The following is a 288,358-nucleotide window of genomic DNA, read 5'->3' as shown; positions in this document are numbered from 1 at the left end:
CTGGATTAATGCTATGAGGGTAAAATTGAACATGCTTTTCAAGATCTTAGCTGAGTGAGGCAGAAAATTATAATACTGTCAACCAAAAGAGACAGAAAAACAATAGAAAACAAAAGAATCCAAAAGAGAATTATATATTAAAGGGAAAATCTAAGCTCTAATTTTAGACACTTTTACATTCATGTGCCAGGTATAGACATCAAACACATAGTTCCCACTTTAATTTTATCTTGAGTCTAAAGGAAAATGGAGGCTGCAGAGAGGACTGGCTCTGTAGGCAGGCATCCTGTGCAAAAAGGGGATCACACTCTGCTGTGACACTGCAGTCTTGGCATTCTTAATATCTGAACAGGGAGCTCTGCTTCTTTTCATTTTGTACGGGTTGTGCAAATCACGTAGCCATTCCTAATTGTAGATTTTAATTTGGAAGGGAACTTGACGACCTGCTTTAAAATGCCATGCTATTTAAAATTAAGAATAGCAATGAAGAAATGACAGAAATTCTTTATGGTCCACTGAGAAACCCGGTTTAAGCAATCTCTACCATGTTATAGGCCTTGGAGAGATTTGTTTCAACTTCCATTGAAATTTGCTTCCTGTGAATAGTGCAGTGATCTCCTCCACCCCCTTTTGTGTGTGTGTCTGTCTTTGGGTTATATTCATGTAGTGAATAAATGTTAAAGTTTAAAAAAAATATTTAAAATACATTTTCTCATTATGATTTAGCAAGTACATTTTAAAAAAATAATAAAGACCCAGGCAATTTAGGACAGAGATGAGTCCTCTAGTTGCTATGAGAAGGAGTGTTTTGGAGTAAGGGGACTCAGGACTGTGTACCTGCATATGGCATAGAAGGTGGGAAGAGGATGTGATTGTCTGTCAAAAATAAGAAATCTAAACAAATGGCCACTGAATTTCTCTCCCATATTGAACAGCTTTTTTGTCATTATTAGTCACTGGACTTTCTCTTCCCAAGAAAATCTAATTTACTGCAAATGAACAAAGCAATAGATTATTATTGTTCTATGGTAGCTAATCATATTTCTAATTTTTTCCCATTCTTTCGTAACTGACAGTCCCAGGATTACACAAGGATGGTCCAGAAAAGATGTTATAAATGCAGGGTGATGACCTTTTTTTAGTTTATCTCTTTCCCATTTTCCTCTACTAACAAAAAAAGTTAGGGGAGAAAAGATCCCAGTACAAATTTCAATGCCAGTGATCAACTTACTAATTATAAGTGGATAAGTGGATAGATTAAAATAGTCTTTGTGTGGTCTCTAATTTGTTTTAAATTGTAAGAATTGCATTGAATAATATTTTTTTCACCGGGAATTCTGCAATAACAATGCAAATATAAGAAAATAAAAATAATTACCGAGTGCTTACTAAGTGCCAGGCACTCTGCTCTGGATAAAGGATTCTGTACTCCTCACCACACTGCACAGAAACAGAGAGGTAAGCCTGTGAGGATCTGATGTGCATATCTGTATATGTATATTAGCATCTCAGTATATCTTTTTTTACTATTATATATACATTTTTATAAAAATACTAGTGGCCCAGTGCATGAAATTCGTGCACATTAAAAGGGGATTAATTAGAGGAAATAATTTAATATTGCTATTTGCCCTTTCTCTATAATAGAAGTGTCAAAGATGAAAAAAATTAGTAAAATGTATATGAAAACCTTCCTCCTGTCAGAGTCTGGGACGCACCACGGGATCCAGAGTCAGGTCCCCGCCCGCCCACATGCGCCTCAAAGTCACGTGAGACCCAGACCCGGTCGGCGCCCCCCCCATTGGGTTAGATCCAGACCCGCCCAATCCCACCCTTGTCAAGCCCCGCCGGGCAGGGGGTGTGGCCTGAGGTCCCCCAGCCTAAACCAGGGCAGAGGGCATGCCTTGAGGTCTCCCGTCAAGCCCCGCTGGGTGGGGGGCGCGGCCTGAGTTCCCCAGACCCAGCACTGGGGCTGCACCTTGAGGTCCCCTGTCAAGCCCTGCTGGGTGGGAGGAATGGCCTGAGGTCCCCTGTCAAGCCCAGCCAGGCATCGGGGGGCACAGCCTCAGGTCCCCCATCAAGCCCTACTGGCAGGGGGGAGCAGCTTCAGGTTCCCCGTCAAGCCCCGCTGGACGGGGGGCGCGGCCTGAGTTCCCCAGACCTAGCACTGGGGGTGCACCTTGAGGTCCCCTGTCAAGCCCTGCTGGGTGGGAGGAATGGCCTGAGGTCCCCTGTCAAGCCCAGCCAGGCAGGGGGGGCGCAGCCTCAGGTCCCCTGGCCTGGTGCTGGGGCGGGGAGCATGGCCTGAGGTCTCCCATCAAGCCCCACTGGGCGGGGGGTGCGATCTGAGGTCCCCCAGCCTGGTGCCGGAGTGGGAGGCGCAGCCTGAAGTTCCCTGTCAAGCCCCACCTGGCGCTGGGGCGGGGGGAGCAGCCTGAGGTCCCCTACCCCAGCACCAGGACGGGAAGCGCACCTTGAGGTCCCTGTCAAACACTGCCAGGTGGGGGGCGTGGCCTGAGGTCCCCTGTCAAGTCCCATGGGGGTGGGGGAGGGCGTAGCCTCAGGTCCCTGCTGATTGCTCATTAAGGCTTCTTATGGGAAGTTGGCCTCAGCTGTGGGTGCAGCCATCTTTGTCAATTAGCATATTCCCTCTTTATTAGATAGTATAAAGTTTACCCTAATCTTGGTTGATACAAGTCTACCTCTGACAACAATGGATCCACTTTTGTGGTGCAATTGCAAATGAATTTCTAATCTTACCCAGAACCTCTTAATGTGTGAAATGGAAAATCGTCTTCTGCAACCAATTACTGTTAACTCCAGACAACTCCTGATGACTCCTGCCCAGGCACAATTGTATCCCAGACGCTTCACTTGTCTTCAGTTTCCAAGTTGTGAAAACACTCCTCAGAACGGAGCTATAGCCGAAACTGGTTTGGCTCAGTGGATAGAGCATCGGTCTGCGGACTGAAAGGTCCCAGGTTCGATTCCGGTCAAGGGCATGTACATTGGTTGCGGGCACATCCCTGGTAGGGGGTGTGCAGGAGGCAGCTGGTTGATGTTTCTCTCTCATTGATGTTTCTAGCTCTCTATCCCTCTCCCTTCCTCTTTGTAAAAAATCAATAAAATATATTTAAAAAAAGAAAAAAAGAGAATGAAGCTATATAAAAGCCTCTACAGAACAAAATTATTACCGGATTGAAAACTAAAGTCCTCTTTACCAGAATTATCTTTTAATTGACCTTTACTCTCTCAAAATCCTTTTTCAGAGAAGAATATGACTGATAGCAGTGAACTTAATTTGCTGTAACTGTAATCTGCTCTACTCTCACCACCTACTTTCTTCTTTCTGGTTCTCCCTAGTATGGCCTTAGCTGAGTAATCCTAGGCTCATGGATTACTCAGCTAAGGCCATACTAGGGAGAACCAGAAAGAAGGCATGTGGCACATGGTAGGTAACCCTTCACTGTAATTTTAATAGAGAGGTACTACAGATCATTGGCAGAGTATGACACATTAAAGGATATACACAGTCATACATACAAAGTCAAATAACATACATTGTATTAGAGGGTTATTGAACTCTCAAATTATATGATAATTTAAAAAGACCTGACCTGTAAACCTGACTTTCTTGACAAATGCTAACAAATAAGTGAATTATTTATAATACTAAATCAATATTTAAGACACTGAATTCTTGCTTCCTAGCTTAGCATTTCTGCAACATCAAAAAGTTTACACCATAGTAATAGTATACCAAATCCATTGGATGTTATATTTGAAATTATACATATAAAATAAGAATCTTTATCTTCACATTTTCTTCCTCCAATTTATTTATTTCTATTGTGAATGTGTGTGCATTCAAATTATAAGAAGAAAGCAAAGATGGGGCATATGAAAGTGACATAAATGTGAAGATAATGATCCTAAAGAGAGGAGGGAGAGAGGGAAAGATATTTGTCTTCCGTTAATTATCAGATATATTTGAAGTGAAATCAGCATGGGATGCTTAAATAAATATGTAAATTTATGTTCTTTTGAAAACACAAATTTGGGGTTAGTTTTGCTGAGAGAGGGAAGAAATTCCACCTGTGAACAACTCTGGTCTGTATCTTTCAGGTTTCATCTGCGCATGATCTTCCCTTCCTGAATGCCAACCTCTCAAATTTCAAATTTTGTTAACCAGCCCCTATTTTGATAAATGTCTTTAATTTTTGTACCAGTCCTATCAGGAATACAACATTAAGCTCCCTTTTTATATCTGAGAAAATGAAGGTTCAAATATGTTGTGAATTGGTCATGGTCACATAACTAGTAAGCAGCAGACCTGGACTTGAAACCCAGGCCATATGCAAGCCCACCATCTTTATTGCTATACTACTGAGTAACAGAATGAAGAAGAAAGAGCCAAATTATGAAGTACCAAGATAAAGAAGCATCAGAATATATCTTCCAAATTTAGTTACTAAGCATTTACAAAAACAAAAGCAAAATTAAATTTCCAAATCTAAAATGTGCAGCTTTGCTCTTTTGCTACTTGCAGTATTTGTTGAGATTTAAATACTTCTGCAATTTCAGTTTAAGATAATAAAGAGCCACTAAGTATTGTATTAAACTTGGGAAATTCCCAATGTGCTCAATTTTCCCTATGGATCATATAGATTTAGAATGTAAAAGAATGAGAGAGTAGTGAGCAAGGGGATACAGCCATAACCCCAAACTGATTGCCTGAACATATTTCTACAATCCTCAACTGGCTGTGTTTCGCAGACTCTATTTCCTTTGCCTACCACTTTCCTTTCTTTCCCATATTAATGCTGCTCCTTAAGCTCATTTTGAAAATCCTGTGGAAAGTTCAATTACAATGTTTTTTATAGTTTGATTTGAAAAATATATCTATTTGTTTGTTGGTTTTAGTTGAATGAAATGGTCATGTTTCTCAATTTATATCCATTGGCTTTTAATGCTTCCCTTAGCAAATCTAATGTATTCACTTTATATTTGTTGTGCAATTTTGCAGTTCAAATGCATGACCTTCTGTTACTTTCTTGTGGGAAAAGGATCTTAAGATATGTAATACTTATGATTTACACAGTGCTGCATTATTATAATGTTTACAATAGGAGCCAATGAAAATATCAGAACACTTATAAAGTAATTTTATATACATACTATAACTGAAAGGAGATCATGTAGAAATAGCCTAAAATAGTCAACCAGTCTCCAGAATGGCAAGGCTAATCTTTTCTGCCCTACACCTATCTGGGTGGGTGAAGCAAGTCATTTGTCTTATGTGGCAGCTCTACAAATATTTCAGAACCATGAAAAATGGGAATAATGGTGATTTTATATATCTATAAAAAGAGAAAAACAACTACACACCTTAACAATAATAGTCTACTATAAATAATACATGAATCAACCTGGAAACTAGACCAAAAAATTAAAATATACATATTCCAATTTTATTCACGAAAGTGGATATGCTATTGGTGAATTTAGGCTGTTGAGAAAAAGAGCCCATTTTAATGTTTACTTTCAGTCCCTTAACGAGAAGCAGGATGGTATTTGTGCCTAGAAGGCTTCATTGAACCTCTTGCAACAGGGATCCCTTTCCTCTTTTTTCATATGATATACATTTCTTAAATGCTCAGGAATTCACTAGAACATTACTTTTTCTCTTTCCTAAAATTATACAAAGACAGGATCAATATTTTTTCTTCACTCGACAGAGCATTCACTTCTTATGAATTGAATGTTTGGCCCTTGGAGAAGCTATGCTAACCCAGATGTAAAGTATAAATTCCAATTCAATAAAAAATGTGTGCATAAATGTCTTTTCAAGGAGCTATTCTATGAACTTGCATGTGGTCTGTAATAACTCTGGCATATAGTCTCTATTAACTCTACAGAGCACATCAGTATCTACCAGAGAAGGTTTTTATATGTGCCTGATTAAATAGACATGATTACAGAACAATTAACATAAACATATACAACAAGTGCTTTCCCCACTTATTCTGTTATTCACTCACTCATTATCCCATTGAACAAGTGTTTATGAAGGGAATCCTATGTCCCTGGCACTAGGTTAGACACTAGGGATGTGATGAAAACAAAAATTGACACACTATCTGACTCTAAAAGTTTATAAACTACTCTCTGTTTGCTCAGGTAAAGGTAATTGCTGCATTTTATTATCATAATGCAGGTTTTAGGTGGGATATAAGGGAGTAAGAGAAAAACAGGAATAGATGATAAAATCCTTTCATCATCAAGAAATCATTGCTCTTAACTATCCATTTAAGATTTACTCTTGTGTTTTACACCCAGATAATTCAATTACATTTTTACACCCAAATAATATAACTTTTTATACTCATATAATAAAGCTATTTCTTTTAGCAAATTTTAGAACACTTCTTTAAAACTTTCAGAAAATTTTGGCAAATATTTCTTGAGCACCTACTATATGCCAGGGATAGGATAAAGATACATGTGCATTTTTCTCTTTTCCTAACTGGGTTTACATAATTTTATTTTACTATGAATGAGAAAAAGAGGAGAGCAGTGTGGAGGGGAATGGCATGAAATGAACAAAGACAAAGAGAGTAAATGGGATTAGATGACTTCTCTCATTCGCAGTTCCTGCTCACAGTATTTTCAGGGAAACTAGATAAATATATATATATAATTGGAAGTGTAGTAAAAGGTTTATTTTGGCCTGAATGGTAATAATATAAGGACTATCAATATTTGAAATTAAAATATTTTATAACAGTCCATAATTCCAGTTTATCTTGAGTGCTTTCAGAAAATTTTAGCAGATATTTCTTGGGCAACTACTATATGCCAGGGATAGGATAAAGATACATGTGTAATTCTTCTTTTTCCTTACTGGGCTTATAGAATTTTGTTTTCCTAAAAGGTAGATGACCCTAGAACCTATAGCCATAAGCATTCTCTCAGTTCATTACATGCCTCCCTCACTCACCCTATTTCACCCACTTAAATCACTTACTTAGTTGCTATCAAGTGTTTCCAAAAGCTTCCATGTAAGAAAAACAAACAACAACAAAAAAGAAACCTCTAGGCTGTTGAATTAACAAGAAGATCTCTAGCTCATCATCTAAAGATTTGGTTCATTGTGTCTAGAATGGTGGGTGGACTGTGTTTTAGCAAGTGCCCAAAGTGACTCTTTGCAACCAAATTACTTGTGGAAAATGCTATTGTAGACATTTCAGTTTTCAACCCCCAAATGATTAAGAACATGTTATTAACCTCTTTTTATGAGTCAGTGATCTCAACACAATATTAACCTGTGGGAGTTTTATAAGTGTATAAATGGAAGTCAAGCTCAGATGTTTTAGGTATGAAGATATATATATCCTATATAATAAAGAGTTAATATGCAAATTGATCCTCATGCCCTCGCATCACAAGATGGCTACCACAAGATGGCTGTCCCATGTCATCACAAGATGGCCACCCCCACGTCATCACAAGATGGCCAGCTGGGGAGGGTAGTTGGGGGTGACCAGTCCTGCAGGGGAGGGCAGTTAGGGGTGATTGGGCCAGCAGGGGAGCAGTTAAGTGTCAATCATGCTGGCAGGGGAGCAGTTAGGCATCAGTCAGGCTGGCAGGCAGGCGAGTTGTTAGGAGCCAGCAGTCCTGGATTATGAGAGAGATGTCCAACTGCCAATTTAGGCCCAATCCCCCTGGAAGGGACGCCTGGGTCCTGGGTGAATGCAGGTGACCAGAGGGAAGCCAGCCCAGGTTCCAGGTGCTTGTGGGTGGCCGGAGGGAAGCAAGCCCATGCCCCAGGTGCCAGAGGGAAGCCGGTGCCAGCAGCCAGGGGAAGGAAGGCCTACTCTTGCATGAACTGTGTGCAATGGGCCTATCGGGCCTCTAGTACGTATATATTTATATACGTACTAGAGGACCAGCGCACAAAATTTGTGCATGGGTAGGGGTCCCCTCAGCCCAGCCTGCCCCCTTGCCAATCCGGGCCCCTTTGGGGGATGTCCGACTGCTGGTTTAGGCCCATACATCCCTCTCACAATCCTGGACTGTTGGCTCCTAATTGCTCACCTGCCTGCCTGCCTGGTCACCCCTAACTGCCCCCCACTGCCGGCCTAGTCACCCCTCACTGCCCCCTGTGCCGGCCTGGTTGCCCCCAACTGCCCTCCCCCACTTGCCTAGTTGCCCCTCATTGCCCTCCCTGCCAGCCTAATCACTCCCAATTGCCCGCCCTGCCAGCCTAATCGCCCCAACTGCCCCCCCCCCCAGTGGCCAGGTCGCCTCTTACTGCCCCCCCGTGCTGGCCTAGTTGTCCCCAATTGCCCCCTTCTGCCAGCCTGATCGCCTCTAACTGCCCCCCCTGCCGGCCTGGTCACCCCCAACTGCCCCCTCTGCCGGCCTGGTCGCCCCTAACTGCCCCCCCCCACCACCAGCCTGGTTGCCTCTTCCTGCCACCCCCTGCTGGCCTGGTCACCCCCAACTTTCCCCCCTGCTGGCCTGGTCACCCCTCACGGCCCCTCCATCAGCCTGGTCACCCCACAGAGACTGCTGTTCAGTCGTTTGGTCATCCCTCTCTAATGCCCCTGCCGGCCTTGTTGTCCCACACAGCCTGCTTGTTCAGTGGTTTGGTCATCCCTCACTAACCCCTCAGCTGGCCTAGTCGTAGGCAGCCATCTTGTGAGGGCGTGATGGTGAATTTGCATATTACCTCTTTATTATATAGGAGATATATATATATATATATATACACACACACACACACACACACACATATATATACATATATATACTAGTGTATATACATGTGTGTGTGTATATATATATATATATATATATATGTATTTTTTATATATATTTATCAAAGTGCTTAATCTCATTGCCTTACATTGATATAACAGTGTTTTGTGCATCATGATAGCATCCCCTATAATATATAATTTGAGTTTTTCTGAACTAGGTCAGTACAAAGCATGGCTGAACATTGCTATTAAATAAGCTGGGGAGGGCCAACTTACATCATTCACAAAAATAAACTCAAAATGGATAAAGGACTTAAACATAAGATGGAAACCATAAAAATCTTAGAAGAATCCATAGGCAGCAAAATAGCAGACATATGTTACAGCAATATCTTTACTGATACAGCACCTAGGGCAATGGAAACTAAGAAGAAAATAAACAAATGGGACTACATCAAAATAAAAAGCTTCTGCACAGCAAAAGAAACCATCAACAAAACAATAAGAGAGCCCACTGCATGGGAAAACATATGTGCCAATGTTATCTCCAATAATCTCCAAAATTTATAGGGAACTCATACAACTTAACAAAAGGAAGATAAACAACCCAATAAAAAAATGGGTGTCAGATCTAAATAGACCCCTTTCAAAAGAGGACAAACAGAAAGCCAAGAGACATATGCAAACATGCTCAAACTCACTAATCATCCAAGAGCTGCAAATCAAAATGACAATGATGTACCATCTCACACCTGTCAGAATGGCAATCATCAACAAATCAACAAACAACAAGAGCTGGAGAAGATGTGGAGGAAAAGGAACCCTTGTGAACTGCTGGTGGGAATGCAGACTGGTACAGCCACTGTGGAAAACAGTATGGAGTTTCCTCAAAAAGTTAAAAATGGATCTCCCATTTGACCCCGTAATCCCACTCCTGGGAATATATCCCAAGAAACCAGAAACAACAATTAGAAGGGACATATGCACCTCTATGTTCATTGCAGCACAATTTACAATAGCAAAGATTTGCAAACAGCCTAAGTGTCCATCAGTAGATGAGTGGATTAGAAAATGGTGGTACATCTACACAATGGAATACTATGCTGCTTTAAAAACGAAGGAACTCTTGCCATTTACAACAGCATGGATGGAGCTGGAGAGCATTATGCTAAGCAAAACAAGCCAGTCGGAGAAAGATAAATATCACATGATCACACTCATTTGTAGAATATAATGAACAGCATATACTGATGAACAAAAACTAGAGCCAGAGTCATAGAAGCATCGAACAGACTGTCCAACCTTTGAGGGAAGGTGGAGGGTGAGGGGATAAGAGATCAACCAAAGGACTTGTATGCATGCATATGAGCATAACCAATGGACACAAACAGTAGGGGGGTGAGAGCATGTGCTGGGGTTGGGGGGCAACTAGGGGGAGGTCAATGGGGGAAAAAGGAGATATATGTAATACTTTAAACAATAAAGAATGAAAAGAATCAGCTGGGGTCGGGCCCAAATACTCTTAAAATCAAAGGAAAACAAAATTTCTAGATAATTTAAATATGCAAACTGGGCTAGAGTCACTATTATAGATATAGAGATTTAATTTCCCATCAATATTAATGAACAATTAATCAGGAATGTGTTAGTGAGTGGCTAACAACCTGTCTCTGACATAAGAGGAAATACTGAGTTATAAAATTTGACAATTATCATGTAAATAGTCTCTCCAAGGCTAACTTCCAGCTATAACTGATGTCATTGAATAAGTAGTGGGCAAAGTAAGTTATGTGCCCAATCAGCTCTAATGTTATTGCAAGCTAAATCCAGCACATGCATGATTGAATTATCATCTACTATGTTAGGTGCTGAGGAAATAACAATAGCCTTTCTTTCAAGTCTTTTATCATGTCACAACAGTTTTATATCATAGACATACAAAAATACAAACAAACATAGCCTTTTTCAGTATCAAATGAGGTAGTAAAGATAACAGTAATTATAACCACTATCATTTACTGAACATTTACTCTTTTTTTGAGGAATATGTTAATAGTTAATCACATGTACCCATATTACATTTCTCTACACATACACATATAAAACATAATTAACTAAATACTTACTATATGCTGGGCATTATTTCTAGCACTTTACCACATTATGTTAATGATGTGAGTACTATTTTCTCTCCTACAGAAAAGTGAGGTCTGCAAAAAATATATCCAACTTTTGTAGTATCCAACAACTGATAAATGTCGATATGAATCTGCACCCAGGTAATATGACTTCAGAACTAACATCTCTACTATTAACTCCATTGCCATATAGGTACAGAAAATAAGTGGTATCAGAGGTTGGGAAAGAGCATAGATACCTAGGCATAGAGGTCAAAGGTGGTTTCATGCTTAAGTAACCTATGAACTCTTGCTCTCATTAAAGTTTATGATTAGTAATTAATGATGTCAATATCGCTGCAAAATCAGAATGAGTCATCTTATTAAAGCATCTCTCAAAATCTATAGGAAATCTATTAATTATGATAAGACAGATATATTAACCTACTAGAGTAATAAATCTATATAGAAACTATGATTTGATATTTTGCATAAATTCACAAAATACAGTGACTATAGTCCCTTAAGAACTTTATTATAATAAAATTGTTTTCCCAAATTATAGTAGAAAATAGAAAATATTTCCATTGTTTTCAAACATGTAAAACAAATGGATTCATTGCAAAATCATTGACATCAAAACCAAACACATCTTTCTTTAATTGCAAGGATGGGCCCTAGTTGGTTTGGCTCTGTGGTGAGAGGGTCAACCCTCAGAATGAAGGGTCCTGAGTTAGATTCAGGTCAAGGGCACATACCTCAGTTACGGGCTCCATCCCTGGCCCAGATGAATAGCATACAGGAGGCAACGAATCAATTTGTCTCTCTCACATCAATGTTTCCTTCTCTGTGTCTCTCTTTCCACTCTCTCTAAAAATCAATGGGGAAAAATCCTTGCGTGATGATTAACAACAACAGAAGAAAACAAAACCAAGCAAGCAAATAAAAAAATATTCCAAGGATGGTTAAGGGAAGCCTTATTTTTCTCCTCCCAGTGTTAATCTCTCTCTCTTTCTCTCATTTCTCCCCATGCCTGAAGGCAGATACATTTCTTTATACGTTTAATTACAGATATGACTCTAGGGTCTAGACTCTAACAAGGTGTGGGTCACTTTTTATGGATTTTTCCATGAGTATATTGTGCACATTAAATCTGTATACTGAGTTGTTTCCCTGTATTGTTTTCTGGTAATTTAAGAATATATCTAGAAATAAAGGTACTAATAGAATGGGTGCTAATAAGCTGCAATGTGTTCCCCACCAAGTCAGGCAGCCACATAATAAGAGTGCCCACTGATTGCATTCTGCATTGATTCTGAGCCTATATTTCCTGAACAGGGAGAATGGATTTTTTTGGTGGGAAAATAAGTGAGTTTCTTCCACTTCTGTCTTCCTGTATTCTGGCTTATAAGCAGCACACTCTCTGCTCTTTGTAAAGCCATTCTTTCTCTGTCTTACAGAGGGAAAACATTTTGTTTAGATTTCAGAATTTCTATTAGTATTCCTATATTTTTCTCTGATTTTACTCCCTTTTACATGTCTTTACAGTAATTTAAATGAGAAATTGGAAAAAATCTATATCAGTTGTTTCAATAAAAGTATAATTTTAAAACCCATCCAAGGAGTTCTTAAACTGTTTGGTTCTGTGGTCTATTTCTAAGACACTAGTTCTATCCTGAGGTTCTGACTCAATTTAGATCCTCTAGAATCATGTTTTTAGTGTGAACCAGGTTTAGTAACTCATGTCAGGATTTGCTTAAGAATTTCTGATTTAGATCTTTGAAAAGCAATAGCATTAGGTCTCTGTCTTAGTCTACCACATGGAATAAAAAGAAATTTAGAAACAGTAACTATAGAGCAAATACCTAGTACTCTTCTAAAGAGTATCCATAACCCAGCAGGGTAACTTAGTGGTTGAGCATCTGTCTATGAACCAGGAGGTCAGGGTTTGATTCCCAGGCCAGACAGGGTTGTGGGGTCTATCCCCAGTGGGGAGTGTGCAGGAGGCAGCTAATCAATGTTTCTATCTCTCTATCCTTCTCTTTTCCTTTCTCTAAAATCAATATATATATATATATTGAGTGGCCAGATTATTATGATCTCTGAACGCATAATATATATATATATATATATACATATATATATATATATATATATATACACACATACACACTAAAGGCTCAGTGCACGAAATTTGTGCACGGGGGTGGGGGTGGGGGGTGTGTCCCTCAGCCTGCACCCTCTCCAATCTGGGACATCCCTCTCACAATCCAGGACTGCTGGCTCCCAACCACTTGCCTGCCTGCCTGATTGCCCCTAACCGCTTCTGCCTGCCAGCCTGATCACCCCCTAATTACTCCCCTGCCAGCCTGATCAATGCCTAACTGCTCCCCTGCCAGCCTGATCAATGCCTAACCGCTTCTGCCTGCCGGCCCGATTGCCCCTAACTGCCCTCCCCTGCCAGCCTGGTCACCCCTTACTGCCCTCCCCTGCAGGCCTGGTCCCTCCTAACTGCCCTCCCCTGCAGGCCTGGTCCTTCCCAACTGCCCTCCCTTGCAGGCCTCTCCCCCCCAACTGCCCTCCCCTGCTGGCCTGATCACCCACAACTGCCCTCCCCTGCCGGCCATCTTGTGTCCACATGGGGGGGCCATCTTTGGCCACATGGGGCGGCCATCTTGTGTGTTGGAGTGATGGTCAATTTGTATATTACCTCTTTATTATATAGGATATATATATATATATATATATATATATATATACACACATACACACACACATACATATTAGAGGCCTGGTGCATGAATTCATGCATGGGTGGGGTCCAGCCAGCCTGGCCAGGGGGAGGGGACATGGGCAGTTGGCCGGCCTGCCTGCTGGTCGAACTCCTGGTCAAGGGGACAATTTGCATATTAGACTTTTATTATATAGGATATACACTGAGTGGCCAGATTATTATGTGTTCAGAGATCATAATAATCTGGCCACTCAGTGTGTGTGTGTGTGTGTGTGTGTGTGTGTGTGTGTGTGTGTATCTATCTATCTATCTATATATATATTTAAAGACTACACCTAATGATTTTATTTAATTCTCATAACAACCCTGATAGTAAGGAACTATAATTATCTCTGTTTTAAAGATGAGGAAGCTGTGGCTTTGGGAGTTTATGTCACCTGCCTTGTAACAAATTGTAAGACAAAAAGTCAAATTTAAAACTCAATTTTGTCTAACTCCAAGGCCTCTAATTTAAATTTTCACATGATGAACTGTTTTTTTCTATATAGCAAAAATTATTCAATTTAAATGATTATTCCTTTTTTGAAGATTATATTCTTCTTACTTTTTGTATGTTAAAATGTCTTGTATAATGATGGTAATTTGATTTTCTGTTTTTATTTCACATCTTTAGCTGACAAAATTAAAAGCTAGAAACACTTAAATGCCCCAATTAATTTAATTTTATTTTATTTTTGCTAATTTACTGGTGCTTAAAACTCAGAGCCTCAAAACCACAGCCTTAGGAAAGACTTACCTTTCAGATGACATGTCTCACAATATTGAATTATTGCTTAGCAATTTCCCCAACAAGTTATGTAGCAGGATAAAGGTAAGACTTAAATTATATTAAGTCAGTGTAAAAATTACCTTAATTTCAAGCATCAAATAAATATATTTTCTTTTCTTTTTTTAAAAATATATTTTCAATCAACCCCATGGTTGTTATATCTTTCATTAAACTATTTATATCAGTATCAATAGGGTACCAATCTAAAATTATAACACCACTTCTCTGATATCATTACTGTCCTAGGAAAAGCCTCTTGTTACATATATAAGCAGTATTATTGCAGAGCAGAAATGAAGGCAGCTGGGGTCCAAGCAGGCCACTTTCCTGGGTTTTAGTGGCATCACAGGTGGCTGCCAGGCTCAATGTACATTTTGTACCATTTACCTTTATAAATGTAAAGTAGTTACATACATTTAAACTGAGAAGAAATACATGTTAGAGGAAAGCATATTTTATGGGCATTGTGTGTAAGAAAAACTCAAAATTTCATTGAATTATTTTTACATCATTAACTACTTTGAAAAAGAACTCCATATAAATATAAAAATTGGGACAGGCCTTTAAAAAGGCTTACAAAGAACCATGCAAACTGTAGTATGTCCTTCCATAGTGAACCGTTCATCTCCAGCCCCTCACACTGTTAAAACCAAGAATATATCTAGAAATAAAGGTGGCAGTAGGATGGGTACTAATGAGCAGCACTGTGCTCCCCACAGTGCCATTTTAAAGTATGTTTCAGAGAAAATGCAAGAATCATCATTGGCATTTTGGGACAGATAAAACTGTTGGGCCCTGTTCCTGATTCTATCCTTCTGTGATTTTTCAAACTCGTGCTCCTTCCTATTAGGTTGTTCTTAATATTAGGTCTGGGGAGCGGGCTTAAGCCGTCAGTTGGACATCCCCCAAGGGCTCCCAGACTGCGAGAGGGCGGAGGCCGGGCTGAGGGAACCCCCCGAGTGTAAGAATTTCATGCACCGGGCCTCTAGTATATTTCATAAAAGATTATCAGAGGAGAAACATTTTAGAATTCAAATCCTATTAAAATCTCAAAACACACGAAGGTCAACTTCAATTTGTATGCCACCCATTGCATGTTATGATCAGAGAAAATATTCATGGGAGATAGAAATATACCATGATAACAATGATCGTTTTTTTTTTCCTTTAGGAATCAGATTTATGACTGCTTTCATTCCTCATGATAGAAAATCTAATTTCTCAGTCAGTTTCAAAATCCTGCTTTTTCAGCACATTTTACAGAGATAACGTGAATGAGCAGGGCCAGCCCCTATGGCAGAATATCTGTGAAATCTGTAATTTCAGAATCCCTCATATGAAACTTATATGGCTAATTTTATATTTCTTAAAATTAAGGGGGTTTCTATGATACGGGGCCCCCTAAAACTAGTAAGGTGATATTATTTATATTACATATCTGCAGATATTACACATCTGGCTAATGCCTCTTTCCAGAAGCTCATCATGTATATACTCAATTAAACTTTTTAATTCTGTACAGAATCTTCATACAGAATGAAAATCAAGTAAAAGAGGCATTCATTAGCTGAATTATGCTGCGGACATTTCATTTAAGAAGCCTGGAAATTGAAATTATAACCTTTTATATTAAAAAGATTGAAGCTTTCTTTTAAATTTCTTTATTCTAAACACCAAAAAATTTTGCAGTAAATAGTATTGTTGCCTTAAATGTACAGGGGCAATTGTCCTCAGACTCCAACAAAATAAGGATTCAAAATCCAGATCCTTAACATTTTGCTCTTGAGTAACTTAAAAAAAAAAAAGTGGCCAAATAATGTATGAAACTCTCAGTAACTGACAAGTTTAAAAGGTCAGATTTAATTTTTGTCTACCAGCTTAAAAGTAATGTTAAATTACATTTGAAATGGATATGACTTAGATTTGTGATTCAGCACAAATAATAGTCATACTTTATAGATGCTCAAACTAATAAATATTTAAATCAAACAGGTATTAACTACACTTTAAAAATATTTCTGTTATTTTTAGTAAAGTTGACATATAAAGCTACTTACTAAAACTCAGAACTTAAAAATATTATATTGTTAAAGACATAAAGTTTGAATTTAAAGTGTTTTTTCCTCTAATACTAGGCATATTATTTATTAATGTATTAGTAAACATATAGATAGAAACTAAAACTAAAAATTATTGTAATTAGTCAGTTTACCTTTTCAGAGAGGGGTTCCTAATGTAACTTAACTAATATGATTTAAATTAAAACTAACAGTTTAACCAGTGTGGCTCAGAGGTTGAGCATGGAGGAGGTCATGGTTCAATTTCCAGTCAGGGCACATGTGCAGGTTGTGGGCTCAATCCTGGTGGGGGCGCACAGGAGGCAGCTGATTGATGTTTCTCTCTCATCAATGGTTCTATCTCTGTCTCCCTCTCCCTTCCTCTCTCTCTATAATTAATAAAAAAAAAAAACATTAAAAAATAATAACGGTGAAATAAATTAGTTCAGACAAACAAAAGCTGAGAATATTTTTTGTTTTTGTTTTTGTTTCCATTAGATTTTCACTACTAAAAATGCTAATGAAAATTATTCAGAAGAATATTGCATAGAAATTTGGATCAGCAAAAGGAAAAAAAGAGCTTTAAAAAGAAAAATTATGGCAATACAGAAATTTTGTTTCATTTATTTATTGTGTTTCTTTAAAAGTTAATTTAGTGCCTTGTTAAAAATATAACAAATTACTGTGCGATTTGTAACATAGGTACAAGTAAAATGTATCACTCCAATGGCACAGATGATAGGGAAGTAAAATAGAAGTACATTGTTGTAAGGATCTTATATTATATCTGATATAGTAAGTCTCAAATGTATAAAATCACCAGATGGTATAATGTATTAAGTTGATGCATCTTTTTAACACTAGAGCAACCAGTGAGAGAGTAAATCATAGAACCCATAGTAGAGATAAAATGGAATATGAAATATATTTAAGTCAAAAGAAAAGTTAAACAAAAATGGAAAGGATGCCCTCGCTGGTTTGGCTCAGTGGATAAGGCCTGTGGACTGAAGGATCCCGGGTTTGATTCTGGTCAAGGGCCTGGGTTGTGGGCTTGGTTCCCAGTGTGGGGCATGCAGGAGGCAGCCAATTAATGATTCTCTGTCATTGTTGATGTTTCTATCTCCCTCTCCCTCTCCCTTCCTCTCTGAAATCAATAAAAATATATTAAAAAAATATATATTTTTTTAAATGGAAAGGACAAATAGAAAACAAATAGCAAGATGGCTGATGTAAAGCAAACATGTTATATTCATTAAATATGTTTGGTCTAAGAACTTCAGTTAAAAGACAATGATTGTCAGACTAGATGAAAAAATCAATGATACAACTCAGCAATTAAAATGAATGACTACTGGTTTATGCAACAACATGGACAAATCTCTAAAGTGTTATGCTGAGAAACCAAGATGGCGGCATAGGTTAAACACCTAACCTACAGCCTGGCACAACAATTTCAAAAATACAACTAAAAGTCAAAACGGACATCACCCAGAACCACAGTAAAGCTGGCTGACTGAAATGCCCACAACTAGAAGGAAAGAGAAAACCACAAGGAAAATCAGAGGAGCCGTAAAAGCCTGAGGTATGGAGACATGGGCGGAGACACGAGCACACGCGCGTGCGGGGAGGACGGAGCCGGAGAGGATGGGGCGGCTGACTGCCTGGCCGGCGTTCTCTAGCGGGAAGGAGATAAAAACTCCAGATTGCGCTGAACCCCAGCTCCGACTGCACTGAACCTCAGTTCCGTGCGAGACCCTGGGAAGCCAGGCTCATGCTGGGGGAATCTGGGCTGCGGGGCGGAAACACAGAGGAGCGGCAAAAGGCAGAGCTCCGGAGGCGTGCACGTGAATGCACGCAGAGGACAGACTGTTGCCTATGCCACTGAATTGCCCTAGCGGGAAGGAGACAAAAGCTCCGGACCGTGCTGAACCCCAGTTCCAACTGCACTGAACCCCAGTTCCGGGCGAGACCCTGGGAAGCCAGGCTCATACTGGGGGAATCTGGGCTGTAAGGCGGAAACGCAGAGGAGCGGCGAAAGGCAGAGCACTGGAGGCGCGCACGGGAATGCACGCAGAGGATGGTCTGTTGACTGTGCCGCTGAATTGCCCTGCTGGGAAGGAGACAAAAGCGCCAGACTGCGCTGAGCCCCAGTTCCGACTACACTGAAACCCAGTTCCGGGCGAGAATCTGGGAATCCAGATTCATTGGGGGAGAGACTAGACTGTTTGGCAGCGGGCGAAACTCCAGGGCGCTTTTCTCTCAGAGGTGTTTGCAGGGAGTACAGAAGGACACTGAGACCCAGGAACCTCATAGGGCGGGGCTGACGGGAAGCCAAGGATGTAGGCTCCACCCTGAAACTCCGCCCCATCCAAGCTGAGCACAGAGGTTTTTACAATTTTGCAAGTCTAGTTGAATAAGGCTGTCTTCCGGCGAAGACAGAGCTGATCCTCACAGCCGATCCTCACAGCCAATTGGACTGGAGGTCAAATCCTCCCAGTGTACCAACAGCAATCAAGGCTTAACAACACCAAGACTTTGCACTCAGCCCACAAAGGGGGGTACCAAGAGTGACCACCTAGGGAGATTGGGGAAGCTGAGCTACCGGCCCCTGTAGGTCACTGACCACACAAAGCCACTCCATCAACATAGGGAGGCAGCCAAAAGGTGGAGACACTGAAGCAGGTCACGAATAGAAGGGATGAAGGAAAGTAAACTAATGCACGACACAGTGTTCAGAACCACATTTATAATGTTACTTAAGAATCTTCTGGAGGACCAAGATGGCTGCATAGGGCAGACGCCTGATTGTTGCCTACCACAACAATTTTGAAACTGTGGCTGGAGAACAGAGAAGACACCATCCAGAACCACCAGAGGGCTGGCTGGGCGGATGCTCTATGGCTAGAATAAAAGAGAGGGGGACGCGGGATGATGCTGATGCCGATGAGCCAAAGATCACACTTTAAGAACTATGGCTCTGGCGACACAATGGCGGCCTGGAACGTGCTCGGCGTGGTTCCCCCGGCGGTCTCTGGCTGAGGGGATGGCTCCGCTCGCTGCCGAGCATGGACAGACGAGCCCCTGGGGGTCATGGGGTGGGAGACTCTGTGCTTACTGACCTCCGAGTCATTCGAGAATCTCTGCGCCCCAGAAGCGGCCAGGTGCGCATGCCCGGCGACCAGCCGCCGCTGCAGACCCGAGCGCTGTCGCAGCGACCTTGGACCAGCCCGCAACCGTGCACGGGGCGCACCGGAACCTTGCCGAGCCCGCCGCCCAGCGAGTTCCGCGGCAGCTGCCCCGGAACTTTGAGAAAATGGCCGGAGGAATTGCTGAGAAGGAATTGACCGATAGGAGTTGGGATCGGGAAGACGAGGCCCCGCTGGGTCCCCGATCCAGGTGCGCTCGCCCGGTGACTGGTCGCTGCTGCAGACCCGAGTGCCGCCGCAGCGACCTCGGACCAGCCCGCCACCGCGCACCGGGCGCACCGGAGCTTCGCCGAGCCTGCCACCCAGCAAGTTCCGCGGCAGCCGCCCTGGAGCTTTGAGAAAATGGCCGAAGGAATTGCTGAGAGGGAATAGACCGACAGGAATTGGGATCAAGAAGACGAAGCCCCGCTGGATCCCGGGTCCGGGTGAGGCCACGCGCCCCTGGGTCCGAGTGAGGCCACACGCGCCTGGATCCAGGTGAGGCCACATGCCCCTGGGTCCGGGGGAGGCCACGTGCCCCTGGGTCTGGGTGAGGCTGGGTCCCGGGTCTGGGTGAGGCCGTGCGCCCCTGGATCTGGGTGAGGCTGGGTCCCGGGTCCGGGAGAGGTCGCGCCCCTTGGTCCGGGAGAGGCCACGCACCCCTGGGTCCGGATGATGCTGGATCCCGGGCCCGAGTGAGGCTGCACGCCCCTGGGTCCGGGTGAGGCTGTGTGCCCCTGGGTCCGGGGGAGGCCGCGCACCCCTGGGTCCAGGTGAGGCTGGATCCCAGGACCGGGTGAGGCCACGCGCCCCTGGGTCCGGGTGAGGCCACGCGCCCCGGGGCCCGGGTGATGCTGGGTCCCAGGTCTGGGTGAGGCCGCGCGCCCCTGAGTCTGGGTGAGGCCGCGCCCCTGGGTCCGGGCGAGACCAAACCAGAGGGAGTCGGACCTGCATTACCACCCTTTGTCCACCATCCAGAGCTGAAAAGTCAGTGCCGACATGTACACATAAGGGACTAGTGGACATTGAAATTGGGTCTCAAAAGAACTGTTGGTCCAGAAAGAAACTCACTACAGACTGATTCATTTGCCTGTCAGCATAACTATTATTGCTCGTATCACATTCAGTTCTTATAAGTATATTTCTAGTAATACATGATCTCACTCATCTAGGGGAAATGATGAACAACATAGACTGATGAACAAGAACAGAACCAGAAACAAGGAGGCATCAATCGGACTGTCAGGCCTCAGAGGGAGGGGAGGGGAGGGTGGGGGTAGAGAGGAGAGATCAACCAAAGGACTTGTGTGCATGCATACGAGCCTAACCAATGGTTAAGGACAATAGGGGGGTGGGGGCATCCATGGGGAGGGGTGTGGGATGGGAATGGGGGCATGAGGACAAATATGTGACACCTTAATCAATAAAGAAATAAAAAATAAAAATAAAAAATAAAAAAAATAAAGTGTTATGCTGAGTGAAAGAAGCCAAGCATAAGGCTACATACTCTAGGATTCTACTTGTATGAAGTTCTAGAAAATATAAAACTATAAGGACAGAAATCAGATCAGTGGTTTCTGAGACTGGCGGTGGGAGGAGATGATTAGCTACAAAAGAACATTAGAGATGTTTTAAGGAGATGGAAAATTTTGAAACCTTAATTATTTGGGGAATTAAATAATTGTATAATATAATAAAAATCCATGAACTGTGCACATATAAAGGGTGAGATTTATTAGATATAAATTATACCCAATAAGCCTAACTTTAACATAATGAATTATATCAACATCCAAGTATAGGATCTAAATAAGAAAGACAATTTAATTATAAAAATAATGATAGGTAAAAAGTAAAAACAATATACCATGTAAAACTAAACATAAGACAGATGCAATGGCTGTACTAATATCTGAAGTATCAAGGATAAAGTGGTAAATTGTTTACTAAAAATGCATTCGAATCATCAAAAAGATACAATCCTAAATGTATGTTGATCCAATAACAAAGCTTCAAAATAAAGCAAAAACTTACAAAATAGGATGTATATATAAACATCCATAATTATAGATTTCAAAACTCCTCTCTCAAAACTGGTAGAAAAATAGCCAAAAATTCAGTAAGACTGTCCAAGACTTAAACAACACTATCACAGTGGACCTGGTTGACATTTATAGAATCCCCTGCATGTCAGCAGAATAACATAATGCTTTCAAAAGTATATGAAATAGGCACCTGAATAAATGATCAAAATCATACAGAGATACAGAATGTGTGTATGATCTAAAACAGATTATATTAGAAAGCAATTACATAAAAGAATATAGAAATTTTCCAAATATTTGGAAATTAAACAATTCTCTTCTATAAAACCCCTGTGTCAAAGAAAAAAAATCTAAAAGTATATTAGAAAAATGTTTGAACTGAATGGAAAAGAAAACACAATTTATTACACAAGATGGCTTTGGCTGCATCCATCCATCAGGTGTTGAGAAGACAGTGTAGGTCACATTTCAGATTTTTACCAAGGGTTAAGGGGCTGGAATAATATTACCAAATCCACCAACCTTGGGCCAAGAGCTACCCAGATATGTTAATTCTCACATAATTTCAGTTGGTTGTGTTTGAACACAAAGGGGGTTGAAGTAGGCGAGACAGACAGCCCTTGTTTAAAAAATGCTGGTGCCCTGGCTGGGTAGCTCAGTTGGTTAGAGCATTGTCCCACTTTGCCAAGGTTGCGGGTTTTATTTCCAGTCAGGGCTCATACAAGAATCAACAATGAATGCATAAGTACTGGAATAACAAATTGATGTTTCTCTCTCACAGCTCTTCCTTTCCCTCTCTAAAAAATCAATAAAATAAAAACTACCAGGCTGCTGCTGGCACAGGGAAGTGGAAGCAGAACAGGAGCCTGATGGACAAGAACAGAGGACTGTGTGTAGGTGTATGGACAGAGCACTGGCACTGTCTGCTCCGAGGGAAAGCTGCTAAGAGCAGGCTCAGAGATGGAACTGAGCAAAACTCAGCCTGCCATTGGGAAAGAAAAAAGACTGATTACAATGTAGATAAATGGAAGGGGAATCAAGGAGAACGGATTAAGCCAGGACAAACTTGAGCACCTCTATTTACATCTTAAGGGCGAATGTGTAGAATATTTAGAAAGAAAGTTTGAAGATAGAGGAAGGATGTTTTAACTTCATTGGTGACTCAGGTAAAAATGAAAGTACTGAGATAGCTGGAAGGAAATGGTGACAATAAAGTAGAAAGAAAAAATTGAGGTAATTATTGAGTATTTACTCTATAGCACACATCATTCCAAGCACTTTATATGTACTCAATTTGTTAATCTTCAATCCTTTAAAATAGATATTATTATTCCCACTTTCTAGGTTGAAAATTTAAAAATGAATATAACAGAGCACAAAGAGTTAAAAAATTGCAGTCTTTGGTTTCAAAGTTCTTAACCATTCTCTATGCTGCCTTTTCAATGAATTCTATTCTACTTTAATGTTTCACTTGGGGACCAGTTCCTAATGAGGAAAAGTCCATGGTGAACCATCCGATTGAGCCATTTGAGTAGATCGCCCCAGTGAGGAGAGGGTAAAAGTCCCAGCAAGTAGGGGGGTCAGAGCAGTGCAAGGCCAAGCTAAATTTCCCTAAGTGGAGCAGTTACTTTGAAACAACTAGAGTTTGAGAGAGGAGAGAAGTCCTGAGAAACTGCCGGGACTGACCAGCAAACCCTGAGATATGGATGAATGGATTACTCTGACACATGTTTCTGTGAAAGAGAGGGCTAAGGGACTGTGGCCATAGGGACCAAAACAGCCCCATTCACCTGCCTCCTTAGGCTTTTATTATAACAACTGCTTGAACTAAAATTAACTGTTAGATACTATCAGTAGGGAAGCATCCTTGAAAAGACACATGCATCTGTAGTGTCCTTTAAGCAAGGTCATGTCTAAGTAAATACCCTGGGGCTCAGAGTTGTTTGGAAAAGTCAAGGTAGGGACTGCCGCCTTCGGCAAGGTCCCCCTAGAGGCCCCCGACCTTTCGGAGAATCCTCCGTACAGGCTTTCCAACCAAGTCCTATGCTTCCCCACAAGAAAATGAGGATTTTTACTAGAGCTTGGAGCTAACCTCATTTCTGATTTGAGTGACATAAGGTTTCTAGAGTGGACAGTTGTTACACGTTGAAGGGGCCTGAGAACACATTGGAAGATATAGTTCACATTGCTTGAATGGATGAACAAAATCTAAAGTACATGAACAGAATACTTCAGGCCAGCAAGAGGCCACAGGTTCTGGGGTGACAGGCTTCAAGTGTATAACTCAACAAAACATCATCTGCACACTGCATCATGTGCCCATCACCCCTAGCAAAGTCTCTTTCTGTCTCAATTGTTCCCCCCTTTGCCCACCTCCACCTTCCCCCACCCCCTTTTTCCTCTGGCTATCACCACAAAGACTATCCTTTCAGGAAGGATTTTAAGGTTAACAGAAGCAATTCTCCTGAACATGATCATAGGAATGGTCTTGTTTTTATAATGGTAAGGACTGCTCATTTGTATGGGACACTTTATGTTATTATTCCCATTCTTTATGTCCTACTCCAAACTCCCTTCAGTAGTTTGATTCCCTGCATTGAAAACATAATCTACTTCTTTATATAAGAGTTAAACTCCAATGTCCTAGGGCCAACTGCTGTTTATTCCTATCCAATTGGTTTTAATCTTTAAATGCCAAACTTAATTGCTTACTTGTACTTTACTTTTTGCCTTCCCCTTCCCCATTGCTGTGGAACATCCAAACTAGAAAAATGGCCTTTTGAAAAAATATTTGCCTGCTCACCATCAATGCCCCTCACCATGTAGGAACTGCTAGGGCCCTCTGAGTAGATAAATACTAGCCTTGTTCTTAGAATACCTCTTCAACAGTTACACATCATAACATAGCCTAGATATTCAAATTGTTAATACTATGCTTTAGTACATAAAAATGAGCATCTGAATACTAAGAAGCTATAAAGTTAGGGAAAGTAATTTATTGAAATCAAAGGCCATCCATAATGGGAAAGAGATATGATGAAAGCGTTCATTTATAATACTTGTGTCCCCACTTCTAGGAATAAAATTAAATAAGGGAGTCAGTGAAACACTTATAATTACAAGTAAGTAACATTCAGCTAAAGGGAGAGAGTACAGAGAAGTGAGATTAATGGTAGGAGAAGGATTCTAGACTGTGAAAATGGGTAACAAAATGCTTGCACATACATTTTCTACTTGAAAATTCATAAACAAATAGCAAAATACCAAGCACTGGTACTAAGTAACTAAACAATTTAAAGTTACTTTAAAGTGTGGGTCCTGGCCAAGTAGCTCAGTAGAGCATTGTCCTGATACACCAAGGTTGTGGGGTCCATCCCCAGTCAGGGCACCTACAAGAAGCAACCAATGAATGCATAAATAAGTGGAACAACAACAACAAATCGATGTCTCTTTCCTTCTCTCTCCCTTCCTCTCTCTCTCTAAAAAAAATAAAAATTACTTTAAATTTTAATTAAACATAACAAGGTAAAATTCTCAAGATATTTCCATAGGTAAATTGAAGCACCAATATGAATCAATTATATAATATTTAAAATTACATGTATTAGGGATAATTTTAAAATGTATAAGCATGAGTCAATCTAGCTATATAAAATTTTTTAATTAAAAAGTTGATAAAATGTTGAATTAGTGGAAATTATGAGAGGAAAATATACATGGGTGGTGTCCTGAAACACAGAATTCAGGATTCCAAAAAAAGGGAGAAGTGCAAATCTAAAGAAAAATACAGTGATTAAAAGTGAGTTTTAGCTATTTTTGAGAAATATTTGCAAAATAAGAATCAAATGCATTCTCAAAGTTCTTAGGGCCTATCACACAATCCCCTAGGAATACCTGAGTCTACAGGAAATCTAACTCTGATCTTACTGTCAAATAAGATATTGAATTTAATTAACCCACCTACTGGACAATACAGTACTAGTACATATAGGTGACTCAGTCCAATATTTTCATTTCTTCCACAAAATAAATTTATATTTTGGGATCCACATCTCCCTATCTTAGACATCTATTGTACCATTTAACTTGTACATACATATCAACTTGGCTCTACATAAAACCTGAGCCTATGACATGAATAGAAGGAGGTTTGGAAATGCATTCCTAACCTGAAAGTGACCTGGAAATCATCTTTGCTGTGTATCATTGATAACAGTTCAAGACAGGACTAGTATTTAGAGACTACCCCAAAATATATCTACTAACTGTATTTCTTTTTCATAGAAATACCAAAAACCCAAGATGACTGACTTAGTGTGGTGAGTAAATTATGTCCCCCCAAAAGATACATTGAACTCTTAATCCCTGGTGCCTGTAAATGTAATTTTATTTAGAAATATAGTCTTTCCAAATTTAATCATGTTAATACGAGCTCATTCTGGATTAGGGTGGACTCCAAATCCAATGGCTGGGGTCCTTATAAGGAGGGGAAGACAGAGACACAGACACAAAACCTTAGAGAACTATTTAAAGACAGGTAGAAATTGGAAGAATGCCAGCAACTACTGGAAGCTTGGAGGAAGCAAGGGAACACATTTTCAAGAAACTCTATAGGTCCATGGTCCTGCCAACACCTTGCTTTCAGATTTCTGGTCCCCAATACTGTGGAAAAATAAATTTCTGTATTTCTAAGTCACCTAACTTGTGGTAATTTGTTATGTAAACCCTAGGAAACTAACACTTGTGACAGACATCTCATATTTCTTCATATTTTCACCAAAAAACTCTGATGAGGTCAGAACTTTACTGTGTTTTTTTTTTTTTTTTTTTTTTTTTTTTTTTTTTTTTAATGTAAAGGAGACAATACATTATTTTCTTGGATATTTAGATAGTAGAAAGGAAATAGATCCCAGAGTTTGACACACCTAAATTTGGTACTTCTGAGTTTGAATGACAACTTGGGCACTTGGCCATTTTTTTGACCTTTGATACCATAAAGCCTCTGTTTCTCTATGTAAAAATGGGGTTAATAAAGTATTATTCACAGAATTATCATCATCATTTATTATAATATGTGGTGTATAACTGGTTCTTATCTCATATCATTCTTTGTCTTTAATGGGTTACCTTCTCCCTTAAATACGGTTATCCAGAGAAGTAAATAGGGGTATGACAATGGGTAGAATTGAACACTGATTCAGAGGGTAGTATAAATTGCCAAAATAATTTCACCTTCATTTATTGTTCTCTAGGCTCTGTCAGCTCAATTTGAGGTTCAATTGAAGACTATGATTACTACCTTTAATTATTGAAGGAAATAGAAATCTTTATTTTAACAACTCATTCTCATTTAGACTTCCTATATAGCCTTTGGATAAAGGTAGAAGAAGAAACAACAGTAATGCATTATTAGAAATGCTTCACAATTAGATCATTATAAAAGCAAGAATAAAAGGAATGAAAGGAAAAAATTTCAGAGCAATTAAAATAAATTTAATGGGTATGTATACCTACACTTTGAACACTGCTCTCTTATCGTGTTACTATTGCCATGTATTTTAAATCTAAGTCTATTTTACATAATGAAAATGTATTTATTTTGTACATTCATTTTTGATTTATATTTGCCTACACATTTACCTTGTTTATAGCTTTTGATTATTTCCTGCATATCTATGCTTTTGTCAGACATAGATTTCTTTAGTCTGAAGAACTGCAACCACATTTTATCATATATACATAGACTGGCAACAAATGTCTCTACATTTGCTTATTTTTAGACATAATTTTTACTTAAACAATAGAAGTGTATTTTAACTGAGTATGTAAATCTAGGACCATTTTTCTTTTTAGTCATGTTGAGATTTTATTTCATTATTTTGAAGCTTCCATGGTTTACATTAAAATGTCAATCTAATTGCAGCAGCTCTGAAGGTAGCTGGCTGATGTTAATGTGTACTCTTGTGCTTTGATGTTCTTGCTGACTTCTCCAAACAGTGTTTCCTTTTGTTGTTGTTAAGCAGGTAGAGTGGAGGCTGAACATTTTAATCCTACTCAAGAACCTGAGACTGCTCAAGGCTGAGCCACAGCTTTAGTCATGTTGACATCTGGTGCGCACCTAGAGCACAGCCCTAGTATTTCAGCTAAGGGCCTGTCATAACACAGGGCCTCTCACCAGTTAGGTTCTAACTTTTAACATTTTGTTTGTTTGTTTGTTTGTTTGTTTACCTGTTTATTCACTCTTTTCTTCTTACAGGATCACCTGCCTCCCTATGTCTCTCTATTCCTGTGAACCAGCAAAAGCTATGCAGGTCTCTGCTTCTTAGTAGTTGCCATCTGATGGGTGTTTTGCCAGGATCTTTAAATCACTTGCCCTTATTCTGGAACTGATATGTGTTTTGTTAGGGAAAATATAGCTGTAGAATGCAATTTTCTTCTCTTGACATCCCCCTTCTCTTACTTGTTTTCCTTGAAGTCTTAGTGCGTCAACTGTTTTTAATGCTTTCACATAATATATAGGCAAAATTCAATTTATTGAGTTTCTCTTTATTACACTTCACAGGTGTTGCATTTTTTACAAATGAAAGGCAAGATCTCCCACCAGTAAAGATAATGATGCTTTATCGTGTTACTACTTTATTATAGTGGCCTGGAAACAAAACTGCAATAACTTCAGGTGTGCCTTAGAGAACCATTTTATAGTTTTGTTATTTCACATTCTCTTTCAACAAGACTTTTGGTCAGCCCAAAGCTTCTTCATCATTCTCAGAAACAGGACTCACATGGAGAGTTGATTTAGAGCTACACAAATTGTTTGAGAGGAGATGAACAATTGGGACTTGTAAAGTAGAGCATGAATGTGTAGAAAACAGAGGTAATTACTAATGATACACAAAGAGCTATACTTTTTGTTTGTGCTGAAGTTAACTATTCTCAAAGCTTCTGTTGGATGTAAAACTGATAATCTTGATATGCCATGATATATTATAAGGCTTCCAAAAGGAAATAAATGGTGGTGTCCATAATTGACACTCATCCCAAAAAATATTTCAATTATGATTTTGTAACTCATTATATACATTTTTCAAATATGTTTTAATACCTTGCACTTTTTAATCATTTCATAATTGACTTTTTCTGAGAAGATTTTTTTTCTTCCCTAATATATGTTGGATGAATAGCTATATAAGAAAGGGTCACCAAAACTGTAATAACTATTATACCAACATAAAATGCACAAGTTTATTTTCTTGGCCATTTAACTGTCTGTGTCAGTAAGGAGTTCCTTATTGGCTCTCCTCTATGTGATGATTTATTTACAGAGGCTTCTTTCCTCAGAAGACTTCATCATCTCTTAGAGTTTATAATCATAAGGTTGATGGAGAAAGAGAATGTGAAGACAGAAAGCAAATGTTTAAAAGCCCTGGAAAGACCCACACCAATTTCTCTAATACCATTTAGCTAGAACTCAATTCACATTGTCATATTTACCTATGAGACTAGGAACTGTAGGCTATGTCTATGCTCAGGAAGGAGAAACAATATGGTTTCTTGGTGAAGAGCAGTCTCTGACACAATGGTGACAATAAATAGCTCAGAGAATGCTAAGTGAAGTTTGGAAACATGAAATTTTATTGAGCCTGCTTCTCTTTCTTAAATTTCTTTATATTTAAATTATTATAGTGAAAATTTCACATCTTGGTGATTTTTCCAGTCTCTCTTATCATTTCCGGTTCTAAAAAATTATACTTTTAAAGTCATTAAACTGACAATGAAATATGACACAAACATCTGTCAAAATGTGAAGTTCTGTGTTTTTATCATAAGCATTGATAATACATATTAATCTTATAAAGACAAAAAATGCATTAGACTACATATTGAATGATTTGGTAAATAAAGGAAGAATTGTTTATTTACTGACTATGCAAATTATTTTGAAATCTATTTTTAGAAATTTTAGAGGCCTAAAGAAGTCTAACTTTTCATTTAACAACTGAAAGTACTGTGCACTGTAGAGTTTCAGTGACCTGATTGAGTTCTGTTTCTTTGTTACTAGTTTTCCCTGCTCTTTCTTGGCTTTCCATTTCTGGAATTTTATTGACTTAGGTTTCTTCATGTCTTCAGCTTTTTGATAAGCAGAATAAAAATGATTATTTTGTGGTTTGTCCAGTTTGTTCTTATTAATTCAGGAATGACAGTTCTCTGTGTCTTTCTCTAAACTACCTAAAAATGGAAGCATACCAACTATGCTGTCATATAAATAAAAGTCCTTGTTTATTTTTTAACTAGAGGCCCAGTGCATGATTGAATCATGCACGTGTAGGGTCCCCTACACGCTTTCGCTTTTCTCGGTGGAGCTGGGTGCCTGTGCCTGGTGCTGGAGCAGAGAGGCACCCAGCTCCCACGCTTTTAATGGTCCACGGCCGCTGAGGGGGGCTACCCTGCTGTTGAGAGGCGCAGGGGGCGGGACTCCCGCCCCCTGCGCCTCTCAACGGCCAGATCCACGGCTGCTGAGGGGGACTGCTGCGGACACCTGGCTACCCTGCTGTTGAGAGGCACAGCTGGGTGTCCACGGCAGGCCCCCTCAGTGGCCACGGATCTGGCCGTTGAGAGGCGCAGGGGGCGGGAGTTCCGCCCCCTTTGCCTCTCAACAGCAGGGTAGCCCCCCTCAGTGGCAGCAGATCCGTGCCTCTCAATGGCCGGATAGGCCACCCCGAGTCCTGCCCCCAGCCTCCCGCCACCCAATCGTGGGCGTAGCGGAGTGATGGTAATTTACATGTTACTCTATTATTAGATAAGATAGCACATATAAAATCACACAATGAAAAATTATTAACAATAGGATAAGGCATAAATTGCAAATGTTAGTTCTTTACATTCTGAAATGTCATGTTGTTACTGAGATGTCTGAAGTTGGTTTACTTAACCTAATAAGAAGGACATTTTATTCTTATAGGGAAGCCCATTAGACGTTGAAGCGTGGGAACATGCCAGGTTTGCTATTGCTCCTTGAATTTAAATACCATTTGTACAGTATCAGTCATTCTTACTCATAAACTTAAAAGCAGAGCATGAAATTAATATCTGTAATTTTGAGTCCCTGAATTTTTGTTTACCATTGGAGGTGAGGGGCCTAGAAAAAGGGTAATTTCTTTGTCTCTTCCTTTTAAATTTCTACTTCCTTTTAAGATCCTTTCCTCTTTTCTCTCATTCTTTCATTGGTTCGTGTCGCTTAGCTTATCTTTATTGTTAGGGATAGTCTGAGTTTTTTGTCAGTTGTCCTTGCATTTATGATTGTTCCAAGGGGCCTTAGCATGATGATATCCTAAAGGAACTGATGGGGAAATCTACTCTTTGGGTTTTTATTATTTTTATGTTGAGCTGCCTTCTGATTCCTCAGTCTGGTTCTCTACCAGCACAAATTATGTTCCTATAATTTTGAGGATTTTGCCTCCTAAAGATGTATCCATTTGGAGAGGAGACATAGATTATGTGCTGACCCAAGTGCAGCTGTCTTGCACTGCTAGTTTTAGAAACTATTATATAAAACTAGAGGCCCATTGCAGGAAGATTCCTGTAAGAATAGGGCTTCCTACAGCCGTCTCCGCCTCCCCACCTGCTTCCCTCCCATCTCCACCACCCCACTTGCTTCTCCACAGCTTTGCTACCTTCTGCAGTGCTTGGCTTCCTTCTACACTGTCTTCAGTCTTCGCTCTGTGCCTGGATATGCAAATTAACCACCATCTTGGGGGGGTTAATTCGCATACTCACTCCTGATTGGCTGGTGGGCATGGCTGGTGGGCATAGCGGAGGTACGGTCAATTTGCATGTTTCTCTTTTATTACATAGGATTGGACCTCTTTGTTGTTTTCTGTTGTTTAAAATTTGCTGTTCATTTGTTTATATTTAGTTACTGTAAAACAAATATGCTATTTTTGGACTTCATTATCTTATCTTGATATTATGCATATTACTTTGGGGTTTTGCAATTAAAATGGCATTCAATCATATATTAAAGGCAACTTAGTTTTCTTAAAATGATTCATATGTTCATTTACCAACAGTTTTAATTATATCTTTAGTATTACATTTGGCTTATGAGTCCTTTAACTGCTGAGTTGAGACAATACAGTCATTAGTGTACATCTAAATTTTCATTAGCCTTTTACTCCACTTGCCATTTCTTCTTGTGTTTCTTTTTACTTATGCTAATGGATATTCCTATCTTTGTCAGGATGTTTGCTAAAGTCACTTTTTATAATGGCAAGTACTTTATTATTATTATTTTTTTATTTTTTTTTTTTTTACTTTATATTTCTTTATTGATTAAGGTGTCACATATTTGTCCTCATCCCCCCATTCCCATCCCACCCCTCTCCCCACGCATGCCCCAATCCCCTGTTGAACCTAACCGTTGGATAGGCTTATATGCATGCATACAGTCCTTTGGTTGAACTCTCCCCCTCCCCCCACCCTCCCCCTACCCTTCCCTATCCTCCCTCTGAGGCCCGATAGTCCGATCGATGCCTCCTTGCTTCTGGTTCTGTTCTTGTTCCTCAGTCTATGTTGTTCATCATTTCCCCTAGATGAGCGAGATCATATGTCACTAGATATATACTGATAAGAACTAAATGTGAGACGAGCAATAATAGTTATGCTGACAGGCAAATGAATCAATCTGTAGCGAGCTTCCCCCTGTACCAACAGTTCTTTGGAGACCCAAATTCAATGTCCAGTAGTTCCTTATGTGTACATGTCAGCCCTGACCCCTCAGCTCTGGATGGTGGACAAATGGTGGTAATGGAGGTCCGACTCCCTCTGGCTTGGTCTCGGCCGAACCCAGGGGCACGGCGTCACCCGGATTAAGGGGCACGTGGCCTCACCCATACCCAAGGGGCGCGTGGTCTCACCCGGGCCTGGGACCCAGCCTCACCCGGATGGATCCAGGGGCGCACGGCCTCACCCGGACCCAGGATCTGGCTTCACCCGTACCCAGGGACGCTTGGCCTCTCCCAGACCCAGGGGCACGTGGCCTCGCCCGGGCTTAGTTGCACAAGGCCTCACCTGGATCCAGGGACACATGGTCTCTCCCGGACCCAGGGACGCTTGGCCTCTCCCAGACCCAGGGCCACTTGGGCTCACCCGGGCCTAGGTGCACGAGGCCTCACCCGGATCCAGGGACACATGGTCACACCCGGACCCAGGGACGTTTGGCCTCTCCCAGACCCAGGGCCACTAGGGCTCACCCGGGCCTAGGTGTACGAGGCCTCACCTGGATCCAGGGACACATGGTCTCACCCAGACCCAGGGACGCTTGGCCTCTCCCAGACCCAGGGCCACTGGGCTCACCCGGGCCTAGGTGCACGAGGCCTCATCCGGATCCAGGGACGCATGGTCTCACCCGGACCCAGGGACGCTTGGCCTCTCCCAGACCCAGGGGCACGTGGCCTCACCCGGGCCTAAGTGCACGAGGCCTCACCCGGATCCAGGGACACATGGTCTCACCCGGACCCAGGGACGCTTGGCCTCTCCCAGACCCAGGGCCACTTGGGCTCACCCGGGCCTAGGTGCACAAGGCCTCACCCGGATCCAGGGACACATGGTCTCACCCGGACCCAGGGACGCTTGGCCTCTCCCAGACCCAGGGCCACTTGGGCTCACCCGGGCCTAGGTGCACGAGGCCTCACCCGGATCCTGGGACACATGGTCTCACCCGGACCCAGGGACGCTTGGCCTCTCCCAGACCCAGGGGCACGTGGCCTCACCCGGGCCTAGGTGCACGAGGCCTCACCCGGATCCAGGGACACATGGTCTCACCCGGACCCAGGGACGCTTGGCCTCTCCCAGACCCAGGGCCACTTGGGCTCACCCGGGCCTAGGTGCACAAGGCCTCACCCGGATCCAGGGACACATGGTCTCACCCGGACCCAGGGACGCTTGGCCTCTCCCAGACCCAGGGCCACTTGGGCTCACCCGGGCCTAGGTGCACAAGGCCTCACCCGGATCCTGGGACACATGGTCTCACCCGGACCCAGGGACGCTTGGCCTCTCCCAGACCCAGGGCCACTTGGGCTCACCCGGGCCTAGGTGCACGAGGCCTCACCCGGATCCAGGGACACATGGTCTCACCCGGACCCAGGGACGCTTGGCCTCTTCCAGACCCAGGGTCACGTGGCCTCACCCGGGCCTAGGTGCACGAGGCCTCACTCGGATCCAGGGACACATGGTCTCACCCGGACCCAGGGACGCTTGGCCTCTCCCAGACCCAGGGCCACTTGGGCTCACCCGGGCCTAGGTGCACGAGGCCTCACCCTGATCCAGGGACACATGGTCTCACCCGGACCCAGGGACGCTTGGCCTCTCCCAGACCCAGGGCCACTTGGGCTCACCCGGGCCTAGGTGCACGAGGCCTCACCCGGATCCTGGGACACATGGTCTCACCCGGACCCAGGGACGCTTGGCCTCTCAGACCCCGGGGCACGTGACCTCACCCAGGCCTAGGTGCACGAGGTCTCACCCGGATCCAGGGACACATGGTCTCGCCTGGACCCAGGGGTGTGTGGGCTCTCCCAGACCCAGGGGTGCTTGGCCTCGCCCGGGCACGGGATCCAGCGTCATCCGGGTCCAGGGGCACATGGCCTCACCCGAACCCGGAGTCCGGCCTCACCTGGACCCAGGGGCATGTGGCCTCACCTAGACCCAGGGACGTGAGGCCTCACTTATACCCAGAGGCGTGTGACCACACCCTAGCCCAGAGGCGCGCAACCCCGCCCGCACCCGGGTCTCAGCGGGGCCCCGTCTTCCCGATCCCAATTCCTGCCGGTCAATCCCCCCTCAGCAATTCCCCTGGCCATCCTTCCAGAGCTCCAGTATGGCTGCTGCAGAACTCGTCGGGCGGCGGCTCGGCGAAGCTCCGGTGCGCCCGGTGCATGGTGGTGGGCCGGTCTGGCGTCGCTGCGTCGGCCCTTGGGTCTGCATCGGTGGCCGGTCGCCGAGCATGCGCACCTGGCCGCTTCCGGGGCGTTGAGATTCTTGACGGACTCGGAGGTCAGCAAGCGCGGAGTCTCCCACCCCATGTCTCATAGGGGCTCGTCTGTCCGTGCTTGGCTGCCAGTGGAGCCGTCCCCTCAGCCGGAGACCGCCGGGGGAACTGCGCCGAGCACGTTCCAGGCCGCTGTTGTATCGCCTGAGCCATAGTTCTTTTGTGTCGCCTGAGCCGTAGTTCTTAAAGTGTGGTCTTTGGGTCACCGGCATCAGCATCATCCCACATACCCCTCTTTTGTTCTAGTTGTAGAGCATCTACTCAGCCAGCCCTATGGTGGTCTTGGATGGTGTCTGCTCTGCTCTCTTGTCGTAGTCTCAAAGTTGTTGTGGTAGGCAACAATCAGGCTTCCGCCCTATGCCTCCATCTTGGTCCTCCTTTGTATAGTTAAGTCTTGATTGTTGTTGGTGTCACTGGGGGGGCTCTCTTTGTCTATAAAGGAAGAGTTGCTATGCAGGAGACACGTTTATGGGCCGGGTCTTGGTGCAGCAAAGCTTTGGCGCTCACTGAATATTCCTGTTGAATGTGTCCCTTATGCACATGGTTGAAATCTGGTGTCATCTCCCACAGACCACTAGATGCCCTCGTTTCTGGGTCTCCAATGGGGTGTAGATCAGCTACTGCCTTAGGCACTCAGCAAGGATTACAGCAAAAACTGTAGTTTCTTCCTCCTGTCTGAGTGGCCCTGGAGCAGTCCGACTAGAACAGCAGTTCATCTGGTCTGCTGCCAGAGAGCAGGCCACCCACATGCATAAGCCGTTGCTTGGGGCGCAGGTGTGCCTGCAAGACTTGCGGGGCAGGTCTTCAAAACATGCGGGGCGGGTCCCAGGGCGGGGCGGGGTCTCAGGGCGCCAACAAGCCATGGTGCGGCGAGCCGCGATGGCTGTGAGTCTGGTCCTTCTGCCTTCCACGTATCTAAGTCCCCTCGTTCCGCACTCCAGCACAGCAAACACTGATTGCTGGGCGCACCTCCGCAAGAGTCCCGCCTCTCCCCGCAGGCATCTGGGTCTCCCACGGTTCGCCAGAAGATGGATTTCAGGGTAATGGAGAGCTAATCTCCCCTAGGTTTGGAACAGAAGCCCCTTTCCCCCGCCACCAGCCAGACCCACGCGCCTCCACACCTCATCCCCTCCGATTTCGATGGGTGCGAGGCAACAGAACAGCCTTTAACCTCCGCCGCCATCTTTTTCAAACTTCCCAATTTGTACTTCTTAATCTCTTCATTTCAGTCAACTCTACTGAAGTCTAGCGCCGCCGGGAGGTGCACGGAAAGGGCGCCCGGGCCTCCGTCAGGTGCGCGGTGCGCGTGTCCCGCGGAACCAGGCGCGCGAGGGCTGCGCGGTGGGGACGGGCGCTGGGCGGCCGCCGAGCTCCAGGCACCGCCATCGCCGCGTTCCGGGCGTCGCCGCCGCGGCGTCCCCCCAGATTGTACTTCTTAATCCCTTGAATTCAGTCAACTCTACTGAAGTCTAGCGCCGCCGGGAGGTGCACGGAGAGGGCGCCCGGGCCTCCATCCGGTGCGCGGTGCGCGCGTCCCGCGGAACCAGGCGCGCGAGGGCTGCGCGGCGGGGACGGGCGCTGGGCGGCCGCCGAGCTCCAGGCACCGCCATCGCCGCGTTCCGGGCGTCGCCGCCGCGGCGTCCCCCAAATTGTACTTCTTAATCCCTTGAATTCAGTCAACTCTACTGAAGTCTAGCGCCGCCGGGAGGTGCACGGAGAGGGCGCCCGGGCCTCCGTCCGGTGTGCGGGGCGCGCGGGGGCTGCGCGGCGGGGACGGGTGCTGGGAGGCCGCCGGGCTCCGGGCGCCGCAGCTGCGGCGGCGTCCCCAGCGTCCCGGGCCGGGCTGCCTGCGGGGGTGGCGGAGTTGCGAAAGTGAGTGAGTTTCCCAGAGTTTTGCCCGGAATGGGGTTCAGTGCAATCGGAGCCGATGCTCAGCGCACTCCGGAGCCTTTATCTCCTTCCTTCCAGTGAACGCCGGCCAGGTCCTCAGCCGCCCCTTCCTCTCCGGTTCCATCCTCCCTGCAGGCGCGTGTGCTCGTGTCTCCGCCCGTTTCTCCATACCTCAGGCTTTTACGGCTTCCCCGAATGTCCCCGTGGCCTTCTCCTTCCCCCCAGCTGTGGGCATTTCAGTCCACCAACTTTCCTGTGGTTCTGGATGATGTCCGTTCTGACCTCTAGTTGTATTTTTGAAATTGTTGTGCCCGGCTGCAGGTTAGGTGTTTAACCTATGCCGCCATCTTGGTTCCTCCTCGGCAAGTACTTTATATATGCTTCAATTTCTTTCTTGTGGTGGCAGGTCAGAATAGAACTACACATATTTGTGATTCATTCTCTATCACTGTTATGTTGTGTGTCCTTTAAAATTAAAACTACATTTTATTCTCTCTCTGGTTATTTCTTTAATATGTAATAGTATGAATTCTCTGCTGAGCTCTAGTTAACACAGGTGGTTAATTTTTCAGATTTAATGTCTCAAATCTCCAGCAGAGTGCACGGGAAAGCTTCAGAAGCATAGTTAGTTGAATAATTGAATCAACTCTACAAACTGTTATCCTCAGGTGAGGATTAACAACAACAAAAAATAACAGTGGGGGAAATTCCTATTGCATCTGGTGAAAATTCTTGCAACTGCACTTTAGATTGAAAATGCAGAACTTGCTTAGATACAAAAGAAATCCCCAGTCCTTAATATTCCTTTGATTCTCTATAGCAAGAACATAAGTGAATTTGAAAATAATCTTCATAAAGTAATTGATTTATTACTAAACACATACAATTTTCTCCCAAACAATGGATAAAGATAAATTATATATTGAGAATCACAATCATACCAAAATAAATTTTTAATAACACTTTAGACATTTCTTACCTACTACAATATTCAAACTGATTTTATATTGTATTTGAAGTCTGTATGCCAAAACATACACATTTGGAAAATAAAACTTCTAAAATAATTATAAAAAAATATTGCCAAGTGGGCATAAATGATATAATAAAATCAACCCTGACTACTAAATATCCTGCATTAGAGATTTAATTTAGATTAAGGGAGAAATAAGGAGTGTGATCCATTTTTAATATTTGTACTTAAAAATAAGTATAATATATTTGTTTTTATTAATCTAAACCTATACTCATTGATCAATAAAAGTGAAATATGATTTGAGTTATATAAAAACATGTTTGTAATGTTACAAAGTGTCATGGCTAGAGCAAAGCTAATTTTCTAGAAGATAATGTTAGCGAAGGTAGCTAGTTAGTTATTACTAAAGGAAGGGAGCAGATGGATTCAGAATTTAAGCCTAATTAACTAGGAAGCTGAATCAGATGTTAAGGCTGATTTCCCAGGAAGCTGCACATGCTTCCCAGGAGGCAGCTGCACTGCCACCAAGGGGATTAGCATCCCTTCCTTCCAAGTAGTGAGTCTGGACAGGCTTTCCAATGTCCCCAGGAACAGCAGGAATACAACAGTGGCAGGTACGCTCAGTGGTTAGAGTGCCAGCCCATGCACCAAAGGGTTGTGGGTTCAATTCCCAGTCAAGGGCATGTATCTGGATTGCAGGTTTGATCCCTGGCCCTGGTCTGGGCACCCGCAGGAAGCAACCAACCAAAGTGTCTCTTTCATATCCATGCTTCTCTTCTTCTCCCTCTCTTTCCCCCTCCCTACATCCCTTCCACTCTCTCTAAGAAGCAGTGGAAAAAATATCCTCAGGTGAGGATCAACAACAACAAAAAATAACAGTGGGGGAAATTGCTTTGCTGAGCACAGGCACAGTAGAAGCCATAATGGCAAAGGGGAGGTAGGCACATGCACAGTAGAAACCAGATTATAAGGAAAAACTTTGAGGCATATGCAGTAGGAGCCAAATGGTGCCGTAAAGTGGAGGAGCCTAGCCTGGGGAAATCTGGGGAAAGAATTGGATAGGATAAGGGCAAACACAGAAGATGCAGGAAAGGGATTGGATAGGGCAAGGCCCAGTTCAAGCCTGGAAAAATCCAGAAGTAGGTTGGATAGTTTGAAAGAAAGCCTGCTTGTTCTCAAAAACCAAGAAAATATACGGAGAATTATTAAGGACCTCAGAGCAGTTCCTACTAGAGCCTGCCCACCCTCTACATCTGGGTAAGTTTACCCAGTGACAAATAATTACTAGAATTAGTGAAGTGATCGCATTGTAAGGTACAAATATATCAACTCAATATATTGTACAACTGAAACTAATGTAATTAATGTAACATTGTATAACAACTATAGTTAAAAAAATAAAAAAGCACATGTACCTTAATACATAAAAACAAATATATATTTAAATTACCTGACTTCTACTTCAAAGATCAAATATTTCTTTATTCTCTTATTTATAAAACTAGAGGCCCGGTGCATGAAATTTGTGCATGGGGGGGTCCCCTCAGCCCAGCCTGCACCCTCTCCAATCCGGGACCCCTCAGGGGATGTCTGACTGCCGGTTTCGGCCTGTTCCCCAGGATTGGGCCTAAAATGGCAGCTGGACATCCCTCTCAAAATCCGGGACCACTGGCTCCTAACTGCTCACCTGCCTACCTGCCTGATTGCCCCCGCTGCTGGCCTGGTCACCCCCAATATCCCCCCCTGCCGGCCTAGTTCCCCCTTGGCCCAGTGGCCTGGTTGCCCCTAACTGGCCCCCCACTGGCCTGGTCACCCCTTACTGCCCCCCCCCAAAACTGGCCTGGTTGCCTCCAACTGCCCCCCTTACTGGCCTGGTTGCCCCAACTGCCCCCCTCCGGTCGGTCTGGTTGCCCCTTATGGACCCCCTTGCCAGCCTGGTTGCCCCCAACTGCTCCCCCTGTCAGCCTAGTTGCCCCCAACTGCCCCCCCTGGTGGCCTAGTCACCCCCAATTACTCCCTGGCCCAGCGGCCTGGCTGCCCCTAACTATCCCCACCACCAGCCTAGTCGCCCCTTACTTCCCCCCCGCCGCTGGCCTGGTCACCCCCAACTGCCCCTCCCCCCACCCCCCGCTGGCCTGGTCACCCCTCATTGCCCCCCCTGCCAGCCTGGTTACCCTCAACTGCCCCCCCTGTGGGCCTGGTCACCTCACGCAGCCTGTTTGGTTGTCCGTTCGGTTGCGATGGTCACTTAGGCTTTTATATATATATAGATATATGTAGATATTTATTTAATTGTTACTATTGTTAGATAGGGATACACACACACACAAAAAAAAAAAAAAGAAAAAAAGAGAGAAAAAGATGGCCCTGACATTATAAAGCTAATGGTATATTTTAGAGTTGACTGACAATTAGTAATTACACTATGGTATACTACATGCTAAGGTAGAGGAACTACAGCGTGCTAAGGTGGCACACAGAAGATATAGCCTATAGCCTATAAAATGAAGAGGCACAGGGATTCCAGAAGAAATAATACATAAGTAATGGAGCAGGCTTAAGAGAAATGAGTGTGATCCATTTTTAATATTTGTGATGCATTGAGAGATTTTAAGAACATTTAGTATGATTCCATTTTGTAGAAGAGATAATGGGTTAGAGAGAAACTGGGAAGATTAAAAAAAAAGTAGATAAAACCTTACAATCAATAGAATTTGTGAATTTTACCTTAAGCTCAGTGGGAGAATCATTTTAAAGATTTATGGAGCAGAGTGACCTGGTTATATTTGCATTACAAAGATCATTCTGATCTCAGTGCAAAGTGTGGATTAGAGGGAAGCAAAACTGGAGATAATGGGGATTACTCAGAAAGCTGTTTAGTTAATCCAGTGAATGAGTATCCTGTTTTCAGAAAAATTTATGAGTTGAATAAGTGGGACTTTGTAATTTATTAATAAGCTAGAGGCCCGGTGCACAAAAGTCATGCATGGGGGTGGGGGGGTCCCCTCAGCCCAATTTGCACCCTCTCCAATCTGGGGCCCATCGAGGGATGTATGACTGCCTGTTTAGGCCAGATCGGGCCTAAACAGGCAGTCGGACATCCCTCTCACAATCCAGGACTGCTGGCTCCTAACTGCTTACCTTGCTGCCTGCCTGTTTGCCCCTAACTTACCCCCCGTGCCGGTCTGCTCACCCCTTACTGCCCTCCCTGCCAGCCTGATCACCCCTAACTGAACCCCCCCTGCTGGCCTGGTTGCCCTTTACTGGCCTCCCATCAGCCTGGTCTCTCCCAACTGCCCCCCTCTGCTGACCTGGTTGCTCCTATTGCCCCTAACTGCCCCCCTCTGCCAGCCTGGTCACCCTCTACTGCCCCCCCCCCCCCACCACTGGCCTGGTCGCTGCATGCTGCCTGCTGTTCAGTCATTTAGTTCATCCCTCACTAACCCCCCAGCTGGCCTGGTTGCTCCCACACCGCCTGCTGTTCGGTAGTCCGTCAGGTTGTTTAGGTCGTGACGGCTCCTGGCTTTTTATATATTAGGATTATGATAGAAAAGGCTGGTGTAAATGATAATGATAGAAAGATGGTACTCAAGCCTGGCCTATGTGGCTCAGTGGCTGAATGTCAAACCCATGCACCAAGTGGTCACTGGTTAGATTCCAGGTCAGGGCACATGCCTGGGTGTCTGGTTTAATCTCCAGTAGAGGGCCTGCAGGAGGTAGCAGAAAAGGAAAATTGCAATCATTATTGAACTACCTAGGTTACAATTCTTTTTATTTCTCCATTTAGCTTTTATCTTTCTATACTTGAGAGGTAAGAAAAATGAAAAATCGTTAGGCCAACATACAGGTAAATGCAGCCTAGACTAGGGCTCTCTGAGAAACTGACTGCCATACTGTGAGCCAGGCTTCAAAGTTCCATGCCCTCTTTTCCTTATTGGTAAAAGGGCAACAGCTGGAGGGAATGTTCTATGTACAGTTTTATATAGCACAACATATTTTGGGGGCTAAGCCCACTTTTAAACTTAGAAGTCTAATTCATCATAATTGTGAACTAAAAGATACACAACTTTACCAACTATGGCATTTTTTCCTCTCTGTCTGATTTATTTTACTTAGCTACCTGTCTTCATTGCAATATTATTTACAATTCCCAAAGAAGCTGATTCTTATAGCTTCCATTCTTTTCCTTGGTTCTAGAAACTATATAGAAATAACTGGATGACAAGAAGAGTCCTCAATATATCATGTATATTATAAAAGGCCAGTGGCTGTAACACCATAATGACCAAATGGCCGGTCACCAGGAAGTGCATGGAGCTTCTCAGTCTCTCCCTCCCCGGCCCATGAGCCACTCGCAGCGGCGGGGCACGGCTCGTGGCTCACGTGGCATGGCGGGACGCAGCTCGCACCACATAGTTAGGTTCACTTGCGACTCTTGTGGTTTGCGGCTTGTGTAGCGAGGTGGGGCTCGCGGCTCACATGGTGTGGTGGCTCACAGCAGCGAGCTACTCACACGCACACATGGCGGGTCTTGGGTCCTGCCGGCTGATCTGGGTCGCGCACAATTGCCTGGGCTGGGCCTCTAGTGTTTTACATAAAAAAGCCCACATCAACAAAAATCAAATGTTACTAATTCCATATCAAAGGTGAGGAACAAAAATGCTCATATTCCTATTATATGGAATTACAGATTCTTGGTAGGACTTGCAATATATTAATATTCTACAAAGTATTTCATTTTACCAGAGAATTTAGAAATCATTTTATAGTTCAGTATATTTCTATTACCAAAAATAGAAGTCAAATTACACTCAACAGGTTTCTGTTAAGTCTGCAAGCAAATTTTTGCCTTTTCTGTCTCCATTCCTCTGCCTATGTGTGCATACCCATGTTCTCATTTAAATTTAAAACACTGTTTGAATTTATTTTTGCATTTTTCCTGTCAATAATTGTGAAGGAACTGCAAGTAGTGGACACTATATTATTTTTAATATATATTATTTTTTATAATATATATATATATAGTAATAATGTATATGTGTGTGTGCATAATCTTTCTAATGGGTAATATTTATTATTATCTATATTCTAATAGATAAACATTTCACAGCAAGCTATTACCTGTTTTAAATTATTTGACACTATTTTTAATATTTGACACTAAAATGGATGATCATATTAAACAAATTTTCAGCAATAAAAAAAAATGTTGGAAAATAAATACAAGAACTATGATGCTTACATTCCTAAATTAGTCACAGAAAACTGGGACTATTTCACAATATTATATATAGATAAAATCATATGCTTATTTAAAAAAAATAATGTTTTAGTCTTAATCCTGACATTTAAAAAAAGTGCTAACAGATATGTCTGCTCCCATTGCTAGTCTTGCTTTTGTGAATATGTTTAGAATGAGGAGGTCTCTCTCAGCAGTTGGCAATGTATTCCTTTTGAGGAATGCAGTAAATAGGTTGCCTTGGGAAGTACTTAGTCTTATTGAATAATATGTCAATGCCAGATATCTCTTATAAAAAACTTGATTTCTCTGGGAAATGTGTTCATTTGTGTTGCTTTTAGATAAATCAATTTGGAGAAAGGTCAGGAGGCATTTCAGCTCTTTTTCATTGCTTTTGTTGAAAGTGATATGGGCAACCAGGATTTCACTGGGAACTTTAGATGAATCAGACAGTTGAAAGGTTTCTGAAAATATACCTAAATCCCTTAGTGCAGATAGTGGAAACCTTTAAAATACTCAGAAAAAATTTAATATAATAAACTAATTTCTAAAATGAGTTTACTAATACTAAAAGGGGAGTAACTAAAACATGTATGTAGATTTTTAGTACAAATAAAGTACTTAAAGACTCCAGAAAACATACCTACCAAACATCTACCCTCAATTACATCCTCCTTAACAGTCAGAAACATCTGCCTGGGAGCAGAGTGAGAGGACAGGAGATTTTATGCACAATTAATAAAACACCAGAAATCCACTTTAAAGTATAGTCATATGTCACATAATGATGATGTTTCAGTCAGTGGCAGATCGCATGTAGGATGGTGGTGCCTTAAGACTACAATGAAGCTGAACAATTCCTGTCACCCAGTGATGTCGTAGCTGTCATGACAGATGGGGGGATACATTACTCATGTGTTTGTGGTGATGCTGATGGAAACAAACCTGTGCTCACAATTGTATAAAAGTATATCACATACAATTATGGACAGCACGTGATATTGAAAATGATAACAAATGACTATGTTACTGGCTTAGGTACTTACTATACTATACATGTTATTGTTATTTCAGAGTGTACTCATTCCATCTATAAAAAAAGTTTGCTGTAAAACAGTATGCTGTGTTATGCAGGCAGCCCTTAATACATCTTATGTTCATCATGTGTTGATTGCATTATTTTTTCTTCTGCTTGATTTTGTCTTATTTTTTTGTTTTTTTATTTTATTTTTGTGCAGTAACATGCCACATAAGCTAGCAGCCAAGGATTGACGATTATACCACATAGGCCAGGTGTGTAGATGAATACATAATCAAGGCTTGTGTAAGTGCGCTCTATGACCTTAACACAAGACAAAATCTCCTAATGATCCATTTTTCAGAACAGGTTTTTGTCATTAAGTAGCACATGACTATATAAAAACATGCAATCAATCAAATAAGATCAACATCAGAATAAAAAGATTAATACAACTAATAATAAACTTAATAATAAATTATGGATAATGCACAGACTATTGTATCATTATTAATGTACAAATACTTGATATATAGTTTTGCTAAAGGTGGTAATTGGAAGGGAAGAAAGAAAAACTATGTAATGACATAAAAGATTATTATTTAGGAGAATTAACCTATAGATAATAGAAAGAATTAATAAGCTATCAATCAAACATGAGTAGAAGAATGAATAATAAATAGAAAACCTCCTTTTTGCATAAAAATAAAATGTAGATGTAAAAATAGAAGACTGAACATTCTCAAAAATTAAATATACTAGGAATAATACATTATTTGAAATTCCTAAGGGAATGAGAGATTATCTTTGCTATCTTATAGTAAAACATCAGAACACAGAAGACAAAGAGAAGATATTATAATAAACTAGAGGCCCGATGCACGAAATTTGTTTAAGGGGCTTGGCCCGTGCAGCCGTGGCAGCTTGCCTCAGCCCTCGCAGCCCCAGCTTCATCTGGAAGATCGTCTGGAAGGATGTCCACAAGGTCGTTAGGCTGTCTGGTTTAATTAGCATATTATGCTTTTATTATTATCGATTAGTATAATCTACCAGGGATCATTGCTCTGAGGAAGAAGCATAATAGACTAGTTCATCCAGTCACTGGATAACAGCATAAAACACAATTCACCCAACTGTTACGTCTATTATAAAACTGAATTGATCTGGATCTGTTTTTTTGTTTGTTCCATTTTTATTATCTTTTGGTAAATAAATGTAATTACCATAAAAAAGGAACAAAATATAATTATTGTTGAAGCAATCCAAGTGTCCATGCACAGATTAATAAACAAAATGTTAATATACACATAATAAAATATTATTCAGCCTTACAAATGTAGGAAATTCTGTCATATAACATGCATGAACCTTGAAAAATTGTACTAAGTGAAATAAGCCCCACACAAAACATACAAATACTATCTGATTCCACTTCTAAGAGATAACTAATGTAAGTCAAAATCATAGGATAGAAAGTAGAACGATGGCTGCCAGTGCCTAGGTAAAAGGGAGATTTAGGATTTCCCATTTAATGGTTATAAAATTCAGTTTTAGAAGATGAAAAAAATGTTCTTAAGAGGAATATTGGTGATGGTTACACAACAATGTGAATGTATTTAATGCCACTAAGCTGTATATTTCAAAATGGTTAAAATAATATATTTTATTTATGTATTTTTTTACCTAGTTGAATAAAATAATTATAGGCATTAAATAAAAGCAACCTCATAATTTCTGAATTAAAAATATATTGTATGATAACATTTATATGAAATGTTCAGAATAAGGAAACCTATAGATACAGGAAGTACATTAATGTTTGCCAAGGGCTGAGGATGGGGAAAGTGGAAAGTGACTGCTAATAGAATAGGTATAATATTTTGGGGCTTATATACATGTTCTAAAATTAAATTGTAATGTTTGCACAATCTGTATATATTAAAAACTGTGAAGCTGTATATTTTATTTTTTTATTTATAAATATCTTCCTGCTTTATTTCGGTATATTTAACAAATAAGATTGTATATATTTGTGGTGTACAACATGATATTTTGATAGACATATGCATTGTAAATGATTATCATAATCAAGCTAACTAACATTTCCATTACCTCACAAGGTATGTCTTTTGTGTGTGGTAGGAACACTTAAAATCTACTCTTCTAGCAATTTTCAAGTATACAATACTGTATTATTAACTATAATTACCATGATGTACACTAAATAGTATACTTTCCATGGCTGAATTTCGTAGTTTGTAAATATATTTCTGTAAAAATTATTAAAAATGTAAGCCATATCTGCAGTCCTTCTACCCTGATTTAGTTGATTTTTAACACTGTCATAAAAATATTTATTTCATTTAATATCTATCTCACACTACTAGAATAAATTAAATGGGGGTAGAAATTTGTATGTATATATTATGCATTGCTCTACCTCCAATGTGTGCAAATGTGTCTAGGGTACAATAAAAGTGTTAAATATGTAAATTAGGGTTAAAACTTAAAAATAACAATATATAACACCAGCAAACCACCTAAAATCTGAGTTAAAATACACTAATAAAATCTGAGTTAAAATACACTAATAAAATCAAATGCAGAAAATACAATATATTAGTTTTATACTGTGAAAAAGTGACTGATAAAATATATGTGTATATACAGGGTATAACAATATTTACTACAATCACTCTAATTAGGATATTCCCAAAATTAAATTAAAAGTGATTTTTAATGCAAAGTCTCTACAGAGACCCAGACAGATTTACTAGTGAATTCTATCAACATTTGAACAATAAATTATATCAAATATCTATAATCTCTTTCAGAACATAGGTACACACAGAATACTTTCTACTTATTCTATGAGATCAGTATCACCCTAATATCAAAACTAAGTAAAGGCATTATAAGAAAAGAAAACTACATCAAAGTATTTCAGGAAATAGATATAAAACTCTATAACAAAATATTAGCAGATAGAGTAAAAAACAAACAAATGCATAGATAGAATTATACAACATGACCAAGTAAGATTTACTCTAGGTATGCAAATCTGATTCAACATTTGAAAACCAATTAATGTCATAAATACACCAACAGGCTAAAAGTTACATGATCATTTCAATAGAAGCAAAAAAGCATTTGAAAAAACCCAATACTCGTTTATGATAAAAACACTCAGTAAAGTAGGACTGGAGTGGAAGTTTCTCAACTTGATAAAAACTACCTACAAAAAAATTTACAGCTAATATTATATTTAATCTTAAGAAACTTGAAGATTTCCCAGTAAGATGAGGTATAAGGCAGGATATTTTCTCTCTATCATTGTCAGTTCTTCCCAACTTGATCAACATTTTCAATGCAATCCCAATCGAAATCCCAGGAATTTATGTTGCAGATATTATCCAACTTATTACAAAGTTTAGAGAGCCAAAAGACCCAGAATATACAAGAAAATATTGAAGGAAATGAACAAATTTGGAAGATTGATACTATCTAAATTCAAGACTAAATATAAAGCTACAGTAATCAAGATCATGTAGTGTTGGAAAAAGAATGAACAAAGAGATCATCAGTATAGAGACCTTAGAAATAACCCATATAAATATAGTCAAAATCTTTGATGAAAAACCAAAGTTAATGCAATTGAAGGAAAAAAAAATTATCTTTTCAAAAAATGGAGCTTAAACATCTGGACATCCAAATCCAAAAAGATGACTGCCACAGTTCATCTTAGAGCAGTGATGGAGAACCTATGACACGCGTGTCAGCACTGACACGCGTAGCCATTTCTGATGAGGATGAAACATTTGCTGCTCCTGAGGATGAAACATTTGCAAAATAATGTTTTTTCCTCAAAGTGACACACTACCCAAGTTATGCTCAGTTTTTTGGTGAAGTTTGACACACCAAGCTCAAAAGGTTGCCCATCACTGTCTTAGAGTCTTCAGAAACATAAACTCAAAATGGATCTCCTAGAAGACAACATAGGAAAAAAACATATGACCTTGAGTATAACAATGGCTTTTTAGATACCAAAGCCACATTCCATAAAAAAAATCACTGATAGTGGATTTAATTAAAATTAAAATTTCTGCTTTGGGTAAGACAATGTCAAGGTATGAGAAGACAATCCACAGACTAGAAGAAAATATTTTCAAAAGGCACATCAGATAAATAACAGTTAACCAAAATATGCACAGTACTCTTAAAAATTAATAAGGAAACAACAACCTGATTAAAAAATGAGCCAAAATATTAACAGACACCTCACTAAAGAAGAAATACAGGAGATGGCAAATAATCAGCTGGTAAGATGTGTCTAATTATGCCATCAAGAAATGCAAATAAAAACAATAAGATATTACTACGTACCTATTAAAATGGCCATAATCTGGAACACTAACAACATCAAATTATGGTGAGGCTGTGGAGCAACATGAAAGCTCTCTTATATTGCTGATAGGAATGCAAAATAGTTTACTCTCTCTCTGGAAGACAGTTTAGTGGTTTCTTAAAAACTGAACATACTTTTACCATAGACTCCAGCAATTGCATGCTTTAGTATTTAGCTAAAGGAGTAAAAAAAATTACATTACTCAAAAATCTACACATGGATGTTATAAACTATAAGTAGCTTTATTAGTAATTGCCCCCCTTTAGAAGCAGCCAAGATGTTCTTCAGTAGGTGAAAGGATTGACAAACTGTAATATACACTGAGAGGCCAGATTATTATGATCTCTGAACACATAATAATCTGGCCACTCAGTGTATATTCTATATAATAAAAGTCTAATATGCAAATTGTCCCCTCGACCAGGAGTTTGACCAGCAGGCAGGCCAGCCAACCGCTTATGTCCCCTCCCCCTGGCCAGGCTAGCCGGACCCCACCCATGCATGCATTCATGCACCGGGCCCCTCTAATACACACACACACACACACACACACACACAATGAATGACCAGATTATTATGCATTCAGAGATCACAATAATCTGGCCACTCAGTGTAAACAGACAAATATTATTCAGCTATTAAAAAGAAATGAGTCATCAAGCCATAAAAATACAGGGGGAACTTTAAATACATATTACTAAGTGAAGAAAACCAATCTGAAAAGGGTATGTACTGTATGAGTCCTGTTATACAAGGTATGCATTTTAGAAAAGGCAAAACTATTGAGAATGTAAAAAGATCAATGGTTGGTAGTGTTGGGGTACAGGAAGAGTGATGAACAGGCAGAGCACACAGGAGTTTTAGGACAGTGGAAATAGTCTGTGCGATACCATGATGATAGATACATGTCATTATTATTTCCCCAAAACCCATATAATGTATAACATCTAGAGTGAACAGTAATGTGAACTTTGTGTGATTATGATGTATCACAGTAAATTCATCAGTTGTAAAAGAGAAAAAAGTGCCACAATGATAGGGGATGTTGATAATGTGGGAGTGCAGGGGTACACGGGAAATTTTGCTGTGAATTTAAAACTGCTCTAAAAAATAAAGACAATAAACCCTCCCACAAAATCCAAAATAGATACACTTGCTCTTAGATACAGAGTGCAATTATAGGTCAGATCAATTAGAGAAGACTAATATAATTTTTACTTAAATTATACTATTTATAAGGTAAGATTAACACTATGAAGTTGAATAAATTAAAATAGAGAATACCACATGATCTCACTCATTTATGGATAGTAAAGAACATTATAAACTGATGAACAAAAAGATAGATACAGAGACAGTAAAGCATCAAACAGACTTTCAAATTACAGGGGGAAAGTTAGGGAGGGGTGGGGGAGATAAGAAATCAAACGAAGGACTTGTATGCATGCATAGAAGCATAAACAATGGACGCAAAACTCTGGGGGGTGAGGGCATGTATGGGTGTGGGGTGGGGGGGGTAATGGTAAGATATGTACACGTATAATACCTCAATAAAAAAAATGTCAAAAAAAAAAGAGAATACTCTAGCCGAAACCGGTTTGGCTCAGTGGATAGAGCGTCGGTCTGCGGACTGAAAGGTCGCAGGTTCGATTCCGGTCAATGGCATGTACATTGGTTGTGGGCACATCCCCGGTGGGGGGTGTGCAGGAGGCAGCTGGTCGATGTTTCTCTCTCATCGATGTTTCTAGCTCTCTCTATCCCTCTCCCTTCCTCTCTGTAAAAAATCAATAAAATATATATTTTTTAAAAATAAATAAATAAAATAAAATAGAGAATACTCTTTTTGAAACATTAGTCTCAGTGTATGTCATATTTATAGCTTTAGTGTCAATTTAAAAAATAATAAAAACTCCCATTATTTAATATTAATTCTTTGCCAGGCACATAGGCATATTTTATATGTGCCCTTTAATCATTTCAGCAAGTTAGAGAATATGATTTGCAGTATTTCATAGTAACTTGTGCAAGCCCTGAGCTAGCCGGAGGCAGAGACAGCAGAACAACTGGTCTAAGCAACTCCTAATTCCACAGTGTTCACCACCATTGTCGTGTTCTAGCATCCAAAGATTTTATTAACTGGATTTATATAATAAAATAATTAGTGCACAAAGGAAACTTGAAAATAGTCTACTATGTGAGAGCTAGCTCACCAGTCATTAGAACATACAGTTCAATTCAAAGCCTTGAAAGCAAATAACCAAAGCATTTACTGAAAAGAAAATATACTGACATTAACAGTCTCCTTAATAATGAAAGGAGTTACTTGTTGCACTAACAATACATTTTGACAATATAGAAAAAATAAAATATCAAAAGTTAAAAAGAAAATGGTAAATTATTTTTTAAAAAAGGAAAGTGAAATAAAAGTGATCATTACAAATAGCTACATTATTTGGTAAATTCTCCAAGATTTCAGGAAAAAAATTCAACATAGAATTTAAAAAGAGAATTAACTGGTAAAGTACATACAATAATGGTGATATATAAGAGTATTATACACCATTATTTGGAAATATATTCAATCTTCAAGAAAAAATAAAGGTGATTAATTAGACATCAATCTAGAGTTTATGAACAGGAGAGGGGGCCCATTTCAAACTGCAAGAACCTAAAATACACTTTAAAAAACCATGTAAGATGTTTACTTTTTCACAAAATTTCTATTATAAAAGATCAGTATTTAAGTAACCTGCATAGATTCACATTTTTAGACAATTTCCACATATATAATTGGGGAGAAATTGGTCAGAGGGGACAAATATCAATTTAAATTCAGAGATGACATAGCTCTCAAACAGTACAAATAAAATGTTAAGAGATGTTTGAAATTAATTAATGCTGTTTTCTATCACTACCGCTTGGGATAGAAATCAGTAAGTTTTAATATTAAGGACTACATCTTTGTTGGTGAAGATGTGTTAGGGGTGTGCACAAAAGGAGAAGTCTGATCTCCACCACAAAATAAACCACCAACACAACTTTCAAGGGCCAGTGACAGGATGGGGGCAGCTATGGTATGAGTGAGTAAAATCCTATACAGCTGTTGGTGACTGGTAAAGCACTAATTCTGTGTTAGTTCTTAAGTTTAATGACAATAGAGCCCCTACCAGCACAGTTATAAGGAGGGGAAATAAGAAATCAACTGCAAGTTAACTTAATCTACCAGTAATCTTGAAACAAAATGGAAAACCTTAGAGATCCACAGTACAGAGCTATTAGGTCAAATTATAAAGCCTGAAGTTGAATAGATGGATGCTTTGTCCTTATCCTTTGATGTTTGCCTCAGAAAGTCAAGGTGTTATTCTGGAGAAGGTGATAATCTCATCTAATAATTATTAGAGATGAGCTTCTGTGCTAATATTTATGAAAGAAAAGATCATGTTTTGAAGAATCAGATATTTGTCAGTTCAAAACAATTGTCATTTACTTAGCTGGATGAAATCCAAAGATATCCTATCTAATAAGAGTATAATATGCAAATTAACCATCACTCTGCTACAAAGATGGTGGCACCCATAGTGGCCAGGATGGGATGCTGGCATCGTAGCCCTGGCAATGAGGCCAGCTTCCCAAGCTGGGCTGAAGAGGGAGGGAGGGCCTCTGGAGAGTGGGCACATGCCAGGTGTGGGAGCAGCTCGGATCACGGCCTCACCCCAGAAGACAGGGCTTAGCAGCCAGTGAGCAGTGGAGAGCTACCAGCGGTAGTGGGTGTGGCGGCTTGGCTTCTGGGAGGCCGGCTTTCGGCTGGTGGGGCTGCACTGAGGCGACTGGTGGTGTGGGCAACTGCAGGGGCTTGCCTGAGGTTGGGGCGTTGGGAGATGTGGGACTGCAGCCCAGGAGGCAAGGCTCCAGAGGACCTGGCCACTGCCACTGCCCTGGCACTGAAGCCGCCTCCTACGAGATGTAGCCTAGCCTAGGTGTGCAGGAAGCAGGTTCAGGAACCTCTCCCTTTGCAGTACCCAGAGCCTAGGCTGGCCAGCACCCCAGAGGAGACCCCCGCCAGGATCGGGGGAGTGACTAGCCTCCAAACTGCAGGCAGCCATTAGCCCAAGCTGGCCAGCACCCCAGAGGAGACCCCTGCCAGGATCGGGGGCATGACCGGCCTCAAAACTGCCAGTGACGCTAGTACAGGCTGGCCAGCACCCCAGAGGAGACCCTCGCCAGGATCGGGGGTGTGACTGGCCTCCAAACCGCCAGTGACCCTAGCCCAGGCCTGCCAGCACCCCAGAGGAGACCCCTGCCAGGATTGGGATCATGGCCGGCCTTCAAACTGTGGTGGCCCCTAGCCCAAGGAGGCCTCCTGGTCGAGGACGCCCGAGTCTGTTCTTGATCTAGGGCTGGGCTCTCCCTGCAAGGGATTCAGAAGCCGCCAGAGTCTAACTGCCAGTCTCGGGGAGGTGGGAGTGCATCCACTGTCCACCAAAAAGCAGGGCCATCAAACCGCTCAGTCTCAGTGCAGACACAGGTCTGTGGCTGATGGGGTGGAGGCCAGACCAAAACAAAACAGCAGAAACACCCTGCCCACCTGGGCGGGTACAGCTGCAGTCCACGTGGCCTGGGCAGTGTAGAAAGCGCTACCTTCTCCCGGGTCCTGTGCTGGCACCACTGCCTCGCTCACCCTCAAGCCCCCCTGAGTCCTGACAGGGAAGTGTGTAGAGCATCCTGAAGGAGTTGTACCGTTCTGGGTTCTTTTGCCCAAGGACACACTTTGGGATGAATTCAGAGCCACATCTCACTTCCCATGAGACTGGAAGAACCATGTAAAAGGATTTTGACAAAAGCTTTCCACATCTCTGTTTATTCTTTTGAATCCATAAAACGACCTTAAAAAAAGCATTCGGGCCACCTAAGAGAGAATGCACTTTCTGGCCAGAGCACGCAGGATTCTTTTGCCCAACAGGTTAAAGGAAGCAGAGAGCTGGCACAGTGGAAATGGTCCTGGTGCCCTATGAGGAGACCGGGAGAATGGGGTTGCAGAAATTCCATAAAACTCTTGCCACCTTCTCCTTCGCAAACCATACATTCCAGATCCACCAGGACTGGAGGCAACTGGGAGTCACAGCCGTGATTTGGGACGCGGTAAGCAACTCTTGGGGGGCCTCTGAAAACATCTGCAATTGATTATAAGACTGGTCTTTATTTAAAAAGAAATAAAAGGACAGCTTTGTTGAGATTTAATTCATATACTGTACATGTCACCTGAAGTGTACAATGAACTGTTTTTTGTTTGTTCTTTTTAACCTTTTGCACTCGGATGTCGAGTGTGAATCAACATGGTTAGCATCGGTAGCAGCTCGATGAAAAACGCAAGCGAGTGCAAAGGGTTAAATATTTTACTAGAGGCCTGGTGCATGAAATTCATGCACGGGGGGGGGGGTCCCCTCAGCCCAGCCTGCACCCTCTCCAATCTGGGGACCCCCAGTGGGATCGGGCCTAAACGGGCAGTCCAACATCGCTCTCACAATGCAGGACTGCTGGATCCCAACTGCTCGCCTGCCTGCCTTCCTGATTGCCCCTAACCACTTCTGCCTGCCAGCCTGATCATCCCCTAACCACTCCCCTGCCGGCCTGATTGATGCCTAACTGCTCCCCTGACAGCCTGTTTTCCCCTAACTGCCCTCCCCTGCAGGCCTGCTCACCCCTACCTGCCCTGCCCTGCAGGCCTGGTCCCACCCAACTGTTCTCCCCTGCAGGCCTGGGTCCCTCCCAACTGCCCTTCCCTGCAGGCCTGGTCGTCCCCAACTTCCCTCCTCTGCCAGCTTGGTCACCCCTAACTGCCCTCCCCTGCAGGCTTGATCACCCCCAACTGCCCTCCCTTGCAGGCCTGGTCCCTCCCAACTGCCCTCTCCTACTGGCCATCTTGTGGTGACCATCTTGTGTCCACACGGGGCAGCCATCTTGTGTGTTGGAGTGATGGTCAATCTGCATATTACTCTTGTATTAGATTATTAGATAGGATAGAGGCCTGGTGCATGAGTGGGGGCTGGCTTGTTTGCCCTGAAGGATGGCCCGGATCAGGGTGGGGGTTCCCTTGGGGCATGGGGCGGCCTGGGCGAGGGGTCTGTGGTGGTTTGCAGGCTGGCCATGCCCCCTGGTGACCCAAGCGGAGGCCCTGGTATCTGGGGTTTATGTATCTTCTACAATTGAAACTTTGTAGCCTTAAGCCGAGGCCTGGGCCGGCAAGGGTGTGCGGAAAGCTTGGCTTCCTCCATTGCCGGGGGCAACCCTAGCCTCCTGCTCTTTCCAGCTCCGTGGCTGCTGCCACTTCTGTTTGGATTTATGTATCTTCTGTCATTGAAACTTTGTAGCCTTGAGTGGAGGCCTAGGCCGGCAAGAGTAGGCGGAAAGCTTGGCTTCATCCATTGCCTGGGAAACCCAAACCTCCCTCCTGCTCTCTGTGGCCGTAGCCATCTTGGTTGGGTTTATTTGCATATTTGCTCCTGATGGGCTGGTGGGCGTGGCTTGTGGGTATAGCAGAGTGATGGTAAATTTGCATATTACTCTTTTATTAGATAGGCTTGATTTTTTACAGAGGGGAAGGGAGAAGGATAGAGAGTCAGAAACATCGATGGGAGAGAAACATCAATCAGCCACCTCCTACACACCTCCTACTGGGGATATGCCCACAACCAAGGTACATGCCCTTGACCAGAATCGAACCGGGGACCTTTCAGTCTGCCGATGCTCTATCCACTGAGCCAAACCAGTTAGGGCATGAACTATTTTTTATTATTTATTTTATTTTTATTTTTTTTAAATATATTTTATTGATTTTTTACAGAGAGGAAGGGAGAGGGAAAAAGAGTTAGAAACATCAATGAGAGAGAAACATCAATCAGCTGCCTCCTGCACAACCCCCACGGGGATATGCCCGCAACCAAGTTACATGCCCTTAACCAGAATTGAACCTGGGACCCTTCAATCCACAGGCTGATGCTCTATGCACTGAGCCAAACTGGTCAGGGAGAACTGGTTTTTTAAAGTAAATTCAGAGTGGTACAACCATCACCATGCTCAATTTTTAAATATCTTCATGACCCCATCCCCTCCAAAAAAACTTTCTACCCACTAGAATCACTTTCTGATCATCCTCCCCAAAATACCTTGCATTTTAAGGGTGGGTAAAGGAAAGTTGAGGGAAGTTAAAATACTGCACAAAGGATATTGTAAAATGACAAAGCCCAAAGTGAAGATCATGTGTTTTCTTTTTAATTTTTTTTTTTTCAGAGAGAAAGGGAGAGGAAGAGAGAGATAGAAACATCAATGATAAGAATCACTGATCAGCTGCCTCCCACAGATCCACTACTGGGGATTGAGCCCGCAACCCAGGCATGTGCCCCTGACCAGAATCAAACCTGGGACCCTTCAGTCCACAGGCCAATGCTCTCTCCATTAAGCCAAACCAGCCAGGGCCATGTGTTTTCTTTAAGTTCTGCGTGGTTGTAATGGTCCCCAAATCTATACTAATAAAAGGGTAATATGCTAATTAGAGTGGTTGTCTTCTGGACATCCTTCCAGACAAAACCTCAGCAGCTGCAAGGGCTGAGGCTAAGGCAGCCATGGGCAGCTGCGAAGGGCTGAGGCTCAGGCCAGCAGTGGCAGCAGCAGCAGGATAATGGGGGCAGTGCCCCAGAGGAGGCCAGACTGGGGGCCAAGGCACAGGCAGTTTGGGGTGATCAGGCCAATAGGGGAGGGCAGTTGGGGGCTATTGGGCCAGCAGGGGAGGGAGTTGGGGGTGATCAGGCCTGCAGGGGAGGGCAAGGTAGGGGTGATCAGCCTGGCAGGGGGGCAAGGCAGGGGCGATCAGGCTGGCAGGCAGAGGGGTTAGTGGCAATCAGGCAGGCAGGCAGGCAGGCAAGTGGTTAGGAGCCAGCAGTTCCTGATTGTGAGAGGGATGTCCAACTGCAGGAAGTTGGACATCCCCTGAGGGGTCCCAGATTGAAGAGGGTGCAGACTGGGCTGAGGGGCACCTCCCCAGTGCACAAATTTCGTGCACCAGGCCTCTAGTCTATACATATAAAAGCCTAATCGACCGTTCGACCATTGGACTGTTCGACTGATGGCTATGACGTGCACTGACCACCAGGGGGCAGATTCTCAATGCATAGGCATGGAAACATAGAACAGACTGATGAATTTCAGAGGGAAGGGGGAGAGAACAGGGTGGGAAGAGATTAACCAAAGGTCTTATATGCATACTAGAGGCCCAGTGCATGGATTCATGCAGTGGTGGGGTCCCTCAGCTTTGTAATAGTATATATTAATTCAGACATACTCTATTTGTGATTGGCATCCAGATCCCAGAAGTTCTTTTTTGAGAATTTTCTTATGAATTTACTTGAGCCAAACATAAGACAATTGCCTAGAAGCAAGATCTGAAAATTTCCCCAGATATCAGAATTTCTGTTTAGCTAGTTTCACAAGCTCACCTAGGTTATTTCTTAACCTCAAAATAGTATGACTTCTCATTTCATATAGCAGTATTTTTGTTTTGCATCCTATTGTTTGGTACCTACTGGTTTGGTAAGTATCACAGAAGTTGGGGTTGGAAACAACAAATCTTTTATTATAACTTATAATTTTATGTATTGGCTAGATTTAGCTAAGGAAATCTGCTCTCCTTTTTTTTTAATTGATTTAATTTTTTTTTATTGATTTTTGTTTACAGAGAGGAAGGGAGAGGGATACAGAGTTAGCAACATCGATGTGAGAGAAACATCGATCAGCCGCCTCTGGCACACCTCCTACTGGGGATGTGCCCACAACCAAGGTACATGCCCTTGACCGGAATCGAACCTGGGACCTTTCAGTCCACAGGCCAATGCTCTATCCACTGAGCCAAACCAGTTAGGGCAGAAATCTTCTTTCTTACTTGGGATCTCCTAACTGGTTGCAGTCAGATGGCCTCTGGATCATGTGGAGGCTGGGTAGGATGCTACAGTGTTTGGTCCTCCATCTCTCTTGTTCTCTCTCCATGTAGGTTCTTTTTCTTTCCATCTGACCTTTACAAATGGTCTCTGCAGGAATGTAGCTTGACTTCTTATACATGTACCATTCTCACAGGTATCTCCAAAGTGAGGAGCCCAGTAAGGAGAAGCTAACAACTCTCAAAAAGGCAAATTTGGAATGGAAATCACCTTCCCTTCTAACACATTATCTCATCACATGGTCAGTCTAGGTTCAACATGGGAGGGACTATACCATGAATGATGGAAAATGTGGCATATGGTAGGGTCATATTTGAAGACTAACTACCATACATACTTTGCAGTTAAAATGAGAAATTACTCTATTCTTTATAAATAATTTAAAAAAACAGTGTGTGTGGTGGGGGCACACAGGTATTTTCACATTGCATAATACAAACAGAAATAACTCTGAAAAGACAAGCTTAACAACTGGTTTCTGACTTTTCCTCTAGTCTCAGAAACACCTGAGGAGTTAATTTCTGAAAACTGTCCTTGAAACACTCACTCAAAAAAATTATGGGTGTATACCAGATCCCAGATTCATGAGGATTCAATATGAATAACTAGTGAAACAAGCACCTACACCTTAATGTCAAAACTGCTTATTTAGTAACTAGAGGCCAGCCTGTACCCTCTCACAATCTGGGACTGCTGGCTCCTAACCGCCTCTTCCTGCCTGCCTCATCACCCCTAACCACTTGCTTGCCTGCCTGATTGCTCCTAACCACACTGCCTGCCTGCCTGTTCACCCCTAACCCCTCTGCCTGCCTGCCTGATTGCCCCTAACTATTCACCTGCCTGCCTGATCGCCCCTAACTGCCTCTGCCTTGGCCCCAACCACTGTAGCTCCATCCGGAAGGATGTCTGGAAGGTCGTTTGGCTGTCTGGTATAATTAGCATATTACGCTTTTATTATTATAGATAAGTAAACTGGTCTTAATAAGATCCCATTGCACCCAAGAATAGAAGGTACTCATGAGCTGAGGGGGCTTCAAAATATAGAAAGTTATAAAAGCTGATAGTATCTTGGAGCTGATGACTTCCCTGAACTGATGTAATCTCTGGCCACCCTGTCTCACTTCTCATAATCATAAGTGAGGAGTGCCTGGGACAACAGGAAAAGTGCCTGGAAGTTGTGGGATTTTTTTTACACTCTGCTGTTATGTTCCTGCTTTGTTTCTGTATTTTGTCAGCCCTATATTCATTTTCAAACTAAGTATTACTGGCGTCTGGAAGAAGCCTGCTACATTCTGTAGCTTTGTTGTCAATGTGATACCAAGATCACAATTGCTAGCTGAGTGAGTGTTTGCAAAATTCCAACTGTTTTCACCCCTCCCCTCACTTTATATTCTTACTCTTGGACACAAGGCAAGTAACTAGCTCATTAGGTCATTAGGTGGGACCCTGTTGCTTCAGATGGATAGAACGGATAGATTCAGTGTCACTAAATCCTCTTGGATAGTGGGATGACTGCACGACTTTGAGAGAGTGTGAGTATTGGAGGCGAAAGTAGTGACCTTCTACACTGTCCCTGTCACCTCGAATGAGGTCTATGTCCCATCAGAAGCAGGAAAACTAATCTGGAGCTTATTTACTTTCTATTCTGGAGCTAATCAGCACTGTGAAGCATCTAAAAACTACCAACTCAAAAACCTAAGCAACCATATTTTAGGAATGATTACAACAGGTGTATCATTGGAGATTTTAAAAGGAGGTATTCCTGGATATTTCAAACAGTCTCTTAATACAAATTTCTATGTTTTTGAAAATGTTATTGTCACAGCATATTTGTCCTAGACAAAATAATAAAACCATGGATGCTTGGAAACCACTCCAATGTTGGAGAAAGAAATCTCAATTAGCAAACTAAACATTAATTTCAGTACATGTCTGTTATAGAAACAAGGGGGGAGGGAAACCAGAAACAGCTCTACACATTTACATCTTTGGAGTTTGCATATATGGAAGAGGCAATTTTGTTCAGCTCTTCTAACTCTTGTAAGTATGTTGAGAAAAGAGCATATTCAATATCAACTCATTCATTGGCCCACTATCCATGAAATAATTTAATTTTGTTTGGAACTAGTACAGTAAACTAAGCATTCCAATGTATGGTGAAAATTGTTTTTTCAATGTTGAGACAGTACAATTATATAGAGCAACATTTGAATAAGTTGGATAATTATTATCTTGAATGGCTTGGTTAATACACTGGTACATCCTTTCATATATCTTATATCTCAATACATAGTGAAGAAAAGTAGTAGGAGCAAAAATTGACCTATTTGAATGATCTTAAATATCACCTTCCAAAGCATTAGATTCATTTACTGTAAGAACATGTTTAGTATCCATACTGATAACTGTAGATTTCATGCCACTAATGAATGACATTGAGGTTCAGTTTGTTCAAATGTACTATGATTCTAGTGTCTTATAATTACAAACCTTTAAATTAATTTACTCATTCTTAATCCACAACTTCAGTAAACTGTTGCAATTTGAGGATGCTGTTCCAGTTTTGGCATATTATTCATTTATAAAATGCAATTTTCAAAATCTTTATGGAAAATATTTCAGTTATTGAATATAATATATATTTCTCCTTTTTAATACTATGAATGTAAATAATTATTCCATAATGCTAAATACCCTTCCATATTGTTAATTAAGACAATATTACATGCTATTATTTTGCACATTCTCCTTAACATTTTAGCACACTTACTAAATAGTATGCCTACATTTCTAACAACTGAGAGAATCTATTATGTTTATGTATAGCTCTATCTATTTACCTAACATAAAATTACCCATTTTAAAGCCTACAATTACGTGGAGTTAGTACATTTACACTGTTATAGTACCATAACCACTGTCTAGTTCCAAAACATTTTTATGGCCCCAAAGAAAAACCTGTATCTATTAGTCACTTCCATTCCCTGCTCCCTTAAGTCCTTGGAAAACACTAATCTGCTTCTTATCTCTATGAATTTGCATATTCTGGGTATTTCATATAAATGGAGAGATAGGATATGTGACATTTTAAATCTGGCTTCTATTATTTAGCATTTTAAAAAATATATTTTTATTGATTTCAAAGAGAAAGGGAGAGGGAGAAAGAGAGAAAAAAAATCAATGATGAGAGAGAATCATTGATCAACTGCCTTCTGCATGCCCCACCCTGGGATTGAGTCCAAAACCCAGGCCTGTGCCCTGACTGGGAATCAAACCGTAACTTCCTGGTTCATAGGTCAATGCTCAATACTGAGTTATGCTGGCTGGGCTAGCATTTTTTGTTTGTTTTTTTTAAGCAAACAAACAAACAAACAAAAAGAGACAATGTGATGTTCACTGTTGAAATTAAAACATATTTTTTGAAAAAGTAAATTTGGGTACTGAGAAAACTAATATATATAACACTGTCAGTAAATATAAAAATATACTTACTATAACATCATTTTGTGTGTTTGAGAAAGAACAGTTTTGATTTTGTTTCTAGTATAACAAATGTCCTTGCTGTCAATGTCATCTTGGAATTAATTTACTATTTCTTCTTTTACTCATTCTCACTTTTATACATAGTAGGCAATCAGAAAAAGGCAATTCACTCTCAGATGGCTTACCTGCTAGACATTTTGTAATATTCCACCCATTGAGAGAGCCATACTTATGAGCCATTCACATTTTAAGATATATAAATAAGCTGTTACAAAGTGTAAATAAATGACTGATAATGTAACTTCCAGATAATTGTAGAAGAAAATGCCTCAGAAGATAAAAAATACAGCTCTGTATTTATAAAACTTTGGATAGCATCTTTTATGGCACCACTTAATCTATGAAGAAGTACAGTAGTATTTTTTTATGTCAAAGAAGTTTGGAAAGCTTTGCATTGTTATTTTATTTTATTTATTTGTTTTTATAGCTTATCTAAAAGCTTACTATTTTTATACTATTGTTAAGATTTATAATAACAAAAATAATAAATTTAAAGTGATACTTACCTCTTCACTTTGCAAGGTTACATTATATAATTAAAATGTTTCAAAAGCATCAATATGAGAATAAAATTAAAAATGAGTTTAATGTTCTCTATATTTTCACCCCTAAAGACTTAGGAGACCCTGAAGCTAAAATGAAAATCTTAAGTATATTTCTTATTTTTGTCACACAAAATTGTAACAATAAATATAATAAAATATGAGGGGTGATTTCAAAAAGGCACAAAAGAGCACCTATTTAATTTAAAGATACATTTATTCCTTTAGAAGCAAATTAACTAAATCAAAGTATAGGAATCTAAGAAATTTACCTTAATTTATTAAAATTAATGTAAATGAGAAAGGATATTTCAAAAATTAAAAGTACAGTAAAATATTTATAAATAACTAAATTAACTTGCTTCCAACACTTGTTTAGTTAGTGAAACTACTCTCTAATAAATTGTATCATCAAATCTTCGGAACTCATTCCAACATGATAATAGTTTTAAAGCAAAAGTCTTAGATAAGGAGGAATCTTATTAGTTTTCATTACCAGTAATATTTTAAAATAAGATGCTAATATATGGAAGTATTGCAATTTGTCTTAAAAATTCATTCTATTGTGAGAAAAGTTTTAGCAGGACTTGTTAGCATCCAAGTGAAATATTAATCAAAATAACCTGGATGTGTGTTTTCTAGCTTCTTGCTTACTGAACAATAGTCTGGTTGTCTAACACTCTTACATTTTCATATTAAGTTAGTCAGTTATAAAATTCAATGATGAGTTCTTGAATCTGGTGTGGACATGTGTGCTACAGTTCCTTCAATAATTCTATTGGAATTGTCACGTTTCCAAGTTTTAGGTGGAGATTGTTTCTCTTCCTGCTGATCTGGAAACAGCTCAAGAGCTCATCAGTAGATGAGTGGATAAAAAAGCTGCAGAATATTTACACCATAGGATACTATACAACAGTAAAAAGAATGATATTTTACCCTTTGAGACAGCATGGAGAGACCTGGAGAATATTATGGTAAACAAGCCAATCAGAGAAAGAAAAGTATCACATGATCTCATCATAAGTGTAATCTAATGAACAAAATAAACTGATGAACTAAATAGATCCATAGACATAGAAACATGAAATAGATTGTGGAATCTCAGAGGGAAGGAGGTGGTGAATGGGAGGAGATCAACCAAAGAACTTGTATGCATATATGCATAACCCATGGACACAGACAATAGGGTGATGAAGGCCTGGAGTGGAGGGTGAGGGCAGGCTAGAAGGGGTTAAGAGGGAAAAAAGAGACATATGCAATACTTTCAACAATAAATATTTTTTAAAAGAATATATATATATATATATATTCCCTTATGGTGGAATGACCAGAACAACCAGAACGACCAGTCGCACTGACCACCAGGGGCAGACGCTCAACGCAGGAGCTGCCCCCTGGTGGTCAGTGCAGTCCCATAGAGGGAGTGCTGTTCAGCCAGAAGCTGGACTCATGGCTGGCGAGTCCTGTGGCAGCACTAAGGAGCAGCAAGCCAAGTGGTAAGGAATGAGCAGGTGAGTGGTAAGGAGTGGCGAGCCAAGCGGTAAGGAATGAGCAGGTGAGCAGTAAGGAACGGTGAGCCAAGCATTAAGGAATGAGCAGGCAGGTGATAAGAATTGAGCAGGCGGGTGTTAGAAGCAAGCAGGTGGGCAGTTAGAAGTGAGGGGTCCTGGACTGTGAGAGGATGCAGGATGGGCTGAGGAACACCCCCCCCAACCCTGCCATGCATGAATTTCATGCATCAGGCCTCTAGTTAAATAATAAAAAGGAAACATGCAAGTGTGACTGCAACTTAACATCCTATCTAATAAAAGAAAAATGTGCAAAGTGACCATACCTCTAATACGCGCACAAGCCATGCCCACCAGCAAAACAGGAGAGAGTATGCAAATTAACTCAACAAATATGGCAGTGGCCATAGAGCTGGAGTAAGCAGGAGGCTTGGGTTGCCCCAGCGATGGAGGAAGCCAAGATATCCGCCCGCCCTGGCTGGCCCTGGCCTCCTCTCAAGGCTACAAAGTTTCAATTATAGAAGATAAATAAGTCCCAGATACATGGGCCTCTGCTTGAGTCACAGGGGAGCATGGCTGGCCTGCAAACCAACACAGGCCCCTCGCCCAGGCCACCCCACACCCCAAGGGAACCCCTTCCCTGATCCGGGACACCCTTCAGGGCAAACAAGCTGTTCCCCACCAGTGCACCAGGCCTCTATCCTATCTAATAAAAGAGTAATATGCAGATTGACCATCACTCCAACACACAAGATGGCTGACCCCATTTGGTCAAAGATCCTTCCCCCATGTGGACACAAGATGGCCACCATAAGATGGCTAGCAGTGGAGGGCAGTTGGGAGGGACCAGGCCAGCAGAGGAGGGAAGTTGGGGGCGACCAGGCATGCAGGGAAGGGTAGATGGGGGGCACCCAGGCCTGCAGTGGAGAGCAGTTTGGGGGGGACCAGGCCTGCAGGGGAGGGCAGTTAGAAGCAATCAGGCTGGCAGGGGAGCAGTTAGGCATCAATCAGGCTGGCAGGGGAGTGGTTAGGGGTGATCAGGCTGGCAGGCAGAAGCGGTTAGGGGCAATCAGGAAGGCAGGCAGGTGAGCAGTTGGGAGCCAGCAGTCCTGGATTGTGAGAGGGATGTCCGACTACCCATTTAGTAGGATCTGGCCTAAACGGGCAGTCAGACATCCCTCGAGGGGTGCCAGATTGGAGAGGGTGCAGAATGGGCTGTGGAGCACACACCCCCATACCTGAATTTTGTGCACTGGGCCTCTAGTCCTATATATAAAAGCCTAATATTCTAAGTGTTCGGTCGACCAGTCAGCTGTTCAACCAATCAAAGCATAATATGCTAATGATATGCTAAGGTCACTCAACTGCTAGCTATGTTGTGTAGACCACCAGGGGTCAGATGTTCCGACTAGTAGGTTAGCTTGCTGCTCGGGTCTGGTAGATCAGGACTCAGCGAGATGGGCCAGACACGCCCTGGAGCCCTGCTTCAGTCCCTCCCTGGCTGGCCATCCACCTGCATCTCTCCCCGGCCCTGATCATGCACTGGTGTGGTCCATCAGCCTGGCCTGTGCCCTCTCATAATCCGAGGCCCCTCGGGGATGTCGGAGAGCTGATATCTGCCCAATCCCGTAGGCCAGGCTGAGGACTCCACTGGTGCACGAATTCATGCACCGGGCCTCTAATATATATCTCCTATCTAATAAAAGAGTAATATGCAAATTAACCATCACTCCGCTACACCCACAAGCCACGCCCACACACCATGCCCACAAATCACGCTCACCAGCCTATCAGGAGCAAATATGCAAATAAACCCAACCAAGATGGCTTCAGCCACAGAGAGCAGGAGGGAGGCTTGGGTTTCCCTGGCAATGGAGGAAGCCAAGCTTTTCGCCTGCCCTTGCTGGCCTAGGCCTCCACTCAATGCTACAAGGTTTTAACGATAGAAGATACATAATTCCAAACAAATGGCGGCAGCCACGGAACTGGAAAGAGCAGGAGGCTTGGCTTGCCCCTGCCTCCGTTTAGGGCTACAAAGTTTCAATTATAGAAGATACACAAACCCTAACAGAAATGGCTGCTGCCACAGACCAAGTAGAAGGCTTGGCTCTGCTCCAGGCTACAAAGTTTCAATTGTAGAAGATAAATAAACCCCAGGTATCAGGGCCTCTGCTTGGGTCTCCAGGGGGTGTGGCCAGCCTGCAAACCACCGTAGGCCCCTTGCCCAGGCTGCCCTATGCCCCAAGGAAACCCCCACCCTGATCCAGGACACCCTTCAGGGCAAACCAGCCGGCCCCCACTCATGCACCTTCTATCTAATAAAAGAGTAATATGCAGATTGACCATCACTCCAACACACTCCATATGTCTGACCCCATATGGTCAAAGATGGCTGCCCCCATGTGGACACAAGATGGCCACCACAAGATGACCAACAGGGAAGGGCAGTTGGGAGGGACCAGGTCTGCAGGGGAGGGCGGTTGGGGGCGATCAAGCCTGCAGGGGAGGGCAGTTGGGAGGGACCAAGCCTGCAAGGGAGGGCAGTTGGGGGTGATCAAGGGGAGTGCAGTTAGGGGTGACCAAGCCGGCAGAGAAGGGAAGTTGGGGGTGACCAGGCCTGCAGGGTAGAGCAGTTTGGGGGACCAGGCCTGCAGGGGATGGCAGTTAGGGGCAAACAGGTTGGCAGGGGAGCAGTTAGAAGAAATCAGGCTGGCAGGGGAGTGGTTAGGGGGTGATCAGGCTGGCATGCAGAAGCGGTTAGGGGCAATCAGGAAGACAGGCAGGCGAGCAGTTGGGAGCCAGCAGTCCTGGATTGTGAGAGGGATGTCCGACTGCCTGTTTAGGCCCAATCCCACCAGGATCGAGTCTAAACAGGCAGTCGGACATCCCTCGAGGGATCCTAGATTGGAGAGGGTGCAGGCTGGGCTGAGGGACACCGACCCCTCCCCCACCCCCCCATGCATGAATTTTGTGCTCCGGGCCTCTAATATATATATATATATATCTCCCATACTTAGTGATGAAGAAAAACATTGAAGAGATTCTAAATTGGTTGATTGGTTGTAGACTAGGTAGAAATTACACTCACCTGCTCTAAGTGCCAGACCAGATTTTCAGCTAAATTATAGAGCAATCAACCTGAATAACCAACTAAAGACTGGAGGATCTAAAATATTATAACCAAGGATTTACAGAAGAAGCCATATAGAGACTGTTAAGAAGGGTGGAGATGTGAAAAGGGCTGGCCCCCAATGCCCAGGTGCAGAGAAGCCACAGGAATATCTTGGATGCAAAATTCCCTTCCCTCAGAAATGTGGAGTCTCAACCCTTCCAAGGGATCCCCAACTCCGAGCAACAAAGATGAGAAAGGAGCCCTCAGAGCATCTGGTGGTGAAAATCAGTGGGGATTCACTCTGCCTAGGAGAGAGGGGAATCTATTACATACTCAGATGCCATCTTCCCAGAGAAGAGCACAATTATTGTTACAACACCAATCTGGGAGTGCAGTTGTGGGTCGGGTCCCCCAAATACCGGCAACACCTCTGTGCCTTGCTCAGGACCTGTACAGGGGTCTGCTGGCTGCACAGATCAGTGACCTTTGGGTGCTTTTACCTGGAGGAGCTCTTGGTGGGAAACTCAGACAGTGATTGAATTATGTACCTTTGGAAATGGGACCGATCTTCCCCAGATCCTGCACACAGATGGTGTACCTCCACCACACACATACACACCTGTAGAATCACTTGGCCAGCCCTGTCCTGTTGAGTGTAGTAACTAGGGGCATCAGAGTGCTGCACAGAGCTGGGATTTTCAAAGCATGTCTCTAGGGGAGGCTTTTCCTCCAAGAATCAGATGGGCAGGTTCGGGTTGTGGGGCTACACGGCAGGGAAACCACTACTATCTTCCCTGTGAGCTCAGACTGAGCTATCCCAGGAAGGGGAAAATGTGCCCACACCCTTCCTACAGGATTGTGGGCACTACTCCCAACCAGAGACTGGATCTGCCCTTCCCCATCCCTGATACCCCACCTTGCTTAGCTCAGTCGCATGAGGGGAAGGAAGTGCAGCTCAAACCTAAGACATTTATTGTGTGTATACCTAGAAGGCTATTGTATGGAACCAAGAGGAAGTGCTTGACAACCTCCTTTGGGCTCAGCTGGCACCACCTCCAATGGGAAACACTTTTGATCTACCCTCCTCAACCCAGTGGAACTGCCCTGTTGAGCTTGCTCTTGCAGAGGGGACGGCAGGTGGCACCCAAACTGAACCTTCTGCATGCTCATCCTGGGAGAACTAGAGTTGGAGAATCTGGCAGAGACTGAGTGGTTTGGCTCTGGAGTAGAGACCCCTTTCTCCTGACCCAAATTAGGGGACCCACTAGCCCCATCCTCCCAACCTTGGTTGCCAGGCCCTGTCAAGCTCAGGACCTGTGGAAGGGTCTGTGGGCCATGCCCATTCTCTACAGTCCTTCTTTGGAAGGCTCTGGAAAAAGATCAAGCAACCTGAGATGGAGGCAGAGTAGCTAACAGGTGAAGGTGAACCTCGGAGAGCCTTGGTCTTTTTATAGATCTACTTCCAGCCCTAAGCTTAAGGAAGTCAATTTTTGTACACATATATGCCCCTCCCATGCACACTCAGGCCCAGTAGTGGCAGCCACAAACATGGTAGCTCCAGATAGGAGCTAGTTATGCACAAGGCTAGTTACGCACAACATTTTATATCCACCTGTAGTGAATCCTGCCCAAGTGGACCCAGAACCAACACCAGAGTTTGACACAACTAGCCACACTAAGTGGAACACACTAAGGGGGATCCTGGTAGGCACCAGACTCTGTTGGGAACAACCCTGCCTCAGGGGGCAGACTTTTCACAGTGACTTAGGCATAGTGATCAAGCTATACCCTCATAATCAGCTAGCCAGTAGGCTAATATTACTCACAAAAGGTCAACAGCATTCAGAAATCAACTACAATAGGAGGGTGCACATAACCCACAAGAAAAATTCCTAAATGACAGAGCTCAGATAATCTGGAAGATTGTGCTACTGAGCCCAATGAGACACCATCATCATAAAGCCATCATAACAAGTTTGGGAGTTATAGTGGGTCTACCTAATATACAGAGACAAAATGAGGAGACAAAGAAATATGCACCAAATGAAAGAACAAGATAAATCTCCAGAAAAAAGAATTAAATGAAATGGAAGCTATGAGACACCAAATAGCCGTAGCCGGTTTGGCTCAGTGGATGGAGCCACGGCCTGCGGACTGGGGAGTCCCAGGTTTGATTCCGGTCAAGGGCATGTGCTTTGGTTGCGGGCACAGCCCCAGTGGGGGGTGTGCAGGAAGCAGCTGATCAATGTTTCACTCTCATCGATGTTTCTAGCTCTCTATCCCTCTCCCTTCCTTTCTGTAGAAGATCAATAAAATATATTGTTTTAAAAAAAGACACCAAATGCAGAGTTTAAACAATGGATGTAAATAAAGATGCTCAAGAACCTTAAGGGAAGAATGTTCTCAATGAAAAATTAAAGAGATGGTAACCATTAAAAAGGACATAGGGACCATAAAAATAACCAGTCAGAAATGAAGAATATAATATGTGATATGAAGAATACACTAGAGGCAATTAACAGCCAGTTAGATGAAGTAGACAATCAAGTCAGAAATTTAGAGGACAAAGTAACAGAAAATACCCAAGAAGAACAGCAACATGAAAAAAAAAAGAATTAAAAAAAAATAAAGAAAGTCTAAGGAGCCTCTGGTACAACATTAAGCATAATAGCATCCACGTCATAGAGAAGGAAAAGAGTGAGCAAGAAATAAATAACTTGTTTGAAGAAATAATGACTGGAAATTTTCCCAACTTGGTGAACGAAAAAGTCACACAAGTACAGGAAGCACAGAGAGTCCCAAACACGATGAAACCAAGGAGGACACCAAGACGTATCATAATTAAAATGACAAAAAGAATCTTAGGTGCAGCAAGAGAAAGACAGTTAAAACCCATATGGCCGTCAGCTGATTTATCAACAGAAACACTTCAGGTTAGAAGAGATTGGCATGAAGTATCTAAATTGATGAAAAGAGATCTACAATAATGACTACTCTATTCAGCAAGGCTAAGACTTAAAATTGAAGGCAAAATGAAGCGTTTCCCAGACAAAAATAAAATAAAATAAAATAAAATAAAATAAAATAAAATAAAATAAAATAAGGGAGTCCATTACCACCAGATCAATATTGCAATACATGTTATAGGGTCTGCTAGGAGAAGGAGAAGGAGAAGGAGAAGGAGAAGGAGAAGGAGAAGGAGAAGGAGAGAGAGAGAGAGAGAGAGAGAGAGATAGAGAGAGAGAGAGAGAGGAACACAAGAATACAGAATAAAATGGCAATAAGTAAGTACCTATCAATAATAACAATAAATGTAAATGCTCTATTCAAAGACATAGGATAGCTGAATAGATAAGAAAACATGACCCATATATATATGCTGTCTACAAGAGATTCACCTCAAAACAAAAGACTCACACAGGCTGAAAGTGAAGAAATGAAAAAAATATATATCACGCAAATAGAAACAAAACAAAAAAATCTGGGTTAGCAATACTTATATCAGACAAAATAGCCTTAAAAACAAAAGCCATAGGAGACAAAGGTCACTACATAATACTAAAGAGATTGATACAACAGGGGGATCTAAACCTTGTAAACATAAATTTGCCCAATGTAGCAGCACCTAAATATATAAAGAAAATCTTGGTAGACTTTAAGGGAGAGTGCAATATCAATAGTCATAACCAGGGTTTTTAACAAACTGCTGTCATCAATAGATTGATCTTCCAGACAAAAAATCAACACCTTTAAAGGACCCATGGGATCAGATGTATTTAATTGATATTTATATAACATTTTATCCTAAAGCATCAAAATATACATTATTCTCAAGTGGACATGGAACATTCTCAAAGATAGATCACATGTTGGAAGACAAAATAAGTCTTAATAAATTCAATAAGATTGAAATTATATCAAGCATCTTCTCTGATCACAATGGTATGACACTAGAAAATAATTACCATTAAAAAACTTGAAAAACATTCAAACACATGGAGGCTAAATAACATGTTATTATATAATAAATGGGTTAATGATGAGAGCAAGAAGGAAATCAAGTTACCTAGAAACAAATGAAACAAAGAGATAAAACAAAGAACTTATATACTTATATGCTTAGCCCATAGACACAGGCAATAGGGTAGTGAAGTCCTGGGGGTGGCGGGGGCAGGGGTGAGTAGGGGTTGGGAGGAAGGGAAAAGGAGAAGAAAATGAGAGATATTTTTGATATTATCAACAATTAAAAATATATTTAAAAAATAAATAAGTGGACCAGTCTTATATGGAGGCTATTTTGAAAAAAAAAAAAAAAAAAAAAGAACGTTAGAAAAATAAATAATTTCAAGCAGTAATAAAATAAATAAATAAAAACTCCTGGAAAACAAAAGTCCTGGATCAGACTATTTCATAGGTGAATTTTACCAAACATTCAAGAAGGAACTCACACCTATCTTTCTCAAACTATTAAAAAAAAATAAAACTCAAAAGGGAAACCTTCCAGGCTCTTTTTTTATGAAATCAGCATTATCTTAATTTAAAGCCAGATAAAGACAGCATAAAGAAAAAATATATATAGGCTAATATCTCTGGTAAATATAGATGCTAAAATCCTCAATGATCTTCAAATTGGATCTAGCAATACATTAAAAAAATCACATGCCATCATCAAGTGTGTTTTAGTCTGGAGATGCTAGTTTGATACAATATTCACACATCAACAGATCTGATAGATCACATAAAAAACATGAAGGAAAAAAATAACATGGTCATATCAACAGATGCAGAAAAAGCATTTAATAAAATCCAGCACTCATCTTATCCTAATAAAAGAGTAATATACAAATTAACCATCACTCCACCATACCCATAAGCCCCCACAAGCCATGCCCACCAGCCAATCAGGAGCAAATATGCAAATAAACCCATCCAAGATGGCTACAGCCACAGAGAGCAGGAGGGAGGCTTGGGTTTCCCAGGCAATAGAGGAAGCCAAGCTTTCCGCCTGCCCTTGCCAGCCTAGGCCTCCACTCAGGCTACAAAGTTTCAATTATAGAAGGTAAACAGAGAGCAGAAAAAATGGCGGCTGAATAGAGTCGTGTTTGGAGTCTGGTCCTGGGGCGGAGAGTAGGAGCGGCAGAGGTTCGCAGCGGGAGTGTATGTTGGCAAGCTAAGGGACAGCTAAACTCTAGGAGAAGGCGGGGGAGTGCTGGGCAGGGTTCCCCTGACCGTGCAGCACCCACAGGGGCTGGGTCCCCTCCCGGAGCTGCGGGCTCACCGGGGACCTCGCCATCTTGCAAGGAAAGGAGGATTTTAGTGGAAACCTGACTTTCTGCGACAACTGCAAACACTGAACAGCTGTGAGCACCAGAACACCGGTCCCCTATCGGCACAAACATTCGGATTCAAAGGAACTCTTCACTGCACCACAGAAAGGTCAGATTTCGCCTGGGATAAGGTGTGGTTTCTCATCCCCAAGGTGGGAGAGGGAAGTGCGCGAGCCGCAGGACCAGCAGGACCCGGAAGGTCTGTGCCTAGAAAAATCTGCGGCAGTTGGAGCTGCCGTGACCCGTGAATGTGGAAGGGGGTCCTCTGAGCTGCTAACAGAAGTGATCTTTTAAAAGCAACTCATTTTAATCTGACGAGGAGGGTCAGACTAAGAATTTTCAAAGGAGTGCAGGCTCCTTAGTCTTGCGCTCAAACCCACTGTCAGCATACTTGGGCTCTTTCCGACTCTGATTACTAAGCCCAATAAATAGGAAAACTCAGTTGGGGAATACCCTGAAAGACTGCAGGGGAAAGTTGTTTTTCCGGAACCTGGGGAGCAGAGCTGGGTGTGACCATCGGAGAGGCAGCGCTGAGGCGCACACCTCCACAAACCGGTAGTGAGAGCCATAGAGGGGGGAAAAAAAAAAAAGCTAGAGAGGCCCGGAAGTCAATTTAGAAACATTGCCACCCAGGGCCAAAACGCTAATTGTCTCTGGTATAATCAAAAATAAATACGAGAAATTAAGACACGGCCGACTTAAAAATCAGGACTGGCTTACAACACTGAGGAGCAGTGGAACGAAGGAAACTGAAATACCGCCCAGACTGGGAAACAGGCGTACCAAACAGAATAAAAGAGGAAGTTAATGACAGCCACTACTGCACATTTTAGGCTTACTATTTTTTATTTTAATTTCTTTTTTTTTAATGTTTTTTATTCTAATTTTTTATTTTTTATTTTCATTTTTTGCATCTTTTACTTAAGAAACTAAATTTTTTTCTTTTTCCTCACTCAATTTTCACCTTTTTAATTATTACATTTTTATTTTCAATCAGCATTATTATTACTATTATTTTACTTTTTTTTTTAATGTCATTTGATTTTATCTTTCTTTTATTGTGGGATTAGTGTCCTACATTCTATTTGCATCTTTCCCTTATAATCGTTTTACCCTATCTCAACGCTAACATTATGCCATCACTCTCCTCCTAACATTTCCCCTTTTGGTCTCCTGTTTATCTTAACCCTTTCTGGCTTTAGATTTTCCCTACTTTTTCAGTTTACCCACTACTAAAATTTCACCCTACTTTTTCAGTTTACCCTCTACTAAAATTATGTATCTAATTCCCAACCCGCTGCTCCAAGTCCATACATACCTCTCTCTACACTACCTTAAAAGAAACTGTTTTTCTCTCTGGCCTTTTGTTGTTGTTTGCTTGAATGTTGATTAGATTGAATTTTTATGCTTTTTTATGAGATTGTTTTGATTATTCTTTTTGTTTGTTTGGTTGGTTCTTTTGTTTGCTTTTTGTTTGTTTGTTTTTTACTTTTGTTTTCCCTTGCCTCACTTGATATTAGTTGGTGTTGCAGTTTGTATTAATCTCCAGGCTCGTGTTGCTGGGATTAGTGGTTGTTCTATTGGAGTTTACTCCCCATATATATAGTTTGTTCCCCTTTTCTCTCTTAGTATCGTTCTTGTCTCTCTTACTTTTTTTTCTTTCCTTTTTTTTCTTCTCTTTTCCCAAGTTCAGATTCACACTCTTTTTTTTTTGTTCTTTCTTTTTACTTTTCCTCTTCCTCTCCTATTCCCTAATTTGTCTTTCTCTGGTGGTCACCTTTATTGGAGGTTATTAATATCGTGAATACAATTCTGTTCAGTGCCTTGTGTGTTGTGCCTGGTTGTGTTGTATTTTGTACCTTTAAATCAACGCCGGAGAGAGAGAACTACATAACCAGACATCTGGAGAAGAGAGACCTTATAATCGTTTTACCCTATGGGGAGACAAAGAAATAGCCCCAGAGTAAAGAAAAGCAGGCATCTGCCAAAACTGGTGTGGCTCAGTGGATAGAGCATCGGCCTGCGGACTGAAGGGTCCCGGGTTTGATTCCGGTCAAGGGCATGTACCTTGGTTGTGGGCACATCCACAGTAGGGGGTGTGCAGGGGACAGCCGATCAATGTTTCTCTCTCATCGATGTTTCTAACTCTCTATCCCTCTCCCTTCCTCTCTGTAAAAAATCAATAAAATATATTTTTAAAAAAAGTAAAGAAAAGAAAAGCAGGCATCACCAGAAAAGGAAGTAAATGAATTAGAGGCAAACAACCTATCAGAGAAAGAATTCAGAGAAATGGTCATAAGGTGGCTGAAAAAGATGGAAGACAAATTCGAAAATATAAGTAAGAACCAAGAGGAAATGAAGAAGAACCAGGAAGAAATAAAAAATGACATTGCTGCTGTAAAGAACTCAATAGAAAGCATCAAGAGTAGAATAGAAGAAGCAGAGGACTGCATAAGTGAGCTAGAAGACAAGATGGAGAAAAATACCCAAGTACAACAGCTTCTAGAAACAAAAATTAGAAAGCCTGAGGAGAGCCTAAGGGAACTTTGGGACAACACGAAACAAAACAACATCAGGATAATAGGGGTACCAGAAGGAAAGGAAACTGAGCAAGGAATAGAAAACCTGTTTGAAGAAATAATAACAGAAAACTTCCCTGATATAGGGAAGAAAAAACCCACACAAATCAAAGAAGCTCACAGAGTTCCAAGCAAAATGGGCCCCAAAAGACTGACGCCAAGGCACATTATAATTAAATTGTCAAACACCAACGACAAAGTAAGAATCTTAAAAGCGACCAGAGAGAGACATTCAGTTACATACAAAGGAACCCCCATCAGACTAGCAACTGATTTCTCAACAGAAACTCATCAGGCCAGAAGGGAATGGAATGAAATATACAAAGTTATGCAAAGGAAAGGTCTGAATCCAAGAATACTGTACCCAGCAAGGCTATCAATCAAAATTGAAGGTGAAATCAGGAGCTTCACAGACAAAAAAGGACTAAGGAAGTTTATCACCACCAAACCAGCCATGCAAGAAATGCTAAAGGGTCTGCTGTAAAAAAGAAAAGAAAGAAAGAAATAGGAAGCAAAGAAGGAACACAGGGGTATAGAATAAAAATGGCGACAAATAAGTACCTATCAATAATAACTTTAAATGTAAATGGATTGAATGCCCCAATCAAAAGACACAGGGTAACAGATTGGATAAGAAAACAAAACCCATATATCTGCTGTCTACAGGAAACCCACCTCAAAAAAAGGACGCATACTGATTGAGAGTAAAGAGATAGAAAAAGGTTTTCCAGGCGAATAGAAATGAAAAAAAACCTGGGGTAGCAATACTTATATCTGACAAATTAGATCTCAAAGTGAAGGACATAACAAGAGATAATGAAGGCCACTTCATAATACTAAAGGGAGCAATCCAACAAGAAGAAATAACTCTGGTAAACATATATACACCCAATATAGGAGCACCAAGATACATTAAAAAACTCCTGGAAGATATCAAAGGAGAGATTGACAGCAATACAATCATAGTAGGGGACTTCAATACCCCACTATCACCATTGGACAAATCCTCTAAACAAAAAATCAGCAAAGAAACATCAATCCTAAATGACTCACTAGATCAGATGGAATTAATCGACATCTTCAGAACATTTCACCCCAAAGCCACAGAATATACATTCTTCTCAAGTGCACGTGGGTCATTTAAAGATAGACCATATGTTAGGACATAGGCAAAGTCTCTCCAAATTCAAGAAGATAGAAATCATATCAAGTATCTTCTCAGATCACAGTGGCATAAAACTGGAAATCAACTACAATAAAAACAACCCAAAGAAATCAAACACATGGAGACTAAACAGCATGCTATTAAACAATTACTGGGTTACCAAAGACATCAAGGAAGAAATAAAAAACATCATGGCAACAAATGACAATGAAAACACAACAATCCAAAATCTATAGGACACAGCAAAAGCAGTCCTGAGAGGGAAGTTCATAGCTCTACAAGCCTACTGCAAAAAACAAGAAACAATGGTAATAAATTACTTAACCCAACAACTCAAGAAGTTAGAGAGAGAGAAACAAGAAAAGCCCAGTGTAAGCAGAAGGAAAGAAATAATAAAGATCAGAGCGGAGATAAATGACATAGAGACCAAAGAAACAATACAAAAGATCAACAAAACAAAGAGCTGGTTCTTTGAAAGGATAAACAATATTGATGAACCTCTAGCCAGGCTCACCAAGAAGCAAAGAGAGAGGACCCAAATAAACAAAATCAGAAATGAAAGAGGTGAAATAACAACAGTCCCCGACGAAATACACAGGATTGTTACAAAATACTACAAACAACTCTATTCCAACAAACTGGACAACCTGGCGGAAATGGACATATTCCTAGAAAAATACAACCTTCCAAAACTCAATCAGAAAGAATCAAAACAGCTAAACAGGCCAGTAACTATGGAAGAAATTGAAGCAGTCATCAAAAAGCTTCCGGCAAACAAAAGCCCGGGGCCAGACGGCTTCACAGGAGAGTTTTACCAAACTTTCAAGGAAGAACTAAAACCTATCCTCCTCAGACTATTCCAAAAAATTCAAGAGGAAGGAACACTTCCAGGCTCCTTCTATGAAGCCAGCATCACCCTAATACCAAAACCAGATAAAGACAACACAATGAAAGAGAATTATAGACCAATATCCCTCATGAACATAGATGCCAAAATCCTCAACAAAATTCTAGCAAATCGGCTTCAGCAATACATCAGACAGATCATATACCATGACCAAGTAGGATTTATCCCAGGAATGCAAGGATGGTACAATATCCACAAATCAATAAACGTGATACATCACATAAACAAATTGAGAGATAAAAATCTCATAGTCATATCAATAGATGCAGAAAAAGCATTTGACAAAATCCAACACCCTTTCTTGATAAAAACTCTCAACAAGGTGGGAATAGAAGGATCATACCTCAACATAATAAAAGCTATATATGATAAACCCACAGTAAACATCATACTCAATGGGCAAAAACTAAAACCATTTCACCTAAGAAGAGGAACAAGACAGGGATGCCCACTCTCACCACTCCTGTTTGTCATAGTACTGGAAGTATTAGCTATCGCAATTAGGCAAGAAGAAGATATAAGAGGCATCCAAATTGGAAAAGAACAAGTAAAGCTGTCCTTATTTGCAGATGACATGATATTGTACATAAAAAACCCAAAAGATTCCATCAAAAAACTAATAGACTTAATAAATGAATTTGGCAATGTAGCGGGATACAAAATTAACGCCAATAAATCTATGGCATTTCTATACACCAATAGTGAACTTACAGAAAGAGAGACTAAAAAAGCATTCCCATTTACCATCGCACCAAAAAAATTAAGATACCTAGGAATAAACTTAACTAAGGAGGTAAAAGACCTATACGCGGAAAACTACACCACACTGAAAAAAGAGACAGAGGAAGATGTAAACAGATGGAAGAACATACCATGTTCATGGATTGGTAGAATCAACATCATTAAAATGTCCATACTACCCAAAGCAATATACAGATTCAATGCACTCCCCATCAAAATACCAACAGCATATTTCACAGACCTAGAAAGAACTCTCCAAAAATTCATCTGGAATAAAAAAAGACCCTGAATAGCCACAGCAATCCTGAGAAAGAAGAATAAAGTAGGAGGGATCTCAATACCAGATTTAAAGCTGTATTACAAAGCCACTGTTCTCAAAACAACCTGGTACTGGACAAGAACAGACATATAGATCAATGGAACAGAATAGAGAATCCAGATATCAACCCAAACCACCATCCTCAATTAATATTTGACAAAGGAGGCATGAACATACAATGGAGTCAAGACAGTCTCTTCAATAAATGGTGTTGGGAAAACTGGACAGATACATGCAAAAAAATGAAACTAGATCACCAACTTACACCATACACAAAAATAAACTCAAAATGGATACAGGACTTAAACATAAGATGGTAAACCATAAAAATACTAGAGGAATCCACAGGCAACAAAATCTCAGACATATGCCAAAAGAACTTCTTCACTGACACTGCTCCTAGGGCAATGGAAGCTAAAGAGAAAATAAACAAATGGCACTACATCAAAATAAAAAGCTTTTTTACAGCAAAAGAAACCATCAACAAAACAACAAGAAAGCCCACTCTATGAGAGAACATATTTGCAAATGCTATCACTGATAAAGGTTTAATCTCCAACATCTACAGTCAGCTTATGCAACTTAATAAAAGGAAGATAAATGACCCAATAAAAAAAATGGGCAACGGACCTAAACAGAATATTTTCAAAAGAAGACAGAAGGCCAAGAGACACATGAAAACATGCTCAAAGTCACTAATTATCCGAGAGATGCAAATCAAAACAACAATGCGGTACCATCTCACACCTGTCAGAATGGCTATCATCAACAAATCAACAAACGACAAGTGTTGGCGAGGATGCGGAGAAAAAGGAACCCTCGTGCACTGCTGGTGGGAATGCAGACTGATGCAGCCACTGTGGAGAACAGTATGGAGTTTTCTCAAAAAACTGAAAATGGAACTCCCATTTGACCCAGTAATCCCACTCATGGGAATATATCTGAAGAAACTAGAAACACCAATCAGAAAGGATATATGCACCCCTATGTTCATAGCAGCACAATTTACAATAGCTAAGATTTGGAAACAGCCTAGGTGCCCGTCAGCAGATGACTGGATCAGAAAACTGTGGTACATCTACACAATGGAATACTATGCTGCCATAAAAAAGAAGGAATTCTCATCAATTGCAGCAGCCTGGATGGAATTGGAGAACATTATGCTAAGTGAAATAAGCCAGTCAATGAAAGAAAAATACCACATGATCTCACTCATTTATGGATAATAAAGAACATTATAAACTGATGAACAAAAAGATAGATACAGAGACAGCAAAGCATCAAACAGACTGTCAAATTACAGGGGGAAGGTTAGGGAGGTGGGGGGATAAGAAATCAAATGAAGGACTTGTATGCATGCATATAAACATAACCAATGGACGCAAAACTCTGGGGGGTGAGAGCATGTATGGGTGTGGGGTGGGAGGGCAATTGTAAGATATGTACACATATAATACCTCAATAAAAAAAAATTAAAAAAAATAAAAAAAAAAAAAAAAGGTAAAAAAATCCAAACAGAAATGGTGGCAGCCACAGAACTGGAAAGAGCGGGAGGCTAGGGTTGCCCCCGGCAATGGAGGAAGCCAAGCTTTACGCACACCCTGGCCTGCCCAGGCCTCTGCTTAAGGCTACAAAGTTTCAATTATAGAAGATACATAAACCCTAACAGAAATGGCTGCTGCCACTAAGCAAGCAGAAGGCTTGGCTCTGCTCCAGGCTACAAAGTTTCAATTGTAGAAGATAAATAAACCCCACATACCAGGGCCTCCGCTTGGGTCTCCAGGGGGCCTGGCCGGCCTGCAAACCAACACAGGCCCCTCGCCCAGGCCACCCCACACCCCAAGGGAACCCCTACCCTGATTCGGGACACCCTTCAGGGCAAACCAGATGGCCCCCACCTGTTCACCAGGCCTCTATCCTATCTAATAAAAGAGAAATATGCAGATTGACCATCACTCCAACACACAAGATTGCTGCCCCCATGTGGTCAAAGATCCTGCCCCCATGTGGTCACAAGATGGCCACCATAAGATGGCTAGCAGGGGAGGGCAGTTGGGATGGACCAGGCCGGCAGAGGAGGGAAGTTGGGGGCAACCGGGCATGCCGGGAAGGACAGATGGGGGGCACCCAGGCCTGCAGTGGAGAGCAGTTGGAGGGAACCAGGCTTGTAGGGGAGGGAAGTTATGGGTGACCAGGCCTGCAGGGGAGGGGCAAACAGGCTGAAAGCGGAGCAGTTAGGCATCAATCAGGTTGGCAGAGAGTGGTTAGGGGGTGATCAGGCTGGCAGGCAGAAGCAGTTAGGGGCAATCAGGAAGGCAGGCAGGCGAGCAATTGGGAGCCAGCAGTCCTGGATTGTGAGAGAGATGTCCGACTGCCCGTTTAGTGGGATCGGGCCTAAACTGGCATTCGGACATCCCTCGAGGGGTCCCAAATTGGAGAGGGTGCAGGCTGGACTGAGGGACACCCCCCTCCCTCCGTGCATGAATTTTGTGCACCGGGCCTCTACTCTTTATATATAAAGCTTAAGTGACCGAATGACCAAACGACCGAATGACTGGAATGATCAGAATGACTGGTCGTTATGATGCACACTGACCACCAGGGGGAAGACACTCAATGCAGGAGCTGCCCCCTGGTGGTCAGTGTGCTTCTACAGTGAGGTAAGATATGTACACTCAGCTGAGACCTGTCTTGGGAATGGAGGGAACATACCTCAACATAATAAAGGCAACATGGGACTAACACACAGTCAACATCATACTCAATGGGCAAAAACCAAAAACATTTCCCTTAAGACCAGGAAGACAGGGATGTCCGCTTTCACCACTCTTACTCAACATAGCACTGGAAGTCCCAGCCACAATAATCTGACTAGAAAAAGAAATAAAAGACATGCAAATTGGAAAGAGGAAGTAAAACTGATTATTTTCAGGTTACATGATATTGTATATAGAGAATCCTAAAGACTCCACAAAAAAGCTACTAGATGTAGTAAGTGAATTTGGCAAAGTAGTAGGATACAAAATTAATATTCAGAAATTAGTGGCATTTTACACACCAATAATAACTATCAGAAAGAGAAATTAAGAAAACAATTCAAGTTACTATTGCAACCATAATAAAAATAAGGTATATAGGAATAAATTTAACCAAGGAAGTTAAAGACCTCTATTCAGAACATATAAAATACTGAAGAAAAAAAATCAGGAAGATACAAGTAAGTGGAAGCATATAGCATAAGGAAAATTTAACATAATTAAAATGTACAAATGACATAACATAATCTACTGATTCAACACATATCCTATTTAAATACCATCAGCATATTTCACAGATCTAAATTTTTAGTTCCAAAAATTTATATGGAACTAAAAAAGACACCAAATAGCCTCAGCAATCTTAACAAAAACAAAGTTGGAGGTATCACACTCCCTGATATCAAACTCCTTTGATTACAAAGCCATAGTAATAATAATAAAAAAAAGCATGGTATTGGCACAAAAAGGCATATACATCAATGGAACAGAATAGAGACCCCAGAAATAAACCCATGCCTTTTGGTCAATTGATATTGGACAAAGAAGGCAAGAACATGCAATGGGTTAAAGACCGTCTCTTCAATAAATGATGTTGAGAAAATTGAATAGATACACGAGTAAAATGAAACTAGACCACCAGCCTACACCATATACAAGAATAAACTCAAAACGATTTAAAGATTTAACTGTAATTCATTAAACCATAAAAATTCTAGAAAAAAAAAAACATAGGCACTAAAGTCTTAGACATCTCCTGTTGATATATTTGTGGATATATCTCCTGTGGCAAGGGAAACAAAGGGAAAAATAAACATCAAATTAAAAAGAAACCATCAACAAAATGAAAAGGGAACCCACTGTATGGGAGAACATATTTGCCAATTAGACATATGATAAGGGATTAATTTCCAAAATACATAAAGAAATTATACTACTCAACACCAAGAAGCAACAATCCAATTTAAAAATGGGCAAAAGACCTGAATAAACACTTCTCCAATGAGGACATACAGATTGCCAATAGACATATGAAACAATGCTCAGTGTAAGTCAGTAATCATTTGAGAGATTCAAATTAAAACAACAAAAAACATCACCACTTTCCTGCATGAATGGCTATAAACAATAAATCAACAAACAAGTGCTGATGAGGATGTGGAGAAAAGGGAATCTTCATGCACTGTTGGTGGGAATGCAGACTGGTGCAACCACTGTGGAAAACTAGAGTTTCCTTAAAAAATTAAAAAGAAAACTGCCTTTTGACCTAGTGATCCCACTGAAACACCAATTTGAAAGAATATATGTACCCTTATGTTCATTGCAGCATTGTTTGCAATTCCAATATCTGAAAACAGCCCAAGTGACCATCACTATATGAGTGGATAAAACGCTGTAGTACATTTGCACAATGGACTGCTACTTCTCACTCCCCCACTCACCCCCCACACCACTAAAAAAAAAAAAAAAAAAAAAAGGAAATTTTACCTTATGCAACAGCATGGAAGGACCCAGAGATTATGATGCTAAGTGAAATAAGCCAATCAGAGAAAGATAAATGCCAAATGGAATATAATGAATAGAGGCATGGATACATGGGACAGACTGACAGCTGTCAGGGGGGTGGTGAGTTGGGGAGCTGGATGAAAGAAAGTGAAAAGGTTAACCAAAAATACCACACCCGTATACTAGTATATAACACATAGATACAAACAACAGTGTGGTGATATCCAGAGGGAGATCACCTGTCCCCCATAGGGTGATGAGTGATGAATGGGGGTAGAAAGAGACTTTACTTTGGGTGATGGGCACATGATGCATCATGCAGATGATGCTTTGTTGAGTTGTTCACTTGAGACCTGTAGGGTTTTGTTAACCAATGTCACCTCAATAAATTCAATTAAAAATCAAATAAAATGCAAGGCAGGGAGGGAAGAGGAATGGGTAGGGATGAAAAGATTTTGAGGTTTTAAATACCAGAAAAAGGGGTTTACTGGTAGGCTATTGGAAGCATTTAAGTTGCAGGTAGTTCTCAGCTGTGCTCACTTGCCCCTCACCCTGGACACCCCTCCCCCCCCCACACACACACACAGACCCCTGTGGTGTGGCCCCCTGACCTGATGTAGGACCAGCAGGTTAAGTTCACCTGAAGGGGCTAAGCCTCTTCCCAGTGGAGCAAAGTCCATGGTTACACAGTCTGCGGAGGAAGGTGTCCTAATTTCTGAGATTTGAGACAGAATTGGTGGGTGGCTCTTATGAATCCCTGGGCAGATGCCCCAGCTGCCCGAGCACCGGCACCGTTGCTCTGAGCAGGCGCCTCCACACACATCCTGGCTCCTCCAAAGTGAGAGGGGCCCCCACCTTGGGGGATGGAGGCAGGTGTTTGACTGAGAGTAGACATTTCTCTGTAAAAGTGTCTGGTGCTATCCCCCAGAGCACTACTGTTGGGTCCGGGGTGCCCAAGGACTCAGTGTGAAGGGGGGCCCGTAAGCCTATCCAGCCATTGCAGTGGGTGCTGTCCCATCACTGGATAGCGGGGCTGCTAGTGATCTGAGGGCATGTGGGGACACGGTGGCCTCTCGTCACAGGTGAGACATTTCCCTGTGAGCGCCCACCTGTGTGTGGGCCAGGCGGGCCGCAGCTGTACTGATGGAAAGTGGGAATAGCAGGCCCTCCCGTCAGGGGAGGGATGTTGGACCCGCCCATAGCATCACCCGCATTCTGCACAGGTGGTCCCGGGGCTTGGAAAGAAAGCGCAACCACAAGTGGGACCTGCATGGATAATGGAGGCCGCGCAGCCAGGAAAGCCCCTGTGGTCTGAGGAAAGGTGGAGACAGACGTGCCTCGGGACATACCTTCATCCTCCACGGTGGCGGCTGCTGCAAGTGCAGGAGGTTTCCCATGTCCAGGCGGGCCGCAGGGGCAGTGATGGCCAGTGTCAACACTAGCGCCTCCATCTGGGACTGGGGTACCCTTCCCGTCACCACACCGCCTGTGTAACCACAGGTGGGCTCCGGGGGTCGGAGTTCAGGTGGAACCAGCAGGGTCTGCGCGCACTGGGTGATGCCTGCTCCTCCTCCTCAGCAGCCAGGCTGCGGCCAGAGGGTCCCTGGTCTTATGGCCAAAGGGAGATGCAGAAGCAGTGCTGCGCGCCTTCCTCGGTCCATCTCTAACGTGGGTGCTCTGGATGCTGGGGATGAGTGGGCCTGGGGTGGACATACTGACCCCAGGGCTCCCACCGTCCACGGAGCCGCAGGACCCATAACCACAGGTGGGCCTGCCGGGGTACCAGTGGTAAGCATCTCGGTGGCAATGCGAACGCCATGAGAGAGGGCCCCTTCTGGGACCAGGAGGAGTCCCTCAGGTGGGCTGAGGGTGGTTGGGGCCAGTGGGACGGCCTGAGGAGGGCAGCAGGCCTTCAGGGCAGGTGGGCGGGTGGGGGGACCGCAGGGGCCCTGTGCTCCACACTGTACTGGATTTGGTAAACTGGCGGGAATGTCAGGCTGGAGTCAGGGTAAGTTATGATGGTGCAAGCATAGCAAGGGGGAGTGGTGTCCATTTCAATGTCCTCATCATCCGAGGTCGGCTGAGAGGTGAAACCTTCATTCCCCCCGGCTGTGATGGGAGCGGCGACCTGCCAGGTGTGAGTGGCCGGGGGCAGGCGGTCTGCCATCGCTGAGCCAGGAGGGGAGGACGCAGGGGCAGCCTGAGTGGCACCGCAGGCAGCCCCGGCCTCTGTGTCAGCGCCCAGGATGGACTCACCTGCAAGGCAGGGCAACTTGGGAGGCGGGGGCAGCTCCCCTCGGTCCCACCGCAGCGGGGGCAGCGGGAGCTGGAGAGGCAGGGACAGGGGTCTCTTGCAGGGCTTCCTGGCGGCAGAGGCCTGGGGAGGATCGCTCCTTGATGGCTTTGGAGCCTCCATCTCCTCGCACAGAGGTAGTGACGCGGGGCCGCTGGGCGGGTGGTCTCCCCGCAGCACTCCCTCTGCGGGCCTCTGTGGCCGCAGGAAGCAGCCTGGGCTCGGGTTGGGCTGCAGAGCAGGCGGGGCGTCGCCCGCAGGGCTGCCCGAGCTGGCGACCACCCTGCCTCCGCAGGAGCCGCGCCCGGGAGACAGCGGGGCGCTCCCGCTCCAGCTGCCCTGTGGGCGCTCGGCCCTGAGGGCCAGAGGCCCAGGGCTGCTCTTGCCGGAAGGGAGGACGCCCGTGGTCTCCGGGGTCCTAGCTGTGAGCGGGGGGTCCCCAGCGCTGTAGGGGCTGTCCTGGTCACCCTGTCCCTTCCTCGGTACCTGCTGGTCTGGGTTCTGTGCCCGCCCTTCTGGGGACTCTTCTTGGACCTTCACCTCCAGGTCCTGTGGGCAAGGACGTGGGATGGTACCGGCTGGTCTGGGCGTCACAGCCTGGACTTCCTGCCCGGGGAGAGCAGGTCTGCCCCTTGGAGGAGGGATGTAGACGGTCCTGGGGTCACGGAAACACGGCCGGGGCTTCCTTGGGGGGTCCTTCCACCTCACCAAGGGGAGGACCCCCAGAGGGGAGCGCCTGGTCTGGGGGGGAGGACACGGCCTTCTCCCCGCTGGGTGGCAGCCAGATGCTGCAGGTGCAGGGCCCCGGGGGCGGAGCCGGTGCCCAGGGCCCAGGGCAGGTGCAGGGGCCGCGGGGTGGGCGCGGCCAGGCGGGGCGTCCTCCCTGCGCACCGGGAAAGCCGCCGGGCGGCGGGCACCAGGCAAGGCCCGGCGGCAGCGGCGGATTAAAGGACGAAACCTAGAAAGCAAGTTGCCCATCGAGAGGCAGCTGTGCGCCCAGCGAGCCGAGGTCAGAGCAGAAACGGGGAGAGCTTCTCCTTCGCTTCCTACTCCTCTGGGCTCTCGCACGCACTGAGCCAGCTTCATCCAGGAGCTCTGATGTCTCCATGGAAACGTCAACGGAGAGAGGTGCACGTGCCAGTGCAGCGCGGGAGGAGAGGTCAAAGGGCAAGGGGCGGGGCCTCAACACTGACCAATCCCCTTCTGACTCTCCAGCACCTGGGCCTCCAGCTGCGGGGCAGGTGCTGGGCACCTGCTGGCCCTGCTTGAGGAGCCTGTTCCAGACACCGCGCCCCGACCTGACCGGGGGCCGCACCCCCACATCCAGAGCAGCCCGCAGCCAGCAGGGACCGCACCCAAACACGCTGCCTCGTGAGTGAGTGAAGTGAGTCTGTCCCAGGAGCCTCCTTTGGAGGGAATCCCTGTCCATGTCGGGCAACGGAGGGGACGCAGGGGAGCATCTCCCGGGCCTTCTGTGTCCTTTGAAGCCAGCACAGCGCTCAGAGCCTTTGAAGTGGCCAGAGGACACCATCAGATGCTCTACCGCCTGGTCCTTTCATTTCACCTTTCAATGGACTGGCTCTGAAAGAAATGGTTGAAGTGGCCTTTGCTTTGGGGACTTAAAACCTTTCCAAGTATATGGACTTCTTTGATCTCAGCCCTGCAATGAATTTTTGGATATGTATAATATTAATTTTCTAATCATCTGCTTTTGAAGATTAGGCATTAAAGCGGCATGTTTTAATGTGATATTTGTGAGCACTGTCTACCCTTTAACCACACACACAAAAAAAAATAGAGCACAAGACAGCCATGATGAATAGCTGCATTTAATGTGACGTTAAGTTTCCAATTAAATTGTCCCAAAGTGAGGAAGTTTAATTATATTTCTACCAGCAACACTAAATACTATAACATCTTGTCTGGTAAATACTAGACAATTGATTAGAAAAAAGAAAATGGATTTAACCATCTTCTTTTCTAAAATACAAATGACTAAATAACAAATTAAATCAATATGATTGTTTTTATGTCCTGTATTTTTATCAGTTATATTTTATTAAAATACTTCCAAACCAAAATAAAAAGAAAACACTGAAGATTAGAGTAGATGCAGAATCGGAAAGAAATGCATTACTATTGGCATAAATGATTTCCACATTCCACCATTACTTTAGGGCATTTTTCCTTTGGACTTCAAACTGAGAGGTATCAAACTCCCTTTGTATTTATTTCTGTGTGAATTGGAGTTGTGAGGAGATAATTGCTTTTTAATTGGTACCATCACTGTGGCAGAAACTTTTGCTTATTTATAGCAACATCTCATTGTTTCCTTTCTCTTTTCATTCATATGTATGTGGTGTGATAAAGTGTTGATTAAAAATGCATTTTTCTGTTTTTCTTATAGTTATATCTGAACATATATCTAAGTGGCCGACACAATGTGATATTAGGGGAAATTCATTACTGGAGAATTCTAAAGAAAGGGGTGCTTCTCTCCATGCTGCTACTTGTAATGCAGACACCATGGCACAGCTGTGAGAATAAATATTTCACCTTAGTGAAGACACAGGGGAAAGGTGTACGTAGTTGTATTGTCTTAATTTACTACCTTTTGGCCATTTTTTAAAAACATGAGACAGAATTAAAATTCTACCTTGTTTAACCTTTTATTTCTGTGTATGGAAAAACAAAATAAACTTTAACTTACACTGACAAAAAACCCTTCTGGTTACCATTCATTTCTTAGTTACTTTAAAACTATGATAAAGATGTCATTATGATTTATTAATTAGTGTACTGTACATTAGATTAGTCCAAATCTGTCCAACCATGGAGCCCTGGTCATATCCATGTTCTGAAACTAATCTCCATAATATTTCAGCTGTGTACTTGGGGAGATCTTTAGCTTCATTTGGATTTGTTTCCTAATCTTTAAAATGGGACAACAATGCATATAAAACACTCCAGTGTACACATAGAAATCCCTCAAATCATGTTAGTTGTTGCTATTGAAGGGTTGAGTCAGAAACTGAATGATGATAACTCAAAGAAATGTTTGCCCTTTCTGAGCAATGAATTAAAATCTACAATAGTCATACAATTCCTAGTCCCATTGGTTCCAAGATGTAAAGAAATATGTGGCTCTCTCCAAGTATTCTGCTCTGAGGTAGGGCTTTTTAAATAAATAGCCAAAGCTCTTAAGTAAATGTCCCAAATATGCATTTCAGGATTGACTGCATCTTATCCAGACTGTAGAAGATTATAAAGAATATTGGTAATAATGATGGGAAATCATAAGGGAGGGTGGAGAAGTGTGGTAGAAAGGATCCTAAAACGGTCCCTGTATTAGTTTTGCAGGGCTGCTATAACAAGTTATTGCAACCTGCTTGGCTTAACAAAAATGTTTTTCTTTCGTTCTGGAGGCTAGAAATCCAAAATCAAGAGGTTGGCAGGGTTAATTTCTCCTACAGGCCGTGAGAGAAGAATCTGTTTCAGGCCTCTCTCCTTGGTTTATAGATGGCTATCAATATTTACATCACATTCTCCTTGTATCTGGCTTTGTCCAATTTTCCCTTACTTATAAGGAAACCAGTCATATTGGATTAGAAGCCACCAGAATGAAGACATTTTAACTTGATTACTTCTGTCAAGACCCTATCTCTGAATAAGGTCATGGTCAGAGGGACTGGGGTAAGGACCTCAACATACAAATTTGGAATGAAACAATTAAACTCATAACATCCTTGACAATCCCTGTCCCTTGGTATATACGCCCTGCATTAACCCGTGCTTTTGCATGGAATGTACTTAATCCATTTGTCAGATTATTTTATATAGGAAAAATGAAGGGATTTTCAGATCTATTGAGGTCTCCAGTCTATTGAATTACAAATTCATCGAAAGGAAAATAATTCTGTGGGAGCTGTCCTTGACAGGTGAGCCCATTAAGAGGCATCCTAGAGCACAGAGGCAGAAGAGCATCTGCATTTGAACAAGCAAGCTGCCATGTTGTGGGGAGAGCCAAAGGCAGGGACTGGGGGCAGCCACTAGGAGCTGAAGACCTAAGACCTATGGTTGCAAGAAACTGAATTCTTCCAACAACCAATGAGGTAAGAAGACCCTGAGCCTTAGATGAAATATGAGCCTCATTTGACACCAACAGCCTTGTTGGATTCTGTGCAGAGCAACCAATGAACCTGGACTTAAGCTCCTGACCCATGGAAATACTGCAATAGTAAATTTGTGTTGTTTTAAGCTACTAAGATGGTAGTAATTTATTAAGATTCAGAAAAAAAACAAACCAAAATAAATGTGTAACAAAGACATACCATATGAAAGATAAACCCTCTTTGGAAACATATTTTACATTAATCCTGAGTATACTTTACCCAGAAAAGATTACGTGTTTAGCACATATTAAGTCTAGAAATGCATATTCAAAGCATAGAAGCTTAGACATATATGTAATTAATTTTTCATGTGAATAAGGGCCGATTGGGTATTGGGTGAGAACTTGATTTTTGCCTCATAAAATATATTTCATAATTATATCATATAATATAACATTATATGTTTTATATTATGCATAGAGAAAGGGTCTGGGATCATACGTACCAACATGTACACAGTACTTATCCTTGAGAAATGAGATAACCGATTGGAATGTGAGAAAAAATCATTACTATGATGATTACATTTTTTGAGACTAAAATTTTTTTCCTTATTCATTTAACTATTTAGGCTCTCTGTTATTGGAACTGAGTTTAAGCAAGTCAAGGGCTGACCAATCAAAGAAAAGCAAATTATAACATTAAGAAACAGATTCTGTACAGTGAAAGAATTAGAGTTTATGGTGTTGGATTCTAGTCACTAGGTGATATGGAATTAATTTCTCTATTGCTAAAATACAAGTAGTATTGCTAAAATACAAGTAGTAAGGCAGATCTGGTTAAAATCCTGATTAGTATGTTATTTAACTTCTTTGTATGAAATCTATATGTGAACATGTCATGTCATTTATATTTATGTTTTTAATTTATTGAAAGCTATTTTAGTCTCAAAGTAGAAAGTATTTTGAGAAGACTTGCTCACATAAAATAAAATTTGGAGATATGAAAATTTTTTATTCACTAAATGGATGTTTCTGTTAGCTTCTTCACTTTCAATCTTTCTCACTATGGCTGTGGTTCTGGTTGCTAACTTTTCATTTCACACCACATACCACCACCAGCACTCTTACACTTTCATATATTCCAATGTTGAACCAAGAGATCATGACTATCTAAGCATAATGTCCTCCTTCTCAACTCCAGTCATGCATTATCTCCTTCTTACTACAAGAGCTAAATGGGAGAGGACAGGATCCAGTCGTGTGTGAACAAGCTTAGAAGACGTGAAGTGATTATAAATTCTCAGAAGCAGGATAAAATTAAAACTCTGTGAAATGGAATAAATGCCATTGCACATTTCAGGATTTTTTTTCTTGCCTAAAAACCTTGCTTTCAATATTTCAAATATTGATTCTTCTTAAATTCACTGACCCCTTCTCCCCCCCAACCCTAATAAGAAATCACATTTTTGACTTGGTTTTAGAAAACCACTTACTTTCCTTATAATGTGTGCATACTGGATACAAGGAATTCCTGTTAAAATTATACACTAATGTTACACATCACTTCAACTTGGCTTATATTTATCTTGTTTTATTAGAAAGAAAGACTCCATCTAACAGCAATAGTGTTTTTTTAAATGGAACAGTAAATAAGGCACACTTTTTTTTTTTTAGTTTTCAAATACCTAAAGCTATCAGTGTTCAAAAAAATGTCATTAGCCCATTTTCTATTTTATCAGTTTTTCTGGTAACATATTTTCTGTTGTATCATTTGAGAAACTACTACACTTGAATATAATCAATTGAAATTAACTATCTCTTCTGGCACATACCAAAGTTAACCATGTTTGATGTTAATCTCTGGGTACCTGCTCCTCATTTTAAAAAAGGACTGTGTTTGCTTGCTTTATTACTTTAATTTCTACAATGTGGTTTTGGGAAAAATGTTGTAAAAATGATACTCTTACAAATAAAATATGAAATTTCAATTGGATACACTGCATTGTTTTATAAACCACTAGAGGCCTGGTGCATGGATTCGTGTACCGATGGGGTCCTTTGGCATGGTCTGTGTAGATTGGGCCGTGGCAGGCGGCCAGGGAAGAGTCCGTACTGCTCTGGCTCATCCTGGCCCCACTGCACCTGTTGTGGGCTCGAGCCCAGCCTTGATGGGGTGGATGGGGGGTGCCGATCAGAGGCCAGCAGCCTGGGGGAGAGGCCATGGGTGGCTTGCCAGCCAGCCCTGCCCCTGATCTGGGGTGGCGCCGGGTGGGGGGAAGGGGTGCAGGAGATTGGCCAGCCAGCTGCGCCCCCTATTGAGGTGGGGTAGTGATCAGGGGCAGGGCTTGCCAGGGGTAGGGGCTGCAGGAGGTTGGTTGGCAATCCCCACCCCCTATTGGGGTGGGGGTGTGATCAGAGGTGCGGTAGCCAGCGGGAGGGGTTGTAGGAGGTTATCTGCTCATCCCTGCCCCCTACTGAGGTGAGGGTGTGTGATCAGAGGCAGGCTGGACAGGGGAGAGGGGCTTCAGGTCTACTGTGGTGGGGCGGGCTGATAGGGGCGCAGCTGGTGGGGGGGGGGAAGGTAGAGGGCATTTGGCTGGCAGGCCTGGCTCTTGATCAGGGTGGGAGAGTCCAAACAGGAGCAGGCCGGCAGGGGAGAGGGGCCTCAAGGTTGGCCACTGGCCCCACCCCCTGATCAGCAGTTCGCTGGCCACAGTGGGTATCATAGCAAACGGTTGTTATGTCATTATGGCTGAGAGGTGCTCCATGCACCTCCTGGTGACCAGTTATTTGGTCGTTTTGGTCATGACACCTCTTGGTCTATTATTATTATGACTAGAGGCCCAGTGCATGATTGAATCATGCACGTGTAGGGTCCCCTACACGCTTTCGCTTTTCGCGGTGGAGCTGGGTGCCTGTCCGCTGGTGCATCAGGCCTTTCAGAAGCCTCTGGCTCGGCGGAGGCATCTGAAAGGCCTGGTGCCAGATCAGACAGGCACCCAGCTCCCCCACTTTTGATGGTCCACGGCCACTGAGGGGGGCTACCCTGCTGTTGAGAGGCACAGGGGGCGGGCCTCCTGCCCCCTGTGCCTCTCAACGGCCGCTGACAGAGGCTGCCACGGACACCTGGCTACCCTGCCATTGAGAGGCGCAGCTGGGTGTCAGCGGCAGGCCCCCTCAGCAGCCGCGGATCTGGCCATTGAGAGGCGCAGGGGGTGGGAGGCCCGCCCCCTACGCCTCTCAAAAGCAGGGTAGCCCCCCTCAGTGGCAGCGGATCCATGCCTCTCAATGGCCGGATAGGCCACCCCGAGTCCCGCCCCCCAGCCTCCCGCCGCCCAATTGTGGGCGTAGTGGAGTGATGGTAATTTACATGTTACTCTATTATTAGATAGGATAGTATAATTTAACACTTGAGATGTAAAGCATTTATCTTTAACTTTCATAGTGTCTTCCATTTCATGAATAATATGTATTCTTCTCCCTTTGAAATGTTGCTCCAATTGACAATATAACTATTAAGAATAGTGATAAATCTAGAGCACTAGAGCCGTGCAAGTGGTTTATTGCTTCCAAGCTTACTTCCAAGTGAACCTGACCGGACTCGAGGATTTTACACCTAGTGGACATTTTTTGTTTGACATGAACCTGCCAAGACAGTTAAGTCAACTAGGAGTGGGCATATTTCTCAAGAGCAGCCCAATCAAAAATCAATTTGTGCTGGTAAATAAACAGCTGAGGTGGAAGACTCATGATCCTTAATGAGTCAGGAAGCAGTTCTTGCATATTTCTTTAATTTAAATGCCTCTAGTAGGAAATATAATAAAGTCATTATCATTTATTCAAAATAATGCATAATTTAAAAAGATTTGCCTCATGAAAACATTAAAACTAAAAATGTTGAAACACCTAATCCATTAGAGTTCAAATATTTTTGATTCTTTTAAATTTGGTGCTAAATGTTCATACATTATATTACACATATAAAATACATCTGTAATAACTGTGAAAAAATCAGTACATATAAGTTGGTACAAATTTTCTATTATCAGTAGTTTGAAAAGGAAATCTTTACATGATATGTATGCATAATCTATATATATATAAAAGCCTAAGCAACCATTCGACCAGTAGCTATGATGCTCACTGACCACCAGGGGGCAGACGCTCTGACCGGTAGGTTAGCTTTCTGCTGGGGTCCTGCCAATCGGTACTGGGCAACATGGGCCGGACATGCCCTGGAGCCCTCCTGTGGTCCCTCCCCGGCCCCAATTGTGCACAGGTGGGGTCCCAGATTGCGAGAGGGCACAGGCCAGGCCAAGGGACCCCACCAGTACACAAATCCATGCACTGGGCCTCTAGTAACACTATAAATCTGTACTTTCAAGAATTTTCCATCAATGACTTCTAATTAACACCAGTTTTGATTATTACAGAAAGACATAACTTCATCTAGATAAGTGCTCCTTATTTTAATAAAGACACTGATTCCTCAAGGTTTTCTTTTCCTTTATTTTCTTTTTGATATAGTATATATTTTTAACTTAGTAAAAATCAAAAAGATTGTGAGATAAACACAGAATGTATAATTTTTAAGTCTTTCTCTTTCCATGTCTTAAATCATATGTAGTATGTCATGACTCTTTATAGTTATCTGGGAAATTTGGAATAAAAAAGACAAATCTATTAAGGATTTTTGAAGTATGTTTGTAAGCCAGCATTCTAGCAGATATGAGAATTCTTGGACTGAAAGAAGCAAGTATTTGAGATGTGATTGAAAAGATGGGTTGACTGTACAGAAATAAGATAGCTATTATTGGTAGAATTAAACAAAATGTTCATATTGTTCTGCAATGTACATTTTTTACAATATTGTGCATGCATATATGCCTTCTTTGTTGTTTTTACATACCATAATTTATGTAAACAATAAAAAGTTGGTGACCATTTAAATGAGATTCATTTAAGTTCAAATTTTATAGTGAACTATTATGTATTTATGTCTACATCGACCTATAACTATAGCTATAATTATCCACTTCTGTGTATATTAAAGTAGGAAGGTATCATGACCCATATTCTGTTTGTTAAAATTTTCTTTATGCCCTTTGTTTTCTATACTGAAATTTTGGGCTTCACATGTCTGCGTCTTTTTCTAAGTAATCATTTTCTAGTACTTAGTCTTAAAATTGCAGGCTTATTTACTATATAGTTAAAGAAATATTAGCAAGACAAAAGCTGAAAAATTCTCTCTTTCATGATGCTATTGAAAAACAGATACAATTCTTCAGATGAAATTGTTCTTAGAAGAAAAACTCAGGAAAAGGGATTATTATAAGACACCAGCCTTCAGACATGATTATTCTGTATAAAAGCAACTTTTAAGCTCTAAAAGTCCGTAATTCCCACTAATTTGTTGCCATAGTTATAATATTTAAATTGGCATCTATGTTTACTGAAAGCACCGTTAGTTGCAAGTTTTCTTTGCTACACCAGAGAGGATCATTATCATTGCCATCCTTTTCACATGCATGGCAGCTGGAAAGAACAGGCTCTTAGAAGTTAGTTATAGACACCACAATGCATGCAATTTAGTAGGAAAAGTAAATGTGTTAAAATCAGGTAGACTGGAAAATTTCCCAAAAAAGTCTTATACCATTTTTACTCCCACTAATAGCATGACAGTGCACCTTTATCCACACACTTGACAACTTTAGAGAGTATCGATATTTTCATAATCTGAAAGAAAAGATTAATAAGTCTTTGTAATAGTTTTGACTTGCTTTGCAGTTGACTTTCAGAGGTATGGTATAGATACTTCTTTTTCTATAAAATGTGACTATTGATATCTTTGTATATTATTGCTTGGTTATGTTAAATTTATATCACATTTCCAATTTTAAATTTATATTGCATTGCATAATGTAATATCATTTATATGTGTTATATAAGTTACAAATGTAATTGTTATAAAATTACAAAAATCTGAGAATATTTAAATGTGTAAAATAAATCACTCTTTTTTTCACCTTTTGACCACTTTCCCCATTTCTATTAATTTTCTTAGAATTCTTACAGCTGTTAGCACATTTATAATTATAAAAATCTAAATGAAGATATTAGTTCTACATATTAAAAACATGTGGAATTTTCATCACAACATTATAAAGTGGTAGTAGTGGCAATAATTGAAATATGTAACAATACAGGAATCATTGACTAAAATTATTTATTATAGAATTTAAGTTGTATGTGATGGTTCAGCAGTTTCATGAGTATTATTTTATATTGTTGCATAGGATAATATCTCCCTCATCCAAACATAATGGAACAAAGCCTTTTTATTAACATCAAGATGCTGTTCAAAATTTAACAAAATTATTAAATATTAACATCAAGATGCTGTTCAAAATTTATCTTTGTGGAAGGCTCTAAATCCAGAGGTGTAAAATCTCGTCTTGGCAATATCTTATTAGAGCTTGGAAAAGAATCATTATAGCATTATAGGATAGTAATTATCAATACTCATGCATTTCTATAATCAATCATGCAGCTTATATACATAGATACAGCTTTAGTCCATAAGAGTTTACCTATTATTCTTCTTCATTTCTCATCAGAGTCTATCCAAATAACCAATTTTACGATAATAGGAGAGAATAAAGGTTACTCTCTGTGGAGAAGGAATGTTTTTGTGGAAAATATGAGTATGCTTATCTTTGTGGAAGGCTCTAAAATAGATATTTTACCAGAAATAAAGATGGTATAAAAACCAAATCATTAAAATAGGTGATAGAAGCCAGGAGAGGAGACAGTTTTAAGAAGCAAAACGCATTTGACAATGCAGTGGAAGACATAAGTGGGTGAACTATAGATTGAGAAAACTTCACTGAATTTAGCAATTTTTAGGCTGTTCATGAACTTCCAGAGGTGTAAAATCTCTCTTCTGGCAAGCTAGATACTTGACAGAAAGAGGTGAAGGACACATTCAAAAGCTACACACACACACACACACACACACACACACACACACACACACACGAATAACTTACATACAAAAAAACTGCACAGATTACAAGTATACATTTCAGTGAGTTATTCCAAAGTAAATGAACTCATGAATCAGGTAAAGAAATATGTTACTGGTATAGGCAGTCCTCGGGTTACGTCGTACTCGATGTACATCGTTTCGTGGTTACATCGCCATCTCCCATTTATTTATAAAATAAAATAAAAAGTTCCGTCATTTCGATGTATGTACATATGTGCTTTAAGTTTTTTGTTGTTTATTTACCACAAGTAAAGGTCAGGAATTGTTATCTTTCTTTTAAATTTGTTTTACTGTGTCACTTCATTACTGCTGTGTATGTGCTTCACGTGAGTGACGTAGCTGCTTATGTAGGTGGGTTCCGGCTTATGAAGAAAATCACATTACATCGCCATAGGAACGAATCTCCGATGTAACCCAAGGACCTACTGTTACCAGATAGACCCTCTTGTGTCCCCTCCAAATCATTACCAGTCTTTCTTCTCAAAATTTAACACCAGCCTGACTTTTAACACAACTTCTTTTTTTGCCTTAAAACTTTATATAAAGTAAAAAGAGCTATGTATTTTTATTTGATGTTTGGCTTCTGTTGCTCAATACTAGATTTGTGAGATTCATCAATATTCTTTCAAATTATTTGTTTTCATTTCTGTATAATTTCCCATTAGATTAATGTTTCATATGTATTTATTCATTCTATTATTGATAGACATTTAGGTTGTTGAGCAGTGCATGCATGCATGCCCACTCTGTTTCCCCTCAGGCCATCTGAGTTTGCCCATGAACAGTTCCTCAGCCGCAGCTCCTAAAATTTATCTCTATGTGTAGGCACAACCCAGCAGTGTGGGGACACTTATGCTGTGAAACAACTCTCAGCCCATGGGGAATAGAAGCTAGCCGATAAATGCCCAGTTTTCTGCTCTTCCTGACAAACAATTATGACTTGTGTTTCACATGTGTCTCAAAGGGTCCCTAGAAAATTGTGCTGTAGATGCTCACTGTTCTAAACTTTATTAGTTTTTCTTTCTTTTCTCTTCCACTTTCACCATTTTCTCATTTGTGTTTCACAAGTAACCTACAAGTCCTTGTTGTGTGTCCCAGGTACAGACAGAGTCTTAGAAAGAATACCTCAATACAGGGTGGTCAAACATAGGTTTACAGTGTGAGCTTGTGAAACAGAGTCGATTCATGTATTATTAATAATTATCGCATCATTTGTTCATATGCACAACTATAAACTTTTTGCTGCACCCTGTATTTTATTCTGGAATTTTGATGATGAAATGTAACAAAAACTACTTTGGTCTAGAAGTTAGGGTGACAACTCCTGGCGGGCGGTCACACTACAGCCACTATGCTTTCACTTTTTAGATAGTGATGAATAGTAAGTGGAACAGCAAACACTTGCTATTCAAAATTTCTGGAATTTTTAAGATATAAGGCCAAAAGTAATTGTAAGGATTATAGATCTAGGTGCCTTTTGTTAACTTTTCTAGGAACGATGAAGAAGGACATGTTAAATTTTTCTCTGTATTATTTACTATATTAGAGGCCTGGTGCGTGAAAATTTGTGCACTTGGGGAGTCCCTCAGCTTGGCCTGTACCCTCTCACAGTTCAGGAGCCCTCAGGGATGTCCTACTGGGGATATGGCCTAAGCCGTAGTCTGGCCTCCCTTTGCAGGAGGTGACCAGGTGGGCGATCAGGGAACAGCACTGCTCCCATCACCCTGCTGCTGCCTGCAGCCACCCACAGGTGGCCTCCCTCTGTGTGAGGCGACCGGGCAGCCGTTCAGGGGATGGCTACAGCTGGCTGGCATGGCCCCACCGCCCCATCGCTCCTCCACCGCCACTGGTCACTGCCGCCTCTCCCCTATCACCATCCCCTCCCTCTGCCCGCTGGCAAGTGCCTTGGCTGGCCTGGCACCCTCTGCTCACCGGCCCCGCCGTTCAGTCGATTTGCATATTATGCTTTTATTATGTAAGATTTTCCATATTTTTGTCTCTTTTTGCTTCAATATAAATATTTTCTTCTGAAATACATTTCAGAAGACTAATTTTTTCTTAAACTATTAAACACATTTGACATAGTTTAAGTAAATTTTTAGTTTTGTTTCCATGTGATTTTTTGGCTATTTTATTCTTGAAATTCCCCATCTATGTTTTATATAATTGAATCTGTCAATCACAGTAATTTTAAAATCTGTATCATATAACTTCACTAGCTTTAATTCCTTTGAGTCTCTAATTACTGTAATTTTCTTCATTTCAGTCTAGGTCCTTTTGCGTGTCACATAATTATTTACTTACTGAATATAGTATATGAAGAATTAGACACCTCATTTTAGGTCACAGAAGGATATTCTCTTATATTTTACTAGAGGCCCAGCACGTATGAAATCGTATGTGAGTAGCTCGCTTCCACTTGCTTCAGCTGGCCAACCCGCCCATTGCCGCTCATAGCTTGTGCCCCACCCTCCCCTGCTCATAGCTCTCCGCTGCTTGTAACTCATGCCCCTCTCTGCCCGCCATGAGAGCTGCTGCTCGTTTGGTCATACGGCATTATGGCCACGGGCCTTTTATAATATAGACTAGTGGCCCGGTGCATGAAATTCGTGCACATTAAAAGGGGATTAATTAGAGGAAATAATTTAATATTGCTACTTGCCCTTTCTCTATAATAGAAGTGTCAGAGATGAAAGAAAATTAGTAAAATGTATATGAAAACCTTTCTCCTGTCAGAGTCTGGGGTGCACCATGGGACTCAGAGTCAAGTCCCCGCCCACCCACATGCACCTCAAAATCACGTGAGACCCAGACCCAGCTGCCCCCCCCCCCCAATTGGGCTAGATCCAGACCCGGTCAGTCCCACCCTTGTCAAGCCCTGCCGGGCAAGGGGGGGTATCCTCAGGTCCCCTGGCCTGGCACCAGGACGGGGGGCGTGGCCTGAGGTCTCCCAGCCCAGACAAGGGCGGGGGGCATGCCTTGAGGTCCCCAGTCAAGACCCTCTGGGTGGGGGGGCACGACCTGAGGTCCCCTGTCAAGCCCAGCCAGGTAGGGGGCACAGCCTCAGGTCCCCTGGCCCAGTGCTGGGGCGGGGGGTGCAGCCTGAGGTCCCCTGTCAAGCCCCACCTGGTGGGAGGAGTGGCCTGAGGTCCCCCAGCCTGGCACTGGGGATGGGGGAGCAGGCTGAAGTCCCCTAGTCCAGCACCAGGACAGGAAGCACACCTTGAGGTCCCCTTCAAGCCCCGCCGGGCGGGGGGCATGGCCTCAGGTCCCCTGGCCTGGCACTGGGGCGGGGGGGGGGGTGCATCCTGAGGTCTCCCAGCCTGATGCCAGGGTGGGGGGCACGGCCTGAGGTCCCCTGTCAAGCCCTGCCAGGTGGGGGGATGCAGCCTGAGGTCCCCTGTCAAGCCCAGCCAGGTGGGGGGGGGTGCGGCCTGAGGTCCCCTGTGAAGCCCTGCTGGGTTGGGGATGCAGCCTGAGGTCCCCTGTCAAGCCCCATGGGGACAGGGGTGGGCATAGCCTCAGGTCCCTGCTGGTTGCTTGTTAAGCCTCCTTATGGGAACTTGGCCTCAGCTGTGGGTGCAGCCATCTTTGTGACAGAGTGATGGTCAATTTGCATATTCTCTCTTTATTAGATAGGATTATGAAGTCAGGCTCAGTGAAAACCATCTTAAACCAATCAAGGACTTGAAATGATTGTAAGTTGGGTTTCAGTTCTTAGGAGCAATGGTCCATTCCACAGTTAGTCTTAGAACTTCTCTCTTCTTGGTTCTTACCGAAAATGTAACTTATTTACCAACTACTTGACAGCACTGCACTTCACTGCTTGTTTCCCCATCAGTATGAGCATGCAGAAATATCTGTTCAAGGTGTCAGTCTCTCTACATGACTTTCAAGGTTGGCATTATTGTATGGGAAAAGGTGTAAGGTGATACCTCTCCAAAATATGATGTTAGCTTTCTGATACCATGAAACACATTTTTTTGTCAACCATTTTTTTTATCTGTTATATTTTTCCCCTGAAAAAATGTTAATTTCAAACAACCTAATTTACCATGTCTGGAAACAGAACTCCTCACAATTTTTATCTCATATTGGCAATACTCATATTTTAAAATTATAAATCTTGTGTTACAGCATATCTCACACTGAAGACTTTTATGTGTAATATGTTTGTATATAAATACTTCTCCTAATTTTATTGCAGATTTTTATAGTCTGGTTATTATAGAAGATGCTACTTATCATGATAAATTGTTATATATGTCAAGTCCCCAAAACTAGTTGCCATTTGAATAAAATATAAAAGGTCCATTTTTTTTAATGCTCTTCAACTAATCCTAAAATTGGATCAATCCCAATTTATCTACTTATTTTCTTGGTAATAAAAAAGATTTATTTTCATCATTTTTATTCCATGATTTGCATGGCAGTAGAGCCACCTGTTAGTTATTTTATCAAATTACAAAATTGTTTAGATGGATATAGCACTTGCTAATAACACCCTACTTTGCTACCTAGTAAATACAATATCCACCTCTTTGACGAACCTGGAAATTGTTTTTCTTATTTGAAATATTATTTTCTTGGAAGCCTAGTGCACTGTATGTAGTATAATTTAAGGGTAATTGTTATGTTTCCTGAGAGGTAAAATTATCCCATATTAAGATTCCAACCAGTGCCAGATATACACACCTGAAAATTTACTAACTACTGGGTTTTATTACTGAAGCAAAATCACGATGCCTTTCTTAATATTTAAGAAATAGAAATGTAATAAAGTTAGAATTGATAATTGCAATCTTCTAAGGAAAACTAACTTTTGTTGCTTGTCAACAAATTAACATATCTATTTGGATTATTACTGAAATAACATTAAACAAAAGCTAAAAATGTCTCACAGAAGATGATATTAAGTAAATTGAATGTCTTGAAGAATAACTCAATAATGTTGGTTTTATATCTGCCTCTTTTTTGCAAGAAATATATTTTTTAAACAAAGGCTCTTTCCAATTTAAGAAAATATTTTTATGCCAATTTATTACACTTGAGATATCAACCTAACCCTTTCTCTACCTTAAGACATCAACTATAATTTTATAGATATTTTGTGTAATTTGTGCTTAAATATATATAATTTTTCTCTTAAAAGACCTATTTATAGGTAATTACTCTTTATTTCATAACTAGAAGCCCAGTAGCACTGGGGGGAGGTCCCTTAGCCCGGCTTTCCCCCTGTCACAGTCCAGGAACTCTCAGGGGTGGGAGGCGACCTGGCGATCAGGGGAAGGCGACACCCCATCACACCTCTGCTGCTGCCACTGCCGGCAGCACAAGCCTCGGCCGGCCCTGGTTATCTGAGCCTCAGGAGGCCCTGGGTGGCTGGGCAGCCGCCATCTGAGGCTTGCCTGCACCTAGGGCCAGACATGGGATGCTGGGCAGCCTCCATCTGAGGCTTGTCTGTGCCTCGGGCTGGCGCTGGGAGGCTGGGGGACTGGGTGCCGCCATCTTGTGGATGTAGGCGCTGCCATCTTTGAGGGTGGGGCAGTCTATTAGCATATTCCCTCCTTATTGGCTGTGGGTGCCGCCATCTTTGCAGCAGTGTAAGGGTCAATTAGCATAATTACTCTTTATTAGATAGGATTAGGCCACCTTTCTTCAGGCTAACAAGACGCTGCAATGTTGTTAGCCTGCCTGAGCTGCCAATCCTGCTCCTCTTTGCCGATCATTATTTTATTTTATTTGGTAAATCCCAATGACAGTTTTATTGCAGGCTGAAAACAGAATTGATCTTCGCCCAGTTTACTTGGACTATCTTCTCACAGGATATAGCTATTCCAGGGCAGTCAATTAGCATATTCCCTCCTTATTGGCTGTAGGTGCTGCCATCTTTGTGACAGCACGAGGGTCAATTAGCATATTCCCTCTTTATTAGATAGGATAGTAACCCCTCAGATATGAAAAAAAATGCAAATTGCTTATTTGTTGCAATGGTAAATGGAATTATTATTTTAGTTTCTCTTTCTGACAATTCATTATTGGTGCATACAAATGCCATCAATTTCTGGATGTTAATTTTGTATCCTGCTACATTGCCAAATTCATTTATTAATCTAGTAGATTTTTGTTGGAGTTTTTAGGGTTTTCAATTTACAGTATCATGTCATCTGTGAATAATGAGAGTTTTACTTTTTCCTTTCCAATTTGGATGCCTTTTATGTTTTTTTCCTGTCTGATCACTGTGGCTAGGACTTCTAGTACTATCCTATATAATAAAAGCCTAATATGCTAAGTGTCTGGTTGTCTCTTCAACCAATCAAAGTGTAATATGCTAATGATATGCTAAGGCCACTCAACCGCTCACTATGACGTGCACTGACCACCAGGGGGCAGACAGTCGACTGGTTGTCCAGTCACTAAGACATGCACTGACCACCAGGGGGCAGATGCTCTGACCAGTAGGTTAGCTTGCTGCTGGGGTCCAGCCCATCGGGACTGAGCGAGATGAGCCGGATATGCCGCTCACTATGACGTGCACTGACCACCAGGGGGCAGACAGTCGGCTGGGTTTGCTTGTAGTTTTATTGTACAATCTACTCATGTTTTAGGATCAATATGTACTAGCTTCATAAAACAAATGTGGAATTTTTCATTCCATTTCTATGGTCTGAAATAGTATGAGTAGCTTAATGACTATCTTATTCTTAACATACTCCTGTAAAGTTATCTGAGCCTGATGCTTTCTGTTGGACATGTTTGTGTGTGTGTGTGTGTGTGTGTGTGTGTGTGTGTGTGTCTGTGAAAATGAATTCTATTACATGTTTATGGTTTATGTATTATGTTTATTTTTTTACTTGTCAAATAGCCTCTTTCTTTTAGTATAGTAGTTGGTTGCTTTAGACTTTTATGTCTATACAGAGGTAAATTTTGGAGAGTTTATTCTTTCTTTAAAAACATGCTTTTCAGTTAGAATAATGCAGTATAAACTTACATTACACATTCCTGTTATTTATCCTTGCCATTTTCAGTTACTATATTTGTAATTCCTCTTTTTCTTTATTTTTTTCTTGTGGTTAGATTTCTTGATTATTCATTTAATCTGAAGATTTTCTAACAATATATCATTTTTAAAATTTATTTAGGTTTGTAAAATAAATTACAAGCTGCCCAATTAAATTTTAATTTCAGTAAAACAACCTTTCTTTACACTGTAAGTTTGCCTCAATATTGCATGAGCCATACTCATATTAAACATTACTTATAGTTTATCTGAAATTCAAATTTAATTGTGCAGACTGTATTTTAATTTTCTAAGTCTGGCATTTCTTCTTATTTATTTGTTCTAAACTTTTCTTTAATTCTGTTTATATTTTATGCATAAGCATATGTTTTATCTTCATTAACTCCTTGCTTCTCTTCTCATTGCTTCACTAAGTTATATTTTTATTTTATTGAGCTAGGTATTTATTTAATATATTTTAGGTTTTGTACTTTTATTTACCTGGATATTTAATGGCAAAATGTTTCCTCAAATAAGTGACTTACCTCTTTTTATCTGACCTGCAGGAAAGTCTGTCATCTTATTTTTAATTTCTGTTTGACCCCAAATTTTAAAAATTTCATTGAAAATACCAGGTGGAAGGGACTTTTAATTTTTTTATTAACTAGAGGCCTGGTGCATGAATTCGTGCATGGGTGGGGTCCCTCTTGGTGGCCTACAGAGATCGGACTGAAACCCATAGTCCAAAGGCCACCTGCAGCTCCTACCTCCAGCTCCCATTCATCCTGGCCTCACTGTGCCTGCCGCAGGTGCGTGCCCAATCAGTCTCGATTGGGAGAGGCTCGTGCTGCTACAGCAGCGCTTGCCAGCCATGAGCCCTGTGTCTGGCACCTTCCCAAGGGGAGTGGCCTGTGGGATTGGGCTGAAACTGGCTCTCCGACATCCCCGGAGGGGTCCTGGATTGCGAGAGGGTGCAGGCCAGGCTGAGGGACCCCACCAGTGCACGATCAGGCTGGGGAGGGACCATGGGAGGGCTCCAAAGCATGTCTGGCCATCTCACTCAATCGGCCAGACCCCAGCAGCAAGTTAACCTACTGGTTGGAGTATCTGCTCCCTGGTGGTCAGTGCACATCAGAGCAACTGGTCAACCAGTTGACTGTCTGCCCCCTGGTGGTCAGTGCATGTCATAGCAAGTGGTTGAGCAGCCTTAGCATATCATTAGTATATTATGCTTTGATTGGTTATTCAGTTGTTCTGCCATTGGGCCTATTTGCATATTACCCTTTTATTATATAGGATTTATCATTTAAATATATTTTGATAAAAATGATATTTGAGTACCTTTTATTATTTAAAATGTATTGAGGATTTTCTTGTGGTCTAACACATAACCAATATTTCCCAATAAGCCTTCTAATTATCCAGTGTATATTTCCTGTTAAAAGTGAACATTTTCCTTTATATAAACAAGTAAAAGTTCCATAATCAGAAAATTAACATTGAAACAATACTTTTACTAATATATAATTCATATTTAGGTACTGAAAATTGTCACTATAATGGTCTTTTGAGTGAGTAAATTTTTTATAGTATTGCATTTTTTTTAGTACAAAAGCAAATTTTAGAAAATATACAGTATTTGTGCATTTGTACAAGAAATGCAGGAAGGGTGATTAAAAAATAATGAAGTTGGTTATATGCAAGAGGCAGAGAGGAATGACGCTGAAAGATAAAGTGATAGGAACATGATGAAATGAAGGGCAATTCTCAAAATATGACTTTTTGTATTGTCCTCACTTTTGGAATTACAGTAATTTTTCACACACATACAAAAAGAGAATGAAATACAACCAGGATAGGATGGGTGAAACAAAACTGAATACAAGCAAAATGAGGGAAACTAACTGTAGGGAGGGAGAAATTAACTAAATAAATTTTGAACATGATGTTTTAACTATATGTTCAGGCTTATGAAACAGTTTTAGAAATATTCTTTGTGTACTGTGAGAAAATGAGTAAATGTATTGTGGATAATGAGAGCCAGGAATTCACCATTGGGAATTAAAGATGTGGAAAGGGGGAAGCTAGAATAAGCCTCATCATGTTTGATTGATATTGGAAGTATAATTTTGAATTTATTATTTTAATATAAACATGTATAGGTAGAAATATACTTATACAGATGGGTTTAAGTATATACATAAAAGTACATGCAAATGTCTCTATCAATGAATATATATATATAAAAACACAGATGTGTATCTATACAGGGATGGGCAAAAAAGTAGGTTTACAGTTGTTCATATGGAAAAATGTATAATACAAGAATAAATAATAATACAAGAATATACATTGTGTTTCATGTACTCACAACAGTAAACCTACATTTTCCTACCTCTGTATATATAAACACACATACACTCATATATTTGATTATGAATATAAATATATATATTTATAAGGGGGCAAAAATATCCGGAAATTAGGTTTTAAATCTCTTACACCTGGAAATATTTTAAATAAAAAAGCTAAAAAATAAGTTCTTTCCACTAACATTATGTTAAAATCTTCCCCAATCCTTTTTCAAAAATTATTTTGATGGATATTCTTAAATTTAAAACATAAATTCCCCCTTTTCTGTGTAATATTTTGTCTCTTTAGATTCATTCTGTGATAAAGCATTTTCAGTATTTTCTCATCTTTTTGTCTTTTTCTTTATAACTGAGCACATTTGATAAGTTCAAGCAAAATGAATGATTGATGCTAGAAAAATCACCATTTTTGTCATAATAATTTCCATCTACTTATCAACTGAATTACTATTAGCATCTCTAGCCACATTTTGCTAAACAATTTATTCATTAAAGTAGATCGATGTCATATTCTGATCAGTAAAGTGAAGTAGACTTGATAGCATTCAGTGAAGGTAATAACTTCAGAGTTTTAATATTTTTTCAAGTCAGTTACTACAAAAGTGACAAAACTAAAGATTCACCTTGAATAGCACATTCATCTTCCTAATACAGAGCTCCACACTCAGTAAATATTTATAATCTTAGTTGTTTGTCATTAAAATCATGGCACTTATCTTGCAGTTTTATTTACTTAAAATGTCAACAATTGCTTAATTTTGTACAAAGAATTGGGCAATATTCCCCACTGCATTTATGGAAATTTATTAGAGATTAAAGGACATGAATGCAGTGGTATGTTGGAGCTGGCTCATACTGGCCCCAAAGAGCTGACTGGGTAAACATCTTTCCATCTCCAAGATCAGTGACATCATATGAATAGTTTAAAATCATCACAGTAGGCATATTTGCAATGTGGGAAGTGGGAAGTGGAATCAATCAGCTCCCTTTCCCTTTTGTTTCTCCCCAGGAGCTGTTTGCTAGATACTGTCTAGTACACTTGCTTTAATGTCCTCTGGGAATATGGCCCACTCATTCCACACTGATAAAATGAAGTGAAACTTGGGAGCTTAATAAGGTCTCCTCTTGCATCATGCGGTATCAGTCCCACTATTCTTGTTGCTTTCCTAAGGAAAATAGGCTCCGAAAGCAGGGCTTCTGCATTTTCTGTTCCTTATGCCTGGAATACTGTTTGTCCAGATAGCTGAATAGATTTTTTTTTTCATTTCTTTTACATATGCCTGAAAAGCAGTTAATCAGTGAAGCTTTTCCTGATCACACTGTATGAAATAATTTACAATATATGTCTAGAAATGTTCTTCCCAAACAAAATATACTTTTTCTACTTAGTAGCACATATCATTATCTGAAGTGCTCCTATTGATTTGCCATTTGATTACTTCCCATTTACTAACAATACAAAGCAATCTCCATGACAGCAGGTGTCTTGCCAATTTTGCTCATATTTCTATCTACAAGGTCTATAAAATTGGCAAACAATGGACACTCAAAATATATGTTGAATAAATAACAATAATGAAAATATAACTGTAAAGATTATTTTTAAAATATAAATTGCTTATTTTTATAAAAGTAGTTTAAAAGTATTTAGATTCTTAATTAAAAATTGGTTCTTTAATAATGTACACAATTAGTTTATCTGTTTATTTCTTATCGAGTGCATAATATAAATATCTTTAACTGTCCCCTTAGTATGGCTTTTTATCCATAATACTAGCTGCTTATTATATAAACTCGCTATATAAATAAATGTCACATTGAAGAACTTCTTTCTTCATAAGACAATTTTATGTTATATGCATAAAAAATGTTGATATTTTAAAACATCTTTTTAGGTGTAAAAGAGTTTATACTCCCAATACATGCCTATTAATATTAAGAAATATAATTAATTTTTTCACTGCTATTAGAGAAATTATGTAACACCTTATATTATAGTATGTTATTGTTCATTAATTCTATCAACAAGCTCTTATTGATTTTATACTTTAAACATAATTTCTCTGTGCTAGGAACTTGTTGATTTTTTTTTGCACTTTTTATTAGTGGTGAGGTTTACAGAATTTAAATTATATAAAATGATTGTGTTATTATTTACATACTAGAGGCCCGATGCATGAATTCATGCACCAGTGGGGTCCCTCAGCCTGGCCTATGGAATCAGGCCAAAACCGGATCCCCTGAGGGGTCCCGGATTGCAAGAGGGTGCAGGCCAGGCTGAGGGACCCCAACGGTGCACAATCAGGGCCAGGGAGGGACTGCAGGAGGGCTCCAGGGCGTGTCTGGCCCATCACACTCAGTACCAATCAGCCAGACCCCAGCAGCAAGCTAACCTACCAGTTGGAGCATCTGCCCCCTGGTGGTCAGTACACATCATAGCAACTGGTCAACTGCCTGCCCCCTGATAGTCAGTGCATGTCATAGTGAGCAGTTGAGCAGCCTTAGCATATCATTAGCATATTACACTTTGATTGGTTGAATGGCTGACCGGACACTTAGCATATTAGGCTTTTATTATATAGGATTAAATGCATAGACCATTTATAGTATAGAAAATGCTTTCATAATATTATCTCACCTGATCTCTACAATAAGAATTATTGTCCCAAATTTATAGGTGATGACACTGAACAGCTTTTTATCATATGAGTCTGTTTTGCTTGTCAGACTATGGATCTCCAAATGTCTTAGAAATAATAAATGTGTCTAATATACTTTTGTATTCCCAAAAAGTAGCATCATAGCTATTAGATTGTGAGTGAGAGTCATTATGAATAAATATATGAAATGAATGAATGAGTGAATAAATTCTCAGGATACTTACATTAGAATATCTCAGAAAGTAACTCATATAAGGTTCAATGTCTGAACCTAAGTCAAGGACTTTTGGCCTCGAGCCCACTGTTATTCTTTCAAAGATAAATTGAAAGCACCTTGATTTTTTAATAAAATAATTTTTATTACAACTCTATTTTTATAGCAGTTCTTAGATTCCTAGCAAAACTGCGGATAAGGTACAATGATTTACCATATAACCCTCCTCTTGCTCCATGCATGCCTAGTCTTCTCCATTATCAACATCCCCTACTATTTGCTGTAATTGAACCTACATTGAGATATCATAATCACGCACAGTCCATAGTTTACATTATGTTCGCTCTGGGTGTTGTACATCTTCTGGGATTGGACAAATGTATACTGACATGTATCCATCATCCTATATAATAAAAGGCTAATATGCAAATTGATCAAACAGAGGAACATCCGGTCACTATGACGCGCACTGACAACCAGGGGGCAGCTACTCAACGCTCAACGCAGGTGCTGCCCCCTGGTGGTCAGTGTGCTCCCAGAGGGGAGCACCACTCAGCCAGAAGCCAGGCTCTTAGCTGGCAAGTGCAGTGGCAGTGGCAGGAGCCTCTCCTGCCTTCATGGCAGTGCAAAGGATATCTGACTGATGGCTTAGGCCCGCAAGCCACCAATTGGACATCTCCCAAGGGCTCCCAGGCTGCGAGAGGGCACAGGCCGGGCTGAGGGAGTCCTCCCCCCCCAAGTGCACGAATTTCGTGCACTGGGCCTCTAGTTATAACATAATACAGAGTGTTTTCAATGCTTTGAAACTCAGGTGTGTGCCACCTGTTTATCCCTCCCCCCTCCTGCTCCAACCCCTGGCAATCACATCTTTCTACTGTCTTTATAGTTTTGGTTTTTCCAACATGTCATATAAATGAAGTCATACGGTGCATAGCATTTTCATATTGGCTTCTTTCACTTAGTAATATACATTTACATTTCCCCTCTGTCTTTTTATGCTTGATAGCTCTTTTCATTTTAGTGTTAGTAATATTCCATTGTCTGGATATATCACTGTTTGTTTATCCACTTCTACTGAAGGATATCTTAGTTACTTTCAAGTTTTTGTAATTAGAACAAAGCTTCTACAACATCTGTGTGCAAGATTTTATGTAGACATAGGATTTCAACTTGACTTGGTTAAAAGTTGTTTGCTGGATTATATTGTAAAAGTGCATAGAGTTTTTTAAGTATCCATCAACTGTCTTCCAAGTGGCTGTATCATTCTGCATTCCTACCAGCAATGAATGAGAGTTCATGTTGCTCCACATCCTTGCCAGCATTTAGGGCTCGCAGTATCCTGAATCTTGGTTATTATAATAGGTATGTAGTGGCATCTTATTGATGTGTTAATTTTTATTTTCCTGATGACATATGATGTGGAGCATCTTTTCATGTGCTTATTTGTCATATCTATATCTTCTTTGGTAAGGTGTCTGTTAAGGTCGTTGGCCCACTTTTTAATTGGGTTATTTTCTTATTATTGAGTTTTATAAGTTTTTTACATATTTTGGATAATTTTCCTTTATCATATGTGTCTTTTGCAAATACTTTCTCAGTCTGTGTATTATCTTCACATTTTCTTGACATCTTCTTTTCCAGATCAGTAGTTTTTAATTTAAATTATGACCAGCTTTTCCATTTTTTCTTTCATGGATCATGCTTTTGGTGTTGTATTTAAAAGTAATTGCCATACCCAAGTATATCTATGTTTCCTCCTATGCTATCTTCTAGGAGTTTTATACTTTTGCATTTACATTTAAGTCTGTGATCAATTTTGAGTAAATTTTGTGAAGGATGTAAGAACTATATTCAAATTAATTTTTTTTCCATGCTGATGTCCAGTTGTTCCAGCACCATTTGTTGAAAGGAGTATCTTAGCTCCATGTTATTTTTTGTGATCTTTGGTCAAAGAGGACTTGACCATATTAAGATATGTCTACTTCTGACTGTCTATTCTGCTCTATCAATCTTTTTATCTACTATTTCTCAAATGCCACACTGTCTTGATTACTGTAGCTTTACAGGAAGACTTGAAGTTGGACAGTTAATCTTCCAACTTTGTTATTTTCCTCAATATTGTGCTGGTTCTTTTGCCTCTCCATATAAACTTTAGAATCAGTTTGTTGATATTCACAAAATAATTTTCTGAAAGTTTGATTGGATTGCATCTATAAATTATCTTGGGAAGAGCTGATATCTTAACAATATTGGCACCTGAATTTTTACATGAGGATAGAAAAGGTCCCTCTCACAATAATTTGCACTAACAGAAGTTTCATGGTGATGATTTTGATACTCATCAAAATAAATTATTTACATATCAAGTGCAATGCTTTGGAAATTTAGCAAGGTACAAAAATAATATTTGTTATAAAACTTATTAAACAGTGACTTTTATAAATAGATTATGATCTTTCTTTTCATAAACTTTCAGTTAGAGAGAGCTCTTCAGAATGGCCATTATGGCAATAATGACACTTTGAGCTTCATTTTCTTCATCTGTAATGTTATAATTTTGGGCAGTTCTCTTTCATAAGACTGTTTTGAGAAATAATTTGTCATAAAATTTGGTTGAATGTGTACCACACTCTTTACATCTTATTAGGAATTTAACAACTTTGAGTTCATATCCTACCTTCATTTTTATTTATTTATTATTTATTTATTAATACATTTTATTGATTTCAGAGAGGAAGAGAGAGGGAGAGAAAGACAGAAAATTGATGAGAGAGAATCATTGATTGGCTGCCTCCTGCATGCCCCATACTGGACATCGAGCCAGCAACCCAGGCATATGCCCTTGACTGGAATCGGACCCGGGACCCTTCAGTCCGCAGGCCGATGTTCTATCCACTGGGCCAACCCAGCTAGGGCCCTAACTTCTTTCATGAATCAGCAACTTTCAGGATTCTGATTTCCAATTGATTTATTTTAGTTCTAGTTTAAAAATATAATTGTATTCTTAAAATCTATATAATTTTATTAACCAATGTTATCCCAATAAATTTAATTTAAAATAATAAATATGTATATATTTCAGTAGGCAGAATTGTTCCATGTTATTTGTTTACTAGGGACCCGTTGCAGGAATATTTCCTGCAAGACTTCTGGCAGGCTTCCCTCCCGCCCCCCGACCTCTCCCACTGCAGCGGGCGGGGCGGGGTGGGCCGAACGGGCGGGGCGCCTCCCGCCCGTCTTGCCCACCCAACCCAGCCCACCTCACCCCGCACTCCCGACCCTCTGCACCCGCTGCCACAGCTGCCTCTATGGCCTTGCGCTGCCGCCGCCTCTGATCACCCTGACCCGCCGCGCACACCTCTGATCACCCTCAGCCCCGCGAGCTGCTGCTGCATGCTCCACCCGCCCACCCACCCCACCACGTGCCACCTGCCTCACCACGCCCCGCCCGCAGCCACCACCACCTCCAAGGCCACCACGGCCTCGCACACCGCCCGCCATGCCCCGCCGCTGCTCACACTGCCCGCCACCGCCTCTGAGGCCACCACAGCCGCGTGCTCCACAGCTGCGCCACCGCCCACCCGCGCAGCCGCCATGCTTTCTGCTTTCTTCACTCCTCCCTGCCTCAGCATATGCAAATTAACCGCCATCTTGTTCGCTCTGATTGGCTGTGGGCATAGCGAAGGTATGGTCAATTTGCATATTACTGTTTTATTAGATAGGATGTGCCTTAGGCAACCCCCCAAAACTTGCAGGAGGTACAAAGAAACAGCCACAGGAGACATTTCTTTCTCTTTAATAAATTACATTAAAAGATTTTAGAGAAAATATTTAAAACACACATATCGGCATGTTTCTTTTTAAAGAGAAGAGTTGAATAATTTGTTGTGGTAAAAGCAATTCTTGGTTGGGCAGGCTATTTTTTCCAGCACAGGTATTCTCTTCCCTAGCAAAGGTGCACATGAAGGTGTCTGTTTAATGCTCTGGCAAAGCCTGTCAGTTCCTCCTGAGCTCAGCTCATGCATCTTAATATAGCACCAGGTTCTCTGTACACACCACATTGCAGACCCTTTGACAAAACCCATAGAGAAAAAGATGTGATGTTCAAGAAACGAAGGTGGCTTGAATAATTTACCAGCTACATATAGGCCTATGAAATATTAAAGGGACAGTAGTGTACAATGGGGAGTTTTACAGAGATTCTAGCTTGACATCAGTTTCCTCCTTGCACAGTTGACTCTTTGGATGTAGTTAATGTGTTATGAAGATGAGACAATAATTACATTGGAGTTAATAAGTACTTTAATAATAGCTGAACCAGCTTACTGATATTCAGAAATTTAAAAAATGTAAGAGCTCCAATACTGAAGGATTTTTTAGAATATTGAGCTAATATTAAAAATAACTTAAATAACATTACAACATTTTACCCCTGATATCTTTCATTTTTTATTATTATTTTTTTTTTTTTTGCGATAGAGAGGAAGGTGAGAGAGAAACATCAATTTGTTGTTATGTCAGCAGTGGTTAAGGGGGTCTCTAGCAGGAGATAACCTCTGGCCAGAGACAGTATTCTGTGCCCCCAATTCTTGTCTTGCTTGTAGGAACAAATTCAAACAAGAGACTACAAATAGCAGCAAAAGCTGGTGAGCATTTATTTGTAGGAAAGCAATGCATTCACATAGGACCTAAGCAGGCAACTCAGCCATCTGAAACCTCACCGAGTGTCCTGAGTGGGCAGCTCAGCTTGCTGAGACCCAACTGATATTTGGGAGGTTAGAGGATTTATACCCCTAGGCCGGAGTTCCCCTAGGCAAGGAGCTAGTCATCCCCTCCCTCATGTCTCAAAAAATGTATGTTTAAGCTACAAGGCTCCTTCATTTAAGTGTTATGCCTCTAGTGGGCCACATCCTGGAGGGGCTCTGTACTGTTCCTGTTCACATAGGCCTGCCACCTCCATTGTCTGTTCTCAGTTTGTCATGTCTCACACTTATTTCCTCCAAGCCCCAACTGCCTCTCCCAGCTCATTTCTTCCTACCTGCCTACTCTACCAGTTCCACTTATTTGTGCTTCATTGGTTGATTCTTATATGTGCCCTGACCAGGGACAGAACCCGCAACCTAGGTGTATCAGGACGACACTCTAACCAACTGAGCTACATGGCCAAGGCTACCTCTGCTACTTTTAAATAAATTTGTTACAATCAAGAACTGTCCAGCTAGCTATGTATTTCCTTCAAAATAGGATAGGCTTTAATAATGCTTTTGTAAAGCGAAAGGCAAGAAAGAGGAACAGTCTCTGAGGTCATGCTGACATGAATTAAAGAATTGAAGCTCATCTTTTCATGTGGGACATCCACATATTCAATTCCACTTCATAATCAGGGTCATCTCCATCAAACACTCAGATTGCTGGTGCCCAGATAAGGCAGAGGGCCCCAAACAGCAACCCTCATTTTTCTTAATTGCAGCTCTTTTGGCCTAGATATCTATAATATTCCTTAAAAGTCTTTATTTGTTTCTAAAATCTATTTGCCTTTAATTTTATTCACACTTTTGGCATGGTAATATGCTTACAAAAAAATCCAATTAGGTAAAGGGGTATTTTACATACTTTTAGTGAAGAAGGTGTTGGAAATATCTTACTTAAAATAAAGTACCCTGCTATTTTGCTATTACTTCTAAGAAGCCTCGGCTTTGTTTTGCATTTCCTAATACTGTGCACTGAATTTTTGCTTTAAAGAGGCATTTAAGAGTGAGAGAAATGGAGAATAAGGGGCTTGTTTCACAAATGGAATCTCTCCTGCCATAGCTATGTAGGACCGACATTGTGTCACTTACTGCGAATTCAGAGGTATATAAGGCATAAAACCTGCCTGTGGGGGCATAGCCAAGAGTTGGAAGATCAAATCCCCTTTGGAAATTGTAAGTATTTCTGCTTTCTTTTAGTACATTTTTCTTATCTATCTATCTATCTATCTATCTATCATCTATCTATCTATCTATCTATCTATCTATCTATCATCTATCTATCTATCTATCTATCTATCTATCTATCTATCTATATCATCTGATGCTAATGCCCCCCATTCTCACCCCCCCCCTCTGCTTTCTTTCAAACCTTTGCAATTCCATTAACATTAGTCTCATCTCTCTTTGGTTCTAGACTAGCTAAATGGGACAATGGCTATGTCCTGTACATTCCCTGTTAATGGCATAGTAAGTAACTTACTATGACATAATCCTTGGCAATGGTGAAATAATCAATTACTTATGGCACTGAGTATTCCCACAAGGTAAAAAAAAAACCAACAACAACAAAACCCAACTAATCTGTCAGAACTAACAATGAAGTGAAATTAAGCCCAACCTAGTCTCACCTTCATTCTTTGATATAGTATTCCTGTTGATCTTAGCCCCCGCGTATGTTCAGCATGGGCTGTATCTTTCATAAAGTCTTATTCCTATCTCATACAATAATAGGATAAACATTTTCTTTAATTTACTTGTTCCAAATTATAGGGGTTTCTTGGGTCTCATATAGTTTATTTAATTAATTTATTATTTTTTTATTTCTACCCTCTGGCTCCTGGTTTATACACTTTTTGAGGACATGACATTTAATTAATCATTGGTATACCATTACTATTTTTGATGCAATGTGTAATAGCTGATGCACTAAATCCATACCATCTTTTCCTTACAGGTTTATCATTTTAAGTTTATTTTTGCTTATATTTGAAAGCTGTATCATTTTACTTTACATAGACATAACTTGACCAATAGAAGACATCAAATATAAAATGACATAATACATGCCTGCAAATGTTTTACAGAAGATTTATATAAAAGAAAGTAGATAATAATTTTCTCTCAAAATTACTATAAAATTATTGTTTTGGAAATATAACTTTAATTTAGGAATATTTGCCTACATTTTTATATTGCAATAAAGGTTACAGAGAATTTCTTATTTTGTATCTGATTCTTTGAGTGATCAAAAATATGCAATGAATACACTTTAACACTAAAAGTTAATTCAGCTAATGAAAACAAGCCAACATGTATTTTGTAGGAGACTCTTAATTATTTAAGGGGCAAGAAGGTCTCTGCATGTGTGTATGGTATGTGTACTCAACAGGCCATTGATTTTGCTGTTTTGCCTTCTCTTAAATGACAGATAAAATAAATTGTCATGTTAGAAATGAAGCAGAATTACATATGACCAAAACATTTGTGCATTTACTGAATTACTTACTGATGAGAATATCTAAGAGTATGCCATGCGGAACCTAATCTCAAGCACTAGACTGTTTTATTAGGGAGATAAAACACACTAAGAAATGTTTTCCTTCCTTCGTACATGGCCTTTTACCTTGACTGTAGCTTTCCTCTTTTATTTTTTAAATTAAAACCACTTTAAACCTTTTTATAAATACAGTAGTATTCTACAGATTAAGTGGCTTACAGATTTAAAATACAGTACATCTGGATTATAATCTCAGCTCAGCCATTTATTAATGCATTTTAACTGTCCCCAAAAGTTTATTCTAAGGATCACATAACATAATCCATGTGTAAATGCTTTAAAAATGATAGAGCTCTTAATATATCTGTTTTTTTTTTCATTATAAAATGTGAATGAACCACATACAGCCTGTTTACTTCATAAGCATATTTTTAAATGATTCAGTTTTGAAGATCCCTACACATTCTCTTTTTTGAAAATGAAGAAATCTGTATTTCTAATTTAACCTCAGCAGTGTTATTCAAAATCTTTACCATTGTCATGGACAGGCATTAAGAATAAGGGATGCCTGCTATGACCCTGAAGCAGAATTTCCTTCAGAAGGTACATGGAGTCCTGGGAGTTCTGGTATGGCTGGATTATGAGGGGGTGAGATTAATAAAATACATTAACAACAAAAAGCAGATATGTACACATATAATACCTTAATTAAAAAATGAAAAAACAAAACAAAACAAAAAACAAAAAGCAATTGTTATAACCATACTACTATAAGCTAATTATGTAATTCTAAGTATACTTTTCCAATCTAAAACCCAATTAGATTCTTCATATTATTATGCATAATACTTCTAGTGGTTTCCCTTTATCTTTAAATAATGTATCTAAAGTTCTATTACTTATGAATTTCAGTTTAATTTATTGACCCTCTAGAAACAAAAGATGAAAAGGTATATCTACTCCAGCAAGTGAAACAAAAGAAAACATAAACAAATGGCACTTCAAACTAAAATGTTTTTGGACAGCAAAGGAAACCATCAACAAAACAAAAGGCAACCTACTAAATGGGAGAAGATAGCCACCAAATGATACATCCAATAAGGGGTTAATACCCACATATATAAAGAACTCATACAATTCAACACTAAAACCAAACGAATAAACAACCCAAATAATAAATGGGCAGTGCACCTCAGTAGACACTTCTCCAAGGAGGACAGACAGATGGCCAACAGACATGAAAAGATGCTTAACATGACCAATTATCAGAGAAATGCAAATTAAAACCACAATGAGATACCACCTCACACCTGTCAGAATGGCTATCATTAACAAATCAACAGACAAGTGTTGGTGAGGATGTGGAGAAAAGGGAACCCTTGTGAATTGTGAGAAGTCATATGGGTGCAGTTGCTACAGAAAACTGTATGAAGGTTCCTCCAAAATTTTAAAATGGAATTTTATTATGACCAAGTAATTTCACTTCTAGGTATATTTCTGAAGAAACCAAAAACACTAATTTGAAAGAATATATGTACTCCGATGTTCTTTGCAGCATTATTTACAATAGACAAGATATAGAAATACCCCAAGTGACCATCAATAAACAACTGGATAAAAAAAGCAGTGGTACATATATACAATGGAATATTACTGGTCATAAAAAAATAATGAAATCTTAAAATTTGTGATAGCTTGGATGGTCCTAGAGGGAATAATACTAAGTGAAATATTCAGTCAGAGAAAAACAAATACCATATGATTTCACTTACATGTGAAATCTAAAGAACAAAATAAATGAAGAAACAAAATAAATATTCACTCACAGATACAGAGAACAGACTGCTGGTTGCCAGAGGTGAGGGGTGTTGGGGTTGGATGTATAAGGTGAAGAGATTAAGAAGCACAAATGGGTAAAATCAAACCCAGGTTCAACTGCTTGCCACTCAAGATATCTACCTAATAAAAGAGTAACATGCTAATAGACCGTAACTTCACGATGCCCACCAGCCAATCAGGAGTGAGTATGCAAATTAACCCAACAAAGATGGTGGGTTAATTTGCATACACAGGCGCCAAGCAGCCGGGAACGGGGTGGGATGCTTGCGCCATCTCCATGGCAACGACACAGGCATTCCGCACCACCCCAGCCACTCAGGGCCTCTGGGCAGTGTGGGAAGGCAGAAAGGCGGCTCTGGGCCGGAGTGAAGACGGTGCCAGCAGCCAGGGGAACGAAGGCCCATTCTTGCACAAATCTTCATTCGTGCATCGGGCCACTAGTATATATATATTCCAGAACCAAAAGATAGGAACTGATGGAAGGGTAGTCAGTCTATTCAAGAGCTGGCAGCTTGAGAAGATGGGGGATTCTTGACCCAAAGGTTGTCTAAACATCTCAGTGCAGGTAGGGGAAGGGGAAGGCAGAGCAAAGGAAACTGGAATGGGTTGTGGGCTCTGTTGAGGGTGCTGTGTGCAAGTCTGCACAGTTTACTCCCATAATAATCTGGTTTTTGAAGGTGAGTAAACTTCCTGGAACTGAAATGCCTGAAGGCTGCAGTCTGCTTCCTTTGAACTTAGCTGCTAGAATCTTTTAAGTAAACAGAATGTTTATCCATAGCTACATGTGAATTTAAAAATCATCATTTACAGAAATAATGTTAAAACAATGGTGGGATAGGTTGCATTGGTAGTTACAAAATAGTCATGGGGATGTAAAGTATAGCATGGAATATAGTCAATAACAGTATAATAACTATGTTTGGTGCCAGATTGGTACTGGAAATATCAGGAGAACACTGTAAAGTATATGATTGTCTAATCACTATCTTTGCTCTGTACACCTTAAACTAAGACAAAATAATATTGAATGTAAACTGCAATGGGGAAAAAATTAAAAAGAGGAATAAAAAACTGCAAAAAAATATAAAAACATTCAATTCACTTATAATGTTCCAACAATATCCTACACATCCAATGATATTCCTAAGTTATTTTTGAAAAATACACCAACTTAAAGCCATGATTAAAGTTGTTTAGTCTATTAGTGTTTCGTCAACAATTAAACTGACAATAACATGGCCCAATACCTGAAAAACAGTTTCAAAATTAATTAAATTATTTTATTTTTCAACATTAAGTAAATACAATTGCATAGTATATAGCAATTGTCCCAGAATTTCCTTTTATATACCATACATTTTTATCACACTTCACATCTATCTTAGCTCCTCTCTACCAACTCACTGGTACACTCCTCCTTTTTTCAGTTTTGTTTGAAAGCCAGTTTCTCCCCAAGGCCAACGACCTATTTTTCATTTCCTCATTAACTTCTATACCTCCATTTTTTTTTCCTGTTTTGCTTTTGAAATTTGTTATTGCTAACTATCAAAGAACAGCTAGCCCCAGAGAAGACAAAGTAAGAAACTAAATATTTTGTAAGTAGAGAAAAAGTTAAAATATCTATTCAATGATTATAGTTATCCAATCACAAATCCATTATTTCTATTATGCTCATGCATATATAGGTAAATTATAATCTCACTTACATTTTGTTCAGTGATCAAATATCCAGTGTTAACTTTTTATATTTCAATAGTCAATTTTATTGAAACACTTCTTTGACTGAATTTCATCTTCAAAAACAATTTTCTCAAGAAATATTCCGGGATCTACTAGTCCTCAGACTTGTACATTCTGGAACACATAATCCTTGCAGTGTTAATAACAGAATTGCAGCTCAGCTAGCTATAACATTTCTGGGATAACATTTATTTATTATCTTGTTTTCCTTCTTGGTAAATTTCTGGAACTAGCTTAGAGACAAAAAGTTTTCTGGGTGGAGGGAGGTGGCACCAAGAGATTAAGAAAAGTTATCCCTCTTGTAAAATTCTTTTGTTGGCTTTGATTACCATATAAGTCTTACAGTAACTTCCAAAATCAGAAATTAACTATAAAATGTTAAGCATTTATTGCAAATTTTTAAAAACTATGTACTTTAAAGCTTCAGATCTTTTATACAAAAGGAAAATATGTTTTCCTGTTTTATTTTGATATGTTAATTTTATTTTTTTCTATTATCTGGATATCCCAATTATGCATTCATGGATTCTTCATCTGTCTCCTATGTCTTTTTTATTCTAGTTTTTTATATTTTAGTTTAATTTGGCTTTATTTCTCGTCCTGTATGCTTAAGTTTCAGGATGCCCATTTCTCCCTGGATGGAGTCAAGTAATTTAAATTTATTTTTTTTAAAATTATTATTGTTGAAAGTATTATATATGTCCTCTTCCCTCTCCCACCACTGACCCCTTCTTAAATTTCAATAAGGTTATCTCAAATGCTTCCTTACAAACTATTTATTTTTTAAAGAACTCTTTACATAGTGGTTTGGAATTTACTTTGTATCATATGACCAAGATCCAAGTGTACAAATTATCATTATGTCTTCTCCCTTACTTTTCCATACCTAAAAATATGTATATAAAATATGGCATATGCATATGTCCTCCAATAGCTCTGCCATTTTTCATGTCATGTTTTAAATAAGGAATCATGGGTAGCCCTAACCGGTTTGGCTCAGTGGATAGAGCGTTGGCCTGCGGACTCAAGGGTCCCAGGTTCGATTCCGGTCAAGGGCATATACCTTGGATGCGGGCACATCCATAGTAGGGGGTGTGCAGGAGGCAGCTGATTGATGTTTCTCTCTCATCGACGTTTCTAACTCTCCCTCTCTCTTCCTCTCTATAAAAAATCAATAAAATATGTTAAAAAAAAAAAAGGAATCATGGGTATTTTGGCAGCCTGCTCTCACTGGCTTGCATAGCCTTTTAAGCAGTGGGTCATTGATGTGAATATCCAAAGAGGGCTTCTCTTACTTTTTAAGAGAAATTTTCATTTTTCTGGTGATCTATCTACAAAGGCAGTCTTGCCCTTAGTCAGATTACATTTTTACTGATTTTAACAGCCTACTTTTTTATATTATGTTTTAGCATCTATATATTTTTTAATTTTCCCAAAGGTGTAATTATTTCTTTTACTTTTATCCTAAATGTTATCAGGGAGATTGAGACAAGGATACCTCAACTCTGACTCATTTAAAAAGAAGTCCATACTAAGTTGTACAAATGTCAATCAACTGGCATCCTAAACAGAATAGATACTCTATAATTTGCTAGTACATATGATAATTCTCCTAAGCAAAGAGATGTTTCTTCAGAGGAAGTATAGGATGGCATTATCATTGATCCAGGAGTAGAATTTAAATAAACAGTGAGAATATTCCAGTTCTGGGAGTCAGAGGAAGAAGCCTGGCAAAGTCTTGAAAGCTGTACTCTGAGGAGACTCATGTAGTTTCAATATGCAGATTGGCTAATAAGGTACACTGCCCGAAGTTGGTTTGACATCTTAACTTAATTTGTGATAGTGAACTTAAATATAATACTTATGTGTTATAGGCATTTACTTTATGTCACTGTTTTGCATATGTTATATAAATATCTTCTCTTTAGAACAGAAAGTAAATTTGTACACTTTGGTTTATTTTCATCAATGCTCAGTTAAGGGATCGGTGTATTATCAATTGTGATAAATTGATTCAATATATTATACTCATTAATATAAAAGTGTTTGCTAAACTTAGTTCTGCCCAAATATGGATAACACTGTAGATTGGTAAAACGTTTTGCACAAAGAGCATGACCATAATGACAGGAGATCTGGAAGGATTCAGGCACCAAGTCATGAGAGGATATGGATTCCATTTACAGTCCTATTAAATACAATCTCTCACTGAGGAAAGAGAGGGTCCTGGAAGCTAAGTGACTTGTTTAAGATTTTTAAGATAAATTAAAGTTATGAGCCAAAGCAAGCTTTGGGGTCATGGCACAAGTGAAAACTGAAGTCAGAGTGTCACCAGATGGACATTTCCTAAGTAACTCTAAAAATGAGATTAAATTATGAATTGAAAATACGGAAACACTAACTGCACAGAGGCTATAAAATGTTAAGCACTTATCTTTTCTCAATGCATTGCTTTAAAAGGAGAGTGAAAGCAAGATCATTATGATATTTTTGGAAGGAGAGAAAAACGTTAGAAAAAACAAGACTATAGTATGAAATTGGAGAGACTCCCAGGATACCAGTCTTTTTTGAAAGTTTTTGAAATTTTGACACCACTCCACAGGCATTCCTTTTATAAACTTCAAAACCGGTAGATTAGCTTGCTGCTGGGGTCCAGCTGATCGGGACTGAGCAAGATGGGCCAAACATGCCCTGGAGCCCTCCTGTGGTCCCTCCCCAGCCCTGATCATGCACTGGTGGGATCCCTCAGCCTGGCCTGAACCCTCTCACAATCCGGGACCTCTCAAAGGGATGTTGGAGAGCCAGTTTTGGCCAGATCCTGCAGGCCAGGGCGAGGGACCCCACTGGTGCAGAAATTTGTGCACCGAGCCTCTAGTTTGTCTTTAAAAAAAGAAAATTACCCCCACTTCTTCCTCAAGTCAGTAGTACTTTTCCTTTAACATAACCATATACATTTTTACTACAAGTTTAAGTGCAAGCCCATATCTCTCCTACTCTTTTACTAATCCTATATAATAAAAGAATAATATGCAAATTGACCGTACCTCTGCTACACCCACAAGCCATGCCCACAAGCCACACACACCAGCCAATCAGTAGGGAATATGCAAATAAACCCAACCAAGATGGCTACAGCCACAGAGAGCAGGAGGGAGGCTTGGGTTTCCCAGGCAATGGAGGAAGCCAAGCTTTCCACCTGCCCTTGCTGGCCTAGGCCTCCACTCAATGCTACAAAGTTTCAATGATAGAAGATAAATAAATCCCCCAAAAAATGGTGGCAGTCACGGAGCTGGAGAGAGCAGGAGGCTAGGGTTGCCCCTGGCGATGGAGGAAGCCAAGCTTCTGCAGCCCTGGCCAGCCTAGGCCTCCACTCCAGGCTACAAAGTTTCAATTATAGAAGACAAATAAATCCCAACAGAAATGGCTGCTGCCATGGAGCAAGCAGAAGGCTTGGCTCCGCTCCAGTCTACAAAGTTTCAATTGTAGAAGATAAATTAATCCCAGATACCAGGGCCTCTGCTTGGGTCCCCAGGGGGCGTGGCTGGCCTGCAAACCACCACAGGCCTCTTACCCAGGCCGCCCCACACCCCAAGGGAACCCCCACCCTGATCTGGGACACTCAAACCAGCTGGCTCCCACCCATGCACCAGGTCTCTATCCTATCTAATAAAAGAGTAATATGCAGATTGACCATCACTCCAACACACAAGATGGCTGCCCCCATGTGGTCAAAGATCCTGCCCCCATGTGGACATAAGATGGCCACCACAAGATGGCCAGCAGGGGAGGGCAGTTGGGAGGGACTAGGCCTGCAAGGGAGGGCAGTTGTGGGCAATCACGCCAGCAGGGGAGGGCAGTTAGGGGTGCCAGGCCAGCAGAGGAGGGAAGTTGGGGGTGACCAGGCCTGCAGGGAAGGGCAGTTGTGGGGGGGGGGACCCAGGCCTGCAGGGGAGAGCAGTTGGGGGGGACCAGGCCTGCAGGCGAGGGCAGTTAGGGGTGATCAGGCCTTCAGGGGAGGGCAGTTAGGGGTGACCAGGCCCACTGGGGAGGGAAGTTAGGGGCAAACAGGCTGGCAGGGGAGCAGTTAGGCATCAATCAGGCTGGCAGGGGAGTGGTTAGGGGGTGATCAGGCTGGCAGGCAGAAGCAGTTAAGGGCAATCAGGAAGGCAGGCAGGCGAGCAGTTGGGAGCTAGCAGTCCTGGATTGTGAGAAGGATGTCCAACTGCCGGTTTAGGCCCGATCCCGGTGCAGTCGGACATCCCTGGAGGGGTCCCAGATTGAAGAAGGTGCAGGCTGGGCTGAGAGACCCCCCCCCCCCCCCGTGCACAAATTTCGTGCACCGAGCCTCTAGTTCCTTATAAATCCAGTCCCTCTTTGTTTCAGCCAATCATGCAGGCAACATTTCAGAGCTTTGTGTCTAAACTTTACCTAGGAAATACATTTTAAACTATGCAACTGATTTATGGGGAAAGGGTAGAATGATGAATATTATGTTGTAAATGTTTCAGTGAGGGACAGTTTTGCACAGTTAAGGATAAATAGGTGTAATTGTTCCTTCAGACCTTGGCCTTTTTCCCTTTAACCTTCTTAAAGTCATTTTGTAATATTTCAAAACTCTTATTTTGCTTGAGAAAAATTTTGAAGTCACACAACTAGGTCAGAACATTTCAATGATCGACCTGTTTTTCTTTCTTTTTTGTGTGATTTATAATAATGCATGCATTCATAATGTGTAATTTATCAGATAGGATGCAAGATTTCATGACAATTGTATAATGCAGTCCTTAAATCTTTAATGGGGGAAGAGAAATTGATTGTTGAAGTAGAACAAGCTGCCAATAATGTTTCATGACATCTCTAGAAGGTATCGCTCATTTTACATTGTTAAGCTGCCGACCTAATTACATTCTCTTTACCCTTGTGTAGATGTTAGTGCAGAAGCCCACATGTCCTAATGTTGTGGGGTCGAACCCTGGAGTCAAAAATAAGACCACCGGAGGCTGCTAATTGATTAAAAAAAGCAGGCAAGGATTTATTGAACTGGCCAGGACGGCCACGAGAGCACCACACGCAGCTGGCCACACTCATGACCGCGCCGATCCAGGTGTAGGCAGTCCTTTTAAAGGTCTAAACCACAAGAATTTTCCTTTGTTCTAAATTCTGGGAACAGCCCGCAGGGGGGTTCCCAGCCACATCCTGCTGGACATTGGAATGTGGACCTATCTTGCGAAAGCAGATAGTATAGAAGCAGAACTGAGCAAAATTAATAATCAACTCCTGGAGCTACTGAGTCAATGGGGATCAATCTTCTGTGGTTCTGGTCCACAGGCACAGGAGAATAACCTTTGTGATAGATTTATATAAGTTTCCAGGTCTCAATCTGGAAGCTGAGGTAACTACCTATTGTTTAAGGAAGTGGGTGCAGATGCCAAAATAGCAGGGTTAAAATTCAAACAGCAGTTTTTACCTAAGTATGGTTGCTACCATACTTCACTATTTCAGTTTATTTTGCTTCCAACATACCATTGCCATTATTACCACCATTGTCATCCTCACCACCACATTATGACAGGGTTCTATTCTGTGCTGGCCTGGAAGCCTCACATCCTTTAAGGGGCTATCTTCACAGACTATCTTCAGGCAGAAATATTATCTTATGACTCCTATGTTTAGTCATTTTTATATGACCTTTGCTATCTACTGGGCCACGTAGAACTTCAGTTGTAGGTGAAGGTTATGACCCACTTCTAAGTGATTATATGCTAATGTAGAAGGTGGACACCATGAGTGATAACATAATCATCAAAGATTTCTTGAGCCATTATAAATATTTGTCAACATCGATTACTATTACTGGTGGCACAGCAAGTAAAGTATATACTTAAACCCCTTGCAGGGAGTAATTAGGAAATGGTAGCTTTTACTGACAAGTGTGGTGGTGGTGGTAGTGGTGGGGGGAGGGCTTGAGGTGCTGTCACCCATTTAAAAACAGCTCCTTTGTTTGCTATCTCGTGGGACTAGGGAATGTGAGTAGTGCCAGGGAATTTGTATGAGAACTATGAACACTGGGGAGCTCCATAGCTGGATAAGCTCCTTCCAGGGAAATAATGCAACTTGCTTTTATTGCTAAAGTGAGCCAAAGGGAGAAGATGGGACAAGTGTCCACTGGCTCATTCGGGAAGAATCCCCATGAGCCTCTAATGCATGGTAATTACAAACTGAATTCTCTGGTAGCAGCTGTAAAATGTGCCCCCAAGCACCTCCCAGGGAAACTGGTAGGCAGGCTTGTTTGCCTGCTCCCTGTGGGGGTCACTGCAGCCAGCGCTCTCATGCTCAGGAACAAATGCTTCTTTGCTATAGTCCTTTGGGATTCATGAACATAGGTCCATTGGCTAGCATAGTTAGGGAGTCTGGGGTCTCATACCTTGGGTGGCAGCCATTAAAGTCAGGGTGCTACATGTTTGAACAAGGCACTTCCAGCGAGATGCTGGCAACTTGCCTTTATTGTTGGAATGAGCCCAAGGAGAAGGCAGCAGCCCCTGTGGTGTGTTGGTAGGCGGAGTGTCAGCACATTCCGTGCAGGCAGACGCACAACACAGAGGGGACTCGCAATCCTCACCCTTCAGGGAGGAGGAGTTCAGAGACGTCCCTAAACGGTGACAGGCTCTCTATGGCCTTTCAGGGACACGGTCTCTAGTCTAGTAATTTTCTGGCTCTTGTCTGGAAAGAGGCTTCCTTCACATGAAACACTCTCCATGGGGGAGTCAGCGTCACAGGAGTGAGGAAAACTCCATCCTAACCTTTCAGGCTCTGCAGACAAGCAAAGTCAAATATTGCTCACCCCAATCCCACTTTATCAGCAGGCAGATAACTCCAGCTAAGATACATCACGTGCCTAAGGTATTTCAAATGGTCAGAGATTAGGACAATGCCGTTTTGTGTCTTGTACCTACGTGCTCTAGATAGCTAGGCTGCAGAAATGAAACCCGTGCAAAGTGGAGGTTAGAGCCTCTGGATTAGTACAATATCCAGTGTGGTTTGGGAAATGCCATGTATAAGCCATCTGTGGGTAATAGAGATTCCATTGTAAGGCCTCATAATATCGCCCTGAGTACGTGGCAGTATTCCTAGATTTAGTTGTTAATCTATTTTAATCCGTCCAATTTGAATATTCATTAAAACGTGTCAACAAGATAAAATGCAAATAGATAAGACAATTTGAAAGGGTGTTAATAAATGGATGACACTGGTAAAATAAAAACATAAAATTTATTAAGTCAAACTTAGAGCCAATTAAAATCTTTCTAAGAGTTTTAACTTTATTTCCCAAGGTATTTCTATGTTTCTATGTTCAGATATATTGCAAGCATGTTTGTTTAGGTTTTCATTTCCTTCTTAGATTCTCTCTTAATATCTACAGTACATGATGCCTTCAGGAAGAATTTTTTATCATTATGGGCTATCGTTATGCAGAAAACACTCAGGTTTATGTCTCTCTATCTGATAATTTAGCTTTGGCAGCAGATGATCTGCTTCAGAGTCTGTCTACAGTGAATAATTGAATGTCAGAAATGTTTCAAATTAAAATCTGACAGAGATGAAATGCTTTGTGGAGAAATCTAAATGTTTGTTAAGTTCTTTGTCCTCTTTTCCACAGCCTCCTAATGGTTGCAATCTTGTATCTGCTTTTCCAAAGAAGGATCTGGGTGCTGTGTAAGATTCTGTGGGGGAAGCTTTCAATCATATGAGGTAGGCAAAAAGTAAAGTCTTTGAATTTGAATTTTATATACAGGTTGATTTGGAGAACAGGGTCCTTTACAAAAATGAGAGCCCTTTTCCAGACACATGGCATGCCATTTCATTTATTTGTCTTCTTTTTAGCTTTTTATAACACTTATAAATTTATAGATTTTAACCACAGAAGTCTTTCAGATTTCTTGTTAAAGTATTCAATGTGTATTCACATTTTATTGCTATCAATAATATCACTTTTTATTTATCTCCAAAGCCATTGTCTTCTAAAAAATATATTTAATCTTTAAATGGGTTATACATGCTCATTATAAATATTTTAAAAGGTGCTTCCATTTATATCTTGTATTATATATGAGGTCTATCCATTCATGGCTTTCTTTTAATACATTGTCTATATATTTGAAGCTAATTTCCTATAAAATAAAAGCAGAATATGCAAATTGACTGAACGGCCAAACAGCAGAACAACCATCCAAACGACCATCCAGGACCACGCTATGACACCCACTGGCGCCAGGCTAGCCAAGGCGTGTGTGATGTGATTGGTCGGGGGTCCAGCCATTGCCCCATGATTGCCCCACAGAGGGAGGCCCAGGCCACCGGCTGGCGGGGCAATCAATCAGGGGGCTCCACAATTACCCCAAAGAGGGAGGCCCAGGCCACCAGCCAGCGGGGCAGTCAAACAGGGGGCTCCACAGTTACCCCAAAGAGGGAGGCCCAGGCCACCAGCCAGCGGGGCAGTCAAACAGGGGGCTCCACAGTTACCCCAAAGAGGGAGGCCCAGGCCACCGACCAGTGGGCTGTGGCAGGTGGGCAGAGCCTCCCTCTATGAGGGAAGCCCGGGTCCCAGGTGCCAGAGGGAAGCCACTGCCGGCAGCTGGGGGAAGGAAGGTCTACTCTTACACAAATTTTGTGCACCGGGTCTCTGGTTTATATATAAAATCTGAACATTATTGTTTCTTTCCTCTAATCGCATTGACTACACTTTCCAATAGACTATTCGGTATTAATAATAAAAACCCTAGTTAGTCTTCCTGACTTTAGTGGTAATTCACATGTTAATATATTATACATGATCCTAGGTTATGAATTAATATGTTTTTATATACATTCTTATTTAAGGGCTTATAAATCCAGAATGCATTGTTCATTAAATAAATTTTAAAAGAAATTATTGAGTTTTATGTTGATTCATTAATATGACAAACTGTATTAATATATTTCCTAATATTGAACCATGTTTACAGTTTTGGATTAAACCTTTTCTTGTATTTTTAGTAATAATTTTATGCTACTATTAATAGTGAGATTGGTTTTAGTATTTTCATATTCTAATAAGATTATAAATGCATTATTAATGTTTTCTGGTTTCAAAAACTAAGTTAGAAGCTTTTAAGTATACTTTATTTCCCTAGAAAACTTAAAAAAAATACTACAATTAAAAGTTTGCTCGATGTTTTGTAGAATTTCTCTTGTGAAACTATTTGTGTGAATGTCAAGCTGTTATCAAGAGCATTTTAAACTAAAGCTTTTAAATTAAGATATATATTTTTTATTTTTTAAAGTATTACATATAGTATTACACATGTCTCCCTTTTCCCCCATTGACTTCTCCCCTTTCACCCTCACTCCCCAGCACATGTCATTGCAAAAAATATAATGAGTGCAATCAGGTTAGCATTGATTGTCTCTGATATTCTGTTTAGTTATATCTCCAATTCTTCTTAAGTATGATATTTAGATATTCTTTAAGTTGAGATGCTTCAACTATAATTATTTTCACCTAAAACTGTAACACTTATTTTCATGTGGATTTTAAAGTCATAGACTTTTGTGGACATTTAAATATGTATATTTTTTCATATTTATTCTAAATAAATCCTGACTTGCATTCCCTAGAGCATTTGAAAGTTATTCTCTTAAACGAAATTCACATTTATTTGCTTGTATCTCAAGGAGGCGAATTTCATAAAAGAAAGCAATTGCAGAACTGCGGCTCTTCTTGAAACTACATATGAGAAATTCCCAGAAATGCATGGATTAAATATGATGATTCTGCATTACATGATCTTCTACACTATTTTCTCAAAGACACTCATTTTATATAGATAAATTGGTATATTTTTATCAATATTTTGTAATATCTATGCCATAATAAGATGTAAGAAATAACACTATAATACAAGTTTTCGAAAGGTTTCTACAATTTAAACTCTATATTTGTAATTTTTTTCTTTTGTTTCTTTAAAAGTTGAGTGATATTCACATGACCTCACTCATTTGTGGAATATAATGAACAACATAAACTGATGAACAAAATAGAACCAGAGTCATAGACACATCGAACAGACTGTCCAACCTATGAGGGAAGGCGGGGTAAGAGATCAACCAAAGGACTTGTATGTATGCATATGAGCATAACCAATGGACACAGACAGTGGGGGTGTGGGAGGGTTAGAGCATGTGCTGAGCGTGGGGGTGGCCGGGGAGAGGTCAATGGGGGAAAAAGGAGAATTATGTAATACTTTAAACATAAAGAATTTAAAATTAAAAAAATAACGCTGAGTGATATATATATAACAATTTGGCTTATGTTTTTTATTCTTGGCCAAAGTTATAAGATACTAGAGGCCCGATGCACGACATTTGTGCAAGAGTAGGCCTTCCTTCCCCCGACTGCCGGCACAGGCTTCCCTCCAGCACCAGGACCCTGTCTTCACTTGGGCCACCAGCAGGCACCCAGGGAAGGTCGTCTGGAAGGACATTCTGTCTAATTAGCATATTATGCTTTTATGATTATAGATTAAATTGAATCCATACATTGATTGTAAAGCATAGGACAATTAAAAGGAGAAATGGACACATAAATGTTAGCCCAGAATTGGTATGCTTTTCATTTACCAGAATTGGTAAACACTGTAGGTATTTACCACAGTGGATATAATCCCCTCTGCCCTATTATGATAAGAAACAGATTAGCTACATTTTAACTTTCCTCTCCTTTTCAGAATCTGTTTTCTAATTTTGAAGAAGACAAAACAGACATCTTAAGAGTCATACCATTGCCCCTAAAATGCCCACAAACAAACCTAGAATAATTACTTAAGCATCTGTTTTACAAAACAAGTGTAAAAAAATGAATTTATTAATATGGATAAAAGGTGTTAACATATTTCTCATTTCTCTAGAATGTTGACTTCCAAATAAATTTTCATTTTTTATATATTCCAGTGAAGGGGTTCTTGCCCCACTTCAAGATCGAAGTCAAGATAGAGGAGAATGGGTTCAAAAGAAGAGGTTTACTGAAACAAGGTGGAGGGAAAGGAGGAAGGAAGGGAGCTTGCCACATCAAGGGTGCACACACTAATGAGGAATATGGCTCCCCATCTGCTCGAGGGTCAGGCTTATGCGGGCTGGGTTCTTCACACAGGCGCAGAGCAGATTTATTTGCTTACATGCTGCCCCGGTGAGCGGCCTTGCACAGGCGCATAGCTGGGCTCTTTGCTTTCCAGGTTCCTGCCAGTGGGCTAGTATGAAGGACCAGTGCAGGCACAGAGCTGAAGGGTCCGAAGAGAAACTTTTAACCCTTTGCACTCACTTGCTTTTTTCTCGATTCCTTTATTCTACTCGGGATTTAATTTTTTAAATACCCCAGATTTTACAAAGCGTGGCAGTAGAATAAAAAACTGGAGTTTCTTTTCATACAAACTTATTTATTTGGATTTTTTTATATTTCAAATTATTGATACATTCAATAACCATCACACTCGACATTCGAGTGCAAAAGGTTAAACTGATCTAGAAGAGGCTTAAACAAATAACTGAAGCGCATTCCCACTTTTGCACCATGGTGAAGATATAGGCCCATCCAGTAAGAACACTAGACATTGTGCTGGGGGTATTGCTTAGTGCTACCTTCCTGAAATTCTACCAGAAAGGGCATAGTCAAATCAGTTTCTAGTGAACAAGTGAAACTGTCACATTGTGGTTCATATGCTAGCTGTTGCTAATAGTGAGTAACCCAGTGAAACAGGTTTTTTGTTTTTTGGTTCTTTTTTTTTTGTTAATATATTTTATTGATTTTTTACAGAGAGGAAGGCAGAGGGATAGAGAGTTAGAAACATCGATCAGCTGCCTCCTGTACACCTCCTACTGGGGATGTGCCCGCAACCAAGGTACATGCCCTTGACCGTAATCGAACCTGGGACCTTTCAGTCTGCAGGCTGATTCTCTATCCACTGAGCCAAACCGGTTAGGGCTGAAACAGGTTTTTTAATCTTGAGGTCACTGGTCACTAAAACAACCATGGAGTGAGGGCGAATGTTTATCCCAGTGTGTTAACTCTACATTGACATGAAACTCGACAGGTTCTCACACCGTTTATATTTTATTTAATGTAACCTTTCCAAGAGTAATGCTACTGGTATGCTCTGTTCTATGAGTGTACTACTAATCACTAGTTTATGATACTCATTAAAAGTTCAAGGTAAATTGAAATTTTATTACAGATTAGAATCATGCGTAGAGAAAGCTAGTACAGGATATTAGTGAACAATTCCTGATTTTTATAATAAGTGTGTAAAATAATTTTCTCTTAAATTCTAAAGCATGTATCAAACATTCGAATGCAAAACCCAAAACTCCATCTAGTGGAATATTATAATATTCAAATTTGGGTTCTGAAAATTTGATTCAAACTGTTCAAGATAGCCCTAGCTGGTTTGGCTCAGTGGATAGAGCCTTGACCTGTGGACTGAAGGGTTTGATTCCAGTCAAGTGGGAGGCATGGAGGGGGAAGCCGATCAATGATTCTCTTTCATCATTGATGTTTCTATCTCTTTCTCCCTGTCCCTTCCTCTCTGAAATCAATAAAAATATATTTTTAAAAAAAAACCAAAACTGTTCAATAAATTTAATGATAATAATGATACATTTGGAAGGCCCTCCAACTAGACATGAGGATGTAATCCTAGACCTGAAATGCTGACATTTCTTGCAAATATCATGGATTTTTGAAAAACCACGAAAGTAAGACCAGTCTTTAAAATAATATTTTCTCTAGTAAAAGAGTGCTATTATGGTTAATATATTGGAGGGTCAAAATAGGTGTCTAGATGACTATGCCTCACATTAAAAATAATGAGAAAGGTTTATCACCATGGGATTCTAGTATCCTGGTTTTCTCTCAAGTGGGAGAGAAGGCATATATCATTGGTCTGTGTTATGATATAGCTTTAAACATAACTATTGTTATTTAAAGACACACCTCCTCTAACCTCCCAATTAATTCTAGAATGTGTTTAATTCAAATCCATTCAAATATGGGGCTTGAAAACGTGATGTGTTGGAGATGTGCATACTTTTAGATACCTCTGACATAAGGAATATCATACATTCATTAATATAGTAAACTAGAGGCCTGGTACACAAAATTCATACAAGGAGCTCAGCTCTTGCAGCTGTGACAGCTTGCCTTGGCCCTTGCAGCTCCGGCCTCATCCGGAAGGTCGTCTGGAAGGTCATTCGGCTGTCTGGTCTAATTAGCATATTATGTTTTTATTATTATAGATTACCTATTAAGCTGAAACACTGACACACTATATTTTTAAAAATTAAATTTATTGGGGTGACATTGGTTAATAAGATTACACAGATTTCAAGTGTATATTTCTATGATACATGATCTGTGGTATACTGTGTTGTGTGCCCATCATTCACAGTCAAATTATCTCTATTTTCATATTAATCACTAATTACTTCTTTTTGTTAATCCTCACCTGAGGGTATTTTTCGATTGAGTGGAAGGGAGGGGGAGAGACAGAAAGAGAAATACTGATGTGAGAGAGATCCATTGGTTGCCTCCCACATTTGCCCTTGAACAGGACTGAGGATTGAGCCTGCAACCCAGGTATGCGCCCTTGATCAGAATTGAACCTGAGGGACAAAATTGTATCCACTGAGCCAAACCAGCTTGACGATAATAACTTTTTAATGTCATAATAAGAAGTAAAGAAAAGAAAATGATTAAAATAGTGTTGTTATTTGAATTGTTTACTATAATTCTGACATGATGTGTAATATCATAATACTGTTTTATAATCAAATAGTAAATAAGAAATAATCCTTTAAATAGATTTTCTAGAATGCACTCTCTATATTTCTTGTCAATCCTTATTAGATGAACAATTTTCATGGTACACTGGCAACATTGCAAAAATGACAAAAATAATACTTCCTCCCTACTAATGACAACTTTCATCTTGAGAAAGAACAAATACATAAACCAAAATTAGCATATTAAAAGAAGATGCAGGATAATAAATGACAGAAAAGAAAAGGAGAGACAAGAACAATGTGGATGGAAAAACTGCAATTTAATATTATGCTCTAATACCTCACACATCAAATTGCAAACATGAAGACACATATTAAAATGTCTTCATTCTAATATGAAATGACAAAGTAAAACACAACATCCAGCCTTACAGAAACAGCAACCTTACTCATTACATTAAACTCATAATAGCTCTTGTATATTCCTGTTAGTTTTCAAAATGTTCTGTGGGAAAGATATTATGAATGGAATCAAGGTAGGCTGAAAATAGGCTAACTTTGAATGTCTGTACATCAGGGAAAATAGAGAATTGAATTTATAATTCTCCTGACAAATATGTTCATTTTAAATAACTTTTGTGTATTTTAGTATTCAATTTTTTATCCTACCTGTTAATTTCTTATATAAATTGTTCATTGAATTTGCATACATAGACTCTTTTTGCATCCGAGTACTCATATTTCCTTTATTTTTATATATGTTAAGTGAGTATAATGGCTTGGGTCAATTTCTGGGTTCTCTGTTCTGTTCTACTTATCTATATGCCTGTTCTTGTGCCACTACCAGGCTGTTTTGAGCACAGTGTCTTTGTAGTATAACTTGGAATCTGATATTGTGATCTCTCCTACTTTGTTCTTCCTTCTCAAGATCACTGCCACTATTCAGTCTTTACTGATTCCATGTACATTTTTGGAGTATTTGTTCTAGATCTGTGAATATGCCATTGGTATTTTAATAGGGATTGTGTATATTTTATAATTGTTAGGATGGTAATTTTAATATTACTGAAAATTCATCATTTTTATGCATTCTTTAATTTTTTTAGACCATATAAAGTAATATGTTCTACCCAACTGTGAATTAATAAAGACTTGATCAATCCCTCTTTAAAAATGGATTTCATGCTTTTATATGAATTTTTTATTTCAGAAATGGACTTAAAATCTTCAATTCTTGTCATGGATGAAGACAAGTGTATGGTATCACTCCAAAAATAGAGACATTTTGGCAACTAAATTGGTTCAAAAATATCTAAATGAGGTAAATGGGAAAAAAAGGAGACATATGTAATACCTTAAACAATAAAGAAATTAAACAAATCCTATATAATAAAAGGGTAATATGCAAATAGACCGAACAGCAGAACAACAAAACAATCAATCAAAGCATAATATGCTAATGATATGCTAAGGCTGCTCAACCACTCGCTATGACGTGCACTTTCCACCAGGGGGCTGTTAGCTGGTCAACCAGTCTTTATGACATGCACTGACCAGGGAGCAGATGCTCTGACTGGTAGGTTAGCTTACTACTGGAGTCTGGCCGATTGGGACTGAGCGAGATGGGCCGGATATGCCCTGGAGCCCTCCTGCAGTCTCTCTCAGGCCCGACCATGCACCGTAGAGGTCCCTCAGCCTGGCCTGTACTCTCTTGCAATCCGGGACCCCTTGGGGGATGTCAGAGAGCCAGTTTCAGCCCTATCCAGCAGGCCACTCCCCTTGGGAGGGTGCCAGACTCAGGGCTCATGGCTAGTGAGCACTGCTGTGGCAGCGCAAGCCTCTCCTGATCGTGGACTGGTGGGGCCGGGATGAGAAGGAGTGGTAGGTAGGAGCTATAGGCAGCATTGGACTGCGGGGTTTCAGCCCAATCCCTGCAGGCCACCTAGAAGGACCCCACCTGTGCACGAATTTGTGCACCGGGCCTCTAGTGAGTAAATAAAAACCTATTAGAATGTTGAAAATTGCCTAATATTTTGTTGTTACACTGTTTCTTAGTGACATAAATTGTCATTTTAATATTCTAAAACTGTGATGGAATAAATTTGGGATCATGAAGCTACTCCTACCATAAATTTTGTTACCGTTTCTCTTGTTTGAAAAATAGTTTTTCAAGGTCTGAAGTTATTTACAGATTTGGAAATATATGTAGTACAGATTAAATTATCCCCTCAAAATTCATATATTGAACACCTCACCTCCAATGCAGGTATATTTGGAGACAGGGTCTTCGAATGGTAATTAGGTTTAGATGAGGTCATGAGACTGGGACCTTCAGGATGGGATTGGTACCCTTATTAGAAAGAACACTAATCAAAGAGCTTGCTTTCCCTCTGTCTCTCCCCAATGGCATGCACTCAGGAAAGGCCATGTGCAACTCCAGGAGAGAGCTCTCAACAATGATTTCGGACTTTCAGTCTTCAAAACTGTAAGAAATAAATTCATGTTTTTAAGATACCCAGTCTATGATATTTTGCTATAGCAGCCAGACACAACTAATATAATATTCATTTATTATAAAAGTTGTAGAAGCACTATTTATAATCTCATGTCTACTATCAGGATCTTTTTTTCTGGGCTTCATAAAAGTTATCTCTAACTAACAACTCTAGAACTAAAGAGTTACACTGTAGTTTGAAAGATCCTATAGGAACATGTTATAATTGCCAACTTATATAGCAACTAGAGTGAGAAAAAATAGTATCTATACTAATAAAAGAGAAACATGCAAATTGACCATCACTCTGCTACACCCAACAGTCAATCAGGAGTGAGTATGCAAATTAACCAAACAAAGATGGCAGTGGCCACGGAGCTGAAGCAAGCAGGAGGCTTGGGTTGCCCCGGTGATGGAGGAAGCCAAGCTTCCCACCCGCCCTGGCTGGCCCTGGCTTCTGCTCAATGCTAAAAAGTTTCAATTATAGAAGATAAATAAATCCCAGATATCTGCTTCCAGCCAGCCCTGGCCTCCACTCAAGGAGGCACTGAAAAAAAAAAGGAGGGGCTGGGAGCTTGGGTTGCCGGGGTGTGTGGCCAGCCTGCAAACAGCTATCAGCCCCTAACCCAGGCTGGCCAGACACCCCAGCGGGGACCCCCACCCTGAAGGGGGTGTGGCCAGCCTGAAAACAGCCCTCAGCACCTAACCCAGGCTGGCTACACCCCCATGTCCCAATCCCTGTTAACAGGCAGTCAAATATCTCTTGAGGGGGTCCCAGATTGGAGAGGGTGCAGGCTGGGCTGAGGGACACCCCCCCCCCCCCCATGCACAAATTTCGTGCATTGGGCCTCTAGTATAAATATATATGTACAAATGCTGATAAAAGTTTCAACTCTTTTACTCTATCTCCATTTAGAAGTCAAGTAAAATAGAGATATACACTGAGTGGCCAGATTATTATGATCTCTGAACACATAATAATCTGGCCACTCAGTGTGTGAGTGTGTGTGTGTGTGTGTGTGTGTGTGTGTGTGTATTAGAGGCCCAGTGCATGAATTTGTGCATGGGTGGCATCCGGCCAGCCTGGCCAGGGGTAGGGGAAATGGGCAGTTGGCCGGCCTGCCTGCTGGTTGAACTCCTGGTCGAGGGGACAATTTGCATATTAGCCTTTTATTATATAGGATATACACTGAGTGGCCAGATTATTATGCGTTCAGAGATCATAATAATCTGGCCACTCAGTGTATATACATGTATATAGTTGTATGTGTGTATATTCACTACAAATTCTAGTACCACAATTTATCATTTCTTATAGATTTTACTTTGTTTGGATTACTGATATAATTATTTCATAGCTATTTAAAATAGTTTTTATATTATTTTTCATGTCAACCATTCCTGTTTGTTTGACCATCTATGATAATCTGGCTTATATAGCTATTAGAAAATTGAATAAATCGAATGAGAACATAAATTATATGTATTACTATAACTGGTCAAATAAATAAAATACCTGGGATTATGTCCATTTTTAAAAAACTGAAAACATGTATGTATACACTACTATGCTTGCTACAAAAAAAAATCATATCACATAATTTGAAATCATGCTGCTACAATCAAAGATCTTGTTATTTAACTGAAGAAACAGTTTTATAGTAATTCTTCTAAACCCTCGTTTAAGAAAATAATTTTAATGGTAAAGAAAAAAATAGAGTTATTAGATTATGAGGCTGTAATCTTTGGACACTAATTGCATTTTTATGAGCAATAGATTAAATCAATTTTTTTATGTCTAAGAACAAGAAAATTGTATTTATATATAAAAAATATTAAATCAGATTAACTGTTAATGATTTGTTCATTGTTAATAGTTAATTAATGATCAAATAATAGCCATTGTTTAGTTACTATGACAAAATGGTCACTAATTCAATCCTCAGTTCATAAATCATTTTGCTAGGCATTTCACATACTATCCCCTATTTTGTCCTCACACAAACATCAAACTGGAAAATATTATACCCATTTGAAAATAGAAAAACAGTTTCAAAGTAATTAAAGAACTTGACCTATTAATGTAGAGGCATGGTTTATATCTTGTTTTCTCAGAATCAAAAGCCTTCTATAGAAAAACAGCAAAAAGTTGCACAATTAGATTTAAATTAAGGTTTTAAAAAATCTCTTAAAGGTTAGTGTTCCCAGAGTTATATCCGAGATCCATCTCTTCTTTGCTGTCTTTGTGGCAAAGTATACAATTTCTTCACTGCTTCATTTACCTTTATGTATTCAACCCTAAATCATCACTTTTGTTGTCCAGCCACACATATCCAACTTGTATCCGTATCTCAACTTGGAGATGCCTATTACTTATCTGACCTTCGATGCTATTCTCCCAACATTTTGTGTCAATATTTCATTCATAATTCTAACACCTACCCATTTTGCAAGGAAGAACCCATGATATCAACACTTATTTCTCTTTGTCCACCATTTTCACTATGTTTAGTTGACTCCAACTTCTCCTTATTTTATTATTAATCTTTCCCATCCTCTTTATGACAACAGCAAATACCCTAGTTTAGGTCATTAATACCTGTGGGCTGAATTATAACAACAGCTGAATGTATCTGCCTACCATGAGTCCATACTGAATTCAGAATGAACTTTATAAAGCAAAAATCAGATAAAGTTATTCTCTGTGTTAAAAGCTTTCAAAAGCTCTCCCTGTTCTTAATAAAAGTTCACTTTCCTACAAGATTTGCAAAAGTCCTCATTAACTGGTCTCTACTTTCAAGTTACTTCTTGTCCTGATTTAAATTCCATGGTCCAACTCTATTTTACTACATTTAAAATAGAAAATTGGCATGTTCTCTCTTCTCTGTATTTTTTGGCATATGGCAATTTCTCTACCAGTGCCAGACTTTCCTGCATAACTCTTATTCATTGTATTTATTTCTTATTGCTACTATAAACATAATAAAACCTTAATAACTTAAGCTCCACAATTGTATTATCTTACAGCTCTGCATGGCAGAAGTCTGACATGAGTCTTGGTGAGCTATAATCATGTTATTGGCAGGGTTGCATTGCTTTTGAAGACTCTTGAGAGAATCCATTTCTTTGCCTCTTAGAAGCCTCTAGAGCCTGCCTGCATTCCTTAGTTTAACTTGTTACTCCATCTTCAAAGTGAGAATTGGCTAGTCCAGTCTTTCTTATATCACTTCACTCTGAGGCTGACCGTCATGCCTCCCTTGTGTACTTACTAAGATCTTTGTATTTTTTTAAAATCAATTGTTTTTGTAATCTTTACTGTTGAAAGTATGACACAAGTCCCCTCTTTCCCCTGCATTGACCTCTTCCAGCCTGCTCCTGCCCCACCCCCAGGCCCTTACCACCCCATTGTCTTTGTCCATGGGTTATGCTTATATGCATACAAGTTCATTCATTGATCTCTTCCAACCTACCCTCCCCTGCCTTCTCTCTGAGGTTTGACAGTCAGTTCCATGCTTCTATGTGTCTGGGTCTATTTTTGTTTACTTAGGCCCACCCAGACAATGTGAGATAATCTTCCAAAGTCAATTTACTTAATTTAATCATATATGCAAAGTCTCCTTTACCATGTAAGGTACCATGTCCATAGGTTAAGTATAAGTATGTAAACATCTTCAGAGGCTCATTATTTTACCTGCAAAGCTCACTCTTAAATTGTCAGATTAAAGGTAAATTTTCCCCAAAAGCTCCATAATATGGTTACATGCTGCTCCTATATTACCATAACTTATGTTGTTCTAGTCATGCAAGAGCAAACAAGACAATCACTGACCTCACATACTTTATTATCTAGTAAAAGATAAAGTAGATTAAACAAGTATGAATATAAGGACAGGAATTTGACTCATTCACAGGAACTATCAAAATTCATGCCATCTAGTAAATACTTAAATATTTTGAGCAAATGAGAAAGTAAATAGATACAATATTTTTTCTACTTAAATATATCTAATGAAGTTCACAAAGCATCTTCTAATCATTAAACTCATACATATTTGTAAATATATTTTAACCAATATCGTATCCAGCCTTACAGTCCTATTTTGTCTTCTGTTTCATTCTTTGACTCAAGTATATATTTTACCAAAAATACTAATAACTTCGTGTATCTGACTCATAAAAATTATTTAATTAGGCAAAAATAATTATCCCATATAAATTTTTCATATACTTGCAAAGAAAGACATGATAATTAAATTAAGAAAACATTTCACAATAACATGAAAGAAGAAACGGAAAAAAACAAAAACAAAAAAAAACTAGGCACAAATTTAACAAAGGAAGTAAAAACTTTCTAATCTGAAAACCACAAAATGTTGAGAAAAATTAAACTATATCTAAATGACTAGAGAAACATCTCATGTTCATAATTGAAAGACTTAACTTGTTAAAATATCAATACTGTTCAAACTTATCTACAGATTCAAAACATTCTCCATCAAAATCCCAACTAAGGTCATTGTAGAAATGGATAAGGTGATTCTAAAATTCATATGGAATTGTAAAGGACCCCATATTTGTAACAGTCAAAACAATCTTGAAAACCAAATACACTGCCTGATTTCAAAGCTTACTAGAAAGCAATGCTAATCAAGACAGTGTGGTACTGATATAAGGATAAAGATGTAGATCAATGAAATAAAATTGAAAATCCAAAATTTTCACAAACATATTACCAATTGATTTTCTACAAAGGTACCAATACCATCCAAAGGTAAAAGAATAGTATCTTCAGCAAGTGGTGCTGAACCAATTGAATTGCCACATGCAAAAGTGAAGTTGGACCTTACTTCACACTGTAAAAATTAACTCAAAACTGATCGAAGTCCTAAATGTAACAGCTAAAGCCATAAAACTCCTGGAGGAAAACATAAATGTAAATTTCTATTACCTTGAATTTGGCAGGATACTTAGAGATGACAAAATCATGGGCAACAAACAAAATAGATAAATTGGGTTCATCAAAATTAAAAACTTAGTACTTTAAAGACAACTACAAAGAAAGTGAAAAGAAAACCCCAAAAATATGATAAAAATTTACAAATCATATCTGATAAGGAGCTGGTATCCAGAATACAAGGTGTCCCAGAAATGTATTATTCACACTTTAACAGCTGATAGCTCACTTTTGAAAATGAAATATATTTTAATAAACACAGCTTTTATAATTATTCAAAGTGTGTGTACACATTTTTGGAACACTCTACAAATAAAGAAATTTTACAATTCAATAAAAAACACACAAATAACTCAATTGAAAGATAGGCAAATGATCTGAAAAAACAAACATTTCTTCAAGGAAGAAATACAAATGGTGAGTGAGTACATGAAAATAAGCTTGGTATCATTAGCCATTAGGGAAATGCAAATCCAGAACCCAGGGAGATGCTACTTCATACCTGCTAGGATGTTTAGAGCCATATAGTCAGAAAGAGAGAAAATGGAACACTGACACATTGTTGTTGGAATGTAACATACTAGTATTTCATCTACTTTGGAAGAAAGATAGTCTGGCAATTCCTTTAATGATTAAATACATAAGACCCAAAAACTTTCAAATGAATGTTTATAACAGCATTTTTATATAGCGAAGAGGTAGAAACAATCCATGTATCCATCAACCGCAGAATGGATAAACAACATATGGTATACGCATACAACATGGTATTCAGAAATAAAAGAAATGAAGTTCAAATACAAGCTATAAGAATATGTAGTAATTGAAAGTAGCCAGTAACAAAATGTCACATTATACGACCACAGTCACATGAAATGTCCAGAACAGGAAAATATATAGAGAATGAAAGTAGATTAATGGTTGCTTAGGGATGGATGTGGGGATCTGAGGCATAAAGAGGTGATAGTCACAGAGTATAGGGTTTCCTTCTGAGGTGATGAAAATCCTATCTAATAAAAGTAATATGCAAATTGACCATCACTCCAACACACAAGATGGCTGTTCCCATGTGGTCAAAGATGGCTGCCCCCTTGTGGACACAAGATGGCCACCAAAGAAGGCCAGCAAGGGAGGGCAGTTGGGAGGGACCAGGCCTGCAAGGGAGGGCAGTTGTGGGTAATCAGGCCAGGAGGGGAGAGCAGTTGGGAGGACCAGGCCTGCAAGGGAGGGCAGTTGGGGGCAATCAAACCTGCAAGGAGGGCAGTTAGGGGTGATCAGGCCAACAGAGGAGGGAAGTTGGGGGCGACGGGGCTTGCAGGGAAAGACAGTTGGGGGTACCAGGCCTGCAGGGGTGGGCAGTTAGGGGTGACCAGGCCTTCAGGGGAGGGCAGTTAGGGGTGGCCTGCAGGGGAGGGCGTTAGGGGTGACCAGGCCTTCAGGGGAGGGCAGTTAGGGGTGACAAGGCTGGCAGGGGAGGGCAGTTAGGGGCAATCAGGCTGGCAGGGGAGCAGTTAGGCATCAATCAGGCTGGCAGGGGAGTGGTTAGGGGGTGATCAGGCTGGCAGGCAGAAGCAGTTAGGGGCAATCAGGAAGGCAGGCAGGCGAGCATTTGGGAGCTAGCAGTCTTGGATTATGAGAGGGATGTCTGACTGCCCGTTTAGGCCCGATGCCTACCGGGATCGGGTCTAAACGGGCAGTTGGACATCCCTTGAGAGGTCCCAGATTGAAGAGGGTGCAGGCTGGGCTGAGTACACCCCCCCATGCACGAATTTCGTGCACTGGGCCTCTAGTGTTCTATAATTGACTGTGGTGATGGTATCCCTAACCATGAATATACTAAAGAAACATTAAATTGCAAGCTTTAAATTGTTTGGTATGTGATTTATATGTCAATAAAACTGTTTGAAATGGTCAATTAATACAAACTTCATTATAAAATAAAAAATATTTGACTCTGTATCTTTCAAATCCTAAAACATAAAGAAAAAAAATGCATTACACCACCAATATTAAAGGGCAGGGAAAAGGAGACAACTGCAATTATGTCAACATTAAACACATTAGATTAAAAATAAATGTATTCTTCTAAAACACATGTGTTGCTTACCATGCTCAGTGCCTGGGACATCACTGATATCCTATATAATAAAAGGGTAATATGCAAATAGACCAAACAGAATAACCAAACAGCCAAAGTATAATATGCTAATGATATGCTAAGGCTACTCAACCGCTCTCTATGACGTGCACTGACAACCAGGGGGTAGATGCTCCAAGAGGTAGGTTAGCTTGCTGCTGGGATTCGACCAATCAGGACTGAGCGAGATGGGCTGGACATGCCCTGAAACCTCCCATGGTTGCTCCCCCGCCCCACTGTGCACTGGTGGGGTCCCTCAGCCTGGCCTGTGCCCTCTCGAAATCTGGGACCCCTTGGAGGATGTCAGAGAGCCAGTTTCAGCCCAATCCTTCAGGCCACTCCCCTTGGGAGGGCACCAGATGCAGGGCTCATGGCTGGCAAGTGCTGCTGTGGCAGCATAAGCCTCTCCTGATCAGGACTGATTGGGTGCAAGCCCATGGCAGGCACAGTGGGGCCGGGATGAGTGGCAGCAGCAGGTAGGAGCTGCAGGTGACATTGGACAGCGGTTTCAGCCAGATCCTTGCAGGCCACCCAGAGGGACCCCACCCGTGCATGAATTCGTGCATCTGTCCTCTAGTGTTAAAATAAAAAACAAATGGAGACCAGCCTTGAAAATTCCTTGAGCAGACAAAACCAATTTAGTCATATATTCAAAGCTTAATTTTGCTTATTTTGCAAGACTAAATTGACCTGGATTCTCTTTTGTTTGTGCCTTTGGAAATCATAAGCAAAACTTAAATTTTTTCTCAAAGTTGAAGTGAGATAACTATAAACCGTTTGATATAACCACTAACCACTATTATTTAAGAAAACTCTAATATTATAACCAGCCACTGCCCCTCACCACAGGAGCTGCTTATTATAACAGTATACCCCTGAACTTCATCCCATGTTTGCTTTGAGTGCTCCTGGTTTGCAAACCATCTTTTTATTGTGTACCTAATACATTTTTACTAATTACTAGAATGTACCAGGCTGATGAACTTAGTTGAATGGAGATTCCAACTTGCAGCTCTCTCTCTCTCATCTCTCTTACTCTTAACACTTTTTCTTTTATTCCTATTTGATTTAATATTATCACTTAGCTATAGAAATTTTATTCCAGTTTCTATAAAAATATCTAGTACAAAATATCATAATTTTAGAGGGAAAACATGATGCAAACTTTAATTTAACTGAAAATAAAAATATGCCTTAGTTATTGAAGGGAAAATTATGGTGAATTTGTGCCTTTTTATTCTGTTCCTTGTTAGAATGGCTATTATCAATAAGACAAGTAATGCAGTAAGTGTTGGATAAGTTGTGGAGAAAAAGGAGCCCTCATTCACAGAAGTGCAAATGTAAACTGCTAAAGATACTATGAAAAACAGTAAGGAGGTTCCTTAAGAAATTAAGAATAAAGTAATCATATGACCCAACAACCCCGCTTCTGGGTATCTACCTTAAATATTTGAAAACATGTATTCACAATGATATATGCATCTCTAGGCTGATTGCAACCTTATGGATGGTGGCCAAGACATGAAACCATCAAATGACAGGGTAAAGAAGATGTGGTACATATATGCAATAGAATACTACTTAGCCATAAGAAAAGATAAAATCTGCCATTTGTGACAACATGAATGGACCTTGGCAATATCATGTTAAACAAAATAGGACAGAAAACATTAAGAACCATATGATTTCACTTATATATGGGTTATAAAACTGAAAGCAACAAATAAAACAAAAACTCATAGACACAGACAATAGTATGGTGGTTACCAGAGGGAATAGTAAAGGAGTAATAAAGGGTATAAGGGATCAAGTATAAGGTGGAAGAAGGTTTGATTTTGGATGGTGGACACCCAAGGCAATATGCAGATGATTTATCATAGAACTGTACATTTAAAGCCTATATAATCTCATTAACCATTGCCATCCCAACAAATTCAATTAAACAAAAAACACACAATTATGGAACCTACCGGTCAGTTTCTTTGAGTAGAAGACTCTGAGGCAGAATGTAGAGAGCAGGAATTCATTTAGGAAATGAGGAAAGAAGGGAGCTGAGTCAGTCAGAGGAAGAAGTCAAGTTGCAATACACTTACATTGGAGTAGCTCAGCCATCTGTGCAGGGAGTGCTGAAGGTGGAATGACACATCCAAGCTGTTCAAAGACAAGATGAGAAAGTAGGTTATTTTTACCCAGGTGTTGAGCAATCACTGGATGAGAATAAGGGACGGGTTCATGACCTTTGGTGATGACCTTCAGCTGAGGTAATCATGAAACATTATGGAGATCATCTCTGAAAAGGATTGCTGAGTGCTGGGTGCCAATAGCAATCCCAATAACTGGGCTAATAAAATATTTTGAAGAACAATGAAGGCATTGTTATCTCAAGACAATTACACTGCTAAAAGAAATATTTATTGCCTTAAATATGGTAATCTAAATATTTAATAAACTATTTATAAATTAAATAAAACACAAGAATAACTTCATACACAAATGTTTCTTTTGAAAATTTATCTGTCAATCATATTATTGGTCATTTGAAGGTAAAGTTGCCTTTCCTCTGGTTGCTTTTTAGATCTTCTCAGCAATCCTATATAATAAAGAGGTAATATGCAAATTGACCATCACTCCAACACACAAGATAGCCGCCCCCATGTGGTCAAAGATGGCCACCCCCATGTGGACACAAGATGGCTGGCAGGGGAGGGCAGTTGTGAGCGATCAGGCCAGCAGGGGAGGGCAGTTTGGAGGGACCAGGCCTGCAAGGGAGGGCAGTTGGGGGCAATCAGGCCTGCAGGGGAGGGCAGTTAGGGGTGACCAGGCCTGCAGGGGAGGGCAGTTGGGGGGGACCAGGCCTGCAGGGGAGGACAGTTAGGGGTGATCGGGCCTGTAGGAGAGGGCAGTTAGGGGCTACCAGGCTGGCAATGGCAGGCAGTTAGGGGTGACCGGGCCAGCAGGGAAGGGAAGTTGAGGGTGACCAGGCCTGTAGGGGAGGTCAGTTGGGGGCGACCAAGCCTGCAGGGGAGGACAGTTAGGGATGACCAGGCCAGCAGGGGAGGGCAGTTAGGGGCAAATGGGCTGGCTGAGGAGCAGTTAGGCGTTGATCAGTCTGGTAGGGGAGTAGTTAGGGGGTGATCAGGACATAGGCAGAAGTGGTTAGGGGTAATCAGGCAGGCAGGCAGGTGAGCAGTTGGGAGCCAGCAGTCCTGGATTGTGAGAGGGATGTCTGACTGCCCATTTAGGCCCGATCCCCGTGCACAAATTTTGTGCACCCGGCCTCTAGTTTACAATGATTTTCCTAGACGTGATATCCTTTGTACTCATTGTATTACAGGTTTGAAGCTACTGTTGAATCACTGATATCTTTCTTCCCTTCACCCTGCCTCATTCCAGTACTAGAAGTATCTCTTAGTACTTTATTTAGGATAACCAACACATTAATTTTTGTCCCAAATGTTTCTCATGTTATTTTCTCCATTTTTCATGCATTTTCTGTTCAGCTTGTACTTCCCTAAATTATAGTTTCCTGATTATCTTTTTTTTGTGTGTGTGTGTATGTGTGTGTGTGTTTATCCAATCATCAGTTAAAACCATTTATTGAGTTGGCAATTTCTGTATTTTATTTTCTTATTTCTGGATTATCCCATATATGATATCTTTTGAGTTCTCACATGAAAGTTTTCATCTTGTTAGGAACAGCTAGTTACAGTTGTTTTAATGTTTTTAGTAAATCCAAATCTTGATCATATATAAGTCTATTTTTATTTTTGTTGGTTTTAGAAAATTCCATGTTATATTTAGCTATGTTTTACAGTTTTCGATATAATGAGAGTTACTGTATACAAAAAAAAAAAAAATTAGAGGTTGTGAATGATGTTATATTTTTCTGGAAAGAATTTAATTTTCATCTGATAATTATAATAGGTGTTCTAGAGCCTGGAATTCAGACTTCATAGAGACTGGTCTGTTTATGGTTTGATTTTATTAGCAGTGCATAGCTATTTAGGGGGATCAATTAGAGAACTAGGGTATTACTAGAGTTATTCACACTGGTCATGCCCTGACCTCCACCTTTTAAAGTCTAAACACAGTAAGAAAACCAAAGATTCTGCTAGTTTTTAGACTCAGCTTCAGCTTTCATTTGCTTTCTTGGTCTTTTATGCCATATAGATGAAAATATGAAACTGCCTTAAGAGGATAAGTGGTATGGAATGATGAGCTATCCTCTGTTAGTCTTGTTTCTTCAGAATCTGGGCCCCTCAGCTTTTGCCTGCCTCTGAACTTCAGTGTGCATTCTAGCCTTGCAATACTACTAAAAGCACGAGGCTTCTAGTATCCTCTTGGTCTGGCTGCTCTCTGCTGCTTACAGATAAGCAAATCTGCTAAGGAGGGAAAGGAGAGTGTCTGGTGCATCTTAACGGAACTTCCTCTGAGGAAATAAATATTCGCTCTTGAGCTTTTCATGAGACTTAAATGAGGCTTTGTGACCTATGCTGGGCTTTGAATCAGAAATACGTAAATGATGCAAAAATGCAGAACACACAAAAGAAATGAGTCATAGCAACAACCAGGCTATAGGGCAATATTATGTCAGTCAAGTCTGGAGGCACTGTCACAATTACAGCAGAGATGATAAGTGTCCTTAATATTGCAGCAGCTGAATCTAGTGCTCAGAGGCCTGAGCAGCGATGTGCTCACTGGACTGATTCTGTGACATGTTTTGCTTGTTGTTCTGATGATGAGTAGCCTTTACTCTCAACATTTCCAGTGGTTTGGAGAGATATCCAGTAAACTACCATAAAGTATTTTCTGCTGTTTGTGAAGAATGAATTATATTGCATTCAACCAATTTATACTCTCAACAGCAAGGTCTGAGTATCTCCTCTCCAGCACTCTATTATTAAACTTTTAGACTGTTACCCATTGGAGAGGTGGAAAACTATAGGTGGTTTGCTTTAATATAAAATGTATTTATTTGTTTATTTCATTGATTTATAACTACATTTTTACAATAAAGAAAACATAGTAAGGTTAATCTTATCATTGTAATGGAGACAATAAAACTGAATTATTATTATAGAATCTTAAATATATGATCAGCACATAACATAAAATACAAAACAAAGTTCAAATTCATTAGAAAATGAAGAAATAATGTTATAGGTAAGATGTGGTGTAATATTTAAGATGTACCAAACTGGTAAAGTGTACTAAATAATATATAATTACTAAACACCTATATTTTCTAAGTAAATTTTTCTTCATATATATCTATAAAATGTTGTATATATGTATATAAATATACTCATATATATATATACACACACACACCCATATGTATTTGTATGTATGTGTATATGTATATTTATATGTATTCTGGCAGATCTTTTGAAGTGCCAAAATAATAACAAGTCATTTAATCATACAAATAAAGAAGAATGTTTTTAAAAACATTGTAACAAAACAAACAAAAAATAACATAGCCTGAGAGTATTTCTAGTAGATTGGACTTGAAGGGAAATTATCTACTTTACTACAAAAAAAAATTATACTAAAAATTTGCAGATAAATAAATGAGGCCTATGCAATCTATGTAGAGATCAAAAGTGTAGTCAATAACATTCAATAAAGTGGCTCTACATGATGAATTAAATATAAAGATGTTCTCTAAAGATATCTCCACTTCCTAATGAATTACAAATAGATTCTATACTTGCTTACATTTTTATCAGTGCTGTAAAGCCATTTTGAGGTTAATGCAATGTAATACTTTTTTAAAAAATATTTTTTTATTGATTTCAGAGAGGAAGAGAGAGGGAGAAATCGACAGAAACATAAATGATGAAAGATAATCATTGATTGGCTGCCTCCTGCATGTCCCCTACTGGGGATCGATCCTGCAGCCCCGGCATGTGCCCTTGACTGGAATCAAACCCAGTACCCTTCTGTCCACAGGCTGATGCTCTATCCACTGAGCCAAACTAGCTAGGGCAATGCAACATAATTCTTATATTTGCCAATTTAATGTTTGTCCATTGTTAAAATTTTGAATATAACATCCAGAACAAGATTTCAGTCTTCTTTGAACATTTCAAAAACTCACACCCAAAGCTTTATATTATGACAATTACCAAAGCTATGTCATGTTTGCAGATTGCTTATTCTTTTGAAAATAGCATCATTCTTATTGGCAAGACCTATGCTTTTCCCTTCTTATCTCCCATGTGTGAGAGAATAAAAGTAATCTGCAACCAGCGGCATGTTAACTCCTTAATTCATACCATACATTAAATGCACTTTTACTTTTGGTCAGAATTCTACCAGTTTGATGGGGGGGGGGGGCGGTGTTAGTTTTGGGTTTTTTTTAATGTCTTTATTGATTTTAGAAAGAGAGGAAGGGAAAGGGATAGAAAGGTAGAAACATCTATGAGAGAGAAACATCAATTGGCTGCCTCCTGCACATCCTCAGAAGGGATTGAGATCGCCACCTGAGCATGTGCCCTGACCTGTAATCGAACTGGTGACCTCTTGGTTCATGGGTCGGCACCAAACCACTGAGCAACACTGTCCAGGCTGGGGAGGGGTTGTTAGTTTTAATAAAAAGAGAAAGTGTGAGAAAACATGACTTGGGCACATGACTGAACATGGAATAAAACAATGATTTCTATTTCTCTCAATAATAATAAATTCCTGTCTTCCTAGGAAAAGAATGATTGTTTTTGACATCACAGTAAGTAACCACTGGATTCAGTTGGAAGCCCATAATATCTGATCAATGACAGCTTTCTTCAGTAGCATACTTCTTCAAATCAGTCAAGCAGCAACAGCCTTTTTTTTTTTTTTTTCACTGCCCAGGCTTCTAAACCTCAGTCAATCAGAAAAAAAAAAAAAAAAAAAAAAAAAAAATCTCCACTTGATAATATGCTTTCACAGCTGAAGTTCAACCAATCCCTAAACACTCTCACTTCTCAAAGTCTGCCATTCCTTGAGTGGTTCCACTTCCTTAAGTTCTGTAAGATTAGCGAGCTCTTTGCCGTTCCTTTCTCCCTAGGAAAAGACTGATTGCCAAAACAAAGGAGCACAACTTTTCTTTGAGGCAGTGAATGATGGCCTCCTTCATTCTGTACCATTCAATGAAACTATAATTCAATACTGTACTTTTTAGGTTTGAATTTCCTTACGTGAAGAAATTCACTCCTACACCTATATTTTCCCTACATCATTTAGTGTTATTTGTTGTACATTGTGGGCTCTTGGTAAATCAAGTCATTGAAAAATATTTAAGTAGCAAGGTATGTTAGGTTTTATATAACCATTGTTGTCCAAACTTTGGATTCTAGCAGCTTTCTTAAAAGAAAATGTCAAAGCTGATCTAACTTGTAACTAGAAAAGCATACTATGAAGGTCTAGATGAAGTTTGGGCAGGGGAAGCTAACCCTTTCCACCTGTTCTATTAAGCACTTCACCTTTCTTGGGGTGCTAAGGTGCTCCTTTATATCAGTTGAGACTTTGTTAAACAGAGTTTAAACTACTGATGTGTTTGTATTCCTCAATTTACACATCAAGAGAGTGATGTTCCAATGACTTCCTCAGAAATTTGCAGGTACAGCAGGTTTATGGAGACAACATTATTTCAACTAAATATGTTGAGTTAGAGATCTCAATTAGGCACAAAAGAGATGACAGTTCAACACTCTTTTGATTTCAGACTAGAGATAAATTCTATCAAAATCAACAGATAAATGGAATTTTTGATGATTATAAATAAACTAGAGGCCTGGTGCATGAAATTATTGCACTCGGGGGGGAGGGTCACTCGAGGTGCGGGGAGGATCCCTCAGCCCAGCCTGTGCTCTCTCGCAGTCTGGGAGCCCTTGGGTGATGTCCGACTGACTCAGAGGCAGGAGAGGCTCCCACTACCGCCGCTGCGCTCGCCAGCCATAAGCCCAGCTCAGGGCTTCTGGCTGAGCGGCACTTCCCCTGTGGGAGCACACTGACCACCAGGGGGCAGCTCCTGCATTGAACATCTGCCCCCTGGTGGTCAGTGTGCATCATAGTGGCTGGTCGTTCTGCCGTTTGGTCGTTTTGCCTATTAGCCTTTTATTATATAGGATGACAAAGTGAGCAACAACTGAGGTCCAGGCCCTCCAACTTTAAGGTATCTGAGAAAATGAAACCTGCAAAGAAGACTGAGAAGGAGCTACCAGGGAGTAAGAAGAAAACCAGGAGAATGGATCCCAGAAGCCAAGTGAAGGATTTATTTTTTTTCCCCCCATGGACAAAGGAGTGACTTTATCAAATAAGGCTGAGGTGTAACAGAGGATTATACTTGAGAAATATCCATGAAATTCAGTAACCTGAAGGTCATTGATAATTTTTCATACAAAGAGATCTGATGGTCTCATTGGAGAGAATGGGAGTATAAATGGCTCTTTCAGGGAGTTAAAGTCGATATGTACATAAAGTATTGATTTTTCAAGTGAGTTTGAGCAATGCTGTCTTAAATAATATTGGATATGTCTCTTATGAATGAGCCTAAACATACCTTCTAATTGGGAATTTCTCTGGAGCGAATAGGAAAAGAGTTCTGGCCACTCATAACAACAAAGGCCTTTTATTTTCAAATATATATATACATATATAATTATTGTTCTACACATTTGAAAATATAATCTCATAGTCATTCACATCTCTGCATTTAAGAGAATCATATTCAAAAAAAGACTTGATAGAGCAAAACCAGCTTAAACACTTATTGCTTCCTAAATACATTTAATTGGATATATATTTATATGTTCTTGAGGTATCTTGCTAAGTCATATTTAGTTCATTGCATGGTGTGGGCTTAATTTGCCTAAATCAATTATATTTATGTCCTTAAATTATTGAGTTCAAATACTACCTCTAGGTCTTGCTATGTAAGTGTATCTAAGAAAAATAGAAACAATTAGATTAAAGGTCATCTCCTCGTTCCTCAACGGGAAGATAGCTCATCAAATGCCTGGCAAAGTGACATTCCAGTAATCTTACACTATAACTCCCGCAATCCTTCACCAAATCCCTTAAGATTTAATATCAACCAGGTCACAACTGTTTTCTTCCCTGAATTAAATATATACCATGTATGCAGTGCTTCTCATTAGCTGTACTAGTTTTGAAATAGCAATTCTATTATTCAAGGCAGGAATTCATAATGGTGTTTCTAATAGCAACAGCAGCCACTTTCTGAGGTTGGCAGCGCTCTCTGCTCAGCTCATGTTCCACTCAGTACATGATGGAGCATTTACTGAGCATTCTCCTGGGTACAGAAGTGTCAGCCTGCTTTCACACCACCTGTCCTCACAGATGATAATAAAACTATGCTCACGTGGACTGTGGCAGCAATTGTGACCTGTGCTTTCATGTCACAATTGTTGCAAAATGAAATAAAGGATATGAACAGAATTTGATATGTAGATAAACTTATCTTTCAGGGATTTTTAAGGGAAATATTATTCAAATAGGAGGAACTGAAAATTGAGGAAATATATCCAGAAAATAACCATATAGTTTGTTATGCCCCAATATCTCCAGTAGAATCAATTTTAGGGATTTTAGAACAATTGAAGGGAAAGCCAGTTTGCATTAATAAAAAAGTCCAAATTCATTTTTCATACATACATGCAGATATTGGTTGCCTAAGTTAAAAGTTTCTGTCACCAAATTTTTCTTTAAAAATTAAAACTCTAATTTTGTGCAGTTATGAGAAAAGATATGTTTTATGGGTCCCAAGGAAGAGCAAGAGGGTAAATATTAATTATTATAATCCAATGGTAGTCATTCTGTTCTTCTGATCAGGCACTGTGGAGATGACAGATTCTAAACTGATGAGGTAGAAAGAAGATGCTTGGGCTGTTGTTCTTTGCCCCTATAACTTCACATGATAAAGATCTCCTAGGATTTGCAATTATTCATGTAAGGATATGATGTTGAGAGCTGGTGTATCCAACTAGCACTCATAAGAGACATATCAAGAGAATTACATAGAAGTTGATCAGACTCTTATATCATTGAGTCATTGTATTAAATCACCCTATGCCAGTTTACCTATGAACTTCTGGTTATTTGAGATAATAGTTATTCTAAACATATCAACAGAAGTTTTTGTACTTGCCAATATAAACATCTGATGTAGCTAGTAAATGTTGAACAGTAATTTAAAACTATGACTCAAATTAGTAGGTTCTTGCCATGGCAAAATCTGAAATTATTTTAAAATTTAATATTTATATCAACTGAAATTGAGTATTCATTAAAATAGATTTTTTAAATTTTTAGTTCATAGAGCACAATTATATAGATTTGGTGATTAAAAGGGCATACATACCAACAATTCCAGCCACCTCTGTTTAACTTTAAAAAACTGATGCCCATCTCAGCCAGTGTGGTTCAGTGGTTGAGCACTGACCATGAACCAGAAGGTCACCTTTTTGATTCCTGGTCAGGGTACATACCCAGGTTGAGGGCTTGATCCCCAGTAAGGGGTGTGCAGGAGGCAGCTGATCAATGATTCTCATCATTGATGTTTCTATCTCTTTCTTCCTCTCCCTTCCTCTCTGAAATCAATAAAAATATATTAAAAAACAAAAAACTGATGCCCAAAGCTAGTTGATTGAAAATCTACCTCTTCTGTCCCCTCTTCAGTGGTCGGCAAACTGCGGCTCGTGAGCTGTGGTTTGCCGCTCTGTTGACTAATGAGCTTGCCGACCACTGACCTAGATTTCGATTCCAATAATTACAGGCTGTTGTTCCTTGTGATTAAGCCCCTATCCCAGTGGTCAGCAAACTCATTAGTCAACAGAGCGGCAAACCGTGGCTCGCGAGCCTCACCGCAGTTTGCCGACCACTGGTTTAAGGTAAACAGCCTAGTCTAAAAAGTTACACATTTTTGACATATGCTACTTATTAGAAGTCCAGACTAATGAGAAGGGGGATTAAGCATCACCTCTTAAAGGGAAGGATAGCAAAGGATCATGAACATACTATTAACCCACCACAGGATATGTGTAACTTTATTTGATCTAGATTTTTCTGAAGCAATTGACCTCAGAACTCTATTTTCAAGTAACATTGTTGTAAGCATTCCCTTTAATACTCTTGACATAACAGAATTCCACGTGGCTTAATCTGAATAAATAAGTAAATAAATAAATAAATAAATAAATAAGAAAAGGTTGTCTTGAGAAAATAATTTGAGTATTTCTAAAATATGTAAGCAGCTTGACCACTGTTTCTTTTTAAATACTACCTTAAATTGTATTTATATTATTCACTTGCTTTTAATAATTTATAACCATTGTTCATGATCTGATTTGGAAATTACATTGTTTTTTTTGGTTAATCCTCACCTGAGGATATTTTTCCATTGCTTTTTAGAGAGAGTAGAAGGAAGGGAGAATGGGGAAGAGAGAGAGGAGAGAAACAATGATGTGAGAGAGACACATTCATTGGTTGCCTCCCACACACATCCCCATCAGGGCCAGGGATCAAACCTGCAACCTAGGTATGAGCCCTTGACTGAGACTTGAACTCACTACATGACCCTTTGGTGCTCAGGCCAATGCCTTAACCACTAAGCAACAGCAGCCAGGGCAGAAAATATGATTTTTTAACTATACAAATAAACATAAAAAGATACATTTTAGAGAGAATTTCTAACTGCAACTTGACATATACTATAGTATTTTTAAGGGTATTATTAATAACTAGTGATCCAGTGCATGGATTCGTGCACATAGAAAGGAAATTAATTAGAAGGTGGCCAGTGGGACAGGCCTGGGCAAGATGGGTCGAACACACCCTGGAGCCAACCTCCCACAGTCCCTCCCTAGCGTCTGCAGAGTGAGTGGGGTCCCTCTGGCAGGTGGGGTCCCTCAGTGTGGCCTTCAGGGATCAGGCCTAAACTGGCTCTCCAATATCCCCAGAGGCTTCCCAGAGTGGGAGAGGGCACTCTGCAAAGTTGCTGTAGTACAGGGTGTGGAATGCAAATGCAAGTGTGCAGTAAACCAGATTCGGAGCCGACAGTGACCCAGCAACAACATAACCCACGGCCGAAGGTGGAATGGTGCGGCCCCACGAGGAATCAGGCTCCCTCCTCTCTGGCTTCATGGTGTGTCACCCGAGAACCGCTGCTGCCAAGTCACTGCAGCTTGGCAGCTCCTGCATTGAACATCTGCCCCTTGGTGGTCAGTGTGTGTCATAGTGACCAGTCAGACGGTCGAAGGGACACTTAGCATATTAGAGCTGCTGATCTGGAGTGTGATGCTATTGGGAGAAGAACAAAATAATTTATTTATGGAGCAGAAGGGTTTGTTTTCTTATCAGCTATTAGATTAGTAAATGGAACATTTTTAAATAAAATATGCTCCTCACTGCAAGGCCAAGTAACATCCAGAGAAATGGAATCCCAAATAGTTCTTTACTCCTGACTGTAACCTAGGATTTGTAAGCAGAGCCAGTAGTACAAAGTTTTCTTGAAGACTTTACATATCTAGCTTAATTCAATACAGTATGCAAGTATATGAGAACTTAAACAAATGCCCTAGTCATGAATAATGAGTTTAAGGAAGCTTAAGTACCTCATATATTTCTCTCTAAAATGTAAGTATCAATGAAGACATGGGGTACTTGGGGCGCTGGGTCAGTTAGAAGATACTTAATATCTGCTATCATTGGTAAAATGTAATATGATAAACTAGAAAACAGCAAGACATAAGTCCCACAAACATAAGCATGACAAACTCAGAATGCACCCATAGAAACACAGAGAAAAATCAAACAACCTCCACACTCGCTGTTTTGTAGAGAAGACATGGCATGAGAAAGCCCATTATTAGAATTCTGCTGTCCTTAGATTGAATTGCTTTAACTACTGTTTTGATCTTTACTCGGGTTTTAGCTAGAATGTGCCCCATGTAGCCCCATCACCAAGAACTGTGCATCTGGGAATGACAATTTTCCACAAGAGCAATTTTTATATCTAAAAGACAAGGGAAACCGGGGAAGGATGGTTGTTGCTATTAAAGTATGTCCCCAGGATTATAAACTGCATTATGCAGTCATGAACTTCTCTATTAATGTCATTTAACCTTTGGCAATATTAGCTGAGAGAGGATCCTGTGAAGGATGGTACATTAACTTTTAAAAGTGATGGGCTGTGATATTCCTGCTGTGACGCTGAATGGCAGAGGCTGAACTTCAGCACAGCCTTCTGAAGACATATTTTTTTCTCTGCAGGGCAAAGCTTACATACATGAGGGCAGAGCTATGAATTCAGATAGTTCAAACTGTCCTTTAAACAGTAAAACATAATGGTGTTATTTTAAAAAGAATACTATAAAATAGCTCACTTTCTTGGTCATTGACCACTATATATTTTCAACTCTTTCATCAATGTATTCTTGAAAGAGATACTGGGAGTGCACAGTGTATATATTGAAATAAATATTACTGCTCCAAAATTCTAGACATTTCCAAACTATTTAGAAAAAAAACACCACTAAACAAATGGCTATAATGAGAGTAAAGCTTTAGTAGAAGGTTGTACAAATTACTGAGAATAGAAAAAGTAATTATCTGGCTGGATCAGAGGTAAAGAAAAGCATGTCCCTAGGAAGATTAATGACTAAGCTGATGAGTGGGGAAAAGAACAAAGCAACAAATAAGGACCTGGAGTCAGATCAAAATTAAATTCTGACCCTTCCACCTTCTGAATGACTTTTGACCTATTACTTATCCTCAGAGAATTTCAGTAATCGCACATTTCTAACAAATACTCCATTTCTTTATTTTTATTTCCCAACATGGAGTATGTCCAAATGTTAACCAACCATATTTCCTATGAGAATTTGTACCTCTTGATGTACTCCATAATCTAATGAAATGTCTCTCCATTTGCCAGTTCCATTAGCCCCCAATTAGAAAGACTCATATTTAGTGGACATTGTATGGGCTCTGAAATCTAACAGGTTCTAGCATTTATCAGTTGTGTACATTCATGGATAGCTATTAACCTCATTGAGTCTCTGTTCCCTCAACTATGATATAGTAATAAGACTGGTTTTGGAAGATCATTATGACAATTGGCTGCTGTGTATGGAACTAGGCTGTCACATGGTCCTTTCTGGGGAAACAATAAATATTACATTTAAAAATATTCACTATTTTTTCTAGACTCCTCACATATTCCAGAAATGAAATGAAATTCCAAGTCCTGTAAAGTATTTCTCCTAAATATTTCTCAGCATAGCCTCTTTTTGTCTCCTTGGCCTGTGACTTAGTGCAGACTCAAGCATTTCACACATGAGTTGCAACAGATTTCCGACTGGGTAGTTTGGTAAAAGCTATCCTGCCATGTAACTCATTCTCTATGATGTGACTCAGTTGACTTCTCTGAAAAATCTGTCTGATTATAAACTTCACATAGAAACTGTGAATGACCAACAGCTGTTCTCATGATGAAGGCAATACTTATTCACATAGCAAATGCAACCATTCCTACTCTAACCCTTCCCAGTTCTCTTTTAAAGATTTATTTTTACTATGATTTACATTTTGCTATATACTTATATTATTAACCTTATTGATGTTATTTTAGACTTTTTAATAGCTTTATTGTGATAGAATTGATGTAAAAACTGCACATTTAAATGTATACAGTATTGCATTCTTAGTGCCTATGGAAGACCCTATTAGAGACAGACAATCTGGTTTGGCTATACTTTTATGGCATTAAGAAGATATATTTGAAGGGGAAATATATTTGAAGAATTTAAAGTAAATGAGATTGTTCAAAAAATATTTAGTGTAAGAACAAAGTTAAAAGTAGCCCATGGACAGACAATAGGGTAGTGAAGACCTGGGTAGGGGAGTAGGTAAGGGCTGAGAGGAGGGGGAGGAAATGGAAAATATCTGTAATACTATCAATAATAAAAATATATTTAAAATAAAAAATATATAAAAATGCTTCCAGCCCTAACCGTTTGGCTCCCGTGGATAGAGCATCGGCCTGCGGACTGAAAGGTCCCAGGTTCAATTCCAGTCAAGGGCATGTACCTTGGTTGTGGGCACATTCCCAGTGGGAGGTGTGCAGGAGGCAGCTGATCGATGTTTCTCTCTCATCGATGTTTCTAACTCTCTATCTCTCTCTCTTCCTCTCTGTAAAAAATCAATAAAATATATTTTTATAAAAAAATGCTTCCAAAATAGACCTTGGAAAAGTCATAAGAACTTTGAGACTAAGTAAGATTTCCCTTTTTTGATAACTGCTGCAATAGTGGTGGGGATGGATCACACACTCCAAAAGGCAAAGTATAAATAGTATTCAGATTGGAGTGGAGGGAGACAAAGCTCAGGACAGATGCCACCTGGCTGTGAGTGTACTCTACTTCACTCCCCTGAGTCCTATTCCACAATTTTAAGTCTCAAAGAACAAACTACCATAAAATACAGGTAGGGAATGGGAGGGCCACTTATCTCTGTCTGCCACCAGAAGCCCTATCTCCTTTCTCATTGCAATTTCCTAAACGCTTGAAAATTTTCGATGTAACAATCAGAAATTATGTAGTCACAAGCTTGGCCTTTGTGTAGGAATATCTCCAACGCACTTTCTGTGTGATAGTTTGATGTTTACTGTGTGTATTCCAGATGCTCATTAACTCCATGACATTTTGGTGCTAGAACAATGTGTATGATATTGGGATTTACAGTTTCTCTTAAAAAAAAAAAAAAAGAAAGAAAAAACAGCCACAGTTTGTAAAATGTTACCAATGAATTTTACTCTGTTATTGTGAAATTAGGGATGGGGATGACAGGAAACATGCAATCATGAAAATGGATGCTGCTTGTTCTCTTATTTTAGGCGAAGAATAAATTTAAAAGAGAGTTAACAATTACTGACAGTACAAAATGTTCAAGGAGTTCTAGTGCTCAAAGGCTTAAAAAAATATTTAAAATAAAGACTGTTTTGAGAGGAAATATAATCTATTTATATGTGTTAAAATGCAATGCTTATGAAGAACTTTAGCCAAAAGCAAAATATATCTTACCTAATAATAGACAAACATGTAAAATGACCGTACCTCCGCTATGCCCACAGCCAATCAGAGTGAGTATGCAAATTAGAAGGCCAAAGATGGTGTATGTCCAGCTGCTCCAGGCGCAGTGTGGCCAGACAGGGCAGGACGCCTACTATGAGAGGGAGGGCGGGGGGGGCGGCGAAAAGATCTACAGGAGCGGAGTGCCGCAGCAAAGACAAGACTGCAGACTCTAGAGTCTGCAGTGAAGACAAAGATGGCAGACTCTGGCCGGAGTCTGCAGCGAAGACGACGAAGGCAGACTCCGGCCGGAGCAAAGGCCTGGGTCCCGGGTGCCAGAGGAAAACCGGTGCTGGAAGCCAAGGAAAGGAAGGCCTATTGCACGAATCTCTTCATGCAATGGGCCTCTAGTATATATATATATTACACTATCATCCACAGCAATTCTGTTACAAAGACAATTTTAAGGCCTCTGAATTCCAGTAAAAATTTTAAAATGCAAAAATATCCTTAATAAGAAGGACAAAAACATTTTCAAATTCATTATGTAAAATACAAGCAGAAATATGCCCTATCTGTAGACAGTGTCCACAGTTAAGTGTAGGAGTGGGGTTCCCACCTGCTAGCCTGGGCTGAATTACTTGGGAGAACAGCTACATTAACTAACCAATGTTTAGTTGATCACTGTGAACAAAACTGATGTACAAGCAGCCTAACTTGTGAATAACTGCTTCTAGATCTAAAAGTAGTTGAAACCTGAAACAGACTGGCACACGCCTTCACTGGGAGTCAGGGCTCAGACGTGGTTTCCTAGGTGGGTGTGGGATGTGCTGCCATTCAGCCTCTTACACTCTACAGAGGATGGAGAGCCAAGGCTGGGTTATAAGTTACAGTGTTTTAAAACAGATATTATTTGATCCATGACTAATCTTTTGGGACATTTGGAGACCAAGCTTAAAACATTTTGTTTTTAAGCTTTTATGACTGGCAATTTTTATTAATTTTAAGGTTTAAAATGTATATTCAATATATTATTATATATAGCTAGCACATATGAATTTTGAGTTACTATTTGGACATCCCTTAATAAATAGCCTATTTTCATTGTTGGAAAAATGTCAGCACAATAAGGACACATATGTAACACCTTAATAAATAAAGAAATTTAAAAAACAAAGTCAGCACAAGTTGGCTGAACACAGTACTTCATCATTTCCTGCTTCATCTCAGAATGAACCAAAGAGTACATAGAGCAAAGTTCCCTAAATATATTCTGACATAAGACATGAAATAGTGAAAAATGTGATTTATGGAAGTAAAGTTCAATTAAGTTAGAAAGTACCAAAATAAATGAAACAATACTTCAGAAAACAGAAAAATAAATAAGATAAATAAAAATAAATCAAAATTTTAATTTAAGCATATTTAATAGCATAATAAAAATTCATTAGTTTTCAATGAAACTACACTAATATTTACATGTCATTCATCTTGTGGTATGTCAAATATGTATATACATATATACACAAACAGGATTCACAAAAATTCTTCATGGTTGTGAATGAATTCAGTAATTTTTTTTTGTTAGAAACAATGTAAAAAATGGCTTCCTAAATTTTAAGTTCTTTACCTTAAGAAAATGTTGGCTCACTGCTCTCCAATAATTTAAAAACTGAAAAATAGAGGGCAATAACATCAACTGCAACTAAAAAAAAACAACAACAAAAAACAAACAAACCAGAGTGTCAGTTTAAGTATATCGTCTAAAATGAAAAAATACACTTTATAATGTAGATCATAATTTTTTTTGCTATTATTGTAGTCTCTCTCTTTTTTAAATTTAAATTCTTTATTGTTTAAAGTATTACATAAGTCTCCTTTTTTCCCCTCATTGACCTCTACCTGGCCAACCCCACCCCCTGTCTGTGTCCATTGGTTATGCTCATATGCATGCATACAAGTCCTTTGGTTGATCGCTTACTCCCTCACCTGCCGCCTTCCCTCATAGGTTGGACAGTATGTCTGATGCTTCTATGACTCTGGTTCTATTTTTGTTCGTCAGTTTATGTTGTTCATTATATTCCACAAATGAGTGAGATCATGTGGTATTTATCTTTCTCTGACTGGCTATTTCGCTTAGCATAATGCTCTCCAGTTCCATCCATGCTGTTGCAAATGGTAAGAATTCCTTCTTTTTTACCACAGTGTAGTATACCATTGTGTAGATGTTCCACAGTTTTCTAATCCACTCATCTGCTGATGGGCACTTAGGCTGTTTACAAATCTTAGCTATGGTAAATTGTGCTGCTATGAACGTAGGGGTGCATATATCCTTTCTGATTGGTATTTCTGATTTCTTGGGATATAGTCCTAGATAGAAGTGGGATTACTGGGTCAAATGGAAGTTCCATTTTTAATTTTTTTAAAATATATTTTATTGATTTTTTACAGAGAGGAAGGGAGAGGTATAGAGAGTTAGAAACATTGATGAGAGAGAAACATCGATCAGCTGCCTCCTGCACACCCCCTACTGGGGATGTGCCAGCAACCGAGGTACATGCCCTTGACTGATATCGAACCTGAGACCCTTCAGTCCGCAGGCTGATGCTCTATCCACTGAGCCAAACCAGTTAGGGCATCCATTTTTAATTTTTTGAGGAAATGCCATACTGTTCTCCACAGTGGTTGCACCAGTCTGCATTTCCACCAGCAGTGCAAGAGTGTCCCTTTTTCTCCGCATCCTCTCCAGCACTTATCGTTTGTTGATTTCTTGATGATAGCCATTCTAACAGGTGTGAGGTGGCACCTCATTGTTGTTTAGAGTTAGTGACTTTGAACATGTTTTCATATGTCTCTTGGCCTTCTGTATATCTTCTTTCAAAAAGTGTCTATTTAAGTCCTTTGCCCACTTTTTTTATTGGATGTTTACCTTCCTTTTGTTAAGTTGTATGAGTTTCCTATACATTTTGGAGATAAAACCCTTATCAGAGATAACACTGGCAAATATGTTCTCCATGCAGTGGGCTTCTCATTGTTTTGTTGATGGTTTCTTGTGCTGTGCAGAAACTTTTTATTTTCATGTAGTCCCATTTGTTTATTTACTCTTTAGTTTCCATTGCCATAGGAGCTGTATCAGTAAAGATATTGCTACGACAAATGTCTGCTATTTTGCTGCCTATTAATTGAGCATAATGGCTTGGGTCTATGTACAATATCATATCATCTGCGGATAATGACAATTGTACTTCTTCTTTTCTAATTTGGATGCCTTTTATTTCTTCTTGTCTGATTGCTATGGCTAGTACTTCCAGTACTATGTCAAACAGGAGTGGTGAAAGTGGGCATCTCTGTCTTGTTCCTGTTCTTAGGGGAAATGGTTTTAGTTTTTGCCCATTGAGTATGATGTTGGCTGTAGGTGTGTCATACAGGCCAATATCCCTGATGAACATAGATGCTAAAATCCTCAACAAAATTATAGCAAATCAGATCCAGCATTACATTAGAAAGATCATACACCATGACCAAGTGGGATTTATTCCAGGGATGCAAGGCTGACACAATATCCACAAATCAATAAACATGATATATCACATAAATAAATTGAGAGACAAAAATCTCATAATCATATCATCAATTGATGCGATAAAAACTCTCAGCAAAGTGGGAATAGAGGATCATACCTCAACATAATAGACCAGAAATTTTGTCTAGATTAAAACCATAGAAATGATCTGAAAACATTGTGAAGAATACATGGGCCATCATAAAAACCAGGACAAATCCTTGTCCAATGAGACCATCTTTTTAATAGTGTAACATTCTCCATAGAGACTCGAATGGTAAAAATCATTTTTTTCATTCACCCTATCCAATCAGTAGTGCCCGAAAGATTCACTATAATCCTTCATACACCTAACAACACATAAAACATCTTTTCTATTGCCACCCAAAACTGAGCCCAGAATAGATACTGTGTTTTTAAAATTAATATTAACTACATAGTTATATAATCATTATTTATGACATTGATCAATGATGTACTTCAATCCATACATGCATCAAACTGTACTAAGTGCTTTACAAACATGATTTCAATTTCATTAATTCTCTGAGGTAGCTGTTTTTATTTTCCACGATTAGAAATCAAGTTTTAGTCTAAAATATCTAACCTAATGGTTGGCAGAGCCTAGTTATGGATGATGTTTGTTGACACCGAGAACTCAGAATTCTTAACCAGCTATATATACTATTTACAAACATAGTTGAGAATATAAGTAGAAATATTAAATCAAAGAAGATGTTAAAGAAGAAAAATACCTTTTCAAAATGTAGCCCCAGCTAAAGTCTTAGTTCTCACTTACGTTACTTTTCTAAGTTATTGAACTGAGGTAAGCCAGGTAAACCCTGCTGCTTTCAAACATCCTCCTTCTCGGAGCATGGATGTAGCAGTGAGTCTGCTAGAGAGCTTTTTCCCAGCTGCCTGATCTTTCAGAATTCTGAATCTCTGGTGCAGAGGCAGCTGCATTTTTATTAGAAATGTGGGATATTGAAGATTGAGTTTTTTATCAAATGGGATCAAAGATATTGAGAAGCATGTCATGTTATTATATCTGCCTTATGAGACTTGAATCATAGTACTCAGCATGAAAAAAAAATACTCATTCTATAACAAGATATGTTGGGCTATATACCACACAAATCCAAAACAAACTAAGAAAGCAAAGTTTTGATATTGTTTTCTATCCACCATTATCAGACTGACACCTTTGTCTTTGGGGAAAGGCACCAATCCATATTTTTTACTCCTGCTGCTTTCTCAGGATATAGGCATGTGTCCAGCTTTTCTTCACAGCTAATCGCTGGCTCAAAATGGCTCTAAAGCAAAACTAGTTACTAGGCCCACTTCAAAAGCTGGGAGAGTAATGTTATTTGAAGTTTAAAATAGGCAAGTATATCACTATCTAATGTTTGTATAAATATGAATATTTAATTTTTCTAAATCACCTAGTCTGGAAGAAATGGACTTTTATCAAGACCTATCCCCAAACAAAAATACAAAATAAGAGAACATACTATACCCAATGCTCTTATCTTACTGAAAACTTAAAAATAACCCTACTTAAATGAAATGTGATTCTGGAAAGCTCAGTTTCCTGAATGAATATATTACATATGTTTTCATAGTCTTCTGTTCATAAATTGCATTCATAGCCTCTGTTTTATTCACTTTCACAACAGCTTGTAAGTCAGACAAGGCACAAATCACAATCATTTTATAGTTATTACTTATACTCAAAGGAGCTAAGGGACCTTACCTAGCACACATCCTATCTAATAAAAGAGTAATATGCAGATTGACCATCACTCCAACACACAATATCGCTGCCTCCATGTGGCCAAAGATCCTGTCCCCATGTGGACACAAGATGGCCACCATAAGATGGCCAGCAGGGGAGGGCAGTTGGGAGGCACCAGGCCTGCAAGGGAGGGCAGTTGAGAGGGACCAGGCCTGCAAGGGAGGGCAGTTGGAGGCAATCAACCCTGCAGGGGAGGGCAGTTAGGGGTGACCAGGCCAGCAGAGGAGGGAAGTTGGGGGCAAACAGGCTGGCAGGGGAGCAGTTAGACATCCAGGCTGGCATGAGAGTGGTTAGGGGGTGATCAGGCTGGCAGGCAGAAGCAGTTAGGGGCAATCAGGAAGGCAGGCAGGCAGAGCAGTTGGGAGCCAGCAGTCCTGGATTGTGAGAGGGATGTCTGACTGCCCTCGAGGGGTCCTAGATTGGAGAGGGTGCAGGCTGGGCTGAGCAACACCCCCATGCCCCCATGCATGAATTTTGTGCACCGGGCCTCTAGTATGTTATAAAACAAACACTAGAATACAGACGCCTGTTTATCCCAACTCTTTGTGACTTGTGCATTTGCTCATCTACTATCTGATGTTACCCTTCTAAAGATCAAGCACTTTGTGCAGTGAACCTTCAATACTCATCTAATTTGGGGTATCAAAAATGCATATTTAAGCCTAAACCATCTCATATCATTTTGCATACAGTCTATACAGTCCAGAGTCAGAAGAATAATTGTTCCAGCTCCTTTTAAATAATAAAAAAATCCATTTAACATCAAAACAAGAGATATCACTGTATAATTGATTCTATAATATGGCTACAAATCATGCTTTTATTTATAAAAATTCTGTTTTATATTTCACACAATAAGAATTATAAATGACTATGTTGAAGACTCAGGCCTATAATACATATTTATATTATCTGCCTAGCTTCTAAAAGTTGATAGTTGTTCAGTAAATACTTGTCTTAATTTTCAATAGACTAAAACACTTCTTTAAAATATGTTATAAGCTGAATAAATCTAAAGTCTCAAAGTTTAAAAATTTCAATATGGCCTTGGCTGGTGTTGCTAAGCGGTTCAGAGCACCGCCCCATGACCTAAGGGTCATGAGTTCGATTTCTGGTCCAGGGCATGTGCCTTGGTTGCAGTCTCCCTCCCTGACCCCAGTTGGGGCACATGCAGGAGGCAACCAATCCATACAGGAGGCAACCAATCCATTGATGTTCCTCTCTCTCTCTCTTCTTTCTCCCCTCTCCCTCCCTCCTTTCCCTCTCTCTGAAAAGCAATGGAAAAAAAAAATATCCTCAGGTGAGGATTAACAACAACGACAAAAATTCCTATATGATGGTATCACAAGGTATGCTTATGTGACCCAGGAGCAGCAAATTTTTAAGATAGTTAAATAACTATAACTATAGCTAGTTGTAAAATATAAATATAATCAAAATGGCATTACAGGGATGATATTTGAATGTCAACAAAAAAAAAAAAGTAATTTAAAAAGTAACAGTTGACTTCTATTTTGGGGTAAATGGAGTAGTTGTGGCCAGAAAGACCAACTACTAATAACATTTGGGGGGGGTGGTTTAGAGGGAGGTGAAGAAGGATATACAGGGGATAAATAGTGATGGACAGAGACTTAACTTAAGCTGGTACACACACAGTACAGTGTACAGATGATGTGTTGTAGAATTGTGCACCCTAAAGCTGCATAATTTTGCTAACCAGTGTCACCCTAATATAATCAATAAGAAGGAAAAAAAGTTTAAAAAGTGCATGTGCGTAATGGACAAGTTTTCTATGATTTTTAGGGTAACTCCAGAAATGTACTAATTATTCTAAAAGCATTCTAAGTTGTAAGAGTTTTTTATTCATTTTGGATACAAGTTTCTTTTCAGATATATGATTTGCAGATATATTCTCCCATTCTGTGAGTTGAATTCTCAAAAACCCACAACACTTTTAGATTTATATTTTGAAAATATTTCAATTATTTTAAAAAACCGGATGAACAACAAAGCCAAAAGGAGATATATAAAGAACAAAACTGCAAAGAACTGATTTATCGTTGTCAGCAGTTACTCTTCCACAGTGGACATTTTTCAGAGTAAGAGAAAAGAAAGATACTGAAATGTTTTGCAAAGAAAGATGATGGTTGTTGTTGGATAGGTAAATGAAGCTCTGTGTTTGGTGACTTTATGAAACAGAGAGATAAAACTGGAGGTTTCAGCAACCTTAAATTTCACAATTCCCCATAAGAAAAATAACTTTTTCAGCAGTGCAGAGTGGAAGGCAAAAATACAAAGCTTTTTATCCAGTTTTACATGTCCCTAGAGACAAACTTTAGAGTTCAGGACCCATCAGTAGGAGAGGACAGGGCAAATAAAGGGAGCTTGTGGCTAAAAATAAATATTTCTGGAAGGTTATGCTCTCCAGAAAGGATGAATCAGAATAATATTAAAAGCTAATAAGGTATACTTCTTTCAGCCAAGATGTAATAATGACTGAATTTTTCCTTCTCTTCAACACAACTAAAAATGTTGACAAAGTATATGAAATAAAACATTTTCAGACATTGGACAGTTCAGTGATGCTAACAGAGGGGAAAGAAATGAGTGGCTAAGCCTCTACTTTTTCTGTTTCTACTACATGTGCCCAATAATCATAAATACAAATGTGTAGCATGCCGTAATTCACTGCAATTTTCAAACAAAAACAAAAGCCAAAATCAAAACTGATTTTTTCAGCTACAGTTTTTGATATGCATATTTTTATGTAAAAAGAAATAAAATCAGAAAAGGTAGAACTATAAACAGGTTATTTTATAAAAATGTCCTAAGAGAATGTTGTAAGACTTGCAAAGACAGTTGTTCATTTTGCTGTGTAATGGACTCACTAAAATGGCTGTGGCTTTAAGAAGACATTATGGTCTCTCAGAAGGTAAGTAATGTCAGTACATATCCTCCTGATGGCTGACCCGTAGTCGGCAAACTGCGGCTCGCGAGCCACATGTGTCTCTTTGGCCCATTGAGTGTGGCTCTTCCACAAAATACCATGGCCTGGGTGAGTCTATTTTGAAGAAGTGGAGTTAGAAGAAGTTTAAGTTTAAAAAATTTGGCTCTCAAAAGAAATGTCAATCGTTGTATTGTTGATATTTGGCTCTGTCGACTAATGAGTTTGCTGACCACTGGCTTAAACCGAAAGAAGCTTACACTGACAATCCTTAGCACACTTGATTACTACAACTGTAGGCACCCTTTCAATATAATATACTAGAGACCCAGTGCATGAAATTCATGCACAGGTAGGGTCCCTAGGCCTGGCCAGTGATCAGGGCCAATCGGGGCCTTCTGGCTACTGGTTGGGGCCTTCCTTCCCCGGCTACTGGCTGCCAGCCCAGGCTTTCCTTTGTTCGTGCCACCCTCTGATGGTCAGCGCACGTCATAATGAGTGATTGAACTCCCAGTCAAACTCCGGAGGGGATACTTTGCATATTAGCTATATATATATATACTAGAGGCCCAGTGCACGAAATTCATGCATGGAGGTGTGTGTCCCTCACCCAGCCTGCACCCTCTCCGATCTGGGACCCTCAAGGGATGTCTGACTGCCTGCTTAGGCCTGATCCCGGTAGGATAGGGCCTAAATAGGCAGTCGGACATCCCTCTCAAATCCAAGACTGCTGGCTCCCAACTGCTTGCCTGCCTGCCTTCCTGATTGCCCCTAACCACTTCTGCCTGCTAGCCTGATCACCCCCTAACCACTTCCCTGCCAGCCTGATTGATGCCTAACTGCTCCCCTGCCAGCTTGTTTGCCCCTAACTGCCCTCCCCTGCAGGCCTGGTCACCCCTAACTGCCCTCCCCTGCTGGCCTGATCACCCACAACTGCCCTTTCTCACAAGCCTGGCCCTTCCTGAATGCCCTCCCCTGCTGGCCATCTTGTGGCGGCCATCTTGTGTCCACATGGGGGCAGCCATCTTTGACCACATGGAGGCAGCCATCTTATGTGTTGGAGTGATGGTCAATTTGCATATTACTCTTTTATTAGATATGATAGAGGCCTGGTGCATGTGTGGGGGCGAGCTGGTTTGCCCTGAAGGGTGTCCTGGATCGGGGTGGGGTTCCCTTGGGATGCGGGGAGGCCTGGGCGAGGGGCCTGTGGTGGTTTGCAGGCTGGCCACGCCCCCCGGCGACACAAGCGGAGGCCCTGGTATCTGGGATTTTTTTTAATTACTTTATTGATTAAGGTATCACATATTTGTCATAAACCCCCTCCCCCCGTTCCCTTCCCATTCCCCCCCACATGCAAGCCCCCCTCCCCCTGTTGTCCGTGATCACTGGTTAGGCTCATATGTAAGCACACAAGTCCTTTGGTTGATCTATCTCCCTTGTCCCCACCCTCCCCTACTTTCCCTCTGAGGTCTGACAGTCTGATCAATGCTGTTCTTGTTCTTCAGTCTATGTTGTTCATCTTTTCCTCTAGATGAGTGAGCTCGTGTGATACTAGGAATACACTTATAGGAACTGAAAATGAGACAAGCAATAATGGTTATGCTGAGAGGCAAATGAATCAGTCTATAGTGAGTTTCTTTCTGGGCCAACAGTTCTTTTGAGTTCAGGTTTCTATGTCCAACAGTTGTTAATGTGTTCATAACAGCAATGATATTTCAGTTCTGGATGGTGGACAAATGGTGGTATTGCAGGTCCGACCCTCTCTGGTTTGGTCCTGGGCAATCTGCAGTGACGCATATCTGCTGACTGCTAGTATGGCAAGGCATCGTCAGCGTCTTCCATTTCTGGACTGTTTCTCTTCTGACTTCATGGCTGGAGCACTCCTGTCAATTCCTCTCTGTTGCAGGAATCTACATGTCTCGGAGTTGTTTTCTGAAAATATACAAACATATTCTCGACCAAAAGTTAATTAAGGAATATTTTCTATAAATTTGACTTGTGATCCTTTTTCATTTTTTTGCCCAAATGATTTTCCTTTGGCTTGTTTTGACACCATGTATGTTTTACCTGGGTGACTTGCTGTTAGCATTACAAATGAAAGTTAATTTTCTAAAGTAAAAATTTTCTAGATGTAATTTATTTGCAGGATATTTTTCCTTACATGATATTCTTCTACTATCCCCCCTTTTTTGGTTTAAATATTGGGAAGCTTTTGGAAATTTTATGCTGTAATCTTGATAGCTTTTAAATTTTACTTTTTTGCACTAAAATGTGACTGCTTTAGGTTCATTATATGTTATGCAATTTTACCATGAGATGAACTACCAATAAAAATTTTAGTTAACACTTTAGTAACAGCTTTTTTGTCCAGTACAATTGATTTTTCTAGAGTATTTGCTTATTTTGATTGGCCAATTTAGTCTGAAAACTTGACTACTATTTTACTGTCAAATTTAATACTCTAACAACCATCTTGTTTTACCCTGTAATTATTAGTGGAGAGGATTATTTGCCTTCTTGAGTAGGCCCTGAGCATTCCTGGTGCTAGGCTGGATTTAGATATCCTAGACCCCAGTTCCCTGGATCATGGGTGCAAGACATCTCCATCAAGTCTTGTTGCAGTGAGAGGGCATCTGCTGTCGGCCAAGTCTCTGTTACCTGGGTCCCGATTTGAGCTGGGCATGTGAAGCTGAGCAGCCATGGGGGCAGGAGATCTCCTTCAGCAGGGGTGAGGGTTCAGGCCCCTGCAAAGTTGGGGGGGTGAAGGTCAATTATTTATCTTCTATAATTGAAACTTTGTAGCCCTCAGTGGAGGCCTGGGCTAGCCAGGGTGTGCAGGAAGCTTGGCTTCCTCCATTGCTGGGGAAACCCAAGCCTCCTACATCGCTCCGTGGCTGTAGCCATCTTGGTTGGGTTAATTTGCATACTCACTCCTGATTGGCTGGTGGGCATGGCTTGTGGGCATAGCAGAGGTATGGTCAATTTGCATATTACTCTTTTATTAGATAGGATAGATACAAACCCTAAACACAAATGCATACAAGCTACAGTTCAAATCCTGAAAATTAAAAGTATGTTTCAGGAATTTTCTGACTATGAGCATTAAAAACAATGAACAGCCGAAACCGGTTTGGCTCAGTGGATAGAGCGTCAGCCTGCGGACTGAGGGGTCCCAGGTTCGATTCCGGTCAAGGGCATGTGCCTTGGTTGCGGGCACATCCCCGGTGGGGGGTGTGCAGGAGGCAGCTGATCGAGGTTTCTCTCTCATCAATGTTTCTGACTCTATTCCTCTCCCTTCCTCTCTGTAAAAAAATCAATAAAATATATTTAAAAAAACACACAAAAAACAATGAACAATATAAAAATTTAAATTAATGTGCTCTTAATAAAAATAAAAATGTACATTCTTCACAGGCGAATTAGTAGCTGTTTTACATGTCTTTTTATTATATATAATTATTATATATAATTAAATTAATTGAGCCACAGCAAAATACTACTATAATTTCAAAGCATTGTCTGTAAACTAATAAATCTTATGATGTAAAAAATATTGCACATTTCAGTATCCCAAAACCAAGCTCTTAGCCTCTCAAGTAGAATGATCAAACTCTCAGCAGAAAATACAGTATTACAAGGAACAGACACTTTAACCTTTTGCACTCGGATGTCGAGTGTGACTCGACATGGTTAGCATTAGAATAAAGGAATCGTGAAAAAAGCAAGCGAGTGCAAAGGGTTAAAGTATGGTTTCTGATTTTAGGGTTATATTCTAGGCATATTATTCAACACTAGAGGCCTGGTACATGACATTCATGCACTCATGGCAGGGAGTCCCTCAGCCCTGCCTGCACCCTTTCACAGTCTGGGAGCCCTCAGGAGATGTCCAACTGATGGCTTAGGCCTGACAGTCAGACATCCTTAGTGCTGCCATGGAGACAGGAGAGGCTCCCGCCACCACCGCTGAGCTTGCCAGCCGTCAACTCAGATTCTGACTGAGTGGCACTACCCCTGTGGGAGCGCACTGACCACCAGGGGGCAGCTCCTGCATTGAGCATCTTCCCCCTGGTGGTCAGTGCACGTCATAGCGACCAGTCATTCTGCCTTTTGGTCTATTGCACATTATCCTTTTATTATATAGGATATGTCACTACCATAAATAAGTAGAGGAACATCTATCTCACAATCACAGTAAAAGAATGAAGGGATGCCTGTCACATTTGAAACACAGGGACAAAAGTCACAGAGCAGTCAGAAGCCCCAGGACTAGAATATATTCACATGTTTTTGCTTTTGCAGATAACCAAAAACTAAAGCAAAAATGCTACTTGAGCAGTTGTGTACATGTTTAAGAAATACAGTAGACACTTCATGCTCGAAATCTCGAAATTTTTTCAATACATAAACCAAAGTACAGCATCTTGAAACACCTTGCAAAAGGTTGTAGCCATTTAAATCTATAAAACGACACTCAAATGTCCTGGACACTTTAGTATATGCCCATGAAGAAACCCTTGTTGTCTGTGTAACAGTGTGGTCACCCTGGGGGTCATGACCTTATTGCAGCTGTCACTGTATTTGCCTCTTGATCAGCTAAAATGCAGCGCCATTTAATAAGCCAAAATTTGTCTTTTTAATTTTTCTTTTTTTCCTCTATATTTTTAAATAATAATATTAAAATTTGGCAGTGCATTTGAAAGTCAGAGTAGGGGGACATGTAAAAACAATACCCATCCACTCAGATGTCACTTTTCAGATGAACACTGTGTGCTTCTGTATGGAAACATGTCACGTAAGAGTCTGAGAAAGGAAGACGTGCTCAGTTGCACTCCTGCTCCACAGGATCCCAGGTCTCTGTGTGGTCAGTGCGCATGCAGGACAACCACTTTAGTTCATGTTTTTCACCTTTCTCCTGGTCTGTGTGTAAACTGTTGAGTTGGCTTCTGTCGGGGATTTTTGTTGGTTTTTAAATCACAGTAGACTTCTGTAGACCCTTGGTTATTGAGCTCGTCTTGTTAACGATGATTCCCAAGAAGCAGGTCTGCCCTTTGGCCTGTGCCTTCCAGGAGGTCCTGCAGGGAGTGGAGGAGCACACTGCCTTGTAGCCAGGCCTGCGGTGGAGAGTGTAGGATTTGTTGAAGGGCACTGTATTGCTATATATTTGTAGATACTGAAAATTCTTATAAACTGTTCATCACTTTCCTTTTGCTGTAGACATGTGCTTATATCATATTTTCTTGACATTGAATAGTTAACATGTAAATGTTCCTCCTATATATGTGATCTCTGACTGCTCAGAGTTTTGTTGTCATTAGAGTTAGCCTAACATGCACACATACACATCCATACACACACAAATGCATGCACACACATGCACTCACACACACCCTTTAATACTTCTGAACCCATTCTCGTTTACAGGAATGCCGCACTTTCACCAGCAGTGAACTTCCCTCCTCAGAATATTCCTTCTCTTCTTTCTGTCTGAAAATGGAACTCATTTGCCTTATTCATGGCCATATATGTCATAAATGTAATGAAGTGAGATTTTTTTTAAATATATTTTATTGCTTTTACAGAGAGGAAGGGAGAGGGACAGAGAGTTAGAAACATGATGAGAGAGAAACAATCAGCTGCCTCTTGCACACCCCCCACTGGGGATGTGCCCGCAACCAAGTACATGCCCTTGACCAGAATAGAACCCGGAACCCTTCGGTCCGCAGGCCGACGCTCTATCCATGAGCCAAACCAGTCAGGGCGAAGTGAGCTTTTTTGAAATGTGAAAATCCACTGTGCAGTTCATATGTAAGCAATAAAACAAAATCAAAATAAAAGAAAAATGAGGCAAGCCCTGCAATCAGCAGCACTCACTCACTGAACAGTTTCCAGGATACAGCACAGGAAGGGGAAACCCAGGCAGAAGCCTGGTTGAGTTGAGATAATTGTGTTAAGATTTCAGGGAGCCAAAGCAGCTAAAGATCTCAGGGGGGCCTACTGGAGAGGATAGGACTGCCTGGTCAAAGGGAAAACTGGGGGAGGAGCTCCAGATACCTGAGGATGGCTCCCTTGATCCTACAGCTGAATACTAAACAGTACATGTGTGTGATGAAACTACTCAATGTCATTGGAATGGAAGAGAGGGACCTATCTCCGGAACTCTACAACTTTAATAATTTGTGTTCACCCTGGCTGGGTTGCTCAGTTAGTTAGAGAATCACCCTGATGTGGCCAAGGTTGCAGGTTCAATCCATGGTCAGGTACATAAATGTATAAATAAGTGAGACAGTAAGTCTCAGTCTCTCCCTCTCCCTCTCCCTCTCCCTCTTTTCCTCTTTTCCTCCCTCCCAACAGCTTTCCCCTTCTCTCTCAAATCTATAACTAAAACATTTAAAAAAGAATAACTTGTATTCCTACCATCCAGAACATAAAAACATGGAATTGATAACATACTGAGTAGGGTACTCAGAAAGATATTGTTCCAATCGCAAAACAAATTTTGACTTGACTTAAGGCTGGTCTGCAAATTCTAACAACATTTCCCAGAAATCCCTTTCTAGTATGTTAGCATAGGCTCTGTGGATAATTCTCTCCTGAGAGTTGGAGAGCTAAAAAATGGGAGCAGCCATTCTGTTGCAGACACACATGTTGCTGCTGGTCTGCTGACTCATTTCCTTGACACAGAGTCGTATCTGGACCTGCAGTTGCTCACTCTTCCCTCTGGATTTCCATTCAGTTTCTGACTCCTTAGCCAGAAATACGTGTGTTTATTAAGTTGGATAAAGGGCATTGGCTTATGCAGGAGACCTTTCTCAAGTAGGTCCAAGGCAAGAAAAAAAAAAAGGATTTCTGTGAATTCTTGTGACATTCCAGGCAACACCTAAGCCTCTCATCTGACTGCCTATCCTGTGTATTTTGGGCTCTAGCATTAGAATAATGAAGAAATACCTTTTAGAAACTGCTTAGCTAGTCCTAGAATTGAATAAGGCGAGTCTTTCTATTCTATATATATTATATATTTCTCATTCTTCATCTTAATGGTTCTTTTACTTCTCTGGTTGAACCCTGACTGATGTATACCCTAAGAAATCAAACTGAAACCAAATAACTTAATTGCACCAGAGAATAAGCCTCAAGCATATTCATAGAAATGCAAAAATATCTAGCACAGAATTAGATCACAATTCACAATTTTTGTCATTTAAAAAATTATCAGACATGAAAAGATGAAGGACAAATCAATCAAGTGATAGGAACAAATCAAGAAATAACTATGTAATTAGTTAATAAGACATTAAAATAGTTACCACTATAAACTATACAGAGAAGAAGGTAATGAAAATATACAAAACATTAATAAAGGACATAGAAAATATTTTAAAAGGTCCAAATCAATCATCTAGAGTAGTGATTTTCAACCCATTTCATGCTATAGAACACATAAATTAATTACTACAATTCTGTGGCACACCAAAAACATATGTTTTTGCCTATCTATCTATCTATCTATCTATCTATCTATCTATCTATCATCTATCTATCTATCTATCTATCTATCTATCTATCTATCTAAAAGCCTAAGTGACTGAACCACCGGAATGACCAGAATGACCAGTCGCTATGACGTGCACTGACCACCAGGAGGCAGACACTCAACACAGGAGCTGCAACCTGGTGGTCAGTGTGCTCTCACAGCGGGAGTACTGCTCAGCTGACCAACAGGTACTGGCAGTCCACAAGCCCGATGGCAGCCACTCCCTCCCTCAGTAGTCCTGCAGGTCCAATCTCGGGAGAACGGGCCAGGCACCGACGGACTAGCACCATCCACATGATCCTGACAGCGCTGCTGGCCTCCTGGAAGTCAGCCTCGGGCACCACAGCCACTTCCCCTCTCCAGATGCTCCACAAGGAAGAAACAATATAAAAGTGGCCACCAGATGACTGGACAAGCAGCACAAATGTCAGTGGGACAGATCTAGATCCCAGGCCGGCAATGGCTGTCCCACCACCCACCCGGTGGGCTGACCATGTCCCGCCCCCCACCCCCTCAGGATCCTACCCATGCATGAATTCATGCACTGGGCCTCTAGTGTGACATAAAATCAGATATAATTTTGTAAACAACAGCATTTATTGATTGATTGATTAATTTTAGAAAGAGAAGGGGGAAAGAGAGGAAGAGAGAAACATCGACTTTGCTGGCTGTTCCATCTATTAATGCATACATTGGTTGATTCTTGTATGTACCCTGATCTGGAATGGAACTGGCAACTTTGGTGTATCAGGAGAATGCTCTAAAGAATGAAATACCCAGCTAGGGCTGAAAGCAGGTATAATTTTGATTCATTCAAACTAGATGCCTACTGTTGTGTTAGCTGTTATCATTTTATTATTTGACTAGAGGCCCTGTGCATGAAATTCATTCACAGGTGTGTGTGTGTGTGTGTGTGTGTGTGTGTGTGTGTGTGTGTGTCCCTCAGCTAGAGGCCTGGTACATGCACCCTCTCCAATCTGGGACCCCTCAAGGAATGTCCAACTGCCCGTTTAGGCCTGATCCCGCCAGGTAGTGGGAAATCCCTCTCACAATCCAGGACTACTGGCTCCCAACCACTTGCCTGCCTGCCTGATTGCCCCTAACTGCTTCTACCTGCCAGCCTGATCACCCCCTAACCACTCCCTTGCCAGCCTGATCAACACCTAATTGCTCCCCTGCTGGCCCGATTGTCCCTAACTGCCCTCCCCTGCTGGCCTGGTCACCCCTAAATGCCCTCCCTTGCCAGCCTGGTTGCCCCTAACTGCCTTCCCCTGCTGGCCTGGTTGTCCCTAACTGCTCCCATGCTGGCCTGGTCACCCACAACTGCCCTCCCCTGCAGGCCTGGTTTCCCCCAACTACCCTCCCCTGCAGGCCTGATCACCCCCAACTGCCCTCCCTTGCAGGCCTGGATCCCCCCGCAACTGCCCTCCCCTGCAGGCCTGTTCGCCCCCAACTGCCCTCCCTTGCAGGCCTGGTTTCCCCCAACTGCCCTCCCTTGCAGGCCTGGTCTCTCCCAACTGCCCTCTCCTGCTGGCCTGATTGCCCACAACTGCCCTCCCCTGCTGGCCATCTTGTGTCCACATGGCGGTGGCCATCTTTGACCACATGGGGGTGGCCATCTTGTGTGTTGGAGTGATTGTCAATTTGCATATTACCGCTTTATTACATAGGATGTGTTGGAGGGATGGTCAATTTGCATATTACCTCTTTATTATATAGGATAATCTAAAGGAAAAGAAATCAGTGCCCCTAACTAAATAGTTAGGCATTGCATGTTTTAAAAACTCATATGGCACACAAGTTGAAAACCACTTATCTAGACATGGAAATTAAGTTTAAGATAAAAAGAAATGTATTTTAAACTTAAACCATCTCATAAATGTTTGCATATAGTCTGCACAGTTTAGTGTAAATATGAAGTAGCTCCATTTAAATTTGAAAAAAATATTATCAGAATGAGAGATATCACTGGCTAATTTATTTCATAACATGGCCAAAAATATACTTTTATTTATAAACTAGAGACCCAGTGCCCGAATATGTGCATGGGTGGTGTCCAAGCTGGCCCACCTCAATGGTGGCCCATTGGGTGGGGAGGCCATGGGGTCTAATGCTGGAAGCTATAGTTTTACCCAGGCTAGATCTAATTATACTTTAAGGATGGCCAAAAGAAAACCCAAGAGGCATCCAGGTGCTAGATCCTGAAATCTGTTCTTATTCACACAAGAACCAGCTTTGCCTCCAAGTTGAACGCCTGATATTTGTGAGATACATGCTGGCTTCAGAGTGTTTGTAGTTTACCATGTGGTCTTTTATATGTTCTTCTGGTCAGGTAGTAGAAACAAATCTCAGACTGGTTATGACCCCAAGTGAAAGTCATCAAAAAACATACTAGCCTTGGGTGTCACCAGAAAAATTTCAGATTTAAACAGCTATTAAAAATTATTATTCATCATAGTTAACTGTCATATTTATGCAAAAGTCAATGTGTAACATGCAGGCTGTCACAGGCCACCTTAAATAAACTATCCCATATAAAAATACACCTATTTCAGTTAGGAAAACATTTTTTTTCTTACATTCTTTTGCTAAATTAATTTCATAAATATAGAGGATATCAATGATTAATCTTAATGATTCTTGAAACATATGATACACATAAGTATGCTAATTTTGCCATAACTGTACCTGTACTAGGTCTATTTTATTCTATTTTTTAAAAATATATTTTTATTGATTTCAGACAGGAAGGGAGAGGGAGATGGAGAGAGAGAAACATCAATGATGAGAGAGAATAATTGATTGGCTGCCTCCTGCCTGCAACACCAGCATGTGCCCTGAGGCATCAAATTGTGATCTCCTGTTTCATAGATTGATGCTCAACCTCTGAGCCTCACCAGCCAGGCTTATTCAATTTTTTATTTAAAATTGTTTCTTGATTATTTATGATATTTAATTTTGTTCACATTTGGTTTATATGGACTATTTAAAGAAACAGTTTCAAAGAAAATAAAAGTTAATCTAAACAATGGTTGTATCATTCTTAAAATCAAGTGAATATTAAAGGATAATCCATGTAAGTTCTATTATTTTTGAGTAGTGATGGCCTCTTTGGTTTACTTAACCCATATTCTCACTTCAAAATTATTTGTGACCACTGCCATATTCATAAATGCATAGTGTTTTTTTTTTTTGCAAAATCCATAAACTCAAGACCTTGATCTCATTAGCAGAGTTTTAAGAGTAATACAGCTAAATAATCAAGTGTTTAATGACTTATGTGACACATAATAATGTGTGACATTAATGTGATCCCCTTTATAGAATTCTTGCAGATTTTTCTCTTCTACCCGTTTCAAAATGTTGCATGATTGCTTTTCAAGAAAACTATAAGATTTTTGTCTACTTTCTACTAATTTATCATTCCTACTTAGTTTTCTATCTTACATAACTCTGCTTTCCCATCTTTTTTGTTGTTGTTGTTAATCTTCCATGAGTCTATTTTTAGAGAGAGTGGAAGGGAGCAGAAGAGACAGGGAGAGAAAAACATCCATGTGAGAGAGACACATTGATAGGTTGCCTGTAGCACATGCACCGACCAGGGCTGGGAATCAAGCCTGCAACCAAGGTACAGTGCCAACCAAGGTCTGGTGCCCTTGACCAGAATCAAACCTGGGACCCTTCAGTCTGGGGGCTGACGCTCCACTGAGCCAAATTGGTTAAGGCTGTCTTCCCATCTCCTATACTTCTACCTGTCTCACATATTGAATAAGAGGGAGTTGATAAAAAAAAAATTATCATTTAAATTCTGTTTCTATACCCTTAAGTTTGAATTCCTCAAACTATCTTATTTGTCTTCTATAATACTCTGCACAATGCCAATGGGATGCCAAACAATTGACATCTGTTTATTTGAAAAATGAAACTGAATAAATGTATGAATGTATGAACAGAAAAATAAACCTTTTCAACTTAGCAGACTTGATTTATGAACCCTAGTAAAAGTATAATTTCCCCCAAATCTTCTAGACCAAACTTCTCCTTGAGTGTTCCACAAATCCATTCCCTGCTGTGAGATGGCCACTTTCTCATAGAAGTATCAATATCACTGTGGAAACATGGAAAGATTTCAAGTGAATTATAGTAGAGAGTAAAATTTTGAAATTTAGGAACAATTTAGTTTTATAATCCTGATGTCAGGCACAATAATTAGAAAAAAAGAAAACAGTTTACTCCTACATAGTCTTTCCCAATATTTTGTCCATAGAGAGCATTCTGAACTAAATTTAGTGCACTCACTAAAGAAGCTGTAGAGTTATAATTCTTCCAAGTAAGTGAAGAAAAGTAGAGAAAAAAAGCTCTGGGCCTATCTGAATGTAGCCATATCAGAATGTAGCTTTTTGAATACATCAAAGTTGAAAAATCTTCAAGGAAAGGAAGCCATTGAGGATACTAATTTAAGGTCAATAAGCGATCCTGATCACAATACATTCTATGGTAGTGCAGATAGAGAGATGGAGAAGAGCATCAATCATGTGTTGGGATTAGAACCAGTAGTACTTAATACAAAAATAAAGTATAATTCACATGGGAGAGGAAATTCCTAACACATTTCCAAATCTTGCTTTTTGGGGATGGAGTGAGGAGATAAAAACTATATAGTATTATAGGAAATTAATAATAACAAGAAAGAAGGTATTTAGGACGTCTTCTAGTGTTCAACTCTGGGTGAAATTGCAAGACCTGGAAACTTTAATAGGTCCAGGACTTTAAAATTAACTTTGGATTTTGTCTGTATAAAAGGTATACACTCTTTTAACCACTGGTGGAAGAGATATATATGGAAGAGATATATATTTATTTATGATAAACATTAAATAAGAGCAAAAGGTTTTAAAAATGCTGCCTAAATCTACATTGTTCCTAGAAATAGTAATCACTTATTATGAAGTTAATCATGTCAAAAAATACAACAGATATCACTGTTAAAGAAACTCTGCCTGGCTTGTCCTAAAATATAAGTTTGAGGAATATATGATACTAGTGGCCTGGTGCACAAAATTAGTGCACATTACAAGGGAATTAATTAGAGGAAATATTTTAATTTTGCTAGTTGCCTTTTCTCTATAATAGAAGTGTCCAGCTGGCCCCACTCCCATTAGGTGACACCAAGACCTGGCCAGCCCCACCCCTGTCAAGCCCTGCTGGGTGCAAGATGCAGCCTCACATCCTGGTGCCAGGACAGGGTGTGCAGCCTCAGGTACTCCCAGCCCTGGCACCGGGGCTGGGAGCATAACCTCAGGTCCCCCGGCCTGGAGCCAGGGCAGGAGGTGTGGCCTCAGGTCCCCAGTCAAGCCCTGGTCTCCTGTCAAGCCCCGCCCAGTGGGGGAGCACAGCCTCAGGTCCCCTGCCCTGGCCTGGCACCAGGCAGCCTCGGGTCCCTGATGATCGGCGTTACGGCATGACGGCATGATGCCATGACAACCATTTGTATATAAGCCTTTTATTATGATGATTGGCATAGAAATAACTTCCATGCAACCTATATTGCACAATGCCTAACAATTTTTCATATGGTGCATTTTTTTAACATCACACCTGGCATATTTGTGCTTTCCTCTGAGAATCCATGCAATATAAACAGACACAAGAGAGACAATAAAATAAGACAGGGAATAATTAATAGCACTAAGCATATGGGATTACAAAATGCTTTATCAAGGCTAGAAGAAAACAAAAGCTATACCACATGTTGTTTGGTATTTTAAGTTAATCTTTATAATGAATTATTCTGTAGGGAAGTTATTTTCTTCAGAATCAGTCTCGGCTCCAATGAAACTAGAGAATATATAAAAGGAATTTCAAAAACGACAAGTTTGATGCTTACAAAAGCAACCAATAAATATTTGCCAATGGTCTATTATGCATGGAAAAATATTCAAGAATATGAAGTCTTAATGTTTAGCAAAATGAAATTATTATCAATTCTCAAGATGCTTGCTTTGGCAAAACAAAGAAATTAAGTATTCATATAAAAAGAAATATTAGAAACTAGAGGTCCTATGCACAAATTTCATGCAAAGGCCTTGGCCCCAGCCCCGCCCGCCACTGCGCCGCGGCCAGGGGCCTCTGCTGCCTCTGCCTCAGCCCCTGCCCGCTGCAGGTTTGTCCAGAAGGAAGAATGTCCGGAAGGATGTCTGGTCTAATTAGCATATTATGCTTTCATTATTATAGATTATTCTTTAAAGGAAACAAAATTGTATGGCAATAAATTTTCTTTCACCTTTTAAAGAGAACCAATTAAAACCTCAGAAGAATTTAAGAGAGAATAAAATGTCCAAAGCCATCAAGTTGTAATTACTCTGGCACATTGAAGAACTGATAGTAGATGCAGAGGTAGGACAATGCATTAGAGGTGAGTGAGCAGAAAAGAGAAAAGAAGAAAAAAAGTAGAAAAAAAAAAGAAGCTATTCAGAAAAGATGGTAGAAGACAAGCATTCAAGACCATGGGGACACATTTAAATTTTGTGCTAAGCATAACTGGAAATCACTGGGTGATTTTTAAAAGGCAGGGGCATGAGATCATTTATGCTGCCTTCTGCACACCCCCTACTGGGGTTAAGCCCATAACCCGAGCATGTGCCCTTGACCGGATTCGAACCCGGGACTCTTCAGTCCACAGGTCGACGCTCTATCCACTGAGCCAAACTGGCTAGGGCCACAGCTGTAATCTTTTAAAGCATGTAATCTTTTAAGCATGTATCACCCTGGAATTAAAAACAAAATTTCTGAAAGAAGGCAGTTAATGGCAATGTTCTTGTGCAGCTATCTGAGGAATTCTTTAGCTTTTTCCACAGTAATACCCTGGATAAGAAGTAATACCCTGGCAGATTAAAACCTAGGATAATATTTTTATGAGAGATATAAAGAATAGATACACTTCTCTACTGGATCTATAGAACGTAATTGAGGAAGGTTATGGAAGAGGAAAAAATAAGACATAGGGCAGTGCAGAACATTTTTTCAATTTCTTTCTTTGTAATTAATGCTTAGTCAGCCAAGGGTGGAAGCTATAACTTGAGCTGCATCAATCCTATTGATCACTTAGGTCAGTGGTTGGCAAACTGCGGCTAGCGAGCCACATGCGGCTCTTTGGCCGCTTGAGTGTGGCTCTTCCACAAAATACCACAGGCCTGGGTGAGTCTATTTTGAAGAAGTGGTGTTAGAAGAAGTTTAAAAAAATTGGCTCTCAAAAGAAATTTCAATCATTGTACTGTTGATATTTGGCTCTGTTGACTAATGAGTTTGCTGACTACTGACTTAGGTCATGCACCAACATTAAAAATCAGGGAGAACATTCAAGAAGGCTTTGTTGAATGTTCAGTTTGTGTTTAGTTGTTGTTGTTATTGTTGTTTTACCCCTTGTATATAATAGACAGATTTCACAATAGGATCATAACCAGAGCTTTGTATTAGGCAGAGCTTCTGCTTGCTCCCTGGAGGCTTTATTTCTTCAGCCGCATGCAGCATTTGATGTCCCCTGCAAAACTTTAGTCTGTCTGTATACTTCTGCAACAAGCATTCCAGATACAAACTGAGACTGGGATAGGGAGAAAATAAAAAATAAAATTCCTGTGAAAGTAAGAAAGAAATACACCTACATATAGAAGTCAAGTAATTATAATAATAGGACAAATTTTGTGGTTTACAATATTCACTCATTATTATTAAAATAGTGGATACAGAAAATGGTCAGATGAAATTATATTCTTAAGTGGATTGCTTTACTCTTAGAGTCTGTAAGTATACCACACTTCATTTAAGTTTGGGCCAACCAAACACACTTTCCCAGAAAGTATGTCGTCTTCAACTTAGAGTTGTCTGTGTTAAGGTTATTATAGCTAACTAGAGGCCCGATGCATGAAATTCCTGCAAGGGGGTCAGCCCCTGCCCACCACAGAGGCCACCTCTGCCTTGGCTCCCTGAAGGTCATTTGGTCTAATTAGCATATTATGTTTTTACTAGAGGCCCAGTGCACAAAATTCATGCATGGGTACGGTCCCTAGGCCTGGCCTGTGATCAGGGCCATCTTCCCCAGCTGCCAGCAGCTGGCCCCTCCCCCCTGCTGCCACCCACCCCCAGTTCCCCGTTGGCCATTAGGTGATTGGAGCCTAGGGAAGGGACTGAGAGGTTAGCTGCCAGGCCCCCATTGGGCGATGGGGCCTGCAGGCTGGGGGCAGCTCCTGCGTTGAGCGTCTGCCCCCTGGTGGTCAGTGCGCGTCATAGCGACCAGTCGTTCCACTGTTCAGTCAATTTGCATGTTACCCTTTTATTATATAGGATTATTATAGATTGAAACATCTTGCTGCCAGTCTGATTACTTCAGAAACAAGCTTGTATGACAGACTCTGTTCTGGGTTCTGGGAATATAAAGGAACTAGAGGCCCAGTGCATGAATATGTGCACCAGTGGGGTCCCTAGACCTGGCCTATAGGATTGGGCCAAAACTGGCTCTCTGACATCCCCCGAGGGGTCCTGAATTGTGAGAGGGCGCAGGCCAGGCCAAGGGACCCCACTGGTGCATGATTGGGGCCTGGGAGGGATGCAGGAGCTTGGCCAGCTGGGGAGGGACCACAGGAGGGCTCCAGGGCATGTCCGGCCCATGTTGCTCAGTCCCGATCTATCAGCTGGACCCCAGCAGCAAGCTAATCTACTAGTCGGAGTGCCTGGCCCCTGGTAGTCAGTGCACGTCATAGTGACTGGTCGACTATTAGACTGTCTTCCCCCTGGTGGTCAGTGCATGTCATAGCAAGCGGTTGAGCAGCCTTAGCCTATCATTAGCATATTACGCTTTGATTGGTTGAACAGATGACCAGACACTTAACATATTAGGCTTTTATTACATAGGATTACAATGAGTTTAATGATTTCAGTTATTTTACATTATATATCTTTAATATTATAAATTTATATCTAAGAATTGTTTTATGTGTGTGTGGTTTTTATCTGCATCTCACAAATTTAATTGCTTTTCATTTAAGTGAAATGTTTTTTAACTTGAGAATTCATTGACCCATGGTTAATTTAAAAGTGTGTTGTATAATTTCCAAATATCTGGAGATTTTTCCCAGCTACCTTTCAGGTATTAATAGCTTAATTCTATTATTTCCTAAAGACATACATTGTATGATTTCTATTTTTTAATTTATTAAGGTGTGTTTTGTGGCTCAGTATATGGACTTTCTTGTTGAATGAATGTTCCATGGGAGCTTGAGAAGAATGTACATTCCTTTGTTATTGAATAGAAGAGTCTATAAATATAAATTATTTCACATTGATATTGCTGTTTTGGTCAACTATATATTGGTTGATTTTATTCCTGCTTAATCTATCAATTACTGGTGGGAAACAGGTTCAATGTCTCAACTATGATTGAAGATCTATTTCTCTATGTTGTATTAGTTTCTGCCTCACATACTTGGACGCTCTGTTAAGTGTGGTTACATTTTAAATTTATGATGTCTTTGTAGAGAACTGACCCTTTTTTCATTAGGAGGCTCTCCTCTTTAATTCAATATTGTCCCTGTTATGAATACCAAGTCTGAAATTACTATACCTATTTTATTTTTGTTTAGAAGGTTTTAGATGGTATATTTTTTCATTCTTTTAATTTTACTTTCTCAGAATCTTGATATTTAGAGTGAGTTTGTTGTTAGCATATAGCTGGATCTTGAAGCTTTTTATTTCTTTTTTTCTATTTTTTATTAAATTTATTAGGGGGACTTTGATTAATATAATTTTATACATTTGAAGTATACAATTTTATGATACATCATCTGCATACTGCATTGTGTGTTTACCACCCAAAGTCAAATCTTCTTCTGTTATCATATCTAAAGAATATTAATAATACTAAAAGAGTGGGTCCGGCTATTTTGTGGAATAACAATTGTTCTGCGTTAAGAGGAGGTAAAGGAAAATTAACTGAGAGTCTGCTGGGATAACAACAAAGATGAGAGTTGAACTAAAGTTGTAGTAGGAAAAAAAAGTAGAGGAGACAAATTGGGAGTTTTAGAGATAGAAGGACTTTTTGATATAATTGGTTGGGAAGGATAGGTAGTGAGGGAAGTGAACTCATGAACATTATTAGAGGAAAAAACTATAGAAAGCACCTAGATTAATTAATTCATCCCTACATTAATCAATCAAACATAAAGATCCAAAGAGATTATAAAAATTGCCCAAATATACAAAGCCAAGATGATCACTACTCAAAATTAGATAATCTTAATAGACACTTTAGTCATCATAACAGTTTGCTTCATTCTCTTATTTCTAAACTAGAGGCCCAATGCACGAAATTCATGCAAGAGTAGGCCTTCCTTCCCTTGGTTGCCAGCACCGGCTTCCCTCTGGCACCCAAGACCCTGGCTTCCCTCACAGCCCCGGCTTCGTCCAGAAGGATGTCTGGTCTAATTAGCATATTATACTTTTATTATATAGGATATTTTTATTTATGCATAAAAGTAATGAATTTCTACCCTGGCCACTTTGGCTCCATGGTTATTTGATTCCCAGTCAAGGGCAGGTACATCAGTTGCAGGCTTGATCCCCAGCCCTGGTTGGGATGTTGGGATGTTTCTCTTTCTCTCTCTCTCTCTCTCTCTCTCTCTCTCTCTCTCTCTCTCTTCTCTCTCTCTTTCTCTCTCTCTTTCTCCCCCATCCTCCCTCCCCTCCATTCTCTCTGAAAAGAAAAATCAATGGAAAAAAATATCCTCGGGTAAGGAGTAAAAAATAAAATAAAAATAATGTATTTCTATCACAAGCTTCTCTATATATGGAATTCCCTTTTCAATTTTAAAACAAAAATGCAAGATAGACTCTAGTTTCTTTTTAAAATTGCAAGTATTAGATAATTCTTTCATAACACACTCATGAGCATTTTGCTAAAATTAAATTGAAAATAAGAAAAGGCTCAACCAGGTAAGTTATTTACTGTGACATTTCAATAATGGCTCCACAAGAAAGAAAAATTCTGCACTATAGCACCAGCTAACTATCTTAAAAATACATCATAATAGATCTAGACAATTAGTTCATAAAATAAAGAATATATCCTTAGTCCAGTATAAATTCAAAAGCGTCTAGGTGTTCTAATTGAACTAATTGTGTATGCAAAAGTGAAGGTTTAAGATATATAAATGTAGTTTACAATGCTTTTGAAGAGTATGCATCTTTAACTTTTGACATTTTTATCCCTGTATTATAGTGTTTTAAGTAATAAAGTGGTAGCATAATTTTTTCAATGAAAAATCTTCTAAAACTAGTCATTAGTTTTATAGAGAAATAATCAGTCTATGGGAATGCTGGAAGATTATTGACTGGTATATAACTTGTGAACTTTATCTTAACCTTGAACATAATTAAGACACTTCAAAAATGTAAGAATTGATAGTAAAAGTATAAAAATAGTTAATAGCCAGGCACTCTCTTAAGTATTTTATGTGTACTATTTAGTTTAAATATAAACTATGAATGGATTTATTTTATTCTGACTTTATAAATTAAGAATATGGGACAATAACAGATTGTTATGGACATAAGATCACACTGCCAGTAATTATTGGAGCTAGGAGTGAAACCTAGAAACTTCGTCTCAGAATCTGTGCTCTCAATGGACAGCTATTCTGCCTTCCTGTTACACCATTCTATTATGTTCTGCACTGGATATTCCCACTTCATTAACTACACTTTACAAAGAAAATGAAAGAAGGTACTAATTTTAGGTACAATCATTAAATGAAATAAGAACAAAGGAAATATATTTTAACTTATTATTCACCTGTTGCTTTATTCACCTATCATTCAACCAAAATTTCTTGAGCAGCTCTTAAGCATTATCTATATACTAGTGGGCCAGTGCATGAAATTCATGCATGAAGGGGGGGGGGGCTCAGTCCAGCCTGCACCCTCTCCAATCAGACAGCCCTCTCGCAATCTGGGATTGCTGGCTGCTAACTGCTCACCTGCCTGCCTGCCTGATTGCCCCCAACTGCCTCTGCCTGCCTGATCACCCCTAACTGCCCTCCCCTGCTGGCCTGATCTCGCCCCCAACTGCCCTCCCCTGCTGGCCACTTTGATTCTGATTGGTCGGTTTCTATGTCAGTCAGTGTCAAAAGCTCCGCCTCCTAGGCAGCCATTGGCTCCTCACAGTTCACCCAGATTTGGTTCTGATTGGTCAGTTTCTATACCAGTCAGTGTCTCCAGGCCTATCTCTGGGCCTGACCAGAGGGGGAGGGCTGATCAGCAGCCCCCACAGAGGCCCAGAGAGAAACAGAGGCATGGCTGCTGGCGAAACCAGGAGAGAGAGGTAATAGCTGATCAACAGCTGTCACGGAGGCTGTGGATCAAACTCTACCTCTCTCTCTGGGCCTCTCTCTGGGCCCTATCGGCAGCCCCCTCGGCAGTCAGTGCTGGGTCGCCATAGCAACCCAGCACTGACTGCAGGACTGACTTCCGGTGTTCAGTCGAGCCTTCGGTCATTTTGGATATTATGGACCCTGGGTTTTTATATATAAGGATATATAAAACCCTAATATGCAAATAGACTGAATGGCAGAACAACCGAACACCAATTGCTATGATGTGCGCTGACCACCAGGGGGCATGCGTGGAACACAGCGGGCATCAAATGTGGCAGGATGGTGGAGCAGGTGATTGGAGGAGCCAGACCAAGGCAGGGCACCAGTCGCTGTCATCAGGGTGAGCCTCTGATGGTTACTGAAAATTCTTTGCTCCCACACGCCACAGTCCCACTGGTGCTTGCACCTACTGCCAGCACCAGCCCTGCTTGCACCTGCTGCTGTTGGCTCCAGAGCTGCTGCTTACATCCAGTGCTGGCGCTGGCCCCACTCGCACCTGCAGCCAGGACCAGAGCCGCTGCTTGCACCTGCTCCCGGCACCCAGTGCCAGCCCCGATCACCCCTGAGGGTTTCTCCCCCTCCCCCTGCTCCTGAGGGTTGATCAGCTTGCTGCCTGCACCTGCTGACAATGCTGGCCCCACTCGCATCCACTGCGGCGCAGGCCCCAATCGCTCCGCGCCATCAGCGGGTGTGAGCGGGGCCACCGTCAGTGCATGGGAGTGGCAGCAGCAGGAGCGGGGTTGCCGGCAGACAGAAGACCAGGAGCTGCAGCAGGAGGGGTCAGACGGGGGGCGTGGAAGATGAGCCAAGATCCGCCCCTGTGCCCACTTTAGCCTCACGGCCCACAGTTCCTTTCAAGGTGCACGAATTTGTGCACTGAGCCCCAATAACAAGCTATGAGAGCACTCAGTGTAAAGACAAAGTCACTGTTCTGAAGGTTTTTGAAGCACATGAGAAATTCTCAAATTTGCATAAACCCTACATAGTTTAAAGATGGTTAAGGAACCAGAAATTTAGACAGATGCCATAAATTATTGAGATATAGAATGTTGGATACATATTATAACGAAAGTAAATTTTACTCCTATATGATTGGAGAAATGATAAGAAATTAGCACTATTTCTTTATTTTCATGTGAGGGACATTTCAGCATATTGCAATCCTTAGGCAAGCAGCATCAGTATCACTTGGGAATTTATTAGACATGCACAATCTTGGCCTCCACCCAAGATCTGCTGAATCAAAACTTGCACTTTAACAAGAGCCCAAGTAATTTGTATGCACACTGAAACTTGAGAGGCAGTGCCTTAAAGACGTCTACTCTGCATGTCTATGTTTCCATAGCCCTACTGGCATATATTGCTTATAGAAGCTCCCTGCCACTAATATCTCTTTGGAAACCCACAGTGAGTGTAGTTCCCTCAGTATGGGTCTCACTCAAGCTAATATAGCTTGAGTGCAGAGTATCAGATCCAGGATGATTCCGGCCAAGCATCTGGTCTGTTTATATTTGGCTTTAGTTATTATAATTTTCTATTATGCAAGATAAGAAATTTTTAAAAAGTGGCTGTGTGGGAAAACTATCTACTACTAAATGAGAAGGCATTTGGATTGTTTGGAAAGCCAACAGAAGACAACATTAACAACAGGACTCAGAAAATTATACCCAACATATAATAAGTTAGCATAATGATGACAGATACAAAATTAATATGCAGACTCCAGCACCCCACGAAATTTATCCTTCGCTCTAAAATAATATGGGATGATTTAGCATGTGTGACATCATGCAATGATCCATTTAAATTACTAGATCTGATCATTATAGAATGTATGTGCTATGTGATGAAAAACACTGAGATTGAGAAGATTTTAAAGTTGATTACATACATTTTGGTAAAAGTTCATTACTAATACTATGAGCTATCCTTGAGCTGACTTGTTACAAACAGCCATGCTCTTTGGTCAATCCAGTGAAACCAATTTTCTAAACCAGTCTGGCCTTTGCCTCCACTGAATGCTTTTACAATCTTTAAACTAGGACAAAAGTTTGAAAAGTAAAAACAATCAAACTATTCTATATATTCACTTGGGAATGAAACTCTAGAAATATGAACAAACTAAAGTCACTTTTATCATTCCCAGTCCCCAAATCAGCTTCCACCAGTCTCAAGCATTTCCATAGGAGACATTATTCTCCAGTTATACAAAATTCCCAAAGAAATATTGCAGATTTATTATAGTTAAAAGGTCAGAAGCTAAGAGAGAAAAGGAATGATACATAGCCATGGAAATATAGTTAAGAGAATTTTCATGTTGTGCGGAGCAGACTCTGACACAAAGTGAAGTTAACAAGAATCCATCGTTTTGCATGAAATTTAAGTTAAAAAAAATTAAGTCTCACTGCCCCACTAAAATGAATATCAGATTATCTCTGCTAAGGATTAACAACTTAAAAACTTGAATATGTAAAAAAATATATTTACTTAGCATGTGTCATATCTTAGAGAATTTTTTATTTAATTTATTGTGATGACATTGGTTAATAGATTACATAGGTTTCAAGTGTACATTTCTATGATTTGCATATTGCATATATTATTAATTGGGAAGAATAAGTCATTAGTTTGTTATGGTATATTGGAAATGTAGCTCAACTTTGGAAGTTAATCGTAAATTAGAAAGTCAAAGTTTTTGTTGTCAGACCTGGAAGTTAAATCCTTATTCTATCATTTCCAGGTTGTGTGATATTATTAACTTTTCTCACCTTCCTCATCTATAGTCTGAGGATAATATCTACTTTTTTGAGTAGTTATTCAAAATGTAAACCAATTCAAAATGGTTAATAGACCAAAAGAGAACGTGTATGTAATGTCTTTCCCAACTGCTATTTCTTATCTACTAATACATTCATTTATATTTTGACAATAATCTGATTCCCCCCCACCCCAGTTACAATTGAATCCATCAGTTGCTTTTCCTGCTCTACTATGGTGTGCATGTCTTGTGACTTAGTCTCTCCTTTTGTTTCTCTCAAGATGACAACCACTTTTCTTCATTACATTAAGTAGCATTCACCCTAGGACCAAGAAAATAATGCCCACAAGAGTAATATTCGGTCTGAGTAGCACTTTCAAAGAACGCAAGGCATATCTATCTGTCTGCTATTTGAGAAAGGGGATTACTACAAGAATTCTTCCCAGTATAAGAGTAGTGTTAGAAAGAGCTATTCATTTATGATCAACAGAAAGAACTCATGCTGATAGCACCTGGAAATCCAATTTCATCATCCTGAAATACAACTTTAAAAAAAAGTGCAATTGATGCAGACCTCACGAATTATAAAGTGTGATATATACATGCTAATTTGAGTATATGCTCTTTGTCCTTAATGCTTTCATTTTCATTAGTACCATGATCCTTACTGTGGCAATTTCTTTATTAAAAACACTTTTTGTAAAGTTCTATGTCATGGATAAAATATAGTGACAAGAAGAACTTTTAGTTTAGCTTGAAAATGCATTTACATACACATATTTATACATGCATATATCCACATGTGTACACACATATGCCAACATATATACATACACATACAGACATAAATTATATATATATATATATATATATAACAAAAGTGCATGTTACTTGTCTAATTGATTTATATTTTATAAAATTAGAAGCATGAAAATATAGAATAAACATTTTGTTTTTGTTTTTTCCACAAAAATAAGAGCTCAACTTCTTTTCTGTTGCCCAGTATGAAGAATAAGATCCTCTAATTTTCAGAGCTAGCTCAGAATGACTGAGTTAGCAAGAGAGTTGCTGAAGAGAATAATTGTAGTTGTGTTAGTTATTGAGTATATAAATATATAAAGCACATGTTCAATCCTTTGGCACTTTCTTTAATAAGAGAAATATTATTGATGGCAGGCTTAATGTAGTTATTTTGCTTATCTCTCTTGTAAGAACTATTTACAGTCACATTCTCTATTAAAGTCACTAATACCAGGAATAATCTTGCATATATGTGTGATAATTTACCTTATTTATTACTAAAAAGATCTTCTTCACTGCCTGAAATTCCAACAAATATCAATTAATTTGGGTAATAAACATACTTAAAAATCTGTTAGAAATGTCAGATTTCTAGGGAGGCTACCTAATGAATATTAACTGACTACCAAACATATTGAAGCAAGGACATACAAATATCTAGGAGAGAAGATGACTAGTTAGAATGTGTCACATACCCTTAAGTTTCAGATATTTTCATAATGTAGAGGTTGCAGGGACTATTATGATGGCAATGACTTGGGGAAATGGTTATAGAAAATGAGTATCATTTGTGATGTATTAATTCAGGTAAAATATTAGTAGATAAAGCAGGAAGTTGAGATTCCATTGTAGTAGATGAAAAAGCCTATGTAATGATATAATGTTGGTCAATATGTGTATGTAATCTCACAATCTAATATTCTGTAAGTCTATGTACTCTATGTTTTTTATAAAGGTAAGGATCATAGAAGAGAAAAAAGAATGATTAGACAACAGGGAGAACCAATAAATGGCATTAAGTTTATGGCTTGCTTAGAAAATCTAGCATCTACACTAATAAAAGAGAAAGATGTAAATTGACCGCACCTTTGCGACGCCCACCAGCCAATAAAGAGTGAGTATGCAAATTAACCCAACAAATATGGCGGGCTAATTTTCATACACAGGCTGCCAGTGGCGGGAAGCTTGTGTCATCACCATGGTGACGATGCAAGCGTTTTACACTGCCCCAGCCACTCTGGGCTTCTGGGCAGTGTGGGAAGGTGGAAAGGCGGCTCCGGGTGAAGCGAAGGCAGAAAGGTGGCTCCAGGCCGGAGCAAAGGCTGTGCTGGCAGCCAGGGGAAGGAAGGCCCATTCTGTACGAATCTTCGTGCATCGGGCATCTAGTAATGAATATAACACAGAATCCCAAATGAAGTAGAATTAGCTATATCTATAAATGGTTACTATTAGTCCCATCATATTCAGAGAGAGAGAGAGAGAGATTGATTAATTATTACTGGCCTCATGCCTTCCACTGAATCTTCCTTGTCAATGGTCTCCTCTTTCAGAATTGTATGCCCTTTCTTTTTTAAAATTATAGAGAAAGAGAAAATGGGCATACCTCTCAAATTTTATAGATAGCACTATAGAGTAAGTTTAGATAACTGTACAGAGAAAGCTCATGGTCTGGGCTGAGAATAAGAACAAAGAAAATGCTACAGACGCCCTGCCCCAGAAAGTTTCATCAGGGAGGGAGGACCCTGCCTGTCTGACTGTGTGCATGTATGTTTGTACATACATGTATGGAAGATGTGTGCATTGGTGATTTAAGAAAACAAAGGGATAAGGAGAGACATGGAACTATGCTTCAGTGTCTTGAGCCAAAATAGCTTGAATGTAGATATATTTGCATCATTTGAAGATTTGGTGTGAAAGAAGCAAAAAAAAATTAAAAAGCTTAGTAGTTACTAATGGAACTAAATAGCATTAATTAAAGCAGCACTGAAGAAAACTCAGTGTGGAAGCAGAGGGGAAATTACAATATTATGACTTCATATTGTAGGTCACCTGATGTTGATATAAATTTTACCTGTTTCTAGTGCAATTATAGTTCAATCATGATGGGCTGTCTTTGGGTACTAAAACAAAGAGTTAATAATTCTATGGACTTATTAGAGGACAGAAAAAATTCTAAGATTTTGTTTATACCAACCAATATAATCCTTTACGACAATCCTATAAAACATAAACTCAGTAGTATGTAGCCTAAGTTGAAAAACAGCATAGTGGCAGGAGCAGCAGTTCAGCACAGGCAGGGTATTTTGGGTTCCATGCTCTTAATTACCATACTTTACTGTAATGGGTAGGGCTGTTTCAGCTCCACTGTTGATAAAATATTGGATTAACATATTTTGTCATAGATTTCTCTAAGTGATCAAAGCTAAATATCAGAAAGACACAAAAATTACAAGATAAACCTTGGAGAGGAAGTTTTCTGTCACTTATCATTAAGTATAGCACCCAAGTTTTTCATAAAATCCTTTATGCAAGTTAGCTTTAACAAAGTTAGCTTAAATCATTATACAACAGTGTGGTGAAGGCCTGGGGTGGAGGGCAGGTACGGGCTAGAAGGGGTCAATGGGGAGAAACTTTCAACAATAAAGATAATTTTTAAAAATCATTATACAACACACATACACATACCATTTTAAATAAGAAAAAATTCAATTAATATAAAGTTCATCATTTTTACCATTTTAAAGTTGTATAAATCAGCAGTTTTTAGTACATCCACAATGTTTGCAACCATCGTCACTATCTATTTTGTCGCCCTAAAAGGAAACTTAATACTCATTTAAGAAGTCACTCCCTCTTCCCTCCTCCCTCCGTTCCCTGACAGCCACTAATCTTCTTTCCGCCTCTATGTATTTGCCTGTTTTGACTGGTCATGTAGATTGAATCAGACCATAAGTGATCTTATCTGTCAAGCTCCTTTCACTTAGCATAATGGTTTCAAGGTTCATACACATTTTAACACGTATCAGTACTTCACTCCCTTTTATCACTAATATTTTATCACATTGATATACCACTTTTGTTTATCAATTTATCATTGATAGGCATTCAGTTGTTCTCCTTTTGGCTATTATAAAAAGTGCTACTATAAATATTTGTGTTTCAAGTTTTGTTTGAACATGTTTTTAATTGTTTGGAGTATATACCTAGAGTGATATTGCAGAACAGTATGGTAATTCTATGTTTAGCTTTCTGAGAAATTGCCCATTTTCTACAGTGGCCTTATCATTTTACATCCCTACTAATCCTATATAATGAAAGCCTCAGTGGTGTCGCGCGACGTTATCACAAGATGGCTGCCACAAAAATGTCACAAATGGCTGCCCCCATGTCATCACAAGAAGGCCATCCCCACGTCATCACAAGATGGCCACCACAAGATGGTCACTACAAGATGGCCAGCAGGGGAGGGCAGTTGGGGGTGAATAGGCCTGCAGGGGAGGGCAGTTGGGGGCCATCAGTCTGGCAGGGGAGGGCAGTTGGGGGTGAGATCAGGCCTGCAGGGGAGGGAAAAATCAGGCCAGCAGGGGAGGGCAGTTGGGGGTGACCATGCCTACAGGGCAGGGCAGTTGGGGGTGATGAAGCTGGCAGGGAAGGGCAGTTGGGGATGATCAGGCCAGCAGGGGAGGACAGTTGGGGGCGATCAGGCTGGCAGGGGAGCAGCTAGACATCAATCAGTCTGGCAGGGGATCGTTTTGGGGGGAATCAGGCAGGGCAGCAGGCGAGCAGTTAGGAGCCAGCAGTCCTGGATTGAGAGAGGGATGTCCGACTGCCGGTTTAGGCCTGATCCAGAATCAGGCCTAAACCAGCAGTCAGACATCCCCCAAGGTGTCCCAGATTGGAGAGGGTGCAGGCTGGCTGAGGGATACACACCCTCCCCATGCACAAATTTTGTGCACTGGGCCTCCAGTAATATATAAGGGTACTGACTTTTTCACATATTCACAAACACTTGTTACTTTTCCAGTTTTTTTTATTATATCCATCCTAAAGGGAAGGAACTGTTATCATATTGTGGTATTGATTTTCATTTCACTAATGACTAATGGCATTGAGTAACTTTTCATGTGCTTGTTGGTCATGTATTTTTTTTTTTTTTGAAGAAACATCTTTTTAAGTTTCTTATCTTTTTTTAATTGTTTACTTTTGTCATTGTTGAGTTGTAAAAGTTCTATATATTCTAGGCTCTTATCATATATACATTGCAAATATTTTATCTCATTCTTTGGATTGTATTTTTACTTTTTTGATCATGTCCTTTGATATTATAAATGTTTTAAAATTTTTATGAAGTCCAATTTATCTATTTTTTTCTTTTGTTGTTTGTGCTTTTGATGTCAAATCAAGTAATTCATTGCAAGACACAAGGCAAGACTGTGACTGCTGTTTTTCCCCTAAGCATTTTAGAGTTTTAGCTTTTCTATTAGAGTCCTTATTTCTTTATTTTTTATTTATTTTATTTTTTTCTTTATTAAGGTATTACATATGTGTCTTTATCCCCCCATTGTCTCTCCTCCCTGCCACTCATGCCCTCAGACCCCTGGTATCTGTGTCCATTGGTTAGGCTTATATGCATGCATACAAGTCCTTTGGTTGATTTCTCCCCCTTATCCCCACCCTCCCCTACCTTCCCTCTGAGATTTGAAGGCCTGATTGATGCTTCTCTGTCTCTGGATCTGTTTTTGTTCATCAGTTTATGTTGTTCATTATATTTCACAAATGACTGAGATCATGTGATATTTATCTTTCTCTGACTGGCTGATTTTGCTTAGCATAATGCTCTCCAGTTCCACCCATGCTGTTGCAAATGGTAAGAATTCCTTTTTTACTGCAGCATTGTATTCCATTGTGTAGATGTACCACAGTTTTTTAATCCACTCATCTGCTGATGGGCACTTAGGCTGTTTCCAAATCTTAACTATGGTAAATTGTGCTGCTATGAACATAGGGGTGCATATATCCTTTCTTATTGGTGTTTCTAGTTTCTTGGGATATATTCCAACAAGTGGGATCACTGGGTCAAATGAAAGTTCCATTTTCAGTTTTTTGAGGAAGCTCCATACTGTTCTCCACAGTGGCTGCACCAGTCTGCATTCCTACCAGCAGTGCACAAGGATTCCTATTTTTCTGCATCCTCGCCAGCACTTGTTTGTTGATTTGTTGATGATAGCCATTCTGACAGGTGTGAGATGGTACCTCATCGTCGTTTTGATTTGCATCTCTCAGATGATTAGTGACTTTGAGCATGTTTTCATATGTCTCTTGGCCTTCCTTACGTCCTCCTTCAAAATGTATCTATTTAGGTCCAATGCCCATTTTTTGATTGGGTTGTTTATCTTCCTTTTGTTGAGTTGTATGAGTTCCCTGTAGATGTTGGAGATTAAATCCTTATCAGTGATAACATTGGCAAGTATGTTCTCCCATACAGTGGGCTTTCTTGTTGTTTTGTTGATGGTTTCTTTTGCTGTACAGAAGCTTTTTATTTTGGTGTAGTCCCATTTGTTTATTTTCTCTTTAGTTTCCACTGCCCTAGGAGCTGCTTCGACATATGTGTGAGATTTTGCTGCCTGTGGATTCCTCTAGTATTTTTATGGTTTCCTGTCCTATGTTTAAGTCTTTTGTCCATTTTGAGTTTATTTTTGTGTATGGTGTAAGTCGGAGATCTAGTTTCCTTTTTTTTTGCATGTATCTGTCCAATTTTCCCAATACCATTTATTGAAGAGACTGTCTTGACTCCATTGTATGTTCTTGCCTCCTCTTTATTTTTAATATTCACCTGAGGTCATATTGTTATTGATTTTGAAAGAGAGAGAGGAAGAAATGGAGGGAAGGGAGGGAGGGGAGGGAGGGAGGGAGAGAGGGAAAGAGAAACATCAATATGAGAGACAAACATCTATTGGTTGCCTCTGAGATGCACCCAGACCAGGGATGTAACCCACAAGCTGGGTATGTGCCCTGATCAGAAAATGAACCCACCACCTTTTGGTTGATGGAAGGATGCTTCAACCAATAGAGCCACACCGGCCAGGGCAAGTCTTGGATCTATTAAGAAATATTCTTTAAAATATTTTGTGTGTTGTAGAAGCCCAACTTCTTTCTTTTACATGAGGATATTCAGTTGTTCAGCCCAACTAGTTGAAGAGACTATTCTTTCCCTATTGAATGGTCTTGGTGTCTTGTCCAACATTAATTAGCCATAGATGTATGGGTTCATTTCTGGATTGTCAATTACACTTCTTTAGTCTATATTTCTATTTTTATGCAATACTGTACTCTTTCAATTTCTATAGATTGGTAGTAATTTTTAAAATAAACAAATGTGAGCTCTCCAATTCTGTTTGTTGTTCAAGATTATTTTAGCTATTCAGGGTCCCCTGCATTTTCTTATGAATTTTAGGATCAGCATTTCAATTTCTGCAGAGAAGTATTGCCATGAATCTAAGAGCACCTTGGGAAGCACTGCTATATTAACAGTATTATTTTACAATCTGTTAATCAGAATATCTTTCAATTTATTTAGATGCTCTTAATTTCTTTCAACAATGTTTTATAGTTTTAGATGTACATTTCCCAAACTTCTTTATTTAAATTGATTCCTAATTATTTTTTGTTATTACATGATATTGCTTTTAAATTTCTATTTAGATTTTTTATTGCTAATGTATAGAAATACAGCTGATTTTGCACATGGATCTGGTATCCTGCAACATTGAAACATTCATTTAATAGCAGTATAGTTGTATGCTAGGATGAGTTTGTGTGTGCTCTGCAAATTGAGATAGTTTTACCTCTTCCTTTCCAATGCATCTTAATTCTTTTAATTGCTTCATTGCTCTGGTTAGAACTTTTATTACAGTGTTAAATAGAGTAGTAAAAGCAAGCAACCTTATCTTGTTCCTGATATTTGGGGAGAAGCTTTCAGTCATTTATCATTAAGTATATTACGTTAAGGTTTTTCATAAAATTCTTTATCATGTTACAAAGTTACCTTCAATTCTTATCATATATGTTATTTCTGTCATCAAAATGTGCTGAATTTTGTCACATACTTTTTCTGCATCCATTGAAATGATCATGTTACTTTTTATTATTCTATGAATGTGGTGTATTACAAGAGAGTGAGCTGCCTTCTCCCAGGCCTCTGCCATGCTTGGGAGTGGGAGATGATAACAAGGTAATCTAAAACACCATAAAGTTTTTATCAAAATTTTGAAGTTATTTTTTTCATTAAGCACTCTCCTCATTGTTTCTTTTAATTTAATAAATCTTTATTGTTCAGATTATTACAATTGTTTCTCCTTTTTTCTTCCCATATCTCCCCACCACCGGGTTCCCATCCCCCCTCTGCTCCTACCTCCCCCCCGCTGTCCTTATCCATAGGTGTATGATTTTTGTCCAGTCTCTTCCCATACCCCCCACACAGACACCCCTTTCCCCATGAAAATTATCAATCCACTCCCATTCTATGCCTCTGATTCTATTATGTTCAGCAGTTGATTCTGTTCCTCAGATTTTTAATTCACTTGACATTTAGATTCACTTGTTGATAGATATGTATTTGTTGTTCACAATTTTTATCTTTAATTTTTTTTTTCTTTTTCCTCTTTTTAAAGAATACCTTTCAGCATTTCATATAATACTGGTTTAGTGGTGATGAACTCCTTTAGCTTTTTCTTATCTGTGAAGCTCTTTATCTGCCCTTCAATTCTGAATGATAATTTTGCTGGGTAGAGTAGTCTTGGTTGTAGGTTCTTGCTATTCATCACTTTGAATATTTCTTGCCACTCCCTTCTGGCCTGCATAGTTTCTGTTGAGAAATCAGCTGATAATTGTATGGGTGCTCCCTTGTAGGTAACTAACTGTTTTTCTCTTGCTGCTTGTAAGATTCTCTCTTTGTCTTTTGCCCTTGGCATTTTAATTATGATGTGTCTTGGTGTGGTCCTCTTTGGATTCCTTTTGTTTGGGGTTCTGTGTGCTTCCTGGACTTGTAAGTCTATTTCTTTCATCAGGTGGGGGAAGTTTTCGGTCATTATTTCTTCAAATAGGTTTTTAACATCTTGCTCTCTCTCTTCTTCTGGCACCCCCATAATTCTGATGTTGGTACGCTTGAAGTTGTCCCAGAGGCTTCTTACACTATCTTCAACTTTCTGAATCCTCTTCTCTTCTTGCTTCTCTGGAGGAGTGTCCTTTGCCTCTTTGTATTCCAAATCTTGAGTTGATTCTTGCGTTCCTCTAGTCTGCTGTTGGGTCTCTGTATATTTTTTATTTCAGTCAGTGTATGTTTAATTTATAGTTGGTCATTATTCATATCCTCGAAGGTCTCATTAAATTTATCAGCCTTTTCCATGAAATTCTTGAAAAACCTTATAACCGTGGTTTTGAACTCTATGTCCATTCGTTTGTTCTCCTCCATTTCTTTCATTGGGGATCTGTTTCCTTGCCTCCTCATTTTCACTGCTTCCCTGAGTTGGCTGGGTAGCTTTGTGTACTAGGTGTCCTACTGGTTCAACGGGTCAGCCTCCCAGTTACCTGAGGTGAACACTCTTGGTGTACCCCTTTGTGGACTGTGTGTACAGCCTTGTTGTAGTTAAGTCTTGATTGTTGTTGGTGTCACTGGGAGGAATTGACCTCCAGGCCAATTGGCTGTGAGGACCCGCTGTGTCTATAACGAAAGAATTTCTGTGCTGGAGAAAGTACCTGCATCCCGCGCTCCAGCGCAGTAAACAATGATTGCTGGGCGCACCTCTGCAAAAAAGTCACTCTCACTTTCTGGCCTGATGGCTGAGAGTCCAACTTCTCCCCGTAGGTGTCTGGGTCCCCCGCGTGTCCCCAGAAACTGGATTTCAGAGTGATCGGGATGTTGTCTCCCTTCGGGTTGAAGAAAAGCCGCGTGCCCAGTCGCCCGCCACCAGCCCTATTCGCGTGCCTCCGTACCTCAGCTTTTCAGCGTTTGTGCTCCTTTCTCTTCTTAGTTGTAAATCTTCCACTCAGCTAGCTTTCCCGTGGTTCTGGGTGGTAGACGTTTTGTCTTTTAGTTGTATTTTTGAAATTGTTGTGCGAGTCGGCAATTTAGTTGTTTAACTTTGCCACCACCTTGGTTCCTCTATTAGATCTCTCCCTCTTCTTTTTTTTTTTTTTTCTTAACAGATGCATAGTTCAGAAAACTTTGATTCTGGCAGTTTGTGGCAACTTACACATTGATTGTGCAGAAAAACACAGCACAAAATTCCTTACACTGCTAATTTGCCGATTTCTCTCAAGTACATATAATTGATTATAACATGGTCTTTAAAATTATGCATTCTATATGTGGGCCTGTGTTTTGGGGGAAATAACACATGTAAACATATATGCAGTCCCTTCATTTTGAATCCCTTATTGTTAACTGAACCTTTCTAAAGTAAATAACCTGTATTTGCATATGTGTGCTATTCTTTTCAGTATTACTGGTTTCTTTTTTTAAAATATGTTTTTATTGATTTTAGTGAGGAAGGGAAAGGGAGAGATAGAAACATCAATGAGGAGAGAGAATAATTGATGGCTGCCTCCTGCATGCCCCCCACTGGGGATCAAGCCTGCAACCCATTCATGTGCCCTTGACTGGAATCAAACCTGGGACTCTTCAGTCCACAGGCCAATGCTCTATCCACTGAGCAAAACTGGCTATGGCTATTACTGGTTTCTATCCTAATTACTTTATGTTTATGTACCTAAAATAATCTAGATATCTATAAATATTTATTAATACCTCTATGATATACGAATTAATATACAAATGAAAAAATTGTATAATTAAATTTAATTCATTCAAGAGAGTGGTAAATGCTTGCTGATGACCTTGAATAAGGTAGCTCCTAAATTCTACTCAGACTATGCATGAAGTCAAATAAATTAAAAGCAAAAAAAACAAAATAATTTCTGAGATATTTTAAACTAAAAATCATTATTTAAATCTCTATTTTGGAGGCACCTGGGTTAAGTACACTATTAATAATATTTATAGCTACCTTTAAGTTATATATTGATGCACATAATCCTTTTCCAAATTTTTGTGCTGTTTATCAAATGAGGCTACATCCATTCCCTGAAATAGTGCTGAAGTTTAAGGAAGTCCAAAGTATCTATTAAAAATATTTCATAATTCATAAGTAAGTTTCTTCAACTGTGTGTTTGTTAGTCACAGTGGGTATCTAGAATGATTACACTAGCACCACATATCCTCTGAGTTTATCTAACACTAATTACACAAGTGACCTTCTAGCTCACAAAGTCAAAAATGCCACATTAACACTGATATTTCCTTTGCTATGCTTGCCAGATTTGCAAATGCACAGTGCTATAAATCGTGCATAAGTGTACTGTGCACATACCATTTTCCAGTGTCAGAGTAAGAATAATTTTATAACATATTTGTAAAGTTAACTAATAAAAGCATTAACCTTGCCTGGCCAGCGTGACTCAGTGGTAGAGCGTTTACCTATGAACCAGGAGGTCACAGTTCGATTCTGGATCAGGGCGCATGCCTTGGTTGTAGGCTCGATCCCCAATGTGGGGGATGCAGGAGGCAGCTGATCAATGATTCTCTCTTCTCATTGATGTTTCTATCTCTCTCTCCCTCTCACTTCCTCTCTGAAATCAATAAAAATGTATTTTTAGAAAAGCATTAACCTCAATGTTCAAAAGGTAAGACAAAGCCTACTGAAAGGAAATCAAAACATCTCTCCTTCCAAATAAACCAGCTTTTTAGAGTTTACACCAGAAATAAACTTAAATAGTAGTACTATAACTATGAAAATTGTTAACTCCTAAATATGCAGAACTTAATAAAAGAACTAACCCTAACATGAAGGCATTGACTTCTGTACAGAAACTGAGACTATAAGTTGTTGGGAAACTCCTTTTCTAGGCAATCATAGCTCTGAGCTTGTGTAAATTTTATTGCCAACAGACAGCTGCCATGGGACATTTTGCTGAAAGAACAAAAGATATATTCTTTGCTTGGAATGAGTCTGCTACTTTGCTCTAATTGTAAGGTAGTAATTAAATATATCTAACCCACTTAAGTCAGAATAGCTGAAGAAAGTCACAGAAAATTGCATTTCAAAGCATATATAAAGGATGGGGATGGTGAGGTGGGTGAGGATTTTAGTCATTGTGACATTCAAAAAGAGACAACATTTCCCAGTGGAATTCTAAGATGTGATGGTTCAAACATTAATGCAAGTCATTTTGAAGTTAAAGTCTTCATTAAAACCTTGGAGTTTATAGTTTGAACTTTGTGTTTCTTAATTAATAGGGCAGTTAATACTGCCCTATTAACCAAAAAAGTGACAGCAGACAGATTTTTTAAATTGTATGTATTGATTTGCAAGAGAGAGATTTGTTGTTCCACTTATTTATGCATTCATTGTTTGATTCTTTTATGTTCTCTGACCCGGAATTGAACCTGCAAATTTGGCATATCTGGATGATGTATAACCAACTGAGCTTCCTGGCCAGGGCCCAGACAAAATTTTTTTTTTAATTTAAATTTATAAAGCTATAAACTGGACACCCAAAATGTTACTGTTAGGTAGGCAGTTATACATGAGCAGCTGGGGTGGGTGTGCTCTAGGTCCTGAACAGGGGTGGGACCAACATTGCCTCCAGACTGCCTTGCTATGGGCAGCCCAGCAATCGGCAGATCACCAGTGGGCAAGTTCAGAGTCAGTAGGTTCTTGTTGGTGCAAACTCAGAGGGAAAGGACATGACCTCCATGCTAATGGGACCTCACTAGGGCTCTGGACTAATTATGATAACATTTGCGTTTTGGTTTTAACCCCACTGCTCGTGGGTTTTTCTGTATGCATTATGTGTAAGAGCATGTCCAGAAGAATGGTAGCTTTTGTCATCCATCCCTGAATTCAAATGAAAGGCTTCACCCAGAAAATCATTCTTTTAAACCTAGGAGTTGGAGGCCATGCTCTCTCTAGCATATGCTCTACCTACAAGGAGCATACCCATGCCATTCCCTTTGCCTTTCTCTTCCCTCACAGGCATGTATTCCCTAAACTCTAAGGGTCCCCCTGAGACTTGCAATCACAGGAGAAATGGGCAGCTGCAGTTTGTCCCAGGATCACCCCCTGAACCTGTCTCCAAGGTCCCCTTTTCTCGGACTTCCCAGTGAGTTAAAGCAGCCGAGCCATTGTCTCGATACTGGTCCCATACCTCCTTTGGAGTCTATCATCAATAAACCCCATTTTGCTTTACTTTTATTTTCATTGACCTTAAAATCTTTTCTGTGTCGACGAAAAGAACCGAGGTCCCAGCCAGTAATTGCAATTGATAACATTACCATCAAATATGTGCAATTACATCATATAGATATGCTTCAAATATTAAGGCAGAATTTCCACACACACCCTTTTTTTTTTTACTACAATAGAACTAACTCTATTACCACCACCAATTAGGGAATCACTCAATTACAGTCTATTAAAAAAAAAAGGCAAAGGTAGGAACGTGAAAGAGAATCCAGGTGGGGGGATTCATGTTGAAAGCATTTTTAAATGGAATCTCCAGGCCTAACATTTTGTACTAAGAGGAAAGATTAGAGTAGAATGAAATAGTTTTGGGATTAGAATAGTATGTACCTTTTGTAGTTTGGAAAAATATATGAGCATGGAGATTGACACCTGCTTTTTGTGTCAAGATTTATGCAAACTGAAGACCAGCAAGCATAGTACCTGCCAGGAAAGCAGACATCGAGCACAACAAAGAGACTGTCTAGGTGGAAATAATCTGAAAGCGGAAAAGAAAGATGGTGGACTGGCTAGGAATGTTAGGATTTGAAGAATAACACTGGTGAGTTCTTTTTTTATTTTTATGTTTTTGTTAATACTCACCTAAGGATATTTTTTATATTGCTTTTCAGAAAGAGTGGAAGGGAGGGAGGGAAGGGAGAGAGAGGAGAGAGGAGAGAGGAGAGAGGAGAGAGGAGAGAGGAGAGAGGAGAGAGGAGAGAGAGAGAGAGAGAGAGAGAGAGAGAGAGAGAGAGGTGAGAGAGACACATCAGTTCACTGGTTGCCTCCCACATGCACCCAGACTTCGGACAGGGAACAAACCTGCAACCCAGGTACATGACCTTGACCAGGGATCGAATGCTTGACCCTTCAGTACTTGGGCTGATGCTCTGACCACTGAAAAACACTGGCCAGAGCTCTCTTTTTTAAAAATCTACCATATAGCTCAAACTGAGTGACTGCAAACATGAATGTCCAATAGGCATAGGCAGAAAAAAAGGAGAGAGGGAGGAAGGGATGGAGGAACAAAGAAATGAATAAGCAAGGATGGAAAAAAAAGGAAGGAAAAAAAGAAGGAAGGAAGGAAGGAAGGAAGAAAGGAAGGGAGGGAGGGAGGGAGAGAGGAAGGAAGGGAGGAAGGAAGGGCCAAAATAATAGGAAAGAGGAATTGAGGAGGTGCCTAATGGGCAGACCTATACCTATGTCAGCATTGTCTTGAATCTGCCTGAAGAACAAGGGCCGACCTTTGCCCCAAGATGTCATCAACAGTGGAACTGGAACAGTACCCAACTCATATCTCACATCCATGGGCAGAAGAAAATCTCTTTTTATAGTACTGAAGATGACATCCTGCCCAGTAGCTCCTGGACGTTCATCCAGTGACAGAAGGCAACCTCAGACCAATGTCACCCAAGCACAGTAACTCCTACCCTCTATCCAGCAACAAATAATGACTCAGGCCAGGCACTGCCAATTCTCCAGTCAATGGCAGAAGATAATTCTTTCTCACATTTTCTGAACCTCCACCCAGTAACAGAATACCACTCAACCCCACAGCTCCTGGTCCTCTAATCAGTGTCAGAAGCTGCTCATGTAGGTGCTTCCTTCCTCAGTACTAGTGGTAAAGATGGACAGGCAAGACCATTGCCACTGTGTGGCCAGAGTAAAGGTCAGGGAAAACACTCTCTGTCATGCAGTTCTGGCATGTATCACAATTCACCTAAAGAGACTGAGAACCAGGAAAGTGCCTTCTTTCCCACAAGCTAAACCAGCAGAAATATCACCTGAACTCAAGTGAAATGGGATAATAATAGCATTATAGGGCTCAGTAAACTAAATTGGCAATGGAACTATAGCCCACAAATTGGCCAAAACTAATACGTTAAACTTAAACAGAGTAATTGTCTGCTAAAAATCAAACATTTAAAAAGAAACAAGAGTCTCCTTGCATAATAGGTAAAATATCTAGAATACTTGAAAAATCACTCATCATACCAACAACCAGGAAAATAACATTAATGAGACATTACAATCAAGTAATGACAACATTAAGGTGAATTTGATATTGGAATTATCTAACTCAGACCTAAAATGACTATTACACCTGCATATAAATCCCATAACTCTGATTTTAACAAAGTAACACATGTACATGGTTAGAAAATGCCAAGGTCTGTGCCTAACCACTGTTGTCATTATTGTCCCAACGGAAGCCGCTGTTAATGTTTCCAAAACCATGTGTATTTACCAGTTAAAAAATAAATAAGTAAATAAAAAATAAGTAAAATGATGATCACAAGTGTGATTTAGAAATCAATCATACATTCTTCTGAAACAAATGGGAAAAAACACACAAAACCTAGAAACGCTCAACAAAGAAACAGTTTCTTTTAAAAGAATAATTAGGTAACTACAGAATTTAAAAATACTGAATAATACAATCAGCAAGATAAAAATATTGTTGGATGGGTTCTATTGCAGGGTACAGATGATAGAAGAATCAATAAACTTTATGACAGATCAATATAAATTACTTAATCTGAGCAATAGAAAGAAAATATAATGCCAATACAATAAACAGAGCCTGGGTCCTGTGGAACATAAGAATTAACAGTTAGACATTGGGATTCCAGAAAGAGATGAGACAAAATGTGAGACTGAAGAAAGTATTTGAAGAAATAATAGCTTTAAAAATTCCCAAGTTTGAGGAAGACATAAAGCTACAGATTTAGAAATATGATATTAAATAGAAAATTCCAGAAATACATAATTTTTTTCTGATTTTGATGGTTGTATTAAGATTCATATTTTTATCATGCTATTTCATTTTCTCCTTATAACAATAAAATAGATATAGCTCCTGCTAAAATTCAATGTCTCATTGGGTGTTTGTTTTCATTTAAATTTATTGGGGTGACATTGGTTAATAAAATTATACTAGAGGCCTGGTGCACGAAATTCGTGCACGGGGAGTGGGGGTGTGTCCCTCAGCCCAGCCTGAACCCTCTCCAATATGGGACCCCTCGAGGGATGTCCAACTGCCCGTTTAGGCCCCCCTGCTGGCCATCTTGTGGCAGCCATCTTGTGTCCACATGGGGGCAGCCATCTTTGACCACATGGGGGCAGCCATCTTGTGTGTTGGAGTGATGGTCAATTTACGTATTACTTTTTTGTTAGATAGGATAGGTTTCAAGTATACAATTATATGATACATCATCTGTATATTGCATTGTGTTTCCAACACCCAAAGTAAATTTTTCTTCTGTCACCATATATCTGACCCCCTTTATCCTTTACTACTCCCCCACCCCTTTCCCTCTGGTAACAACCATACTGCTATCTTTGTCTATGAGCTTTTGTTTATCTGCTTTTCTTGTTTGTTCATTTGTTTCAGGTTTATTTTTCATATATGTTCTTACCTTTTTCTGTCTGACTTATTTCACTTAGCATGATATTCTCAACATTCATTCATTATTTTTTACAAATAGTAATATTTCAACTTTTCTTATGGCTGAGTAGTATTACATTAAACATTGTTTTAAATTGTGCACTGTTTGGAGTACTGTGACAAAATATTGTGACTAACACTATGTCACAAAGCCACCTAATTCAGCTCATTACATCTCATCATGTAAGCATTGTATCATCCTAAGAAGGGTGAGTACAGTACAATAAGACACTGTGTGAGAGAAAAACCACATCCATATAACTTTTATAGCAGAATATTGTTGTAATTTTCCTGTTTTATTACTAGTTGTTAATTTCTTATTTTGGTAAATTTGTAAATTAAACTTTAGTATAGGTATGCATGTATAGAAAAAAACATCCTATGTAACAAAAGACTAATATGCAAATCAACCAAACGGTGGAATGACTGGTCATTATGATGTGCACTGAACACCAGGGGGCAGACACTCAATGCAGGAGCTGTACCCTGGTGGTCAGTGCACTCCCACAGTGGGAGCGCCATGCCAGAAGCCGGGCTCACAGCTGGTGAGCGCTGCGGTGGTGTTGGGAGCCTCTCCCACCTCCACTGCAGCGCTAAGGATGTCTGATGGCTCCGACTGCGAGAGGGCACATGCTGGACTGAGGGCCCCCCACCCCGAGTGCATGAATTTCATGCACTGGGCCTCTAGTACTATATATATATATATAGGGTTCAGTACTATCTGTGGTTTCAGAAATCCCCTGGGGTTCTTGGAATATATCCCCTGCAGATAGGGAGGGACTAATGTACATATCATAATTAAACTTCTGGATTAAACACACAAAAAATGCTACAAGCAACCAGAAAAAAGTAACAGATTACTTGTAAGGACATACCCATTTGAGTAACAGTAGATTTCTCATCTGAAATCATGAAGATGGATAGGAGGTGGTACAGTAATTTTGAACCAGCCAAAAATTTACTTGGCAAAAATATCCTTCAGCAATAAAAGAGAAATAAAGATACTCAGAAGAACAAAAACTATGATAAGTTGTCACTAGAAGACCTACCCTTAAAGAATGGCTAAAGGAAGGAGTCCAATCAGAAAGGTAATGATAAGATAAGTAGACTTACATGACAGAAATAAAATAAGAGCAAATGGTGACTGGAAGAGTAATATAACAGTTATTCTAATATTTTCTTAAGTTGTATTTGATAGTTGAAGCAAATGATAATGATACTGATATTTAATGATAATGATATTTAATGTATATATAGGATATATTCAGATAAATGTATTTAAGAAATGGGGAGAATAAAGGAAACTAAGTAGAAGTAAGATTTCAACATTTACTAAAAGTAGAGTAGACTGTGTGATAAGTTATGTATGTGCATTGTGTCCTCAGAGCAGTCACTAAGAAAACTATACAAAGTGATGTGTTCAAAAACATCATAAATTAAAAAGATGGAATTCTGCAAAAATTTTCATGTAACCCCTAGGAAAGCTGAAAAGATAAACAATGAAATGAAAAAAAAAACACAAGCAAAACAGATAATAAAATGTAAGACTTAAACCTAACATCAATAATTACTTTAAATGTGTTTCATGTACACTATGTAAAAGACAGAGATTGGATCGGTATATTTAGAATACCACTCACAGTAATGAATATAATGAATAGGCAAATAATTGGCAGTTATATAGAAGAAATGAATCACACACCATCAACCAATAGAATCTCAATGACATTTTTGAAATATTCTGGCTAACAACAGAATATATCTATACTAATAATAGAGGAATGTGCAAATTATCAGGGACACTGTCACAGTAACAGTAACGACCGAATAGCAGGCTGTGTGGGGTGACCAGGCAGGCAGGGGGGGAGGCAGTTGAGGGTGACCAGGCCAGCAGGGGGGTAGTGAGGGGCGACCAGGCTGGCAAGGGGCAGCAGTTGGGGGCAAGCAGGCCGGCGGGGGGGAGGGCAGTTAGGGGCAACCAGGAGTTGGCAGAGGGAGGAAGTTGGGGGCAACCAGGCCGGCAGGGGGGGGCAGTAAGGGGCGACCAGGCCGGCAAGGGGTGGCAGTTAGGGGCAACCAGGCCGGCAGGGGGGGCCAGTTAAGGGTGACCAGGCTGGCAAGGGGAGCAGTTAGGCGTGCTCAGGACGGCAGACAGAGGTGGTTAGGGATGATCAGGCTGGCAGCAGGGGCAGTTAAGGGCGATCAGGCAGGCAGGCAGGTGAGAAGTTAGGATCATGCAGTACTGGATTGTGAGAGGGATGTCTGACTGCTGGTTTAGGCCCAATCCCTGGGGATTGGGCCTAAACCGGCAGTTGGACATTCCCCTAGGGTGCAAGATGGGCTGAGGGGAATTTTGTGCACTGGGCCTCTAGTGTACATATAATGTTTTCCAAGAATCCATAGGACATGAAAACAGACTATTTAAAAATTTACATCATATAAAGTATATGTAATCAAACAGATAAACAACAGGAAAAATTTTAAAACACCTAAAAATTAAACAGTGCACCTCTAGACAATCTATGGATCAAAGAGAAATTTTCAAAGATAATTTAAAGATACATATAACTTAATGTAAATGATAATACAACATATATTTTTGTGTGGAAAGCAGGTTATGTGTTTATGACAGAGAAATTTATAATCACTAAATGATTATATCATAAAAGAGGAAATAAATCAACAAGATATGTATCTACCTTTATTTTTTTATTTTATGTTTTAATCCTCACCTGAGGATACTTTTTCATTGATTTTAGAGAGAGTGGAAGAGAGAGGGAAAGACAGAGAGAAATATCGATGTGAGAGAAACATATCGATTGGTTGTCTCCTTGCACAGGCCCTGGCCAGGGCCCAGGCTGGGGAGGAGTCTGCAGCGAAGGTACATGCCCTTGACCTGAATCGAAACCCAGACCCTTTGGTCCACAGACCGACACTCTATCCACTGAACCAAACCTGCTAGGGCTATGTATCTACCTTTAAAGAAGAGAATACATCCAAATCAATCAGAAGAAAGAAAATATAAAAATAAGAGGTAAGATATATAATCTATACCCATAACACATATTTCATTATAAGCACACATTTTAATGTAATATTAAAAATTAGAAAAATAAACGTAATTTTATGTCTTTTCTCAGAAAGGAAATCAAATATGCAGCTTATAATTATTTGCTAACTGTTTATTCATTTCCTTTTCATTGACTCTATCGAGAAGCGCTGTTGAATGTTTTGAAATTGTTGCTATGGACTGATGTTTAAACTGAAATTACATTTTGATATTGTAGAACAAATATAACTCCTTGTAGAATAATGTGTTTTAGAATTTGAAGAACTAGTAAATGTTCCTGAAGATGTTTGAAGTTTTATGCATTTTAGCAAACACTTTCAAATTGAGTGTATCTACAGCTGAAAAGATATCACATAAGAGAAGAGAGCTTTGAACAGAAAGCCAATCTCTACCATTTTAATCAGATGTTCTTTTCTTAAGACAAAATAAATTTATCGAGGTGACACTGGCTAATAAAATTATAGAGGTTTCAAGTATACAATTATATGATACATCATCTGTATATTGCATTATATGCCCACCACTCAAAGTCAAATCATACAATAGTATGATGGTTACCAGAAGGAAGGAGGGGGGTAGTAAAAGGTAAAGGGAGACAAACATAGAGTGATAGATTAGTCAGATATTCTCTCTCTTCAACTAGGAATCTAAGATGTTTTAAGTTTCCTTTTCTTCATCACCTAATCTGTTTATAAATTAGTCATTTCTTCCTTTAAAAGATGTGTCCTCTTCCCCCTTTCTACCCCTCCATCAAGATCACAGTCTTTGGTTTTCTTACTTTATCTTTTGATGGGAAAAGATATACCAGTATACTAATTATTCTTTATAATTTCTGTCTTGTCCTACACCCTAAACTAGTCATATAAGCAGCAAATCAATCTTAAAATGCCTGTCATTCCTCCATTCTCCTTGATAACAGATCACATCCAGATAATTCCATGAAGCACTTTATCCATTCTTTGCTTTTGCTTCTCCTCTCAATAATACCTTCAGTATCATTCCTTATCCACTATGCCTTCCTATCACAAATCAGAACCAACATTCACAGTAACTTTTCTGTTGTCTCTTACATTTTTAAAAATTGATTTTAGAGAGAGGAAGGGAGAGAGACTGACAGATATATAGAGAGAAACATGTATGTATTGTTCCAGGTATATATGTGCATTCATTGGTTCATTCTTGCATATGCCCTGACAGCCAGGATCAAACCTGCAATTATGGCATATCAGGATGGATGATGTTTTAACCAACTGAGATATCCAGCCAGGGTCAAGTTTTCTATTGTCTCTTTAATCAACAAAATTATACATCATCTATGAGGTAGTAGCTGTCATAAAGCTTTCACTTTTGTCTTTCTGTTTCAAATATTATGCTCTTCATTATATCTTCCCAATAACAAAACATAATAATTAGTTTGGCAAATAATTTTATTATCTTAGCATTTTAAGTTCTTTATTTGCATACTCTTTTGTTCTATGTTAATGTCCAATTAAAAATCTATCTAAATTTGTAAGCTTGATGTTTCTATTAAAAATCTCTCTCTTTGGACATGACAGAATACATTTTAAAGGAATTCACACTCTCCTACACTACACCATTTACTTCTTTTAACTCCTAACCAATATATTATATACCCAGATTTAACCTATTTTTAAGTTGCAAAGCCAAGTCACATTATATTAAATAATAAGAAAAAATAAATTTGAAAGTGATAGACCTATTTTGTTTCTAATTTGATAATTTGCTGGTACATAAAGTACAAAATACTAAACCATTTATTTCAGGTAAAAAAGGTTTTATAGCATCTCAGTTTATAATTAAGCAACACTTTCTTTTGTAATTTACTTCTATTTATTGAACTTCATAGTTTATAAATGATGTTTTAAATCAGTAAGAGTAATGTTATTTTAAAAATCTAGTGGTTATAATATTTTACATTTTATACATTTTAGATTTATATTTTATACATTTGCATTAATTTTATCTAAACTAATTTTTCCAAAAATGATTCATCTTAATTTTATATAAATGTCATTTGGTAATGCAGAATGTTTGCAATATTCTCATATGTCTAAAAATACTTTTATATCAGTTAAAATACATTTTTTGCTTATTTTGCCTTATACAAAGCAGATAAACAGACATGTAGCAGTTTCATATAACAAATATTTTTAAACACAATAATATATGTCATGCATATTCCACTTAGCAGACCATTTCCAAGCTCATTCTGTTTTATGGATTTTTATTAGAACATTAAAAGTTTGCTTAGATCAAAAGCAGCATTAAAGCTCTGAACCATTTTTATGTTCATGCAAAAATTAATGAGCATTTCCTATTTATAGGGGTTGCCATTTGATTAGAACCTGGCAATTCTATGATCTGATCCATGCCAGAAATAAAGTAAAATAGTAGATGTTTCCAATTAAATCGAAAACTATACTCTAGATTGTTAGGTAAAAACTGTAATGAAATGATTTTTATAAAATTTTGTATGTTGTTTTGCATTAAATTGAAAGGCTGGGTTTTTCTCCTGATGTAGATTCCATGACTTTGCACACTGACTGTGAAGAACTCTAAACCATAATGGACTTTCAATGCATTTGTGCTGCTCCATATACTAATATATATATACACTAGAAGCCCCTCAGCCAGGCCTGTGCCCTCTAGCAGTCCAGGAGCCATTGGAGGATGTCCAACTGCCATGGAAGCAGGAGAGGCTCCCACCATCTCCGCTGCGCTGGTCAGCCATGAGCCCAGTTTCTGGCTGAACGGTGCTCCCGCTGTGGGAGCGCACTGACTACCAGGGGGCAGCTCCTGCATTGAGTGTCTGCCCCCTGATGGTCAGTGTGCATCATAGCAACCAGTCATTCCACCTTTCAGTTGATTTGCATATTAGGGTTTTATTATATAGGATGTGATACATCATTTTACAAAGTTAAAGAAAATTGTGAGAACTGTGTGTCAGTGCAATTTCTTTTTCCAATTCTGAAAAAAAATTTTTTTTGAAGATTCATATCACAATATGGGTGTGATTAAAATAGGTTTTATGAATTCAGTTTTAGAAACATACTTGCTTTGTATACATATATATGCAAATAAGTTTTTCCTTTAAAAATCTATTCAGTTACCTTGGCTTCCTATTCTATAAAACTAGGTAACTAAGTTCATTTTTAAGGTTCTTTGTGATTCCATGATTTTATGAATATATACTTTCATTAATTTACAAGGAAAACATATTGGCTATTTCCCAAAACTTAAAGAACAGATTATTTGAGGAGCATCGAGATAGATATGTTGCAGCCTGTGAACTTATTCTACAAATGGAGATCCATACACATGCAGATTTTAAAAATTATAATAATGTTGAAAAATTTGTTTTATCTGTTTCTCAACCTATTTTACTATTGCTCCATTTCTCTCATACTACTCGCCCTCTTGGAAACTTCTGGTCTACAAATGTGGACTATTCAATATCTGTGTGCCTTGATTCTCTTGACACAAAATTACGTTGTGATAAATTTGATTAATCTTAAATTCTACACCCCCACGCACATTATATTTACAATCTTAAGTTTCACTAATGCTGTAACAACGCAGCCTTGCAGTCCTGAAAACGCCTCTTTTTATAATATCAACTTACCTGGGAGTATAGGTGTATAATTTAAATCAAAAGGATCATTGAGAATGGATTAAAAGTCAGAACCATCTAAGGAGTCCATGGCCATGAATATGTTGTTACAGCTGGTTATGCTCTTGCATCTAAAGAACAAAATGGTTCTTAAAATGCTGGTAAGTGGGGGATGCTATACTGAACTAGAAGGAAGACTGAAGAATCTCTCATATTGCCTGTAACAGGAAGCAAGCCCTGGCTGGGTTGCTCAGTTGGTTGGAGCATCTGCTGATACACCAGAAGGTCACAGGTTCAATTCCTAGTCAGGGCACATACCTAGGTTGTTGGTTCAATCCCCAGTCAGGGCTAATATGATAGGCAACTGATGGATGTTTTTCTCTCTTTTTCTCTGTCCTCCCTCCCTTCCTTCCAATAAAAACATATCCTTGGGTGAGGACTTAAAAAAGAAATCAGTACATAGTCATTAAAAGCATTTCCAAGACACTATTTCCAATTTCTTCAAAATCAATAAAAGGTTTTAAGTATTGAGTTTGTGAAAATGATTCTGTTTCACATATGTAGGTTTAGAAGTTACAGTAAAAATATATGCATCAGAAAATATGTAATCGCCAAAACCGGTTTGGCTCAGTGGATAGAGCGTTGGCCTGCGGACTGAAAGGTCCCAGGTTCGATTCCGGTCAAGGGCATGTACATTGGTTGCGGGCACATCCCCGGTAGGTGGTGTGCAGGAGGCAGCTGGTCGATGTTTCTCTCTCATCGATGTTTCTAGCTCTCTATCCCTCTTCCTTCCTCTCTGTAAAAAATCAATAAAATATATTAAAAAAAAAGAAAATATGTAATCAGAATCTAGCAGTAAATTAAAAAAACTGTAAAAGAGAGAAATAAAACACTTTATTTGAAAATACTAATTCTAATTCTATTGTTTTAATCATAGAAAGTATGTGAATAAAAGGAAAATATCATTATTAAGAAAACTAATAAAATTACTTTCAAATATCTTCAAATCTTTTAGGTCTATATTTTTGCCTCTCCTCTGGGATACAAAGTATGTATCAGTGTGGTATAATTCCTAAATTTTTTAAAATTTTGATAACACTCAAGAGATAGGTGCTATCATAATTCCTATTGACATCACATTTCCTAACCCTTTTCTGTCTGAGCCAGGTCTGATATCTGCCCCCTCCTCCCCACCTCCTTTTTAACAGCTTTATTGAGAGATAATTCACAAACCATATAACTGATTAGATGACAGTGTACAACTCAATGTTTTTCAGTATGTTCAGAGTTGTGAAACTATTACCAGAATCTAATTTTAGAAAATTTTCATCTACCTCCAAAGAAAACCTGTACTCATTGCCAGTTACTCCTCATTTCCCTATCTCCCAACCCTAATGTAAGTTCTCCAAGTGACATCCCCAAGGACCTTTGTGATCAACAGTCTCCTTCTCTTCCCAAGGCCTTCCCCTTGTTCACACCTTTTTTAGGAGCTCACCAAAACCCTGCTCATTAGAGTCTGAAATGACCAATCCAGTCTTGGCCCATAGACCCCAAAGCACTTCACCCCTAGACTCTAATAAAGAGATATGCCCAGGTCCTGTCTCTCTCTCTGCTTGTACCCTGCCTTCGCGTTCCCTATTAAGGCATACTGCATATTTTCTCCAGGACATGTGAGTAATAAACTCTTATTTCAATTTCCTTGTGGACTTGTGTTGAAACAAAGTTCTACACTTGGCACCCTGTGTCTCAACAAATATTAGCAAGTCATAACAACTTGTGCTATGGTTTGTAACCCACCTATGTTTATGCATTAATTCCATTTCCAAGGAAAAGCATGTCACCATTCTTCCAGTATTTCTATCCTAAAGCAGGTGTTTCTTTAAGGATAATTTCAAGTTTTTATGACTATTTCTGGACAAGTTTCATTTTACTTCTTCTTTTCTGACTTTTCTTTATGGTCCCTGTTATACTGGCAGGTACTCAAATAAATGTTTCCTTCATGATGCTGGCCTTGGGATTTCTGTTACTTCCTAAATAATTTTACAAATTTATTTTTCCATTGGCATGACCCTGACTAACACTTGTTCCTTTGGGTATCCTAAATATTTGCACAACCCAAACCTATACTCAATGTATCATTCTTATATATCTAATAATGATTGGCATCTTTATTTGTATGCTCCACAGTATCTTCAAACATAACAGACATTTAATATCATATTTTTTTTCACACATTACCTATTGATTCTGTTGTTTCCTAAATAATAAGCTAAGCGCACTAGTTTTGTTGATGGCACAGATTATTTTTTTGTATTTCTTTAATAATACCCTCCTATTTGATTTCCCTCTCTGATTTTTTACTTTTCCTCCATTAATATTCCATAATGCCATCAGGGTTATTGTTCTAAAATAAAAATTCAAAGATTTAACTCCCTAGCTTTAATGGATCTAAGTTGCCTACAGAATAAAGTTCCAAATTTATTTGCACATCACACATGACTTGTCATTATCTTGGCTTTTCCTGTATGTTCAAATTCATTTTATGGTTTGCCTCTTTCCTAAAGTCTCCTGGGTTGTAGTAATAACAAACGGAAGTTCTCTAGGTTTTAGCAATGAAAAATTGAGTTAGCTATTGTTTCTTATGCTTCCTTGCTTCATACAACTCCCCCCACACACATATCTCTGCCTTTAATATCTTGGCATTCTTGATGTTTCTTTAGGAAATTAGCTACATAATATGAGCAGCAGCTACATATAATAGTAAAGAGAACAGGTGCTAAGTTAAGATTACGCAGGTCATCTAGGTAAGTCACTTAAATTCTCTGTAGCACAGTGGGGAGTAACTAGCCCATAGCAGGCCTGTGATGCCCTAATCCCTTTGGAGCTGCATGAGGGAGTGGCTGACCTCCTCGGAAATCTTTCTCCTTAAAAACATGCCAATGTTGCTATTTCCTATATGAGAAGTCTTTGGGGAAAATGTAATAGCATATTTCTGGTTAATCTTGAGTGAGTTTTGACAATTTATGGATTTATGTGGCATGGCTGAGGAGAGTAAAACTTATCCATGAAGAAATTTTATATCTATGTGACAAATATATAACTAAGACTTGAAACTAATAAAACAAAACAAAAATTTGCTTTGAGAAAAATGCTCCAGAAGCACAGTGAAATTCGTGTGTGTGTGTGTGTGTGTGTGTGTGTGTGTGTGTGTGTGTGTTTTATAGTTACACCTAAACCAAGAGTCCCAGTGTAGGAAAAAGGGGCAGTTAGGGAACTGCATCTTTAGTCTTGCACCTTCAGAAAGGAATGCTTCATGTGTCTGCTTCTTGCTTGTATCCTTTGAATCACTAGTAAGGTTTGTTTTGGGACAAGATGTAAGACCCTATGATTACACTGACAATCCAACACTGGTGTGCACACAGATTGGTGACAACACTGGGTGTGTTTTGTTAAGCCCCATGTCACGTCACAATTGATAACACCTACTTCAGCCAGAAAAGGCAGGATGAGGAAGAAGAGGAGAATTTGTTACAGGTTGTTTTACTGATGGGATTTGGAGGAAATCAACTTAGTCCCTGGAGAGATAAACAGAAAACACAAATCAGATGGAAAAATGGTATTATTAGCAAAAAATACCATTTCCTGGCTATAATTAGCAGCTCAGTTAATGCCCCCTAAAGGAGAAAACTGGGACTTAGGAGGCTAGAAGTAAAACTGTTTTTTGTTTTTTTTTCTGATTACTCGAAACTCTTTCCATGTTTCCTTGGCCACAGAGGAGACTTTATATTCAAGAGCTCAATAATTCTCTCATGGCCTTGATTTCTGCAGTGTCTGTTTATGACTATTCAAGTAGCTGGAGGAGGCTGCAAGGTAACAAGGAATCAAGCTGGGCACTTCACAGAGAAAGGTGAGGAGAGGACTGATTAATCCCAGCTAGCATTCTCTGAATAAACAGTCAGGTGGCATAGCCTTATCCCAGAATCTTCTGGATGAAAAATGACATGGGTTGATGGCCAATCTTCAAGTGTGTTCAAACTTCTGTGAGCAGACTCTCTGGACGTAAGACTGCTAACTTGTTGTAATTAGTGTGAGTCAGAGTTGGGCAGACTGTTTCCTTAAAGTCCTGTTTTCTGTTACAGGAGTTGTTTTTGTACATATCTGGGCTATGTTCCTTATAATTTTAGGAATGAAATGCGCTCTTCCTTGCTGGCTGTATCCCAAGAGACAGTTCAGTGTCTAGACCCACAGACACTCGTTGATGCCTTGCTCCTTTCCTCCATCTGCAAAAAAGCAACCTTTGAAGCCAGGACTAAGCTATCCTCTTGTCACATATCTCTGACTTTCCTTCCACTTTTAAGGACTCATGTCATTAGATTGGGCTCACAGGGAAAATCCAGTACATTCATCCAATTTCAAGGTTAGTTCATTGGCAGTTTTATTTTATCTGCAACCTTAATTCACTTTTTAAATGTAGTGTACTATATTTAAATGTAATGTACTATATCTATAGATTAGAACTTGATCATCTTTGGTGGGAAAATCATCAGAAGCGGTCTAGATGTCAGAGGTGATTTCTGTGTCTCCAGTTCTTGCTTTGCTTGTAGGAATGAATTCAAACAAGAGACAACAAATAGCAGCAAAAGCAGGTGAGAGTTTATTTGCAGAAAAGGAATACACTCAGATATAGCCTAAGCAGACAGCTCAGCCTGCCGAAGCCGAACCAAGTGCACCACTTATTTGGGAGTTCTAAAATGTATACCTCTAAGCAGGAATGTCCCTAGGCAAGAAATAGGCACACCCTTCCTCATGTCTCAAAAAGAAAAAATCTCCTTAAGCTTCAAGGCCACCCTACCTGAATACTGTGCTGTGCTATCAGTTAGACCACATACTGGAGGATGTTTTAAAGTCTCCCCCTCCCTTGTTCTTGGGTCTGCTGTTCTTGTTAGTTTTGGTTTGTCACATCTCTCACGTATCCCCTCCAGGCCTGAACTACCTCTCCCAGCTCATGTCTATCAAGCTGCCTACTTTAACAGAATTATTTTTCCTACCATGTTAGCTATAATGATAGAGCTAACACTGAATCCTTTACATATCAGAGGAAGGATTGGAGCAGCTGAACTCTGTTTCTAAAGGAGTAGTGGAAGGTTTCTTTGTTGAACTGAGTAATAATGCATCTCTTACTCAATAGTCCAACTTTTTCTTAGGGTCTGACACTGTATCTTCTGCATGAGTAAGACCAGAACTGATGTAAGTATTTTCTAAATATAAACACATAAGTGAAAACTTCAAAAAATAGTCATATTTACATTTATAACATGGACTTTCTACCCTATGTTAGGATTTCGTGAAATTTATTGCTTATTATATACCAATAAGCAATAAAAAGATATATTTCCAAGATAATGATATAACAAAGCACCTGTATATAATTTTGTGTAGCTTTGTTACTTTCTTAGAATGTGGGTATTGAAAAATGCTAATTATTAAGCTGGAAAGAATTAGGATGTAATGCATTAGTATACCAAAGGTATTCTAGGTGGACATTTTTATATTTTTTATATTCATATTCCTCCGGTTGACATATATTTACTCAGAAAAATAAAGGGCTATAGATTACTGGGCACCATTTTATGTATGCCAAAGAACTATTGACATTTCCCATAAATTATTTTTATGATTTTTATACTCTAATTTATGTGACATGAATTATTTTCTGTTTTTACAGATGAAGAAACTAAAACTCACTAGAGTATTTAGGTTCTAAACAAATCCAATCAGGTGAGACCCAGGTCTAATTACAAAGTCTGTGCTCCATCTACTTTATTACATGGTTTCCATTCTCTAAAGAATTTCTGTTACTATTGAAACATTTCTGTATATGAAATAAAGCATGTGAGCATGCTTGTCTTTTAGAATGTGAAATGAACCTAGAGTGATTTTGGTTGTTGTTGATATTTAATGCAATAGAGAGAAGGGGTAATTCAGTGATCCATCATCAATACCTTACCTCTCTCTCTTAACTATCATTATTTTGTGAAAGTTTTAAAAATAGTAACCTCAGAGTAGGAAAACTAACCAAAAATATATACATAAATGTTTGTTTTTTTCCCAAATATAAATATGTAAATATTGGAATGTCTTGCAAAACTGTTATTCCAGACCTGTAGTGTCCCATGGTGCAGTTTTTGATAGTTTTGGTTTGTCACATCTCTCACATATCCCCTCCAGGCCTGAACTACCTCTCCTAGCTCATGTCTATCCAGCTGCCTTCATATGTTTTACTGGAGACAGTGCAAGCAGAAAAGCAACAGGACTCCTGCTCACCCCCAAACTCTTATTACCGCACTAGAGGCCCGGTGCACGAAAATGCGTGCACTTGGAGGGGTCCCTCAGGCTGGCCTGCGCCCTCTCACAATCCGGGACCCCGCGGGTAAGGTCCCTAGGCCTGGCCTGAGATCAGGGCCTATGGGGCTTTCCTTCCCCTGGCTGTAGGAAGCTGGCCCCAACCCCGCCAATGCTACTGCTTGCCATCTGTGCAGTGCTGCCCCCCCCCCCTCCCCTGCCACTGGTGGCCTCCCTCTGCAGGCGACAGGCTGTGGTGCAATGGCTTGGCTGTCCTGGGCCTCCCTCTTTCTTTGCTGGGTGGCAGGGCCAGCCCTGTGAGGGGCCGTCTGCCTAGTGATCGCCCCTAACTGCTGGCCTGCCTACCTGATCACCCCTAAGCACTCTGCCTGCCTGCCTGATCACCCCTAACTGCTTGCTGGGTGGCAAGGCCAGCCTGGCAGGGGCCGTCAGTCTACCTGATTGCCCCTAACTGCCAGCCTGCCTATATAATCACCCATAACCACTTGCCTGCCTACCTGATCACCCCTAACCACTGGCCTGCCTACCTAATCACCCCTAACCACTCTGCCTGCCTGACTGATCACCCTTAACTGCTTGCTTGAGGGTGGGGCCAGCCCAGCGAGGGGTCATCTGCCTACCTGATCACCCCTAACCACTTGCCTGCCTACCTGTCACCCCTAACCGCTGGTCTGCCTACCTGATCACCTCAAACCACTCTGATTGCCTGCCTGATCACCCCTAACCACTTGCTTGGGGGCAGGGCCAGCCCAGTGAGGGCCATGGTGGTCTGATCTCTGGTCGTTGTGGTCTTGACGCTTATGGCCTCTGGTCTTTTGTTATATACTAGTAGCCCATTTGCAGGAAGAATCCTGCAAGTGGCCGCTGTGGCCGCAGCGCCTGCACCGGCACGCCGCCCGCCCCGCTCCGCCCCGCTCCGCCCGACCCCGCCCGGGCTTTCCCTCTGGCAGCCACCTTGCTTTCCGCTTTTCCTCCCTCTTCCTTCTAAGTTGTCTTCAGTCTTCACTCCTTCCTCCCTCAGCATATGCAAATTAACTGCCATCTTGGTTGGGTAATTTGCATACTCGCCCTGATTGGCTGGTGGGCGTGGCTTTGGCTGGTGGGCATGGCTTGGGCATAGCGAAGGTGCGGTCAATTTGCATATTTGTCTATTATTAGATAGGAAGGTATTAAAACATGGGCATAGATGTTCCACATGGATGTCCAAGGTTCTAGGAGGCAGGGGCCTTCCACTTGAGACTGAAGAGCACACCAAAAGAAGTAAGGGCCTCACTCAAACACTATGTTTTATGTAGAGGTTAGCCTAAGAGGGAACTAACACCAAGATTCTATGTGATTCAAAAAATGTGTATCAAGTGCTTTCAGTACAGGAACTAAATAGGGAGTTTTACATATTGAGGGATTAGTTTTATAAATGGAGGATGCTGGGATCCACCTTGCATGTCCGGAATGTTATCATGGTTCTAAAGCCTTGCTGTCTCTCAGAAGGCTGGTATAACCCTACCCAACTGAATTTTCCTCGCTAATGCAGAAAAGAAAACGAACCCCCTGGACAAACAAGATTTATAAATCTTCAAAAAAAGTTTGTTATAAATATGCATATTTATAATTTACATATGTAAAGCTAAAATATGCATTTTTGAATTGTCTGTCAGTAAAAAGTACTTAATTATCTAAATTTTTTCTTCTTTTTATATTATAATAATCCTCAGTAAGCAATAAATTAGAATAGGAATTCCAGATGGAAAAGAATTAGACTAAAAAAGCAAAGAAATTGTGTGTGTGTGTGTGTGTGTGTGTGTCTGTGTGTTGGCATTTTAGACTTAAAAAATGTTTGCACACAGAAAGTGGTAGATTCATTGAGTATGGTGCATCAGCAAGTGATCCATATTTCTTTTTTTTTTTTTTAATTGTAGTTGTTCTTATTTCTTTTCAAATGAATATCCTTTATTAAATATTCATAGCTTTTTAAATTCTAAGAGATTTTTTATTAAATTTATTGGGGTAAAATTGGTTATTAAGATTATGTAAATTTCAAGTGTGCATGATCTATATATTACATTTCTGCCCACCAACCAAAGTCAAATCACCTTCCGTCACCATATATTTGCCTCCCTTTACTCTTCAGTAGACCCCAACCCCTTTCCTCTGGTAACTATCATACTGTTGTCTATATCTAGGAGTTTCAGTTATACATGACATGAGTGAAATCATATTGTCCTTAGCTTTTTCTGACTGACTTATTTTGCTTAGCATTATATTCTCAAGGTCTATCCATGTTGTCACAAATGAAAGTATTTCATCCTTTCTTATGGCTGAATAGTATTCCGTCATATATGTGTACCTCATCTTCTTTATCCAGTCACCTAGCAAATGAAACTTCAGTTGTTTCCATGCATTGGCCAAAATGAATAATATTGCAATGAACATAGAGATGTATATATCTTTGTGGATAAACAATTTTCAGGTATATATCCAGAAGAGGGATTGCTGGGTCATATGATCACTCTATTCCTAATTTTTTTAAAGGAACTTCCATACTGTTTTCCATAGTAGCTGTACCAGTTTATATTCCCACCAGCAGTGAATGAGGGTTCCTTTTCTCCACAACTTCTCCAACACTTGTTATTACCTGTTCTACTGATAATAGCCATTTTAAAAGGTATGAGTAGTATCTTATTGTACTTTTGATTTGCATTTCCCTAAGTTAGTGAAGTTGAGTATCTTTACATATATCTATTGGTCATTTGAATGTCTTCTTGGGAGAAGTGTCTGGGTCCTTTTCCCATTTTTTTAATTGGATTGTTTGTTTGGTGTTGTGTTACATGAGTTATTTATATTAAATCCTTGTTGGAGCTATTGTTTGCAAATAAGTTGGTTGCCTTTTTGTTTTGTTGGAGGTTCCTTTTTCTGTGCAGAAGATTCCTAGTATGATATACTCATATTTATTATTTTTGCCTAATTCCCTGGTTTTGGGATCAAATTCATAAAATCCTCTCTAAGGTCAATGTTTATAATGTAGTACCTAAGTTTTCTTCTATGACATGTATTGTTTCAGGTCTTATATTTACATCTTTGATCCATTTTGAATTTTAATTTTTGCACATGGTGACAAACTATAGTTTAATTTTTACATGTGGCTTTCCAATTTGCAATTGCAACAAAATAATAAAATATATAGGAATCCTATCTAATAAAACGGTAATATGCAAATTAACCATCACTCTGTCACAAAGATGGAGGCGCCCATAGCCACAAGATAGCAGCGCTCAGTCCCCTCAGCCTGCCAGAGTCCCCTAGTCCTGGGGGGATGGCTGCTGAGAGCGGGCAGCATGAGCGGCCTGGTGGAATGCTTGCTTCATACCAGGGCAACAAGGCAAACATTTTGCCCCGGCCCCGTGGGGGCCTCTGGGCAGCACACACACAAGGCCTTCTACATGGAAGCTCGGCAAGCACGTCTCTCCCAGGCATCCCTTATGCTTACTGCTTAGGTTGTCCTTCCTCCTGTATCTGGAGGGAGGCTGAGGACCTGCTGTTGCTGGGTGTTGCTGTCCCTGGGACTGCAGCACCACAGGCTGCAGGGCGCTGGCACCCTCCAGAGCTCGGTGCTGCTGTGGGAAGCAGTGCCCACTCTCTGGGATCCACCTGTGCCCAGCATGTTCAGGGGAGGCAGCTGGGTGCAGACAGATTCTGGGCTCAGGGAGTAGGGTGTGCCCTCAGGGGTAGGGAGCAAGAAGGAGGAGAGGAGGTCAGGGTGATTGATTCCAATGGATCTCACTCCAAGGCTTCATTCAAATGCAGAAAGCTCTCCAGTGACATCAGAGCCTTAGACCTTGCCTCAGGCTTCTCTGACTCCCCCACCCTTAGGCCACAGCTCACCAACTTCAGGAAGGGAGGATGTTTGAGAAACCGGCCTGTCTGGGAGGTAAAGAGTGCAGGAGCATCCCTCTGTTTTCCCTTTGTAAATCCCATTTCTGGTTTTCTATACTCTTTCTAAGGGAGACCTGGCTTTTGACAGCAAAAACAGACTCCTCTACAGTTTCACAGCAGACCCCATGGACTGATTCTGTTGCCTCACCCTCAGAAACCAGCAGATGTATATACGTCATGTTCATGTAAAAACATTCAAATCTGAAGAGAACTTTTATGAGTTTATTTGAGCCAAACTGTCCACACTTTCCATCAAGCAGAATCTCAAGGGATTGGGACAATGATCCGGAGAATGGCTGTTTTTCGCTTTGTTTTATTCATTCTTCTTTTTTTTAAATTTAATATATTTTCATTGATTTCCGAGAAGAAGGGAGCAGGAGAGAGAGACAGAAACATCATCGGTGAGAATCACTGGTCAGCTGCCTCTTGCATGCCCCCAACTGGAGATCAAGTCCACAACGAGGCAAGCATCCTACCCCAGCTGCTGAGAGCCTCTGGGCCACAGGAGTGAAGCAGCCAGGCCCCGCAGAGAGCAGAGAACCATGGGGAGTGGGCCTAAGCTGTCAGGGCTCCCTGAGGGCTCCCAGATTGGAGAAGGTGCAGGTCGGGCTGAGGGACCCACCCCCCCATGCACGAATTTCATGCACCGGGCCTCTAGTAGACTTAATAAAGGTTGTGAAGGACCTATATACTGAAAATGACAAAGCATTATTAAGAGAGATTAAAAAAGACACAATGAAATGGAAAGATATTCCGTGTTCTTGGGTTAGAAAAATCAATATAGTTAAAATAGCCATATTACCCAAAGCAATATACAGATTTAATGCAATCCTCATCAAAATCCCAATGATGCTTTTTAAAGAAATAGAACAAAACCATCACCAGGTTTGTATAGAATCACAAAAGACCCCAAATAGCCAAAGCAATCCTGAGAAAAAAAGTCATACTACTTAACTTCAAATTATACTATAGATCAACACTCATAATAGATTTTGATTTATATTTTACTCTTTCAGAATCATTATTATCACTGATATTTGTTTATCTATTTACCTTATTAAAACTGTCTTGTGCTTAATGCCATGGATAAAAAATATTGCAATTTTAATAACCTTTCCAAAAACAATCCATACATTTAATCCAACCCTCGTCAACATACCATTAGGTATTCAGTGAACACTGCCAACCTGATTCTAAAAGCCATATGAAAACAAAACAGTCCAAAATCAGTTACAGCAATATTGAACTTGAATAAATCCAGGATATTTAGGTTGTCATATATCAAGATTTACCATAATGGTGTCATAATTAATAAAGTGATATTTTTATAGGAGAAACAAAATAGAACAAATAAAATAGGGAATTTATTTCATTTATGGCTAAAATAATCGAACTCTATTGCCAGTGAGTAAATGTCTTTTCCAAATAAAAACATGAATTTTGACCTCTATCGTACCTCATATACTACAATTCCAAATTGATATGATGTATCACCTCATACCTGTCAGAATGACTATAATCAACAAATCAACAAACGATAAGTTCTGGTGAGGATGTTGTGAAAAGGGAACCCTAGTACACTGCTGGTGGGAATGCAGACTGGTGCAATCACTATGGAAAGCAGTATGAAGTTTCCTCAAAAAATGAAATATGGAACTTCCATTTGACCCAGTGATCCCACTTCTAGGAATATATCCTAAGAATCCCAAAACACCGATCAGAAAGAATATATGCACCCCTTTGTTCATAATGGAATAATGTACAATAGCTAAGATGTGGAAACAGCCCAAGTGTCCATCAGAGATGAGTGGATAAAAAAGCTGTGATACATTTACACCATGAAATACCATGCATCAGTAAAAAAGAAGGATCTTTTACACTTTGAGACAGCATGGAAGGACCTGGAGAGTATTATGCTAAGGAAAATAAGCCAGTCAGAGAAAGACATGTACCACATGTTCTCATTCATATGTGGAATCAAACAAACACAATAAATTGATGAACAAAACAGACCCAGAGACATAGAAGCATGGAACAGACTGATGAATCTCAGACGAAAAAGATTAACCAAAGAACTTATCCTATATAATAAAGAGATAATATGCAAATTGACTATCATGCCCTCACATGGACGAAGACAATAGGGTGCTGGTTGTCTGGGGTAGAGGGTGGGGACAGGCTAGAATGAGTCAATGTGGGGGGGAATGAAGATATATGTAATACTTTCAACATTCAAGATTTTTTTAAGTAAAATTAAAAATACAGTTGAATAAATTAATAAATAAAAATTATAACAAGAGAGTCCCTTTATATCTTTAAAAATACGAAAAAAAATTAGATGTTGAGTTTTTTTTATAAACAAACATTTCTCCCAATGCTGCTTACATACAGAAATAAAAGAAATGCTCTTATGCAGGGCACAACTATTAGTAAATTCACTAATTAAGAGTAATTGTTAAAAGTAAAATTTTTATAACAATTTGCTTCTTCAAACTGATGGTTACTGAGCTTATGGCTGATACCCTTTCAAAAATAATGCAATTTTATTTTTCATTTATACTTTTTGTTTTTTAATCTGCAATCCATATTTTAAAATAATTTTAATTCAATGAATCAGGTTGTAAATTTAATTTTGGTAAGAACACTTAACCTTTACCTAAGATCTACCCTCTTAACAGATTTTTAAGTGCACAATAATTTATGGTTGGTTATAGGTACCATATTGTAGAACAGATCTCTAGAGCTTGCTTATCTTAAGCAAAATGTTATAATCACTATGGAAAACTGTATTGAATATCCTCAAAACTTAAAAATAGAACTACAAGTGATGCAGCAATCCTACTTCTAGTTATTTGTCCTAAAGTATTGAGATTAGGATCTCAAAGAAATATAAGCACTGCCATGTTCATGGCAGCACTATTCACAATAGCTAAGATGAGAAAGCAGCCTAAATGTCTGTGGACATGTACATGGATAAAGAAAATATATACCCATACAATGAAATACTTTGCAGGATTAAAATAGAAGGAATATGCCATACATGGATGAACCTTGAGAACAGTGAAATATGCTGGTCACAGAAACCATAGTTTTGTGGGGGGTTTTAATCAATGTAATTTATCTTTTTCATAACTAGAGGCCCAATGCACGAAATTCATGCAAGAATACGTAGGACTTCCTTCCCCCAGCTGCCAGCACTGGCTTCCCTTTGGCACCGGGGACCCGGGCTTCCCTCACAGCCCCAGCTTTGTCTGGAACGATGTCGGTCTAATTAGCATATTACATTTTTATTATTATAGATTAGTACAAGAATGAATCAATTTTTCCTACTCTCTTTCTAAAAACAATCTAATTGTTTCATTATTTTATTAGTAAATGAAAAAATTAAGTAAAATTCTAGTTGCTATCCTATCTGTGCTTGTGCTATTTTGATGATAAGTGCATCAGTGTCATTAATTTTAACATGTTCACTTTGGCACTAAAAAAGACTTTAGACTACCACTCTTGAAATGAATATTAACAAATGATCCTTTGCATAACCACTAACATCTTTTTGTGAATCTAATTTTTCCTAGGAAAACTGCTTTCTATAACTTGTCATAGTTTTACACATATATGGGACAATTACATCATTCTTTCCAATTTAAAGAAAATTGTAAAAATGCAAAATGAGTTCCTGTTGGAAGTTATAATCAACTAAGATGTAGCTCATTATAAAAACAAACAAAAAACTATTCATTTTTCTTTCCTTAAGGCCAAATGTAAATAGTAAGAATCACTATAAAAGCAAATGACAAAAAATATATTAAATATATGAGAACAGGATATATTATGGCACTGTATAGTTTTGGTGTGTGTTTTTTTGTTTGTTTTTGGTACATACTTTGCTTCCTTTTGTTTTAATTCTGTTTTAATGGCTCTTAGATTTTAGAAATGATTTCCAATAGCAGGAAATTATAGTAACAGAATCTTTAGTAGAAATCTTCCCAATATATACTGACATGAAATGTTCTCTCATTTTGTGATTGCTTGTTAGTTAGAGATATGAATTTTGTTCACATTTCCTTCAATCCACACCTGGCAGATGATAAAAGCAGTGAGCAAAAGATTTTTGAGTGACTCTTGTGACCTACACTGATGGGTAATTATATAATTCAACTATACCCATGCTAACTGAAAAACATAACACAGACCACCTATTACTAAGTTTAATTAAGTATTTTTCATAAAAGATCATGGAACAAAATTAATCTCAGAGGTAAGTCTTTCTATGTTACACTTTCAGAACATATAGTTCTTTATACATACAGAAAATGTGAATAATAGAGTCCTGAGTATGCACAATAGGTGAAAATGCATTTTCGTCCAGCTTTTAAATTATTTCTAATGTTAAATTATTGGGAAGCATGCCAAATAATATAGATCCATTTGTAGAGCTCCTTGATGTCAAGGACAATAAGTATTAAAATTAGATCCAAGCTGAACAAGGACAGGCCACTGGAGTGGAGTGAGCATTTTGATGTAAATGGAAAGAGAAAGACTTCCTGTAATAATGAAAGGAGCAATGAACCTGAGCAAAGAATGACTGTATGAGAATCCTGTGTACATGACTCCTATCTCCTCTTAGGCTCTGACTAAACATATTAGAAAAGTAATTGCAACTGTCTGTTCAAATACTGGAAAACAGCAATTGCCTTTTTTTTGCTCCCTTCCTTACTATTTCATTCACAGGAAATATCTTTACTACTAGTATATTTCCTTATGATAAGGGAAAAACATGCAAACCTTGAATCCCTTGTAACCACTGGGCTATTCACTGCTAGAATGAAACATGGTCTATTGTATGTATAGCAGATTTATTTTTTTAAGGCACTCCAATTCTTGGTGAGAGTTAGTGTATATTAAACTGTTAAAACAATTAAAAGCAGATTGCTTTTCTATCTGAGAAGACAAGTCAATGTAAGTCATTTTGAAATAGTATTCAGATTCACATACTTAATCCTTTAACATGCTCCATTGCAAGAATTAACACCATGTGATACAGGCCTGAAAAGTGCTAAACCAAACCACTGAGGAGTTCTGAGGAGGCCATATCCATTCCACTGCTCAGATCTACTTTTTCATACACATTCAGATAATGGCACCTATAGCATTATAGTAGGCTTTGCTTCCTGAGGGAAACTTAGAAAATTGATAAGAAAAACAACAGCCCTCATCACTGAAGCTAGTCTTAAGGTGCCAATGTACATTGATCACTTACCTATCCTACTATCCATTCTGGGTTCCTCTTACTACCAGCTAAACTTCTGTTGCTATTTGTGGCCCAACTGGTGGCCCAACTTAGACTCTACAACCCGAGAGTCTGTGTTCCTAGGAATGCCTATTGAAGGGCAGCATTGCTACACATGCTCATCATACTGAAAACTGGGCATTACAATACCAAGTGGATCACCTGGGTGCCACACATACATAGTTGTACCTGCTGCCATTGTCTAAGAGCAGCTGACCTCAACCTGATGATCTGAGTCAGTGATGCCATCCAGACTAGTGAAGTATCTGCTTTTCCACTGTACTCTGGACATAAGAAGCCTGGAGTAATTATAAAGCAGACATAGATTATAGTTTAAGGAGACCCTGTTTCCCTGGAGAAAATTTGTCTGCTATGGGGCCCAAAGAACCCTTCAGAATCCAGATTTATGTGTATGGGAAACACAAAATACTCTAGTGGGTCATTGGCAGTGATGATAAGGTAAAGTAGGGACTTCTTCCACTGTTTGTAATCCTTGGTTTCTCAAGTCACACATTCTTTCTACTGAGGACAATATGTATACTGAACCTTAGAAGATAGTGTGACAACCTGTAGTATATTACCCCTGAGCTGGTACTTGATCTGTACCTTCACAGACCATTCCAACCACGACCACCAAGCTGGCAGCTTTGTGTCATAGTATGTGATACGACCAGAAGAACCCAGTCACCCCGCTGTTTCAGGATTCATTAGTCTCTACCAGCCTATCAAAAGGAATCCCCCATGTGATCAGAGGAATGAATGAAGGTCCAAGGGTGGATAACCTAAGAATCTGGATTCCCTACTCATGCAGCTTCAAGAAGAAAATATCTGGTCATGCTTGTGTTCAATCTTGAATATACTACTTCTAACTTAAAGTGGATTGTCCCTGAGCTTGCTGAAACTCATGACTTAATTGGTCTGACAGAACTGGTTTATTATAGGCAAGTCTGTGTGCATAGTTATTTGTGCCCACATAGTCTCTATCAAGGGCTCAATAGTAAACCAAGGATACTTTAAAAATTATATCGATATGCAGGATAGCATTTTTTCTGGACTCCGAGAGGCCTGTCCAGTAATTCTATGACTGTGGCTTGCCATGAAATCCACATGGCCTCTTTTCTAACCACTAGTATTGAATCGGGTCTGCCTACTTGTATGGTCCAAACAGCAGCGATGCTTGTACCACAGCCTGAATGTGCTATGGAGCCCTTTTGTATTACGAATCCCACTCAAGTGGTATTTTTTCATGTTATCCAATATATAAATTGAAATAGTATTTAAATGTAGGGGATATTCTGTCTCCAAAATCTGAAAAGGCTTATTAGGTATTACACCTCTGCCTTCATGGTAGAAGGTTCAAGGGATAGTATATTAATTCATATTTTGGAAGCACATATTTTATCATTGGATTCTTCACAAAGGTTTGCCAATGTAGCAGAATACTGAATCTGCTACATTGGCTTATTTTTCATTTCTGAAATATCCTCTATGGTATTAGCTACTTCTTGCTCATCTAGCCTAATAAGCGTAATATCATCAAGGTAGTTGGTCAACATAATATTCTGTGGGATGTTCAGACAGTTCAGATCTCTTCAGATTATATTATCCTATCTAATAAAAGAGAAATACGCAAATTGACCATACCTCCGCTACACCCACAAGCCACGCCTACCAGCCAATCAGGAGTGAGTATGCAAATTAACCCAACCAAGATGGCTATGGCCACCGAGAGAGCAGGAGGCTTGGGTTTCCCCGGCAATGGAGGAAGCCAAGCTTCCTGCACACCTGGCCGGCCCAGGCCTCCACTCAAGGCTACAAAGTTTTAATTATAGAAGATAAATAAATCCCAACAAAAATGGCTGTGGCCACGGAGCGAGCAGGAGGCTTGGGTTTCCCTGGCGATGGAGGAGGCCAAGCTTCTGCAGCCCTGGCCTGCCTTGGCCTCCACTCAAGGCTACAAAGATTCAATTACAGAAGATAAATAAATCCCAATAAAAATGGCTGCGGCCACAGAGCAAGGAGGTTTGGCTCCGCTCAAGGCTACAAAGTTTAAATTATAGGAGAAAAATTAATCCCAGATACCAGGGCCTCCGCTTGAGTAGCTGGGGGTGTGTGGCCAGCCTGCAAACCACCACAGGCCCCTCGCCCAGGCTGCTCCACGCCCCAAGGGAACCCCCACCCTGAACCCCCACCTTTCAGGGAAAACCAGTTGACCCCCACCCGTGCATCAGGCCTCTATTCTACCTAATAAAAGAGTAATATGCAAATTGACTGTCACTCAAACACACAAGATGGCTTCCCCCATGTGGACACAAGATGACCAGCAGGGAAGGGCAGTTGGGAGGGACCAGGCCTGCAAGGGAGGGCAGTTGTGGGTGATCAGTCCAGCAGGAGAGGGCAGTTGGGAGGGACCAGGCCAGCAGAGGAGGGAAGTTGGGGGCGACCGGGCCTGCAGGGAAAGGCAGTTGGGGGGTACCAGGCCTGCAGGGGAGGGCAGTTAGGGGCAAACAGGCTGGCAGGGAAGTGGTTAGGGGGTTATCAGGCTGGCAGGCAAAGTAGTTAGGGGCAATCAGGAAGGCAGGCAGGTGAGCAGTTGGGAGCCAGCAGTCCTGGATTGTGAGAGGGATATCCGACTACCCGTTTAGGCCCAATCTGGGATCGGGCCTAAACGGGCAGTCGGACATCCCTCGAGGGGTCCCGTATTGGAGAGGATGAAGGCTGGGCTGAGGGACACACACCCCCGTGCAAGAATATTGTGCACCGGTCCTCTAGTAATATATACCTGGATAAATAACATACCTCAGGGGCAAAACTGAATATTTCTGTCCATTCCATGCGATTGCAAAGTTTCAAATATTTTTTGATGTAAACATAAAAAAATATATTTGACAAATTAATGGCCATGTATCATGTGTCTGAGGCATTTTAAATCTACTCTAATTAAGATATGCATCTAGCAGTGTGGCTTCAATTACAAGGGAGCTGTGTTGAGTGTTTATTTGGTTGAGTTTTGCTTACCTATACTACTCCAGTATTCTGAGTTTGAATGGGCCAAAGTAGGTAATAAAATGGAGACATGCTGAAGACCACCACAATGCATCACTTATATCTTTAAAGGTGACCCTCATATTCTCCACCTCCTGAAGATACAATATTATCTTATTAACTACTAGAAGCCCAGTGCACGAATTCGTGCACCAGTGGAGTTCCTCAGCCTGGATTGTAGGATCAGGCTAAAAGCAGCTCTCTGACATCCCTTGAAGGGTCCTGGATTGCGAGAGGGTGCAGGCCAGGCTGAGGGACCTCACAAGTGCACCTTTGGGGCTGGGGAAGGATGCGGGAGGTTGGCCAGCCGGGAGGGACAGCAGGAGGGCTCCAGGGCCTGTCTGCCTCATTCCCCAATTGGCCATACCTCAGCAGGAAGCTAACCTACCAGTCATGGCGTCTGCCCCCTGGTGATCAGTGCACATCATAGCGAGCGGTTGAGCTACCTTAGCATATCATTAGCATATTACACTTGGATTGGTTGAATGGATGACCAAACCACTGGACACTTAACATATTATGCTTTTATTACATATGATAGTGACAGAGGTAGCAATTTCAGAGGTTTTCACATGTTCTCTCCTACCAAAATAGCTTTTATCATTCAGGATAAGAATGCAGTGGGTGGTTCTTCCAAGTAGCAAGTACTGTGTGTACATCCCAGTTATACTTTGGAAATGGATAATCATCAAGTAGATATGAAGATCTAATAGGCCCACTGAAAGCCAGACCTTGCTATTAGCCAGCTCTAATTAGTCCCTACTTTGACAGAATCAATAAATATCACTGGCAACTCAGATCTTATGTTTCATAATCGTCAACATATTTTGGGCACATTGTATCACTAGTGTAGAGTAGTTTTAGATTTCTTGAAAAAAAAAGACTGGGAGATAATTACAGTGTACAGACAGTCCTCGGGTTACATCGGACTCGATGTACATCGTTTTGTGGTTACATCGCCATCTCGCATTTATTAAAAAAAAAAAGTTCCGTCATTTTGACCTATGTACATATATGCTTTATCTTTTTTATTATTTACTGTATTTACCACAAGTAAATGTCAGGAATTGTTATCTTTTAAAATTTTTTTACTGTTTCACTTCATTACTGCTGTGTATGTGCTCCATGTGAGTGACATAGGTGCTTATGTAAGCCAGGCAACCAAATGGCAGAACAACCAGAAGGTCCAGAATGACCAGTGGCTATGATGCACACTGTGGCGGCCAACCAGCCCGATCGGGGGCGGGGCCGGCTAGCCAACCACTCGTGGCCCCTCCCCCCTGCCACCCTTCCCATAGGCCCCCCCCAACCCTGCACCCTGATCACTGAAGTGTTGAAGTGTGACCTTCAGTGATTCTAAGTAAGTATACCAGGAACCTGAATGACAAGTGATCAGGAGGAAAACTGCTTACAGTCTGGACCGTCAGTCAGGTGTCCAGAAGAGGTGCCCAGCATGACCACCATCTTCCTGCATTCCCTCTCCACTGCTTACTACCAAAGACAGCCATATCACACCACAGCCTCTCTCAAGAGGGTTTGTCAGCAGGGAACTAAACCACATTACCTGTCTAGGGAGAGGCTTAGAAACGGAAGCTGTAAGTGTCCCTGACACTAAAGCGCCTTTGAAGTTTCAACTCATCCAAAAGATAACAGCAAATGTGTATACACCCTGCAAAGATCTTTGACACTAATAATTCCCTCCCAGCCCCACTCCTGATCAGGCCCCTGATCAGGGGCAGGCCGCTGGACCTCACCCGTGCACGAATTTGTGCACTGGGCCTCTAGTGATATTATAAGGTCCTTCTTCCTGGGACTCAACTTATTTTTGGCCAAAAGGTTTTTGGATTGAAAATTGGCTCAGCCCTAGCCAGGTTTGCCTCAGTGGATAAAGCGTTGGCCTGCAAACAGAAGGGTCCTGGGTTCAATTATAGTCAACTGCATGTACCTCGGTGGCAGGATCCTCCCCTGCCTGGACCCTGGTCAGGGCGTGTGCAGGAGGCAACCAATCAATGTGTTTCTCTCACATCGATATTTCTGTCTGTCTTTCCTTTGCTCTTCCACTCTCTCTAAGAAATCAATGGGAAAAAAAAAGAAAGAAAACTGGCTCAGAACTAGAAACTGGGCAATGGAGCATCACTTCTTACTGGTGTGACTGCTCTGTTATGACTCTTCAATTTCTCCTGATGACACTTTCTTTGCTCACACTGTAAAACACTGTACTTATAGTAAACCATCATATATTTTACATTAAAAAAATATAATAGGGTATATTCCATGTTAATTGTTCTTTCCAAAATATGATAATTAAAAATAAATTTAATAAGAAAAAATGTTAAATACAAAAATAGTAAGAGTGAAACAGGGAGGTACATGAATATAAAACACCAAATCAGAATCATATTGTTGATCCCTTACAAATGAATGAATAAAGAAGACGTGATAATACATACATACACACACACACACACACACACACACACACACAGAGTGGCCAGATTATTATGATCTCTGAATGCATAATAATATGGCGACTCAGTGTATATCTCATATAATAAAAGACTAATATGCAAATTGTCCCCTCGACAAGGAGTTCGACCAGCAGGCAGGCCAGCCAATTGCCCATGGCCCCTCCCCCTGGCCAGGTTGGCCAGACCCCACTCATGCACGAATCTGTGCACCGGGCCTCTAATATCTACACTAATAAAAGAGAAACATGCAAATTAACCATCACTCCGCTATGCCCACCAGCCAATCAGGAGGGAATATGCAAATTAGAAGGACAAAGATGGTGGCTGCCCAGCTGCTCCAGGTGCAGAGTGGCCGGGTGGAGAAGAACGCCTGCTATGAGAGGGAGGTCGGGAGGCAAAGGGATCTACAGGAGTGGCACTCCAGCCACAGCGAAGACAAAGACGGCAGACTCTGGCCAGAGTCTGCAGTGAAGACGAAGATGGGAGACTCTGGCTGGAGCCTGCAACAAAGATGAAGAAGGCAGGCTCTGGCCTGAGTGAAGGCCTGGGTCCCAGGTACCGGAGGAAAACCGGTGCTAGAAGCCAAGGGAAGGAAGGCCTATTGCATGAATCTCTTTATGCAATGGGCCTCTAGTGTGTATACACACACACACACACACACACACACATATATATATATACACACATACACACACAGACACATACACTGAGTGGCCAGATGATTATGCGTTCAGAGATCATAATAATCTGGCCACTCAGATTATTATACATATAATACATAAAATATACACAATAACATGTATATATTATTCCGCCATAAGAAAATGAAAATCCTGCCATTTACAACAACAACAACAACATGGATTGGCATTGAGCACATTATGCTAATTGAATAAGTCAGAGAAAAACAAATACTGTCATTTCTTACTTAAATGTGTAAAAGGCTGAACTCATGGAGTCAGAAAGTAGAATATGAGTTGCCAAGGATTGGGGATGGGGGAAATGGGGAGATGTGGGTCAAAGGATACAAAGTTATAAGACAAATAAATTCTGGGGATCTAATGTACAGCATGGTGATTGTAGTTAACAATACTGTATTAATTATATCCTTTCAGGTTGCTAAAAGAGATCTTAAAAGTTATCACACACAAAAACAGAAATGGTAATTATAACATGTTATGGAAATATTAACAAGTGCTACTTGCATAATCATTTCAGAATATCATCAACATATTGCACACCTTAAACTTATACAAAGTTATATGTAAATTATGTCTCAATAAACCTAAAAATATTAATGCTATACTGATATGTCAATGATGCAAATAACAGCTGATAATTAGAGACAATTTCATTACAGTACTATCCCTTCAAATATGATATTGTGATCCTATGGTATTTTTAATGTAAAATTTGCATATTGCCATACTGAGGGCACTAGAATATTGGGAGTGCACAACTGTACCTACTGATTTATTGCCTTCACTCTATTTTTTTAGTTCCTATTTCTCCATTCCAATTTGCCACAGTCCTACAGTCACTTCAAATCCTAGGAAGAATGAAAGATGACAAATAAAGTGAGCATGTATATATATAAAAGCACAGGAAATTTTGCAAAAAAAAAAAGTTGTAATGTGCACATCTAATTATCCCCTTCAGTGAATATTCATGTCAAATTTCTTTTTAAAGAATCAAAATTTCAGGATCAAAAGATGCCCTTGGCTGAGGTTCACACAGAAAGGTAAAAATAGCAATGGGTCCAGATGCCTGCTGAAAGATTTGTTATCTTATTCTGCTGAAACATAAACAATCTTCCCATAAATGATTGCACAGGCAAGCTGTAAACCTTTCTTCTTCAGTCTTTTTTTTTTTTTTTTAAAGCAGGACTTTGGAGAACTGATATACACTTACATTGTACCTATCACTATGTCAACACAGCTTATTGGGAATCTCCATTAATGACTAGTTATTTTACCACAAAACTGAATAAGCTATTTCACACATGCATTATAAAAGTGCCTGTTCAAGAATCAAAGCCTCTAATATTGTTTACTATTTTGCCATTGTGATTTTTTACATAAAATAATATAATTCATTATCTTATTTAAATGTACTTATAACTGCTATATTGAAAGATGAATATGTTAGTCTCCTTGTGTTATTTGATTAAAATAAAGCCTCCTGTATCTGCTACATTACACTTCAGAATTGCAAAGGTAGTTTAATAGTCTATTATGTACATCTGCTGTCCCTGATCTTCTGACATTCCTATGTAGCATATTTATTCATATGTTTTTGCTCTGTTACTCACAAATTACTTTTATGCTTTACAGTTCTACATCATGACTCTCCATTGGCTTTGGACAAGCTTGGCTGAGTCACTGCATTGGCACCATCAAAAAGATAAGTGTTTTCTACATTCAGGGTGGATGATTCTATCAAAACAATGACCAGCCAGTGTTCTGAAATGGAGAAAGAAACACGATGATAAAATCTGAGCAGGAGCTGCTATGTTAATCCATATGAGTGTTACTGTGAGAGAAATAGTGACAGGCTCATGTATATTTCTTTCTCTATAGTCACATTTTAGCTTTATAACTTGTTAGCTATGTCCTTCTTCAAATTAATCAACTTCTGAATTTCTCAGTTCTCAATGATAATCATCACACCTTTTATCTCATCTTGTATGACCAAAAATAAATTAAAAATTTTAAATAGAAAAAGAAAATTTGGGAAAATCTAAATACCTTGTTTCTCTGTTCTCTAACTAGAGCAATTTTGTACTGATGGATAAGATCCCATGTCAGAATAGATGAGTAGAAGCTAAATATTCATGATCGTTAATCTAACTGCCTATAAATTCTACTATGTCTTTGTGGTTTCTGAATTACAGAAGGCAATTACACTGTTATTCACTCTCTTTAAATATCCATGTATCATTCCAATCCCCACCCCATATGTCCCTGTTAGTGGCATTGGATTATCCAACACTGTATTTTATACAGATATCTAGAGATGTCAGATATAAACTCCCTCAACCACCAAACAAACAAGTATACCTACATTTGCAATCAAATTATCCTATTGTTTAAGCAAAGAAGAAAAATCTATTGGTCCTCTAGGTACATTCTGTCTGATTAGTACCTCTGTGAATACAGATTCATAAGTGAGAAGACAAAGATGAGAGCAAAGCCTCATATGTGACATTTTCAGGTATAACTAAGCAACCACCCATTAATGTCACTTATCAGTAATTCATACATATTTTTGAATTGTTAAAAATTATATATATATATATATAAAAGCCTAACCGACCAGCTGACCGCCCAGTAGCTATGATGCTCAATGACTACCAAGGGGCAGATGCTTAACACACAGGCATGGAAACATGGAATAGACTGATGAATCATAGACGCGGGGAGTCGGGGGAAGGGCGGGAAGAGATTAGCCAAAGATCTTATATGCATACTAGAGGCCTCAGCCTGGCCTGCAGGGATCAGGCTGAAACCAGCTCTCTGACATCCCCCCAAGGGTTCCTGGATTGTGAGAGGGTGCAGGCCAGGCCGAGGGACACCACTGGTGCACGAATCAGTGCACCAGGCCTCTAGTAGTAAATATTCAGAAAAGTGTGTATGATAGTATATGCCTGGGTTAATTTTCCCATATTGACCAAACTGCTTTAAATTTTGTCAAATGTTTCTGTCTATATCTATTGAAAGAGTCATAAATTGTTTTTCTTTGTCTGTTTATATAATCTGTTTATATAATGAAAAATAATTATTGGTTGACTAGTAAATGTATCTTGAATTCCTAAACTAAATTCTATTGATTATATGATCCTTTTTATAAATTTCTAGATTTGACTAACACTTTGTTGAGGATATTTACATTAATCCTAATGAGGGATAATGGTCTGAAGCTTTGTTTACTCCTAATATTTTTGTCCAATTTTCATATCAATATGAAACTGCTACCATTGTAATTAGCTAGTTATTAACAACTAGAGGCCCGATGCATGAAATCTGTGCAAGGGGCTTGGCCCTTGAAGCCCCGGCTTGCCTCAGCCCTCGCAGCCCCAGCTTCATCCAGAAGGTTGTCCATGATGTCGTCTGGAAGGTCATTCGGCCATCCAGTCTAGTTAGCATATTATGCTTTTATTATTATAGATAGGAAGGAGCAAAGGGAAGAACAGATATTATAGGCATGTCATTTGGGCAGCTTCATCAGGAAGCTGCGGCTCTGCACTCCCCTATTCTCTGCAAAATGATGAGGGGAAGGAAATATAGACTCATGCCCAATAAACTTGGGGTGAAACAGGGAAGGTATTTGCTTGTCAACCACACACCTGAGAACAGAGATGATTGGCCAGAATGGGCGTGCCCATGGCAAATGCATGAAAATTTTGGAATACATAATCCCCTAAACAAAGAAGCTCTCCCTGTTGCTCTTATGCACTGGCTCATGAATCTTGGGACTTTTGGCTTCATGCATTGGCCCATGTGGCCCATGGCTATGAGGACCCCCACATGCAATGGACTAATGGACTACAGCAGAGAAACACAAGCTAACCTAGCCTGATGCTGGACTGGACCCAGCTCCAAAGTGGAGAGGAAACACTGGACAATGGCTCTGATGTTAGCACTACTTAAGCCCCAGTTACACTTCTTCTATGACTGGACTAAGGGAAATGGGACTTTGGTAACCCAGGGCAGTAATTCCTTGGAAATAAAGCTTTCTACCATATCTCATCCTCTCCTGGGGGCCCTTGGAAATTCTTATTCTAGCAGTACCCAAAGAACGCCAGTTTCACAAGCAACTAGGAGAGATGAGCCCCTCTCATATTCTGTAACAAAGCTAACAAAATGATTCAAGAAAGTGCTCTTTCACTTTCTAATTTCTGGAAGTTTTTATGTACAATTGTGTGGTTTTTTCTCTCTCAAGTATTTGGTAGAATTCAACAATGTAGTAATCTAAGCAGTGCCTTTCTTTGTGAGAAGACTTGTAATTATAAATTTAACTTTTAAAATATATAAAGGGATATTCAGGTTATCAATTTTTTTCTTCAGTGAAATTTTGTCGCATTTTTCTAGGAATTTAAGTTATCAAATTTATTGTCATAAGGTAATTCATAATATTATTATTATTATTTTATATCTCCAGGATCAATAATTGTAGGTCATCCTTCCTTTCTGTTGTGGGAAACTATTTTTTCTTTCTTTTCTTTAATAGCTTGTAGTTTTTAATCAACAAATTATAACCTGCTCCATAAACTGATATTTTCATCAGTTTGTTGTTTACTTTTTGTTATTATTCTATTTAATTTATTTGAAATTTTTATCTGTAAATGGAATGAGATGGGAACTGTGAGTTATTTCCTTACCCTCTCCTATAAAGTAGATAACCAATTGCTACAATGTATTTTTTCATAACCCATCTTTTCTTCTTTGACTTGAATTTCTACATTCTTTATACACTAAATGTGCACATATCCATATGTCTGTTACAGAATGTATGAAGCTAGTTCATTGATCTAATGGTCCATTTTTATTTCATTACTATGTGATTTTTTTAATTTGTACTTTTATTTAATCTTTATTATTGAGAGTACTAAAGATGTCCCTCTTTTATTCCCCCACTGCCCCCCCCCCCCTATATCTGGTTCCCACTCTGCCCCAGGCCTTTGCCACCTACTGTCTGTGTCCATAGGTAATGCATATCTATAATAATAAAACCATAATATGCTAATTAGATCAGACATCCTTCCAGACAACCTTCTGGATGAAGCCAGGACTGCAAGGGCCGAGGCAAGCCACTACGGCTGCGAGGACTTAGCCCCTTGCACAATTTTGAGCATCAGGACTCTAGTATGCATATAAGATCTTTGTTTAATCTCTTCCCACCCTCCCAACCCTCTTCCCTCTGAGAATCGTCAGTCTGTTCCATTTCCATGCTTCTAATTCTATTTTATTCACCAGTTTATTCTGTTCACTAGATTTCTTATTCAAGATTCAGCTGTTGACAGATATGTATTTATTGTTCATATTTTTTATCTTTTTATTTTTCTTCTTCTTAAAGAATACCTTTCAGCATTTCATATAATACTGGTTTGGTGGTGATGAACTCCTTTAGCTTTTTCTTGTCTGTGAAGCTCTTTAACTGACCTTCAATTCTAAATGACAGCTTTGCTGTGTAGAGTAATCTTGGTTGTAGGTCCTTGCTGTTCATCACTTTGAATATTTCTTGCCACTCCCGTCTGGCCTGCATAGTTTCTGTTGAGAAATCAGCTGACAGCCGTATAGGTGTTCCCTTGTAGGTAACTAACTTCTTTTCTCTTGCTGCTTTTAATATTCTCTGCCTTTAACCCTTAGCATTTTAATTATGATGTGTCTTGGTGTGGTCCTCTTTGGGTTACTCTTGTTTGGGACTCTGTGCTTCCTGGACTTGTAAGTCTATTTCTTTCATCAGGTAGGGGAAGTATTCTATCATTATTTCTTCAAGTATCTTTTCAATGTTTTGGTCTCTTTTCTTCTGGCACCCCCATAATGCGAATTTTGGTATGTTTGAAGTTGTCCCAGAGGCTCCTTACACTATCTTCATATTTTTTTATTCTTTTTTCCTTTTTGCTCTTCTGATTAGGTGTTTTTTTTGCTTCCTCATATTTCAAATCATTGATTTGATTCTTGGACTCATTCATCTACTCTACTGTTGAATCCCCGTATATTATATATTATTCTTTATTTTAGTCAGTGTATGCTTATTTTCTGACTGGTCTTTATCCTCTTTATTTATTTATTTATTTATTTTTTATTTATTTTTTACATTCTCACTAAGATCCTTGAGCCTCACTAAGTCCCTTGGAGGTCTCATGAAGATTCTTGAATAACCTTATAATTGGTTTTGAATTCTATATCCATTAGTTTGCTTTCTTCCATTTCTTTCATTTGTGACATGTTTCTTTGTCCCCACATTTTGGCTGCTTCCCTGTGTTTGTTTCTATGTATTGATTAAAGCTGCTATGTCTCCTGGATTTGGTAGAGTGAACATGTATAGTAGTTGTCCTACAGGGCCAGTGGCTTAGCCTCTCCAGTTACCTGAGCTGAGCACTCTAGGTGCACACCTTTGTGGGCTGCGTGCATACTCTTGTTGTAATTGAGACTTGATTGCTGTTGGTGTTACTAAGAGGAATTGAACTCCAGGTCAATTGGCTGTGAGGACCAGCTGAGACTACAGTGGAAGAGCTGCTGTGCAGGAGACACTCCTATGGAGCAGGACTTGCTTCAGTGGTGCTTTGGTGCTCACTGAGTCTGCCCCTTGAGTGTATTGGTTATGGATGTGTAGAGTTGTAATCTGGTATGGTCTGATGCTGACCACTGCCTCTTAGGTCTCCTTGAAGGTGCAAAGTCAGCCACTGCCTGGGGCCACCCTGCAGGAGCTACAGAGAGATCTGAAGATTCCTCCTATTTGTTTCAGATTTGGAAGTGCCCATGCAAGGATCAGTTGTGGAGCAAGGCAGGCTGAGGATAGTTCTGGGTCTTGGGCCTTTTATTGATAAGTTTGGGGCTCCCTGACCAAGCTTCAGCTTTTTTGAGATATTTTAGCAATATCTGAAGCCTACGCAAGGACAGGCCATTCATATGCAAAAGTAGCTGCACACATGTTAATATATAATAAAAAGAAAAAAAAATCCAAAAATATGAAGGTAGTGTAAGGAGCCTCTGGGGCTGCCAATTGAATGGGGTGAGTTCTCAGGGAATCCCCAGGGTGGAGCAAACAGAAATAGCTGCTAGTCAGCCCTGCCACCAGGGAGGTCTCAGCATAGGAACAATGACCCCTGTGAGCATCTCAATCTAGAAGAAAGCCGGCCCTGAGTTCCTGCCCCAATGCCAGACAATCCTGTTCCTCCTCGAATGTGTCTGTGTCCAGCCTTGGTGATGGAGCTCAGAGGATGCCGACCTAGTAAGTTTAGTTTGTGCACCAGCCCTTTAAAAGAACACCTGGGTCTCCCACAGCGTCCATGTCACTGATCCCCAACCCCTGCTGGTTTTTATAACCTGTAGTTATGACGACTTATTTTCCAAGCTCTGGAACCCTGGCATGGGGTCTGGTGTGGGGCTGGGACTGCTTGCTCCTCACAGGGGGCCTCCACAGAGATGATATCCTTCCCAATTAAAAAAGTGGTGCATGTGGATGCCAGTCCAGCCCATTCCTCACCTCTGTCCTTGCTGCCAATCTCAATGTGCTTTCTTCTTTACTTCTCTAGTTCTAGGATTTCCATTCAGCCAGCTTTCAGGCAGTACTGGATAATGGTTTTTCTGTATTTTAGTTGTAATTTTTTTGTGGTTGTGGGAGGTAGTGGGTACAGGCATTTACCTACACTGCCATCTTGGTTCTCCATTGCCATATGATTGTAATCATTATATATATAATAATAAAAGTGTAATATGCTAATTAGACTGGAAAGCTGAACAGCATTCTGGATGTCCTTCCAGACGACCTTCCAGATGAAGCCGGGGCTGTGAAGGCCAAGCCGCTTGCACGAATTTTGTACATCAGGCCTCTAGTCTTAATATATTTATCTTGTGGATCATTCCTCTTTCCTTCTTCATTCAAATTGTCTGCATTTCTTTGATTTTGGTTTTGAATCTTAATCTTAGAAATACTGTCAATTTCATTCAGAGAAAAAATCCTGTTATGACTTCAGCTAGGTGTGAATTAAAGTAAAATTAATTAGAAATTATTTGTCTACCCAAGATTACTTACCCTACTGATTGTATCTAAAAGATAAACTTTATCTCAAACTGCTGTAGTACTGACATTAATAACTTTTATTTAATTTACTTGAATGTTTTTAAGAAATAGTTTTTTTTATATATTATGGGCATTTTTTCTCTCTCATCCTATCTAATAAAAGAGTAATATGCAAATTGACCATCACTCCAACACACAAGATGGCTGCCCCATGTGGTCAAAGATGGCCGCCCTCATGTGGACACAAGATGGCCACCAAAAGATGGCTGGCAGGGGAGGGCAGTTGTGAGCGATCAGGCCAGGAGGGGAGGGCAGTTGAGAGGGACCAGGCCTGCAAGGGAGGGCATTTGGGGGTGATCAGGTCTGCAGGGGAGGGCATTTAGGGGTGACCAGGCTGGCAGAGGAGGGCAGTTGGGGGGGACCAGGCCTGCAGGGGAGAGCAGTTGGGGGGACCAGGCCTGCAGGGGAGGGCAGTTGGGGGGAACCAGGCTGGCAGGGGAGGGCAGTTGGGGACAACCAGGCCTGCAGAGGAGGGCAGTTGGAGGAAACCAGGCCAGCAGGGGAGAGCAGTTAGGGGTAACCAGGCTGGCAGGGGAGGGCAGTTAGGGGTGACTGGGCCAGCAGGGGAGGGCAATTGGGGGCAACCAGGCTGTCAGGGGAGGGCATTTAGGGGTAACCAGGCCAGCAGGGGAGGGCAGTTAGGGGCAATCAGGCCGGCAGGGGAGCAGTTAGTCATAGATCAGGTTGGCAGGCAGAAGTGGTTAGGGGCAATCAGGCAGGCAAACAGGCAGGCAAGTGATTGGGAAACAACAGTCCTGGATTGTGAGAGAGATGTCCGACTGCCCATTTAGTGGGATCGGGCCTAAACGGGCAGTTGGACATCCCTTAAGGGGTCCCAGATTGGAGAGTGTGCAGGCTGGGCTGAGGGACACACCCCCCCCCTCCCCCATGCATGAATTTCGTGCACCGGGCCTCTAGTATAATATAACAGTTCATATTTCTTTGTATTCACTGGTCCTAATGCACATACTAGGAATACATCAGTGCATTATTTAGTAGTAGCAGTTATATTGGTAATAATTTTACTTAATACTTGGAATTTGGATTTGGTCATAGAAAGTTTGTTTCTTGATTCCATGCTTGGACTGATCTGCAGACCCTGAGTGACAAGTGAATGATTACTCTGACACAGGATTGCTGTGAAAGAGAGGGCTAAGGGACTGCCTGACTAAAGGAACCAGGCAGCCTCAATTGCCTGCCTCGTTAGGCTTTTATTGTAATAGCAGTTTGAGGTAAAGTTTATCTTTCAGATACAATCAGTAGGGTAAGTAATCTTGGGGGGACACATGTGTCCGTAGTGTCCTTTAAGCAAGGACACCTAAAGATTAAGCATAAGTATTCCAGTAAACACCAAAGGGTCTGCAAGTGCACAGACTTGTTTGGAAAGGTCAAGGAATAATTATGTGTGCCATCTTTGGCACTCCCCTAAGTCGGAATTCTGATAAACAGAATGGGCTGCCTTCAGCCCACTCATTTTTTTGGAATGTCCTCCTTACAAACTTTCCAACCAAGTCCTGTGCGTCCCCACACAATATTAGTGTCATATACAAAATTGAAAGGGCAAATTGAATGTTGTTAAATAACCAAGTGTTCTTAGAAGAAACAAATTATATTCTCTAAGTCTTGCTTGTCCAATACAGTCATAGCCAGTAACAATATTTGTTTTATTGAGCAATTAAAGTGTATCTACTATGTTGGAGAAACAAAATTGTTAATTTTAGTTTACCTAAATATAAATTTAAAAACTGGGGAAATGTAATTTTTTAAATTAGATGAACAAAGGTTTGTTTTGCCTCACATACATTTCCCTTTAATTGTTCAATTATATAAGATATCATGTTGAATTATTGCAAACCTGCACTGTTTCTATTATTACATGTAAACATCTCCCAAAACTAGTCAATGTGAATAAAATGATTCAGTTCAAGCAATGTTTTTCAATGCAATGATATGCCATTATAATGTATTTATTTAAATATGAATATAGCCCAAGTTATAGTGATACCTATGTAAATTTAATTGGCAATTAAATACAAATACTATTTTAATTAAAATGTTAAAATTATTTTCCAGTTTAACAAAATAGTTGCAGAATATAGTTTCAAGTGGTACTGCAGAAACTGCTATAAAACTATAAAATAAAGATTAAAAAAAGAATGGAAGAAGGTAGGTACAAATTTCAGAATATATATATAATTGCCCTGATTGGGAATTGAACCATGACTTCCTAGTTCATGGGTTGATACTCAACCACTGAATCACACTAGCCAGGGTATTTGTTTTTCTTGTTTGCTCATTTGTTACTTTCAGTTTTATATTCAGTGTATGAGTGAATCATATGGTTCTTGACTTTTTCTCTCGGACTTATTTTGCTTAGCATGATATTTTCATGATATATCTATGTTATAGCAAATGGCAGTATTCCATCTTTTCTTATGGTTGAGTGGTATTCATAATATATATATATATATATATATATATATATATATATATATATATATATCACATCTTCTTTATCCAATCATCTATCAAAGAACACTTCAGTTGTTTCCATGTCTTGGCCACTGTAAATAATGCTTCAAGGAATATAGAGATATATACACTGAGTGGCCAGATTATTATGACCACCTGACGTTTGTAGGCAAATTAGCCGTACACTGCATAGTATGGGATATGGAAGCCGAAGACCTGTTCAAACACCTTTGCTGTCTGCAGTTACCAAAATAAAACGTCTCCAATTCGCACAGGAACACAAGGATTGGACAGTCGAGCATTGGAAAAAAGTCATGTGGTCCAATGAATCACATTTCCAGTTGCATCATGCAGATGGCAGAGGGAGAATTTCACGGAAACAGCATGAAAGCATGCACCCCACATGCAATAGTACAACCCTTCAAGCTGGTGGGGGCAGTGTTATGGTTTGGGGCATGTTTTCCTGGCATGATTTGGGCCCTTTCATTCATGTGGAACAACGTCTGAATAGCACAACATACCTAAGTATTGTTGTTGATCAAGTTCATCCTATCATGTCGATGGGGTATTCCAATGGAGATGGCTTCTTCCAACAAGACAATGCGCCATGCCATGGTGCTCGTATTGTGCAGGAGTGGTTTCAAGAAGATGAGGGAGACTTTACCATGCTTACTTTAGGTGGCCCCCACAATCACCAGATCTCAATCCAATTGAGAATTTGTGGTACGAAGTTAAAAGAGCCATCAGGCAGCTGGTTCCACAACCATCAAATCTCACAGAACTGGACAGTGCTATTCATCAGGCATGGTGTCAGATTCCTCGCATCACCTCTCAACATCTCGTGGAGTCAATGCCAAGAAGAATCGCCGCAGTATTGAAGGCAAAAGGTGGCCCAACAAAGTACTGATGGGATGGTCATAATAATCTGGACACCCAGTGTATATATCATTATGAATAAATGCTTTCAAAAATTTTGAGTAGATACCAAGTAAAGGAGTTGCTGGGTCATATGGAAACTCTAGTATTAATTTTTTAAAGAACCTCCGTAATGTTTTCCATAGTGGCTGTACCAGTTTACATTCCCCCCAGCAATGAATGAGGGTTCCTTTTCTCCACAACCTCTCCAACACTTATTACCTGTCTTGTTAATAATAGCCATTCTAACAGTTGTGAGGTGGTATTTGCATTTCCGTAATAGCTAGTGAAGTTGAGCATATTTTCATATACCTGTTGGCCATTTTTCTTTCTTCTTGAGAGAACTGTCTGTTCAGGTTCTCTGCCCATTTTTTAATTGGTTGTTTGTTTGTTTGGTGTGAGTTGTATGAGTTTTTTGTGTATTTTAGATATTAACCCTTTGTCAGAGCTGTTGCTTGCAAATATCTTCTCCCATTTGGTTGGTTTCTTTTTTGTTTTGTTTGCAGTTTCTTTTGCTGTGCAGAAGCTTTTTAGTCTGATATAGTCACATTCATTTATATTTGTCTTTACTTCCCTTGCCTTTAGGGTCAAATTAATAAAACCCCCTCTAAGACCAAGGTCCATAACTTTAGTACTTATGTTTTCTTATTCAGTTAAAGTTAGGCTTCTTTTCTAGGGATAGTTTTGAATCAAGTCTTTGTGTGTTTTTATCACTTCAAGATGGATTTTTTTCTCTGCCCTTCAAACTGGGCTGAGAGTAATCAAGACCCTAGTATTCTTGCTGTTATGCTTGAAATAGAGCTTTATTCCATGAATGGGTGGTAGGGGAAATAAATTTTGATCTCTCAGTTGTAATCACCTGGAATATAGGTTCTGTCACCCAGAGTGAGAGGTAATGAGAAATGCTGATGCTTGTTCCTCCCAGGTAAATTCCATATTCCTTGATTGGAGCTTAGGAGAGCTGTATAAGGATAAGATTTCCACACCTCACTGGGATTAAGTTACTATAAATCTGAGGTAGATTATAAAATAAGATGTAATAGTAAACCATAGAGCAACCACAAAGATAACAGCTTTAAAATACAGGGAGAAAACTCTCAACAAAGTTAAATGCTATACAAGAAAATATTCACTTAACGGGAAAAGAAGGGAGTAAAAGAGGAACAGAAAGGGGAAAATCATGAGACATGTGGAAAGGAAAACTAAAATGTCAGACATAAATTTAACATGAATGAGATAACTGAATGTGACTGGTTTAAACAATGCAATTAAAATGCATAGTTTGTTAGAGAGAATTAAAAACAAGACCCCTTTCATGGTCTCTAGTGGAGACATTCTTTAAATGCAATGCTAAAATTTTGTTGAAAATAAAAGGATGGGAATAGATATATCATGCAAACAGCAAATGTAAGAAAGCTCAAGTGTTATAGTAATATAAGACAAAAAAAAAAAAAAAAAGACCTAAAACCACACATGCTATTAGAAACATAGAAAATCATTCTCAAAAGACAAAATAATCAATCTATAAGAAAGATTAGGCATTATAAACATATTTTCCTAACAAAAGAAATAGAAGACAACAGAAATCATAATACTAGATCTAGCAAAGCATCCCACCAGATAACAGCAGAATACATAATCTTCTCAAGTACATTGGGGACATTCTATGGAACAGACCATAATTCTAGGCCAGGGGTCCTCAAACTTTTTAAACAGGGGACCAGTTCACTGTCCCTCAGACCGTTGGAGGGCCAGACTATAGTTTAAAAAAAACTATGAACAAATTCCTATGCACACTGCACATATCTTATTTTGAAGTAAAAAAACAAAACGGCAAAAACACCCACATGTGGCCTGCGGGCCGTAGTTCGAGGATGCCTATTCTAGGCCATACAAAAATCTCTAATAATTTGAAAGTATTGAAATCATGCAAGTATATTCTCTGACATCACTAAGTAAAATTATAAATCAATAACAGAAATTTGAGAATTCACAAGTATGTGGAAATTAACACTTTTCTAAATAATCAATGGGTTAAAAAAAAGAAAAAATAATTTGAGATTAACAAAAATGAAACATAATTTATCCAAACTAACTGGATGAAACTAAAGCAGTGCCTTATCGCTACAAATGCTTATACTAAGAAATAAGGAATAACTATCTCATCAATAACCTAACTTTTCAAATTAAGAAATTAAAAAAAACAAATATAAAGCAAGCAGAAAGATAGTAATTATAAATATTAAATTGGCAATTAAGTATGACAATGGGGAAACAGTAGTATAAGTCAATGAAACCCAAAGTTAATTATTTGTAATAGCAACAAAATTGACAAAACTTTAGCTAGCTTGATCACAAAAATATTGAAATTACTAAAATCAGAAGTAAAAGAGCAGACATTATTACTGCACAAACAGAATAAAAATGATTATATGAGGCTATATTTTTAAACTGTAAACAAATCAAATAACTTGTAGGAAATAGATGATAGAAATAAACTATCAAAACTGGTTGAAGAAGAAATTATGTACAGAGATTGAATTAGTAGTAAAACTATTTCCCATCAAAAAAGCCCAGAACCTGATGTCTTCAGTGGCAAACTCTACCAAATATTTAAAGAGTAAATAGTTCTTCACATACTCATCCAAAAAAATAACATTTCCAAACTGATTTTGTGAAGCCGATTTTATTCTGGTACCACACCAGAAATAATGATTAATTTAAATCATAAGAAAACTACACTCAGTTCTCATATTAATACATACACAAAAATCCTCAACAACATTCCAGCAAACCAAATTCAATAACATATAAAAATCATATACACAACCATCAGTGATATTTATTAGAAAAATAAAAGGCTTACTTCATATTCAAATGTCAATTAATGTAATATACTATATGACTAGAATAAAAGAGAAAAAACACATGATAATTTCCATAAATGGTCGCTCTTATTCTCATGCTTTAAAATAGATGCTAGAAAGTGGGAGACATCTGTAATACTATCAACAGTAAATATATACATATATATTAAAAAAAAAGCCAAAAAACATAATAAAATAAAATAGCTGCTAGAGCTTCATCGTACCAAGTATCAGAGAGTAGGAGGTAGAAATCACCACATGTCTTTTCTTTTAAAGATGCATCTTATAACCCACATACTTTTCTTCACATCTCTGCTATAAAGAAATGCTTAGAATTAAAAGACAGGGAAATAATGTAATCTCTCTCTCTCTCTCTCTCTCTCTCTCTCTCTCTCTCTCTCTGTAAATTTAAGTATGAAACATGGTGACTTGGGCTCAGGCCATGGCCTATTTGAGATATTAAAGAACAAATAAAGAATCCCAAAGTTGTCATCTGTTTTAGCTTGCACTTCCAGAGACTGTACAGGCCATGGAAACAGAAAAAGGGACACTTAGATTATTTCCATGTATTGGCTATCCTATATAATAAGATGCTATTATGCAAATCGACCAAACAGCAGAACAACCAGTTGCTATGACATGCACTGACCACCAGAGGGCAGACGCTCAACACAGGAGCTGCCCCCTGGTGGTCAGTGTGCTCCCACAGGGGGAGCGCCACTCAGCCAGAAGCCAGGCTCACAGCTGGCGAGTGAAGCAGTGGTGGTGGGAGCCTCTCCCACCTCTGTGGCAGTGCTAAGGATGTCCGACTGCCAGCTTAGGCCTGCTCCCCAAGTGCATGGATTTCGTGCACTGGGCCTCTAGTTGTAAATAATGCTGCAATGAACATAGGGATGCAGATATCTTTGTGTTAGTGTTTTGTTTCTTTGGATAAATACAAAGAAATAGAATTGCTGGATCATATAACAGCTCTATTTTTAATATTTTGAGGAATTTCCATACTGTTTTTGACAGTGGCTACACCAATTTATATTCTCACTAACAGTACACAACAGTTCCCTTTTCTTCAAATCCTCACCAACACTTGTTATTTCTTATCTTTTTGACAATAGCTATTGTAACATTGTGGTTACAATTTGCATTTCTCTGATGATTAGCACCTTTTTCATGTATCTGCAAGACTTTTTTGGAGAATGTCTATTCAGAACCTCTGTCCATTTTTTAAATTATATTGGTGGTTTTTGTTTGTTTATTTTTGTTGTTGTTGTTGTTCAGTTGTATGAGTTTTTTTTAATATATCTTGAATATTAACCTCTTTTCAGATATATGATTTGCAAATATTTTTTCCCATTCCTTAGGTTGCCTTTTTATTTTGTTAATTGTTTCCATTGCTCTGCATAAGCTTTTTATTTTGATGTAGAGTGGACAAATTGGAGAAATAATTTGGAGAATAATTGGCAATACCTAGTAATATTGAAAACATATATAGGTCTAGAGTCAGTCTTCTATAAACCAGATGAAATACACAAAAACATCTAGAGTAACACTGTTTGTCATAGCTATAAATTGGAGACATCCTAAATGTGTACCAACAGGACAATGGATGAATTAATTGTGGTATAAAGTTTTTAAAAGTATATATATTTCTTAAGGTATGCACATATGTGTTATAGTTTTAAAGAAATGCAGGGCAATAATAGCAAATTAAAGATAATTAATATTTTGGGGTAATGAAGCTCCGTGGGTGTGAAAAGAGTAGCACAGACAAGGGTTAAGTTGTCTATGTTCATTTCTTTTTAATCCTCACAGAAGGATATGCTTAAAGAGAGCAATAGAGAGTGAAAAAAAACATCTATATGAGAGAGAAATATCCACTGGTTGCCTTTGGTTGCCTTCTGTATGTGGCCCAATCGGGGATCAAACCCACAGCCCAGGTATATGCCCTGACCAGGTCCGAATCGACATCTTGGTACACAGGATGACCCTCAACCAACTGAGCCACACAGGCCAGGCTTAATGTTCATTTCTTAAATGGAGTAGTGGGTACACTGATCTGTTGTGTCATTTGTTATAACTTTTGTATTCTCAAATGGTGTATAAATATACACATATAAATAAATATTTTATATATGTGTATAGATTAGTGTCCCCATCAAGAACACAAAGGATACAGGGGTGGTGATTTCTACCACATCATTATTCATCTCACCTATTTGGCCTGGCAGAAAACATATGGATCTTGAAGAAAGACAGTGGATTATTGTAAACTTAACAAAAGGGTGACTCCAATTGTAGCTTCTGTACTAGATTTGGTTTCACTGCTTGATCAAATTAATACATCCTTGTTACTTAGTAGCAGCTACTGATCTGGCAAATGCTTTCTTCTCAATACTTACTAGAAAAAAACACCAGAAATAGTTTGCTTTCAGCTGGCAGAGCCAACAATATAACTTCACTCTCTTACCTCAGGGGTATAATAACTCTTCAACTCGGTATCATAATTTAGGTCACAAAAACCACGACTGTCTTTCCCTTCCACAAGACATCACAGTGGTCCATTACACTGACGTTATGTTAATTGGACCTAGTGACTATGGAATAGCAGTAACTTCTAGAGTTACTGGTAAGACATTTGCATGTCGGGAAGTGGGAAATAAATCCAATAAACATTCAGGGGCCTTCTACCTCTGTGAAATTCCTAGGGGCACAGTAATGTGGGGCATGTCATAATATCTCTTCTAAGGTGAAGGATAAATCGCTGCATCTGGCCCATCCCACAACCACAAAAGAGGCACAATGCCTGTGGGACTCAATGGATTTCAGACACAACATATTTCTCATTCTGGTGCGCTACTCTTCCCCATTTACCAAGTAACCTGAAAGCTACTGTTTTGAAGAGGGCCTGGCTCTTGTGCAAGCTGCTCTGCCAGCTGGGCAACAGGGTCCAGGAGATCCATTGATTCTTGAAGTGGCAGTGGCAGAAAGAGGTGCTATTTAGAGCCTTTGGCAGAACCTTAAGATTTTGCAGCAAGGCTATACCTTCCTATGGCTCCCTATTCCTACTATGGATAACTATTCTCATTTTGAGAAATAGTCTTTGGCCTGTTACTGGGCCTCTGTAGAGACCAAACACTTAATTATGGGCCATCAAGTTCTCATAAACCTGAGCTGCCAATCATGAATGGGTGTTATCTTTACCCAGCAAGATAAAGTTGGGTACTCCATTATCAAATAGAAGTAGCACATATGAGATTGGGCTTGCATGAGGAAGTCGCCCAAATGCCCACAGTCCCCATTCCTTCTACATTATTTCTAGCTCCCAGGCTGCACATATGGCCTATAATAAGTTGGCTGAGATAGAGACTGCACAATATGCAGGCACCGCCCAAAAAGTGGACAGCTGCAGCACCTCAGCACCTTTCTGGGGTACCCCTGAAGGAAAGTGATGAAGGGAAATCCTCCAGAGATCAGAACTTCAAGTGCACCTGGTTTTTCACTTTGCTTCGAAGAAGAAATAACCAGATGAGTGATTAGATACAGATTCATGATCTATAGTGAATGGTTTGGCTGGATGGTCAGAAACATGGAAAGAATATGATTAGAAAATTGATGTCAAAAGGCCTAAGAAAGAGTAAGTGGACCCAGCTCTCTAAATGAGTGAAAAAAAAGTTATTTGTGTCCCATGTGAATGCTCACCCAAGGATGGCTTCAGCAGAGGAGGATTTTAATTAACCAAGTGGATACAATGACCAGTGCTGTTGATACTAGTCAGTCTCTCTCCTGCCACCGCTGTCATCACTCAATGGGCTCATGAAAAGAATGGCTATGGTGGCAGAGATGGAGGCTGTGCATGGACTCAGTAACACCAAGGCTGACCGGCCTCCAGACACCACTGAGTGCTCACTGTGCCAGCACCAGAGACCAGCACTGAGCCCCCAGATAGCACCATTTCCAGGGTGATCAGCCTGCTGCCTAGGCAGGTTGATTACATTTGCACCACTCTGTCATGGAAACAGCAGCATTTTGTCCTTCTTGAAGAAGATACTCTGGATACAGATTTGCCTTCCCTGCATGAAATGCTTCTGCCAAACCCCCCACCTATGGCCTTACAGAATTCCTTACCTATCACCGCGGTATTCCACACAGCATTTCTTCTGATCACAGAACTTGCTTTATAGCAAATGAAGGGCAGTGTAACGCATACCCCTTCCATGCCCTCTCCTGGCACATTGCTCTCCCAGCACCTCAAAGATCTCCCTATGTTATGGGGAGATTCCATAACATAGACATGTTTGGTTAAACCATTGGCCATTGGTAATTATCTCAGTCTCCAATCCCCAGAAGGTAGGACCAAAAATTCCAGCCTTCTAAGCACATGCTTGGTTCCTCTGGTAACCAGGCCCTATCCTCCAATAGTCACTTCATTAGCATAACTCAGTATGTTGAAAGGGATTTATTATAAACAGAAAAGGACACTCTTCTCATTCCCATCACTCCGGAAATTATACGGGTTTTAGCAGCTCTGTACCAGGACTGAGGATGAAGACCAAATATATATTTTTTCTTATATCACAGTGTCTCTAAGTACTACCATGTCTTGTGACTAAAGTTAATGAAAAACTCTAACAACCCAATTAAGATAAGAATTGGGAAGAGGAACCAAAACTACAAGGGAAAAGAGAAACCCAGTTTCTTAGGAGACACAAATTACTTAGTATCCAGATATTTGGATAGGAAAAGAAAAGAAAAAATAACACACACACACACACACACACACACACACACACACACACACACACACGAAAGGCCTAGCCAACACCTTCTAACTGAGAACTATTCAGAAGAGACAGCCTGGCTCCTCAGCTCCTGTGGGGCAGGCCGAAGCTGTTTGGGACCTGAATCGGAGTTCAACTTTCTGCTCAATCCTGCTTTCTTTTTCAACCCCCGTTTCAGTTTTTGTTTAGTAAATGTATGTTCCCTGAACTCTTTACCTGACTCTGTTTTCTAAAGAACCCAAACTATGACAACAATCATCCAACAATGTGTTAGCCATGTCAATGACTTGGTCAAAGCTCTATTTTGTATCATACATTCTAGTGGAGGAAACAGATAATCAACATGTAGCTATGTTATGGACACAGACACATGCATGCATGCACACATACACTGCATTGGGAATTGTCCAATCAGCAATTTAACTAAGGGCTCCTGATCTACTGGGTTCTGCAGACAGAAGCGGGGGGATTCCACAAACACAGAATTGTGTGTTATTTTAAAAGTCTGTGTTTCAGACTAGTTTTCTGGGGTGTTCCCAGAGAAGAGGCTTGGGCTTCCTTAAATACTACAATGTTTGGACACATTTGTTGTTTATAGTAAAGCACCAGTGAGTCATTGGAAGGACCTAGATCACTAACCTCCAAGCTATTACCTCAGTGTTCCCTGCTACTTGCAGCCACAGATGAGTCTGGCCAAGGGGAGAAGAGGGAGGGGAATTTGTGGGCAAGGGACTTCATATCCCAACCTGCTGTCTCCAAATCTTCCCGCAAAGTCAAAGCCTACCTCCAGCCCTGTCTGGGCTCCCATCGTCTCCCTGCCCTGTTCCTAGTATCTCAATGAGCCTGTTCTGCTTTTCTTGGGCTTTTCTGGTTGCAAGCCTCCTCCCTGGACCCCAGACTCCTACAGCAGACATCAGAAAGGCCTTCTTTGCAGGGGAAGCTCCTTAGTGGCTGCAGAGCCACCTTCTGTGTCTACTTGCTCCAGCTCTAAGGCAACAGCTTGAAAAGTGCCAGAGCCATTGGAGACACACTGAATTGTCAGGCTTCAGGGAAAGGACTGGAGGAGCTGCTCTTTCCAGGACAAAATTGTTGCCTGCCAACAACACTACCCCTCCCAGCCCCCCTCCCAGCCCGCAGGTGCAGGTGGGCACAACGTCGAAGTCTCCATCAACCTGACTAATACTGTTCACCCTGCCCTGGTGGTTCCCTGAGACCCTGCCCCACCCAAATTAGGGGCCTACCCAAACCACTTCCAGTGGCTTATCCATAGAAATGTCTTCTCTCGGTTCTTACTATGGACTCTCCTAAAACCTCTCAAAGGTTCACAAACCCCAAACGAGCAGCATCTGGCTTCAGCATGCTCTATATACCACTTCCTAAATGGCCTCAAGTCAGCACTATTGGCGGCCGGCCTTGGTTCGCAGCTTAGCATCAACCAGGTGTCTCCAAGCCTAGCACAAGGCGCAATCATCTGCAGATCACTTTGTAGCTCCTATAAGGTAGCCCCAGGCTACACAAGCAGCAGACGAACTTTACCTGCACCACAGCCCTTCCAAATGGCCCCAGAGCCACCATCAGCTTTAGACCTCACCAGAGCACCACATAAACACTTCCCCAAATGACACACCCAAAGGGCAGAATCAGTAGGCACCAGCACCGCACTAAAGCAAATCCTGTGTGGGGCCAGCAAAGCACAACAGCTCGTCTACTATACTCCCAGCCATTCCTCACAGCTAATCAGCCGTCAGGTCAATCCTTCCCACTGACATGCCAACAGCAATCAAGGCTCATCTATAACAGGACAGCACACATAACCAGGTGACCTGGGAGACTGCACTGTTGAGCCCCACAGGATACCTACTACCTAAGGCCTCTACCAGGACCGGGAGATGGAACAGATCTACTGAATACATAGAAACACACACAGAGAAGCAGCCAAAACAAGGAGACAAAGAAACATGTCCCAGATGAAAAAAAAAGGGAACAAACTCCTGAGAAAGAACTCAACAAGCTAGAGGCAAGCAATCTACAAGATGAAGAATTCAAACCACTATTTATTAGGATGCTCAATGAACTTAGGGGAAGAATAGATAAACTTAATGAGAACATTAACAAGGAAATAGGAAACATAAAAATGGAGAGAGACAAAAGAACCCATCAGAAACAAAGAATATAATAACTGAAATGAAGAATACATTAGAGTCCAATAACAGCAGATTAGAAGAAGCAGAGGATTTTATAAAAATGGGGATAATTTAAGGGACCTCTGGGATAACACCAAGTGTAACATTACATCACAGTGGTACCAAAAGGAGAGGAGGAAGTGCAAGAGATTAAAAACCTATTTGCAGAATAAGGATGCAGGTTAGGAAACTTCCTAACCTGATGAAGGAAATAGACATACACGTCAAGGAAGAACAGAGGGTCCCAAAAAAGATGAACCCAAAGAGTCCTGCACCAAGACACCTCATAAGTAAAATAGAAAAGGTTAAAGACAAAGAGAGAATCTGAAAAGCAGCAAGAGGAAAGCATTTAGTTACCTACAACAGAGCTCCCTTAAGACTCTCATCCAATTTCTCAACAGAAACTTTGCAGGTCAGAAGGGATTGGCACCACATATTCAAAGTGATGAAAAGCAAGGACCTACAATCAAGATTATTCTACTCAGCAAGGCTATCAACTTAGGAGAGATATGGGGCTTTTCAGAAAAGGCAGAGGAGAGGGGAGGAGGAAGAGAAGGGAAACAGGGGGGAAAGAAGAAGAAGATAAGTAAGAATAATAAAATGGCAAACCTAGCCAGTTTGGCTCAGTGGATGGAGCACCAGCCTGAGGTCTGAAGACTCCTGGGTTTGATTCTGGTCAAGGGCATGCACTTCAGTCGCAGGCTTGAGCCCCAGCCCTGGTCTGGGAGTAAGTAGGGGGAGACAACCAATCAATGTGTCTCTCTGACATTGATGTTTCTCTCTATCTCTCCCCTTCCCTTCCACTCTCCTAAAAATCAATGGGAAAATATCCTCAGGTGAGGATTAATACAAATAAATAAATTAATAAAAAATAAATAAATAAATAAATAAATAAAGTGGCAATAACTTTATACCTATCAATAATTACTTTAAATGTAAATGAAATAAATGTTCTAATCAAAAGACATATTGTGGCCGAATGGATAAGAAAATGAGACCCATATATATGTTGCCTACAAGAGACCCCCTTCAGATCAAAAGACACACACTGACTGAAAGTCAAAGGATGAAAAATTATTTTTCATGCTAATGTAAACAAAAAAACGCTGGGGTAGCAATATTTATATCAGACAAATTATACTTTAAATCAAAGGCTATAACAAGGAAGAAAGAAGGACCCAGAAATTCCATTTCCAGGTATTTAACACAAAACATTAAATAAAAAAAGACATATATATCCCTATGACCATTGGGCATTATTTACAACTAGAGGCCCGATGCATGAATTTGTGCACCAGTGGGGTCCCTCAGCCTGGCCGAAACTGGCTCTCCAACATCCCTGAAGGGGTTCTGGATTGCGAGAGGGCACAGGCCAAGCCAAGGAACCCCACTGGTGCATGATCGAGGCCAGGGAGAGAAGTAGGAGGTTGGCCAGCTGGGGAGGGGCCATGGGAGGGCTCCAGGGTGTGTCTGGCCCATCTCGCTCAGTCCTGATCAGCCAGACCCCAGCAGCAAGCTAACCTACCAGTCGGAGCGTCTGTCCCCTGGTGGTCAGTGCACTCATAGCGACTGGTCGACCGGTCAGCTGTCTGCCCCCTGGTGGTCAGTGCACATCATAGTAAGTGGTTGAGCGGCCTTAGCATATCATTAGCATATTACACTTTGATTGGTTGAATGGATGGCTAGACTACTGGCACTTAGCATATTAGGCTTTTAATATATAGGATAGCCAAGATATGGAAGAAACCTAAGTGTCCATTGACACACAAATGGCTAAAGAAGCTTTGATATTATATACACTGAAATATTACTCAACCAAAATAAAGAATGAAATCGTGCCATTTGAAACAACATGAATGGATGTAGAGAACATTATGCTAAGTAAAATAAGTCAGAGAAAGACAAATACCATATGATTTCATTTACATGTGAATAAAGAACAAATCAAATAAAAAAAACAGAAACCAACTCATAGGTACAGAGTACATTTTGATGGTTGTCAGATGGAAGGGAAGTTGGGAAGGATGGGTGAAAAAATGAAAGGGATTAAGACTTACAAATTGCCAGTTATAAAAACATTACAGGGAAGTAAAGTACAACATAAGTCAATAATACTGTAGGAAATATGTATGATGTCAAATGGGTACTAGACTTATTTGGTTGATCACTTTGTAATATAAATGTCTGATCACTACATTGTACACCTGAAACTAATATTATATGGCAACTGTAATAAAAATTTTTATATTATTAAAAATAAAAAAAGATCAGAGGATTCCTTCTGTCCATGGAGATATGGGAGAAGGACATACACTCCAAAAAAATATTGGGCCCTGAAATTCCAGCTCTCTCTAACCCCATTCATTCTATTTGGTGGGAGATTTTCAGTGCTGATTCAAGATAACTGAGATATTACTGTTCCTCCCCCATAAAACTCAGCATCCATGCCTTCCCATTTAAGAAACAAACCAAGAACATTCAACAATCAAACCCAAGAACATCTACCTTGTACACCTTATATTGCACTTTTATTTAAAATATATAACATTTAAAAATGTAAAACCAGGTAGCGCTCCATTCTGCTAACAACACACAATACGATCAGTGCAACACAATGTCATTTTATTGGGGATAGGTTATTAAGGGGGCAGTGAGAGCCACTAGGAATCCACTTGAACTAAGAGAAGCAGTTATTATGGCATTCAATCAAGTGAGGATGGCATATTGTGTTGGCAGGAGGATTCACCATGAGCGAGAAAAGGCCAGAAGGAGACTCACCATAAGGAAGGAAGGCCCAGAAATTCTCATGTGGAACTAAGGGAGCCAGGAGGCAGCTGTGGGGTCAGCTGGTGGCTACATTGATCACGTGATTCCTTCTGGTGTGTTTGCAGATCAACAAGGAATAGCGAAAAGAGGGTCATGACATCCTCTCAGTGAAAACATGAGGCTGAGATGAGCTTCTCAGTGCCAGAAGCATCCTGAGTCTTCAGAAAACAAAGGGAGCATGTGTAAGGGTTTGGGAATGTCAGAGACATATATCTTTATCAGAATCACACAACCCAGTCTCTCCAGGTCTTAACCTCCATTCCTTCATAGGCCCAGTACCTCTGCACCTCCATCCCTGTCACTTCACTGACCCCTAAAGGACTTCCTATATCTAAGGACTGAGGTTCCCATGGAGATAGGTGGGTTAAAAGCAGCCTGATACCCAGCACAACCCACCACCCTAAGGCAGATGGTTTCAGGTACACTAGGCTCTATAGACTTTCACCACCTGTCCCCATGTGAAAGATGTCCTTGCCCACCCACCTTACCCAAACAATACCTGTAGGTGCTCAGCTGATTCTTAGGGAGTTTGCCTGGGGGAACATTGGCCATCTGACCTCCTGTCCAGGAAGCCCTGGTCTTTCTGACTGCTACCTGTCAGGCCAGCAGTACACATGTGAAGGTTCTGCCCTCCATGGCTATCTGTCTACCAGGCACATCCATCTAGGTCCCCCGATGCCAGGTCCATACAAATGCGAAAGAGTAACGAAATGTCCACCCGCCTAAGGGACAGATATCCCCAACCCATCTGCATGAAGGAGCGCCAGAAATCACCAACATGTATGTGATTCTTTAGCCTTAAAGAATGGGCTGACCTGACTAAGAACAATGTAATGATTCAGAATAACCAGGGTCTATGCAAGGCCCGCAGCCCTAGATGCCTTGCTCCCAATTCACATAGAGCCTCCCATACATATGCCCACTGATGCTTGAACATTCTTGCTTCACACACACAAGTGGGGGCTGGTGAATGCTGATCACTCTCAGAGGGATGCAGGAAAGACTTCATTTGTGGTGAGTACCTGTTATAAATATTCCCAGCGTGACTAATTTCAAGCTACCCAAATGATGAACACAGATCCCAGAAGAGACATGCACCATTGACCACCCAAAACTAGTATGAGCCAGTTCCAGTGCACCTCATTGCCTTTCAAACGATTATGTGCACACAAGCCACTTACACCCTCTACTCCCACTCCAGATACATAAACACAAATTAACTTACATATATGAACACACACATACATTTCTACCTTCACTGAATATACAGAAAGAACTCCTCTTACTAACTAAATTGTTAGACATAACCCTAATCATCCTGAATATTCACATTCTATTCCTACAACTATGTACACACACACAACATGGATCTGAATACAAACATGCAACCATCATACCACTCAGATATAGACAATGAACACCTGTACATACCATGTGCACAATTGTCTCATGTGTCACCCAAATAAAGATCCATTTGCAATTCCACAAAGAATAGTGAAAAAGAGGGTCCAAAAATACACATACTCCACCATTCTTGAACACATACACACAACCTACACAGTCCCTTCGTTTCCAAACACACAAAGTATACTCTCACATTCCCTAGAATACACACTCCATCATAAGCTTCAGGAACTCAAACAACCTATACTTACAAAATAGATGTACAGTAAGTTCACCTCACATACACTGAGAAGACACATGCAAGCAACATCACAAAATTCTGCAAGTATTGCGTTCTGGAAAAGTCACAAAAAGGACTCTAAGCCTCCTGATATACTCACACATCCCAAGTACATACACCCACAAACCACTCATGAATATCCACCCCACATGCTCAGATAGATATACACAAAACACAAAAACACTGACAATCCCTTCACTCTCACTAATCTGCATGCACAATTTTCACATACCTAAGGAAACATACATACACATGCAAATATTCCCAACTCCTGAATATATAGACCTCTCAAAATTATACATCATGCCACCTCCCAGAATACAACCTCTTCACCTATGCTCTTCAATATATAACAAAAGCACACTATACACATTTCTTCTCTACCCTCATCCTAAATATACAGACATACCACTTCTTACTCCCTACTGACCAAACACAGGTAGAAACACTCTAGTATTCTCCAAAGAAATATGCTTTACACCTTTACAACCCCATATACCCTATGAACAAACTATTATTTCATGCTCCTGGTGACAGATATACACACAAACCAGTATACATGTGCAAGACACACAGAAATATCTCCAGCAAACCATATAAGAAACAATTTCCAAATACCAAACTAGCCTTAGCTAATGAGTCAGCTTTCACATCCACAAATACTAACAAATAAGCTTATCACACACCTCTGAAACATAGATACACTCTTCCCATCCCCTGTATAAGCACAGAAACCCCTCTCTCCATCAAATACACACACGCTCAGTACCCAAACTATGTAAGCCTTAGAGCCCCCTACTGAAAAATACAAACACGTAGCTCCAGTAAATATTCCTCCAAACAGCCATGGCCCTGGAATACCCACACAAACTCAATAAACACACACAACTCGCCACAAGCCCCAAACATACCTACAATTACCCAGTACACGGCAAATACACAAACGTATGTCCCTATACCCTACGTCCCTAATAAGCATGTAATGCCACACTACCTGCATATACATAACCCCACACTCCCAGATTCTCTCTCAGTATTAACTCTTCCATCTTACACACACACATCATATCATACTGCACACCAGCATATACAACACCCACCAGTCCTGTAAAGTAGTCACAGTCCTGCTCTCTGCACACTGAAACAGGCATAGATCACAAAAAGAAGTACACATAACATTACAACATGCCCCAAATACAAAACACAGATCATACACCCAAGCTAATGAACACCTGCACTTGTCCTAACATTGCCCTATGCGTACGCAGATAATCCTTCCACATCGGCCATTAGAAAAAAACCTGGAATTCAAAGAGGGAAAAACAAAATAGGTAACACTTCCCCAACCACCAAATTACAAACCTGTAACCACCAACTGCTTGAGTATTCATGCACTACATCTCAACACCGTCCAAATACAGCACTCAACCCTACACACCCACAAAAACAGGCATGACCTCCCCGTGATCACAGACATCCGCAGACAAAGCGAGCGCACACATTTGAATCCACACCTCAGATTCCCGCCACCGAGTGCACAGGCAGAGACCCCAGGCCTGCCCGCCACCCCAGGCTTCACACACCCCAGGCCTGCCCTCCACCCCAGGCTTCACACACCCCAGGCCTGCCCGCCACCCCAGGCTTCACACACCCCAGGCCTGCCCGCCACCCCAGGCTTCACACACCCCAGGCCTGCCCGCCACCCCAGGCTTCACAGACCCCAGGCCTGCCCGCCACCCCAGGCTTCACACACCCCAGGCCTGCCCGCCACCCCAGGCCTCACACACCCCAGGCCTGCCCGCCACCCCAGGCTTCACACCCCCCAGGCCTCACACACCCCAGGCCTGCCCGCCACCCCAGGCTTCACACACCCCAGGCTTCACACACCCCAGGCTTCACACACCCCAGGCCTGCCCGCCACCCCAGGCCTCACATACCCCAGGCCTGCCCGTCACCCCAGGCTTCACACACCCCAGGCCTGCCCGCCACCCCAGGCCTCACACACCCCAGGCCTGCCCGCCACCCCAGTCTTCACACACCCCAGGCCTTCCCGCCACCCCAGGCCTCACACACCCCAGGCCTGCCCGCCACCCCAGTCTTCACACACCCCCGGCCTGCCCGCCACCCCAGGCCTCACACACCCCAGGCCTGCCCCCCACCCCAGGCCTCACACACCCCAGGCCAGCCCCCCACCCCAGGCTTCACACACCCCAGGCCTGCCCGCCACCCCAGGCTTCACACACCCCAGGCCTGCCCACCACCCCAGGCTTCACACACCCGAGACCTGCCCGCCACCCCAGGCCTGCCCGCCACCCCAGGCCTCACACACCCCAGGCCTGCCCGCCACCCCAGGCTTCACAGACCCCAGGCCTGCCCCCCACCCCAGGCTTCACACACCCCAGGCCCGCCCGCCACCCCAGGCTTCGGGGCAGAGGCATTACTGTGGGTCAGCAAGGCCGCTCCCTCAGTGGCGGGTGCGGGTGAAGGAAACCGCGGGCTGAGAGGCTCCATGGGGAAGGCAGGCCTGTGAACTGTGCGGAGGGGGGAGGCTTCGCCCTGTCCACTCATTTCAATGAGGCGGCGGCTTCCTGCTGAACCGGAGGACGCTTTCCAATTCGGAAGAACTGCCGGGAGCTGCGTGTTCAGAAAGCGGGGGACACGGAAGGGGCCCCGAGGGGACAGCTCACAGGCATTCCTGGACCCAGTGGAGGCCCCGCATCCCTGACCGCCCCGCCCAGCACAGCCAGTTAGAATCCATTCCCAGGGGACACACCACCGGAAGTGAGCGGTGTGGGGGTGAACACAGACCTGGGGGCAAACAGCCCACGTGGTGAACAGCGGAGAAGAGGGGGACCCCTGAGGGGTGAGGAGGCCGCGCGCCCCTTACCTCCCTGTTTACCTAACGGACTCCGGAGGCCGCCATGCCAGGCCCCACGCGCAGCCTGGGCGGCAGTTGGAGAACCGCCCTGCCGTTAGCGCATGCGCGCCTATGGGGGCCAACCGCCGCAACGGACGCTGGGAGCAGTTGCAGGACAGAGCCCCGCCCCCAGTGGGCGTGCTCCTGCGTCCTGGCGCGAGGCCCCCTGGGAAGAGGCCCAGGCTGTCCCTGCAGCAGAGGAAGGAGGTGGAGGGAGGGGGCCCCTGGGAAGCCTCCTGCAGGTCCTCCTCCTCAGAACCTCCCAGCGCGTGTGCAGGGAGCACTTGGGTTTTAAAGCTGCAAACGTGCAGTCCATGCACTTAGCTGCCCCTGGGACAGAGGTTGGGAGAGGCGGGCCTGAAGCACTTTCCTCGGAGGGGCAATGCCTCCATGCCCTTGGAGTGCATTTCCGTGGTTTCTGAAGAGCAGTCCTTCCTCCTAGAAGTCTGGGCGTTCCATCGCACAATTCTGGCCAAGAATTTTAGACCTCGGACACACCCTAAGAGACACTTGCCCCTGACCCCGTTCCTCCTGTATTTATTTATTACGTGGAGGCTTTTCAATAAATGTTGCTTCACAGATGTTTCCGTTGCAAGGTGGTTGTTCAAACATTGATCAAAACGTGGCTATCCGGGCCAGTTTCCGTTGACATGGCAGGTAGCATGGGAACAATGTCACCCTGCCCACCCTGCATTTTTGTATTATATTGCAGAATTTCAGTCGTCAATAAAACATATTTATAGTAGCAGAATCAACATACTTGAGTTTGTCATACTTTCCAAAGAAACTGAAATCATCTGATCCCCTTTCTGGTCATTTGCAAGAGGGGAAAGAGGCAGGAGAAAGACGCATCACTGCATTTTCCATTTTGCACAATTTGACTCTGAACTACGCAAAGGCATTACTTTTTACAAATATTACAAAGGTAAAAAATTAGACATTGAACAACATAATACTCTGAGAAACAAAAAGTGGTGATTTCTGGCCTTGCCCTGTAGGCTGCAGGGCCTTGCCCTGATGGACCGGAGCAAAGGGGATGGGTTGTAAGGCTGGGCCAGCTGCATCTGCAGGGCTCCCAGCACTGGGCGGGACTTGGGGCCACAGGACTGCTTCCTAAGGAATGAGGTGCACACAGCCACCGAGCATGCCGCCTCGGCTGGGTCAATCCTAATTTCAAACACTGGGATCCGTGAGCCATAAGTTCCCATTATTTCTTCAGGCCGCATGTTCTGAATTTTGTTCAGAAAGTGTAGCCTGCGTTGAAGTAAACCAAGACCAGATAGGAAGCAGGCTGAGGGACCCAGAACTAGGGTGATGGATCAAGAACGGAGATAAAGGGCACATCAATGACTGGGTGCCTAGAACTTACCTTGGAGAAGGTCATTACTGCTAGTGTGTCTTTAAATTTGTGAGTTTAAATTTGAAAGGAACTTCTGGTTCTTGCCTACCTATCAGAGCCCTCCATGGAATGCCCCTCACCCAACCCCAGCCCATGGTCCTCTGCCCCTCCCCCGCTACAGAATGTCAGGAGTCCTACATTCTACCGTTCAAATCCAAACCTTCCTCCATTGGATGCTGAGCAGCTGTTGGAGCAGGTCACTCTCTGGATCCTCGACTTGACTTTTCTCGTTGTGGAGGCTACTAGGCAGCGGTGGTCAGTGAATGAGCCTGCGGGGATGGCTTCAGTAGGAGGTAAGCCTATAGATTGGAGGGGGGATGGTTTAAACACTGAGCTGTCCCTCAAAACTTGGGATTGAAATGTGACACTGGGGAAACTCGGTTTGAGTGCAGTAGGGGGGGAGAGAGCACTGGACCTCCAAGGACCTGTCCCCCGGGGCGGCTGGGAGCCAGTGGGAACCTGTGACGGCACTGGCCAGGAGGGCTCCTCAGAGGGGGGTCAGGGTGGCTCAGGGACATGCCTGGGTGTGGAGAAAGGACGGCAGCAGGCACGTGGGTTCTTCCCAGAGGGAGACGAGCCACTTCCACGTGTGTGGGGGGAGTAGTGGGCGATGTCGTGGGGGTGGCACAGGGTGGTCACGGGAAAGCCCAGTCCTGTGGGCTGTTCTTCGGGCACCTGGAGCTGGCCCCGCAGCATCTTTCTAAGGGATTGAGCTGAGTGCACTAGAGCGAAGGGGGGCAGTGGGAGGGTGGTCTCAGCCAGAAAGCTGTCCAGTGGGGCTGTGTGTGGCCACGTCCACAATGAAATGTCCGCCCGAGGGCTGGGCTGGAAGGTCCTCCGCCTGCTGCAGCCCAGAGCTTCTCCCCTGCTGCCAGCCCAGAGCTCACTGCTCCTCAGCCCAGGGAGCTGCTTGTTGGCTTGGAATCCACACGGGCAGGGCGGCCCGGAAACTTCCACCAAGATCGGGCCCCGTTCCCTGAGCTGTCCTGAATTGTCCCCCCGTGCCACCCAGGTCTTCAGACCGACTCCCTCTTGTCCTGCATCTCATGGCGCACCCTCTGCCCTGCCCTTTACCTTTGAGATGAGGGTTTTGCTGAGAGTCCACGTCCCTGCTTCAGGGACAGAAAACAGATGTGGAGCGTGGGTGGTGTTCCGTGGAACGTGTGCGAAGGCGGATTCCTTTTTAAGGGGGAGGGAGCACAGGGGCAGGAAGACCATGGTCTGTGTCAGTAGTAAACGGCCAAGGCCACCAGAGCAGACTTCTGCCCAGGGCCAGGCCTCTGAGGCTGGCAGGGTCGGTGCCGGGGAATCCTTAGGGAGGCTCTCAGGGTCAGCGCTGGCTGGGGCTGTTGCTTCTCGCAGACAGTGGTCAGGGAGCCTTGGTGAACGGGGAGCAAGCTCTCCAGTGGAATAATTCCCAACTGGAGGTCAGAGCATGACAATGACCTGAGGACATTTGCCACCTCCGCAGTTTGCCCATCCAAATGGCCCTCCCTGGTTCCCCAGTGGCTGAAGGGGCCAGAGCGCCTCAGTGCTGTGTGCTGGTTCCCCTCCTCCATCCCCCCTTTCCTTTGTCTCAACAGCATCTGCAGCGCGGGGAGCGGATGTGAGCCTGAAGCCCGGTGCCTCCATGACTCCTTTCATGGCCCAGCCCTGTCCCCCACCCTCTTCTGGCCCCGCACACCGGCCCCCTGGGGAGCAGCACCTGCCGCCCCCCGGGACCCCGTCCTTCCCCCCTGGTCGCCCCCTGGTGCTGCCGGCTTGGCCCAGGACACCTCTGGTGGCAGGAGATGCTGGTCAAGGCCCCGTTGGGACTGGGGCTGACAACATCATGGACCAGGTCAGGTCAGAAGGGAGACGACCACAGCCCTCCCAGACTCAGACCATTGTCCTGACTCAGGCCCCCCTCTACGGGAGTGCTCCAGGTGCCGCCTGTGGGGGTGCTGTGTGTCCTGCACCCCTCTTCTTGGAAGCCACTGCAGTGGAGACGATTATGCCCGCCTTGGCTTTTGGGGGCACCCAGGCTGGCAACGGAGGCTGGGGTCCCAGCCTTCCTCCTCAAGCTCCACCGCCAGCTGCCCAGCTGGCCCCCATCATCCCCCGAGTGGACCCTGGAACACGGCCACATGGAGCTTCCATAGAGGGTGGCCTGGCCGCCTCCCAGTCCAGGGCCTCGCTGGAGGACGCCTCTAACCCCAAGAGTGTGTACGAGGACTTCCGTCGTTGGCAGCGCTTCAAGGCCCTGGCCCGGGGGCACCTTCCCCAGAGTCCTGATGCGGAAGCTCTTTGCTGCTTCCTCATGTGAGTGCACTGGGCAGGGCAGGGGGCGCCCGGAGCTCTCCCATCACAGAGGAGGTGGGAGGGCCTGCAGGCTGGCTGATCCTGGGACGCTGGCGGGAAGGCCTGAGGGTGGGGTCCCAGCTATGGGTGCGAGTGCGGGGTCACCTCCAGTCCTGGTTCCCGGGCTGGTGTGGATGTGAGGCCGTGACAGCAGCAGCTGGAAGGCGTGTCTTTGCACACAGACGCCTCCTCCCTCACCTGTGGGCGCTCAGTCCTGCCGGGTGGGGGTGGGACTGGCTCCACTGAGCTGGGGTGGCCAGGCGGGTGGAGGCCAGGCTGGACCGTGACTGACCCTGAGGCATTACAGGCCAGCGCTCCGGCCCCTGTCCCGCCTGAAGCCCACCATGACGCTGGAGGAGGGAATAGGGCGGGCCATGCAGGAATGGCAGCGCAAGAGCACCTGTGACCGGAGGGTCTATTTCGAGATGGCAGAAAAGTGAGTCAGGGTCCTGGGTCCCCACACCTGGGGGGGGGGGGGGGGGCTGCCTGCGGGGCAGGGTCCAGCTGTGAGGTCTCATCAGAGAGGAGGGGGGTGGGAGGGTGTCACTCAGCACGGGGTCCCTGCAGCCCAGAGGCGCTTCGTCCTGGGGAAGCCTCTCCCTCAGCTTCAGAGCGTGGGTGCTCCTGTCCCACCTCCCCGGGAGCTCCCCCTCCTCTGACGCTGACCCGTCCTGGGCGGGACATGAAGGCTCAGGACAGGCTGGGGAGGAGGTGCCCGCCCAGTGGGCCAGACTCCAGCCAGAGGGGCTGTGCAGCAATGTGCTCAGCCAGCCTCCTGCCTCCCCAGTGTCCGGGCCCTGGCAGCCCCAAGGCCCTTGCTCTCCGTCCCTCCATCCGCTGCTGCCTTTGTGGGGCTCCGGGGGGCCTCCTTCTCAGCACAGCCTGTGCCCCTCACCCCCAGGTTCATGGAGTTTGAGGCGGAGGAGCAGATGCAGGTTCAGAAGTTGCAGTTGAAGAAGGGGGCGCAGACCCAGCCTCCTCCTGCCCCACCGAGACCTGATCCTCGGGGGCCCCCAGCCCCAGTGGTGGGCATGCAGCCAGGTAAGCCAGCACGTTCCCACGAGAGCCCATGGCCAAAGGCAACAGGGCCTAGCGCAGGCCACTGCCCCCCGCCCCCCACATCGGCCTTCTCCTCAGGGGGCTTTGGTCTTTCAAGGGAAACAGCCCTGAGAGCCGGGCCTCAGCGGCCCTGTGTCCCCATGGGGTCTGGACCGGGTCCACCCTCTCATCCCCTCGCCCCGCTCCCTGTCAAGGCCCCACATGAAGTCTGCTGAGAAGCGGGCTGGCTGCGGGGCCCCTTGGAGAGTCGGTGGCTCCACTCGTCCTCACAGCTGACTCTCTTGGGTGCTCCCCTCTGGCCTCCCCTCTCACAGTCACAAGGCGTCAGTGGCCCCGACCCAGCCGCACCCCTATTAATGCCCCAACACTGCCCTCAGCATCGCATGTCCTGGAGGTGGGAGCTTTATCCCCTCACGCTCCTCCTCTTCCCTCTCTGCCCAGCGCCCACCCCCAGGAAGGCTGTACCCAGCGCCCAGTGCGCCCACACACCCCAGCCGCCCTGGGAGACCGAGTCACGCGATGGGATCCCCCCTGAGGCCGAGCAAGAGGACATGGACATCACGGAGGAGCTGCCCATGGGGGCGCCCGGTGGAGGATGGGAAGATGAAGTGAAGGAGTGGCTGCAGGATGAGGGTCTCCTGAGCTACCTGGACCAGCTGTGCTCCCAGGAAGACTTTGTCACCCAGGTGGGCTGGCTCACAGCTCGGGGCCTACAAGGTCCCAGAGGGTGGTGCTGCTGCACCCAGACCCGGGTTCCCCCAGGCTGATGGGATTGGGCTCTGCTCTTTGCAGCTGGGCGCGTGAGAGTGTGTGTCTGTGTGCGCATGTGTGCGCTTTGTGTGGGTGCAATGTGTGTGCTTTGTTCATGAGGGTATGCCCTTGTGTTTGTATGTGTTTCTGTATGTGCACACACATGTGCACGTATGTGTGCACATATGTGTGCATGTGTGGTGTGTGCTATCTGTGTTTGTGTGTGTGCTCTTGTGTGTGTTTCTATATGCCTGTGTGTGCACAGGCATGTGCATCTGTGTGGGTGTGGTGTGTGCTATGTGTGTTCATGTGGATGTGTCCTTGTGTGTGTGTGTGTGCATGCATATGTTTCTCTGTGTGTGTGCATGTGTGTATGTGGTTTCCGCTATCTATATTCATGTGGGTATGCCCTTGTGTGTATGTGCCTGTATGTGTGTGCATGTGTGGGCTTTGTGTGTGTGTGTGCACCTGATGACCGTGATGCAGTGAAACACCCACCTGTGCAGGAGGACGGGGTGGGTCTTGGCTTTCCCACTTGTCCTCCAGGCCCCGCTGACTCCCAGTTCACTCCCTGCCAAGGGGCTCACAGCCGCTTCCCTCTGTCCCAGGTGGAGGAGGTCATTGACCCCCAGTTCCTGAAGCAAATGAATTCCCCAGACGCTCAGCAGGACCCCTTGGCCCTGGCTGAGAAGTTGGAGCAGGAAGAAGGGCTCACTGCTGCCCAGGTGAGCCAGGGGAGGGTGGAACCTTAGGGAGATGGGAGGGGGACCCCAAGTGAGCCATAGGACCAGGGACCCCAGGGGAGTTAGAGGAGGGACAGGCCCTAGTGAGTCAGGGAAGAAGGGATCCAGGTAGACTGGGGGTTCAGGGAGCCAGGAGAGGGAGCACCCAGGTAAACCAGGGCAGGGAGCAACCTGGAACAGGACACACATGCCTGTGTCCACGCCACCCCTGCCTGCAGGCAGCGCATGCCGGGGGGCCAGCCCTGGGTGGGAGCAGCGCGGGACAAGAAGGAGAGGACAACAGAGAGGAGGAGGGGGTGGGAGCCCAAAAGGGCAGGGGCACAAAGCTGGGAATATGGCACAGGGGACGGAGCAGGGCCTCATGACTGTCGTGGATTCGAGTCACGGTGTCCCCTCCTCCCCTCCTCCCCCCAGTGCCACTGTCCCATCACCCACCTCCTCCTCCTCTCACACGTGTGCAGCGCCAGTCACTGTCCCCTTCTTCCTCCAGCTGGCAGAGGAGCGACTCCTGGCCTCCGAGGAGGGGGGCGTGCAGGCCCCCCCGAGTCACGGTGCTCCCCTGTGGGACTCAAGTCCTTCTGAGTCTGCGAGCAGCCCAGATGCCCGGAGGCGTGAGCACGGCCCCCAGCTGGGGGTCAGTGACACAGCCTGCCCGCCAGAGACTGGCTTCCAGGACCGGCAGAGGCGCGGCCCAGCACACGCCCCCCGCTCCAGGCCCCCGGCTGCTGCTGTCTCTTCGGGGCGTGAGGAGCACCCACCGCTCCGGGCTCGGTGCCCCCCCGCTGCTCCCCAGGGCCACGGGCCTGCTGACTGTGCACGGGGACCCAGGGGCGCCTGCGTCCCCAGAGAGGCCGCTCTGGTCAGGGAGCCGCTCGGGCCAGCGGACAGGCCCCGTGAGGACGAGGAGGACCTCGCCAGCCTGGCCTTCCTCTGGGCCTCTCCCGGCCGCCTGCTGCCCTGCGCGCTCTCTCTGAGTCCTGTCCCTGCCTCGGGCCTGGCCCGCCCTGGAGGTCGGGGGCCCCGGGGCGCTGCCCAGTCCGGGTCCCTGCAGAGACGAGGCCTCAGCCGCGCTCCCCCTGCAGCTGGCCAGTCTGGGAAGCGCGCTCTGGGGGGAGACCCCGCCCATGCGGAGAAGACCCCCCGCCCAGGGGCCGAGCTCGGGGTCTGGGGGAGGCCAGCACTGGCTCCGGGGCTGGTTCCCTCCTCACAGCCTCACAAGAGAAAGGGTGACCCGTCTGACCCAGGGAGCTGGAGGAAGCGGCACTGCAGCCAGTATGGAGCAGAGGGGTGTGCCCCCCACTGCCAGCGCCCCGAGGGGCCCAGACTCCATGGGACCTGGCTGTCCCCCAGAGGAGCCAAGGGCTCCTTCTCATGGCAGGGCTGATCCTGCTGTTCCACAGACATGGGAGGATGGGAGGCAGGGAGGGAGGGCAGGACCCTTAGGGAGGGGGTGGGCCTGGGTTGGGGTAGGAGGGAGGGCAGGACCATTAGGGCAGGGTGGGCCTGGGGTGGGGTAGGAGGGAGGGCAGAACCCTTAGGGTGGGGGTGGGCCTGGGGTGGGGTAGGAGGGAGGGCAGGACCCTTAGGGTGGGGGTGGGCCTGGGGGTGGGGTAGGAGGGAGGGCAGGACCCTTAGGGTGGGGGTGGAGAGAGGGCAGGACCCTTAGGGTGGGGGTGGGTCGGGGGAGGGGGCTTAGGACTATCACCTTTGGGGCATTGTGGGTCATTATGAATAAAGATAATTTTGTTTGAAAATGCTCTGGGGCTGCTGTGTCCATACTCGGGTCTGCGCTGCTCCTTGGAGAGGGGACCTCAGAGGAAGGGAGGAGCGGGAGGTCCTGGGCGCTCTGCATCCACAGGGGTCCTCAGTCCCTCCTTCCCGACTGATAGGGACCTCTTCCCACTGCTCCTGGGAGCACACAGCTCTCTAACCCCCAGGGACCCCTCCCCTCACTTCTGCTCTCAAGGCCAGACTCTGCCCTGACCGGAGAGGGAAAGGCTGGGCCTCAGGGGCAGGCTGTCCCCTCTGGGCCTCCTGCAGGAGGAGCATCCTCTGTCTCAGTAGGTGACTGAAAGTGGGGGGAGAGGCTGGGACAAGGGGGTGACAGGGAGTAATGGCGACACGCCTGTTAAAGGTGGGTACACGGGGAATGACAGTGGGTGGGGAGGATAAGTCCCTTGTGGGATTTCTGTGTGGGACAATCTTGTCCAGCTGGGGGAGGAGGACCCAGCTGCTATAGCTGGGGGACTGGGCTCAGGGACAACGGGGTTTCAAGGACACCCACGACTGCTGTGCCTTCCCTCCTGCCATGGCTGGTCTCTTGTGTGACAGATGCTGACACAGATTTACATCCGCGTGGAAACAGGTCCTCCTCACACCTGTGGGGCCCTTTCACCTGCACCACCAGCAGGGGCGGCAGGGGCCCAGGTGTGTGTGGCCCCAGGGCTGGTGGGAGCTGAGATCCAGGCTGAGGGAGGGGCCCCAGTCACCTGCTGTGGGCACTGCTACAGACCCCACAGACAAAGCGGGGACCCGAACCCCGGATGTAAGAGTGAGATGGGGCAGCAGTGAGGGAAGGAGCAGAGCCAGGAGGAGACCCCTGTCTGCAGAACTGCCTGTCCCAGCTCTGTTCCCACGTGGCCACGCCCTGGCCCTCACCCCCTGCCTCCGGCCAATGCCTCTTCCCCATGTTCAAGTTCTGATTCCGTCCCGGGCTCAGGTTGGGTGGGAAGGCTGAGGCTCCCGAGCAGGGCCCCAGCCCACCCAGCATGCAGAGCTGTGGCCCGGGCAGTGGCCCCGCAGCAGCGATGGGAGGGCTGAGGCCGTGCAGTTCCAAAGGAGGCCTGGCCCTCTGCTGCCCCCACACAGAGCTCGGGCGGGAATGGACTCATGTCAGGGCCTCCCACAAAATCGCAGGTCAGCCCTCAGCTCCTCCTCCGCTGCCTTCCCTTGTCCTGTGAGGCGGGCAGCACCAACTCTCCCGGCCTCCTGGGCACTTTGTGAAGGAGACTTCTCACCTGGGCCCGTCTTTCCCGACCGCTGCCCCCTCCCTGTCCAGCTGGGCCTCAACACAGAGAAGAACATTTGAGAATAAAGGAGACATTCTTGTTTATTAAGTCCTGTCCCAGATTAATAAACCCTCCATTGTTGGCTCAGATTTTAGCTCAAACTGAAATAAATTGTTGGTCAAACACTAAGCAATATAGACTAAGGACAGCATCCCCAGGATTCTAAAGTTGAAAACATCTATAATAATAAAAGCGTAATATGCAAATCAACCCAACAACTGAACAGCAGAACGACCGTCTGGATGACCACACTATGACACACACTGGCGCCAGGCAGATGCGATGCAATTGGTTGGGGGGACCCCGCCATCGCCCCACGATCGCCCCAAAGAGGGAAGCCCAGGCTACCCAGTCAGTGGAGCGATGGATTGCGGGGCTCCCAGACTGCAAGAGGGCACAGGCCTAGCTGAAGAACCCCCCCGCCCCCGAGTGCACAAATTTTGCACACCAGGCCTCTAGTAGAAACTAAATTAACATCAGTGGTCACACACTGCAGGGGATATACTGGGTAAATTTAAAGTTTGAAAAGTAAAAGTTACCAAAAAAAAAAAAATCTCAAATAAAACCAACATAATGAGACACCAAGAAAGTATAATACATAGTTGCTTAAATATCTATACTAATAAAAGAATAACATGCTAATTAGACCGGATAGACTGGATGTCTTCCAGATGTCCTTCCTGACAAAGCCAGGGCCTGGGTTGCGCCACCCAGGATCCTGTGTGCCTGCAGCTGGCCCAAGGAAAGGAAGCCCGGGTCCCAGTTGCCTGCAGCCGGCCAGAGGAGGGAAGCCTGGGTCCCAGGTGTGGGGGCTGAGGCAGAGGAGGTTAGGGGCAATCAGGCAGGCAGGCAGGTGAGCGGTTAGGAGCCAGTGGTCCTGGATTGTGAGAGGGATGTCCGACTGACAGCTTAGTCAGACATCCCCAAAGGCAGTGGTCGGCTAACTCATTAGCCAACAGAGCCAAATATCAACAGTACAACGATGGAAATTTCTTTTGAGAGCCAAATTTTTTAAACTTAAACTTCTTCTAATGCCACTTCTTGAAAATAGACTCACCCAGGTCGTGGTATTTTGTGGAAGAGCCACACTCAAGGGGCCAAAGAGCCGCATGTGGATTGTGAGCCACAGTTTGCCGACCACTGCCCCAAGGGGTCCCAGATTGCAAGAGGGTGCAGGCTGGACTGAGGGACCCTACCCCCCACCGTGCATGAATTTCGTGCACCAGGCCTCTAGTATTATACACTAATAAAATTCCCAGTTTTGAATATCTAGAAGAAATGTGAAATATCCAGAGAAACAGAGTAGTGTGACCAATATTCTGAAAATGCAGCAGTCAAGACAATAAAAAAAATGTTTAAACCTGTGAAAATATGTTTACCCTTACTCATAAGAGAGACCATTTTTTACTTATCAGTTTAGTCACACAAACAAAAAAAATCCATAAGGCTATAGAAGGGAGGCTATGAGGTTAACTCTTACACTTATGTTGCAAATAAATTGTTCCAATGTGTAAATAGGGAAATTTGGCAATAGTTATTGAAATATAAAATACATATGCTCTTTGCTTATCAGGAAAAGAAATGATAAAATTCATATCTTCATGCATCACATTTATAAGTAGAGAAATGAGAGAGAGAAATATTTTATATATATATTTTACATAATTTATTCATGTAATTATAACATATACTAGAGGCCTGGTGCATGGATTTGTGCACAGGTGGGGTCCCTCGGCCTGGTCAGCGGGGATGGAGCCAAAACTGGCTCTCCAACATCCCCTGAGGGGTCCCGGATTGCGAGAGGGCAGTTCTTGGGTGATGCACCCTGGAATTGGGCTCTCTCCTCTCTGGTTCTGGGTGCATCACCCGAGAGCCGCAGCTGCCAAGTCACTTCAGCTCGGCAGCTCCTGTGTTGAGCGTCTGCCCCTGGTGGTCAGTGTGCATCATAGCTACCAGTCGGCCAGTCGAATGGTTGGCCAGTTGAATGGTTGCTTAGGCTTTTATATATATATTATTAATACATGAAGAATTGAAAAGAGATTTGATTTTGTGTGGTGGGCACACAATGCAATATGCAGATGATGTATTATAAAATTGTATACTTGAAACTTAATATAATTTTATAATCATTGCCACCCCAATAAATTTAATTTAAAATTAAAAAAGAAAAGCAAGTTAAGAGAATGAATCCAGGGTTGTGCCCCTGTAGATAAAATGGTGAGAGCAGTCTTTTCTGAGGAAACTTTTAAGCAGTGATATAAATCAAGTCAGGAATTAGTTTCTAGTTTGATGTAAATAGAATGTTATGGGGACAGAGTGAAATTGATTTATATAAAAAATGAGGTCAGTGTGTTAGACATCATAAAGTGAGACTTAAAGAGGCAGGTGATGAATTTAGACATTGCCTGTGGATAAGGCCATGTTGTGACTAATAGAACATGATAAGGATTGCATTTTTAACAAGACAAAAACATGTTGGAAAACTTAGAGTCAGATAGCAAATTTAAGCATATTTCTCCAGCTTGTGGAGAAAAGATTAAAGGAAGCCAAGAGAGGAGGTAAAATGATGAATCAAAAGGTTATTGCATTATTTTAGGGAAAGCATTTTGGTTTAAATGGTATGTTACCAATAGAAGAGGTGAGACATGGTTGGATTTGGAACATACTGTAATGAATTGCAGACAGACTTGATATGGTGATAGTTTGGATATGGTTTATGAGAGTAAGAGAGGAGTTTAAAATAACACCAATAATTTTTCTATGAAAATTTGTGGCTCTACTTACTGAGTGGGCTTTGGAAGAAAACAATATGAGTGCAATTTTATGATTGGTGATTTTAACATGTCTAATATAGACCAGAGTGGTGATTTACAATAAATGGGTTGGCACATGAGTGATGAATGCAGGGGAGAAATATTTTAAGTTGTAGAACTAGATGGGATCATCCAGTGAAGATGTCTACTGAGAGGAGAAAAGTTTCATTGGCAGAAGCCTGGAACACTCCAGCATTTTGAAGAAAAGGAAGGATAAAGTAGAACCCAGCAAAAGAGTCCGAAAAAGGATAGCAAAAAGTTGAGAAAACAACATGAATATATAGCATCCTGGTAGCTGAGATGAGATGTTTTTAATTTATTTACTTGTCTCTTTGTTTTAACATAGGGACTGATCAACTGTCTCTGAACACTGCTGAGGAGCTGAGCAAAATCAGATCACTGGTATTTTCCAGTGTGCAAGTGACTGTTGACTGCCAGGAGCAGTTTCAGTACACTCACAGAGATAGAAGCCTGATTACAGAGGGTTGAGGATAAAACTGGAGTTGAAAAATTGGAATCAGCAAATATTGATTAGTCTTTGAGTGAGATTTGCTTTCAATAATAACAAAAAAGAAAAAGAAAAAAGGGACAGAAACCAAAGAGTGATTTGGTATCAATAAATGCTTTTCTAAATGTGTATTCTTTTTTTTAATTACTTTATTGATTAAGTTATCACATATTTGTCATCAACCCCCTCCCCCCGTTCCCTTCCCAAACCCCCCCACATGCATGCCCCCCTCCCCCTGTTGTCCGTGATCACTGGTTAGGCTCATATGCAAGCACACAAGTCCTTTGGTTGATATATCTCCCTTGTCCCCACCCTCCCCTACCTTCCCTCTGAGGTCTGACAGTCTGACCAATGCTGTTCTTGTTCTTCAGTCTATGTTGTTCATCTTTTCCCCTAGATGAGTGAGCTCATGTGATACTAGGAATACACTTATTGGAACCGAAAATGAGACAAGCAATAATAGTTATGCTGAGAGGCAAATGAATCATTCTATAGTGAGTTTCTTTCTGGGCCAACAGTTCTTTTGAGTCCCGGTTTCTATGTCCAACAGTTGTTTATGTGTTCATAACAGCAATGATATTTCAGTTCTGGATGGTGGACAAATGGTGGTATTGCAGGTCCGACCCTCTCTGGTTTGGTCCTGGGCAATTTGTGGTGACGCATATCTGCTGACTGCTAGTATGGCAAGGCATCATCAGAGTCTTGCATTTCTGGACTGTTTCTCTTCTGACTTCATGGCTGGAGCACTCCTGTCAATTCCTCTCTGTTGCAGGAATCCACATGTCTCGGAGTTGTTTTCTGAAAATATACAAACATATTCTCGACCAAAAGTTAATAAGGGAATATTTTCTATAAATTTGACTTGAGATCCATTTTCATTTTTTGCCCAAATGATTTTCCTTTGGCTTGTTTTGACACCATGTATGTTTTACCTGGGTGACTTGCTGTTAGCATTACAAATGAAAGTTAATTTTCTAAAGTAAAAATTTTCTAGATGTAATTTATTTGCAGGATATTTTTCCTTACATGATATTCTTTTACTATCCCCCCTTTTTTGGTTTAAATATTGGGAGGCTTTTGGAAATTTTATGCTGTAATCTTGATAGCTTTTAAATTTTACTTTTTTGCACTAAAATGTGACTCCTAAAGGTTCATTATATGTTACACAATTTTACCATGAGATGAACTACCAATAAAAATTTTAGTTACCACTTTAGTAACAGCTTTTTTGTCCAGTACAATTGATTTTTCTAGAGTATTTGCTTATTTTGATTGGCCAATTTAAATTAGTCTGAAAACTTGACTACTATTTTACTGTCAAATTTAATACTCTAACAACCATCATGTTTTACCCTGTAATTATTAGTGGAGAGGATTATTTGCCTTCTTTAGTAGGCCCTGAGCATTCCTGGTGCTAGGCTGGATTTAGATATCCTAGACCCCAGTTCCCCGGATCATGGGAGCAAGACATCTCCATCAAGTCTTGTTGCAGTGAGAGGGCATCTGCTGTCGGCCACAGATCTCCTGCCCCCATGGCTGCTCAGGTTCACATGCCCAGCTCAAATCGGGACCTAAATGTGTATTCTGATTAGAATGATTCAATAGAAAGAGAAAAAAGTGGTGCTGCAAAAAGAGAAAGGAATAGACAGGCAAGAGTGTTTGGGAGTCACAGGGCTGGTAGAGAAGAGGGTCTTCTGTCTTTGTCAGCTTGGGCGGCCGTAACAAACACTGGCTGGGTGACTTATAAAACACTAATTCATTTTCTCACAGCTCTGGTGGGAGGGAGTGTGAGATCAGATGCCAGATGGTCAGTTTCTGGTGAGAGTTATCTTCCTAGCTGGGAGCCAGACACCTTTTTACTGTGCCCTCACATGACAGGGGTTGGGGAAAGTGAAGGAGGAGGGGGAGATGGAGAGGAGGGCGGCAGAGGGCTAGAAAAGTTCCTAGCTCTTTTCTTTCAAGAGCACCAATCCCATCACAATGGCCTCACCCTCATAAACTCATCTAAACCAAATTACCTTCCCAAAGCCCCATCTCTAAATACCATACTATAGGATTTCAACATATGAATTTGAAGAGGGGGCACAGTTCAGTCTATAGCATGGTTAATAGGCACATTGTTTGGGGATATATGCCCTTAGATTGACAGATTCAGCAAAATGTTTGTTTTTTTTTTTCTTATGTATGTGGTTATACATTTTTATTTGCATGTATTTTAAAGCCTTTTTATTTCCTTCCCTTGGTTCAAATTGAAGAATTTCCTTCCCCATTGCCTGCAATGAGGTGACCAATGGAGAGTAAAGAACCAGGAGAACTCCCCGAGGCTTAAGAAAATGGAAAGCATGAACTTATCCTCTCTAATATATATAAGATGAAGTCACACTAGTGTGAGATGACAAATCTAAGGGATGTTAATTCAAATATTAAGAGCCAAAGACAGAAAAATTTTGAAAGAGCATTTGGAAAAGACTGATTAGGTAAATAACAGTAGATCTATAAAAAGGTATACTATAAAGAATGTAAAACACAATGAGGCAGCTATCTGTGATCTCCAAGTTTCACACACTGAAAAACTCAAAGTCTTGGCTGTGTGAATAATGCTGCAATGAGCATAGGGATACATATATTTTGGGGAAGAAATGTTTTCAAAATTTTTAGGTAGATACATATATATTCTTACATATGCATATATACACACTATTTTAAATATATTTTAGAGAAACACAAAGTAGAAAAATATGGAAGATACAGATTGAAGCTGTTACCATGGTTCCTAACACAATAATCCTTGGTATATGGTATGATTCAATAAGTATTGTAATGAATGAAAAAGAGTCAAGGATTGAAATTAATATACTAGCTTGTAAACACTTTCTAGAACATCTATTGAATATTAAGCATCATCTATTATACATTTCTTTGAAATAAACCCAGATCTCACATCAAGGTTGATGTAGTTACAGTTTATATATTCATAATACAGAACTTTAATTGACATGTAAACTGTTGATATAAGAAAAGTTCAAACCTGTAGAGAATTTTTATGAGTTTATTTGCGCCAAATTGACAAAATGCCAGAAGCAGGACCTCAAATGTTCAGGTGAACGCCAGTTGTGCAGTTTCTTTTGCACATTTGGAATTAAGGAGGGCGATTGGGGAGAGTACAGGATAGTTTACAAGATTATGTGCTCCCTTGAGTGTGATTACAGCTCCCCGGAGTCTAGGAAAAGGGAAGTAAGCAGGCATTTCAAAGGTGTCTTATCATAGATGCACAAGAACAACGGACCGGGCTTGCTTAAGGCAAAGATAAATCTTTCTATAGGCCTGAGGCATGATGGCCTCCCAGGATCTGTCCAGTTTGGAATTTGTAATCAAATCTCCCTGTGAAGTGACTTTTGGTCAGATTTATTATAGAGCCCCTTTTTCATCCACAAACTTTTAATAAAATACCTTTCTGCCACTTTACATATTGTACCATGTTTCATCTACTAGGCCCTATTTCTCATAGCTTTTGACATTGAATTAAAAGAAACAAAAAAAAAAAAGACACTAATCAGAAAAAGTGGGGTTTCAGCAACCACCTTGTTAGTGTCAAATTTTAATTTTCTCATTTGTACGGAATTTCAGCTGCATCAGTGGTTGTGTTCTTCAAGCACATCCCTCTTCTGCTTTGAAATGCTGTTCCAAGGGGCTCACAAAATAACCAGGCCCTTTGAAATCATTTGGCTAGAGCTAAGTAAGTCCGAGTTCCAATTATATTAATGAAGCAGTAAAGGAACTGCCCATTTGGGAGCTGCCCTAAAGTGTTGAATTGTTGCTTGTACAGCAGCCTGCAAGATATACGTGTCAGTATCTTAGTTTTATCCTTACAACGCAAATTGGTTAGCCTTAATAATATGTCTAGTGTTAATAAAACTGCATGATTTTATTTGTTTGCCAATGAAATTCAAATTTATGCATTTAATGATTTTTCAAAAGCCATCAAAGCAGAGAGTTTGTTAATTATAATGTGTGGATCATTGTAGCCTTGTTGAATTTTGAAGATTTGATTCCAATGACCGATGTGTATTAACTGTGGGTTGAAATGTAACCCACCTCTTCCTTTCCTACATTCTCCTGTATATCATCTAATATCAATTTTTTTGGCCATTGCATTTATTGTATCTGAAACAGACATTATTGCTTTAAATGAAAGATTTAATATCATTCTAAATTTTAAGAATAAAATAAACATATCAATTTTATTTATTTTTTCAAGAGCTACCTGATAGCTGACCCATTCATTGCATATTTCTAGGCCCAGTTGTCAGAATTTATCTCATCTTCTTCACACTCATGTTTCACAACATTTTTCTTAGCATGCCATTTTTACATTATGAGGTTTATATGTTTTTGTTGTTGTTGAGTTATTAAGAAAGCAAATATCTTCCTCATTAAACTGACCTACCGGGACACCAGAGAGTATGTTTCACTTGAATTAACTGTTCAACTCAGCGTTGGCTCTCAGGATGCCTCTGAATTGATCATTGTATCACAATGAATTAACCACCTAAAAAGCTCAATGAAGGAGGCAGAACACAGTAGACGCACACTGCCCCTGTTATCTAACAAATAAAGTTTTTATATTTCTACTAGTGCCCCGGTGCACAGATTCATGCACATTGAAAGAAAATTAGAGGGTGATGAGAAGGGCCAGGCACGCCCTGGAGCGAACCTCCCCCAGTCCCTTCCTGGCCGGCTGCACCTGGAGTGGCTCAAAGGGTGTCTGCCAAGTGAGCGGGGTCCCTCTAGTAGGTGAGGTTTCTTGGCCTGGCCTGCAGGAATTGGGCTGAAACTGGCTCTCTGATATCCCCCGAGGGGTCCCAGATTGCAAGAGGGTGGTTCTCAGGTGACGCACCCTGGAATCAAGCTCCCTCCTCTCTGATTCTGGGATGCGACACCCGAAAATCGCTGCAGCAAAGTCACTGCAGCTCAGCAGCTCCTGCATTGAGCATCTGCCACTTGGTGGTAATTGCACATCATAGCTACCAGTTGGACAGTTTGCTGGTCACTTAGCCTTTTATATATATAGATATTGTACCATCTTAACAATTCATGGAATCCTTGACCCATTCTAGTTAAATATCCAATGATTTTTTTTTCATCTACTTTTAATATATATATTAAACTATCCAACAAAAAATGTGAATCAGCTCATTGTTTCTTGAAAGTGTTGGAATAAAGGAAGGAAGCAAAGCAAATCTGCAGACTTTAGACCAATAATAATAATGTCAATATGTTTTGTCTTCATATACTGTATATCTCTTACTAATAAAACATAGATCTAAAGATAAATGATCAATTATTAGATCCTTATAAATAAAGAAGAAATAAAATATAAGCATACTTAAGCTAACTAATAATTTGTTTAGATATGGATATATGAAATGCATTACTTTTGATGTGGTAAAAATTATTTTACTGATTCAATGTGACTTAATTTAAAAGAAAAATATTATAGAAAAATATATACTCAATTTAGAAAACACTGCATGGTATCACTCTCACTCAAAATAACCATAACAATACTTAATTATACCACTACAAGCAACACCATTAACAAATTGGAGGTGTTTTTGAAATTTTCACAGATCTTGTTCTAGAAACAGTGCTGAGCATGGCCTTTGGCATCTATTCACCTCTTATACTTAGTGACTGTGTTATATTGGGCAAGTCATTTAATCACTAAATATTTAAGAATTAGTTTCTATTGGTAAAATAGAGAGGATGAATGTAGTAATATGTGCAAATTAGGCAATATGTGTAAAGTTTAGCTACTATAGCTATGATACTGAAGGTATAGATGGAAACAAAGATGATGATAATGATGAATTCTACCCCAAAATAGCAAAGTTGGGGGGAAAAAATATCCAACTTTATTTTATAAATACAACACATAAAATAGTTCCTGTAGGCATAAATTTAATACATAGAATATATAATAGCTACTTTATACAGTTCAAGGCTTTGGAAATGAGTTAGAATAGATTGAAATGTATTTTAACCCTTTGCACTCGCTAGCTTTTTTCTCAATTCCTTTATTCTACTCGGGATTTAATTTTTTAAATACCCCAGATTTTACAAAGCACGGCAGTAGAATAAAAAACTGGAGTTTCTTTTCATACAAACTTATTTATTTGGATTTTTTTATATTTAAAATTGTTGATACATTCAAAGAGTAATTTTAATCTCTATGCTAACCGTGTCGAGTCACACTCGACATCCAAGTGCAAAAGGTTAAAGTGCAATTACACAATAAATATTTGGCTATAGCCCATTTTAAAAACTTTCTAAAATGTTAATTCTAAATTTGCTTTTTCAATAAGTAATCCTATATAATAAAAGCCTAATATGCTAAGTGTCCAGTCATCTGGTAGGCCGTTCAACCAATCAAAGCGTAATATGCTAATGATATGCTAAGGCTGCTCAACGGCTTGCTATGATGTGCACTGACCACCAGGGGGCAGACAGTCGACCAGTCAATCAGTCACTATGATGTGCACTGACCACCAGGGGCAGATGCTCCAACCAGTAGATTAGCTTTCTGCTGGGGTCTAGCCAATCGGTACCGAGCAAGGTGGGCCAGACATGCCTTGGAGCCCTCCCATGGTCCCTCCCCACCTGGCCAACCTCCCGCATCTCTCCTCCGCCCCGATCGTGCACTGGTGGGGTCCCTCAGTCTGGCCTGTGCCCTCTCGCAATCCTGGACCCCTCAGGAAATGTCAGAGAGCAGATTTCAGCCCAAAGGCAGAACAACTGTTTGTTATGATGTGCACTGACCACCAGGGCGCAGACGCTTAATGCAGGAGCTGCCCTCTGGTGGTCAGTGCGCTCCCACAGGGGGTGCACCACTCAGCTAGAAGCCGGGCTCACGGCTGGCGAGCGCAGCAGTGGTGGCAGGAGCCTCTCCAGACTAAGGATGTCTGTTGCCAGTTTAGGCCTGCTCCCCACGAGAGCTCTCAGACATCCCCTGAGAGCTCTTGGACTGGGAGAGGGTGCAGGCTGGGCTGAGGGACCCCCGCCCTGTGCCCCTGCCCCATGAGTGCACACATTTCATGCACGGGGCCTCTAGTGGATAAATAGTGCAATTACAATTTCTTATCATTTTTAACTTCTGTAAAAAAGAAAAAAAAATGTTAGGATAAGTTTTTTGAAAAACCCAAGACATTTGGATATGAAATCCATCTTTTACTCTGCTGTTATTGTTCTGTTCTTATAAATACAGCAGAATCCCTTTTCACTAGGGAAAAAACATGCTGTTAAGGATTTTACTTATATTAATTGCTTGACCACAAGTAGTCTAAGCTCTCCATGTAGTTAAGGAGGCAGGTTTGTGAGAATAGCAGGCAAGGAAAAAAAAGAAGATGAAAGAAGAAATGGTGAAGAAAATAGGTTTGGAGGAAGGAGGCAATGGAAGAAATAGAGCATGTGGGGGAGGATAGGGGGAAATATAACATATAATAAAGAAGTAATTATTAAATGCATTAAATGTTCTCATCTATTAATTTTCAATTAATATTTCAATAACAAAATATCCTCAGGTGAGGATTAACAAAAGAAAAAAATAATTATTTTTTTGAGAGACTAAAGTTTATGTATAACTTGCTAGATTGGGCTCAGGAGAAGGACAATTTATGTATACCTAGAGTGGTCTGGGATCCTATATTCCTGCATTGTTTTTAAAGATTGAATTTCAAAGCAATTAGAGTTCTCTACGATTCCAAAGGCAAGTGAGTACATTCTGAAACTGTTAATATAAGTCCTATACTGTTCCCATGCCATAACTTTTATGACGGTAAAAAGTTTATACAGTGTGACCGTTAGTTTTATGTATCAACAAGGCTACAGCCAGAGTAGTCATCTATTAATCAAACCCTCATTTAGGTGCTGCTGTGAAAGCACCTTGCAGATGTGGTTAACATCCAATCAGCTGATTTTAAGTAGGCTTCTCCTGATCAAGTGGATGGGCTGCATCCAATGATTTGAAAGTCCTGTAGAACAACAACTAAGGCTAAGAAACTCTGCCTCAGGACTTCAGGCTCAAATTGTGGCTTTCTTTCAAACCCTGAGTTTTTATACTGTATCCCTGCTCCATAGATCTTAAATGTGTTTTCTCACCCAAGCATATAAACAAATTCCAGAGAACACTGATACCCACAACATAAGAAGTTACCAAGAATACAACAGAAAAATACTAAATGGGGAATATCATACCTATTAGTAAAGTGTTGATCTTGTCAGTTTTTCCTGGACAAAATGAAGAAATATAAAAGTGAATGCTCTGATAATTGCACTCATATTCTGAAATTACTGACAGGTATAATACATTGTGCTTTGCTTGATTCCATGTGATGCTTACATGTAATATCTGGTAATCATAATTTAAAGTATTGTACTGTGCTTACATTTAGATGCCATAAACTAAATCTTCCAAATGAAATTCACAGGAAAAGCATTAAATAGCATTACTTAAGAGCATAAATAGAATTTGTATATTCAAATTGTTTATTAAGCCACCCTTTTATCCACATACCTCCTAGTTTATTTTCTCAAAATGAAAGAGAAAGAGAAGGGACAGGAGGAATGGTGACAAGGGAGAAAGGGAGGAGAGAAAAGAAGAGCAAGAAGAAGAAAAGGAAGAGAAATATATTTTGCTTTAATGAATACAGAAACTATTTCCAACATCTGTGTGTCTTTGGGAATTGCATCATGCATTTATCAAAACATCTACATTTTTGCCACATTTGAAAGTGGTTGTATATTTCTGTTTTTTAATTCACATTGCATTTCCAAAAGTCAATGTATTTTTATGACTACTTCTAACAAATTCTGGACTATTACACAATTATTTGCACATAACTGATGGCTTTCACCAAATGCAGAGCCCCATAGATTCTAGAACAAATCCTGGCCAAGAAATGAAATGTGTCAGAATTCTTTTTTTTTTTTCATTTTTTTTATTAAGGTATTATATGTGTACATATCTTATGTGTCAGAATTCTTAACCTCATGTAGGTTTACTTTGGATTTGGAATGGTGAACACTTATGTAGGGCCCTATCTCCCCACTGCCCAGTCATTAGCTGGCTCCTTTCCCTCACCATATTGTCCTGAACCAGAAAACAAGGTTTCTGCTATGCTTTCCCATATTTCCAAAATTTTAGTTTGTTATTTTTAAAATATATTTTATTGATTTTTTTTTTTTTTTTTTTTTTTTTAGAGAGAGGAAGGGAGAGGGAAAGAGAGGTTGAAACATCCATGAGAGAGAAACATTGATCAGCTGCCTCCTGCATGCTAGCCACTGGGTAGGGAGCCTGAAACTTGGGTATGTGCCCTGACTGGAATCCAACAGGTGACCTTAGTGAAAGCTAACAAAATACCAACCATGTAAAGATCCTGCAAAAAAGGGATTCTGTTTTAAAACACAAGAACATCGAGAGCATTGGTCGGCAAACTGCGGCTCTGCTGACTAATGAGTTTGCCGACCACTGATCTAGAGGAACTTGTGAGAAAACGAAATATTCAATATGCAAGAATATGTAGCTAGCTTCAAAGAAATTTTATGGGTTTGTAAATAATATTGGTAGTTCATACAAAGCAGAAATTACTCTCTATCTGCTTCCCAAAGACTTTATTTTTTCAAATTTCTGTCAAAGCATTTGGCAGGTAAATGTAATATTCATGATTTTTTAAACCAGCCCCTTTATGTTACAAATGCAGTGTCAGAGATCAACTGATTTTACACTTAACTGAAGAGTGCCTGGTTGTAACCTATGTGCCAATCATTCGGGATGAATTTCCTAGTCAACATCTTTGGCCACATAAAAGCTTGTCAACCACTCTGTAACTCAGGTGTTTATTAATATGTGTAATAAATATAAATGACTAAGTAACTTTGTTTAGGCAATACATATTGCATATCTACTTCTGTGGTAAACCATAATGCACAATTTGTTGTTTCTTTCATGAACTTCACTATCACTTCATCATTTTTTTTTTAAATCCTCACTTGAGGATATGTTTCCATTGATTTTAAAGAGAGGAAGGCAGAGATAGACAGAGAGAAACACTGAAATGAATCTGCAACCTACGTATATGCCCTGACTGGAATCAAACCATCAACCTTTTTTTTTTTTTTTATATATATTTTATTGATTTTTCACAGAGAGGAAGAGAGAGGGATAGAGAGTTAGAAACATCAATGAGAGAGAAACATCAATCAGCTTCCTCTTGCACAACCCCTACTGGGGATGTGCCCGCAACCAAGGTACATGCCCTTGACCGGAATCGAACCTGGGACCTTTCAGTCCGCAGGCCGACGCTCTATCCACTGAGCCAAACCGGTTTCGGCAAACCATCAACCTTTTTTTTTAATTTAATTTTTTTTATTGAGGTATTATATGTGTACATATCTTACCATTGCCCCCCCCCACCCGACACCCATACATGCCCTCACCCCCCAAAGTTTGCGTCCATTGGTTATGCTTATATGCATGCATACAAGTCCTTCGTTTGATTTCTTATCTCCCCCAACCATCAACCTTTTGATGTATGGAAGATGTTCTACCCAACTGAGCTACCCAGCTAGGGCATCACTTCATTCTGATTAGATTGGACTTATTGTAAGAAATTACACTGTGTTAAGACTGCAGCTTTTGTATTATTAGATAATTATCAGTATGTTAATGTTTATGTAGATTTTGGGTGATATACATTTATTTTCACTTTTAGAAATTTTAAGTCTTTTATCTAAGTCTATTCTCAATCATCCATGATTCAGGATAGCTTTGGAAGAATTTCAAGCTCAAAACATGTACAACATAAGTCACATTTCAAAACCTGAGTCCACAGCAGCTTAATCTGGGTTCCCAAATTTTAAAGAGCTCCTTAGGGGAGAAGAAAAGGTTAGAAAGATTATTATGTAATTGGTCAGGCAACAAAATAGTACTTGAGTTTCAGTGTTGATTTCTTCAACCTTGAAACAATTCTTCAACCTTGAAAACAAGTGACACTTTTTTTAATTTAAATTTTTAAATTAAATTTATTGGGGTGACATTTGTTGACATGATCAAATAGGTTTCAAGTGTGGGTTTCTATGTTACAAGATGTGTATATTGCACTGTGTGCCCACCACCCAAAGTCAAATCTCCTGTCACCTTATATTAGCACCCTTTCTTCCTCCAACCCCCTTTCCCTATGGCAATCACCACACTGCTAATTGTGTTCACAAGTTTCAGTTTTATACCCCACATATGAGTGAAATCATATGGTTTTTAGCTTTTTCTGACTGACTTATTTCACTTAGCATAATATTCTCAAGGTCTATCCATGCAAACAACAGTATTTCATTCTTTCTCATGTCTGAGTAGTATTCTATTGTGTTCTCTCTCCCTTCCTCTCTCTCTCTAAAATCAACAAAAAACATTAAAAGAAAAGATAAATATGTTGATCACTCATAAATTTAACAAGAGATAAGGAGAAAGAGAGAGTTAAAGACAACAATATTAAAATGACATATCCCTAATGGTGCAGAACTTGTGCATATGTGTAAGACCACACACTACCAGGAGTAAATTGGGTGGAAATGTGTCAGCTACCATTCTCTGACTGAAAGTGGAACAGAATTGTGAACTTCTTAAACCATGACCAAGTGGTATTTATCCCTGGAATTCAAGGTTGGTTCAACATAAGAAAATCAATTAATATAATATTATCCATCAATAAAACAGAGAACAAAAACTTGAAAATCATCTTAATGGCAGAAGAAAATATTTGACAAAATCCATCGTCAGTTTATGAAAAAATTCTCAATAAGCTAGGATTAGAAATATGAAAATGTAACATATAAAATATCTAAAAGCTAGAGTCAACATCATATTTAGTGGTGAGAGACTAAATATCCTGTTCTTAGATCAGGAAAAAGGCATGAATGTCAATTCTCATCACCATTATTCAATATTGTACTGGTGGGCCAAGGCAGTGCAATAAAGTAAGAAAAGTGAATAAATGGAACCTGATTTAAAAGTTAAAAAACAATAAAAACTTCCATTATCCCTAGATTACATGATTTTATAAAGAATACCAAGGAGATCTATTTAATTCATTCTAATACATTCCTATGATATTGGAGGCAGGACTTCAGCTTATAGAATTTTTCTATAGGAAAGAACACATGAACTTAAAACTATGAATAATATTTATCCAGGCCAAGAGGTTTATGAAAGGGAAAACATTCAAAAAAGAAGAAATCAAGATCATATTATGTGTAAGAAATCCCAAGCTTCACAATGTTGCATCCTTACCAACAGGACTGGATCTAAACCAGAAGTCGGACATCCCCCAAGGGGTCCCACATTGGAGAGGGTGCAGGATGGGCTGAGGGGACCCCCTCCCCATGCATGAATTTTGTGCACCAGGCCTCTAGTTCAAATTATAATTATCTTGGAATTTGTGTTACTATGATTCCATTAATGATATATTGGTTAATATTTTAAGAAATGACTATTGCATGAAAATTTGTGTTCTCTGTGTGTTGACACTTGATAGAATGTAAGGAAAATATAAAATTTCTATAAAAAAGTTTCTTAATAGACACTTCAAAGAGGACATACAGATGGCCAATAGACATGTGAAAAAAAATGCTCAATCATCAGAAAAATGGTTATTTAAATCACAATGAGTTATTACCTTGCATCTGCCAGAATGGCTACCATCAATAGATCAACAATGAGTGCTGGCGAGGATGTGGAGATAAGGAATCCTAGTTCACTGTTGGTAGGAATGCAGACTGGTGCAGATACTATGGTAAACAGTAAGGAGTTTCCTCAAAAAATTAAAAATGGAACTGCCTTTTGACCCAGTGATCCACTTCTGGAAATATATACTAAGAATCCCAAAACACCAATCAGAAATATATGCCACCCCTGTGTTTATAGCAGCATTATTTACAATAGCTGAGATTTGGAAACAGCCCAAGTGCCCATCAGTAGACGAGTGGATAAAAAGGCCTTGGAACATTTATACAATGGAATACTATGCAGCTGCAAAAAAGAAGGATCTCTTACCCTTTGCAACAGTATGGATGGACCTGGAGGTTATTATGCTAAGCAAAATAATTCAATCAGAGAAAGAGAAATATCATACAATCTCACTAGTATATGGAATTTAATGAACAAAATAAACTGACAAACAAAATAGAACCAAAAGCATGGATCCATGGAACAGAT

At 40.8% G+C, this 288,358-nt stretch overlaps 1 protein-coding gene and 1 long non-coding RNA gene across 2 annotated transcripts; one reads left to right on the top strand and one right to left on the bottom strand.

Moving 5' to 3' along the window:
* Positions 1-111,129: 111,129 nt before the first annotated feature.
* Positions 111,130-262,464, bottom strand: LOC114228113 (uncharacterized). Its single transcript, XR_008558300.1, has 4 exons — positions 262,385-262,464; positions 257,766-257,971; positions 143,592-143,649; positions 111,130-111,346 (listed from the first exon to the last, which is right to left on the bottom strand). It is a non-coding gene; the product is annotated as an uncharacterized LOC114228113 (long non-coding RNA).
* A 12-nt stretch (positions 262,465-262,476) lies between these two features.
* On the top strand, positions 262,477-270,089 carry LOC129151730 (NUT family member 2G-like). Its single transcript, XM_054727626.1, has 8 exons — positions 262,477-262,755; positions 263,842-264,106; positions 265,397-266,114; positions 266,461-266,589; positions 267,055-267,194; positions 267,654-267,898; positions 268,571-268,687; positions 269,196-270,089. The coding sequence occupies exons 1-8, from the start codon at positions 262,477-262,479 to the stop codon at positions 270,087-270,089; spliced, it is 2,787 nt and encodes a 928-aa protein (XP_054583601.1).
* The last annotated feature ends 18,269 nt before the right edge of the window (positions 270,090-288,358 follow it).

The sequence above is a fragment of the Eptesicus fuscus genome, chromosome 15, assembly GCF_027574615.1.
Source record: "Eptesicus fuscus isolate TK198812 chromosome 15, DD_ASM_mEF_20220401, whole genome shotgun sequence".
NCBI classification, from domain to species: domain Eukaryota; kingdom Metazoa; phylum Chordata; class Mammalia; order Chiroptera; family Vespertilionidae; genus Eptesicus; species Eptesicus fuscus.
This window is presented reverse-complemented; position numbering and strand designations above follow the sequence as displayed.

Coding starts and splice junctions, on each gene's coding strand:
- LOC129151730 (XM_054727626.1), top strand. CDS start 262,477: ATGCGCGCCTATGGGGGCCAACCGCCGCAACGGACGCTGGGAGCAGTT. Junction 262,756..263,841: donor TAGCTGCCCCTGGGACAGAG/GTTGGGAGAGGC, acceptor TAAATTTGAAAG/GAACTTCTGGTTCTTGCCTA. Junction 266,115..266,460: donor GCTCTTTGCTGCTTCCTCAT/GTGAGTGCACTG, acceptor GAGGCATTACAG/GCCAGCGCTCCGGCCCCTGT.